The 288,358-nt window shown below is 40.9% G+C and overlaps 1 protein-coding gene, 1 long non-coding RNA gene and 1 pseudogene across 5 annotated transcripts in view; 1 reads left to right on the top strand and 2 right to left on the bottom strand.

Annotated features, from left to right (window-relative positions):
- Positions 1–1,575: 1,575 nt before the first annotated feature.
- On the bottom strand, positions 1,576–2,871 carry LOC114221902 (keratin, type II cytoskeletal 8 pseudogene; annotated as a pseudogene).
- Positions 2,872–70,178: 67,307 nt separating this feature from the next.
- Positions 70,179–189,543, top strand: NR5A2 (nuclear receptor subfamily 5 group A member 2). 2 transcript variants are annotated; one of them, XM_028120279.2, is made up of 7 exons: positions 70,179–70,308; positions 74,306–74,424; positions 75,982–76,123; positions 78,662–79,308; positions 129,418–129,537; positions 139,344–139,491; positions 189,296–189,543. In XM_028120279.2, exons 1-7 carry the CDS (start codon positions 70,227–70,229, stop codon positions 189,541–189,543), a joined length of 1,506 nt encoding a protein of 501 aa, XP_027976080.1. In that variant the 5' UTR covers positions 70,179–70,226. The 2 variants fall into 2 exon arrangements, with proteins under 2 accessions (XP_027976080.1, XP_087872790.1); XM_088016664.1 differs by lacking the exon at positions 70,179–70,308 and having other exon boundaries at positions 74,314–74,364; positions 76,063–76,123.
- A 94,791-nt stretch (positions 189,544–284,334) lies between these two features.
- LOC114221983 (uncharacterized) overlaps positions 284,335–288,358 on the bottom strand; it is an 11,277-nt gene continuing 7,253 nt past the window's right edge. For 2 of the 3 annotated variants that reach the window (XR_003611849.1, XR_003611850.1), the window contains exon 4: positions 287,479–287,572. This is a non-coding gene — a long non-coding RNA (uncharacterized LOC114221983). Of the gene's footprint in view, positions 284,706–287,478; positions 287,573–288,358 lie in introns of those variants that run through there. The other variant, XR_015766440.1, reaches the window with a different exon arrangement.

The following is a 288,358-nucleotide window of genomic DNA, read 5'->3' as shown; positions in this document are numbered from 1 at the left end:
TGACAGTTTTTTGGCTGCTTGTGAACTCTGGAAATATTGATCAGTTAAAAATATTCGGACGCTTGCATCTCCTGAATTTGCTTACTGCAGCCCTTCTTCCTGGTCGGTCAGGAGAGCACCAGCAATTTTGTTATCATGATAAATTATTCCCCCTGGTAGGTCACTCTTTTTTACCTAAAGTCACAATTTGCTCTTTCTTCTAGGTCACAACCTGATTTTTCAGGGTGACAGATTTATTGCTTGCTTTGTGCTCCAAAAAACAAATAGCCAACATTGCTCAAAATACAGTACTGTCACAATAACTTTGGATATTTCCCAATGGGAATAAGACCCAGCATTTATATTCCTATTAGAATATGGTAGAGAGAGAGAGCATTTTCCCATTTCTCCAAATCTGGGCTGGAGAATGGTAGTTAGGTTTAAGTCACGCTGCCAGTTTTAAGCAACTGTTAAGCAAGTACTTGTTGGGAGAGTCTTGCAGGGGCACTTCCTTTGAGGATGCACAGAAAAGCAGAGCAAACAGCTACTTCTGACCTCCAAAGCAAGCCTTTTCACTGACAGCACATTTTCTTCAGCCATCATAAAAACCCAAGTTCCCCATAAAATTTCCCTAAAACCTGAGAATGAAGCTGTGGGTGTTAGGAAGGTCATGTCACAGACCTCTCACGGTGGAATGTGGACTAAAGTGATGAACAGCACCGCCAGACCTGTTCATAAAAAAACCCACACTCAGTCTTCAGTGCTTCCTTCCCCAACCTGCCATCTGAATATGCTGCAGATCTCCAACCCTGTATCAGGCCCAGCTCCCACACTGTACACTTCTAAATGCTGTGTAACCTTACAAATGTTACTTAACCACTCCATGCCTCCATGTCCTCATCTGTTAAAATAGAAATAGTTATAAAACATACTTTATAGGACTGTGGGGAGAATTCAATAAGCTACTGCTTATAAAGCATGTAAAACAAGGCCTTCCTATGCAAGTATTAGATAATTTTTCTAAGTTTAGTGTGGTGAAAATAAAGTGGTATCTTCCTTGTGGTTTTCTTTTCCCAAAATGACTGCTCACATTTTTTGCCATTTTTCTACTCCGGTTGTTAATCTCTCTCGTATTCATTCATTGAAATTCTCTATATATTCTGGGCTAAACATGGTTATTTATATGTGTTGTAAATATGGCTACTCTTTTTATGGGGGGGTGGGGGAGTGATTGGCAGAGCCAGCTGAGGCTTTATTTGGGAACAGACAAGTTGAACTGGCTTTTAGTTGGGGGCAAGGGCAGGAGGTACCCAGGGCTGTAGGGTCCCCCCAAGGGTGGACTGAGGAATGGAGCTGAGCCTCCAGGTGGGTCTCCTGTTTCTGACGCTGCCCTGCACAGCTCCTTCCCCCAGAGACTCTGTGGCAGCCACAGGAGTGGGGAGGCTGGGAGCAACCACAGATGACTCCAACACCAGCTTCCTCTCCATCTTCTTCACAACAGCCTTGGAGGAGTTGACTCAGCTGAAGGAACTGGAGGCCAGCCACAGCCGAAGCTGGACTGGAAAGAGCTCAGGCTGTAGTTGAGGCTCAGGCTCCTTAGCACCCCCACCCCCAGTGGGCGGAGCTTGGCCCCCCTGAGTAGCCACTGGCAATCTTGGTATGGAGACTCAGCGTTTGCATCCCGGACTCCAGCCGGCTCTCCCCGCCCTCCAGTAGCTTCCGGTAGGTGGCGATCTCCATGTCCAGGGCCAGCGTGACGTTCAGGGGCTCCTGCGACTCGCGCAGCTGTCGCGCCAGGTCCCGCTCGGCTCGCTGCGGCGCAACCTCCCGCGCAGTCAGCTTGGCGTCAGCGTCCTTACTGGCCAGCTCCCTACGCTGCCCAGTATCAGCGAGGGCAGCCTCCAGGGAAGCCCCGTGGCCGTTGAGGCCATCGAGCTCAGCGTGGAGTCGGCCAGTGTTCGATTCGTCTCACAAGTCTCTGTCTTCAGGCGACGGAGGTCATCCCGTGCTTCCCAGCCAGTGCCACCAGCTGTCATGCGTGATCTGGCCGTGGTCTCGGTCTCGGTCTCGGCGGTGGCCTGGCTGCGGTTAGCGATCTCCTTCTACTGGGCCTTGAGCTCGGCGGTGGAGCCACCTGGTCCAGGGAGCAGCGGCTGTCCACCGAGAGCAGCGCGAGGCGCAGATGTGTGGCTGCCCCTCCCGGCTCCGCTCTTCGCCCAGCGGCCCGAGGAAGCCCATGTGGCCCGTCATCCCCTCCGGGCGGACTCCGGCTCTGCCACATTCATGTAAGCCTCAAGCGCAGCCTTCTTGAGGAGGACCGAGGCGTTCTCCATCTCTGCGCGCTCTTCGATCTCTTCCTCCTACTTACTCTTGCGTGTGGACGAGCTCCACCTCCGGCTTCAGCCCCTATCCTGGGCCAGTGTGTCCAGCGGCAGCCCGAAGCTGATGGAGCTCTCGAACATGTTGTCCACATTACTCCGAGCCGTTTTCCGCTACCGCGGGAGCCTCCATTTCGTCTCCAGAATCTCGTTCTGCTGCTCCAGGGTACGCACCTTGTTGATAAAGGAGGAGGACTTGCCGTTGAGGGTCTTGAACTGCTCCTTCTCCTGTGTGCGCACAGTCTGGATGTTGGGGTCCACTTCCACCTTAAGGGGCCTCAGCAGGCTCTGGTTCACCGAGACGTCTGCCGTGCCCCCTGTACCCCCTACCCCGGCGTAGTCCCCGGCTGTCTTCATGGGGCCCAGGCCTCCACGGAAGCTGCTGCGGCTGCCCACCTGGGAGAAGGCCCGGGAGCTGATGCGCGCCAGGTGCGCTCAGGTACAAGCTGCTGCTGAAGGCCCGGGGGCCAGAGGTGGACACCTTGTAGGACTTCTGGGTCACCCTGATGGACATGGTGGAGGCTGGAGTGGAGGCAGGTAGGCTGAAACAGAGATTGGAGAAGGAGCCAAGAAGCTGCTTCTAGGTGAGCCGTTCACTCTCTTTAGTATATGTACTGCATAGATTTTAATCTCAGGAAAATAAGAATTTTCAAAATAGATCCTCCAAATACCTGAAAGTCAATGCCTAATAATTGGAGTAAAGTATTCCAAATAGACTGACAGTTCGCCTTCATAAAAATAATTGCCAGATCGTTCCCTTGCTTTTTACTAAACCAGACTGGCCTAAATGTTACATCACATTCTTAAATCAAAGTAAACTTATAGGCATGCCTGAGTGGCTCAGTCGGTTAAGCCTCCATTAAGTCACCACTCTTGATTTCTGCTCAGGTCATGATTTCACCCTTGTGAGATCAAGTCCTGCTTGCGCTCAGCAGGGAGTCTGCTTGAGATTCTCTCCCTCCCTCTCCCTCTGCCCCTCCCTCGCTCTCTCTCTCTCTAAAATAAATAAATCTTTGAAAAACAAAAAGTGAACTTAAAATTGATAATCATCAATGATAACATACTCAGGGATACACAAGAATAATAAGCACAATTCCTGCCTTTATCAGGTTTAACATCTAGCTATGATGAAAGAATAAACACATTAAAAATATTTAAGGGGTGCCTGGGTGGCTCAGTCAGTTAAGCAGGTGGAGCTCTTGATTTCAGCTCAGATCATGATCTCATGGTGAGGGGATGAGTCCCACCTTGTCTCCCTGTTCAACGGGGAGTCTGCTAGAGATTCTCTCTTTCCCTCTCCCTCTGCCCCTCCCCCTACTCACCCCTGCTCTCTCTCTCTCTCTCTCTCTCTCAAATCAATAAATCTTTTTCGAAAGAGTAAAAAAAAATGTTTTAATCATAAGGTAATATGAATTTCAGGTAGTACACACCACTGTATATATCATCATAATTCATTCCTATATTCGGGAAACTCATTTCGTAAGTCACACCAACAAAGACAACAAAATGGTAAAAACTCATTTCCTTCCTTGTTGATGGGAATCCTTGAAAACTCTGAGTTTATAGTGTCCACACCATGAAAGAAGGGGCTTTTGTTATTGGAATTAGTCCGTGGTTAGGGATATTGTCATAGATAATAGGTCCGGTGTCTAGGAGGATGTTAGGCTCCAGTAAATCCCTGTTGTCTTTCTCTCATCCTCACCATCTGCCATTTATGTACGGTTTCAAACGCGTGCATATTGGGCAACTCTTAGCCTTTAAAAAAATCTCATCATCTCATTTCTGTGAACATTCTTGAGTTTTTCAAGGATCTTTCTCTATAAGTCTCGAGTGATAAATGCAAGTTGGTTTTAATTATTCTTAATCATTTTGTGATCCAAATATGGCCTCTGTGGACTCAAAATATTTAAAGTCTAAGGTGTTTGTTTCAAATCAATCCAGCTTTGGTCCTTAGCTCAATGTCAGTCATCAGAGAACAAGAAATATTTTAAAAGACAGTTTTCTCTGGATATTAAAACCATTATATTTCAGGGGCGCCTGGGGGGCTCAGTCGGTTAAGTGTCCTACTTTTGATTTCTGCTGAGGTCCTGAGATCGAGCCCTGCATCGGGCTCTGCACTCACTGTGGAGTCTGCTTGACCCTCTCCTTCTCCCTGCTTGCTCTCATGCTCTCTCCCCCTTAAGTAAATAAATAAATAAAATCTTAAAAAATATATATTTTAATCATGAAAATTTATTCTAAATTCTTATAACTGTTACAAGCCAAAAGACCAGTTGGCAGAACAAGTATTTAAATTCTGATTCATTGTTTTAATTCAACAAATCTTTATAGTAATAATAATAATATTTCATAGTTAAGAAATGTCTATGTGCTGGGCCTTGCAGAAAGCTCTGAGTTAGGGCTTATCTCTTCAAGTCAATGAATGCTGCTTGAGTACTTGGTATGTGCAAAGCACTGTCCTAGGCATTTGGGAGTCTATAAAGATTGCAACACAAGCGATCATGCTACAAGATAGTATAGACCTATTAGGTATCATAGAAAAAACACAACTGCTTTGGTGGCTCAAAGACAGGAGTGAGCCTATCACTAAAGGAATCTGGAAAGGTTTCATGAGCAGATGTTAGCACATTATGGCTTGAAAACCCAGAAAGCCCTTCCACCCCCTACACATAAACCACAGGGGCTGTCCCACGGGCCTTAAGCAGAGGCACCACTGTAGTGAAACACTGTCCACACAACCCCATCCCCACCCCCACACATGTGTTCTAACTCCCATTGCCCTGTGCACATGCTCTTTTTGACTCCGACATAGTGTTTTAGTCCTGCTTGTTGTTGGCATCATCTGCTCATGAATTGGTCTGTGGGTCATGGAATATTCTAACCTTAGCCTATCCAACACCTCCTGGAAAGATCTGTTAGGACCCAACAGATCATGTCCATTTAGCTCTTTAAGCTTTTCAAAGTATCATCCCAGATAAGGAAATGGATGGAGATTTAAAAGTATGTCATATGTCACTGAAACTATGTCATAAAAAATAGAGATAGCAAAATATACGGGATTGTATTTGGCAGTAGTTATGAACACGCAAACCATTTGGGGGAAATAGCTTGGGCACTTAATGACACCCCTGACTTCAACCCACCCGTATTTTTTCAATTTATATTTTGTAAGATGATCTGTAATGACATGCCATCAAAAAATAAATACTGTAGGAATCAGCAGAATTTTCCAAGGTCCCATCCAGACCGCCCTGTACACATTCATAATCTGAATAACAGAATTCCTTTTCTTCTGTCAGTCACTGTGTTTGTTTTCTTTTTGTGGCCATCAGAAGCTACCAATGAGATAACTCAGAAAATATCATGCACAGGGAGCTAATTAGAATGGACTTTGCTACTCCTTGGCTTGTTTGAAGAAGCCGACCTCAGGCACGAAATTTCAGAGGATGGGGAGTGAATTCACAAGTCATGTGTCATAATTCCCTCTAACTCCATTCCTAACTCCTCCTCTTCTGGGCATGATGGACCCAGAGGGAAATAAAACCACAGCTGAGCCTTCATGGTGGGCACTGAGAGGTCTGTAATGAAAATATTATTTCCTCATCTTCACTTCAGGAGACCAAGGAGTCTAATGGAGAGATCGGCGAACTTCAAGCAGAAAGATGGAGATCTAATCCGCCATTGAATTATCACTAGTCCTCACATAAGTCAATCCTTCGGTTTCTTCTGCTGTAAAAGGGTGGGGAGTAAACTAAATGTTCCCTGAGATTCCCCATAGTTTTAACATTTTCTGACTATATTGCTCTCTAGGCAAGCAAGATTTCCCACACTATCCATCAAGTTAGTTTCCGTATATACAAGGGAAGAAATTCTTAAAAGTGGCGAAAGTCAGATTCCAGATCAAATTTGTTGTTAAAGATCATTGTGTCTCTCTATGAACTAAGATAAAGCAACTACCACCTCTCAATTTGATAGGAACAAAGTGACTCCCTCCATGATAAACTTAAACCAAAAGCATAAAAATTTTTGAAGTTACATTTAAAGCTTTTTGGCCAATCCTGTTTCTGTATTGGGGTACCTGGCTGGCTCAGTTGGTAGAGCATGCAACTCTTGACCTTTGGGTTTGTTGGTTTGAGTCCCACACTGGGCACAGAGATTACTTAAAAAAATTTTTTTACAGTCCCCCCCCAAAAAATCCTGTTCTTGTATTCTTGAGTCATTCAAATACTTAAAAGTAAAATGTGTTGATAAGCTACCAGTTACAGATGCCTACTGCAAGACAACCTGTGCCTCTCCTTCCCATTTATTCTCAGCTTGCTTTTCCAAGTGGGGCCCTCCCCAGCCACCCTATCCAGAAACACACCCACAGAGGCTCTACCTTTGCCCCGACTTTATTTTCTTCTTTGGTATTTGTCATCATCTAACATAAGATATATTTTATTTACTTAACTCATTCTCTCCCTCTATGAAAGCAGAGTTTTGTCTTTTTTATTCATTGTTGTATTTGTAACATCTAGAACAGTACCTAGCACTGGATGGATGGGTAGTAAGCATTCAACATTTATTTGTTGAATGCATAAATAAATATTATTTACTATTATGATATATCAACTGCCACTTTTAAAAGAGTGGCATCTATCAGGCATATAACCAGAATAAAGGCATCCCTGTCTTCAGGATGTTTTTTTCCAGCTCCAGATCACAAGAAAGGTCCACCTTTGGCAGGAACGCCCTACCAAAAATAAATAAATGAGCATTCCACATTGGCAACTATGACGCAGTCTGAAGTCTGACCTAAATCAGGGGATTTAACTTCAGGATGACAAAAGGATCAGAGAAACACATTATTCTCAAGTTGTTTCAGTCTTGGTCTGGGCGAGCCACAGAGTAAGCAAAGGTATCTTAAATGCTTTTTTTTGCTGGAATAGCATTAGTCTGAATGCAACCAGGCTTCTTTTGCTTCTTAAACACAAATTATAATGAATTGCTCTATGATAAAATACTACTCTGGTTCTAATCTACATTCCAGAAGAAACTCCAGAATCTCTCTCTTGGGGCTTCTCCTAAATTACTCTGGAATTCTAGTGGCTGATGCAGGGTGAATGGGAGGTGAGCAGTCAGGGAGATGCCCACTCCAGAGTAGGAAGGGCCACTCTGATGTCTTGTCCACCTCTCCAGCTCTCAGTTTTCAGTTCTATGTGTCTCACACTCAGCCCATCCCAGGCTCCAGCCAGCTCAACAGCATTGTAGTAAGATGGGTTCTGTAATTCACCTTCATGGATCAAAATCACTGTCTTGTTTTTCTTTCCAAAGATCAGAACTATCTTTTCAACTCCTTGCTGGCTGTCAACCACTCTTGGCTGCTGGAGGTCGCACGCATGCCTTGTCATGTAGCCCTCTCCTTTGTCAAGCCAACAAGAGTGCAGCAAATCCTTCGCAGGTCTCCTGTGATTGGTAGTGGCAATCAGCCACAGTTTGCCTAAGCCAGAAATTTGGCGATCTTTCTTAACTGTCTTGTCTATTCAATTTTATCTCCATAATATGTATCAAATTTATCCATTTAGCCACCTCCCAACCGCCCCTATTCTAGTCCAAGCAGCCATCATCTGCCACCTGTATTTGGCAACAGTTCCTTAACTATCCTCCTTGCTGCCTCACTTCCTCGTAATGGAGTCTCCTCATTGCATCCAGAATGGTTTTTCTAAATCTCAGATCTGGTCTGATTTTTTTTAATTGCCTTCCTAATTCCCTGTTATCCTCAGGATAAAGATCAAATTGCTTAACATAGTCTACAAATGACATTCCTAATCTAGGCCCTATTTATCTCTCTGATTTCATCTCTTGCTCCTCTCTCTACCTGATGCTCAACACAGAATAGAAGAAAACCCAGAATCTCCCTCTTGGGGCTTCTTCTAAATTACTCAAAAATTTTTCCTTGTTTCTCTGCTCCAGCCTTTCAGGACTACTCAGGACTAAAATTGACTACATTTTCAGGACTATTCACCCAACATGCTCTCCCACCCACCACCAAGCTTTTAGGCAGACAGCTTCATTTTCCTGGAATATTATGTCCTCCCCATAGGCTTTTTTTTGATATCACTTTACAAATCAAGTCTTTAAGAAATCTTCCGTGACTTGTCAAAGCCTTCACTAGTCCCATTATGTTGTCCTTACTCCACCAAACAGTTCATTATGTTCTGTTATCAATGCCCATCTACTTGTACTTCCATCAGACTATAATAAGCCCTTTAAGGTAGGGACCATGTCTTGTTCTTTAGTATATCTCCAGTATTTAGAAGGTGATTAGTAAATATGAAGCACTACATTTTTTAAAAAAATGTAATACCTTAATTTGTTACCATTGGTCACAGGTTGTTTTCTCTGGAAGGTAAATAGTAAGAGGTGAAGAGTGCAAGAGCTGTATCAGTGAGTAACACCTATATAGGAAGAACATAAGAACAAGCCAGGGGGGCAGAGCTAAATGGCAGGCCAAGATGGACACCTGACAATGTCTCTGCCGGATTAGCAGGGAAGTAGAGAGCAAAGATTTCCCATGTTGGGCAAAAGAGCTAGACCTCGTACGCCTTGCTTAGACCTTGGTGGAGAGCCCTCCAAGAAAAGTTATGACGTCAGCTTGAAAGCTGAAGCCAACTCTGAAGGAGCCAACAAGTGGAATCGTCAGGAGAGCACACCCCCTGCAGGTAGGTGACCAACAAGCCCTTTCTTGAAGGGGAATCTGAGCAGCACATCCCCCCAGCTATCATACCAGTGAAGGTATTCAAAAGTGTGTTCTTCGGGCTTTGAAAACAATATCAAAAAATAGGTTCTAGGGAAGCCTGGGTGGCTCAGTCGGTTAAGCATCCACCTTCAGCTCAGGTTATGATCCCAGGGTCCTGAGATCAAGCCGCCCATGGGGCTCCCTGCTCAGCAGGGAGTCTGCCTCTCCCTCTTCCTCTGCCCCTCCCCCAGCTCATGCTCTCTCTTGCTCTCTCTCTCTCAAATAAATAAATAAAAATATTTTTAAAAAATGAGTTCTAGGGCGCCTGGGTGGCTCAGTTGGTTAAGCGACTGCCTTCGGCTCAGGTCATGATCCTGGAGTCCCCGGATCGAGTCCCACATCTGGCTCCCTGCTCGGCAGGGAGTCTGCTTCTCCCTCTGACCCTCCCTCCTCTCATGTGCTCTCTCTCTCTCATTCTCTCCTCAAATAAATAAATAAAATCTTTAAAAAAAAATGAGTTCTAAAAATAGTTTAAAATTTAATAACATCAATAACAGTATGTATTAAGACAATATGTATTAACATACTATAAACAATATATATTACCAATATTTATCAATAACATCATGTATTAAGTATATTTCTCCCAAGATAACTGTTTTTGAGGAAAGGATATTCATTATTTAAATACATCAGTTCTGGCCTGTTTGGTTTTCAAAAACCTAATCATGACTTTGGAATCATTACTCCTACATATACAGGATATTGATTTCTTTTTTTTTTAAGATTTTATTTATTTATTTGACAGAGAGAGAGACAGCAAGAGAGGGAACACAAGCAGGGGGAATGGGAGAGGGAGAAGCAGGCTCCCCGCTCAGCAGGGAGCCTGACCCGGGGCTTGATCCCAGGACCCTGGGATCATGACCTGAGCCAAAGGCAGATGCTTAATGACTGAGCCACCCGGGTGCCCCGGGATATTGATTTCTTTTTTCATTTTACTAACATAAATTTTTACAATTTCTAAATGGCCATTTTTGATCCAGTGTTTGTCTTTTAACAAATTGTATAGGAATAGTAAAAGGCAAATCTTTGTCCTGATATGCTAATATAATCTAATTTGAACTCGTGCAACCCAGACTCCGCAAAATGTCAATCACTTCACCACTTGGATAAACTGAGTAAAATGAACAAATTCCACTAGATATGATGCAAAAAAAATGCTTAAATTCTTGCTTTTAGCATATCATATGTATATTCAACTTGCTAAGTATGTATTTTTAAAATGAGATTTGATAGACTCTAAAAACAGGTTTTGCTAAATTTTCAGAAACCAGAGTAGTAGAAACAAGCACAAATTTTCAGGAAAATAGTCTATGTGAGGCAAGTTGTTTCATGAAGCCTAGATTAGAAAATTCCACTTTAAATATCTTGGGCAGAAACACTGTGACCATACACATGTAATTTCACCAGACTTCCTAATATATGGAGCCAAATAGTTCAACTATCCCCAGAACTTTTTTCCAGTATTAAATGTTTTATGCTCCCCTTCCTAGATCATCTTTGTAACTTAGTCATTTTTTGAAATTTTAAAATTCTTGGCTTTTCTATATTCCGTACACATACTCAAACTTTCCTTCTAAAAGAATAAAGTCCACATCCTCCCTCCCAAGGGAAGGGTTCCGTGGGTTACCAATAATATTTGGAAGACAAAAATTATTGATGAGAAAAAAAATTATTGGTGGGGGGGTGGTGTGGTCAAATTGATTCAATCCTACAAGCATGTACTGAACAGTGACTGTATACAGAACTCTGTGCAAGGTGTTTGAGATATCAGGATGTACAAACTAGAATCTTGCCTCTGATAGTTTGCATTTTAGTGGAGAAGAAAAGGACATATGGAAACTTTACTGAGGGAGAAGCATATAACAGTGAAGAATGAACGTGGCATGAGCATGACCTATGAGAAATAAGAGGAGATTTTAACAAAATAGGTTTATTTTGTGTATGTGTGTGGTAAGAACGCTTACCACGAGACCTACCCTGTTGACAGATTTTTATGCGTGCAACATAGTGTTGTTATCTACAGACACAGTGTTGTACCAGCCTTGAAACACAAAGGATATAAAATTGCCTTTTGAAGTTGTGGTTGAAAAATGGATTTTATCATCATCATCATCATCATCAAAAAATGATCGCAATGTTGCTATCAGCCCATGATTATCATGTGAGATTCCCTGGGATATTCACACCTGTAGAAGTCATCCTGCCTCAGGAGTCCTATCACCTCTTTCAGATTCCTAAACCTTAGATTAACAAACTTCCAATAGGTCTCCACATATGGTTAACTTTCTGTCCTCACGGTGGTTTGTGTATCAGGAGAGTAGTATTCATGCTGTCAGCACTTACTGAGAGACTACCAGACGTCAGGCTTCGAAGAAAAAAGAAATCATATAACTCTCAAGGATTTTATCTTTTCCCCTAGAGCACAAAGCCCAGTCTGCAATTAAATACGTGCTTGTGTAATTATCTATTTGAGGTCTGGCATACACTATAACTTCCTTGGGGCAATATAATATATTGGCTAACATACAGGACTGTGAAGTCACACTGCCTGGGTTCCAATCCTTGCTGTGCCCCTTACTTGCTATGTGACCTTGGACCAATCACTCAGCCTCTCTGCATCTGAGTTTCATTATCTGAAAAATACCTACCTTGTAGGGCTGTTGTGAATATTAAACAAAATAAGGTCCATAAAACCCTTAGTATAGTACCTACTACACAGAAATGCTTGATAAATGTTACATATTTCTAGGGCAGGAGTCATTTCTCCTTTGCTATCCAGTTCATTCCTTGTGCCCGATACCCACTGGTGCTCAATAAAACAAATTAGTTCATTTTTGTCCCAGTAGTAGAATACAGCAGGTACTGAAAGCACAGTCGGATTCTTTAGTTCATTCCACAAAAATCTGAGCGCCTACTATGTGCTGGGCAGTGCCAGTACAGCAATCGATAGAATAGTAAAACAAATCCCTGTTCTTGTGAAGTTTATAATATAATGGAAGAAAGACATACCAAAAACATAATGCATGTAGAAATGCTATACTATGTTTAGAGGTGATAAGTGCTAGAGACAAAATAAAACAGAGGGGAGATTGGGAGTGCAGAGGAAATGGGTTGCATATTTAAATGGGGTAGTCAGGGTACTCTTCCTTGAAAAGTTACCATTAGGAGCCAAGATTTAAAGGAATTGAAAAAAATAAGCCTTGCAATTATCAAGGCAGGGCATAGCCCATGCAAAGGACCTGAAGCAGGAACGTGCCTGGCCAAGGGACAGCGAAGGGACCAGCGGGACTGGAGCAGAGTAAGGAGGAGAAACGTAGCAGATGAGGTCAGAGAGTTAATGGTAGGATGGGAGGGGGCACAGATCACATGGGACTCCGTAGACCACTGTGAGAACTTGGGCTTTTACTGAGTGAGATGAGAGCCAGTGTTGAACAGAATGACATGATCTGTCAGACATTGGTGGAGATATATATTTAAGAATCAATCTGGTCGGGGCACCTGGGTGACTCAGATAGTTAAAGGTCTGCCTTCGGCTCAGGTCATGATCCCAGTGTCCTGGGATAGAGTCCGGAGTTGGGCTCCCTGCTCGGTGGGGAGCCTGCTTCTTTCTCTTTCTCTCTCTCTCTCTCTGTCTCTCACCCGTGCTCTCTCTCTCAAATAAATACATAAATAAAATCCTTAAAAAAGAATCAGTCTGGTTGTTTTCTTCAGAATATGTTAGATGAGGGAAGGAAACCAATTGGGCGGCTGTTAATAATAAACCAGATAAGACATTGATGGTGCTTGGACCAGAGATGGTAGTAAGTGATAAGATTCTAGATGCACTTGGCAGATCAGGATGTCCTGACAGATTGATGTATTAAGAGAGAAAGAGAGGGGCACCTGGGTGGCTCAGTCAACTAAGCGTCCAACTCTTGATTTCACCTCAGGTCACGATCTGAGGGTTGTGAGATCAAGCCCTGCGTTGGGCTCTGCGCTGGAGCGGAGCCTGGTTAAGATTCTCTCTTCCTCTTCCTCTGCCCCTCCCCCTCTCTAAAAAAAGTTAAAATAGTAAAATAAATAAACATTTAGGGCGCCTGGGTGGCTCAGTTGGTTAAGCGACTGCCTTCGGCTCAGGTCATGATCCTGGAGTCCCGGGATCCAGTCCCACATCGGGCTCCCCGCTCCGCGGGGAGTCTGCTTCTCCCTCTGACCCTCTTCCCTCTCGTGCTCTCTATCTCTCATTCTCTCTCTCTCAAATAAATAAATAAAATCTTTAAAAAAAATAAATAAAATAAATAAACATTTAAAAAAAAAAGAAAGGAGGGCAAGAGAGAGTCAATAATGTCTCCATCGCTTTTGGTGTGAGCAACTGAAAGGATGAATGAGGTTGTTGTCAAGCAAGGCGGAGGCTGTGAGTGGGCAGAATTGGGGCTTTAAGGAACATCCAGAATTCAGTGTGGGATACACTAACTTGGACTTTCAAGAAGAGAAGCTGAGTAGGCGTTTTGGAATACAGGCATTTTAGCCCTCCTCTAGGTGAGTCAATCAGAACTCTCTTAGGACTATCTTCTCTGAAGGAAAAAAGTCATACGGAGGACTTGGAAAGAAGACGTCTTTTAGATCCTTCTACCTATAATTTACTCAGCTGGTATTTATTTTATTGAGGCCCTTTTATGTGTCAGGCGGCCCCGAAGGTGCTGAGACAAACACCAAGTAGAAAACAAAACAAAACTCTGCCCTCACCAGACGTGTTTCCTCTTCTCCGACTCCGCGATTCTGCAGAATGACCCGTCCAAAGGGAGGGTGAAAAATCTGAGCCTTTCCCAGGGGTTAGTGCTGGGATAAAAAAAATCAGTGAGCGTTTACAAAGGTTTTTCTGGTATTCTGTTTGTTTGTTTACCGTTCCATAGAGAATGTGAACCAGGTAGTCAATGTGACTTGCTTTCTAGAGCATCAGCATGAGAGATATCAAGATGGAACGTAATTGTCTCCAAACTGCCTTTTCTAGGGAGCTCCCTGGAAGAAACTGCCAGAACCCGAGTTTTCTAGTTAAAAGGAAAAAGTGTTGCAACTACTCGAATCAATATGTGACTACCGCTATCACCCCTGTGGCCACATGTGTGGAAATCTCCTGGCAGAACAGCCAGTATTTGTGCTAACATTAACACACTCAAGGAAAATCAAAATGTGCCGTTCACGGTTGTCAGGCCCTCTCAAAAGCCTACCCCCTCCCACCATCTCTTAGATCGACATATCTGCAGGGTAATGGAGAGAAGGCAAAGCCCTTTTTCATCTGCAAGGACTATGGCTAAAATGGTCTATCGAATAACCTCCCCAGATAATTGTATATCGTGTCTGCCTGGATTAACAAACAGAAGATTGAGTAACGAGAGGAAACCCAGTAGATGACACAGACAACCTTTCTGGATCTCAGGTCCTAAGTACTTGGTGTTCCCTCCACCTGCTACCCCATTCCCCTAGATATTTACTTAGCTGGCTGCTTCTCACCAAAGCTCCGGAAGGTACTCACCTCAGAAAGGCCTTCCCTGATCACATCTTCTAAAGTAAGGATCTGACAACCCCCCAGCCTCCCAACAATCCACAGTGACAGAGCCGCCCTTGTGATGTAACTGCGTTTGTCACTCTGAAATGATCGTGATCAACCGTTTTCTTACAATCTCACTTGAATATAGGTTCCATGAGGGCAAGCGCGCCAGTCTGCCTGACTCCACGGCAGGGCTGGGGCCCAGAACAGTGCCCAAGAAATATTTATTATCCAATGAGCAAATGCTTGACCTGGATTATCTGGGTGGGGGTCTACAGGGCCTGAAGCCTGAAGATCATTTTTCAATTGCTCCATTTCAATGGGTTAAATCCCTCATAAGCAAGTCAAAAGTAAGAATTTGGCAAATATCCAGAGAATTCAGGTGCAAAAACCCACTTAGACCTCAAATATCCATTTCAAGAGAAAGTGAATCTTTCCAGTTCCTTCGGTTCTTGACTTGACTTTGTATGTGTAAATCGGGCTGTTTACTTCCTTTCTACTGACTGTGAGGAACAGGCTTTTCTCCTTCCTCAACAACTGGGAAGTTTCAAATCAGTGAAGCTCTAATGAATTATGGATTTGTGTGCAGACGGTTTTAGGTTTTGTTTTTGTTTTTTACTCTTTAGTTAGAAAAGAATTAGACCAGAGAAGGCTCGGTTCTAGACTCGATCCAGCTGATTCTCAGTTGTGAGATCCTGACTTTTCTGCACCTCAGTTTCCAATTTTTTGAATGACAAACTTTAATACGTATTCTAAATTCTAAAAATTACATATTTTTCTTATATGTATTTTTCTATAATGCTAAAATGATTTATGAGAAAGACTATCTCATGGGGAGCAGGGGGGAGAATAGTTCTTTTAAAATCATTTCTTAAATACATTTACTCATCTGTTGAATTTTGTTCACCACAAAGTATTGAAGATTTGTGTAACCAATGACTTAACTGGGAAGATTTTGTAATTATTATTTACAAACCAAGATGCTTCATATGGATTAAAGAGTTAAATATACAATAACAACAGCTAATATTTATTTGCATAGCATGTACTATGTGTTTCAAAGTATCTCAATCCCTACGTCAGCTTTATAAAGTAGATAACAATATAATCATTGTACAGATGAAGAAACTGAGGCACAAAGGGATTCATGATCTTGCTTGCAGTCACACAGCCTGTAAATGCCACGTGAAGATTTGAACTGGATGCATGTTCCAGAACTCACATACTTCATCAACATGTTATCCAGAGAAAAAAAAAGAATAAGGTTGTTAACAAATGTTTTGATATGTGGATTCTTCTACTTAAAAATGAAAATGGCTCTATGTCAGAAAACAGCATACATATTAATTTAAAAGACACATAATATCTTGGGAAAATTCTTGCAACACTTATGACAGACAGGCTATTATCCCTTTTTATATAGAGCCCTTTAAATAAGAAAAAGGCCAATACCAAACAAGAAAAATGGACAAAGGATATGAATGTACAATCCAAAAAGAATAAATACTAACTGCGAACAAAATCTGAAAGTATCTTCAAACTCCTGGCTATCAAATAAATGCAAATCAAAACAACAAAACAATTTTTTGCCTATAAAACTTATGTTTTTCACTACTAATATTTTTACTGAGGCAACTCATGGTAATACAAGTTGGCACACCTTTCTTGATTTTTTTTTCAGTGACTACCTGGAAAAATAAAAGTAATCATTCATGAATGTGGGAAAATATTGATAGTGGTGAAAATCTGGATGAATTTTGAAACTCAGTGACAGGAATGTGGGGGTTCATTGTATTGGACTCAACTTCTGTGTTTGAATTTTTTCATATAAAAATACTTTGAAGAAAAAGTTTTTAATTAAAAACATGTAATACTTAAAAAAATTAATACTTTTAATGCAACAACTCAAAAAGCTTATGTATAGGATTACTCATCTTAGCCTTATTTATAATAAAAAAAATCACCAAAACCACATTTTTTTAAGTTTTATTTTATTATGTTGTGTTAATCACCATACATTACATCGTTAGTTTTTTGTTTTGGTTTGTTTTGTTTTTTAAGATTATATTTATTTATTTGACAGAGAGAGAGAGATAGTGAAAGAAGGAACACAAGCATGGGGAGTGGGAGAGGGAGAAGCAGGCTTCCCGCCAAGCAGGGAGCCCAGAGCCCGATGCGGGGCTCAATCCCAGGACCCTGGGACCAGGACCTGAGCCGAAGGCAGATGCTTAACGACTGAGCCACCCAGGCGCCCCTATGTCATTAGTTTTTGATGTAGTGTTCCATGATTCATTGTTCGCATATAACACCCAGTGCTCCATTCAATACATGCCCTTTTTAATACCCACCACCAGGCTAACCCATCCCCCCACCCTCCTCCCCTCTAGAACCCTCAGTTTGTTTCTCAGAGTCCATCATCTCTCATGGTTCATCTCCCCCTCCGATTTCCCCCCCTTCATTTTCTCCTTCCTACTATCTTCTTCCAAAAACACATTTCTAAGAACAGAAATGTGTTTTTAAAATAGTGCCAAATTGCTAAGATAGAATATTAAGTGACTGTCAAAAACCATATTTACAAAGAATGTTCCATGACACAAGAAGATATTCCTGGTAAAATATCAAGTAAAAACAAACAGAAACCGAAAGATTTTATGTTTTTCAAAAATATATTTATGTCCTCAACGAGGCTGAAAGAAAAACATTCTCAAATTTTACACAGTTGTTCTTTGATGGTGGAATTATAATTTTTAAAAATTTTTTTACACTTTAAAAACATTTTCTATATTTTTTAACAGTATTCAGACAGTAATGTTACAATGAGGGTAAAATATAATCTAGACATTCAAGATAGAAAAAAAAAGCAAGAAAGAGAATCACAAATGAAACAATTAAGTAATTCTGTTTGAATCCATTTAGTTGAGTTTCCCTCAAAGTGCTACTATCCTAAAGAGATGTGTAACCCTAAACATGATCACATCATGAGAGAAATCATTCAGAGCCCACAAATTTGGAAAGGACTCTTCCCTTTATCAAGTCCTAGCATTTTAGAAGTACTGGCGTTTGACCAAACAAAAAGCATTTCAGACGCCAAGCTCAAAGGACTTAGGGGCTACCATCTGAAAACAACGTGTCAAGCCCGTGCAGGAGAATATAGAGTCAAGTTGAGCCACAGGTGATGTGATCTAGCCTGAACAGCCTTCCGAGATCTGAGGCCCGGTGAGACCATGGGCCGGCAGCACATGTGTGAGCCCGGCTGGCTTTTCCATGGAACGCATTGCAAGATTATAGAACGCTCTCTGGAGGATCAGGGCTTTCTAAACAACAAAAATAATTTTGCAGCCGATGATAGAAATAATCATTCCTCCTTGTAGTTCATTAGTATCAATTCCCACTCTTTCTCTCTCTCTCTCTCTTTTTTCATGTTCTTTCAAAACGGACAATCTGCGTGACCCAACTCAAGTATATGTCATACTTTTTTCTATGGTCAGTGATTGAAGGTTCAGGTTTGAAGATAGACAATTTGGCTGCAGTTGTCTGAGAAATGCTCTGCTTCTCCAGATGGAAGAAATTTGAGAAAATTCAACAGGATGTCAAAATGTTTATAAGAAATACGAGATGAGAGAATTTTGTGATACAGAACAGGTAGACAAAATAAACGAATTTAGTCCTTTGCCACCTCTTAGGTCTCATTACAGATCTTTTAACTCCCTGAACTGTGTGCCTGAATTTCTTCAACCAGCGGGAGAGTTGAGGTCTATCCAAAAGCATACACAAAAAAATGTATGGAACTTGTCCTGAATGATGTAGGACCTACTGCCTTCTTCTGGTCCTGCACATCCCACTGCTGGGTGCCCAGGCACTTCCTTCTGCACCATCTTGCCAAGGGTAGTACTGTAACGGCCCAACTAGCAGGAACTATAACCTGTACCCTGCTTCGTAGAGTACAACGACATGAACATGGATGACTGGCTGACAAATAGGACTTGGAGACTGAAGGGTTATATTTTAAGGCACATTTGAAGGGTGACAGCCCAGCTGACAAATAATAGGAATGTAATTTTTAGGATACAACTAGTCAAATTGTTTCTAAGAGTGTAGTATTAAAGAAGCAGGGAGGCGGGAGAAGCAGAGGAGAGATTTTAAATCACAGAAGAAAAATCAAATCCTTTATGGGGCGCCTGGGTGGCTCAGTCGGTTAAGCATCTGCCTTCGGCTCCAGTCATGATCCCGGGGTCCTGGGATGGAGCCCCGTATTGGGGCTCCCTGCTCATGGGGAGCCTGCTTCTCCCTCTCCCCCCCACCCCAGCTCATGCTCTATCTCTCTCTCTCAATAAATAAAATCTTAAAAAAAAAAAAAGAAAAAGAAAAATCAAATCCTTTACACCTTTCTCCTATGAAGCATACATTTTTAAAATGTTATCTTGGTTATCTTGATCTGGGTTTTTAAAAGAAAGAAGCCTATGTAGGCCTATTACTCACTTGTGTTCTTTTTTTAAAATCTTTTTTTTAATAGAATTTTTTTAAAAATCAGTTTTAGGGGTGCCTGGGTGGCTCAGTTGGTTAAGCGACTGCCTTCGGCTCAGGTCATGATCCTGGAGTCCTGGGATCGAGTCCCACATCAGGCTCCCTGCTCGGCGGGGAGTCTGCTTCTCCCTCTGACCCTCCCCCCCCCAGTCTCATGCTCTCTTTATCTCATTCTCTCTCTCAAATAAATAAATAAAATCTTTAAAAAAATAAATAAATAAAAGCAGCTTTAGGTTCCCAGCAAAACTGAGTGGAAGGTACAGAGATTCCTCATATACCTCCTACCTTTGCACATGCTGACTTCTATATCAACATTCCCCACCAGAGTGGTATTTGTTACAATTGATGAACCCTCACTGACCCATCATTATCACCCAGAATTTGTAGTTTATGTTAGGGTTCACTCTTGGTGTTGTACATTCTATGGGTTTGGACAAATACATCCATGTATCCACACGTATCCACATGATAGCCTCATACAGAATAGTTTCATTGCCCCCCAAATCCTCTGTGCTTTACCTCTCTTGTGCTCTTTTTTTTTTTAACTCCCTCATGTTCTTCAAAATCCAAATGAACCCTTCACTGTTACTCTAGTCCAGAAAAATATAGGGGCAAAACTCCAGATGTTTCTACAATGATATCTGGCATTCAGATTTAAAGAGCTCTTGAATAACAATTGATAAGTGAATAAACCTACTTTTCTTTTAGTTATTTAGTTTGGCATTCAAGGCTGTTCATAATCGGACTCAAAGTTCCTTCCTCTAATCACTTCTCTACCAGCCTAGCTTGTTCAATCAATGCTTCCTCAGCACATTTTGTTCATTTAAGTCCCTATATCTTTCTTTAGGCACCTCTCACCTGAATGCTCTCCATTTTTCACTCATCAGCCATCCATCCCTCCAGGACCCAGTTGTGCCCTACCTTCCCTAGGAATCTGCTGCTGATTGCTCCTACCAGCAATGATTTTCTCCCCTCTGAATACTCACTCCGTCACTTTTCCATCATTTGACTCTGATTTATATAACTGGTTTTTACTGCTGGTTAAGTTTTCAGATGTGTAGGTCTTGTCTCCAAAACTGAATTGTAAACAGCTAAAACATAAGAGCACTGTCTACCCCTTAAAAGAAAGCAGAGTTTCATGAATAGAGATGCTATTCACTAAATTCTGCATTTTTGACTAAATGGCACCAAACCAAATCCATGGTGTTTCCATCATAAGAAAAGTAGATGCAGTCAGAAGAGCATAAAGGCTTTCTCTTTATACTTCAATTGAACTAGAACAAAACCATAAACATGGTTCAGTTCAATTCACTATGGCTTATCCAGATTTATCTCCAACAAAGCTTTCCAATCAAGAAATAAGTACACGGATTCCACGTTCACTCGATGATTAAATGGCTTAAGGCTAACCAGGCTAGCCTTCCCCCAAACTCCACACCCAACTGGTTCACCACGTTTGTTCACAGATAATTGGAATTTATGGGACAAACAAATTATTAGCACTAGTATATATTTCCTCTGAAACCAACCTGCCCTGATGTGTCTTAATGAAAGCCAGCTCCTGGTCCTTCTGGAAAATAAAGTACCTTAAAATATTTTTGTACAAATAAATATACATTTTTTAAGCATAATTTCTCACGGAGTTCTATAGATGTGGAAACAATTATAAGAAAAAAGGACTGGGGCACCTGGGTGGCTCAGTCATTAAGCGTCTGCCTTTGACTCAGGTCATGATCCCAGGATCTTGGGATTGAGCCCCGCATCGAGCCCCGCATCAGGCTCCCTTCTCAGTGGGAAGCCTGCTTCTCCCTCTCCCACTCCCCCTGCTTGTGTTCCCTCTCTCGCTGTATCTCTCTCTGTCAAATAAGCAAATAAAATCTTAAAAAAAATATAACACTAAAGGACTAAATTGAGAAAGGTGTGTTTGTATAATGAGAATAACCTGTCTTGGTTGACATAAGATTATTTTCTGCTTAAAAGCTGTTTTAGTGCTATTGTAAGAACCCCCCAACACACCCTTTTCTTTTTTAAGCCCATCTCTTAGAAGAGAAGAAAATACGGTTGGTGATCATTAGCCAGTTTTATTTTATTTACTAAGATAAGATTTATAGCTTTCAAGTAAGACTAAACTCTTGTGCACTACCCACAATTACCTTGTGACACAGAATATGGTGACCAGTTTCTTTGTAAATGTTGGACTCTCCCAAGACAGTGAAAATTCCTGGACGCCACTTGCCCCACTAACCTCAAAGAAATGGTCAAATCACAGCTCATAACTGATTAGAACAGTCACATAACAGAAGGTAATGTGGGGAAAATAAGTTATCCTAAGACAATGGAAAAAGGAAGATTATTTTTACATGGTATTGGGATAACTAGATAACTGTACAGACAGGAAAAAGGAGGCCAGACAATGATTTATATTAATGCATGAAATCAAGCACCAAAATGGAGTACATGAGTTTCCAAATCATTCAAAATTAGCAAATAGGTCTGTGGAAGAGTGACAATAATACTTCCTAAGATTTGACACAATAGAAGAAATATAAACAAAGAGATAACAAGATAACATAAAATAAAATATTTAAATTTCTTTTTTTTTTAAGATTTTATTATTTATTTGACAGAGAGAGACACAGCGAGAGAGGGAACACAAGCAGGGGGAGTGGGAGAGGGAGAAGCAGGCTTCCCGCCAAGCAGGGAGCCCAACGCGGGGTGAGCCCAGGACTCTGAGATCATGACCTGAGCCAAAGGCAGATGCTTAATGACTGAGCCACCCAGGCACCCCATAAAATATTTAAATTTCTATACAATAAAAAGATTAGAAAGGAAAATCAATATAAATATCAAACAAGTTGTGTTATAAATATCTCATCTTGAGGTTTAAGAATAACAAAACCCTAAAAATCAAAAAGACAAACACCTACATAACACAAAAGAAAATGAAAATTATAAAATAACACATGAAAAAATATTCAACTTGTTAGCAGTTAAGGAATTTAAAATAAATACTAATAAAAACAGTAATAATAATTAACATCTATCATGCGGTAGGCACTGAGCTAAACTGTAGATGTTATCTTCTTTAATCTTAACAATAAACGTGGTAGTGTACATTTTCATTCCCATTTTATACATAATGAAACTGAGGTTTAGAGATATTAGTAACCTTTTCAAGGTGACATAACTAGTATTACAGGAATGTGAATCTGAAGATTTCAGATCTTCATATATTCAGGATACCTTGTACAACTAATTATTTGTGATATAGATAGATGGTGGTGAAACCAGTCAGCTTATATGTTGATGGGTACAAACTGATACAACTCTCATGAAAGAAATGGCAACATGTATTGAGCCATAATGATGCTCATACTATTTGTACTGATAATCTCATTTCTTAGGAAGTCATTCTAAGAAAATAACTCAAAAGAAGGAAAGTAGAGGGGCACCTTGCAGGGGGGTCAGTCAGTTGAGGAGCCAACTCTTGATTTTGGCTCAGGTCATGATCTCAGGGTCGTGGGATTGAGCCCTCTGTGGGGCTCCATGCTCATTGGGGAGTCTGCTTGAGATTCTCTCTTGCCCTCTCCCACTCCCCCTTCCCCCACAAATAAATAAATAAATCTTTAAAAAAGAAGAGAAAAAGATGTCATAAAAATATTTATCACATATTAATTCAAAGTAGCAAATAAAAGAAAACTGTACTCAGAAAGATAGAAATTATCAAATAAATACTGGCATAAAAATGTAGTGGACTATTAAGCCAATTTTTTTTAAAGATTTTATTTATTTATTTAACAGAGACACAGCGAGAGAGGGAACACAAACAGGGCGAGTGGGAGAGGGAGAAACAGGCTCTCTGCTGAGCAGGGAGCCCGATGCGGGACTCAATCCCAGGACCGTGGGATCATGACCTGAGCCGAAGGCAGACGCCCAACGACTGAGCCACCCAGATGCCCTATTAAGCCAATTTTAAAACATCTTTATAAATACAAAATAACATAGAAGATAGAAAAATGTTATAACACTTAAAGCTAAGTAAGTGTTAATTTTGTTTATCTTTAATCTTTAATAATTATAATGATCTAAAATGCAAATGAAGATTGAAAGGAAATACAGAAAAAATGCAAACATCTAGATTTAGATGTTTCACGATAATCTGAAAGCAAATGTGTCCAAGTTGAATTTATAATCTTTATTCAAATTTTGCAAAATAAAAGAAAAATCTACATTAAAAAATATTTTAAAAGTTTGCATAGAAACCCAAATATGTATGATCTTAGATCCTAATCATCCTTGTTCCATTTAAGCCAATGCATTTAAAAACTAACTGGAATAGAGTTTGAAGGTCCCACAAAATGCCTTAAATTTAAGCAAAACCTCTATTAACAGCTAAAGCAATACTAGTTTGAAGTGCAAGTTACTGGAGGACATTCCAGTCCACTCTTCCAAGCATAAGATATTTGCAAAGAACTAGCATATTATTCTTCTACTGCCCTTTATGGAGAAATCTTGGCTTTGAATTTGCTGTAAGAGATGACATATAGTATCTAACATCACTTGATAGATCATTTTTTTAATCACTTGATAACTGACCCTTAAATTCCATGAAAGGAAAAATGGCAGCAACAGTATAAGCACAATATTTTCTTCTTTTTGTTTTATTTTTTGCACAATATATTCAAACAGCCTCCAAAATTACTCCACAAATTTCTAGAACAACAGTATTCAACAATCCAATCAAAACCATCTCCTTAGATCTCCTTATACTGGGGGAACCATTCTCATCAGATTTGATTCAGGTTTTAGATATATAACTTGAGCATGATATATATGTGTCTATCCAATATATTGATCCATAACATGCTCCCTTGCTCACATTCTGGTATAGTATCTTGACTTCAGAATCTGTTATTCTGGTATCATGATTCATCTTCATCAACAGAATTTATCTAATCTTTTAATATATTTGGGCAATAATATTAAGTGTCAAAGCAGATGCAATACATTCTCTGACTATTTTAGCTTGGTCCTCACTCAAATTGAAATTTCTGCGATAATGGAAATGTTTCATATCTGCATCATCCGTTACTGTAGCCACTAGCCATGATAGGCTATTAAGCACTTGACATGTGACTAGTGCAACTCAGGAAATAAACCTAGTTTTAACTAATTGAAATTGAAATAGCTAGTGCTTACTGTATTGGACAGTACAATTTTAGAGAATCCTTATCCATTGTTGGATTGGTTATTTGTTATCTTTTCAAACTTGAGCTTCTTTTTTTTTTAAGGTTTTATTTATTTATTTGTCAGAGAGAGAGAGAGAGCCCACACAAGCAGGGGGAGCCTCAGGCAGAGGGAGAAGCAGGCTCCTCGCTGAGCAGGCTCCCCACTGATGCGGGACTCGATCCCAGGACCCTGGGATCATGACCTGAGCCGAAGGCAGACGTTTAAGGACTGAGCCACCCAGGCGCCCCTCAAACTTGAGCTTCTTATCTCTGGAACCAGAAAGTCATCTTCAGTATCAGACAAACTCATGTGAGAAAAACCTCAGTTCCCATTTCAAAGACACAGCAGCTACTGCTTGAACCAAGGCTTCCAGATTAAATTAATGATGTGATATTGACTTCAGTTTCACCAAATTCAGTTGATTTGTCATTCTGCTGGAAGCCTATTAATTTCAAGGGTAGCATCAAATTTAAAGCTTAGAAAGCATTAGAATGATCAATGGAATATACAGAGAACTAACTTAAGTGTTAAATTAGTACTGCCAACTTACCCAACTTACTTCACCATCAGAAGCCACCATTTGACTTCACTCCTGGCCGCATACCATACTTAATTCAAGACAGTGGTTTGCATAAGATTGGCATAGACTTGAAAGTTCTCCAGAGAAAGCTAATAAAATCAACATTAATAAAATTGGGAAGGCTGCTTCTGACTTTATAAAGTTTCTCTGGAAGTCAATAAAGTGGAAATCTAAGAGATGGAATGCAAAGCAAAGCTGTTTTCTGCTTTATGGGCAGCAATTCTCTAGAAATTCCGAATCTTGTTGAATGCAATATTAGGACTTTGCTCTGGGAGCAGCCTTTCGTTTGTAAATATTCTTAAGGCACTACAGGCCAATCCAGGCAAACCCCACGGAGGGGGAAACAGGTGGCCCAATGACTGGGAGCCTGCCTCCCAGCTTGGTGCTTCCCCCATGGATTCCACTGAACTTCCCTCCCGCCTACTTCTGCCCTTCCCTCCCCTGATCAGAGAAACCAAGGGCTCCTGGAGCCTGAGGCTAGTAGTCATGGGCCAGTGGGAGAAAAGAGGTCACTCAGCACAATTGGAATTTGAATCTGCATTTGCTTCCTGGCCCCTCCCCTGGGCTCTAAGCTCCATCGCAAAAGGGACTACAGGTAGGTTCTTCACTGAAACATTCCCACGTTTAAACTGTGTCTGCTCATAAACGCTTTTGGGAATTTTACTCATTTACTCATGAATTTTAACTCATTAATGAACGAGGTATTGCGGTGAGATTATGTGTGTTATAACCTTTCTTCTTTTATGATGTTATACTATTCTCCTTACAGTATTAAGATTGAAAGCTGGGATTCCCTTGGGTAATATTTTTCTGGATAAAGCACATACTATGTTAGAGAGATCACATTTTGATCCTAGAAGCATTTATTGAGTGGCTGTTACTGGGAACTGAATTCAGTGTAATGGAGGACACAGGGGTAAATCAGACAAAAAGTCCTTGCCCTCAAAGAGCGAGTGTTGGAGTAGGGGTGGGGGGGAGACATGTACACATAGAACTTCTGCAAGTTCTGTGAAGGAGGACAGAGCATTTACTTTCAGCTAGGTTTGCTGAGTGTCTTCTATGGCGTTCCATTTCCGGTGACCTCTCGTTTCTGATGAACTGCCTGTCAACTTGCCCGAATCTTATACTAAACTAGAAAAATTCCTGGAAAATCAGGGTTTATGCTTTATCTCCCATAGTATCTCCAAAAACTGGCACACTGATTTAGAAAAAGCACTCAATAAATATTTGTTAAATAAATAAATGAATGAACTGCAAGGCAGCAAAAATTTTTATCGTGAGTCTTTGCCCTCTCTTTTTCATGAATAGTTGTAGTTACTCCCAGAATGAAGACCAAACAGGATCATTAAAACCAGTTTAAGTTAGAAAATTCCATAATAAGTGTTGCCTGGGTGGCTCAGTCGTTAATCGTCTGCCTTTGGCTCAGGTCATGATCCCAGGGTCCGGGAATCCAGCCCACATCGGGCTCCCTGCTCAGTGGGGAGCTTGCTTCTCCCTCTCCCTCTGTCTCCTGGCTCATGGTCTCGCTCTCACTCTCTCTCTATCTCAAATATATAAATGAAATCTTAAAAAAAAAAAAGAAAATTCCATAATGAACACAAACTCCAGTTTAACAAGAACAAAGCAAAATCAATAATGACTGTTTATGAAAAAAAATATTTCAGAAAGGGCTGAATAGCAAGAAAATACACCTCCAAGTGTCCCTCTGTGACCACCAACTAATCCAAAAGTTCAACTTAAAGCAGGCTTGCTCTGGCCCCGGGGGTATAAATGTCCCCAAGACTTATAGCCAAAATGTAAATATCTTTAAGATAGCAGAGGATTCAGTCTTCCTCCCATAGACACCAATCCGGCCCTCAGAATAAAGAGTGAGATTTGTATCACTTGATTTCACTTGACATATATTTAATTGTTAGGTGAGTTTAGACTAAAACAAAAGAGAGAGGTGAAAATAGTAACTACACTGGTTCATTTTTATGTATATCAAAGGAGAATATGAGCCTCTGGAAGGTCCCAACCTTAAAGAACCAATTGTGTATGATCTTTGACTCATTAAAATTAATATGAATAAAGTTACAATACTCATTTTCCACATGGATTGGTACTCTGTACTTCTTACAACCTTCTAGATTATATTCTTTTTCTCAGAAATCAAAAGACAAAGGGAGATGGAATCATTGAGTGAAGGAGTTAGTAGAAGAGGATTTCCATGTAATATTCTTGATCCTTCCAAGTAGCTCTCTGCAAGTGTAGACATTCACAAATCACAGTCTTAGCAAAAACTGCTTGCCAGAATCTTGAAGATCCACAGTTAATAAGAGCAACAGTTTTGGAAAGAATCACTGTCCTGGGTGTTTTAAATATATTCTTCCTAATCCATTTTGAATCCTGCAAGGTGGGTATTATTATCCCCACTTTACAGATGAGGAGACTAAAGTTCAAGTAGGTTAAGAAATTTTCCTAAGAAGGGGCGCTTGGGTGGCTCAGTCGTTAAGCGTCTGCCTTCGGCTCAGGTCATGATCCCAGGGTCCTGGGATCGGGTCCTGGGATCGGGTCCTGGGATCGAGCCCTGCATCGAGCCCTGCATCGAGCCCTGCATCGAGCCCTGCATCGGGATCCCTGCTCAGCGGGAAGCCTGCTTCTCCCTCTCTCACTCCCACTGCTTGTGTTCCTTCTCTCGCTGTGTCTCTCTGTCACATAAATAAATGAAATCTTTAAAAAAATCTTTTTTTCCTAAGATGAGACAAGTAAGTGCCTGATTAGGATTTGAACCCAAGTCAGTGTGACTCAAAAACCCATGCTCTTTGCTCAGCTTTACTGCATAAAGGAAAAGTTACGAGTAGCAGCTAGCATCCGTTCGGCTGCTGGAGTAGGTTTGTAAAAATGGTAAGAATAAGGTCAGCAGCGATGCTTACCATTAACATCTGTTACATAAAACCTGGGTTCTGTTTCATCACCCTGGAGCTGAGGGTACCATCATCATCTCTTCCTCTGCACTTTCCCCTCCCCTCTCTCCTGTCATTCCTATGGTGATTCCGTTGAGCCCTTCTCCCTGAATACATTCAAGCTCTTCAAATCAAGAGAGGTCATGTCTAGTTCATCTTTGTACCCCCATAGCACTTAGTGTAGAGTTAAACTCACCACATTCACTAGGGGCTGTTTGATCTTCTAAGCATCTCAAAGAAAGAATCAGATATAAATGGGACCCTCTAAGCCCATGGATATTACCACCAATATTTACTTCACATGCTGGTTTTCCTACCAACGCCTATTATTTCCAGCCATTGGAAGACAGACATATTTTTTAAAGTAACCTCTACACCCAACATGGGGCTCAAACTCACAACCCTGAGATCAAGAGTCAGATGCTCCAACAACTGAGCCAGCCAGGCGCCCCAAGAAGACAGCTAACATTTATTGAGCACCCACCGTGTGTCCTCACTTTGCTAAGTGATGCTCATTGTCCGATGTAATTGTCACCACAACCCCATGATGTGAGTACTATCACTGACCCATTTCATGAATGAAGGGACAGGGACTGAGAGAAGCATAAATGGTAGGGCTGACATTTAAGTCCATATTCTTCCCCACAATGGTAGACAGTGTGGACAGTGTGGACATGTCTCCCCAATGTTTCTCATCCGTCTACATCCTAACTAACCTTCGAGTCCCAATTCAAGGCTTACAGGGCTGTTAACACCAGACTCACATCTCATATTGTTCATTATTGTTTCATGTCCTTAACTCCCCTCAACTAGACTCTTGAATTCCTTAAGGACAAGGTGCATCTCTCACCCAGAACACTTGGCACAGTGATAAACACACTGTAGGCACTCCACAGAATGCTTATTGGATCAGTTGTCACTTTTATTTTTTTAATTAATTAATTTTTTAAAAGTAAGCTCTACAACCAACATGGGGCTCGAACCCAGAACCCCAAGATCAAGAGTTGCATGCTCTACCAACCAAGCCAACCAGGCACCCCTCAGTTACTACTTTTAAGCACTCAGTGAGTAACACCACTCTAAGTCAAGCAGAGCTGTGTAGGGGGAAAACAAACAAACATACAGAAGCTTTAGAGCTAGACATGCCTAGGAGTGACTCTGGTTCTTACTAGTTGAGTAAACTTGGGAATTAACTTACATTCTCTGAGACTCAGTGTCTTCATTTGCAAATGATATAGATGCATGCCTTATTTGGGTCATTGTAAAGTGAAATTATTAAATGAGAACATAATCCCAGATACTTATCATGGTGCCTAACACCTAACAGTTGCTCACTAGTATAGTTAATACAGATTCCTTTTTAAAAAAAAAGATTTTATTTATTTATTTGACAGAGAGAGAGAAAGAGATCACAAGTAGGCAGACAGGCAAGCAGAGGGAGAGGGAAAAGCAGGTTCCCTGCTGAGCACAGAGCCCAATATAGGGGCTCGACCCCAGGATGCTGGGATCATGACCTGAGCCGAAGGCAGATGCTTAACCGACTGAGCCACCCCAGGCGCCCCTTAATATAGATTCCTAAAGCCCATCTGGAATAATCAGGATAGGCTAGATTATGCTGCAGTACCAAATGAGGTTATAATCTTTGTGAGTTAACACAATGGTGATTTATTTCTCACTCACTGAAATACCTGGTTAGTATCTCAGGGTCTGGGTGACTTTCCAGAGACAATTGTTTTCAATGCGGCAACTCAGCCATCCATGCTGAAGTCAGATCACCATCTTGTATCATCTGGTAAACATAGCCTCTGTAGTTAATGTGGAAAGGGAAAAGAGCTCTGGAAAGTCTCACACTGACAACTAAATAAATGTTTTGTCTCAGAAGTATCCCATAATTGTCATTTCTGCTTGTATTTCGTTGGTCAAAGAAATTCACACGGCCATGCCCAACTTCTAGAAGGCAGGGAAATCCAATCTTCCTGTAGGCATGAAACATTGGTAAACAGCTGCCGTACCATACGAGATAGGAAATTACTTCATGTGGAAAGAGGAAATAAAATGGTACTTTTGGGGTGCCTGGGTGGATAAGCATCTGCCTTCAGCTCAGGTTAGGATTCCAGTGTCCTGGGATCGAGTCCTGCATGGGGCTCCCTGCTCCGTGGGGAGCCTGCTTCTCCGTCTCCCTCTGCCACTCCCCCTGCTTGTGTGTTCTCTCACTGTCTCTCTTTCTCTCAAATAAATAAATAATAAATAAATAAAATCTTTAAAAAATAAAATAATAAAATAAAATAAAATAGGACTTTCTACCAAGACAGAGGTAGAGCAAACACACTACAGTGGACACTCTTTACTACTTTTGGGGTGGAAAGGGCACTGAAATGAGAGAGATAGGTGGTTTCGTTTTAGTCCCAGTTCACATACTATCTGGGTGTCCATTGTTTGTGGATCATGTTATTATTCTGTGCTTTGTTTCCTCCTACATAAAAAAAAAAAAAAAGGAATAGATAAAGCCTATCCCCAGTGTTTTGTCCAGATCAAACAGATTTGGACATTTTAATCAAAATTTAATTTTATGTGAAAAATTAGAGCAGATAAATGAGTTCACATAATTGTCCTAAACACTTCAGGATGGACTTTTATTTATAGGAGTAGAAAACAAAAATGAAATAAAGAGAAGGGGGAAAAAAAACCCCAAACCTGATTCGAGTGGCAAGTTCTGGTTATTATTTGATAAGGTTGAACAGTAACAGTAGTGAGAAGGAGAGTGCTCTGAGCTGATTCCTTCCACTCTGCCACATACTAGATTCCCATACCTGGAACGGTCATGCCCAGCTGAAATGGTCTTGCTACTTAATCATTTGGCTCCTTTTGTCTTGCCTGCCATCTCTGCTGGGCATGGGATCAGAAATGGAACCAGAATCTCCTTCTTGGGTCATTTACAGCTACTTCCAAGCAGCAAGAATTTTGTTGCTAATAAAAAATACATTCTGGAAAGACCTGATTTCTTTTTACCACATGGCTTCATGTGTGTTAAGGCTGACACTGAGGGAATATGTCATAGATAAAGGTTTTTTTTTTTTTCTAAAGATTTTATTTATTTTTGACAGAGAGAGAGTGTACAAGCAGGGGAAGCAGCAGGCAGAGGGAGAGGGAGAAGCAGGCTCCCCGCCAAGCAGGGAGCCCAACGTGGGGCTTGACCCCAGGACCCCAGGATCATGACCTGAGCCGAAAGCAGACGCTTAACCATCTGAGCCACCCAAGCGTCCCAATCATAGATAAAGGTCTTGCCCTCGACAAAATTCTAAGGACATTGAGGGTAGGACAAGTCTTTTTTTTTTTTTTTTAAAGATTTTATTTATTTATTTGAGAGAGAGAATGAGATAGAGAGAGAGCATGAGAGGGGAGAGGGTCAGAGGGAGAAGCAGACTCCCCGCTGAGCAGGGAGCCCGATGCGGGACTCGATCCCGGGACTCCAGGATCATGACCTGAGCCGAAGGCAGTCGCTGAACCAACTGAGCCACCCAGGCGCCCCGAGGGTAGGACAAGTCTTATCTCCACTGTCAGGACCCTCCGTCCCTTATTCTCTCTCAAATAGTTTTCTTCCCAGCAAGTAAAGCTCAGATCCTGGAACCAAACCACCTGATTACTAGTTTTGTCATTTACTAGCTATGTGACCTTGGGTAAGTTGCTTAGGATCTCTGAGCTTTAGTTCCCTCTCATGTAAAACAGTAATAACAGTACTTACCTCACAGGGATGTTGTGATGTAAGGATGGAGTTAACCGTTGTGAATGATGTCTGGCATATAGTAATGATCGAGAAAGGTCTACTTTCATAATTATCAATAATAGTAGTAGTAGGGGGCGCCTGGGTGGCTCAATCAATTAATTGCCCTACTCTTGATTTTGGCTCAGTTCACTATCTCAGGGCATGGGCTTGAGCCCCATATCAAGGCTGTGTAAGTCTCTAAGCATTACAGAGACTACAAAGAATTATAGATCACAGTCCTTTTCTTTGAGAGGTTCACAAATGGCACAGGCTTTCTTAAGGAATTCAATTTTCGGAGCGCCTGGCTGGCTCAGTCAGAAGAGCATGCAACTCTTGATCTCAGGGTCATGAGTTTGAGCCCCACATTAGGTGTGGAGATTACTTACATACATACATACATTCATACATACATAAATTCAATTTTAAATATACAAGAATAAATAACAACTCAATAAAGTTGAAGGAAAAAAACAATAAATAACAATACAAGATACTGGGGGGAGGGGAACAAACCCTCGCACATTATATAATTAATTGCTAGAAGAGAGGCACATATAGAATAAATTTGTAAAAACACTGATGAAGCCAATTAAATAATTTAATCAGAATCAGCACATTTATTTGTGAATCAGAGAATTCACTTTAAAAATAATTACTCAGGAACTGACTAATGGGTCAGAAAGTGAAGTTAGGATTGTAACCAAAAGACTGTTTTGCTGACTCCTGGATCGTGCTGATCTCACTGTGTTTCTTAGTCTCACTGTGTTTCTATTTCTTGATCTGAAAATTGAGGCCAGTAGGTTAAACCAGCCTACAGATAGATTCTGAAAAATAATTAATCTACCTGAAGGATAGAAAAAGGCTTTTCTAATGTTATAGAAAAAAAAATTTACTCTATAGAATGAGTTGAAATGATTCAAAACAGCATGCGGAAATTAAACCCCAATAAAAAAGCAAAAAGTAGAAACTACGGTAAACCCCAAATGAAGTCCTTTGTTACTAACAGTGTAGGTGCAATCCCAATAAGGTCAGTTTCACAACTCCAATGAGACAGTCCCTCTATTTTGCGTGAAATAGTATTAAAATTAATTAAACACTCCAACATTACCAGACTGTATAGTTTTCTGGAAAGCTACCCATTTTTTTTGGATTATTGCTCAAATAAAAATAGCAGAAAAATTCATAAAGATAATTATGAATCTGAGGGGGCAAGATTTTGGTCACCATCTTCAGTCTCTTAGATCACATGAAAACAATGTATCCTTTATAGTTTATAACTTCCCAAGGCCCACAAAGAAAGGCCCAGAAAAGAGATACTTAACATCAAATCATGCCTTAATGGACACTAAGTATTGGCATAGATTAGGGGTTTTTACTCAATGAATATAAGATATTGCCACAATTTAACTTTATGCTCAACCCAACCAACTTTAAAAAGCCTTATGTTTTTCAGGGACCCTGGAATGTCAGCTAAACAGTGTTATCTGACATGGTCAGGTCAAGGCAAATTATCTGCTCAGTCTAGGGGCATCCTGACCAAGTCCCAGTTCCTTAATAACCTAGTTCAACCTGAATCCTTTTCTTTGACACTCTAAGCAACCATTGGGAGCCTATATAATTGTCATCTTATAAAAGAATTCATTTAAAGGCGGTTTGAAAGTTAATGGTTAAGCCCATTGTTTGTGGTTCCATGAATATAGGTCACAATAGTAACAAGCCTTTAGACAGAAGGTACATAAAGAGGCAGTGAGCAGTTCAGGACCTTATTACAACATGTCTGTCAAACCCAGAGGAACAAACAATGTGTCTGATTGATTTAAAAAAAAAAAAAATCTGGCAGTCCGCACTCATTGTGCCATTAGCCCCAAACCTTGCCTCAAATTAAAACTGGAAGTTGAAGCAAAAGTTTTCCTGACTCCACTCCCCAGGACCAGCTCCCTCTAAGGCAAAACTTTCAGTTATATTCAAGATTCTCATCTTTCCCCTCACAGGTTCAGCTGCTGGTGACCCAGAAATGACCATGTGTAAACAATGGTCCCAAGGATGGAAAGATCTATGGAGAACAAAACGAGACCCACCCACCCTGCCCCCAACAACACACCACATAAAAGCTGCCTTTCACTTTTCACACTTCTGTTCTAGTTCGTCTCCTGTCTCATTAGGGGAAAGGACAAATACTAACATTGCAAAGGAACAATAGGCATGACCTTTTGAGATTCGTTTAGGGATAGGAATATAATGTCTGAATGGTAATTTTTATTTCTTAAACTACTATCACATCTAAAGTCTCTCATTACCAGTTATTTGGACTCTTTGCAGCCCATAGGTAATATGATGGTGGCTTTTAGCACATGACATTATTGTCCCCCATGTGACCATGAAGTGTTCCTTTGCTCTTCTTTTTTTTAGGATTTTATGTATTTATTTGAAAGAGAGAGAGCATGAGAAAGGGGAGGGTCAGAGGGAGAAGCAGACTCCCTGTCAAGCAGGGAGCCCGGTGCAGGACTCGAACCCGGGACTCCAGGATCATGACCTGAGCTGAAGGCAGACACTTAACCAACTGAGCCACCTAGGCATCCTCCTTTGCTCTTTTTATTGCCAGCACCTCATCCAGTGTGTGTGTCATTCAGGAGGTGCTCCGTGAAAGCTCTTCAGGCTGCACAGGTCTCAACACAGCTAGTCAAAGATTTCCCAAACTGAAGATACAAAGCATGTAGCAGATTATAAATATTTTAGATTTAAAAAAATGAAGGGAACACATTGGAAACTGTGAAAGCTTAATTAAAAGACTATATAGGACAATTCTAGCAATCACATTTAAAATTTATAAATCCTATGCAACTGAATCACAAAATTTGGGTGTGGAATCCAGGAAATGCAAATCAGAACCACAATGAGATAACACCTTACACCTGGCAGAATGGCTAGAATCAAAAATAACAGGTGTTGGTGAGGATGTGGAAAAAAAGGTACCTTTGTGCACTGTTGGTAGGAATGTAAATTTGTGGAGTCACTGTAGAAACAGCATTGGAGGCTCCTCAAAAAATTAAAAATAGAAGTACCACATGATCCAATGTTTCCACTACTGGGTATTTATCCAAAGAAAATGAAAACACTAAGTTGAAAAGATATATGCACCCCTCTATTTATTGCAGCATTATTTACAATAACCAAGGTATGGAAGCAACCCAAGAGGAGTCTATCCATAGATGAATGGATAAGGATGTGGGATGTGTGTGTGTGTGTGTGTGTGTGTGTGTGTGTAGAATAGAATATTACTCAGCCATAAAAAAGAGTGAAATCTTGCCACTTATGAGAAATGTCAGGACCTCGAGGGTATTATACTAAGTGAAATAAATCAGACAGAGAAAGAAAAATACCATATGGTTTTACTTATATGTAGAATCTGAAAAAACAAAAAAGGAATAAAGAAACAAATAAAAAGCAGAATCAGACCTTATAAATACAAAGAACAAATTGATGGTTGCCAAAGGGAAGGGACGGAGGGATGAGCAAAATGGGTGAAGATGAGTGGGAGGGGAGCGCCTGGGTGGCTCAGTCGTTAAGCATCTGCCTTTGGCTCAGGTCATGATCCCAGGGTCCTGGGATTGAGCCCCGCATCGGGCTCCCTGCTCCGCGGGAAGCCTGCTTCTCCCTCTCCCACTCCCCCTGCTTGTGTTCCCTCTCTCACTGTGTCTCTCTGTGTCAAATGAATAAATAAAATCTTAAAAAAAAAAAAAGATGAGTGGGAGGTACAGGTTTCCAGTTACGGAATGAATAAGTCACGGGGATAACAGGTGCGGCATGCGGAATATAGTCAATAACACTGTAATGGTGCTGTGCGGTGACCAGTGGCAGCTATGCCTGCGATGAGCATAGCATAAGGTACGGAGAAGTTGAATCACCATGTACACCTGAAACTAGTGTAACACTGTGTGTCAACTATGCTCAAAAAAAAAAAATGAATGTGGGAACTGTACACGTTTTTATAAATATATTTTATAAATATACCACATAGGTCTATATGGCATAAGGGAGGTCTGCATTCATGCTTATTTATATGAGGAATTATCTTATTATACTTTCAGAGCCAAAAGATTATACACCAGAGATATAAGAATAAGTAAATGGTATATTTGGATATACTTATATTTTATTTTTCACACTGACTGAGTCCTGACCCAATGCAAAAGGAATTAACAAGTTGACCTAAATACCAAATGAACTCCGCCCCCCCAACATACACACAAAAAGACTATCTTCAAATGCTATAATTTCCTTGAGGGCAAGGACAATGTCTTAGGCCTTTCGTCTATTTTCTAAAGAACTTATCAATGTGCTACAGAAGGCTTAATAACAGTTCGATAATATAACTTAAGTGATCAGTCTTCTATATTTGAAAATATAAGTCACAGTTACTTCTGTAACCACATACCACTATCTAAATGTGGGGGTTTCCTTAAATATGAATAAAAAGAGCCGATTGGGGAGGTTTTAATCTCTTTTAAAATATAGAGACTTTTGCTGTGATGCTTTGGGAGGCGATCAATGATGAAAATTGGTGGCCAGGGTAATGATGTCACAGGTGCTTCCAGGCCCTGGTGCATCCTGGTTTCCATTTTGCTCACAACGCCTTGAGCAATGCCTGGCACAAAGTAGTTACTCAATAAATATGAATCAATACCAAAGAGTAAATACCTAAATATCAGCAACTTGATCATTAGTTCTCAGAAATTGGAAACTTTTATTTTCAGGATATCAACCTCTCTTTTCACTTCTTTTGGCACTAAAATATTCCAAGGTTACCAAATTCTTCATTAAAAAAATCCTCTGTAACTTGAGAAAACTGAGATAGGATCTGATTAGTGGTGTGAAAGCCTAGGAGAAAAGAACCTGGAAATATTTCAAGGAGAATGCAGGGAGCTTCCTGTATTTTGTCAAAATAGGAAAAAGAGTGGTAGAAAGATAGAAGAAATGGAGAGCTTTTTGTCCTGGATTATTTTTTAAGACTTTTATTTTATTTTACTTTGTTTTTGAAGATTTTCATTTTAAAATTAATTGGAAATGATCATTTTATGAGTAAATTTAATTATGCCAAATACATTTGTCTGTTTCGAAAGTAGCAAGAAGGCTTTGATCTTAAAATATTCTAAATTTAGTTACAACTGTGCTCACTTATATGCAGCACTAGGCTTTTTTCTTTTTACATCCCAAAATAGCTTATTCCTCAATAGCTTAAAAATTCTGGTATTTTATCTATGCCTACCTTTTGACTTATCAGGTCAAAGTCAAGATATTATAAAGATTGAGACACAGGGGGGCACCTGGGTGACTTAGTCGGTTAAGCACCCTGTTCTTGATTTCAGCTCAGGTCATGATCTCAGGGTCCTGAGATGGAGCCCCGCATAGGGCTCCGTGATCAGTGAGGAGTCTGCGTGAGATTCTTTCTTTCCCTCTCCCTCTGCCCCTTCCCCTACTCTCTCTCTAAAATGAATAAACAAATCATTTTTTAAAAGATTTTATTTATTTGTCAGAGAGAGAGAGAGCACAAGCAGGGGGAACGTCAGGCAGAAGGAAGCAGGCTCCCCGCTGAGCAAGGAGCCAGATGCAGGACTGGATCCTAGGACACTGGGATCATGACCTGAGCCCAAGGCAGACACTTAACCAATTGAGCTACCCAGGTGTCCCTAAAATGAATAAATAAATCTTTAAAAACGGGGGAGGGATTGAGACACAGGATTCTGGATATGCTACTGTGCTGAGTTTTCTCTTCTGGACAGGCAACAAACATGGGCACTGGCCGTCTCCCTCCAGCTTGGCCTTATCTTAGAGAGAAAATGGGTCCTGTGGTTAGCCAATCAGAAGATTGGGTCTTCTCACTTGGGTCCTGAGGAACAAGGGTAGGCACAATGGTCTTCTCTTGTTTCGGTTTCTTTTCATAATAAGAAAAGGAAAAGGAGAAATCTTAAACCAAATGGAACACCATGCTAATCTCTTGCTCAAATGATTTGAGGACTTTGGGACTATGGAGATACCTTTAACAAATCAGAGGGGTCTTTCCTGAAAGCCTAGCACTCGATAGCTTGAACCATGATTCAAATCACAGGCATAAAGGTGATGTTTTTACTAAGAGAGAAGTGGAATTGTTTACATGTGTTAGCGGTGCAGAGGGATTTTGTTTTTATGGGGTGGTTCTGGAATAGCAGATTTGATGGGAGTTATTTGAGAGGACCAGCATTCACTGGTTTTCAGATGCGAAACAAGAAAAGAGAATAACCAGATTCTTAACATTAAGCCAGTGTCAAGATGGATCAAATCGATTTCAGGCTATGGGCTTTCCATGTGGCAAGGCAGGCTTCTCTGGAAGGCCATCCACCTGTGGGGAGGCTTCCCCAGATCAGAGAGGTGGCTGAATGTACCCATTCCCCTTTGGGGTCATTTACACACTCTCAGACCTGCTATTGATCTGTTACTCTGACTTGCACAACACAACCACTAGTGCTTGAGTTTTTCCACCTCATTAAGTAATAATAGTAATAATATTTGTCTTTACCTCATGGTATAATGGCAGTGTAAGTGAATGGAAGGGAAGTGTTGAAATCTTGGCCCTCTGAAGAAGGATATTCTTCAGGCTCCTTAGAACACATTTCAGAAGAAAGTGCATACACTGTATAGAAACCAAATCAATAAGCCATCCTGAGTAACATTAGGTGAGGTTTTATTCCAAAATTAAAAATAGAAAAAAAAGCAATGATAAAAATTCAACACAAGCTAGTTTTCAAAGGGATAAAAATGTAAAATTCCAAGATAGTACTTTGTTTTCAATACACACACACACACACACACACACGAGTCTATAGCTATGGAATTATATTTTAAGCTAAACCAAAAAGAGTAAAATATTTAACGTAGATTACAAGAGCTATAAAGAAAAATTCCCTAAAGTTATAAAGTATAGCTTTTATGTTGAATGCGAAAAGGTCATGAGATAGTCCCTGAAGGGCTCTAGAATAATTTTTCTCTCTCATCCCTTCCAGCAATCTGATAAAGCAGGTTTATAATTGCAAACAGTTTTTATAGATGAGGGAACTGAAGTTGAATAAAAGAAAAAAAATCTTTACAAAAAAGTTCAAATGTAAGCTCTTGAAATTCTATTCCCCAGTATTTGAGCATAACAAAAAAAATTTGTTTTCAAATTGACAAGTTTATTACAAATTCAGTTAAAGATCTTTAGATGTTTAGATCAGGGTTCAGAAAGGTTTTAGAAAACTGTATTTCTTTAAGAAGCTGCATGTGAAAAGTACATTTCAAATTAATAAAACATTTAGAAAGTGTCAACATAATAGCAATTCCCATAAAACTTCAAAAGTTGTCAACACAATAGGTCTTTTGTACCTCTTAGTGACTTTAGGACTAAGGCAGATCCTTCTAGTAATTCAAAATTGTCCAATCACCTTCTAGAACAATGAGTCGTTCAGCTGAGGCTTAAGATGAGGTAAAAGTATTGTGGATCCCTAAACTGGGCCAACATTTCTTGGGGGGGAGCATCTTTTGATGATGCTTTTACTGGTACCAAATAAGATAAAAACAGGAATGTCTAATTCGTTATCAAGTTGCTTTGAAAGTCATTCTTCAAGAAAATATTTTTAATCCCCTAAGTCATTTCACATATGCAAGCATTTCTCACTACCTTTTGCCTTCCACTTTTAAACTTAGGTAAATCTCACATGCCTTCATTGATGAAATAATTAAGGATGGGTATTTTCTATAGAAAATATAACATCAGTATTTATAGATGTGAAATAGATGTAGAGCCCACAGCACCTGAGGATGTCTTCTATGCTTTGCCAATCTCACCCAGTTCTCTGAAGCTGAAGCCAGTCAGCAAAATCAATGACCCCACCCTCTGACAAAAAAAAGCAAAGGAAAAGAAATTTCTAGTATACGTTGCCCCACTTCACCAGGCAGCTCTCCATACTTCATAGCATGCCATATCAACTTTGATGTCAAAAGAAGGACCACAAAGCAGTTTTTACCAAACTGGCCATTCCCAGCATTCTTCCCAAGGAGATATTAGGGTTTTTTTTCCTCTTAATATATATGTAGGATTTTTTTTTTTAAGATTTGTTTGAGAGAGAGAGTGTGCACAAGTGAGAGGGGGGAGGGGCAGAGGGAGGAGAGGGACTTCCAAGCCGACTCCCTGCTGAGCCCAGAGCCCGACATGGGGCTCAATCCCAGGACCCTGAGATCATAACTTGAGCTGAAATCGAGGGTCAGAAGCCCAACCGTCAGCCACCCAGGCACCCCAATATATATGAATATATATGTAGGTTTAAGATTAATAAATGATTGTTAGAATCAATTCCAATCAATATTTTGATCATTTTCTGGCTCTAGTCAAAAGTTTTCACCTTGAAGGACTTGAGTGGTGAGCAAACAATGGGAAGAAAGTAATAACTAAGATGCATCATTACTCTGTACCAAGCTTTCAGTGTAATTAATTCATTTGATCCTCACAATAACCCTAAGACATTGGTATGATTGGTGTCCTTATTCCGTAGATGAAGAAATTGAGGCGTAGAGGGGTTAAGCAACTTGCCCAAAGTCAGCTGAGCTTAAATCAATGTAGTTGGCCTTTGGAGCCTGCACACTGAACCCCAGCACTCTACTGCCTGCACACACACACACACACACACACACACAAATATTTCTTAAACTCCAAATATGCATCTTCTCTCCCATTTGGTACTAGGAAGGTACCTTCTTAGTGGACATGCAGGGAACAATGTGGTCTAATAACACACCAAACGCAAGTAAGGAACTAAAACAATGATGACCCTTCAGGCTCAAAGTCCACTGCTCTATTATTCTGGTTCTTTGTTTTCCCCACAAAGCCTAGGACAGTTCTGGGAGGACATCATCTCAGTACTGCCTATTACTTGGATTTTAATAATACTGAGGGATGCATGATGGACCTTTTTAAAAAAGCCCAACTGCGGAAACTTTTGTGGCTGCTAGGAGTCCAGCCAGATAGTCCAGGTAACAGTCACAGAGTAGATAGGTTAACCTGGGAACAAGGAAATACGATGTGACCACAGGGTCGCTTTCGTTGGAGTTAAAATTTTTATTTATTATTTATTTCTTAAGACTTAAACATTTTTTTCTTATTTTTTTTAAAGATTTTATTTATTTATTTGACAGAGAGAGACACAGCAAGAGAGGGAACACGAGCAGGGGGAGTGGGAGAGGGAGAAGCAGGCTCCCTGCCGCGCAGGGAGCCCGATGCGGGGCTCGATCCCAGGACCCTGGGATCATGACCTGAGCCGAAGGCAGACGCTTAACCGACTGAGCCACCCAGGTGCCCCCAAAATTTTTTTCTTATTTATTTATTTATATAAGGAATCTCTACACCCAATATGGAGCTCAAACTCATGACCCCAGGATCAAGAGTCTCATGCTCTTCCAACTGAGCCAGCCAGACAACCTGTTGCAGTTAAAAATTTTTAGAATATTGTCCAGGGGTCAGATTTATGGCTATCAGTCTTACGGGAGTTGTTCAGATACGTTCTTTGTGTGAATATGTGTGTGACTGAGCATGGGAGAAATAAGTTGGAAAGGGGTGGCAAATGCAAGAAGAGAAAGAGGAGAAAGGGTCTACACCACAGCTTTGATTATCCAAAATGGCAAACTTCAAAATGGATCAATTGGAAAATGGGTATCAATGCTACAAAAAGACTTTTCATTTTACAAAAGGAATGTAAGTTTGCACTGAACAGCAAGTATGGCATTTTTTTTGTTAAGTTTGATTTACATCTAATTTTTTAAACACTTATTTATTTGAGAGAGAGAGAGAGAGACTGTGCGAGAGCGAGCGTGCAGGTGTACACCCAGGGAGGGGCAGAGGTAGAGAATCTTCAAGCAGACTCCACTCTGAATGTGGAGCCCAACACAGGGCTCGATCTTACGACCCACAGGATTATGACCTGAACCAAAATCAAGAGTTAGACACTCAATGGACTGAGCCACCCAGGTGCCCCTAAATCCTTTTAAACAAATCTATCAAACAAAGCAAGGTATGCTGATACTTAATTACACTTGCAAATTTTGATCTGCATTATTTCCCAAGTTTTTGGAATAACCACCCCAAATTCCATGCTTTGGCTCAGTTTCATTGCTAGGTCATTTAGATATTAAGATTGACCTTTTCTAATTAAACATCTTTAGAATATAAGAATAAAAAGCCAATTTGTGTGTTTAAGGGTATTCTAGGAAAACAGTGACTTAAGTACTCAAATATAATCATCACTACCTCTGTTATTCATTATCAGAGAGTACACACACACAATGTACAATGTGTGATTTCTAGCTCTATATTTGTCTGAGTTGTTAACCAAAGTCTCTCTTGGATTTCCAATTTAAACTAAGGGGATGCTGTGAGATGGAAAACGACTATCAAAACAAAACAAAACAGAAAACTACTAGTGAGAAAACAAATGGTCCAAGAATTTTTTACCATTCCCTTGTACGAAGGTTTAGTGAAACCACTTGGTAAGGCAAAAATGTATCAAAGTGGCAACATGGCAGGTTCAAGCCTCCTGAAAGCAGCAGGAGGGTGCAGTGGCTAAGTGCAAACACAATGAAATCACAATCTCTTCCATTTACAATGTCTTCAACCTTGTGCACGTTACACAGCCTCACCGCGTGTCAGTTCTTGATCTTCGAAATGGGATTGATAGTCATACCTCGCAGGATTGTTGAACAAATGTGTGAATTCATATAAAGTGCATATCACAGCGTCTGGACAGAGCAATTTGTACCTAAATGTTTGCTATTTTATTCGCGAGATAGAAGATAGGACAGGAATATTCAAATGAGATCCTACATATAAAAGGGCCACATGTATTTTGGTTCTACTCGCTGCCAGTTTCCCCATGGAAATTCTGATGAGACCAATTTTGTATTCTCACTACACGGAAACTCTGTACCTCATGATAATGACTGCCCAGATCAATTAATTGGCAGAAGTTGCTAATATACAATCTCTAAGGAATAGGAAGTTTCCAAACTTCTGTATCTCTTCAGACTTGTTTTTGGTTCCCAGGACTTTTACCTCTTGGACATTTTATCTTAATACAGTTGGGTAGGAAATAGGGTCTCATTGACAGATGTGACCTATGGCTAACCCTCCCTCTGACCTTTGTACATTTCTCTCACCTCCTTGCCTGTGAGTCTCCTTTCTGTCTCAGGCTGTTAAATCCCCCCCAGCAAAGCCCTTTCCATTCTAACTATGCAAACTCTCTCTTGTCTACATATGTGAAATTAATGATTGCTAAAATGACATAGGTATGGGGCACCTGGGAGGTGCAGTCGGTTAAGTGTCCAACTCTTGATTTCTGCTCAGGTCATGATCTCAGGGTCCTGAGATTGAGCCACACATTGGGCTCCATGGAGGTGGGGGTGTAGGGGGGGAGATTTGGCTTGATTCTTTCTCTTTCTCTCTCTCTGTCTCTCTCTCTCCCTTTGCCCCTCCCCACCACGCTTATTTATGCCCCCTCCCTCTCTCTTTCAAAATAAATAAATAAATCTTTAAAATGATATGGGGGGGCAGAAGAGAACAAAATTTAAGGAACATGGCATACATTATTGATTGCTTATCCCAAACTATTCTGTCTTTCTTCCTAGGAAGAGAACCCTACTTTTTTCCCACTAGACAGGTGATCTTATTGTGAGCTGAGCTTAAGCCTAAATCCTCAATATTCTAACTAATTATGGCTATTCCATTTTCCTTCCCAGACTGGTTTAGGGACAGGCATGTGACTAGGATCTCATCAATGACATAAAGAGGAATCGGCCAGGGTGTTATTGGGACGATTTCTTTTCTGATAAAAGGATAGAAAACAGGATACCCTTACTTCTTACACTGGACATTACTTTGCTGTCCAGTGTGATATCTAGAACTTCTGCAGCCACCTGACAACAAAGAAAGCTGCCAGAGGACAAGTCAACATATTGGCAATGATGGGGACAGGAAAAACAAGGGTCCTGATGATGTCACCAAACCATGAGTTAATCAGCCCTAGAGTGGCTCCACCTCTGACTCTCTTATGATGAGAGATTATATTTTCCTCATCATTGAAGCCAGTTCAGTCTGGGCTTTCTATTGTTTGCAGTTTAACTAAAACAAGGGGAAATCAATATCTTCCAAAGGAAAATAACCTAAAGATATGCCTGAAGAAAAGCGGGTGGAAGAAGGAGAGAAAGGGAGGGAAGAACATGAATTGCTTAATGATGGATTCAGGATATATTTTAATCTATTTTTTAATTGTAAGAATAGCCTACACTTTTACTTGCATAAAAGCTGATCAACTTTGTGTGGAAAAACATCTAGTGCTGTCCAGACTACAGAACCGTGGCCTTTATCCACGGTGAAGACCAAAATCACTTCAATGTTTTTTTTTTTGTCAAATGCCTCAAATTTATTGGATAGTCAAATTGGAAGTCAAATCTGGCATCTACCCCACATTACAAAGTATGGAGCTTACCCTAGGCATTATCATGAAAAGAAAAATCAATGTTAATTGTTTAAACCATTAGTTCCCATTAACTGACACTCCAAATCTCTGACACAATGATTAGCTGCAAACAACCTGAACCAACCACAGTAACTCCCTACAAGACTGAATTTGGGAGAGAATGTAAATGTGTTTTTGCTTCTGATGAATGAAGGAGAAAACATTCCTCAGACCTTTCCTTGATTGGGTGGGCTCTTTGCAAGGATCTAAAATCCTATCCTATCAGAAATGGGAAGGCTCCAAAACTATGACAAATTCCTAAAAATTACATGTTTAACTCAGAATTTAGAACTAAGAGATGCAGAATCAGGGCCGGCAAGAACACAAGAACATGTAGTCGTTTGTCGTTCTGTTGCAATTAGCCGATCAAAATGATCTGCCCCTGGACATTACTGTAGCACTGCAATTAGAAAGCTTGGTGCCCTCAGTCTAAAAGCTCAAATCTTGGGGCACCTGGGTGGCACAGTTGGTTAAGCAGCCAACTCTTGGTTTTTGCTCAGGTCATGATCTCAGGGTCATGAGATCAAGCCCTGCATCGGGCTCCTCACTCAGTGCAGAGTCTGCTTGAGATTCTCTCTCCTTCTCCCTCTGCCCCTTCCATTCGTGCCCTCTCTCTCTCTTTCTCTCCCTAAAATAAATAAATTAATTAATTAAAAGTAAATTAAAAAATAAAATAAAATAGTAAATAAATCTTTAAAAATAAAATGAAAGCTTTATTTTAAAGTAGTCCTTTCATTCCTGGCACTCTAGACTCGTGCTTTCTTGAAGCTCACATGTTTGGGCTTTTAAAAATAGATTCACAAGTGTTTTAACCTTTAGCTTCTCAACTGTTGAAGATTTCCAGATTCATATCTCTGTTTAAAAATAAAACAGATTTTGGTTTTGCTCTTTACCTTGTTAGTGTCTCCCTGCCTATTTCACCAACGTTGTGCTACCCTTCCACCATTTAGAAGAGGAAAATGCCACCTCTCATCCCGCGTCTACTCATTACCCTCAATTTTCCTTTCTTGTCACTGATGGTTCCTAAGCAATGAGAGGACAGATGTGACTGCAGATAGTCCAGTCCTCACGACTATGGATGAAAAAGGGCATGATCACTGCCTAGCTTTAGCTTGGTCCACTGAAACCAGGTTCTTTCTGCCATCTCTCAGGGGACATTCTGACCTTCTCGATTTGGTTTCTTACTGCAGGACTTTGTTTCTTTACAGATCACTGGAAAGCCCTGTAAGAAGGTCAATAACCATATGCCAAACCATTACAGGAGAAGAATACTGAGAGCCAGGCTGGCTGTGCAATTTACCATTGTGCCTGACAGGACACACTTGACCTTATTTGACAAACACTGAAACCAGGTCTGGTCCAAGCTCCATAAAGGACTGGGGAAAGCAGAGTGATGAGTGCCCAGGCCCTAGAACCAGACAGGCCCATGAATCAGAGCTCCATTCCTTACTAGCTGATTGACCCTGGGCAAATAACTTCACAGATCTCCAGTTTTCTCATCCTTAAAATAGTTCTGGGGGATATTTCCCCCATGGAGGAATTAATACATTTACCTAACACAGGGTGCTTGAAATGATCAAATGAAAATCATATCAGAACTTAGTCCGGGGATGCCTGGGTGGCTCAGTCAGTTAAGCATCTGCCTTCGGCTCAGGTCATGATCCCACAGTCCTGGGATCGAGTCCTGCATCGGGCTCCTTGCTCAGCAGGGAGCCTGCTTCTCCCTCTGGCTGCCTCTCCCCCTGCTTGTACTCTCTCTCTCACTTGCTTTCACTCTCTCTCTGGCAAATAAATACATAAAATCTTAAAAAAAAAAAAAAAAAGGAACTTAGTCTAGTGCCTGCCACATAGCGGGGACTCAGAAGTTAGCTGCCATTTGCTATGCAGAGCTGTCCCAACTTGCACATTTCTAGCCAGGGATTTCCTCCTCCCTCTGATTTTTTCCCCCAAATAACCAGTCCCAGTTCACACCACAGAGACCCTCACCAATTTCATGGCTCCCATTACCTTCACATTATCTTCCTTTTCTTCACCTTCTCTATTTCCCTGACAGTTTAATCCCATTCCCCGAGATCATTTTTCTTTTGTCTTTTTCTTCTCTGTTGCCTCATAAAACTTTCCTTGTAGGTTCTCCTTCTTGCTACTATTCCTTTGCCAGACATTAAATGAGTGCCCACAATATGTGAGCTATTGCACTGGGTACTGGGGACAGACAAATACAGGACTCACATCTCAGCAAACAAGTAGAGGAGACAATAAGCCATCATAATACATAGAGATAAGTGCTATAATAGAGTTAGATGCTGGGGGCTGGAAGCATAGAGTAAGAACATTTTATTGAGACTGGAGGCTTCCTGAGACCCAGGAAAATGGACTGAGGGTCTTCTATTGTCACATATCACAATAGCCACTTGGAGCACATTTGTTAATACTCAACAACAGCAATATGAGGTAGGCATTGTTGTCATTTTCATTTCTTCATTTTAGAAGAGATTTTCATATGCTGCTTAAGAGAGCTTCCCAAGAGTGAGCGTTTACTGAGTACTAACTATGCACCAGGCTTAGTTATAAGCAAATATGTTTTAGTCATTTTACTCATCAGAACCACCCTCTACTAAGTCCATTTTACTGAGGCACAAAAGATTAACAAAGCCAGTAAGTGACAAGACTATTTAAATTAACAAAATACGTATATACTAAATGTCCCACAACAGGAGAATAAGTTATGAAGGAGCCATCTGAAGGACAGTAACCCAAAATTAAAAAGGTGTTTTAGAAAAAGATATAACAAGATAGAAAAATATTAATCATATAATGGTAAATGTCTACAAGGACAGAATATGAAACTATATATACAACATACCAATTTTGCCTATATCTATATTTAAGTACTCCAATATATACGAAAAGACAAAAGAATACTTCAAGATGTTAAGATCTCAGGATGTAAGGATTACAGGTGATTTGTGTATATTTCCTTTATATTTGCATTTTCTAAGTTGTTTTAATCTCTTTATTTCATTTATATACATATCCTCATGTACACAGATTTTTACATAAATGCGTAATATGATTATATTCCCATACTTGTTTTCTTCTTTTTTTCTTGGTTCTCCCACTCACATGATTACCTTGCTTTGCTCATGCAACAGTAAATGCTTCCCACGAATCCCTCCAAGCCATCCAGTAAGTTGGATAAAAACTCTCCTTAGCCAGTTTTATTGGCTGCATTATAGCCTACAAAGTGGAGATACTATAATTTATTCAGCCATTCCCTCCCCAATCATTGGCCATTCCCTCTATTTTCATTTGTTCCCATTCATTTGCCACTATTGAAGAAGTGCTTCAAGGGTATATATTTTTTAAAGATTTTATTTATAAAATTTCAAATAAATATTTGAGAGAGAGAGCATGAGCAGGGGAGGAGTAGAGGGAGAGGGAAAAGCAGACTCCCCGCTGAGCAGGGAGCCTGATGTGGGGCTCGATCCTGGAACTCCTGGATCATGACCTGAGCAGAAGGCAGATGCTTAACCAGCTGAACCACCCAGGTGCCCCTCAAGGGTATATTTTTAAACACAGTCCTGGCTTAGCTCCAGCTGAATGAATGTGTTTAGGTCACTGCACACACCTTGGCCCCTCAGGCTTCCATGGCTTTGTATGTGCTGCTTCATCTCAGGAATACCCTTGATACTTGGCAAATTCTAATTTGTCCTCAAGGATGCTCAAGCACCATTTCCTCTGAGGTGTTCCCTCTCACCTTTCACAAGATGTATTAGTGACCCCTGGGTGCTCCCAGCATCCCAAGATTAGCTCTGATAAACAACGGTCATCATTTGTCTCTTTCATCAAATTGAATGTCATGAGATCGACTCTATCCCCAGGACCAACCCCAGGCTCCAGCACATTTTAGTTGATAGAACAAATGGATGGGTGGATGAATGAACAAATGAAGAGATAAATGAATAAACGGAGGCATGACACGTTATGATGTTTTGAGGAACTACAAATAGTTTTTTGTAGCTAGAGCAGAGAATGAATATGGAAGATAGATCAGAGAGTTTTTGCTTTTTTTAAAAAAATTCAGATCGTAAAGCGTTTTGTGTATCAAATTTAAAGAGCATGAGCTGTATCCTAAAGAGCATGACAAACTATTGAAGAATTTTAAGCAGCAAAATATCATGAATTTTTAAGAAATTCTTTAGGTTGAGTGTGGAAAATGGTCTAGATTAAGCCAGAAGAAAAACCAGGAACAAGTAGAAGACAACAAAGTGAGAAACGATGAGGGCCATGCGTCAGTTGTTGCCCTAAACATGTACAGGTGCTTTCATTTAATTTTCCCATTATCCCAAGAGTCACGGTTCATGCTGGTGCCATGCTAAGGAAACAATGTTAAAGGGAAGAGCTCACCAAAAGTCACACTGTTAATCAATGATGTGTCCTGATTGGACCTCAAGTTTCTCTGGCTCAAAGCCAGTAAGCTCTCCATGTGGACATTGCAAAGCAAAGGCACTGGCACTACTAAGAGGAGGGGATGCCAATTAAGACGTTAAGGATGGGGCGCCAGGATGGCTCAGTCAATTAAGCGTCCGCCTTCAGCTCAGGTCATGATCCTGGGGTCCTGAGATCAAGCCCCATATTGAGCTCCCTGCTTATCGGGGAGTCTGCTTCTCCCTCTCCCTCGGTCCCTTCCCCTTGCTCCTGCTTCTCTCACACTCTCTCTCAAATAAATAAATAAATAAAAATCTTAAAAAAAATAAAAGACGTAAAGGAAACAGAATGGACTAAGCTTGTCAACTGGATAGACAGAGCAAGTAAATCAGAGGGAGATTTTAGAATGATACCCACATTTCTAATTTAGTGTTGTCATTCATCAAAATTAAAAAAGGGGGGCATTCAAAATGAAAGATAAAAAGTTCCATTTGGGACATGATGAAATCGAAAAGAACTCAAAAAATCTATAATGTATTAGTATGTAAAAAATAATGCTGGAGGGAATAACTTGTTAGATTCATGGTAATGACAATAACAGGTAGAAAGTAAGCTTACCTTTGAAACTCATTTTTGCTTTTCAATTTCATATAGTATAAGGTGACCTTTCTAAGAGCCTTCAGCTTTTTTTGAGTAATCCTTTCTTTTTTAGGTTTTTTCCTTTCTTTCTCAAAACATAATGAAAATACAACATATGTGCATTTATGCACTCTTTCCACTTTATCATCTTTTTAAAAATTTTTTAAGGTGATCTCTATGCCCAATGTGGGGCTCAAACTCACAACCCTAAGATCAAGAGTCATGTTCTCTACCGACTGAGCCATACAGGCGCCCCTACTTTATTATTTTTGATTAAATATTTTCTTTTTTTCACAAAAGGATTGAGAGGGCAAAAAACAATGTCTATTAAAATAACTGAAACACAATCAAGCTAGGTTTATATAGCCACATAAAAGATTTAGCCATATAAAATATTTCATTCTAGGGGCACCTGGCTGGTTCAGTAGGTAGAGCATTCAACTCTTGATCTCAGGGTTGTGAGTTTGAGCCCCACATTGTAGAGATTACTTAAAAAAATAAAATATTTTAAAAAAATCGCATTCTAGAGGAACATCTATTCTTTGGAAAAAACCACTTTATTCATGTGATCTACCAGACAATGTGAGGTCACATATACCATTCAGTTTTATGAATTAAGATCTATTTTGTGGCTCCATATTTTTAAAATAATTACTATGTGATTCCTAAGGAAATCACTTTGAACGCTCTACAGATCCCTGTTTTAAAAACAGTTTAGATAATTGAGTTATTTGCTTAAAAGTTTTAAAAGGTTTTAAATGGAAACAAAATGGTACTGAGTTTCTTTCCTCTAAATAAAGATAGGAACCATAAGTCATCAGACATAGATCATAGATTGTGATAAACGTGGGGAACTCAACATAAGCCTACAGAAGAGTAAAGTCTTAAACATTTCAATTGCCAAAAGATTGACTGAGGCTCTGTTTAATTATTAGTGCTATAAAAAGTGAGTAATATTTACCCGGCCATAATAGTACTGCATAAAAGCCACTTATCTTTCCTGCCAGGTGCCACATTTCTCACAGTTATTAAAAATAATGAGAAGAAATCTTGAGTCACTTCTTTTCAAAATCAGCCATCCCACCATCTTATATAATTTGGGGGTTAGAGGGTTGCTAAGGAAGCTGATTAAAAAAAAAAAATTAAAAAGTGCCAACCCAAGCCCAGGTCCTAAATGCAATCAGTGAAAATGTCCTTGTTAGTGAAGAGTTCAAGCAACAATGTTCCAGTAAGCAATGGTTTCACAGGAACTACCCCGTTCAGGATTTCTGTCTTCTGTAAACTCCCCAACACCCAGTGCCTCAATCAATTGAATGATGAGTAATTTAGGGTGCTGGTTATTATTAGACCTAAATTATAAACAAACTTAAAGGGCTTTTCTGGTATATGTTCATGTACAGGGCTCACCAGAAATCCAACTGTACAAGAATACCAGTTCCTAACAGACATGTCATAATGTCTTGGACCAGTATATTCAGGAAGCTTACAGAGACTGTAACTCATTAACTGAACTTTAACATCATCATGCAATATGGGTTCAGATGACATTGTTGAATGCCTTTTGGATTTTGGCAAAGATACCTCGGGAGTCATTAGTTATCTGTCAATCATTTACAAGTCCTTTCTGAAATCAGTTAGCAAATAATGTTTTATCATTATAAACATGTATCTTTGTAAATGTGAGTCATTATAAGTATGCCATGTGGCTGAGTTCAGTGGGATAGTGAGTTTAAAACAGAATGCTATACTGGAAAATGCCCACACTTGCCAAAAGGAAATGGTTAGACTGTGACTTGATTGAGAAAAAATAATTACCCAAAACTGAGGTTTTCATTTGTTTTGTGTTTTTCCCCAGCATAGTTGGAATGTAAATTGCTTATTAACTGTCACCGGGGCTGAGTTCTGAGCACCTGTTATTTGTATCACATGTGAATGTTACTCCGCTCCCTCTTTCACAAAAATATGTTCATTTCTCACAAAGTACTGAGTACTTATTTCTATTATATACCAGATAGATAAGCTTCAAAAGACTAAAGTAACTCATTAATATAATGTTTCTTCTGCATGCCAGTAAGTTCTACAGAAAAGTAAGAGAGTGACAAATAGTAAATAGTATTTTTTTTAAAGGTTCTTGTAGGAGTTATTAGGAACCTTGTAATGCTATCCTCCTTCAACTTTTTGGGTACATTTTTAAAAAAGATTTTATTATTTATTTGTCAGAGAGTGAGAGCACAAGCAGGGAGAGTGGCAGGCAGAGGGAGAAGCAGGCTCCCTGCTGAGCAGGGAGCCCAATGTGGGACTCGATCCCAGGACCCTGGGATCATGACCTGAGCCAAAGGCAGACACTTAACCAAATGAGCCACCCAGGTGTCCCTGACACTGAGCATTTTTCTATTATCTCATTTTCTCACAACAACACTATTGGATACCATTGTCATTTTTACTTCTGAAGAATTCATAAGGCTTAAGGAAGCCAAGCATTACTTTGCCCCTGAGTAAAGGACAAAGAAGGAACAGGAGTTGTGAACTTTCCAATCCCAAATCTCAGGCTCTTAACTACTACCTTCATTTGTACTATGATCTCATAATGTGTTCTCATGCTCAGGTAGATTGCATCCACCAAGCACAACTGCATGGTTTCTCAGGGAAACACAATTACATCTACAGCCAGAGTGTTGAGGAGTTGATGGGCAATGCTATTTTATGGATTGAATAATATGTAAAACCTTAACAAATGTGTATCCCACATTTTGGCATGTATAAAAAAGGACCCATATATTTTGTAGGCATATTTTATATACCTACAAAATATATGCCCCTTCTGAATTTTCATCTAAAATTAGTAGTCATAGGTTGTGGTGCCTGGCTGACTCAGTTGGTGGAGCATGTGACTCTTCATCTCAGGGTTGTGAGTTTGAGCCCCATGTTGGGTGTAGAAATTACTTAGATATATATATCTTAAAGAAAAAATTAAATTAATAGTCATTGGTTTCAATAAAAATCATATTTTGAAATCCACTATATATTTAAAAGAAAAAATTAAATACCACCTACCACAGTGTTAATGCAAAATAGACTGCGTTGGTTATGTGTACAAAAGAACTTAAAGCTCAGAGGAGAAACAGCATGTTTATCAAATGCCCTCCCCACTGGCAGCCAGAATGACCAGTTTCCTCACTTTGTGTGAGCCAGCACCAGTTTTAAACTACCTACATTCCATGAGCAGGTCTCCTCAACAAAATCTCACCTTGATGAGGCTATGTGAATATTTAACTGGGGACATTTCCATCACCCATGAGGATCACAGTCATGGCCTTGGCCACCTCTCACCCTGACTTCCAGGAGTCGCCCAGACCTCAAGTCACCCCATCTGATAACAGAGGTGAGTCTGCCTCAGGCAGGGTTCAGAGCCAAGAGCATGGCTAGAAGGCAGGGGACAGGAAGAGAGGATAAAGCCTTTCTTTATTCTTATTTCCCTTCCATCTGGTCCCTCTCCATAAAGCATGTTTATCATTCTGAGGCTATATTTCAACATTTCAACTGAAATAAAGTAAGGCAGGAGGGAGAAATGAAAACATAACAGTAATCAGAATAAACAACAAAGAAAAAAAAGGATCATAAATTCTGTAATGTGAACCTCAGACAATGACTGCTAAATCCATCCCATGATGTGTGAAGTTATGTTACAACAGATATCCGTATATGAAGTTATAAATTACCTGCTGAATACATATACACTCCATTTATTTAGTTCAAAAGAAGCGTCAATGTAAATATTGTTTGAAACCACACGAAGGCTTGAAAATATATATACGTGGGCTTTGATCACTGATAGCAGCAGATTCTCTACCAGAAACCTAAAAGAATAAGATAAAATTTAAAACTTAAGAGTGCAACTAGCTAGAGGCATAAACTTATAGTCTAATTGATTCAGTATCTTTATCCAATTGAGAGTTCAGAAAAGGTCCCTTACCACTTTACTAACTGCACGATGAGCCTACCGTACCCATCACTTCCTAATCGGGGCACTACTCTTTCAGTGTTAGCTGGAGATAACAGGTGTCCATATGATCTTGCAAATAGCTTTCCCCTTTCTGAAACTTTTTCTTCCATAGGAATCAAAATGTGGACTTTAGCCTCATTAACACTCTGGTTTAAACAACTGATCTAATTAGATTTTAATGTGATCATTAAGGGAACATACCTAGTCCTTTTATTTATATAGAGGCAGCTTTCTATTCATTTATCTTTTCTTCTTAGGTCCTGGGCCAGAGGTACAACTGCTTGGGCACTGCCCCTCACAAATGCCAACTCCTTCTATCTAAAGAGTTTCAAAGACTTGGGGAAACATCCTTGAGTTTCCTAACTTTACAGCCATAAATACAGTGAATAAAACTGCTTATCAAGAAACCCATCTTCTAACTAACTGACAGTGTATCCCCAAGGTACAGACAGCTATATATATTTTTAAAGATTTTATTTATTTACTTGACAGAGAGAGACAAAGCAAGAGAGGGAACACAAGCAGGGGGAGTGTGAGAGGGAGAAGCAGTCTTCCCGCTGAGCAGGGAGCCTGATGCGGGGCTCGATCCCAGGACCCCAGGATCACGACCTGAGCCAAAGGCAGACGCTTAACGACTGAGCCACCCGGGCGCCCAGACAGGTATATTTTTAAATAATCTTGACATTTGTTTCAAAGAGATGAAAAGCCATAAGAACAGGTAAAATCATAGGTTCCTGCAATAAGTATCCTGTCCCCCCAGGTTCTGCAAATCCCTCACAATACACTGGGGATAGGCAGCCCCAAGTTAGGATATGGAGATCTATGAGACCAGGAAAAGTTTCTATTCACAGCTGAAATCTCAGCATGCCTCCTTTTCAACATCCTGGAGCGGAAATGGCTCGTAGTATTTGACAAAAGAAGACATTATCTATTTTAATTCAGATTTATTCCATACTCCCAAGTTCACAGAAATATAAATATGAAAGTATGTTTTTAAAACAGATGAAACTAAGAGACTATTTTGTTTCATAAAAAATTCCAAATGTTGTATTCCGACCCTAGAACAACTACTGTGTTGAATATATGAAGTGGGTTGTAAAAAGTAATTAACACGTAACTCGTCAAGAACACAGCTACTTCATAAAGCAAATCACATTTCTAATCAAGCTGAGCCATAAGACTTAAATTTCCCCCTTACTGTACTGTCCATAGTTCTTTAAGTTCTTCAAGTATCATTAAAGACTTAAGTCAAAACACGTTGGCTGAGGGGCGCCTGGGTGGCTCAGTCGGGCGGCTGCCTTCGACTCAGGTCATAATCCCAGGGTCCTGGGATTGAGCCCTGCATCGGGCTCCCTGCTCGGAGGGGAGCCTGCTTCTCCCTCTCCCAGTGCTTGCCTCTCTGCCTACTTGTTCTCTCTCTGTATCTCTCTGCCAAATAAATAAATAAAATCTTGAAAAAAAAAAAACCACCACGGCTGATTCTAAGGAAAGCACTGATGTAATTGTTCAAGTGGGGAGCTGACCTAGTTACTTTTTAAATTTTTTTATTTTTATTTTTTAAGATTTTATTTCTTTTTTTAAATAGAGATTTTATTTATTTATTCATGAGAGACAGAGGCAGAGGGAGAAGCAGGCTCCCCGCAGAGCAGAGGGCCCGATGCAGGACTTGATCCCAGGACCCTGGGATCGTGACCTGAGCCAAAGGCAGACGCTTAACCGACTGAGCCACCCAGGTGTCCCGAGATTTTATTTCTTTATTTGACAGAGAGAGAACACAAGCAGGGGGAGCAGCAGAGGAGAGGGTGAAGCAGACTGCCCTGCTGAGCAAGGAGCCCGATACGGGGCTCCATCCCAGGACCCTGGGATCATGACCTGAGCCGAAGGCAGACGCTTAACCAACTGAGCCACCCAGGCATCCCTAGCTGCTTTTTAAAAAATGGAATGTTATTTTTACATTTTAAGAATGACAGACAAACTGGTTATTTAGATGGGTATCTTGGAGAAAATTCTCAAATATGAAGTGAACCTGTTACTTCATGGAAAAAACTGATGGTACTTTTTTCCATTGATAACTTCAGGCTTACAAGTGAAAATTTGGATTTAAGAAAATTTGTATATTCCACTGTGAGTTTGATAGCTTCCTAGTATTTAAAGACTTCAAATGAGATCAGTAGTAATATTCATAAATAGAATTTTTGATACTATATAACAAAATGTGTCAACATTTGGAAAATTTGCCAACTTTGATGAAACTACATTTTCCAAATTACCAATGTGAGATGCAACGAAATCATGCATAGGTAAAAGTGGTATTTGAAATATAAAATAAGCCAATGAATTTTAGTGTAACAGGGTATACAAAGTTCACAGATGTGGTTTCAGATTCCACATTTCAACTAATTTTTTTTGAAGATTTTATTTATTTATTTGCCAGAGAGAGAGAAAGAGAGAGCAGCACGAGCACAAGCAGGGGGAGCGGCAGGCAGAGGGAGAGGCAGGCTCCCCGCGGAGCAGGGAGCCCGATGTGGGACGGGATCCGGATCCGGACCTGAGCAGAAGGTAGACACTTAATCGACTGAGCCACCCAGGAGTCCCTCAACTAGTTTTTAAGAAGGTATTACTTGTGGAGTTTTGGTGTAGCATCAAAGAAAAAAAAATCCATAAAAATTATTTGAAAAAGTTATTACAATATTGCTCCTTTTCCTAACTTCGTATCTTGAAGACCATATTTTCTTATATACACCAAACCAAATTTTTTGTTTCAACCAAAACAATATACTGCTACAGACAATGCAGAAGCAGATATGAGAATCTAGTTTTCCATTAAGGCAGGCGTAAGGGGCGCCTGGGTAGCTCAGTTGGTTAAGCGTCTGCATTTGGCTCAGGTCACGATCCCAGCGTCCTGGGATTGAGCCCCGTATTGGGCTCCCTGCTCAGTGGCGAGTCTGCTTCTCCCTCTCCCTTTGCCACTACCCCCTACTTGTGCTCTCTTTCTCTCTGTCAAATAAATAAATAAAATCTTTAAAAAAAAAAAGGTAGAGATTAAAAAGACTACTGAAAATGCTGCTTTTTATGAATTATTGTTTTAGAAAATAGTTAATTTAAAATGCATTATGCATATTAACATATTTTAATAAAAACAAATTAGTATATTTATAAATAAATAATAATTTTTACTTTCTCAATTTTAATTTTGAATACAATAAATACTCATAGATATAATTCACAGAAGCAAAAGTATTTTGGGGCCCTAATAGTTTTTAAGAGAATAGCTGCTTTGCAGAGTCATATGTCCTTTAAGACCTACATTAGTACATTTCTAATATTGTGGCATATTGTTTGATTATTCATTATTTTTTATAAAGTATTTTTTATTTTATTTTACTATTTTTTTAAAAGTAAGCTCTACACCCAACAATATCGAGTCACATGCTCTAGTGATTAAGCCAGTCAGGTGCCCCTATTGTTTGATTATTTAAAGAAATAACAGCAAGGGTGCCAGGGTAGCTCAGTCTGTTAAGTGGCGGACTCTTGGTTTCCATTCAGGTCATGATCTCAGGGTCCTGTGATTGAGCCCCCGAGTAGGAATCAGGCTCTGCACTTAGAATGGGGTCTGCTTGAGATTCTCTCCCTCTCCTTCTGCTCCTCCCCCTGCTCACTCTCTTTCTGTCAAATAAGTAGAATCTTAAAAAAATAAAGATTTTAGTTATTTATTTGACAGAGAAAGAGAGATCATAAGCAGGGGGAGTGGCAGGCAGAGGGAGAGGGAGAAGCAGGCTCCCTGCTGAGCAGGGAGCCCAATGCAGGATTGATCCCAGGTGGGATCATGACCTGAGCTGAAGGCAGATGCTTAACCAGCTGAGCCACCAAATCCTTTGAAATACTTGCCTATCTAAAATACTTTACTTCCCAGCCTCCCTTACAGCTAAGGATAAGTATGTATCTGATTTCTGCATAGTGAGATGTAAGGAAAGTGTTTATGTGGTACTTTCAGGAAATGTCCTTAAAAAGAAGTATGTTTTCAAAAAAAAGAAAAGTATGTTTTCTCTGCCTTTCCTCCATTCTTCTTCCTGGTATAGAATGATGGCTGGAATTCTAGCAGCCATTCTGAAACATGAGGACAAGAGATAAAGGATAGTAAAATGGAAGGAACCTGGTTCTGAACAACTTTGTAGAGCTATTGTACCATCCCTGGATTGTCTACATCTGAACTTCTAAGAGAAAAATAAAGGTTTTATTTAAACCACTTTATTCTGACTTTTCTATTATATGCAATGATATCTAATCCAAGAAAATATAATTTTGATGGGAAAAATGCTGTACATAAACATTTCGAGTTTTCTAAATAGAATCTCAAGGGGAAAAGAAGTTTGCTCCATTACAGAAATAAAAACAGACAAGTAACTCTTTCACAACATGGGAAAAGATATGCATTATTATAAGAACCCATAGTTTATTACTTTGAAGAACAATAGAGATATTTAACAAGAACCTAAAACTACTGTTGGTCATTTTAGAAATAGTTCTTTCATGGTGAAGAGTGATCCAGATTTTTCCCATGGATTCAAGCAAAGCATAATAACTTAAAATTATGGAAGACGTTTTATACATTCATCATTTTGCCAGCACTAACCTCAAAGTATAAGCTTTACTTTTATTGGGGGTAAAGAGATAGGCTGCCCTTTTAATCAACTGACTAATGAACAAATAAGCTAAGATTAACTTTGCAGCTAATGAATAGGCATGATTAAAAAGTTGGTTGACAACACATGAATAAATAAATGACCATAAGCCTGGAAATGCTACCTGTAGTATTTTAAAGTGTCAATCATATCTCTAGTCATCATTTAAAGAATTAATGTGTGCTAATGTTATCATCTAAAATATGTTTACAGAGGTCAGAAGAGCTACCTCTGTCCTCCTCCATGCCAAGAGGTGATGACATCAAGGGGGTATGTCACAAGCCTAAGTTTAGTTAGTAGATTTAAGTTGGTTTGGAGTTTTATCCACTAAGTATGATCTTCTGACCCCTCAGTTTTACAACTTTCCAGTCTGTGCTGCATAGCACCTCTCCACTTCTGAGTTAATCATTTCTTTGCCATTATCTGCCAGGAGTTCTTATCTCTTTTGCTGTCACTTTATAACAGGGTTCTCTTATCAACTTGCATAGAGTCATGTGATCCGTCTAAGCCTATCAAAAGTTTCCATTCTTCTGATTAGAAACCATCATGTAACTGGATACATGGTTTACAGCAGGCCACTAATGCTGGAAAAAGTACAGAGTCCAGGGAAAGACCTACTTGTAACTTTCTGAATTCTTGGATTTTTTTTTTTTGCAATTTTTTAAACTTTCACTAAGGGTTACTGTAGACTGATGTGTCCTACCGAGGACTACAAAATTTGACAAGCTGTACTTTTTCTTATGCTCAATGATTTCTGCTTTAAGCCAAAGGACCACCTATAATTTTACTAAGAATGTCTTCTAATTCGGATACTGGAAATTTACAAGATTCCCTAAAGCACAGACTTACACCTATTGGTAAGTAGGAGTTGCTCTATTTATCATCCATTTATTATTCTGCTACTACCTTAATTCATGTAATTTAATCTCATTGATGTCTTTAGTTTTATAAGTCATTGCTTCTCCTATTGTCTATTAAAAGCACATAAGCCCATGTATGTATCACACATTTATCTTTCCTGAAGTTATGAAAAAGCAAATGGATATTTCAATATTATTCATTATATCCACTGTTTTTGGATGCCCATCCATTAGTCTAAAACAGTCAGAATCAAAAATTTATAATTTATATATATTTATATATATTATAATGTATATATTTCATCACCAGTATTTTCTGATAATTTCTAATCAGAGATGATAAGCTAAAATTTGACCAACTTGAAACTAGTTTACCATATGGAGTCATCATTGATCAAATTTTAACAAATAGCTTTCAGATATTTGTAAAGTTTCAAGCCACACCACAGTATGGTATCTCATTCATTGCAGATACTATAGACCCTTTTGTTTCTCTGATGAATAAAAGCCATGCGAAAAGCCATATATTTTTAATATACATATTTAATAAATATATGTATATATATATACACACACACACCTCATCATTAGTTAAGGATTACAATTTAAGGGTTACTGTCTGTTTTCCAAAATAATGAGCATGGCTTGTTTTTATAAACAAGAGTAAATAAAGCTAATTTTCACTTCTAAAAAGAACAAAAAATGTTAGTGTTACAGCAAGAATACATGCAATTAGTCCTAAAAGTAAAGGACTAAAGGGAAGTGATTTCCAGCGGTCTGTAGTTATTAGTCTGTTGGCAGTCATGCCCTTTTTCCTTTCCCTTCGTTTTTGAAGGACCTGTGCCTTTTCTTGTAGCACTTTCTTAGGCTTTCGAACTGGAATTTCCCTGCGAATTCGCAGAGGCCTGTCATGAGCTCTGAGTTCCATCCAGCTCCGCTGTAACAAGAAGGAAAATCAAGGCTTGGGCTTTTCCTCTTTCTCCCTTGATAACCAGCTGACTCCACTGAGTGCAGTGATTGCTTTTTTATTGGGCCAGCTACACCCTATGGTATATCAATTGAGGAAATGGTTACCCCCCCACCCCAAAATCTGTACTTAGGAAGAAAACACGAGGAAGGCAGAGTGCAACACTGAATCAATTGCTCTGCAGATAAAAAGAAACTATGAGCACAAGAAAGGAGGTGAAAGAGAAACACAAACGATTTCTAATCTTTTTCGCCTGGCAAAACCGCCGCGGCGCACTAAGGAGTCCTTCCAAGCAGCGACGGGCTAGGCGTTCCCGGGGCTCCGCGGCCCCGGGGCTCGGCGCTGGGGGCTCGCGGCGAGAGCGCGCTCAGCCGGGACAGGGGCGGCGCGTGCGCGGGGCGAGCCAGCGCGCCCGCCTCACCTCGGGTCGCGCGCAGCGGGGACAGGGAGGCTGCGAATTAAGAGGGCGTGGGGGTCCCGAGAAAACATACGCCGACACCCGCCGCCACGACGTCCCTCAGACTCTTGGGGTGAATTAAGAGGGTCAGGTGGTAGAAGGAGACCCCTTTGCATTTCTCTCTGCTACGTTTTACCCACCGCACTGGGACTCACCGGGCGCGGGCTATGCTGTAGAACAGAGGCAGGTCCATTCTGAGCATAAACAGAGATCTAACACCCTCAAGTCTGGGATCAGCCAGGTTCCAGAGAGCCAGAACCTGTGGAACGTCTGTCTAGCCCCGGAGGGACTGCTAAAGACTGAGCCTCAAAAAAAAAAAAAAAAAGTATGGAAGGAGGCGCTCAGCGAGTCTACCCCAACACCCTACACCTCTCAGGGCACTTCCGGGCGTCAGATCCCGGGATGACAAAATTCCAGTCAATTTTCCGGTAAAAGAAACCTCTTTCCGGATCTCCTTCGCGGCCTCCCGCCCTTTCCCAGCCCTAGCACTCTCCCTCCCCCATACCCTGGTATTCCCAGGTGGCTGTGAGATGTCCCTGTTGGCAACATCTTAGGCACCCAGAGGCGGCTACTGGCACTGAGAATTCCATCTATTCATGGGGTAGCCTCCAAGGAGCGCGGAGGGTCATTCCTGGGGGTTTCTTGGCTAGACAAGTCATCCAAAGGGCTGACAAAGGAAAAGGCATTGTCAGCCATCAGTCTGAACAGTTATGACTGACCCCAATCCTGAAGGTTAGTTTCCTCTTGGATTGGATTCTGATTGCCCAGGGCAGGCCCAATGAGAGGAACCCACAGGTGGAGTAGAGAGTGTCAGGTCCTGGGGTGGCTTTGAGGGAGCAAATTGCAAGTTAGGATAGGGATGGGGAGTGGTTCACAAAACTGAGGCCAAGGCATGTAGAGATGGGTCAGAGTTTCCAACTTTACATTAATTCAGTTGTGTTGTATTAAGAAATGTGCCTCTGTTTATTTCAAAAGCTGTCCCTATGGGTCCTTGGTGGGTATGACATTTTCCTTCTATGCACACTGGTGGTTACATGAAAATTGTGTATAAATGTCTGTACTCATATAGAAAAGTGGAAATAAGATAACATTGATCCTTCTGCCTACCTGCAAGATGATCACAGTGTGGTATAAGAGCAGCAGACTTGGGGTTATAACCAGATTGTTCCCTTAAAGTTAACTAGCTCTGGGACACTGTCCAAACTCTTGGTTTCTGGCTTAGGTATTTTTTTTTCCCTTTCTCCCAAATGGGGCAATTTTACTGATGATATACAGTAGCAATGTAAGAGAGAAAGAGAAACAGAAAAAGAAAGAATAAAGTATTTGTCTACATCAACAAAAGAGTCAAATCTGTATGGTGGGAAGTATGTCCTATAACAAGTATTTATTGACTCTTCTGCAATGTGCTCAACATTATTGTTTTGATTTCTATGAATTTGTGTAATTCTTCAAATTAAGTGCATTAATGAAATACATTTTACACATTCAATATGTTATTGTCTATTACCCACAGGAAGTTATGACTGCATAGTTAGGGGTACATAATACACAATGCAAACATTCTTGAGACACTACATATACTTTGTTATCTAGTCCCCTTAGCACTCTTGGAGTCTGATTTCATTCCAGCAATAACCTCCAGTAAGCTCTGTGCCCATAAGGATCTCTGAAAGTAGACATCATGCAGCAGAAAATGAGATAGCCCATTATGTCACCCTAAACTCTGGCCAGCCTTATTGGCAGTGCAGTTTAGAATGTCAGTCACCCAAATCCATGTTCTGATTCTTGGCTGCCGGGCTCAGGCAGCCAGTTCCCTCCAGGAAGCTAAACTCTGGTGCCTCTTCTCCTTCCTTGCCTCAGCCTAACTCTGAAAGAGTGCTTCCCAAACTCTCTTTACTGGCCTTGATCTACAAGTTCTGACTGGAGCTAAAGGATTTCTTTAACACCTCTTTTAATAAACCAAGAAAGATTTATGGAGGAAGGGAGAACAGAGGCTTGGTAGTGGTTTTTTTTTTTTTCCCTTTTCTTAATGCCTCTACAAAGACATAATGTCTAGGGTTATCTTAGATTCAGCCTTGAACTTGAGATGAGGTATGGAGAAGGCTCTGGGACAGACTCCCACCTGGAGGCCCAGCTTCCCCCAAGCACTGCTAGGGATGTTTTATGAAGGGCAAGAGTCAGATGTCTTGTTCCCCAAGACTAGAACCTACCTCAGGATAAAGCTGTTTCTTTGGGTTGCACTTCCTCACTCTTCACCTTATTGGAACAAAAATTTCTCTGAGAAATCCAGTTGGCTTCAAGGAACTTTAGGAGTTTGGGGACCTTGAGGTCTAGGGGAAGCCCTGGGGAAGAGTTGAAATATAACCAATGTGAACGTGAGAGGTTTAAGCCTGGAAGAACCATGTGGACTGAACTTGACCAGACAAATTAATAAAGGCTGCCTCTTTTTTAGTCTTTTGGGAAGCTCTGATATGTGTGTTTTTGTGTAATAAGTAAGAAAAGACACACTTAACTTTTAAACTCCAAATAATCTGAATACAGATGAACATAAGCAGTTTGGTGAGCAGTTTTATCTGCAGGTGTAATTAGGCCCCTGAGGACTATGTCAAGCACTGCAAGACAGTCAAGTTAGCAAGTACCTCCCACTGGAAGGATCTTATTTTTAATGGTTCTAGAATGGTTAGTGATTCCCTTCCTAGCTATTTTCCTTAGAGAAAGATGAGTGTGGGTGAAGTTAGGGGAAAAGAAAATACAAAGGAGAACTGGTATTTATTAAGAGCATGATATGTTGCTTTACTGGTACTGTCTCATGCAACTATAAAGTTTACTTTGTTAACCCTGTTTTACTGATGACAAAATTGAATCAGAAAGGTCAAGTGATTTTCCCAAGATCCCTCACCTTGTCAAGAGAGTGAACTGTAAACAGGACCCATGGATGTGATTCTGAAATCCATGATCTTTCCTTAAAGTAGTGATTATTTGCCTTTGTTGATATAAAGGAATTATTAAAAACAATGTTGACCTACTCAGACATTCTTCCAAAAGGCATGTGGGAATTAAGAAGACATTTGTAAATGGCTCTTTATCTTCCTTTTCATTCCACAGTGGAAATCAGATTTAGATCCCAGTAAAATTCAGAAGGGTGGGATGGGGAGAGGTCTAGGGGGCCGGGTGGGGACAGCATCCAGGAGCCTTGGGGGCAAAGCAAAGCATGTAGGAAAGTACTTTGGGTCTTCTGTTCTGGTTTCCTTGAAAGGCTCTCTGGAGTTTGGAGGGAGGTTTTGCTTGCAGTTATGGGGTGTATGCTGTCCACTTGCAGGACTACTGACAGACAAGGGAATTGAGAGAAAATTCAGAGCAGCTATTTGTTATAGAATTGGTGGGTATGAGGAGGGCAGGGAAATCATCCAAAATGAGTGACTGCATTTATTTTTTAAAGATTTCATTTATTTGACAGAAAGAGAGAGAGAGCACAAGCAGGGGGAGCAGCAGAGGGAGAGGGAGAAGCAGGCTCCCCGGGACCCCTGCTGCAGGCAGACGCTTAACCGACTGAGCCACCCAGGCTCCCCTGAGTGACTGAGTTTAGAGAGAAAAGGACCCTTTTTACCCTGAGGAACAAACATCTGTTGTCTTATAAGGGGACGAGATAGAGAACGAAATAGTTTAAGCACACTCACCCTTTTTTAAAAAGCACTTTTGGCAAACCCCGGTGTGTTTCTAGTGAGACGCTGGTCCCACGCCCAGCGCTAACATTTTTCACAGTAAATGCTGATTCCTTCCTCATGATCTTGGACGTCCGCAGCCTCAGCCCCACCAAGCTCCACCTGTTCTACCAGCGGTCTATATTGGAGTGAAAAGAAAATCGGTCTGAACCCGGCACTAGGTCCCCGAAGCATCTCCCCAGTTTCCAGACAAGAAACCTTGGGGAGAAAGCGAAAGAATTTGCCCCACGCCTTTGCGCTGGCTGGCCACCACCTCTTAATCGTAAAAGTTGTCTTGAGTTAGGTCGGAGGACGAGCCGACACCTTGAGAACTGCGTAACCTCCCAGACCCCAGCACCTTCCATACTTTTGCACCGCAAGCCGGAGGGTGAAGATATCACCGCAAGTCCCGCCTTTCCAGCACCCCGCCCCCCCACTTTCTTTTGTGGAGTCCAAACTGGCTGACAAACACAGCTCTGCGCGTCCCGGCACTCTTTGATCTTAAGGACAGAAACCCCTAGGGCGGGGGCTTTCCTAAGGCAAGAGCCTCCCGACCACCCATCCCCGCGCTCCAAGAACAGAGGAATTCGCAAGCGAGGCGGCGCGGAATCCCCTCTTCCCTCAGAACACTTCCAGTCTGGCGGATTCACGTGAATGGTAGCCCCAAATAATCTAGTGCTAAGGATTTAGTTTCTAGTCCGGGTTGAGGAGGGGGGAGGGGATAAAGGGCGTGGAATTGCAACGCAAGGGCTCAGCTGGTTTCACTAAGCGTTTGGTGGCCTGCTGGCGCCAGGATCGTCCTCGAGAACGTCACTCACTGTTCTGGTTTGTCCCGAGGATGGACAGGGGTGGTTCCAAGAGTGGAGTCTCACTGTTTTGAGTTGGAGCTGACTCACATCTCCATTTCAATTACAGAGGAAGAGATAGATTAGATTGGACCACCTACCCAAGATTATTTCCCCAGCCAGCTCCTTTCTCAAGACCGGATCTCCCCGCCCACTTCGAGAAGGGCACTGGCTATACCAAAGCGGGACGCGCCTGGACCCCTGGGTTGGGGAAACAGTCTCCAAAGAAAATGAAGCCAAAAAGTTCTACTGGGAAGCCTTTTTACAGAGATGCAGATTCCGATAATCCAGGCCAAACTCTCGGAAAACCTCACCTATTCTTTAGGGCAAGGGTGGGAGGTTGGTTGGGGGAGGGGCTGGCGGAGCCTGGATTACCTGGATAATTACTTCACCTTGTATTTCCCTCCTCAGTAAAGACGGGGCCATGATATATTAAGATACTCTCCTAGTGATTGTGAATCAATCCCCATTTGCGGCTACCCCTGACACACAAGTCTTTCCAGGGGTAGAGTGTCTAAATTGATAGCAGTTTTTCCTCCTGCTCTCCTAGCTGTGGCAGATGATGTCTTAAGTAGTTCTTTACACGTGTACCAGAAGGATTATTTATTTATTTATTTATTTATTTATTTATTTAACAAGGCACGACTTCTCACCTATTCAAATTTATTTTTTCAAAGCTTCGGCCAATACGGTCCTCCTAGGTAATTTGCATGTCTGTCCTGAAATTTAACCCCTCTCATCTTAAAGCAAAGTGCCCTGGACGCCGGCTGGGGAAGCCTGGAAGCGGAGGCGGATAGCCCAGCTCCCTGAGCTCAGAAGCGGAACTCTGGAATTCTTGCTAAACTTAATCTTCAGAGAAAGGCAAAAGAGCCTTCTGATGGGCTTTTTGAGTGGGAGGCGCTGAAAAATTAGGCAGAGCCTGAGTTTTCCGTAGGCTGGTAAACTTGCTTCTCCTTCCCCTCTGGCTATCCCGGCCACTTGGTGGAGACTTTTCGAAAAAAATCTAGGTTTCTTCTGAGGCTGAGAACTAGACACGTGCTACGAGAAAAGTAATGATTCTGGTTTCTTAAAAAACCACCGAAAAGTAGAAATGGAGTAGACGTTAGAAATTGTTTCCAAGAATGTAGATTTGCAAGTTTCGTGCAAGGTTGTGTGGGTCATGCAAGGCTTTTCCCACCCAGGCGCGCGGGAGGGGTGGGGCTTCTACTTGGGGACCCGTGTTTTCCGAGCCCAGGAAAGTTGAACCAGTCCTAAAAATCTTGACATTTTTCACTCCCTTTGCAGCCTCCATGCGTTAAGCGCGCGGGGCTGGCCAACAATTCTCAGGTCAGGTCAAGGGCAGGCTGTTCCCGGCGCGCTCTCTGAAATGGGGCGGCGGAACAACGGAGAAGTGGAGGCGGGGGAGGAGAGCGAGGCGGTTACATCCTCGCGGGTGGGGAGTGCGAGACCTCCTCAGCTGCAGCCCGCGGGGTGAATGGGGCGCACGGCCCCGTAACGCTGAGCCTGGATAAAATATGCCAGGACTGCGCTCCTCGGGCTCATCAAGGCTGCGGGAGCCTCCCCGAGCCATCATTCTTTATAATTGCAACCGTCAATCAATGCTTTAAGACAAAGTCAGAACCGGGAAGGACGAGCCCTGGAGACCAGTCTCGTCGGAAAGAAGGTGGGGGCGTGGGGGAAGAGAGAGGAAAGGGGAGAGAAGTTTGCCAGAAGTTGGCAGAAGAATGCAGGGAAGAAATTGAGAATGCACACGGTAGCTAAAGCTGGAACAGCCTCCCCCTGCCTCCCGACTTCTGGTCTGTGGTCTCTGCCACCAGTTAAGTTTCCCGCAGACGGGGTGGATTCCTAAGTGTGCATCCACTAAGAGGCAGAGTGGCAGTAGGTAAAGATGTCCCTGGCGGAGGATGGGATGCGTCTGCCCGCCTATGGGGGCTTTATTATTCCAAGCCGATCGGTGTGTCTGCCGGCCAGTCCAACTACCCGCATCAACGTTTAGACCATACAGGCCCTATTCCCCTACTCCCATCTCAAATGCCTCCCCCTTCCCGCGTCCGCTTAGCTCTCCTTCTTCACGGTTGCCTCTGCAACCTAGAACCATCCTCAGGTAACCGACCGGAGGCACCGTGGGCGGCTCAGGCCCCTCCTCCCCCAGCTCTCCTTCCGAGAGGGTGTTCTGGGAGACGCCCAGGCCGATCTCCCATCGCAGGGCAAGCGGTCCGTGGCTCCAATGCGGGCCCAGACGAATTGAAGGCTCAAGGGACCAGAACATTCGGACCGAGGGAACTCAGGGAGTGCGGAATGGATGCCCTTGGAGGGCGGAATGAGTGTAGTGTCGGAGGCCTTGGTGCCGCCGCCCCTCCCTCTGTGTCTGCCCCAGGGTTGGGAACTCCGCCGCTCCCCTAAACTCCTTGAGGAGAAAAACCGTGAAAAGGTGAGTGTGCCCTCCGGTCTGACTAGAACCAATTGCAGTGGAAGATTTCCCACCTTGTGCACCGCAGGCGGGGCGGGGGGGGGGGGGGGGGCGGGGTGTTTTCACCACGCCGAGGGGATCTGGAATAGGGTTAAGCCAGCCTCTTCTCTCCCTGGAGCGGGAGGCCTGGAGCACCGAAGTTTTCTCTCTGCTTGAGACCTCCTGTGTTTGCGGTGTCCCTTCCGTTTGTTTGCTGCGGTCAGCCTGGACAAGAGCCTCAAAGCAAGGCAATCTTGGACTTTTTTTTTTTAAGGGTGGCTTTTTGAAACGGTGTCTCCAGCCCCTATTTTCCCCCTCACCACCTCCTAGGTCAGGCTCTGCTTCAAGTCCAGGCAAGGATTTCACCATGCAGACCACAAATATATGGTCTGTCAGACTTCAACTCTCCTAAGCTCTTCCTTCAGCTCTACCAACCAGAGGACCTTGCCTCTGGCTCTGAGCTGGAAGCTCCCTCTGAGGACCAAGAGTCTGGAGTTCTCCATAGCTGCCAGCCTGGTGTTTGTGAAAATGCTACATAAGTGCCCCATAAGCTCTTTGATTGTAGTAGGACACTCCTAAATTAAGACTTTGTGATAAACTGGTTTTCAAAGTTCATCTAAACCCACAAAGCACTGCAAGAACTGATTTGAGCCCTGAGATGTAATTCCTTTCCTTTTCTGAACTATGTAAATATGTGTGTGTGTGTATATGCGCTTAATTCACAATGGTATTTAAAACAACTAGTAATATTGAAAATGGATTGACAGTGTTACTTGATACTATCACAGAAATCTGAGCATCTTAAGGGTCCCTAATTTTGGCAACCACAGCCCACTGCACTTTCCAAACTAATGGACAGTCTCCCTCCCCTCAAGTTTAAACATTTTTATGAAATTTGATGAGGCTACAAAACTGAGATTTAAATAACTTAGATTCTGAATATATATTAAAGAACAAAATGACAAAAAGAAAAATTTAGAGAGCCAACAGCCTCTGAATTGCCAGACACCAGTAGGTGATGAACAACCCGTTTCATGTAAAAGTGTAGATTAATCGTGGCGATGATTGGAGTGTTTTCCAATTCATCAAATACTGGACTGGACAGTTTGAATGTGTGATCTCCATGCCATTCAAATAGAATAAATTCAGGTCTTTTGAGATTCAAATTCACCCCCTTGTGGGTGGACTCTGATAATTACCCGGTCTTGCAGCAGACACTGAATATGAGGCATTTCATATGCAGTCATGAGGCTGGAAAAAAATGTTTTTCATCTTGTTGGGATGAGATCTGAAAACTTTTTGAAGATGTGGCTGGGCTGGTGGCTGAAGAGCTTACATAACAGATGGTTCTTTAAAACTTTATTAAAAGTGCTGGGCCTCTGGGCCTCATGTGGATGGTCCCACCAGAGACACCAGAATGAAAAAGGAAAGCCTAGTTCGGTCTTTGCATTCTACTTGGAAACGCAGTTCACTAAAATTTAGTAAGTCTGCCGCCAATATAATCTTGGGCTGGAGGGGGTGGGGTGTTTATAATTGAGTGAAGAAACTGGTAGAGTGGGTAAACAGGGATAGCTGTTTCTCAGATTTCCGGTGAACGTGCGGCGATATGGCTGTCTCCTCGGTGGGCCCGGACGCTCGGCCACTCCAGGACTCCCGGGGCCCACGGTGGGGCCTTTTAGGACTGAATCCTGAGGGGTTAATGAAGCCGGGAGACCCTGGAGAGCGGGCCAGTTCTTTGGAGAAGAGCGGCCCACTGAATTCAACATCTCTTTTCTCCTTTAGGTTGTTCAAATGGGTGTTTAACTCCCCCCTCCAGCCCCTGACCCGACACGCGCGCGGAGACACGCACGCACACCCACACACTCCCGCGTCCCTTCTGGCTTCTCCCCCAGCTCGCAGAAATAAATCGCCGCCCTAGCCTCCCGTCCTCCGCCGCTGCGCTCAGACAGAGGTCGCCTCTCACTAGCTGGAAGACCCGGCAGCATTCACATCCCCCGCCCCAGGTCAGGGTGGGGTGGGAGGGGGTTAAGGCGGGGTGGTGAGGTTGGGGCAAGCGAGGGGACTGGAGCATGCGCCTCATCCTCATTGGCTGGCGGCTGGTGTCCGACCTAGTCCGGAGCCCGCGTCCCCATTCACTGTCATCACCCCTCATCCCAGCCTTCCCCTTAGCCCCGTCTTACTTACCTCCCCGCTCCTCCTCATCTTCCCCCTTTCCTTGCCAGCACCGTCACCCTCGGGGCTGGAAGGACTGCTCTCGGACACGCGGGAGGAGTAAACGAGGCAGGAGAGGGAGCCTGGAACTTCACAACTCCACACTTGTGATAGTGAGCGAGAGGGAAGCACAGACGGGGAAGGGGCGGAGAGGAGAAGTGAGGCGAGAGGAAGAGAGAGAGAGAGAGAGAGACCCCTGGCGATCCTGAGCCAGAGGGCGGGTGGAGGGAGGGGTAGAAGTCGCCCGAGCCGTCCGGGAGCAGCGGCAGCGGCAGCGGCAGCGGCAGCGGCACCGCCGCGGCGGCAGCACCAGCGGCTTGGCCGCCGTCTCCGCTGCCCGCCCGCAGCTCGGCCGCACTCGGATCCGCGCCCCAGGCAGCTGCGCCCTCGCCACCGCCGCCGCCTCCGCCCTCGCCGAGCCAAACCAAGGCGCCCGGACGCAGTCTTCACCGCATCTCGTAGCCGGCCATCTCCTCCCAGCGGCTTGGGGGCGGCTCCGGAGTTGCGAGAGTGGACCGGGCTCAGGGGTCCTGACCCGCGGCCCCGGGAGGAGGCGGAGGCACGCTCCTGCGAGCGGGTGGGTGAGCTGGCACCCCAGTCGCCCTTCCTTTTTTTCCGCCGGAGTTGAATCTGTGCTGCCCCGTGTCCAGGTGCTGGGCTTCCGGACGGACACGGACCCCCTATCCCCGCCCGCGGCCGCCTTGTCATGCTGCCCAAAGTGGAGACGGAAGCCCTGGGACTGGCTCGATCGCATGGGGAACAGGGGCAGATGCCGGAAAACATGCAAGGTAAGGAGGCGCTGCGCGGCGCTCGGGCTCCCGCGGCCACGCCACCCCCGGGCTCGCCCTGAGGGCTTCAGCCGCCCACCCCTCGCGGGTTCTGGAACTACCCCGCTGGGCTCTCGCGGCCGCCGGGCTGTGGGGCTGCGCGCGGGCGGCAGGCCCCCACCCCAGGGACAGGCATAAAAGTTTATGGCTCTTGAACAATGTGGGGCGGAGGTTTTCCAAGCAATGCCTAATTGGCCGCTTCTAATTAAGAAAAGAGAGACTTCGAGATCTATGGCAACCCGGGGGGGGGGGGGGGGTTGTCTTCAGGCTACAGATACTTCAGAATAATAAGATCATTCTAAGAAATGGAATGCCTCACTGGAAACCGGAGCAGGTTCTCAGTCACTGAATCGGTGGGAACTTTAATCAGTGCTCTTGTGTGGAGGAAAAACACCCTGCCTAGCAAAGTTAACTACAGAAAGAGAAGATGACCCCGGAAAAGCTTGTCCTAGCGGCGTTAGAATGCATGTGGGCCCCCCCAAACGCCCATGCGGACACTGGGCGCCGGCTATAATTTGGACAACTTCAGAACTGCAAGCACAACTGAAGAGATCCAAAGTTACTCCAACCCCATCTTCTGCGCGGGTATTGCCGAGTTAGTTGAGGGTGGGGGGCAGCGGTTTAGGTTAATGCCTCTGCTTCAGTTCGAGAACCGGGAGTATGGAAGTCCTATTTGTTTTCCCAGCTCTTGATTGGTGACAACAAAAAAAGCAAACTCTGCTGGCAATATTTTTGCCGCATTCCAAAACAGCGGCTCTAGATCTGGCTGTATGAGCCCTTCAGAAGTTTACCGCAGTTGCTCTGGGCCGGGGAGGGAACAATGCTAGGAAAAGTCACCGGTGCTCTTCCATTCTCGCCCCTTCCAGCGCGCAGGATGTGCGGGTAGGCGGGCCTGTGATCCCGGAACGCTTCCTGCCATCCCCTTGAGCGAACTTGAAAGGGCCGGGGAGGTGTTGAGAGTAGAGTCCGACCAGAGTTTGGGGTTGCTACACGCTGCTGTGCGGGATAGGCGGCGCGCCTGCAGTGCTCGGCCCCGGGGACCCTGACGACGCCCGGCTGGGCTGGGGGACAGGGGGTGGCGGCAAGACGTGCGTTACGCCTTTGGGTCGCTTACCCCACTGTGATCCTGGGGACTCTCCAACCCTCCAGGAAGGGCTGTGGAAGTCCCCTGGGTGCTGCGGCCCCTGAGACTAACTTGAGGGTTGACTACTGGAGGAACCCGGTTGGCCCAAAGAGGCATTCTAGCCCTCACCTGGGATTCCCGGGAAGTGGGGACGTGGGGGACCCGGACGCCGGGAGCCGGATCTGGGAACCCTCCGCCTGAGCTGCGGAGAGGGACAACCCTTTGGGCACCCTTGAGGCCAGCGCGATCTTGGGTGCAAAAGGAAAGTTCCTGCTGCTCGTTCCGGCGCAGCGCGTTTCTGACACTCGGGAAAAGACGCTCAGAGAAACGCTGGATCAAGAAGTAGGGGAGGCAAGAATAAGGGTTCAGGGGGTGGGGGGAAATGGGAGGGAAATGCCACTGTAATACTTTCTCTGTAAAGTTCGGGAGGGGCGTTTTTGACAGGACCTACTGCCCCAAAGCAGGAAGTTTGCCCTCCGTTGTGTCCAGGGCTCAGAAGTCGCCGGCCGCTCGCTCACTCCGGGTTCGAAAACACCATGGAAAGGGCCAGGGCACGATTTTCCCCTAGGCCACGCGGCCTACACCTCGAGGGCAGTCCCTGGGGATGGGACCCCATTACCATGCTTGCTCTGGTCTCGGCCGGGGACACGCCCTAGTCGCCCTAATCCGATCAGAAAGGGGACCCGCCATTGGGTTTCGGGACAGCATAGCGCGTCCAACTTAGGGGGAATTTCTCTGCGTGCCTCTCTGCTGTCCTAGCTTTACAAGGCCCCACCGTCCTCTTCACTTTCTTAAGACAGGGACTTCTTTGCCCTAATGGATTCCCTTCTTCAAATGCCTACTTGGGTACAGCACCTGGGAAACTGAAAGATGCCTCGGTCTTGCACAGCGGCAACTGTCTACCCACACGGACTCTGTCCAAGAGGGTCCCCACCCTTAACTCCTCCTTTTGGGGTTGGATCCCCGAGGCGGGCACCGAATCCTGCAAAACGTTTGCCTCGCTGTGCCTCTTAGGTGCGAAGTTTAGACTTCACTTTTTTGGGAGAGTAAAAACAATAAAGTACAGTTTTTCCCGTCCCTAAAACACGCCACAAAGCAGTAGTTTAAGTTTGGGGAGAGATGGGGCTATAAACGAACTTCTCGAACCCTAAGTTCCCCCAAACCCCCAACTTCCCAAAACCCGAGCGCGGACCTCTTAGGGCTGGCACCGCTGGGAGGACTGCGCTCAGTATCTCTTTACTTCTGTTTTACGGAGCCCAAGCGCCTGCCTCTACGGGAACATCTTTCACGGGGACCCCACCCCCTATCTCCAAACTCTGGCTAACTCACTCGGGTTTAAGCCCCAGACCAGGGCTCTGTGGCTCGGGAAGAGATGGCTCAAACTTAGCGGGTCTGTGCTCGGCCCTCAGCCTCGAAGTGGTGCAAGTGACCTCACCTCCCCACGGCCCTTTCCGGAGGCCTGCAGAATCCATAAAGAAAAAAAGAACTTTATTTTAAAAAGAATAAGGAAAAGAACGAGTCATTGTCGAAGAGGCCACATTATGGTGATGGAGTGGCCGGGAACTTTGGGGATGCGGTGGGGGCTATTTCTCTCTTTCCTTTTTGGTAAACAAATCAGAGGAAACTTCTGTGCGGCCATCGGTTCCCCGCCCCCCCCGCCCCGCCCCCTTCAAGTGCCACTGATTAACTTAAACTCGACTCTGCGTTAGTGCGCCTGTGTGTAGCCGAGCAAGGGGCGAGAGGCGAGTGTACCCCGGTCTTTCACAGGAAGGTGCCCGGGAGGGTTAGGGTGCCGGGCTGCGCGGACCTGCCCCTTACCGCAGGTACCCGCTGTGTCCGCCCTCCGACACCTGACCCTGGGTGAGTCTCGGGAAGGGATTAGATCAGGTATTATCTCCCGGCCACTGTCCTTCCTGTGCATACTTATCCATCTTTTGGCTGCAAAGGCGCCTTCGCAGAGCTGCGGCGGAAGGCGATTACTCGATCCCCGCAGTGAACCGCGCGGAGCCACGGCCTGATTTCTGTTTAACTTTAACAGGGCGATCCGGAGGTGTTTATATTTTGCACTGATTATCGGAAACATGTGAAGTTTATCACAGGACTTTAATACTTTGCGACGAAACCAAACCCTCGTGTGTATCTTTTCCTCTCTGCCCGGCGTCCTCTCTCTTTTCCTTCTCTATTTTTACAGGAGATTTTCAAGTGTGAAGAGATGAAAGTATCCAGAACAGGAGTCCTGTCGATTATGGAGCTGAATGTTTCAATTAATCTAACAGATTTGAATGTAGGGAGCAGCAGGCTGTGGTTCAAGTGGGGCTGCTGCTGAGAAGCAGGTTTCTGGGGCTTCAGGCTCTCCGTCAAGTGTTTGCAAGTCGGAGTTGCTCTCCTGCTGCGCGAGGTGTACTTGCAGAAAACTTAGTTCAAGAGTGGGAGACTGTGTGTGCTTGTTTCTCTCTCCTAGGCAAAGGTGACATTTTTGAATCTTAACTTTAGGAGGTTTAAAGTTCTAAATTGTTATTTCTGCAATTCATGTTTCTATTCTGATTTGCTGCCTTGCAGTTATGAGCTATGTGTTCAACAGTGGTAAGTTTAAAATTCTTAAAACAAGTTGAAATTCTTTTTCAGTTAAAAAATAGGAAGTGCGTGCTCGCTGAGTCCAAAAGATCTTTTACTTTCATTGTATAAAAATAGTTTTTCACTACATCTGGATAAAAAAATATATTTTATATTTTACCTGTGATATTTGCCCACCAGTTACCAAAATGCTTCTCACTGGAGGATTAAAACCTACTGAGTGAGTTAATTAGCTATGTATATACATTTCTTTTGTTTCAGTGTCTCAGTTTAAAATGGTGAATTACTCCTATGATGAAGATCTTGAAGAGCTCTGCCCTGTGTGTGGAGATAAAGTGTCTGGATACCACTATGGGCTACTCACCTGTGAAAGCTGCAAGGTTTGCTTACACATTGCTACCTGACAAATACAAGGTTCAAAACCAAAATAAACCATTGGATTGCTTTTTAAAGCTAAATTTAGGCTTTTTTGGACTCAATTAAAAATGAGAGAGTTAGTCTTAGGGAGACGATTCTTTGAAATATGTGTTTGATTTAATCCCAAAGGCAAAAAAAAATTTATGCTGTTTAGAAAACTTTGCCAGTCTCGTGGCTTTAAAATATTTTATTGTAGTAAAGTGATGTATCTGTAGAAAGATTTCTATTTCTAACAGTCCTAAATATTGATTTTGCTTGAATTATATATATTTAAAGCATCGTTGTTCTTGAGAGGGAACATGACAAAGTATTTTGCAAATATATTTTAACTTCAGACTATTCTGTGCTGCAAGTCTAAACATTTTTTATCCACAGGTAAAAGTCTAAATTCTCAACTGTGTGATTTGATCCTTATTTATTCCAAAAACAATTCTTAAGATTTTTTGAAATTTATATCATAAAGAATAAGAAACCACATCTCAGTTTATAGTAAGCATAGCTTTCATAAATACATTATATGACCTATTTAAATGCAAGAAGTTTTAATATGTAAAATGTACTTTATTGTTCCTAATAATCTCAACCCTACATCAAGAATTTATCTCAGACCTTTTTAATATATTCCCAGCCAACTTGATACTTGCTATTTTTCAACATTTTTTAAAGGAGAAAGCTCAGTTACAAATACTTAAACCACTGGCAGGAAAATCCTTTCATTCTCTATAACAAAGTAAGATTGTTTCACTTTATGGCTAGTAGGATAAACATAAAGAATATACTATCCTGGTAAAGCTGTTATTGTATTATGAAGCTACAAAATTTGTTTTTCATTAATTCTTTTTGGTGCAGTATAAGAAAAACATTGCTAAAATTCAGCTCTCTGCCTCACATAATTTTCTTTTCCATTAGTTTTACCTTTTTTTTTTTTAACAGAGTTCCCCAACTTGAATGTATTCCAATGGAATTATGAACACTTACCCATTTTACTCTTTAAATCCTTTTGCTCTTAACTATCGAGTGCTGACATTTGAAAAAAAAAAATCTGGGGTGTTTTGCTATTCTGTTTTCCACTGTTATTTTACAATAGTTTGCCACTAAAATTCTATCAGACTGCTTACAAACAGTGAAGATCTCCATGAGTACCTTACCTAGAATATGAGATTAATAAGAAAACAGATGTGTGTGTGTGTGTGTGTGTGTGTGTGTGTGTGTGTGTGTTTTAATACTAGTCAATATAGAATGTATTTTTCTCTGACTGTTGAGATGAAATGGAGTGTATCCAAATCTCCCCGAGATTTGATATAATTCTAGGAATAGAACTCAAGTGCTAGAAAAATCTCCACTTTGGCCCGGTGCTGTTTTGGAGTGTGGATCTTGTTAAAATGTGAAACAAACCACAAAACCACGGAAGGGCTCATTGGTTCAATGAAAAGATTTATTGGTGATTTCCTTAAAATGAAACAATGGAAGAGATGGGTGTTAGATTTTTAATATGCCTCACTATTTTCTCTGTCTTGTAGGGATTTTTTAAGCGAACAGTCCAAAATAATAAAAGGTACACATGTATAGAAAACCAGAACTGCCAAATTGATAAAACACAGAGAAAACGTTGTCCTTACTGTCGATTTCAAAAATGTCTAAGTGTTGGAATGAAGCTAGAAGGTAAGTTTCTTCCAAAGACTACTGCCTGTTAAAACTCTCCAAGGACATAAGATTTAAAATAACATTGTACTTAGAATATAACATTCTTTTCCTAGTCTTTTAACACCATGGACAATAATGTAAGAACTTTTTTATGTTTTGTCAGCAGAGACGTCTGAGTATATCATTTAAACACTGGTGACATCTACTAGGAAAAAATTTAAATATCAGAGTTTCCCCCCACTGTTTTTTTTTGGTTTGGAGAGCAGATGGATTTGACACTAAAAAGGCCAGGTTAGATGAAAACAAGACTAATGTGATTCAACTGAGAACAAGTTTTAAACATTTGCAAAAATTAAAAAAAAAATACTTTTAAGTTTTCAAATCGGATGCTCTAGTAAAAGTCTGATTGTAATCTTTTAAATTGTTTACTTGTCACAATTGTTACTATTAATTTCATGGCTCCTGAGCAAGAGTTAAAGCCTTTTATTGTGCAGTGGGGTTTCTCTGTAGAGTATCAATTTTGATTGTGTGGGAAAGCACGTTTCTTTTTTTTTAGGATGACGAAGGCTGTGAAATGAAGTTGAAAAGTAGAAAACATGAAATATAATGAACTATTAAATCAGTAGCATTGGTTTGACAGGAATAAGATAGTGGTTCCCCAAAAGCCATGTTAGACTTTACGTTGTGAGAGTAGAACTGGTATTTACAATGTACAGATTGGCAGGGAGGAAAGTTAATATGTGGTCGCTGTAAATATTGTCTGTAGTTCATGGACTATTTTGGTGTGTTGCTGTTTCTTAGCCTCCAGCCTACTGACTTTCCACAGATTTAACTATAGTGCAAATAAAGTAATAATAAGGGATATGTGTCACTGTTATGTGCCAGATTCAAGAGTGCATTTTAGTTGATCAATGAGGCACAGGCTAGTTGTGTGTGGAGCTTTCCTGTGATGTGGCACTCAGACTTGATAGAAATACTCAAAAGATTTCAAATAAATCTGCTAAATTGCTAATAGATTTTTTTCCCAATAGAAGTAGCCACTTTGGTTATCATTAGAACTGTTAACTCTGTATTGCTTTTATTTTACTTATTTTTTAAGATTTTATTTATTTCAGAGAGAGAGAGAGAGAGCGCAAGCATGAATGGGGGGAGGGGGAGAGGGAGAAGCAGACTCCCTGCTGAGCAGAGAGCCACCCTGGAGCTCAATTCCAGGACCTCAGGAATCTGAAGGCAGAGGCTTAACCAACTGAGCCACCCAGGTGCCCCTCTGTATTGCTATTAAGAGATGGAGAAAGATCAAGAAAGAAATGCTCACTAACTTCTATATTACCAATCACTTTATTATTTTCCAAACAGCAAATACTGTGGGAGATGCATACTGTCATATGAGACTCAAAATGTCAAAGAGTAAATGTTGTGGGACGCCTGGCTGCCTGTCAGTAGAGCATGTGACACTTGATCTCGGGGGTCATGAGTTCAAACCCCACGTTGGGCATGGAGCCTACTTAAAAAAACAAACCAAAACACACACACACACACACACACACAAGTAAATGTTGTGGCTTCATATGATGTCATTTGATTTCTCTCTCTTTTTTTAATGAAAAGAAAAGGTTGCATTTCTTTACCTTAAAAAGTATTACTAAGTCACTCGTGGGGCATAACCATACTTCTTTAACAGTGATATGAAAAAGTGGAATATTCAATAAATTATCATCCAGATGAAAAACTTGCACAATATTCTAGATACCTAGTGTTCACAATAAATGTTTAATGCTGTATTAATCCTAAAATCAAAAGCTCAAAAACAACCTCCAGCAATTTCAACATGTCAGAAACTGTCAGAGGTCGCTGGTTTCTAATTGCCATTGGCCACTATGGGCTTGGAGACCACTGCTAACTCACTTATTTGACATGGTCCCAGAGTCCACACAGCACTGTGATGGTAGACTGTCTTCACAGCTTCTGAAATGAATTTGCTTTAATTATGTCCAGTTCTTAAATTAAAAACAACTGGTGGTTATCTGATGTGTGCTCATCAAGTCCAGGTGAAAATGATTTTCCAGGAAGAGAATGTGCCCAACCCTTTTGCAGCTAATTAGTCAAAATGGCTTTGAGGGATGAAGATATTCTAAGGGAAAATATTCACAATTCAATCCAGAAATGGGTTGATTTTTTATTTTTTCCTCTCAGTAGTTCGGGTTTCCGTAAAGAGAATTCTGACATAACTGGCATAATAGAAACTGATACTCTTTCTTAGCAATCTGTAGTGTCCCCTGTGTGTAGCAAAAATTATGAAATCCTCACTGTCTACCAAAGGGTTAATATGACCCTATGCATCCAAAATACTTTTTTGATGACAAACACTTAAAGAGAAAAGAATTCAAAAATGGCTTTTTGAGGGGGAGGAATCTTTATGGGCTATTGTAATGAAAACAATCACATACCTAACACTTCTGGTCAATTTTCAACATTTCTCGATAGCTGGAGATGTAGAGAATGCTAATAATTTGCATCTTATTTATACCCTTACTCCTTTTTTTTATTTCCCCACAGCGGTAAGGGCTGACCGAATGCGCGGGGGAAGGAATAAATTTGGGCCAATGTACAAGAGAGACAGGGCCCTAAAGCAACAGAAAAAAGCCCTCATCCGAGCCAATGGACTTAAGCTAGAAGCCATGTCTCAGGTGATTCAAGCAATGCCCTCTGAGCTCACCATCTCTTCTGCCATTCAGAACATCCATTCTGCCTCCAAAGGCCTACCTCTGAACCATGCTGCCTTGCCTCCTACGGACTATGACAGAAGTCCCTTTGTAACATCCCCCATTAGCATGACAATGCCACCTCATGGCAGCCTGCAAGGTTACCAAACATACAGTCACTTTCCTAGCCGGGCCATCAAGTCCGAGTACCCAGATCCCTACACCAGCTCACCAGAGTCGATAATGGGCTATTCCTACATGGATAGTTACCAGACAAGCTCCCCGGCAAGCATCCCACATCTGATACTGGAACTTCTGAAGTGTGAGCCAGATGAGCCTCAAGTCCAGGCTAAAATCATGGCCTATTTGCAGCAAGAACAAGCTAACCGAAGCAAGCACGAAAAGCTGAGCACGTTTGGGCTTATGTGCAAAATGGCTGATCAAACCCTCTTCTCTATTGTTGAGTGGGCCAGGAGTAGTATCTTCTTCAGAGAACTTAAGGTATGTCTTCAGCTATTACAACTTAAATCCCCCTTTCAAGAGAGACCTAACTCCGTTCCTAATTAATATATTCTTGGTGTTGAAAATACGTTTTCCTTACTTTTCTTATTTGTATGATTTACAGAGTAGAAGAATCTTATGACCTTGACTTCAGGACTGTCACAGCTTAACTTGATGGGGCTTTTATTCTATGTAGCTCTTAGTTTGGGGGGGTGGCATTTCATGTAAACTATAGGAAAAATTTTTTTTTCTGAATAGTAGAATGTCTTTAATTACTCTCTTTAACTCAGCTGGTTTATGGCTAGAAAACTTAAGTCATTGTGAACCAGCACCTTGTGAACTTTTTTAAAAATTACCAAGTAAAAAGCTCTATTATAATGGTGCCAATTTAAAAGAAAAAAATGCCAGCATTTAGTTGTGTTTAGACCCTAAAGAATGAAAATGATACCACTGGCTACTAGTGTCAAATAGGTATTTACTACCTGTTTACCTTAACATTAGGTTGGTAAAGCCTTTGTTTTCGGAGCAGATTCCAATAGGATGTTTACTGTCATTGGATGGGGATTGGGCAAATGGTGAGTGCTAGTCTACTTGGCTCAGGTTTTAGTTCTCATAATCTATGTCATTGATTTTAATGGATTGGTACATTGTAAACACAGTACATGTTTGTATAAGGATCTCTGTTTAACTACGTAATTATTTTATTTCCTGAAACTTAAGACTGAATTAATACGGGAAAGTGATATTGAAGTTCGGAATCCAAGAGTAGCTACCAAAGCACATTTGGTAGTCAGTGGTTTCATTCTCTGTTTTAAGAGCAAAGGTGAATCCTGGATTTGATTTCTCAGTATATCTGTTGCAAAATCAATTTCTTCCTTTTACTGTCATGGGGGTAGACATAGCTGCTAAAGATCTGTGGCTTCTGAACACCTAGGATTTTTGGAGGGGATTTAAAATTCTTTGAGAGAAGGACAATACAAAGCCGACTTTTAATGTAAAGGGTGGTTGTTGAAAACTGTGTAGATAGACCAGGGAATGTGAAACTTGTGTGCAAATGGGAGACAGTGCTTTTCATGGCAGTCTTTATTAAGCACTGCGATTTGTACAGGGAAACAAAAGTTATCTGAACAGATCCAAAGAAGTTGATAGAATACTACCACCAGGCGGTTAAGAGTGTTGACAAATCCAGCTCTTTACTCTCTTGAACTTTATCTCTCCATTTAAAGAGGGCTGAAAGTGGAGATAGATACTAAACGCAGAGGACAAGCAGAATGCGTTGAGTTAGCACGGTCAGGCCAGGTATTTTCTGGGTATGTAACCACTCTGTGATGAAGCGTTTTTCATGAAAAACCAAAACGAAGAAAACTTCCTGGTGTTCTTAATACTCACAGCTTTGTCCTTCAGACGGCCAGTAAGGTATCTGAAATGAAACAGAAAGCGATGATTTTAGGTACAACATTAAGAAATGTAAAAGTGAGGAAAGCATGATGACCTTTGCAGGCAGAAGGACTCACTTCGAGTTAAAGCTCTGTTTGCTATGACTTACTTAATAATTGTGTCTTTGTAGGCAGGATGTTAATTTCTAGACTTAGTTTTCCCATCTGTAAAATTGCACCTGTGGTGTTCATGGTATAGGGGGTATGGAGGGCATAACAATACTTTCACCATTGATGAGGTTTTGCAAGGAAGAAATGAGACCATGTAGGCACAATATCTAGGACTGGGAGCCTGGCATACATTTCATACTCAATAAATTAGTGTTCTTTTAAAATCATTATTATTGTGGTTTTATGACCAGTGTCTGGAGATTTTACATAATACTATCTGATATTCAGCATAAAAGCAAGCAGTTGTGCTTTTTCCTAGTTTGACATTGGGGAAACAATATCACCACATATGTTATAGAGCGGTGCAATTCTATAATAAACAGTCATAAGTACTACTAATTGAGGACTTAAATTTGCTAGACAGTAAGTTGGGTGTAAGATGAATACAAAGTTGAGTTAGACAAAAGATATTTCCTCTCAAAGATTTATGATAAGACAGTTTCATAAATATCTATTTAAAAAACAGCTGAAGTTGTATTTCACAAATCCACAGGGGAAGAAATTATGCATATCATTTACATGTCAAAAAGGAAACATTATGAAGAGAATATAGACAGCCACAGGTAGGATTTTAAGAGTGCTACGAAAGCACTCTTCTCTCCAAAATTCTCTTTTCCTCCCCCCTGCAGCTAAATTCTACAAGATTCTTTTATGGGGTGTGAGGTTTCATATTTGGCTAAAATGTAAATCCTTTGGGAATGGGGTATATTAAAGCATTATCAGTCATTTATATTGTTGTTTAATGCATTTATCAGTCTTTCATGAGAAGATGCTTTGAAAAAAGGAAAAGGAAAGAAAGTACAGACATTAGTGGGGGTGCTTTAAAGGGGTAGGAAGTGCCCCCAGGAAAGAAAGACAAACTTGACCCATTTTCTATTTTGCCTCGAGCTTGCATTGAAAAGAGTGATTCAATATAAGTATTTTTCAGAGAAGAAAAAGTAGAATTTAGAATAATTTAGGGGCAGTTTAAATTTAGAGTTAGAAGGTGACAGTTCACATTTGGAAGAATTCCTTTTCCTTTTGTTTATAAATTTGTCACAAAATAGAGCAAGCTGTTGGAAGCCAACATTGAGACATGTGCATCGCCATGTATTTTTCCAGGGCAATGGCTTTCAAGTTTTTAAACTATGACCTGCAGTAAGAATATATTTTACATTGGGACTTGGTGTACCGAAACAGATCTCTCTCTCTCTCTACCACGCACACACACAGACACACACACACAGAGAAACATACATACACACATATAAAATGAACCAGAGTGTGACTAGACATTACATGACCTTCTCCTTGCCATGCACTCTGATATTTTCTACTCTATTTTGCTTTAGTCTAATTTACATGTTTTTAAAATTTTAGTTGGTTACATGACCCACTAATGAGGCATGACCTGCAGTTCAAGAAACATTGCTCTAGGGAAGGTTTTGTAGGCCATCCATTGGGCATTGCCTACCTGGCATTGCTAAGTGGAAGTCCTAAAAAGGCCTCTTTCCTCTGGCATGGCTTCCAACACATCCCCGAAACCTGCAGCCCAGTCCTCACCCTATCTTCCTGCAAAAGTTGTGATTTTTAAATAGTCCTTTGGGAAGATCAATGCCCCCCTTTAAACCTTTGTCTTTTTCTTGTTAACTTCACAACAAATTACCCATCAAGTGATATACGGGCAGATTGCTTATACCTCTATGACCCCAAGATGAAAAGTCACATATTTGTTCCCACAGAGTAATAGGATAATAAGGCAGTTTTGCAAATGACCCCTTGCTCATTATTCTAGGACAAGTTACACTCTCTACCATGTATAAAAGGAGAGAATACAGATTTCATTTGTTTACTATTTAAGGTAACAGAAGGGTCAGAGGGAATTTGGTGGGTGTGGTTTTGTTTTTCTACGTGGCTACAAGGTGCAAAAAAGATATTCTGGTTCCTATTCAAAATTTTGTAATGAGAAAGAGGAAATTATGCCTCCCCACCTCACAGTTCATGTAATAGCACATAAACAGCAAAAGAAAAAAAAAAAAAAGACTGTATACGCCTAGAAACCGTGCAATTTCAGAGCCGGAAGATGATTAGGGAAGAAGGGATGCGGACACATAAGTGAGCTGTTCTGTTTTTCTATACACCTGTAAGGACCAATTCTAATTCCAATCCAAAATACTGGCATGAGAACAATGAAATTAATACTATGAAACTAGTAGCTTTCAAAACAGCACATATGCATCGGAAGATATTCCAGGCCTAGAAACCAGATTTTTCCGGAGTTTGAAGACATGGTGGAGATCATTTGACCCACCTCTTGATTTTACCTATGAAGATAGGTAAAAGCAGGAGTGGAATTGTGACTTGGCTCAAGATGATACAGCTACTAAATGTCAGAATTGGGACTGACAGATTCAGGTTCTGAAAAGCAGTACTTTGTACAGCCCCCCCTCCCCACCCCCAAGAAACACACACAAATAGGCAGTGTAACCTTTGACTCTGAAAACACAGGTCTTTGCCAGTGAAGCTAAAGCAAATCTCTAGGTTATCAGAAGTCCATCACTACCATCCAATTACTAAATCACTAATAATCAGTGAGACAGATTTTCTCTGAGCTCAGACGACCCCCTGGGAGTGAATGAGTCACTTTGGAAAGCTACAATAATTCTTTCAGGCCACTGGGGTATCATTCAGTAGAGTGGATCTACCAGCTAGCACTTCTGAGCCTCGAGAGCGTGTCCGGAGCATTCTTTAATACCTTACCCTCTACAGATAGTGTACTCTGTGGGAGAATCTGGTTCAGTAACATACGGGTTGTGCTCAGCAGTTAAAATGGCTAAATACAATTCTACTTGATGCCCTGCATATTCAGCATGGGTTACTTTTAACGTATGTTTTTGAAAAGACACAGCAAGAGAATACAAGATTGCAATCAGGTGATAGATGAGCCACTAATTATAAATGTATTAGAAGTGTTTTCTGAGGTAATATCGTAAATCCCATGCACCTTCTAATCTTCAAACCAAATCTTAGGATGGCTGATACTCTTTTGACTTCTTTTCCTTGTGTTTTTGGAAATTAAAAGCAAACTTAAGACCTCCTCACATTGGTGAAAGACCTGTCTTTGTGAGTCAAGAAGATTGTACATTTTCTTTGTTATTTTTCTCTCATCTATGTCTTAAATATCTCACAAACACAAGAGCAGTGAGAAACTAATTCCCACTTTGTTGAACAACTAATGAATCTGGAGGATCTATTTGATCTTCTAATGAGACCAGATGTCTTAAGAGGATTCTGGGAATGGATATATAAGAACTTCCCCTCGATGAATGATTCTGATACATGTGGGAATAAAAAAAAAAAATCTAAATTAATCCTGACTGAAACACATAACTAGCATTTCTGTGGAAAATAGGTCTCAGAGACTCAGGGAGTTTGTGCCAAAGGAATTCAGCCATGCCGAAGCCAGCTTCTAAGCGCAGTTTTGACTAGCCTGGAGGCTGGGGTAGGATTAAACCTTCCTTTTTCAGTGGTCCATCACAGAAGCTTTCTGAGCAGAGTCTTACTCATTTATTTTGAATATTCTAGATCCTTTCCCCCAAGCCTTTGTTCACCTCTCCTGACCAATACAGGTTTATAGTCTGAGTTTATTTGGATCTGCCCCAGTTTTTAAGCTGTGTTCTTTAGGAAGCTTATTTAGCCCTTTTCTGTGTGTGTGTTGGGGGGGGGTAGAGAAAGTGCCTGCATAGTGTCTCCCCACGTTCACCTGAGGTAGCATCCCTGCCACATGGTCCCGTGGCTTCCCAGAGTTACAGTAAACCATGTCATATACCCATGTTTTCAGTGCTCTGGATGCAAAGTGGTTACTCTGGAAGGAGATGATATGCAGGAAACAAACTTGAAAGTGATTTCCACTCCAGAAGAAGAGAGTTTTTTCTATCTGAAGGTGAATTAAAACATTTATCACCGTATCAGTTACTCATCACAAGATAACGGAATAAAATAAATCTGTCCTACATAGGTTTGCAAGGAAATGAGAAAACTAGCTTTTCTTCCTTCCACCAAAAGTGGGCATGGAACTTTTCTTCTGACCTTGTGAATTTGGAGAGAATTGGCAGGTTTGACTTGATGGCCTCTCAGGTCTCTTCAGGTGTCAGACATCTGCTTCCGTGATATCTTCCAGGCAGACCTGGTCTGGTTGATGGTGTTGAGATTTCTATTATTCTAGCCTTACTTGTTTATACATGTGCAGCTGCAATCTTGTCTATAATCAGTTAAGGAATCCATTATTTTAACCTTCTTATTCACTATCCACGGGATGAATCCACTCTTCTCAGTCAACACCTGTTACTGCTATGGCTCGCTCTTAGTGGGCAGCTGGAAATGCCCACCTGACCGCAGAGACCTGCATTCTTTACCTTCCCTGTTCTTTACAGGGATGTCATGAAAGTACACCAGGCACCTTGAAACTGCTCTGTGCTAGTTCTTTTTATTAAGGTGTAATTTCTATCCCCTAAACTCACTCTTTAGTGTACAGTCAAATATAAAACAATCTATCACCTCCCCAAATTCTCCTGTGCTCCTTCACAGTCCAGGCCTCTCCCTACCCAGCTCATGTCAATCCTTGTTTTTGTCCTTATAGTTTGTGGTTCCTTTTTTTTTTTTTTTTAAGTTAGCTCTACACTCAAATGGGGCTCGAACTTACGACCCTGAGATCAAGAGTCACATGCTCTGTTGACTGAAGCAGCCAGGCGCCCCAGTGTGTAGTTACTTTTTAAAAGTATTAACTTTGCTTTATTCTGTGAGTATATGTTTATAAACTGCAAACTCCATTTAGACTCTAACTTCCTGAAGCTTGGTTTCCGTGTGGTGGTTGGTGTCCTGTTGGTTTCCATGCACACATATCCTCCATGGGAAGCCAGAGTATTTGGTGAGAGTGTCAGTAGTGATGATCATAGCTTCTTACTGGCTTGTTCACACCGATAAGCTTCCTGTTCCTATTAATCTATTCGTTATCTCCTAGAATCTTGGCGAGAGCATGAGAATAGCCAACCACACCCAAGAAATCCATGTTTGACTGGCTTGGCCATCATCAGGTGTTTGAATATGAACAGTGAGAATAGGAAGAAAATCGACACTTTCCTTGCTGTGCTCAAGGTCAGATGGTGAAGGGGAGAGTCCCATTTTTTGGGTGCTCACTGTTTGCCCGCTGTAGTACTGGGTGCTTTCAGGCCATTTTCTGGTTTGATCCTTAGGACAGCTCTGTGAAGTGAGCACAGTATAAGGTCTTCCTTGGGTGAGAGAGTTTGAGTGAAGACGTGGACTATTGCTGTCACACAGTGTTTTTTACAGAGGATATGTCTGTTCAACCCTTGTCTTGCTTGGGCTCATAGTGGCCCACAGAAACACTGAGTTACTTGATTAGTTAGTAAACGTTTGCCACCTTCTTTTTATTTATTTTTTTTATTTTGGGAGGAGAGGGGCAGAGGGAAAGGGGGAAAGAGAATCTTAAGCAGGTTCCATGCCCAGCACAGAGCCTGATGTGGGGCTTGATCTCACAACCCAGAGATCATGACCTGAGCCAAAATCAAAGAGTCAGATGCTTAACCGGTGAAGCCACCCAGGCGCCCTGCCACCTCCTTCTTTAACTAACCAATCCCTACAGTCAATTAATCTGTTAGTACCAGCAAAATTAACGAAGGTACTTGAGTCAGTTTGGTTTCCAAGGAGCAGGGATGGGAAAGATGGGGAAAAAGCAAAGACATGGAAAAAACCTGAGGAGGTCATTTACATCCAAAGCTTGGGGTACATTAACAGTTGAGAGTTTAAGGAAGACTCAAGGTCACAGAAAACACTTCCATTTTTCCTTGACTACAGAGTTTGGAAAATGGAGGATAATAATAGCTGCCATTTATTGAGCTTTACTATGAGTCAGACAATTGTTAAGTGTTCTACATGTGTCCTCTCATTTAATACTCACTAATCCCCGTGAAGTAGGCATGATTATGCCCTGTGTGCAGATTAGGATACCAAGACCTAGAGACATCTGACCTGCCCCAAGCCACACAGTTACTAGTAGTAATGTTATCATTAAAACAGAAAATGTAGGGGCGCCTGGGTGGCTCAATTGCTTAAACGTCTGACTCCTGATTTCAGCTCAGGTCATGATCTCAGGTCATGATGTCAGGGTTGTGAGATCGAGTCCCACATCGGGCTCTGCACTAGACGTGGAACCTGCTTAAGATTCTCTTTCTCCCTCTGCCCCTGCCCCCCACTTGCATGCTCTCTTTTTCTCTTAAAAAAAAAAAAAAAAAAGAAAGAAAACCAAAAATGTTTATGGAAGTCTTTGGTAAAGTGTAAAGTACTTTATGATTGTTGCCATTATCACTTTGCCCATATCTGTATACTATATTACGATAGGTCTTAAAGGACCTCTGTTACCCTTAAACTGCACAGAGCAGTTTATCTTAAATTGGCCCAAGGATATGTAAATTCTTTTTCTTTTTTTCCGCTCTTTCTTTTAAGATTTTGTTTTTAAGTATTCTCTACACCCGACATGGGGCTCGAACTCAAAACCCCAAGATCAAGAGTCACATGCTCTACCAGCAGAGCCATCCAGGCCCTCCCTTCCTCCCTTCCTTCGCTCAGTACCTTACTATCAGAAGGGGATCAGGGTTGCTATTGGCTGCAGAGGCCTCCTCCAGAGCCTCTGAACCTTCATTTGTGAAACCTGACTGTAACCTGGGGTGGGGGGGGGGGCGCTGTAGAATGAGGCAGGCAGGCTATAGCAGTGTGGTGCTCCCAGTGGGTAATCCCTGGGTAGGCCTTCCCCACCCCACCCCCCACCCCTCCAATGTCCAGCACCAGCTCCTACTGCATAATTACTAGAGGCAGTTTCATTAGTTTGTCTACTTGGAAGCAGCTGCATACCTGTTCACAGAGAGGCACGAGGGTCCCTGCTTACTGCATTATCTGCGCTTGCCCAGCCAGGCACACAGATTGCTTATAGCTCTTATGGAAAGTCGGCCATTGTTAGTTCCTCATTGTTGGGGAGGTGGAGCTCCCTTAGTCCCCGAGCCTCCTGGGTCCCTCTCTGCATGCGGTATCCAGTGTCAGACAAAGTCAGGTAATGGGTAAAAAAACTCTGAAAACATGACTTCTGTGTGACGCCCCTTAACACACTTTTGAAGGACTTTGCCCTCTGAACCTATGAGGTAAAATAGGTCTTTTTATTTTCCAAGATAAGTGAAGAATGACTTTGCTCTGACTTATTCTTCTACGGCTTGGAAGTAGATCATACAAATCTTGGAGGGCTCAACATCCATTTGCAGAATGGCTGCATAGAAATGGGGCATTTAAGCTATTCTTCACTTTAAAGACATTAATCTCTAACCCAAGAATACCACCCACACTCAGGAACAACGACGTACACCATGTCCCTCAGCTATTCTAGCAGCTGGCTCTTTCTTGACTGACTGATACTAAAAACCTAATTCCATCTGCACTTCTGTGTCTGGGCGCCGGGCTAAGCGCAGGCCGCCAGTGGTGTGGGCCATGTGGGGCCCCAGCCGGCCTCTGCAGCCCTGCTCAGCTCTGTCCATTTCTTTGTCTGCCACTCCCCTCACATCCACCTCTCCTTTCTGTCCAGACTCCCTTTCTCTTTTCTTTTTTTTTCTTTAAGATTTTATTCATTTATTTGAGAGAGAAAGAGCACAAGCAGAGGGAGGAGGAGAAGCAGGCTCCCCGCTGAGCTGGGGGCTCCACTCGGGGCTCGATCCCAGGAATTCCAGGATTATGACCTGAGCCGAGGTAGATGCTTAACCACCTAGCACCCCTCCCTTTCTCTTTTCTTACTCAACTTCCTTTTCTTCCTTCTCTTCTTATGCTTCTGGCTTCTCAAATGTGCCTGTAGGCATTACAGTAGTGCCCCCCACCACCCGCCTTATCCGCAGGGGATACGTTTCAAGACCCCCAGTGGATGCCTGAAACTGCAGATGGTACTGAACCCTAAATATATTTTTTTCCTACATACACATACCTATGATAAATCTGAATTTATAAATTAGGCACTGTAAGAGATTAACAACAACTAATAGTAAAAGAACAGTTATCACAATATACTGTAATTTAAAAGTTATGTGACGGGTCTCTCGTGATCTCTTATTGTGCTGTACTCACCATTCTTATAGTGATGATGTGAGATGGTAAGATGCCTACGTGATGAGATGAAGTGAGGGGAATGGCGTCAGCATCGTGACATGGTCGACACCGGGGAAGGCAAAACCATGAGTAAGGGATGGGAGACCACTGTACTTTGTACAGTGTTGTGGTTCAGGGACCACGTGGTGGCTAACCCCTGTCCTGGGCTGTATCTCCCTTTTCCTTTCAAGTGAAATGTGGAGCAAGGACAGTCTGAACTCTGGAGGTCCAAGGATGGATAGAGAAAGCAAGAGAAGTAGTTGGGTAGACAGGCTCTAGGAATGGGGTGTATTCAATGATAGTAGGTAGAACTTCTGTCTGGTCCTTCCGTGGTGCAAGGTGACTTCCACACAGTGGCATTTTCTGTTGGGGGTAGCAGGTCAGCTTTCCTGGTCCAAAGAGAATGCTATGGCTACAAGCTCAGCAAAAGGAGTATGTATGAATCCCCTGTAACTCTCATACAGAGACATCTAGAAAATTCTAGTAGTGAGGGTTTCTGTGCCTGGCAAGGCAGTTCTACTTCAGGGTTAGCCAGATCGCCACACAGTCCCACAGATGGTTACCAGTGTTTTCCTCACTTTTCGCTTCCTCCTTGGAAATCAATTTCAAATGCCATGCTTTTGACCTGCCATGACCTAGTCTATGAATTTTTCAAATGTGGTGTACTCTGAAGGAATAGCCAAAAACTATGTGTGATCTGAAGTCGACAGGACAATTGGGTTCTGCTGTTCATTTCTCTCAGAAAACTAAAAACCACATTATCTTGCATTTTTAGAAACGTCACTAGGATTACACAACATTCAGGATTAACTTTACAACCAAACTTGATCCGACTTCTAATTCTGTAAGAATGCTTTTTCTTTACATGACAGAATAATTGGCCAATAGGTCCAAAGTCTGTCCTTTATTGTGCAATAAGGGCATTGCAAAGGCAGAATGTAACCTCACATCGGTGCCTTTAAAGGCATTGGCCTCTGTCTTTCATTTTGGGAGCATGTACGTAACTGGCCTTTCATCAATAGTTCATAGTGTTGGTTTTTAAAGTCTACAGCAAGACCACTATCACATTTCTAAATACCCTCTTTACAGAATATTTTACCTGGGAGAGCAGTATAATTTCATTTAAATTAAAAACATATTTTTATGGGAATGAGACACAGTAAAAACACAGGATACATGTTGAATTAATGCGCTCAAGACTCCTCAGTCGGAAAGGCAACACATATATATCTTGTATTTACTTTTAAGCAACATCAAATATATATTTTTGGTAATATGACAATCCTCCTAATGATGTTTTAAATGATTTTTAATTCATGTTACTGATTTTACACAGACACACCCACATTCATTGGCTAGAAAATAATTACATGCACCTAAGTGGTTCTCCCTGGCAGATCTTGTGTGTATATATCACAGGGTTTTGAGGGCATATCCTGTTTTCAGACATGTTCTCTGAAATGTTGGCTCATTCTAAGACCTGTTGTTTTATTTTGACCACTGTATCCTGCCTATTCTGAAGTCACCACAAATGCTTCTTTACCACACACATCCGATCATCACAGTTGTGCTTTTTTGATCTAAAGTTGTGATGAATAAGAGGCTTTGCTTGTTGCCTAATTAAAAAAAAAAACATACTAAATACTACATTTCCCCTTGTAAAATAATGATATAGATTTAGTGTTTGTGCAGAAGTGTTGGCAATAGAATTCTTAAAAGTTTTCCTTTGGGTGATGAAAAGCTGTTATATTATTTTCACTAGCTAATCAGATGTAATTGGGTAGCTTGAAGTGCCTTAGATTTTCCTTGTACAGTTATCAAAGTGGGAAATGTAACTCAGGGAGCTGATGAAAGGCATCTCTCATGGTATTCTTTCAATTATAGATCTTAGAGAATGAATGAAAGAACAGATCTGCTGCTAAAAACTCAGAAGCCTGAAATGCCCCTTAATGTTAACTGCTGTATTAGCTAGTTAACACATTATTATATATTTTAATTGATCCTTGCTCCAGCTTTGGAGAAAAAACCATTCTGGATCCATTTGGCAAGTAAATTAAAGTTGGGGGGATGTTTGGGCACAATAACATTGCTGTTTACATTAGGTTCAAATCATGTCAGATATTTACAGTAAAAACAATAGCTCTCGTTCACTTTGGTAGGGAATAACTTACTTTAAAAGCATTCATATTTTGCACTCATGTATTGGGATTCATGGTTATGAGTGTTTTTGAAGGAGTCTTATTTGACCATTGAGAATTACTTTTATGGTTTTATCAATGAAGTGTTGCAATCTTGAAAACATAACTTCATTGCAGTCCTGTATTTGGATGGGTGCAAGTGAGGTTGTAGCTTTAGGAAAAGCATCAGAACACACTATGTCTGCATTTCACCAGGTTGTAGCATTTCTCTTTAGGGTTGAATCACACTCTCAAGCTGCCCCTAAAACACCTCTGGCATGAATAATTTGTTGTGATTTAGGATTAGGTCAGATTCAGTTTTTATACATTCATTAAATCACTTGTTCACTGGCTCAGTCATCAAACATTTAGTGAGCCCCTACTGTGTGTCAGTCTCTATGCTAACTTCCTAGAGATAAAAACAAAAGCAGTCCTCGCTTGTTACATATTAAGCCCTCCAGGGCACTTTTCTCAAAGTAGAACTCACTGGCATTCATGCAGCACTAAACTACAATGGCAAATCCTTCCCTGGAAATCTTGTGCAAGTACTTGTGATGGGCATGCAAATGATCCTGGCTATGCTCACACCAATGTGTAAGATTCTATTTGAACTGAAAAATACAAGTTAATTCTCATAGACAACAAGCCGACCCTTGAGAAACATGGCCTTAGTCCAGTAATGACTGAAATGGAGAAAGCTTTGCTCAGAATGTAGTACAAGCTCTTTGGAGGGCACGTAATCCAGCATGGGACAAGGGGTGTATGGTCTGGAGAGGGGGAGGGAATATCTAAGGGGAGTCTTGGAGGATGAGCTGGAGTTGTGAACCAGATGAGCAAGTGGGAGTTAGGGGGCTGAGGGAGGCTTTGCTAGAACAGCTTGTGTGAAATCCAAGATGTTGGCATTATGCTTTGGGGGAACTGTGGATAATTCCTATAGCTGAGGGTTGAGTGTGTAGGGAAGTGACAAGAGGTACAGCTAGACCACCTACAGCTAGGTGAGTGGGGGCACTAACACGACGTCCTTATGTATGGATTTTATTCAAGGCAAGGGAAGCCACCAGAGGAAGTTAAAGGAGCCCCAAAGGGATTGAAAATAGCCCATAGAGACTGTTGGACGTATGTGTACTGTGTTATTTCATGATTTCAGTTTTGGTATAGATTTTCCTTTGTTTCCCAGCATTTAGCTGATAGTGCATTCCAATATTGTCTTTTTAGGTATTGCTTAAATTTTGTCATTGTTGTTGCAACGAAGGTATATTGATATCTTTTACATACTTAATTATGTTCGTTTTTCTTTAAAGTGGGCCTTTTGCCTCTAGGTAAATTTCAGTTATTGGTGACATGTATGTATTTGAGGTTTTGGTCCTTGTTTTGTGTTTAATTTCAATAAACATGATATTTTAATATTTCTTCAGTATAACATTTTTTGACCAGGATATTTTTTTAAACAAAAATTTAACCTCAAACTGATCTATTGCTGTTTATATCTTCATCATTGATTTAATGGCATCAAATCAGCCTTCCAATTTATATGTATATCTTGAAGGGGGGCTGCCTAGCTCAATGTACCTAAAGTGATTACACCTGAGCTTTTAAAATTACTTGTTCTAGGTACTAGCTCCAACCTGATGAATTATTCCTTCCTTCATTCAGCATATGTTCATTAAATACCCACTATGTGCCAAGTCCTGTTCTAGACTGAGGGATACTGTAGTGAGCAAGATCAACAAGGGTACTGCTTTTATTAGTGCTCACACTGTCATGGAAGGGAAGCAGATGATAAACAAGCCAATAAAAATAATGAGAACTGATAGCATAAAAGAGTAAGTAGGGTATGGGGAGGCAGGGAGCTCTTCATATCAGAGAAGTGATATGAAGAGCTGATACTCGAGCTAAAATCTGAATAGCAGTAAAAAAGTAGTCTTACTAAATCTGGAGATAAATCCAGGTACAGGAACAGCAAGTGCAACAGCCCTGAGGTAGAAACTAGCTTGGTGTTTTCAAGAAACATGAGGAAAGCCAGTGAGCATAGAAATTGATGACTGAGGGGGGAAAGTGGGTCATGATAAATAGAAAAATTTCACATGGTCCAGCTCATGTAGGGCTTAGATTTTATTCTGTTTGGAACAGGAAATTATAGAAGCATTTTAATCAATGGAGTGATTCCATCAAATCCTCATTATAAAAATGTTGCTGTAGCTACAGGTGGGAAATGGGTTGAAAGGAAGTAGGAGATCCAGCAAGCCAGGAGAGATACTATGGTGGCTTAGACCAGGGCATGACAGTGGAGATTGGGAGAAGTGGATGGATTTAGGATATATGTTGAAATAAAGCTGACAGAATGTGCCAAAAAGGGCTTTGAGAGAAAAGGATGAGACAAGAAGACATAGGTTTTTGGCTTAAGCCATTGAGAGCCATTTATTGAGAAGGGGAACCAGAATCTCTAGTAGCAAGGACTGCAAATTTTCTAGAAAGCTTCCTGAACCCATAGTTTCAGATGCCAGAGATGGCCCTTTGATGTCCTCCTTGGGAATTACTGGTTTATTCTTATCCCTCTTTTTTATTCAAGAGAACACAGCTGAACCACTCTATGCACATAAGAATCCAAGCTCTTCTGAAGGGGAGGGATTCTCTACCAGCCTCTGCAATCTATTTCAGAGTTTAACAGCGTCAAGACATTGTTTTATATGCAACTTAAACCCTTTCTTGTGCAGTATATATCACTCCCTCTGGGTCTGTCAATATAGCCAAAGCATGAGGTCACTCTCCGCTTGATTCTAACTTTTTATTTAATTACTTGTTGAGTAGCTGCCTCACGAAAACCTAAAAATATTCTGTCATTAAGAGATCCAAACTTTAAGTAATTCAGACAGTCTTGTTTTGTTTTAGAGCAAGTGAGCGAGGAAGCGAGCAAGCTTGCGGGAGCCGGGGGCAGGGGAGGGCAGAGGGAGAGGGAGATAATCTTAATTAAGCATGTTCCATGCCCAGTGCAGAGCCCAACTTGGGGCTTGATCTCAACAACCCTGAGATCATGACCTGAGCCGAAACCAAGTCAGACACTTAACTGACTGAGCCACCCAGGGGGCCCCAAGACCGAAGAGTCTTGGTAAGACTGGATCCCTACAGGCACCTGGGTGGCTCAGTCGGTTAAACGTCTGCCTTCTACTCAGGTCATGATCCTGGGGTCCTGGGATCAAGCCCCACATCGGGCTGCCCTGAACGGAGTCTGCTGCTCCCTCTCCCTCTGCCCCTCCTCCTGCTCATGCTCTCTCTCTCTCTCTCTCTCAAATGAATAAAATCTTAAAAAAAAAAAAAAATGGATCCCTATCCTGACCAAACTGACCATGTTGCAAATTCAATCTGAGTGGCATACTGGGAAATTAATGGATGAGAACATTTAGTGCTAGTTCCACATGACTTTTTTGTTCTAAGATTGGCTCTGAGCTGAAGGAAGAGGGGAACTTTGGACCCCTTGTTTTAAAGGTGTAGAATGCTACCTTTAAAAGTATTTTTCTTACTTCAGTATGGATTCTGTAGAAGAATTTGACCGAAAGGTTGAGTCAGTGCCTGGACATAGGCCCAGTTTGTTTTCCTCCATACTCCTTTTCAACGAAGATAAAATTCTTTCTAAGCGTTATCTCCAATCCCTTTAGTTATCTTCATTATTCTTTTAAAAACATTTTCCACTTTATTTCTATAGTAACACAAAATATCTGCTATGGTCTTTCCAATGCTTCTCTCTGCCCAATGCAGAGCAGTGGGCAGTGCTTGGATTATAAAACAAATCCAGGGATTGATTCATCTACAAAATTATAGATGAGCATGAATATATCATACCAGAATTAATAACCCTGATCATAGTAATGAGTGTTTTATCTATTAGAATTTTCAATCTCCTGATATTCCAAAAGGTCTTGGTTTCCCAATACTTAGCACCTTACTTACTTTACTTCTAGGCATTGAAAAAAAAAGTGGTGTTATTTTTTCTGATAGCTTTGCAGTTGAAAAACTTGCCAGTTCACTTATTAACCCAACTCAGTGGTCACTTGCAGCAGAGGTAGATCCCAGCTTTGTGGAACCTGGAGTTGACACAGTTTAGGAAGCTCTTGATGAAAGAGAGTGTATAAATATCTTCTCTTTTGCACATTTTATAAAAAAACAGACCTGTGCATACAATTGCTTGGATCCATAGAGAGCCTAGAAAGTGCCCATACATGGGAAGGTTGTGAAGCTTAAACTCTTTAGTTGCAGGTACAAGTCTGCTGATTTGCACATGTGAATATATACACGTACTTCTGCCGTATATACCATATACATATGTCAACTCACCACAGTATACACTTTAAATATTTTATAATTCAATGTCAGTCACACTTCAATAAAGCAATAAATAAGTAGTAGCTGGAACCAAAGGAGTATATGTTAATTAAATGAATGGACAGCAGAGCCCCTTTGTGAACTTTTGCTTTGAAAATAATGAGAGCAAGAAGGCAGTCTAATGACTGCTATGAGCCAAGACATATCTTTGAGTATCTTATGATTTTTATTTCTAAATAGTCCACAAGTCAAGAATATCCCTTTAATAAAATGATTAATCAGGAGATTTCATAGACTGTTTCTGCATAATAACACTTAATAGAAGTTCTCAAAATTGGATGTATAAATAAGCCCGAATTAGAGCTGGTTTAAGTTTCTGGTTTTTGCTCTGAGAATGCACCACACCTGATTATGTATGAACTTGAGCTGAAATGATGTTAGCAGTCTGTTAGCAGACTGTTAGCAGACTGTTACTTGATGCTGGCCATCAAGTAAATGGGAGAATTCTGGAAGTATTGTAGGGAATAATCGAAACATGTTGGCATATTTTATAAGAGAGAGTGAAATTTATAAGAGAGAGTGAAAATAAATTTTATCTTTTTTTTTTTTAAAGATTTTATTTATTTTTTGACAGAGAGAGAGACACAGCAAGAGAGGGAACACAAGCAGGGGAAATGGGAGAGAGAGAAGGAGGCTCCTGGCCGAGCAAGGAGCCTGATTCGGGGCTCGATCCCAGGACCCGGGGATCGTGACCTGAGCCAAGGGCAGACGCTTAACAACTGAGCCAGCCAGGCGCCCCACAAAATATTTTGTGGCGCCCCACAAAATATTATTTCAACTGCTTTTGAAATTTTGGTTTTTCTACAGCTTTGAGCCCTATCCTACTTCACCTGAGGAGGGAGAAAAAAACCTTAATATATCAATAATTACCTTAGACCTGAAAGCACTTTGCTGAACAGATGTAATGTTTTACAAAGGTTTCTGAAGTAAGGAGTGTTTATTTAGCTTTACCTTTATCAAAACAAAACATTAGGTAAAAACACATTGAAAGGGCACTTAAACCAACAACAGTGCCCAAACTCTATTGTTCTATTACATTTGAGTATAGGACAAATCCAGTTTTTAAATTATCCCATATTGAGAATTGGTGAATAAACATCTACATAATTGCCCCCACTTCCCTGACCCTCTTAGTTCAATCAGTTTTAGAGCAGATGAGTAAAAAATATTTTTATTCAAAGACAGCTTTTGAGATTGAATGCTATAATTAAATGCTGATTGTTTTTCTAGATAGACTATTTCAGATAAAAAAAAAACCCTAATTATCTCCATTCTAGTGGATTTTAAGGTTGTGATGAAAAGCAGAGCTGATATTCAGTGAGACCGCAAGAACCTGTACCACCTTTGTTACTCGGCATCTCACTGCTCTGAGGTAGAGCCAATTATATTTAACAGATATTTTTTTCTGAAGATCTTAAAAAGTTGATCAATTTAAAAATAGAGGTACACAAACCATCTTCAGTTTGAATTTGTGATTAAAACAGTCTATGCTGTGTAATAAAAATAAAAAATTATGCTGTGTATAATCTTTTAAAAATTACAGTCCGTTGGTTAATAAATTAATGGTGGGTTAGCTATAATAGCAATTTTGCTTCAATAGCAAGACAAAATTTGAGTGATTTGAGAATATGTGATCTATAACATATGTGAAAGTCTTTTCATCGAAATGCCAAAAGGTCAAATAATAAAGTTTTCATATAAAATTTTGGGGAAAAATGTTTTATACCCCTCCCCCCATTGAAATCTGTTTTTAGTTAATACGGAAATGGGAGTAAAATATTTTATTGAGTCTAAATATAGGCTTTCATATATTAAAAGAAAAGCTATTTACAGGTAATTTGTTACTAAATAAAATCTTGGAGGAACACTTTAAATTACCAAAAAGGTAAGGTAACAATAAACACAGGAAATATAAATGAATAAAGAGTCTTGCTGCTTTCTGGACTATAAATAACCCCCAACTCTGCCACTATTATTAGCTCCTAGGAACAAAAGAAGATGCCAGAAATAGAAAGGGGAAGAGCAACTCGGGGAGCCTTGTATTCCATGGCATAGGAAATGTTTCTAGCAAGCTCATGAATTTAGGGGGTTAATTGATTTTTAAAAAGGACATTTCCAAGCTGTCTGTTTGCCAAGGAAATTCTTTTACTGGCAAGTTGGTAAAATTGGCAGGCTGATGTTTCCTCTGGGTGACACAAGGTGTGATGAAGAATTTTATCTTTGCTTCCTTACTAACATCACGGATTGCTTGCTTTTTTTGAACTTATTTGGTTATTATCAGATTACATCTACGGACGATCAGTCAATGCAGTTGAAGTTGGAAGGTCGGGATGGTGGGGTCTGGGGGGAGTCATAGTGGGCAGCCCTGGAAAGGAGTAAGGTCTCAGTTTCACTGGGGCCACCAGTGAGCTCTCTGGCTTTGCTTAAAGCATTTATGTATAACTCTGAACCACAGTTTCCTGATTGACTAATGTAGCAAACATAAATTGATCTCCAATATTCCAGGCATCTTGCTAAGCAGTAGGGATACAAGGTAAATAAAAATACCTTGTCCCTGCTCACAAGCCACCCGTGGCTGGAGGGACTTGTGAACACAATCAGAATTTACAAAGAATGTATCATATAGTTGACAGATGTGAGAACACAGGGCATAGGAACTCTGTCTATGTAAGGGGCAATGGAGAAACATTTCTATTTTTTTTTTTTTTTGAGATTTGTTAGAGAGGGAGCATGAGTACAAGCAGGGGGAGCGGCAGGCAGAGGGAGAGGAAGAAGCAGGGTCCCTGCTGAGCAAGGAGCCCGATATGGGACTCGATCCCAGGACCCCAGGATCATGACCTGAGCCGAAGGCAGTCGCTTAGCCAATTGAGCCAGCCAGGGGCCCAAAACATTTCTATTTTATTTTATTTTTTATAACAAAAGGACTCACATGCATGAATATGACAGAGCTACTTCTAATTTCTGCTTGTCTGGTTATTAATTTGTGTCTTTTTGATTATTAAATTATGAGTACAATTATTTGAGAACCAATTATAAAACTGTAGTTGAAAGTGAGAGAAACACAAATTTCAAGTACTTTTGTTTTTAATTGGTATAGACCAGATTTAAATGAAAATTAACTTCTCCAAATTTGAATATGTTTTCCCGTAAGTAGTAAAGAGAGTAATTATTTTTTAAATAGTCATGTTTTTGGTGATTTGCAGGATATGAAATTACAAAGAAATAGTAGTTAGTAATAAGATTATTTTTTTTAAACATCGGTTACTTAATCACAAACTATAGGTGTATTCTGATGAAAGAGATCATCTTCTAGGCAAACTAAGTATTAGAATTTCCTCTCTCCAGTAGAAATTTATTATTTTCCTATGATCAGTAAGACAGCTCTGTGATTATTTTATTTAGCAACTTATCCAACGGATATTTTTGTGGGCCTGCTATGTGCAATGTCAAACAAAATAAACGATATCTTATATGTTCCAGTGTCTTTTTAGAATGAAACATTTAAAAAAGTACATGCAAGTCAGATACTGCTTGCATGTCCCACTTGGCACTTCCTTAATATGTGACCCCATTTTTTATTATTATTATGTTAATCACCATACATTACATCATTAGTTTTTGATGTAGTGTTCCATGATTCAGTGTTTGCATATAACACCCAGTGCTCCATGCAGTACATGCCCTCTTTAATACCCATCACCAGGCTAACGATCCCCCCACCCCCTCCCCTCTAGAACCCTCAGTTTGTTTCACAGAGTCCATCGTCTCTCGTGGTTCGTCTCCCCCTCCGATTTCCCCCCCCTTCATTCCTCCCTTCCTGCTATCTTTTTTTTTTTTTTAACATATAATGTATTATTTGTTTCAGACGTACAGGTTTGTGATTCAACAGTCTTACACAATTCACAGCGCTCACCATAGCACACACCATCCCCAATGTCAATCACCCAGCCACCCCATCCCTCCCACCCCCCACCACTCCAGCAACCCTCAGTTTGTTTCCTGAGATTAAGAATTCCTCATATCAGTGAGGTCATATGATACATGTCTTTCTCTGATTGACTTATTTCGCTCAGCATAGCACCCTCCAGTTCCATCCACGTTGTTGCAAACGGCAAGATTTCATTCCTTTTGATGGCTGCATAACATTCCATTGTATATATATACCACATCTTCTTTATCCATTCATCTGTCGATGGACATCGTGGCTCTTTCCAGAGTTTGGCTATGGTGGACATTGCTGCTATAAACATCGGGGTGCACGTACCCCTTCGGATCCCTACATTTGTATCTTTGGGGTAAATACCCAGTAGTGCAATTGCTGGATCATATGGTAGCTCTCTTTTCAACTTTTTGTTTAAATGTTTTATTTATGTATTCATGAGAGTCAGAGAGAGAGAGGGGCAGAGGCAGAGGGAGAAGCAGGCTCCCCGCCCAGCAGGGAGCCTGATGCGGGACTCAGTCCCAGGACCCTGGGATCATGACCTGAGCCGAAGGCAGACGCTCAACCATCCGAGCCACCCAGGCGCCCCTATTTTCAACTTTTTGAGGAACTTTCATACTGTTTTCCAGAGTGGCTGCACCAGCTTGCATTCCCACCAACAGTGTAGGAGGGTTCTCCTTTCTCCACATCCCCGCCAACCTCTGTCGTTTCCTGACTTGTTAATTTTAGCCATTCTGACTCGTGTGAGGTGGTATCTCATTGAGGTTTTGATTTTATGTGACCCCATTTTTAACCAGGAAAAAGAGGGAAGGCTCTTTGCTTCAGCAATATGCAAATTAATTTTGAGTATGCAAGTAATTTGAGCAGACATTGATTTAGAATTACTGTTGTGAATAATTTCCACTTCCATGATTGCTTTTGTTAAAACTAAAAATGCCAATCAAAGAAAAAGTATAAAATAAGAGCAGAAATCTGTCCTGTGTACTTGAATGGTTATTGATGGGCTATCATAAACCATTACCCCTATACGTTCAACTGCCAAGGCAGAAGTCCCATGTCTTTGTCCTGTGTCCACCTCTCCATTGATCCCATTCATATTCGCTTTTCTCTGTTTGCCTTCCTCCTTTTATCATTTTGGACTGAGGTGAGGATATACTAGTCAGGAGTCTTTTTGAGCCCTCTAGCCAGGTTTTAAGCATGGCAGTTTGAATTTAGAACAAATACAAGTGTATATAAAAGCTCTTCTGTTTTCATTTGATTTTTTTTTTTTTTGGTTAAGAAACAATAGTGTTTATTTATCACGTTTGGCTTAGAATTTCTTTGGTATTCCGTTCTTTTAATTTTAAAAAGAAACTAAACTCAATAACATCTTTAAGAAACAAAGTAGTTTTCAGTTGAGGGTGGGTGAGGAAGTTATATGAAGATTGAGTGGGAACCTCAACCCAAGGACATAATAGACAAGAAACAATTTTTTTTCTCCCCTTTCTTCAGAAGTAGTCTTCCGCATGGTTTAATGTGCTAACATAACCCCGGTTCCAATATTTCAAAAGATACAGAACTTCCCAGCATGATGATAAAGTTTTCCTGTGTTCCAATAATAAAACCTCAACGTACCAGTGATTTCCAGTTCCTTTGTGGCTCAGCAACTTGTGAAGACTAACTAACTCCTAAGTACTCAGCCTGCAGTATCAGTGTGGGAGTCGGAAACAGATGTTCACGGGACAATGCCATTTGTTGTCACTGTCGATACTATGTGGCAACTTTCCCAAACGAAATTGTTTGTGGATGGAAAAGAATGTAAGCAGTGATTCATGCCCAGGAATTTTTTTTTTTTTTTTGGCTGCAGGCTAACCATATTTTATTTGCTTTAAATCATAGAATATTAGTGGATTAAAAGTTTTAGGATAACTTACTATTAGGCTCTCTTTTCCAATTTTTTGGTCCAACATTTCCTTTTAAAAGGAGTGACTAATTTAGGTGGTTTATTGAAAATATTAAATGCCTTACCTTTATCTGAGAATTCAGATAAATGATTAGTATTTTTGTTCATAATTTGGAAGCATAGAGAATTCAAATAGTGGAAATATTTATTGGTTAAAAAAAAGAAACATTTATTGTTGATAGGTGGCATTGTATAACCTTAGTTTGAAATTTTCATGAAGATTACATAGGTGAGTATCCACTAACTTGTAGTTACAATAAGACAATGGATTTATCTGTGCCAATTAAATATTAATTTATAGAGAAACTTAAAATGTGCTCCCAATGAAATAGGCACAACAAAGCTACTTAAAAATTAGGGCCACCATGTCATATGACACATGCATAAACCATCTTCTTCAGGAAGAAAACCTAACAAGAATTCAAAGCATAATACCTATCATTCTAGTGCCGTTTTTATGAAAACAAATTTTAATCCACAAATGAAAGTCTTTTAATGTTTATTCATAACAACAGATGCCTAAGGCCATAATTATAAAATGTTTTATGTTCTTTTAAATAATAGGTATCTCTTATAATTAGGTTTCTACATCACAGAAAAATTATTTTAAGAGACATGAAACAAAATCTCACTTTTAAACAACAGCCAAAGGAGAGATTGGTATCACATGTCCTGGAAGGGTCCTAGACTAGGAAGCCAGAGTTTGGAGTTCTAGTTCCTCTGACCATCACCTGAATAAGTTGTGGTTGTGTGCCCCTCTCTTGCTTGTCTTTCTTTGTCTCACCTGCAAGATGGTGGATCAGGCTGGATAACCTCTAGGATTCAGGCTCTCACGTTTTATTATAATTTGGTAATAAAACCTTTCAAGACCTCAAATTTTACTTTCTAGAGTCACTGTTAGGGATTTCTTTGGACCACAAACACCTTTGAGTAGCTGATCAAAGCTATTATTAATCTTCCCTGAAAAGTGCGTAAACAGAAAATTTTGCATCTAAGCCTAGGGCTTCATAGACCCCTCAGAGTAAGAACCCTGTGGCTCTCTAAAGAAGGTTGGTATCCTCGTGTTTCTGTGAAGACTTAAGAGGCATTTTAAAATTGTTCCAAACTTCAGCATCTGAACTTACCAATTATTTTTTAAGGTTGATGGTTTTTACCTTCTAACATTTCTAGGTTAGAAATTTGACATTGGTATCAGCATTCTTGAGGAACGAAAACACACGTTAGTTGGCCAACTAAAGACCTGTATAGTATTTGAAAGAAATACTGTGTGTGCACAACCAAAGTGTAGGGTTACAAAGGATGCCACTATATCCCGGCTAGAGTCTTTGCTTTAGAACAGGAAATGAACGAACTAAGGTATGCTTGCATCTCTCCATCAGCAAACCCAAACTGGTTCTTGTTGTGATTGTTGTTCTTAATTGGTGAAAAATTCAAAATTAAATACTCCTACCAAAGAAATAATGGGCCTAGGGAATACTGGAATACTCAAAGTGACTGGAGAAAGTCATCATTTAAGTAATAAATACAAACCAGAAATTAGTTCTAATTCAGATTTAGGAATATGTAAACTGCTAATTTTCTTCCAGTATACATCTCTGTTTTTTCTTTAAACCATTCATGGGCAATTCTACACTTTCCTAAATTATCATTTGGAGAAAGCTTTGGGCTTTTAAAAGTACTTTCATACACGAGATCTCATTTGATCCTTTAGTTACTATCATTTTTCTATGCATAGTGCATAACTAAACATGTGTGACTCATTTTCATGACTAGTGTTAAGTCTCAAAAATTTACTAAACCACTTATTTCACCTAGAAGATGTGGATGCTTTAATAAAATTTCTTTTTGCCTTCATAACTAGAGCTTTTAAATTCTCAAACTAAAAATTCTTCATGGGCTCTCTTTTACATTGTTCAAATTCTATTAATTTCTCTGTAGTAAAGTCAAATTTGATAGATTTATGTCGCCTCTCTCTGGCATTCACAGCACCTATAAGGCATGAGCAAGAAAACAGAAATTCTAATCCTGATGTTACAGGAAAGTCCCCAGTTCTACTTGACAGAAATGATTTCAATTAGGGAGTCCCTGGCCTACCTTTTCTATTTCACTAGAACAAATGTTATTGGCATAAGGGGAAATCCTTGGATACCAGATAACCCACTCACTCTGTGGAGCAGAGTTACTTAGAGCGCTCTGAATCCCATCTTTGATCTCTGGCCATATTTTTCTCTGTTATGTCACAGAGGTCACCTGGCTCATGTGTGACAAACTGCCTGCATAAGTCACCGTGCCAGTGGCAGAGATTTGTAACCATGCCCCTGGTCCATTGCCTTTGAATTATTTCACAGGCCCGCTGCTTTACATTTACACTCTGTCGGAAGATGAACAGGGGAAGGGAGTAAAATCAAGGGCAGGGTCTCATCCTGAAGGACAAGGGGAAACAGGTGGAAGGTTAATGGCCCTGGAGCGATTCCACAAGCCTCTCAGGCTTGATATATGGGCCTCGGGCCTAAAACGGGCATTGGCTTTCAAAGATATATTATTTCATTTGAGGAGAGACATTCTGGAGTTCCTGCATTTGTCTGCTGATAGATGATCCTCTGTCCACAATTGGTTATGGCGTGTGAGTTTTCCTTGGGCCTGCTCCCGTACATAAAAATTTTGCTGAGCTCTCCAACCTTTCACATGCCTTTAAGAATGGGACGTGTGCAAGCCCGTTGGCAGGCTGTTGGATTTTTGTTGCTGCTATTTTAGTAGTTCCTTTTGAACCTGAGGCAAGTGGGGGATGAAAGACACTTCTGTTCATTCATACATAACTTGATAACAGTGGCCTTGCCCAAAAAAGGGGGGTGGTTGAAAGGGGTGTTGGGAATCAGACGTGTGTCAGTCTGGTAAGATGAGCTCAGTGTAATATTTAGTCATTTGGGTTTCAAAAGTGGCTTCCATAAAAGATAGATACCACCAAACAGCTCTTGACTTTGTAACTGTTTTGCACTCTCCTTAAGCTTTTAATAAATGGCTTACTCTATTTTATTACTGTGTTTTGAAAGTTTGAGGTGATTTGGGGTAAGGGGGTGAACTGAGAGCTGGAAAAAAATGCTTCACAGAGACTGATGATTGATTTGCCCTACAAGAACCACTAGGCAACACTACCAAAAATCTAATGGCTCAGATGTTACAAATGAATTGAACTGGTCACTAGTTTAATGGAGCCAGTCTCTTAAATGAACCTTATGTGGTCTTTAAAAAGTTGTCCTACAGAGTCTAAGACTGCAAAAGTCACTTAGCCCCTGCCTCCAAATGTTCATAGATTTAGCATTCATTAAAATATTAGGAATTCTAATATGGCTTAATTTGTAAGTATTCTAAAATCAATTATTGGGGTGTGTTTTTGTGAAATCTTTGACTTTATAATTTCTGGTAATTGTTGTACTAACCCTGTCAGAAAGAGAATGCATATTTTTTGATAAGCATTAAGTAAAAATGAGCTCTGTCATTCACTATGTAAACAAAAGGTGGGTTTTCTTTCCAGTTCTTTTGTGTTCCACTGTCCTTGTGTTTGATGAATACTCACACTACCATATTAAGTGTCAAAATGCTATTTGTGGACAATTTTAACATGAATAGCTTTGTCAAAAGCAAATTCTCCCCTTGGAGAAACTTTCCATTATCATTATAGATGCATTGGTGTTTATAAGAAGTTAATACTGGGCAACCAGTCTGATAATATATGAATACCAATAGAAATTTGATTTTTGAATGTGGGACACTGATGCAACCAATTACAGACACTTTCACCTATATTTTAAAAGGCACCTTTATCACCATCCTTTTCAGACAAAAGCCTAGCACTTAGTAGAAAGGTGTAAAAAGATGTAGTATCTGACCACGGGTTCTGTTAAAGTGGGGTTATAAAGATGTACTTTTCTTTTTCTCTGGAATACTGTAAAGCACAAGTTATACCAGAAGTGGGGAGACTGGAGAGAGATGTGTTTAGTACCCGCAGGAAGGAAACGTAATCTTTTTTTTTTTTTTTTAAAGGAAGGCTTCAGAATCACTAATTATATAGAGAGTTGAATGATGAGTATTAGCAGTCAAGAGAATCTGCTGTTCCACTTGTTGCTTGGGTAAAGGGATAAAAGGCTGCCAAGGACTTCAAGCCCCCAGTTGGGGGTACCATAGATAAAATAATCCTGGCAGAAGGGCACGTCCCAAACCACACAGGCATGCTTTTCAATCACAGAATGTAATTTGGTTGTTTTAGTCCTTTTTGCTTGTGACCTAAATACCTCGTTTTTCATGTTTGAAGAGTTACCAACTTTATTTCAGTCATATTTACCCTTCTTCTGTGGTATTTCCCAGTCAGTAGACCACAATCCTGTGGGTTATGTCAGTGCCTAAAGCAAAGATCAAATCAAAGGATCTGACATAATGGAAGCTCATTCTGAATTAGTAAATAAGGGCAGTCTTCTACATCTGTCAGAGTCCCCAGCGTCCCCAGCTCAGATGGACACCTCCGTAAGCTGATCCATAGGAAGCCAAATACTTGCAAACAGTCTCTTAATTGCTCATTTGCAGTTGGACAAAATGCTAAACGCAGAAAAACTTCAAAGCCAATGGAATCTGCATTGAAAACAGGATCTCAATACACATAGTCGCTTATTGTTGCAAAATTAGAATAACAAATGTTCCCAGCATGAAGCCAACATAAACTTGCCTGAGTATTATTCAACCTGAGACTTATTCAACTTTTTTTTTAAAAACAGCAATAGAAAGGCATACTTCTCTATTTGCTATTCTCTACCGTTCATTTTAATGATATATTTAGGTCTCCATCACACTTTGTATTTTTACGTGTAATTACCCGTATTAAAAAAAAAAAAAACACTCATTAGTGTTCTGTTCCACTGACTTAATTATGCCCTTAATTAAATCTTGACTAACTGGGGGTCACTGCAGTGTCAGTGGGATTTGTCACTGTTCGTCAGCAGGTGTCTGGTTGCATCTATTTCTGGTTTTCCTATGGTTTGAATCTATTTAAGAGCTTGCTTTTTTCCTAAATGCCTGAGAAGGAGAGTTCTCATTGGAGGGAAGGAAGAGCAGATATTTGACAGGCAACTGCTCCTCAAAAGCTTGTTTGTAAGAGGACATTTTCGTTTTTAGTCTAAGAAAATCTCTGGATTAGGGGAAAGATGTTGAAAAAAGATTTGGGTACAATAGATATACTTTTAAAAAAATCATGTTTATACTTCTAGAAATTATATTTATGTATATAATTCTAAAAGTTTCTTAACAAACAATGGTTGTTTTGTTGTGAGAATATAACCTACAATGTTTTATACCAGGGTACCTTGTATTAGTTAATGATTTGGTTCACATTTGTCACTGTAAAAATATAAAACAAATTACAAAAATAGGAATCAAGCTGAAACAAAAAAATGTCTCTTATGTGTCTAACGTACACAGAAAAGTCAATTCATTATTTGGAAGGAGTTTTAATAATAAAGACTGCTATACATTCACATTTCACATTAGAATGTTTTAGACTCATGATTTTAACGTTTACTTAAGGGAGATATAATTCCCATGTTTATCTACATAATAGGCACCTAATGTTGATCTGAGTAATTGATTAGTCCAGTAAGGCTTTTATAATTAGTTGTCAGCTTTTCAACATAAGCCCTCAAAACACCTGCTGTGAATCTACAAAACTCTTACATTTATTAATCAGTTCTTAATCTAAAAAATATATTCAAGCTGCCTCAAAAGCATTTATATTTTTGTCTGGAATTAGGATGGCCCTTCTAGCATAAGGCCTAAGAAACTCAACTCAGACTATGTCTCTGCGTTTTTCAGTCTGTAAAGTTTTGAAGTTGAAATCCTAATTTTAAAAATAACTTATTTTCATTTAAAGGTAAAAAGTCACACTTTTCCTACCGGTTAAGATGTTTTTCAGAACCCACATTTTTAATGGTAACTTTATTTTAATGGTAACTTTAAATGAGACAATAGGTTACAGATATCAGAATATCAACAACATATAATAGTATTGTGACCTTATTTTCATTATATTTTGTCATTACATGAACAAGTTAATTTTTACTGGTTTACCTACAAATCTGGTAGGCCAGAGTCAGAAGGAATTTTAAAGGAAATGTATACAGTAGTTCAACTTAACTATATTTCTGAAATTCAAATCATTTCATCCTAAAGCATTAATTCCAGCTGTCTTCCCTTTTTTTTTTTTTTAAGAGAGGGAGAGGGGAGAGAGAGAGAGAGGAGGGGCAGAGGGAGAAGAGAGAGAGAGAATCCCAAGGAGGCTCCACACCCAGCACAGAGCCCCAGAACCCGACTGGGGCTCGATCTCACAACCCTGAGATCATGACCTGAGCCAAAATCAAGAGTTGGACTATTAACTGACTGAGCCACCCAGGTGCCCCACCAGCTGTCTCTGCTTAAGTAACAAATATTCTAAATCTGTTAGCCAAGTAATTCTCAGGGTGATTCTCATTTGACATTTCTTTTAAGTTTTATCACTTTTAAGTAATTTAAAATTTAAATATGTGAGTATACATGGTTTTTAAATGGATTCAAATGACGAGATGATAAGGATTTTTATGCATTCTGTGGATTCCTGTACAGTCTCTGAATTATCCCTGGATAACGAAAGACTGGGTCATGTGTGTGCTCACGAGTACCTACTGACGCAGCATGACCTCTAGATTTCCTTATATTTATACAATTGAAGTGATAAATGTGTAGTTTAATTACCTTGGATAATACATCTTAAAAAATATATATATATAGATGTATTTATTTATTTGAGAGCAAGAACATGAGCTGGAGAGGCAGAGGGAGAGAGAGAATCTCAAGCAGACTCCTTTACGAGCACAGAGCCCAACCATGGGACTTGATCTCACAACCCCGAGATCATGACTTGATCATGAAATCAACAGTAGGAGGCTTAACTGACTGAGCCACCCAGGCGCCCCTGGTCAGGTATTTTTATGACTTCTTTTATTCAGTAAATACTTACCAAGTGTCAGTTTTGTGCCAGTTAACATTTTAGGACTTGGCGATTGCACACAAAAAGGATAGACAAAAATCCCTTCTCTGAAGGAACATACTTGCTTAGATAGACTTTAGTGATTGTGAATGTTTTTAGAATAATTACAGTACCATATTAAAAAAAAATTTGTCATTTAGCAAACTAGCCTAATCAAGGATGAAACCTGCAGGGAATGGAATGTTTCTGCTCCTCCTCTGTTGGAGCCTCCAGGAGACATTACCAGTTTTACGACCCCATGCATATCGTGAGTTCTTCAAGTACATCCCCTGGATATATTCAAGGATTACTTTAACAGTTAGTGTTCCTTTCTGAAGCTCAGAGTCAAAGAAAAAAGAACAAAAGTGATTAAGAATAATAATTTTGTCATAAACTTATAGTTAGTAACTTTAGGTAAACTAATCACGGAGAAGAGGTGGAAATCATATGAATAAACAGTGATTTTAAAGCTTGATAGATGGGACGCCTGGGTGGCTTAGTCGGTTAAGCGTCTGCCTTTGGGTCAGGTCATGATCTCAGGGTTCCTGGGATCGAGTCCCGCATTGGGCTCCTTACTCAGCAGGGAGCCTGCTTCTCCCTCTGCCACTCCGCTTGCTCCTGCGCTCCTGCTCTCTCGCTCGCTCTCTCTCTCTGACCAGAAAAAAAATGCTCGACAGAATCTCTAGGAATATTTACCCATTTGTAGATTTTCAGTTAAACTCACAAAGCTCCTCTTTATATAAATTTCATAGATCTGCCATTAATCTTAGAGAATAATGAGTTATATTGTGCAGTTTCATTAAAAAATGCATTAATCCTCTTCTGGTAACTTCTCATTCACTGATTTGATAATGCAATGATAACAAACATTTTAGGCATAACACATACTGCTCCTGCCCCTCTTTTTTTTTTTTTTAATGATTTTACTTATTTATCAGAGAGGGGGAGAGACAGAGAGAGATAGGACAAGTGCACAAGCAGGGGGAACAGCCCAGGCAGAGGGAGAAGCAGACTCCCCGCTGAGCAAGGAGCCTGATGCGGGGCTCGATCCCAGGACTCAGATCATGACCTGAGCCGAAGGCAGACGCTTAACCAACTAAGCCACTCAGGTGCCCGTCTTTTTTTTTTTTTTTTAAGATTTTATTTTTAAGTCATCTCCACACCCAACATGGCGCTCGAACTCACAACTGAGATCTACAGTCCTGTTTTCCACCAAATGAGCCAGCCCAGGCGCCCCTATGAGAAAGTTCCCTTAAGTCTCTATAAGTCTCCCACTTCTCTTGGGTCTGATGTAAGGCCTCCGTAGTCCCTTGTTACCACTGAAAGATGGAGGAAGGAGAGGATAGTTTGTGAGATCATCAGCTTGTCTAATCTGACTCTGTAATAAGGGTACTGAAATGCTGGTTGGAGTCAGGGTGGAGAGAAAAGAACTCTTGAGTCCAGTACGATTCATTCACTGTTGTTCAGTGACTTTCTGTCTTCCTTCTGTGAGTATGTCGATCGAGTCTTATTTATGCCAAATAATTATGTCTGTTATTAATGGGAAGATATGAGGGTGGAGAGAGAATGAGTTCTGGAAACTTTTTTAGAAATTAAAACTCAGATAATTAACACTACAATATGGGGAGTGCAATAATAGAGGTCCCCAAAGGAGAATAAAATCTCAACAATGTGAGTCCCCCTTACTCTCTATAACCCTGACCTGGGCTAAAATTGGGGACAAAGAAACCAATTTTAGGCAACCTTTAGTTCCGAAGGAACTGAAGGGGCTTTAAGTCAGGTGAATTCTCTGACTTATGTCTGCCCTGTTTTCGCCCCATGCATACCCTTCCTCTACCAACACACACACACATCCATCAACACACACTCCCTCCTGCACCAAGACATACACAGTCATTCCGCCTCCATCGACATGCTCCCTCCTGCACGAACACACACACCCACACACATCCCTCCTCCATCAACACACACTGCCTCCTGCAGCAACACAGGCACACAGCCCACTCAGGACCTATTCTCAAGAAAGTTTCAGATTTGTGCTGAGTTCAGGAGCGCCTGGGTGGCTCAGTCATTAAGCGTCTGCCTTCTGCTCAGGTTGTGATCCCAGAGTCCTGGGATCGAGCCCCGCATCAAGCTCCCTGCTCAGCAGGAAGCCTGCTTCTCCCTCTCCCACTCCCCCTGCTTGTGTTCCCTCTCTCGCTGTGTCTCTCTGTCAAATAAATAAATGAAATCTTAAAAAAAAAAAAAAAAAAAAATTGTGCTGAGTTCAGTGCCCCTTCTGACGCACCTGCCTGACTCAGTGGGTAGAGCATGCAACTGTTGATCTCAGGGTCATTGAGTTCAAGCCCCATGTTGGTCATGGAGCCTACTTATAAAAAACAGTGCCCCTTATGGAGTCTGAGGGTTTCCTTCTCTTCTAATTTTCCCACTTAAACTGTTCCTCTCACTTTCTCTCAATTCTGTCAGTGTTTTCATGCTATGCTAGCATTTTAATCTTCCCTTTCCCCTGGATCCCATCAGTCACAGCGATGTGCAAAATAAACCACCTCTGTAACTTGTCTCCCCATCTTCACCATCCTGCTTTTTCCAACATGGTGCCCATGGACTCTGCTCTACCTCTTTTTCCTGGTGTCTCCACAGTCAACCTTCTGTGTTGGAGAGAGGAGGGGAAGGGGGTGTGGGGAGTGTGGGCGGCTCTCAAGCTGGGCCAGCAGGGAGGCTGCACTCCCATTTTCCATGGGAAATGGCTCTCTCAAATCTCAAACATTATCAGCGACCTCATCCACACTTTCTCTCTCCATTCTGCATCCCTGACATTACTTCTGAAACAGACTTTTTGTCACCACTGTGTTTTTTATTTTTCCATGCAAGGCTCCCTCGTTGGCTCCTCTCCCTCTACCCAACTTTTTTTTTGTATTTTTTTTTTTGTATTTTTTTTTTTTTTTAGAGAGAGAGGGAGAGGGAGAATCCCAAGCAGGCTCCGTGCCCAGTGCAGAGCCCAACATTGGGCTCGGTTTCACAACCGTGAGATCATGACCTGAGCCAAAATCAAGAGTCCTGACTGGGCCACTCAGGGACCCTCTACCCAACTTTTAAATGGTATTTTTCTTGAATTTGGCTGCTTGCTATTGGTTTCCTTCTCTTCTCATGCTATACAGTCTTCTTTGTGATTTCATCCACACACACTGTTATGCCCTACCTTCTCCCTGGACTCCACAGTAACATTCTGAATTGCTTGCTGAACACATGAATGCTTATCACCAACATTACCTACATCACCTCCAAGAGGCCTCCTTTCCTGTATTCTCCTAGAACATACTCCTTCCAGCTGTTATCCTCGGCTGTCTGATTTGATCAAGGCACTCTCAGCTTTTCGTCTCCCACTCCTTGACTACTAACGCACTAAACTGCTCATCTTTGCCCTCACTTCTTTGTCAGTCTTTACACCTCTGCTTTGGCTCACCCTGTTCTCTTTGCTTAGATGCCCCTCACAACATTTATCATACATGGCTGAGCTCAAATACCAATTCCAAGAACCTTCCTCGGTTGCTTGAACAGGAATTAATCCTCTTTCCTATATTACTATAGAATTTTGTTCATTATTCTATTTTATCATATGTACATATATTTATTTATTATATATATATATATTTAGTGAGAGATCCATTCCACCCCACCAAACTCAGAGTCATTGATTTTGCAAGTCTGAATGTAGTCGTGGAAGGACTTGAAATTAGGACTGTGTGACAAAATCTGGGACATATGCTGATCTTTTTACCCCATTTTAAAGCAGTGGTTCTCAAACTTTGATCTCAGGACTCTTTGCAATCTTGAAAATGATTGAGGATTCTGAAGACCTTTAGTTTATGTGCATTTTAACTATCAATATTAATGCAATAAAGGAGTTAAAAAGGGAGAAATGGGTAGAACACAAGAGTTCAGAAGCATATGGTTCATTTGCCACCACAGTGATGATGTCATTACATCCTGTTGTTTCTGTACAGTTTTGAGAGGTAGAGGGTCAAAAGGGCAAATAGCAGCTTAGTATAATTGGGAAAATAGTTTTAGCCTCTTGGATCCTCTGGCCACATATGTAAAACCACTGATTTAAATATTGCTACCTTCGTGGGTATTTACTCTTTCATAGGGATTAAAGCTTGGATGCCAACCCGAATGCAGTTCCCAAACTGGAATTTTCAAACCAGCAAGTAAGTGGAGTGTCGAGACAGATGCACGGGACAGAAACCCTTCTCTGACTACCAGTGGTTGTGAAGTTGCTCCCCTGGGCAGGGCTGGGGAATCAGCAAGGCTGGGGGCAGCACAGATGGATGTGTATGTAGGTCACTGACAAACAGGCACACATTTCCCCCTGTGCAACCATTATCCCCCTCACCGACATACATTCACACTCACACTGGTGCCGTGCTGGGCCCTGACCAGGAAAGGGCAGCTGTATCATTGTGCTCATCTTTCTGAGGTCAAGATCCCATGGGCCTCAAGCAGCTACGGTTTCTGTCTAGTCAGTCCCCAAGACAGGTAAGAAAATTGGCAGGGAGACCATGTCCAAACAAAAACTTAGAGCTGTTGCTTTGATTTTCATTTGGCATTGAACTTTTTTTTTTCAAAGATTTTTATTTTTGAGTGAGAGAGTGCACACACAAGCGGGGGGGAGGGACGGAGGGAGAGGGAGAAGCGACTCCCCGCCAAGCAGGGAGCCTGACACGGACTCAATCCCGGGGCTCTGGGGACATGACCTGAGCCAAAGGTAGACACTCAACCGACTGAGCCACTCAGGCGCCCCTTGGCGTTGAACTCTTATTTGTTTTGTTTAACACTTAATCTGACTTTTTGTGGAAGAACAATGATGTACTTTAATAATAGCAATTATTTATTGAACTCAAGCCTTGTTTTAAGTTCTGTGTGTGCATTAGCTCAGTTAACCCTTACAACAAGGTGCGAGAAGAAGAGGTGTCAATATTAATTAGAATTAAAAAAAAGATTTATTTTAGAGAGAGAGAGAGAGATGGGGGGGCAGAGGGAGAGAGAATCTCAAGCAGACTCCCTGCTGAGCGCAGAGCCCAGGGCCAATCCCGACATGAGGCTCCATCCCGTGGTCCTGAGATCAAACCTTGAGCTAAAATCAAGAGTCGCAGCTTACTGGACTGAGTCACCCAGGTGCCCCAATATTAATTAGAATTTGATTGAAGCTGGAATAAAATGACTCAAGGATTTAAGTCATTTGCCCAAAGTTACATTCAGTCTGTTGGCCACTGATGGGGCCTGGGTTTGGATCAAGTCTGTCTGATTCCAAAGCTCTTACTCTTTGCCATTAGAGTGATTATTCTCATACCAAATTCCTATGCCTAAAATATTGGTGTGTGAGTGAGATAATGTGTGTACTCGCACATATACATGTGGGGGGGGTGCGGCGGGGATATCAATTTCCTGGAATTTTCTAGAGCTTTTTATTCAAAGGGTGGTATATTCAATCAGCATTGGTCTCACTGTCCAGCTTGTTAGACGTGTAGAATCCCAGGCCCAGACCTGCTGAATCAGAACCTTCATTTTAACAAGATTCCCAGGTGAATTGTAGGTGTCTTCAAGTTTGAGAAGCAAAGATCTTGAGCACAGTTGTATCTCCCTAAATTCTTAAGAGAGGATGAAGTAAAGCCATTAGTAGGAGTCCTGCTTGGAAAGATTTCCAGCACTGTTAGTTAAAAAAAAAAATAAAGGGAAACATGCTTTTTAAAAAGTATATGCTTTGTTTTAAAAGGATGTATTTATGCTGTCTCACTCCATAATTTGGAACATAATATACTAATTCTACAAGACCTACTCTGTACACAAATGTACTATAATTTTTGATAGTCTTCTTTGAGGTCTGCCTACAGTGTGCTTTATTAAAAGCAAGCCAAGACTGAAAGCCCCCATTCAAGAATGTGGTTTGTGGTAGAGTCTAATTTGTACCACTGGGCAAAGGTCATACAGAGGAGCTCGTTAATGCACTCACTCTGGGAGGAGATCAATCTCCATACTTCACCATATTGATCTGAGAGCTCATTGGTGCTTCCCTCCTTGAACTGATTAGCTCATGTGTGAATGGAGATGGATAGCTTTCTGAGCCAGAGGATTCTAGCAGGGCTGCCACCCATGGCAAGAGGTGGAGGTTTGAACATCCTCATTTAGGCAGTCCTGTTGGTTCTTCGTGTTAGGATCTTCTACTTGTGTATCAGTTACTCCGAGAAAAAGGTTTCAAAAGAAATGGATTGCTTTTCTACTATGGGGAGTGGTGTTTTCCTTCTGTACTTTTTATAAATCATGTGTGATCAATGTAGGAATTCAATGTATGTGAATGTAGGCAGATGGCTTACTTTAAAGTATATCAGTGATGTTACCAAGTTCATTTCTGAATTAAAAGGCACCTGCTCAATGTGGTCTCTAGGACCCGGGAGTCACCGTATGTTCCTTCTTGTCAAACTCTCTGCCATTCCTTTATATATATGATCCCTTAACTGCAGAAGCCCTGAGGAAGTAGTGACTTAGTGAATACAGCTCGTAAAATGTTCATGTGACCTCTGTGTACTTCCTCCTTCCTGTAATGGGCCATGTGAATTCTAGAAGTGAGGTAGAAGTAAGCCAACAAGCGGCATTTGCAGTTTTTAAAAAAGCGTGTAGATTCCGGATCGACACTAGATGGAAGCATGCTCAGGGTCCTCCCAACTCCCAGCCATGGTTTCCAAGAGAAACTTTGGGTATTGGGAAAACCACAGCCCCCATGGCTCTCAACCCCATTATTTTCATTGCACTTGGATATAAGCCCCTTGAGAAGTGTTTCCTTTTTACCCTTGAATCCCTTCCAGCGCCAGCACAGTGCTTACGCACAGCAATGAAAGTTGGCTTTGCATTCTCTGGACCTCCCCTAGACTTCATTTTCCTTCTTTTCAAACCAATTTTTTCCTTGAAAGAGTGAAGCTTGAGTCTGAGGCAAGAGCCCTTAGGCCAAACTTTTGCAAAATGGAATTACGCTTCATTCTTTGGAAATTTACATCAATGAAGTACCACTTGGAATGTGAAAATATAATATTTGTCACATGAAAAAAAACCTCTTTAGATCTTTGTAAGATGACACATCTTAGGATATACCTCTGTGTCCCCCACCTTTCTGAAGGCAGGTGGTCACAATAAGGGAGAGGATGAAGTTGTACCCCCCAGACAGCCTCTGCACGATCTCCTTTTGAGCAAATGAAATTGAATGGGACATCCAGGGCCCTCAGACTGATCTGCCATGTTCAGGCTGCTAGTGAGAAATGAGCAGGCAGTTTAGACAAAGTTGAATTGGCAGGGCGGCGGTGGGGTGGGGGGGGGTGGCTCAGGGAACTGGGAGAGGACCATGCTGCACAAATCCAGCTAACCTTGAGCACCTGGCTAGATCCTGCATTGGTGGAATATTTTAGGAATGCCCTATGAGTGAGTTATGATTATTATTTGGTATCTTCCAAGTTCTTAATTATAGTCAAGAAAGATTTTTCAAATATTTTTTGGCAGGGAAAAGTCCTAACTGGTCATAAAGAAATAATAGGAAAACAGTGCATGTTGGACCCGGAAACCCTTTGCTTTCTGACTTGTGTGTAATGGCCAACATCATTAAGAGAAGGACACGTGACAGACTAATTGAGAAAACTTATACTCTTGTTGCTGCATTTTTATTATTCCCATTATCAGGACTCCACCCACACCATAATACTGCTTTCTTAATACTAAACACAATACAGCGCTAATTGTCTGACCAGCTGTGTGGAAACAGTACTGTTGTATGATTGATGTGTCGTAATAACCCATTGGTAGGCCTGTATCTATCTATACAATCTGGAAACTGTTGGCCTGTTCAATTAAAAAATTAATCGACTTCATGAGTTGGCTGAGATACGTTGTTTGATATGAATCAACCAGCTTACTACAGCAAAATAGTCAACGAGCTCACTCCATAGACACAGCATGTCCTTGACCCGTCAAGAATGCGGTCTGTATGAGCAGATACAGTTAATACTGTCTCTCAAAGAACAGTGTTGTAGGTGGAAAATGTAAATCATTTCTTCCTATAAATATAAATAAATATTATGTCCCCTTGCTGTGTGATCCGTACTTAGTACTCAGTTTAAGTAATTGATTTTGCTTGCATTTTAGTTTAACTTCTAGTGTGTGAATCCCAGAGACAATGGAGATGAGTAGCGTTTTCTCATTTTCTCTTTTTTGAGGATGCTTACTTCCCCCACCCTCGCTTAACCTCCATTAGAGAAGCAGTTCTTCGATCCAAAAGGTTTTTCTCCCATTTTACAATGAGAATAATGAGGACCATGGAATTCAATACCTTGCATTTCAATACCTTGCATACCTGGACCAAGATCTCAGGCATCTTGGCAGGAACTTCTAGTCTGTGTGTCAGGATAGCTGTGCTAGGCATAAATTCTCTCAGATCTCAATTTGCTATCTTTCATCATTATATTCAGATAGAAATCCCAGAGTTATAGAGTTTACAAAGAGTGAATAAAGGAAACGCTACCTAGAAATATGGAAGACATAAAGAGATTGGCTTGGGACTGACCTACAGAGTCCTGGCCTCATGGGGACAGATTCAAAAGGGCAATCCATCTGTCTTAGGGAGTATATAGGGGGTGTGTGCTATGTGGGTGGGGAGAGGGCAGTGCAGCATCATAGCCCACATGTTTTTCTCCCTGAATCTGGAATAGAAAGAATATGAAAGTAGCAGTAATGGGAAATACATTGTACGGCACACCTACCTCACACACAGATGCAATAGAGCTAGGTATGATACTGCTAAAAAATCTAGGTCATGTGATTTTGATTCCAGAATCATTTCCTTGCACCTTGTATAGGATGCTTACTCTTTTTATTTATTTTTTAAAGATTTATCCATTTATTTGAGAGAGAGAGAGAGAGAGAGAGAGAGGATGCACATGTGTGCAAGAGAGTTGGAGGGGGGGTAGAGGGAGAGAATCCCCAAGCAGAGTGCCCACGGAATGCCTGGATCCCTAGGTGAAGATTGATCCCTTGACCCATAAGACCATGACCTGAGCCGAAACCAAGAGTCAGGTACTCAACCCATTGAGCCACCCTCAATCAATTCACCAGGTGCTCCGGATATTTACCCCTTTTAAATGACCAGATCTGGGGAACTAAAAAATTGGTCAAAACTAGTGCTCTACAGTGTTGGTGAATAGTGTTTCCATGATAATAATGTTCCTCCTTTTTAGGTTTGGGCCCTTCAGTGAGGCTCAGAAGTCCTCTACTCCACCCTGCCAAGCTGCGGGCTGTTGTAGAAAAGGGCACAAGCAACCAGGAGCTACGTGTTGACCTTTGGGTCTTCTGGGACTGGGGCTAGGCCAGAAGAGGGCCACCCGGCCCTTACACTGATGACACACGGGGCACCAAGGGGCCGGGGCACCACTGTGTAGAAGTACAGGGCCAAAGGTTTTGAGGGGAGGTGGTCCCCAGTCCTGCTCCAGCAGGCACAGCCAGGGGAAGGTGGTTTCCATGGACGGCTGGCAGACGGCCACTCATTCTGTTGTGACCAAATGGACACATCCTGATAAAGTTATATGTGGGCTACTAGGAAAAAGGCTCAGGATCAAATTAATATTTGCCTAAATACCTTGAGAGAAAAATCCAGTCTATCATGTAATAATTTGTGGATTTTCAAAAATATGAAGAGTGTGTAATCTTGTTCCTCTAGGTTCCTTCTCCATCTTGATTCTAGTTTACCCAGAAGAACCTCATTCTTATCTAATTTGGGGCACAATACAGACCCCCCTTGGAATTAAGTAAATGCCTGGTCTTAGTTCATCTTCCATCCAAGTCACCTTCATAGCCTTTCCCCCAAAATAGGAAAGATCATCTATCTAGATTTTATGTCCAGATAATTCCAAGGTTCTATCATTTGTTATCTATGTCTTTTGTATTTCCAAAAGCCTTTATTTTTCAAATCACAAACTTCTTTACATTTGAAATAAAGAAACTAAATCACCATTAATTTCTTTCCTTGCAAGAAAGAAACAGACAGTGTTAATATAAAAAAAAAAAAATAAACTTCCAGAGGAAAAAAATAAGATTGTTCTTTATTCCCATATGAAGAAGGCATAGTCACAGGGCACTGGGCTGGGATTCAGAATACCTGGATTCCCATTCTATTTCTGGCACCTGAGCAATTTTATATAAATCACAGCCCACCTGGCCTGAGTTTCCTCTTTTATAAAATGAAGTGGTTGAACTGAAAGTAGTTGCTAGGTCCTTTCAGCCCTGATGAAGAAAATATTAACTAGCACCTACTTTCCTCCCAGGACCAGGGTGTGATTCAGGATGTACCAGTATGGGGGTACCCTCAATTCGGATAGTGCAAGGGGATGCCATTCATAGTGCCCCAGACAGGAAATCAGATAGGAACTATTGGCATTGTTAACACGCTGAGTTTGGAGCACGGGAATGAATATTGCCCAGTATACACTATTGAGAGATTTTTCACAAAGCAGAAATTATTTGGCTTACCTAGAAATAACCATCCCATCCTTGGGGCTGATGCTTTGACTCCAGGAGCTCTTTCTTCAATTGCTACCACTTTCTGTGAATCCATTTCTGAGTATCTCTGAAGGCATGGATTGACCTCACACTTAGCTCTGCGACCAGAAGGGAGAATGTAAATTGTATGACGAGAGTAGGTTGTCCCCATGTCTCTGGTGAGCTGGGTTGAAGAGTTCTCCCAGGAGCCTTTGTGCCCAGTGAATTCCCATCACTGGATGGTCCTTAGGGACCTCTCCTTTGCCTCTGCCCTAATTTCAGTTGTATTTTTGGTGAGTGATATTTAGGCCACTTGGGTTCTTTCCTCCTTTCTTTGGCCAACTGCCTGATTGAAACAGCCAGCCAAAAAGGACCCAAGGACATTTTAGCCTCTGACAACTCTTTTTCTAGCTTTGACACGCAGTCTAGAAAGGAAGAAGTTACATTAAGACCTTAAGGGTCACAGAGCATGCTCACTAGACTATCCTCAGCTTCTCCCTTTCTTCACCACACTGGTATTCCAAGGACTTCAACTCTGTGCCCATTTCGCAAGGTGTAGGGCAGCCAAAACATTCCTTAATTTATGCCTTAGTCACTGATGTCCAGATAATGGGCCCACTGCACACCTGGAGTCCTGTGGCTGCTGGTATTGTTGCCTTTAAGGCAGTGTCTGGAAATGGAGAAAACGAATATTCTGAAAATGATAATCATATTCACAAATGCTTTCTGGACATTCCAGCCAAGCTAACAGAAAATATATTCATCCTTCAAGGGTTTTGTCTTCATTGCTTGAAATATATCTGCCTGGTTGGACGTGTGAGGAACATTGGCTTAATTATACAGAGGAGATTTCTAAAGTGTAGAGAACAGGAAACAGGTAATGGTCATAAATGAAACAATACCCAGCAAGAGAAAGCACTGGAAAATATTTCACATTAATCTGCTTTAAAATATTTTTCTTTTCTCATCCATCAACCTTTTCCATCACCTGAAATTTGTTCCTTTGTACTTCAGTTTGCATCTCCTGTATTTTGCCTCCTTTTTTGTATTCGGAGTTAGGCTTAACTACCATTATTTGGGTGTCTGCCACATGCCAGTCACTCAGCTAGGCATACTTATGTCATTTAACAAAAATAATGGCTGAGAGAGCAGCCGGGGTTTAAGGAGTTTGGATTCTTTGCCCAAAGTTCACATGGCGAGAGTGCCAAGATAGGAACCCACGTTTCCAAGTTGCAAAGCCCATATATTTCTTGTACAGTGTCTAATGGTCCTGATCTCTGCTCTTAACAAAGGGGCCTAAAATACATACATTCTCTCCATTTCTGAATTATCTCAGTGTATCTTTGGAAAACAGACCATCAGAAATTTGTGCTCCAGGACCAAATTATCTTGTAGCCATAGGCTTTAAAAGGAACACCCTCTGTGAAGCCAAATATTGTGTGTACTTGAGGATGTGGTTGGAGCCTAGCTTACTGTACCATCTAGAATCCTCCTTGGAAAACTCAGAGAGAAATTTCTCTCAGGAGTCCAGCACAGACTAAGATAGGCTGTTTTGCAAGTAACTGTTTGATTTTATCTCATGCATACTACAAATCATGTTAGTAACGCTGCTCCGCCTGCAAGGAACCAAAGTGTGGCCCATTTCCAGTCTCTGAAGCTGATTTTAGGGACTGAGCCTAGTCTTGGCTTCAGCTTGTTATCCTACCTTTATTTCCCTTGTACCCCCAGTTTCTCATTTATTCCATTCCTCTTTTATTGTGTACATCTAAACTGCTTCACATATTTTAAGGATGTGGCATTTTATACATATGCCTATAAAATAACTGAGTTATAATAAATACAATAAGTTGAGTTATATATATATAACATATATATCTCACATACACACAGTACACACACACTCATTTTCAAATTATTGGTTCCACAGAGTTTAACACTTTATATGCTACCTTATATACTAATTACTTGGCATGGATATGTCTTGTTAATTCAATTCATTTGTAAGTTCCTTGAGGGTAAGTTCTTAAATTCATTCAGGTCTCAATAACACCCAGCTATACGTTGTTTGATTTATTGTTGACTGGGATATGTCCATAATCTGACAAGATAAGTGACTCCTAGGTTAACCCTGCCCTCATCCAGACCATCCTTTGTAATACCAGTCACATAAGACCTGGGGCTGGGCTGGCCATAAAGTTCATAGCTATTCTAATTCCTGTCTTCATTACTTTGCAAAAGTCCACAACTGTATGGAAGAAGCAACCCATCATGCTGAGTTGTCCTGTCAAAGCAACTCGTAGGGGTAACAGTCTGTGAGTGGCAGAAACTTTCTTTCCCCTATCTCTTTACATATGTACATGCTTTGACTTCAAAGCAATGGAATGTGATTGTATTCCATAAGCCAAAAGGAAAAATAGTCATTACCGTTTTGTGTCCACCTTAATCAGATCACATAAATTATATGTGGATGCATATGAAAACTTAAACAGGAAAGACGACTAGCATTGCCGTGGTGCACATTCCCACTTGACCCCCTGCAATATGATGAACTTACTGTTAGTTTATGAGTAATTGACATTTCAACAAGAAGCTTTTTGAAGTGTGAATAAGAGGAGTGGTAAAAAGGGCAGCTGGGTGGCTCAGTCGGTTGAACATCCAACTCTTGGAATTGAGCCCCAAGTGGGGAGTCTGCTTGGAATTCTCTCCCTCTCCCTCCCCCTCTGGCCCTCCCCCTGTTCATGCTCTCTCTCTGTCTCTCAAATAAATAAATAATATCTTAAAAAAAGCAAGAGGGATAAAAGCTGGGAAAAATTTTGTCCTTTGGTTTGACAAATTCTGAGACTATAGCTACTGTTCTATGTGAAAGAAATTGTCTGAATTCCATTATGTTGTCTGTGATGATACATAATTCAAGTGATATTTAACATGTACATACACTGTGCAATATTATCTCCAAACCTCAAAGATGTCTCTCACGTATGTAATTATCTCACATTTATATAAATGAAAAAAACTCACATTGATATTATCACATCTTTGTATAAAATAATACTGCATGTGGGGTGGGAGGCTGGCTCAGTCGGTTAAGCTTCTGCCTTCAGCTCAGGTCCTGATCCCAGGGTCCTGGAATTGAGCCCCATATCTGGCTTCCTGCTCAGTAGGGAGTCTGCTGGTCCCTCTCCCTCTGCCCTTCCCCTGGCTCATGCTCTCTTTCAATCTCTCCCTTTCTCCCTCTCTCCCTCCCTCCCTCTCTCTCTTTTTAAAAGATTTTATTTATTTATTTGAGACAGAGAGAGAATGAGTGTGGGGGGGTAGGAGCAGAGGGAGAGGGAGAAGCAGACTCTTTGCTGAGCAGGGAGCCCGATGTAGGCCTCCATCCCAGGACCCTGGGTTAATCACCTGAGCCGAATGCAGATGTTTGACTGAGCCACCCAGGTGCCCCCCCGATCCTCTCTCTCTCTCAAAAAAAATAAATAAAATCTTAAATAATAACGCATGTGACATCCTTGGGAAATAAGGTGCACCAGGCATATGAATGTTCTGGATAAATGAAACTTACCTTTGGACACGTTAGACTTTGAGAGAAATTTAATAAATTTGGAACCTTAACCGACTCAACCACCCAGGCGTCCCAAGAAATTTAATAATTTTTGATGGAAGACCTCTAACACAAGTCACACCATTCTCTGACTTCTTAAACAGCAGATTTGTTGAGCCTGTTCCTGATGACTCCTCATGGCTGTGTAGCGGCTGCTATCGGACACTGGGTTACAGAGTGGTTCCCTTTGAGGTTCCTTGGTTTGGGGCCTCTGACTGCCCTGCTGAGTGACTCTGGATTAAGTGTTCAAGAAGTAGAGGCCGGTCTGTTTTATTTTCTGCCTTCTCCCTGTGCTGACAGCTACCTTATTCATTTCCCAACCACACTCTGCTCTTTGACTTGGCACCTAGTTGTGAGGAGGTGGGGCAGGGCTGAGGTGGCCCCACTTCCCTGGAGGTGGCAGCCGTTTACCTCTCTTTACTTCCTCCTTTTCCAGCCACCCCAGGCCTCCCAAGGCTGAAGGATCAGCAGACACATTGATCAGTGAGTGTTGCCAGCCTCCGCTGGTTAGGGAGGTCTGGCTTGGTAGACATCTCAGAAGGGAAATCTAGAGAATTTGGTAGAGATTCATGTCCAGAGGTTTGTGTCTATGTGTTTCTTCTCCCTTTTTGAAAGAAATATTCCTGGTGACTGTGTATATGTTGAATTAGAACAAAAGGGAGAAACAGGTAGACATACTGAGATCCTAGATTCTGTGGGCTGTTGGGGCATGAGCCAGATGGCCGGTGAAATGGGTATAATGGGAAGGGGTTGGTGGAATGGAAGGAAATAAGGGGCAGATAATCATACACTGAAACCCCGCTGCCTCCTCCTTCCATCACCTGAGGAGTTAGATCACAGGGAGAGAAAGCAGTTCTTCGTTGCTTCACTAGAGAAACACAGAAAGAGGCCAGAAGAGTTCAGTTCCCTGGCTCAGCGTTGACAGGCATGTCTTTGCAGCCCAATTAGACGGTGCACAGGGGGGACTTTAGTTATCCCCGAGCAGGGGAGAACTCCTGCTCATAAATCCCTGGGGTATTGCCACAATTGACAGAGGAGTTTTCCTGGCTGTTAGTTCTCTTGTACAGTATTGTTTTTAGTGCTTGTTTAATCATTGTTAATGTGAAATCATTTTTCTTGGACTTTGTAGCAGTTTATGACAGAGGCTGCAGATAATCAGCAGCGTTCTTTATAAAAACAGTAAAGGATTAAAGTAGTTGTGTGTCTGCCTAGCCCAGAGCAGGTTCTCACTCAGATGCGTAAAAGTTGATTTTGATTTGTCTTGGTTTTGATTTTTCTCTCCCTGCTTCTGAATACCTTTTTATAAATGCCACCATTGTCACAAAAGGAAGCCCAAAAAAACGGACGTCCATTTCGAGGGATTTTTTTTTTTTCCTCCAGAAAGGGAAAAAAAAAATGAACTAATAGCTGGACTTTATTTGTAATGATTGTGAAGAATCCTCACATCATTTTTAAATACTTGGTTCCAAGAGTTGTTCTAACAGGAGCTACAGAGTTCAGTGAGTGATTCTACAAGGTTAAGTCCTGCATTTAAGTATCCTCTTCTCAGAAGCTTCCCTGACCCCCTGGGAGGTGAAGCAGGGTAAGGTTCTCCTCAGCTTCTTTTGCACATGGAATTCTAACAGCAGACTTGTGCTTCTGTCCCTTCCCCTCGGACTGTGATTTTTCTCAAAGGCAGGGATTCCGTCCTAGTCACTTCTGTTCTTACCCCACCAAGTTTCTTTTCTTTTCTTTTCAAGATTTCAATTATTTATTTGAGAGAGCACGAGCAGGGGGGTGGCAGGCAGAGGGAGAAGCAGGCTCCTTGCTGAGCAGGGCTCAATCCCAGGACCCCGGGATCATGACCTGAGCCGAGGGCAGATGCTTAACCGACTGAGCCACCCAGGCGTCTCCCAACCAAGTTTCTAACAAAGGCCCAGAACACCAGACTTAATGATCAGAAGTAAGAGATGGGTTCACGTCCACTTTTAAATTACCAATCCATGTCAGTAGAATGTGTTCCTTAAAATATCTTTCTTAAAGTTTAACCACAGTGATTCGTGATGTCAATTTTCAAATCCGCCAGGGAAAGTGAAATCACAGTGTAGTTTCCAGACTCGTAAAAGGTAAAGGGGAAGGGGCAACAGAAAGGTTTTGATAAGTTAAGTGCAGGCTTGAGAAAGTTCTACACATTTTTCTTTTTCTAATTGTTTGCCCAAATCCACTGTTCTTAGGAGGAAGCCCGTATCTCTAATGATTAACATTCTGGGTTGTGGGAAGTGTGCTTCATTAACAATATGTGGCTTGTATTCCTTTACACACTCATCCGTAACGTCAATATAAATAGTTCCTGTGATGAGTAACTAGGTTTCTGAGATAAGTCTTTCCTTTTATTACAGCTGATAACACAGGATTATAGGAGGCGGTATGGCTAACTAGTGAGAGGTTTTGATATATAATGGAAATTATACTCATTCAGTCCCCCTTCTGAGCTCCCCAGATGCCACCCTAAATTGTTTATTGACAGTATTCATACCTGGAGAATTTACTCAAAAGCAGTGGATTCTTTTTCTCCTCTTCCCTGCCCCCCACCCCATGTCGCCTATAACTCTGTTTTCCAAAGAAAAACTATCTTCAAAATTGCCAGCTTTTCTTATCTAGAGATAAGGATCAAGTCGGTCATCAAATTTACCCCGTGCTTTTATTCATAGAGCTGCATAAAAACTTTGTCACCCAAAGCACCGTGAAGCTGCATACTCACCAATTTCAAGATAACATGAAATATGACATAATCAATTTTGGAAAATAGTGAAATGGAATGTTGGCATGGAAAGCCCCCTGGGAGAGTGTTAAAACAAGGAATCAATTGCTCAGGAGGAGTTTTAAAATTACAATCAGTCAAGAAGTTTTTACGAAGGGCCAGCCGTGGGTTGGGACCTGCCAGCACACGTGGGAAGGGTCAGATGCATGTTTCTGGGGTGTTCATCACGTGGGGCAAAGATGGTTGTTTATTCCACCAACACGGAAGGACTTGCTTGCTTCTCTTGTGGGCTAGGTACCAAAGATACACAGGTGAAAAGCAGAAACCGTGCAGAAGGGAAGGTAATTCAGTCATTTGGTTTTTGTCTTAACAAGCATTTATAAAATGCATCTTTTTTTTTTTTTTTGCCTGGTGCTGTGGTAGGCACTGTGGGAGCTCCAGGGGCAGGTTCCACCACTGTCCTCGAGGAGGGCAGACAGATTTACAAGTAAATACAGTACTTTGCAGAAACAGGGTGATAACAACAAAGATCCTATGCTAGACACAAAGGAAGAGATGATGCCCCGAACAGTACAAAATATAAAACCAAAAGTGAAGTGCTAATTACGGGAAATAGACATGTTCACCTATTCTTGCAATTTCTGAAGCAGCAGAGGAACCGGGAAATACGCAGATTTTAAAAGCCTGTCTATTTTCTTACTGCCTCTGGACCTAGGCAGCAGTGGGCAGGAGTGGGGATGAAAAAATATCCAGCCCCTCCTTAGTGAGAAACTTACAGAGGATATGTGAAAATAAAACCTTTATTTCTTCCTTGGCAATTGGCTGGCACTCCTCTCTCTCTCTCTCTCTCTCTCTCTCTCTCTCTCTCTCTCTCTTACACACACACACATACACACACATAGAGTTCGGCATAAAATCTGAAAATGATACACCCCATTCTTTTTCTGAACACGAGACAAAAATATATCTTTGTTTGGAAGTGTGTCTTCAACATCCCAAAAGAAAAGGTGGCCAGGAGAAGTCAGATTCTGACTTGTGATTGGAACATGGCTTGATGCTGGAAAACTTATCATAGTATTTCTGTCCTGTTATATAGGAAAATAAGGGACCATCATATGCAAATGAAGAGGAAGAAGCCCTTAATGAGATAGCTCCCAAACTTATGCTTCTTTTCATTTTCCCTCCCCCCTTTCTCCTTTTCTGTGTGGCTAGCGGATAATCTCTTGGCTCTTTCATCTTTCCAAAATGGGAACAATAAATGCACTTTGAGGAGTCTGTATTCCCCCACCCATTTTGAAATTATTTGCAACATTAACATGTATAATAATTGTTTCTGGGGAGACAATCTCAGAGGGGTGTATTTTAGGTTTTCCTCAAAAGAGCGATAAATAACTAAAGCTTCATAGCTCTCTCTCTCTCTCTCTCACACACACACCCCAAAACCCAAAAAACTTACAGTGGAACCAAATTGTCATCACAGACTGATAAATTTGAAATAGGATACTGTCATGTTTTTGCTGAAATGAGAATAAAACCCAGGAGAGCAAAGTATGCTTTGTTTGGAAATGACACCAAGCATCTGGTGAGACAGTTCCTGGAATGTGCCCTGGATGCCACAACATGTATGTTTTTGGGACATTTGGCCACTGCTCCTTGTGACAACAGTTTATGGAGAACATTTAGCTGGATCTGCATCAACTGCTGCCCAAAGGCTGACTTGTCACACCGTATAACACTGGAGATTTTTCTGTAGAGAAGAATATGACCTCCTACTGTCACTAAACCACCAAGTCATGTTTGGGTGAACATTGTCCCCCATGAGAGTCCTTCTCACAAGGTAGGGACTGCTTTTGTCTTGCTCACCATTATATCCCAGGTCTGGCACTCATACCCACCAAAGAATCAGCTATTAAAAATAATCGATGTATTTAATGAATAAAATTTTTTTTTAAGATTTATTAATTTTGTTCATTTGTTTATTTATAGATTTGATTTATTTGAGAGAGATAGCATGCCATAGAGGCAGAGGGAAAGGGAAAAGCAGACTCCCTGCTGAGCAAGGAGTCTGACTCAGGGCTTGATCCCACAACCCAGGAGATCACAACCTGAGCGAAAACCAGGAGTCAGCCACTCAACTGACTGAGCCACTCAGGCGCCCATGAATGAAATTCTTTTGGTCAGAACAGACTAACCGGTTCAAAGTATTTCTGATGGAGATGTTTGGGGATGTGTTTTCCTAATCACAGAGCCTAATTGTAGTTTTCTGTAGTTTCAATACTACTGCTTTTCTCCTTCTCCACAGAATCCGTGTCCATCAGGCACGAGCCCTCAGTCTGATGTATTTTCATTTGTGTATTTACACTTTACGAAGGGGATTTCCCATCCACTACCTTATTTCATCCTCACAAAAACTTTCTCATATTTTTAGGTGAGAAAATAAGTCTTAGAGAATTATGTGATTTGACTAAGCTCTCACAGCTGGAAAGTATCGAACTGAGTCTTGAATCCTTTGTACCATGAGTTCAGTGCTCCCTTGATCATGTTCACTATGTCCCGGAGTCATGGAAATAAAGTTAGTCACAAGCTCATATCAGTACTAATCAATGTATGAATGGAAACTTCCTAAGAAACAGCCAGCTATCCAGAGTTCCATTGAATGGCCACTTAAAAATGAATTTGTTAAAAGTAAGTCAAATTCATCTCATTTAGAAAATTCTAGCACCTCCTGATGTAATTTGGAGACAGCCTAGAGCTTGAGAGAGCGAAAGGGAATTTTTTAGGCAGGTCTCTGAGCCCTATTTTCTCATCTATAAATTTAATACAATGATAACAGTTCAGCTAACTTCGAAGGCATGTTCTGTCAATCAAATCTAAAGCAATACACAAAGACTCTAAAAAAAAAAACTACACAGTGTATCAATGTCAGGTGTTACTTTTATAAATTCACAGTGTATGTCTAAATATGACCACTGCATTTGGAAAAACCAGGGTCTTTTATATATTACAAAAGGAAGAGCACACTGTTACAAGTAGCCATTGCAATGGGTCAATATGCTCTTCACATTCAGACCGTGGATATGTGAATTGTCCGTGAAATAAGTATGGTTTTGTCATTGAAGAATGCAGTCCCCTGGAGGACAAGGTGAAATAAAGAATAAAATGCCCACTGTGACCCAGCACATTTCATTTTAATCCTTATGGTAGTCCTGTGAGGGAGGTAATGTTCTCGGTTCATTTTCCAGTTATGGAAACCGAAGTTCAGAGTGTTTTTGGGAAAATCATCCAAATCATAAAGCAAATGTAGATGAGCCTCAAGACCATGATTGGTGATTATTCCGATAATCACCAATAATAAATATATCAATAATATATCAAAATAAATAAAGTCGAGGGCAGTTTGGACACACACATCAGTTAATACTGATGCCAGATAAGGCAGTGTGTCTCTTTATCTTCCAAAGTCATTCGTGCCGGCGTGCTAATTGTCTTTTAAAGAAATCTTCTCAGTTTGGCAGCTTGCTAATATCTGTGTACTATTTTAGCTTTGGGTCAATGTATTAAACTCTAGATACATAAGCACAGACTATTTGGGGCCGTTCTAATGGGGTCTAGCGAGGACAGTGTGAGGCGCCTGGACCTCCCACAAGCAAACTCTAATAGCTCTGTTAACATTAGACAGACCGCTCTAATGGAGGGCCTTTTCCTAGCAGCTCATTGATTATAAATACTACTCTTAAGTATTCATATGTGGCCTAAAAAGTATTTATCCAAATGAAAATAATGATTTTCAGGAGCAACGATGTAAATTCCGAGCATTTGTGCCATGATGACCATTGGCAGAGACTTCTTGCTTATAGTGAGTTCTCTTATGTAGAAAATTAGGCAAAAATAAAAAATGTAGTGAATTACAGTGTCATTTTTTTTCTATTTCTTTTATAGGTTGATGACCAAATGAAGCTGCTTCAGAATTGCTGGAGTGAGCTCTTAATTCTCGACCACATTTACCGACAAGTGGTACATGGAAAGGAAGGATCCATCTTCCTGGTTACTGGGCAACAAGTGAGTATAGAGATCCCCCGCCCCCCAAAAATGTCTTTTTATTAAGCATGTTCAGAATGGCAGGAATTTAACTAGGTCAGAAGCACTCTGGTGCTTTGAAAGGGAAAGATTGGCTGCAAATAATTTAGAAAAGCTGACTTGGTGCACTCTGTTCCTACACTGATGATTATGGTTAAACTTGTAAAAGCAAACACAATCACAAACATTCTGCTGCTTTCACTCTGCTGGGATTGACAGTTGTGCTTTGAAGGGTCAAAACAACTGGTAAATCAGAATTAACGATTAGTACCCAGCATTTTTTCCTTAAGTTTCTGCATTAATCTACCACACTTGTTTTGTCAGCTATTTAAAAAGCTGATACATTGTGGAATCCTTACTATTTTGGCATCATAATGGTGGAAGAGACTGATTCAAATATCATATATAAACTAAATATTTGGCATAAAGGCAAACGAGGGAAAAGGGACAGGGGTTCCAGTTTTCAAGCGCCAGCCATCATTCAAAAGGAAAATAGAAAAAATTACTGTTAGTTCCTACTCCTTTCTTTTTTTTTTAAGATTTTATTTATTTGAGAGAGAACGAGAGAGAGGTAGCATGAGAGGGGTGCGGGTCAGATGGAGAAGCAGACTCCCTGCTCAGCAGGGAGCCCAATGCTGGACTCAATCCTGGGACTCCAGGATCATGACCTGAGCAGAAGGCAGTCGCTTAACCAACTGAGCCATTCAGGCGCTTCCCTGCTACTTTCTGAATAGATATTTTCTTAGACAACAGATACTTACTGAACATCCAACAGTGTGCCAGCCACTATTCTAGGGCATTGGCATGCATTAGTGATCAACACAGAAAAAGACCCTATCCTCGCAATGCTTAACATCATAGCAGGGAGAAGCTGACCATAACGAATCATCTTATAACAACCTGTATATAAGAAACGTATAATGTATTAGAAGTCAACGTGCTGTTGAATAAAAGATGAAAAACAAACTGAGGGTTCTAGAGGGGAGGGGGGTGTGGGGATGCGTTAGCCTGCTGATGGGTATTAAAGAGGGCACATTCTGCATGGAGCACTGGGTGTTATACACAAACGATGAATCATGGAACACTACTTCAGAAATGAATGATGTATGGTGATTAACATAACATATTAAAAAAAATTTAAAAAATACACACACAGAAAAGAAAAGAGAACATGCTGTGCAAAGGGGAATGCACACATATCCATGGGGGTAGTAGGTTGCATCGTGACCCAAGGATTTCTGTGGTCAATAAGAGTAGTTGCTTTGGTCTTAGTGAGAAGGTGATGTTTTAGCAAACACTTGAAGGAGGAGAGGTCGTTGTTGGCTTCATGGATATCTGGGGAACAAAGTAGTCAATGGACCTAAGTCCAACTTTATAGGATTTTGGCATGTCCCTCCCAGTTCTTAGCCTTCATTCAATAACTGATGTGTTATTAAAATAAATGCACAGAACATAGTGATTCCATAAGTCCATTGGGTCATTCCTATTCAGGCATCGCTCCAGCGTTCAGCAATGCTTCCATACTTCAGGACTCGGGCACCGTGATCTTTTACATCTAGCCATAAATGTTTATGTGCTGTGAAACCACAGCAGTGCATATTTGAAAATGAAAGGCTGTCTCCACGCCATTTGCTGTATTATTAATAAATCACATTTTCCCAATCAAATTAAAGGCAAGCACTATTTCAGAGTTTTTGCAAATTGGATCAATTCAACCATCTCCATCATTATCTGGTCCCTGTTTTTCTGTACATCTCATGAGAAAAGCCTTCTAGATGAGAAAATAAAGTCTCATGGGCTTGACTTTCTGTACTTCCATATTTTTGTTAAGCATTTTCATCCAGTGACCCAAGTCTTTGGAGGAAATGTACCCATTTCTAGAGTTTAATCACTGGGTATGCCTCCCAACCCTCTCTCCACCCCACCTCCGTTCCCCCGCTCAGCCCTACCCAACTAGGAACTGCATTAGAAGGAGCCTCAGCCCGCAAATTAATTTGATTTCATTTCATTCTGAGTTTCAGAAATCAAATGGGTTTGTGCCGTTCTTTCTCAAAGCACTTCCATTCTTGCTCTTTAGAAATACTCCTTATTTCACATTTCATTTTGCCTTAAGTGCTGCCCCTGGGTAAAGGTAATTACCATTTAAAAAGTAGAGAAAGTGCATTTCTTGTCTCTGATTTTCAGAACCAAGAACAGTCAGAAATAGATGGTATTTATCATCTTTAGTATCAATTACTGCTACTTCATGTTTTGTCATCACAACAGAATACAGAACTCCCTGGTGGAGAACTAGTTCTTCCCTTTCATCTTTCCTGTCACCCAGAGTCTTCTAGCTCCCTCCTGCCCGCATAAAGTGAGTCACATTTCTGTCAAACCCCTCTCCTACCCCTTTCCATCCAATCCAAGAATCATAATGATTCATTATAACGACATTCTTATGAAAATTATGGAACAAACCTTGTATTATCTATTGTGGAATAGGCTAGACAAAACATTTTGAATCTATCTCTGGGCTTCCTGTGATTCTTTTTTTTTTGAGGATCTAGTTGGCTTTATTGATTATGAATTGGGTAGCATTCCATCTAGCAAGTAGAGAAATGCTCCTGCAATTTCTTTCTTTCTTTTTTCTTTTCTTTCTTTTTTTCGGTGGGGGGGGAGGAGGGGAAAGGAGGGAATCTTAAGCAGGCTCAATCTCCTGACCCTGAGATCATGACCTGAGCCTTAATTAAGAGTTGAAAGCTTAACCCCCTGAGCCACCCAGGTGCCCCATCCCGCAATTTCTTAAATAAAAGCAAAAGAAATGCTATGAAGGAAGACTTTTCCAAACAAAGCATGCAACCTTTCCAAAAGAATGAGAAAGATATTTTAATGTGGAGTCATAGACATATTTTTACATCTCCCCAGCACCTATTTAGTGCTGAATATGTTAGGTGCATGATAAATATTAGCTCATGGTACCAAAGTAGAACCACCCTATCGTAACCTAAGTGGTTAATTAAAACAAGTTAACTTGGACTCAACACCCAGAGTATGCATCCCCACCATGTTTCCACATCTCATCTATACCTTTTTATACCTTCCCATTTTCTGTGGTGGGGCTGAGACCCCAGTGCTGGTCTGACGTTCAGAAGTTGCTTTTCACTGTAGTAGGGCTGTACTGCTCCCCAGCCTGAGATGCAGGGATGTAGGTGAAAATATTAAGTAAAATTTTCTTAGAACAGTAAATACCTCCCTGGCTGCAAGTGTGGGAAAACCTAGATTTTTTTTGTTAAAACAACAATAACAATAATAAATTATTTGGAGTATGCTAGTTTTAAGAAGATTGTTAAAGTAATGCTGAATGGAAAGGAAAGACTATGTGAAGACTTAAGAGTAGGGCAATATTCGGGGGGGGGATGATTTTTTTTTTAAGATTTTATTTATTTATTTAGAAGAGAGAGCGGGGAGAGGAGCAGAGGGAGAGGGACAAGCAGACTCTGCGCTCAGCGTGGAGCTAGACGTGGGGCTCGGTCTCAGGACCCCAAGATTATGACCTGAGCTGAAACCAAAAGTAGGATGCCCAACTGACTGAGCCACCCACACACTCTAGGGAGAACATGATTTTTAAAAGGAAAATGTATGGAGGTCGTTGAAGAAACCCAAAAGAGAGAGAACTTCCTCTTTCTTAGCATATAGTCTAACAGCAGTCAAACTATGGGTAGAGTATATTTTCATTACTAGTGCAGGCTGCTTGCTCTCTGGTATGAAAATGGTGTGTGTGTGTGTGTGTGTGTGTGTGTGTGTGTGTCTCTACCATACACGTTGGTCTAGTTTAGAATCAAATTGACCTGTGTTCTAGTTCCTATTCCAAATCTTACTAGCTATGCCATCTTGGGCAACTCCCTTTACTGTTCAAGTTTCAGGGTCCTCACCTACCCAGTGGGGATTGTAGGGGAATCTGCTTCAGAGAATTGCAATAGGAATTACAACAAATAGTTCTGTAAAGTGCAGACATGAAAATTAGAAGCTATCAAAACTAAGCTAACATGAAGCTGACATGTATGAAGTCAACAGCCCTATGAAGAAAGTACTATTTATTATTACTATCATCCCCATTTTACAGATGAGGAACTGAGACAAAGAGAGGTAGAGTAATTGGTGCAAGGTCAAAATACAACTAATAAAAGCAGTAGAATGTTCCAATCTAGGAAGCCTGGTTCCAAAGTTCGTGGTTTTGTTTTTTTTTTTTCTTTTTTCTTTTACGGTTTTATTTATTTATTTTAGAGACAGAGAGAGAGTGAGGAGAGGAGCAGAGGGAGAGGGACAAGCAGACTCCATGCTGAGCACAGAGCCTGACACAGGGCTCGATCTCATGACCTGAGCTGAAATTAAAAGTCAGATGATCAATCAGCTGAGCCACCCAGGTGCCCCATTGTTTGTGTTCTTAACCAACATACTATACTGCTTTTCTGTATATCTCACAGATGCTAGAGAGCTTGCTTTCACCATAGACTCTCAACTGGGTCTTCATGTATAATTTCTGTGCATGACAGCTTCTGTGGAACTTCCAAGCAAGACGTTCATTTCTTTATTGAGCCTAAATGGCTTTGTTTTATTTATTTATTAAATTTTTTGATGTGACATTGTAAACACATTGTAAAAATAAATTTTAACCTCAGAAGTATTTTAACGTGATTATTACCATTTTAAAATTACTTCAGCATTAAGAAAACGCTAGAAAGAATGCTGCCACCCTAAATCAACTGTTTTTGTTGAGTTTTCTTCCTAAATGCGGGGTTTTCTTGGGTTTGTGAAGGAAAGAATTCCTCTGCCACCAAAACACATTGACCTACTACCACAGATTTGTGCAGAATGTTAACTTTGAAACAATGGTAGAAGCCTCAAGTCATGATGTTGATACCATGGTGAAAATATTAAACATTATTTCAAGGTAGCATGTAAAATACCCCTATGGGCAGCTGAACACTCACCTACAGGAGAAAAACAACTTGATTCACTTAATTTAAAAACATTTCTGAAGGCCTGATAATTGAAGGAAAATCAAAGATGTGGGGGAGGGGAATTAGACACAGTCCTGCACTCAGTGGTGATAAGAGGTGTAATTTATCGTCTAATGACGGTGATGCCTGAGCCTTGCATAGTGCTTTGCACTGTGCACTTTCACAGGTAAGCTGCATGACACAGGTTCAGATAAGATGGAAGTTTCAGAGGAGGAACTGCAAAGGGAGTCAGGTGGGCATGTGAAGCTGTCCAGATTCCAGTTCTAGAAGGAAGTGCCTTATTTCTACAGAGATGGTGTTTGACCAGACTCCTTTGCAGGTGGAGATAGAAACTGAGAGCAGTGACAAGGAATTTCTGGATAAAACTTTAACTAAACTAACTAAGCTTTAACTAAACTCCACCACCTTTTTTAGCCTCAACCAGAAGAAATACGGTACTCCCATATCATTCTTTAGAAATTTCCAGGTTTGGGGTGTCTGGGTGGCTCAGTCGGTTAAGCATCTCCCTTCAGCTCAGGTCATGATCCCAGGTCCTGGGATCGAGTTCCTCATTGAGCTCCTTGCTCAGCAGGGAGCCTGTTTCTCCCTCTGTCTGCCTCTCCCCTGCTTGTGTGTGGGCACTCTGTCTTTCTCTCTGTCAAGTAAATAAATATTAAAAAAAAATTTCCAGGTTTACTTATAGAATTTTCTCAACTGCCCTGTGGTGATTTGTTCTAGAACAAATGAAAATATTTATGCTCAGTATTTTTTTTTAAGATTTTATTTATTTATTTGACAAAGAGAGCGCGAGAGAGGGAACACAAGCAGGGGGAGTGGGAGAGGGAGAAGCAGGCTTCCCACCTAGCAGGGAGCTCGATGAGGAACTCGATCCCAGGACCCTGGAATCATGACCTGAGCCGAACGCAGATGCTTAACAACGGAGCCACCCAGGCGCCCCTATGCTGTTTATTTTAAGATTAATAAATAGTATTATTAAATATGCCTCAGTCTATAATATCAGGACTATAGTCCTGACACAAAGGCAACCCAGGAAGCAATTTTGTGTCAGCTTGAGCATGCATGTACTGTCTACACAATGCTTTATAGCAACTCTGCTAGACAAACTAAGGAATGCAAGGCCCCAGGTACTCCTTGACCCAATATTCTGGTATTTTCTTCCTGAACGCATCTCATGGTAAATAACGTGATGCATTTGTTACAACAGAGAAGGAAGAAAAAGACTAGACTGAATTTTTTTTAAGTGAGGGGGACCTCCAGGGAACTGCTACTTGGAGATTGAAGAGAGAAGAAAGTTAGATAAAATAGCACAACTTTTCTCAAAAGTCCCATGGCTAGCATTGTGCCTAGCACATTATGTTCGCTAAATAAATGTTTGCAGAATCGAGTCCCTTCATAGTTCATTGAGATCTAGAGTAATTGAAATAATCCCACTGCAAAGAACAGCCCAGGGCACTACTACCCAGTATTGAAATGAGGATTTGATGCTTCACACCAAATTTCTTAAAACTAAGGTCAGCCATCATGCATTCATTATGTCTTTTAATCAGACATCTATATAAGCATATGTTAAATAATCTTGTTAAGCAAAAAGGAAATAATTATCGGTAATATTAATTAGTATTAGTAACTCACATAATAATTAGTATTAATATCAGTAATATCAGGATTATCATCAATTCTATATTTTTAACATCTTAGAGTTATGACAAGAATTCGTTTCTATCAAGTATTTTAAAAATATATGCACACAAAACATATCTGTGTGTGTATATATATATATACACATATATATATATATAAAATAACAACAGAGTCCTTTGAAGTGGGATCGCTTTTAGTATTTGCATATTGTAGCTAATTAACAGCCCCTGTAACATCATCCTAAGGGATAGGTCTACCAGCAACTTATTCATTATCTTCTATTATTGTGTATCATATTAAAATGACAGGCATCTTACAATGTACAAGTCATCAAAAATTTCAGTTATTAGAACTAAAAGCAATTTAGCTAAAACTGTTTCTACCTTCATGATGAGTGAAATTTATCCAAAGGGGACATCAGCTTATAGTATTTCTTCAATATCTGCCTTGAGTTTAATGGCACAAAGATTACATGTAAGAGAGCAATAAATTAATTTTACTAAGTACATAAAAGACAAGGCCAGCTGCTCCTAAAATGAGCACAAACTCTGCATTCAACAATGAAAATATAATTATATTTGTAATAAAATGTAAGGAAGTTGCAGATCTATGTGCTGTTTCAGGAATAAATCACCTATCCTCCTTCGGAGCCATGCAATTTGATAAATTATCCTTGAAGGAAGTGTTATTGGAGCTCCCATTTAATAAGCATGTTTGAGCTTTCAAATTAGCATGTAAATAAATGTATAGCTATAAAGTTGTTGGTATGCCAATTGATTTCCTGAAGTTCATCTCCCTAAAGGTCTCTCCGTAAATAGAATCTTACGAAACATTTTCACTTCCTTTCGGGTATAATGTACTATACTTTCAAGTGTAAAGTTCTAGGACTTGAACTTAGTATTACACACCTGTTAGAACTGTACACATACCGAATTTTAACTAACCGATCTTTAAAAAAATGAGATTCTGGTTAATCACTACATTTTCAAGCATGCCGTTCTAGTATTTGAACTTCTTGCATACTTGTTAGAACTATACACACAGCAAAACTTAATTAACTTTATACTATGAGAAATTAATTAGTACCAACATATTTGTGGTTTATTGTAGTGCACTTTCCTTTTTGAAAGCTTCACTTGTGATTTTGATTAAAATGTGCTATGTACATACCAAGCTCCAGCTGCAGTGCATTCAACAGCTGATTCCTAGCTTAAATTGGTGGTATTAGCCCAAGTACTCTCATTTCCTGATAATCACAGAAATGGGGGGCACCTTATTATCCTCTAGCTTAACTGCTTTATTTAAAGATCAGGAAACCAAGGGCTGGAGACTCCGTATGACTTGCCCAAGACGCTTCGTTTGTAAGTGGCCACGTTGGCCCAGATCGCCTGTGTTCTCCCAGTTTTCTTCCACCTCTGTGACCCCATGGGGCCTTCCTGCTGTCATTCACTCACCTATCCTGTTCGTAGGATTTCTGTTATTACCTGGGTGTAGTGAGACCATGTATAGTTGCTAAAGAATTGAGAGCTCAGGCACCACTTCTAAGCAAGAAGAACTTCCCTGGAGTAGAAAGATCTCTTGTAAGAGAACTGGCAAAATGGAAGCTGAGACATCCCTTTGGGGGCTAGGCAGATCATCCTAATGCATTCCACCGCGTTCATCTGCTGGTCCTCTCTGCCTCCTGCTCAGGATTCTGGTTGCCTGGGTCCCGGCCCTTTCTTTCACACATTCTGAAACAGAAACCAAAGGAGTTCCTAGAACGCTTGATGTTTAAATGTAGTGGACAGAAGCCAGCACATGGACAAAGCAGGGAGGACAGTGCTTGATACAAGAGCAGACCTAGAACACACATTAACTGTGCCTTTTTCATGCATAGTTGACTCTACATAAACTGATTGACACCTTTGGGGGTCGTCTTTCCACCGACTCCTAATTTTTCTCACTCTTGAAAAAGGGTTTCTGTACACCCAGTATTCTCTAGTTAAAGCTGAAAATTCAACTCATCATATTTACACAATAAAAAAAATCCATTCTGCCTTGTTTTTAATTGCAAATTCTACTCTAGGGACTAGTTCTCCTGCTTAGGAGGCAGCCCTGTGCCTTCTCCTGGAGAAGCAAGTGCAGTCAATTATGGTAATGAAATGTCAATAAATATAAAAATTTAATACAGTCTGCTCCGGGTGAGTGGCAGATGAGGACTTGCCTCCCAGACAAATTTGCTGCTGCTGCAAATATTAAATGCACCTGAAAGAGTATCTGGTTGCCTGAGAGCTCTCTGGTACAAAAAGGATGGGAGCATCAGGTACCAACTGGGCTTTCCCATTATGCTATAATTGCAGCAGCAAAGCCAGTACCGTCATTGACAGCCATCCCAACATCTTAACTTATTATTATAAACTGAACTTTTTATGTCCCCCTGAATAAGATTGGTGCATTGCAGCACCTTTTTTTTTTTTTAACGAGGAAGAAAATAAGCCCTTTTTGTTATGTTTTCCATATCAAGAAATTATTCCTCTTAAGAAGATCATTGCTGTCTTTAGAGAGAAATGCATTAATCATATGAATGAAAATAGTAGTTGTTGCTTTTTAGGAAGCGACCCGCTAAAGAATAATCTAAATGCGATTCTTTCATCATCCACAAGCATGCATTCTTGGACAATGACTGCTTTAAAACATAGTCTCTTAATAAAATAAAAATGGAAACATACCTCTGCCTTCACTTTCCTCATGCACTAGTTAATGTTATCGTATGCACTTAGCATGCTGTTCTGGATTCAATTTTTTTTGATAGTGTAGTTTTCTTTAAGCTGATTTGTGAAAGTTAAAAATTATTAACCTTATGTGATAATGTAATTTCACAATAGAAAAAAGATGAAGGCATATACCTGTGAAATTTAGGTAGGCAAAATCTGTTCCCTACAAAGCTTATCAAAATGATTAGATTTATCAGCATAATTATGATGCATCTCAGAATCATAACATGTCTCAAACCATCTTCATGGGCAATGTCCCCTCTTATAAGTCTATAGTGCAATCTGATTTTACCCACAATTCCTAAAAATTGCAAATAAAATATTTGTTTCTGATTCTTTTTTGTTGTTGTTGTTTCTGATTCTGACAGTCATTACAACTGATTCTGTGTTGCAGGTGGATTATTCCATAATAGCGTCCCAAGCCGGGGCCACCCTCAACAATCTCATGAGTCATGCACAGGAGTTAGTGGTAAAGCTTCGCTCTCTACAGTTTGATCAACGAGAGTTTGTGTGTCTGAAATTCTTGGTGCTCTTTAGTTTAGGTAAGGAATCCTTTTCTCATACTCTGTACAACCAGATGTTATTAGGTGATGCCAAACTCTGAGTGTCACGAAGTCAGTGCATGCTTTTGTTCTGCCAAGATAATGCCCTCCTTTTGAAATCCCAAAGTCGTCAAATGTGAATACATTCTTATGTATATATTTCTGCATGACTCGGCACCTGTGAGTAGCTGGGTTGGGGCATGGAAAAGGAGTTATTACATGGGAGTCCTGAAGTTTCTCCTGTAATGGACATGATGAGTAAGTAGGCAGAAGCCATAGAAGGCTGTGTCAGAAGGTCGAATGGAGATGGCTTAGGAAAGACATATGGTATCAAATTGTAGCCATCCTGCTGCTGTTGATCATTTCTGTGTGCCTTTTGTTAGAGCTTGCAAGCTATTGCTGTTTTTATTGTAAAATATGGGTAGTAATTAAAAACCTGTTTCTTAAGTCTCGATCAGGATTAACCAGAGAATGTCTATAACTAGATGCATCACTATTCAAGTATATAAGATGATGGTTGTCAAGGGGAAAGGATGCTTCTTTAGGAAAGCTTTGGAGAAGAAAGATAACTAAGCAAGACAGATTGGCTAAATCAAGGTTCTCAGTGAGTCAGTCGAGAAAAATCACCACTGCTTGGAATAAAAAAAGGATTAAGGAGATGGATTTTTATTGACTTCAAAGGAACAGATTTTTCTGCCTGTCCCATACTTGATTTCTGTATTTTCTTGGCTTAATAAAGCCAACTTAAATAAACTTTTTGCCAAGTCCATTTATTACTTATTGGCAGACAGCTGAGGGAGGCAACTTCCCCTGAATGAAAAAAAATGCAGAAATCAGATTTACCAACATATGTTTTTTCTTTAGTCTTCAGTTATAAGATAGTTGTGAACTCATAGCCTAAGAAATAAAACAATAAAACAAACTGCAAAGTAAAACAGATGTGTCTACTCTCCAGATTTGGTACTTTTGCTTTAAAATTCCTCTTGACAGTGTTGCACAACTGTTGCTAATAAAGGGATAGTTTGAAGTAATAGAACCAGAGTTAATTTTTCACGTGTAGTCAACATTTAAAATAAGAAGAACGTTTTCATATTTTGGAAAATGTGATAAGTATAGCAAAGAGAAATGTTACTGAAAATTTAAAAAGACAACAGAATTTCATAGATGTAGTGTTCAAAGGTTTACAGTGCCAGGACTGGATCCTGTGTGGTTTCTGTATTAACCACTATAAATAGGAAAGTTCTATTCAAGTGAGTCAACATCTTTTACCCATGAACAGTTTTTAGAAAATCAAGAGGAAGATAGCACAGGCCTGCTTGCTCTAGTCTCACAAATCATTCTGGTGTATGGCAAGATCTTAGTCTTTTCAACTAGCACATTTGATCAGTAATTAAATGGAAAAAGTGGTAATATATGTTAAGGAATCTTACTGCATCTTAGTGATAAAATATTTAAAGAGAGTCATCTCACTTCAGTGGTATTTTAAATTAGTTGAATAACTGCATTACATTTGAAGATATAGACATTAACCATGGGCCATGTTTCGTTTTCCTTGCTTTTATCTTCTTTCATCATTTTTCAAAATTATTAGGTTCTCTGCCAATACTGAGGAAGTAGGGGCTGGAGTGGTGCTTCTGAAGTGCTTTCAATCTTTGAATCTCACAAATTATCATCCTGAACCATTGGGCCAGGTATTTCCCAGAACCTCAACCACACACTCTCTTATTTGAATGTGTTGACTGTGTCAGGAGTCTGGGGACCACGGAATAACTAACTTAGTGTTCCTTAAAACTCCGCCTGTTTGTTGTTTAAGGAAAAAAAAAAAAGAAAGCATGGCTTCCATATCAGAGGTAGATAGAGTTTTCGCCAAAATTTTTTTTTTCAAGAGTTTGTTTTTAAAGAAGTAAGAAGATGGTAACTGGCAATAACGTTCAGGTAGTTTCCAATTTGCAAATGGAAACTATTTCCCCCCAGAAAAACAATGATAAATAATCTTTTTTGGACAGCTTTATTGAGGTGTGTGGATAATTAACCTTTGAGTACCCAGGCCAGTCCCCAAACACTGTTTTGCCTATAATGGGAATGAAATCATAGCAGAACCACCCTTGAAATGAACCCAAGTCCAGGTTTGATACCTGCTGTCTCAAACCCTCATGAGCTTTGCACGCACACACACACACACACACACACACACACACACACACACACACACACCGCCCCAAGTCTGAAAACCGATACGTTCTGATCCCAGCTCAGCCTTCAGCCTCTGATCCTGGAGGAAAAATGAGTACTGATCATAGGTCAGGGGCTGCGTTGAGAGAGGACTGCAGCAGTATTCTCTTGGTGGAGATGAATCCGCGTTTACCACATGGAGCTGGTGAGAGAAAGTAGGATGTGAGCCCTAGCAGGTAAAACATTCTAAGCCAGAAGAATGGCTGGTGCAAAAGCATGAAGGCAAGAAAGAGCAAGACGAGTTCAAGAGCTAGTAGGAGATCAAGATGGCTTGAGGGAAGCCTCAGTTATGACTGGAGGGGTGGTCAAGAGCCTGGTCATGGAGGTCCTTAAGGCATTCGACAGATGCTTACTGAGCACTTTTCTGTGTCAGGTGCTGAGGTAGCCACTGGGGATACAATGGTAAACAGAAGTAGGTGCCATGATCTTCATTCTGTAGGCAATTAGGAAGTATAGCTGGATTCTTTTAAAAAAGGAGTGAAGTGTGGTTAATTTAAGTTGATTTGCTTTTCTGGTAGTAATGTGGAAAGTGGACTGGAGACAAAACAAGGCTGGAAACTTTGTGTTCAGAGGTGGTTTTTTTTTTTTTTTTTAAAGATTTTATTTATTTGACAGAGAGACACAGCGAGAGCAGGAACACAAGCAGGGGGAGTGGGAGAGGGAGAAGGAGGCTTCCCACCGAGCAGGGAGCCCGATGCAGGGCTCGATCCCAGGACCCTGGGATCATGACCTGAGCCGAAGGCAGACGCTTAACGACTGAGCCACCCAGGCGCCCCAGAGGTGGTTTTAATACTTCATGGAGATAGGAATGCGCTGACGTGAACAAGGTATAGGATGCAACCATGTGACAGAGTTAGGAAGATGAAGGCCTGCATGAGTCTCAGGTTTCTGGGTGCTTGAACCAGAATAGAAAGCTCTAGAGGAGCAGTAGCTGATTAGCTGAGCCAAATCAGATTCCCGTAGAAACCATCCTCCTCCTAAAAGTCATTCTTCACTAAAGCTGATTCCTGATTCCCGATTCCATGAAAAGCTAATGACAGGGCTAACTTAAATGTATGGTTAGACTAAAAATTTTCCATTCCACTGCCTGATTTCTTTTTTTTCTTCCTCAAATTGCATCCAGGAACAGACATCAATTAGTTAAGCTGGTTGAAAAAAGAAGTAAAAGTAAAAAATGTTCTCTCTCTCAGAATATTTCTTTATATAATATAGTAGCCTCTGGGGGCCCAGTCTGCTAGTAATGTTTTCTTAAAATCCTGTTAAATTTATATTTATATATATATATATATATATATATATACACACTTTATATATATATATATAAAATAATTTCTTAAAATTTTCCTTAACTATGAGATAACATAATTGGAGCCTATTGATAACTTGGCAGAAGAGGAGATACTCTACATTGGCTATTTAAACCTGATGACCCAAGAGAAGATAAAACAAAATTTTTTATGTTTATCTATTGGTTTGTACTCCCACTTTCTAAAAAGGAATCAAAGTGACTGATGAAAGGAAATTTGCTGTCTGTCACCAAATGCAGAAATAAATTTCATAGAAGTTGTGGAATCATGACCCTCAAATAATGTCATCATTGCATGTGTTCCAAAGACGCAGAATTCCCACAAACTTGATCTGAAGACAAATGCAGAACTGGGAAGCAGTCACCTGGTTTCCCACCGCAGCATCCTGATTCCCACCGCAGCATCCTGAATAGTGCCGTTACATGTTCATGCCCATCAGGAATATCACTGTGACTTCAGTGCTCAAAGCAACAAGTAATCAGAATGTGCCAACTAAGATGTTACTCTGGCCTTTGGATTTTCTTAGCCTCAAGACTCAATTGCTGGATGCTGCTGGACTCTTATTATATCCCAGGTGGGAAGAGAAAATACTAGAGGCATATTGCATCTTATTTCCCCTAATGAATGCCCTTGATTTGTTGCAAACTATTCTCTTCTTTGCCCAGCCAGTGTTTCTCAAAGCACTGTTTTGTATTCTGCTGAGTTAAAGAGATTGTTATTCTCTTTGAGGGGATTTTCCCAGCCTAAAAAGTAACTAATATGTGCCCCAAGTGTAGGTTCTCTAAGCGCACTGGCTGGAGTGGAAGATTCTGCTCTGCCTTCTGCAGACAATGCTCTAGCTGGGTCTCAGGTGGGGTTAGAAATTGTCCTTCACTTTTCTCTGTATCCCAGGTCTGTGGCACATTGCTTGGTACACAGCAGAGGCTTAACAAAATATTACTGGTGAAAAAGATGCATACATGGATTTACTTAATTTTAAATTCAAAACAAAGCTTTACCAAAGTGGTTTGTGACATGTGATAGGAGGTCGTCTTATCTCATCAGGTTAGTTTTCTGAGACCAGTTTCTTCAGAGAACTCTCTGATACCTCTTCAAAATTAAATTATTTCTATTATCAGTTTGCATTCTCACAATGTATAAGGGGAGATGTTCATTTATTAGCTCTTTGGGAAAGCTGACTTGCAGAAAGACTAGAAAGAATATTCATGGCTAACACTAGGTGATAAAAGCATGTCTGTTCCAAGCAAATGCAAGATCATAGGCTTTCAGCCCATGTCAGTTAACAGTAGTTAAGGAATATTGTACAACTCCTTCTTGATATTGATGGAATCCTGTCTATGCTGAAATGGCTGGACAAAGTCATATCTTTGTTCATCGTGGTAGCTCTTTGCTTCACACACAAAATTTCCAAATTTTGAATGAAGCATTGATTACACCATCACACATCCCAGGCAAGATTCGTCCTCATGGAGGCAGACCCAGGGAAGATGGGTTGTGGTTGCCTTGGGGAATGGCTCACCTGGGAGAGCTACCGCCCATTAGATGCCCTCACCTAAAATGCTACCCGAGCCTTCTCGATAGAGAAGCACGGAAAGTGCAGCGGGCGTAGGTCAAGAACAAAGCTGGCTGCACAGTTGTTTGATTCATCTCCAGGTTTGGTTCAGGCATTCTTTAGTGTCAGACCACAACTCCTTTACTTTAAAAGAGTGACACACATCATCTCTAATGTCAGTCACCATCCAAGCAATTGGTGAAATGTCCCAGGATAAAACAGTATATTTGTGACTTGACCCACAAATTGTAAAGGGTTTTGAAAATGGATGAATAACATTTTCAGACCTTAAAAGACCTTTGAAATCATGATTTGGAAGGAGAAAATGAACAAAGCATTTTTCCCTGTGTCTGTTGTGGCTACTTTGAATATCTAAGGCTTACACTTAGTACGGTTGTTCGGTTGTTCTGGTACTACTCATGAAGCAAAGGCTTTTAATCTATCAGATTAATAAACTAGAATGTCCATGAACACAGGAAGTATATCTATTTTGCTCCTAGCATGCCACCTGACATATATAAGTTTTTAAGAAATATTTATTGCATTCATGAAAGAAGGCTTTTGTTTCCAACTTCAAAGATAAAAAAAAAAAAAGTAATGGGAACTGGAAAAATTAGTAATAATAACAACAAAAATACAGGCACAAAATTTGAAGAATGAGAGGCTAGCAAATACCTGTGGATAAATATTAGAGAATTTGACATCTTTTTCACTTTAGAAAGTAAGGTTATGTCTTCATATTATGAAAGGAATTCTTAAAAGGAAAAAAGAGACTAAATAGACTCTTCCTTTGTGAATGAAATAATGAATGGAATTAAGTACTGATGATCAGTATTTAGGTTCCATTTGAATTGAGACACTCAGTGTCCAATACCAAAATGAGCCGTAGAAGGAAGTGGCAGAAATGCTTTTCTCCAGTAGTGTTAATAAAACATCTTCAGGTGGGTAAATCACTTAGTTTCTCTCTTACAGAAAGAAGGACCTGAGAGATCGTTTCTCTCACTTGGTAGTTGTAAAAACTAGGTAATATATCCAACATTTTAGGCCAGAGCCATGTCTAGAACTAACATCCCCAAATGTTAGGCTGTGTTTTCTCTGCTACAGCACATTGTCTTCTTCAGAGACATTTGAACTCATCAACCAATATTTTTAAAATACTACATACATACTAAGTCACCTTCTATATGGACAAAATGATGTAGAGAATTAGGACAATTACCTGAGGAATATGGAAGAAAAAGAAAACCAAACAGGGAACTGCTTTATATGAATTTCCAATCTTCATTGAATATACTAACTAATTATAAAACTTTTTCCTCCGCTTGGCTTCTAAATAAATCATCAACTGTTTTTGTTTGTTTGTTTCATGATGATGTGAACTCTGGGTTTCAGGGCTTCAGGAAGTTTGTAGAAAGCGTTTGCCTCATAACCTTGGTACCTCCCTCTCCAAAGAATTCCTCCTTATAGTTTATTGTTGCCCTGAGGTTTGGCATTTTCTTTGGATTATTTGCTGGACTTTAGGAAAGTTAAATGATCATAAGCCCTTTATTACTTACTCGTCTATTTTATCATCTATTTGGGCTCCTTGTAATGTTAAAAGGAGAAAATGAACGAAAGTAACCTCTTCCTCTTTGGTGGTCATTGGTATTAAAAACTCTACAGTAGAAAAAGATGAACCGAAGGGGTCTATAAAGTTGAGGAGATAAAACTCCTTGGTGGGGAGAATTAGGAAATTCTGCCTTCAGGTAGAACTTCCCACTCTGCCCAGGGGCCCCACCATAACTCTGCTCGTGCATTTTGATGTTGACATTGTTAATAGTAAATAAAATTTGCACCATGTTCACTAGCTGGAAAATGTGGAGTTTAGTCTTTAGGTGACGAAATTTATTTTCCACGATTAGCTTTCCAGTAGGCTTAGTTTTTGATATAATAGGTATTCTTTTCTTTATTTTAACTTTTACTAGTAATTCTGCTTTGCTATTTAAATAAAGATCTATCCCTTGTTTTCCCTTTCCTAAGAATATCATTTCTCCCCCTGGCTTTCAGTGTCGACCTGGCCAAGTCATGATCTTGGTATATCGTGAGGTCGAGCCAGTGTGGGGCTCTGTGCTCAGCACAGAGTCTGCTAAGACTCTTTCCCTCTCTATGCTTCCCACCTCTTCTCTCAAATAAAATAAATAAATCTTTTTTTTCTTAAAGCCTCCTGCAGAGCAGTTGGTAAGGCAAAATGCCAACAGGGAGATGGGTTTCATGTGACCCAAGCCCAAGTTAGCACCTCTGTGCATAGCTTAAGACTTGATCACAAAGAGTCCCATATGGGAACTCTCATCACTGTGAGAACTGGCATACATATACACCTCGTTTGAAAAATGAAGGCTTTATACATGGGCAAAGCGTTGCACAGCAACTATTGATCTTACATCTCACTTAATGAGAGACAACCGGGACCTGCAGGAATACTAAGCATGCAGTCATGAAGTGTGGCATAGAAGTTTCTGTGTTCGCACAGCCAGAAAGCATGGCAGTTCAGGCAGGACCCCTGGAAGGAAGACTCCTTGCTTTTTTTGCTCACTGAGAAAGACTATTATGAAGTTCCACCAAGGCTGGTGTGTTCAGTCCTGTGCTAAGAAAAGCCTCTCCCGTGCATACCCACCTCATCCCATCTGCTTGGTTGTTTGCTGCCCCGGGGAAGGCTATCCTAGTCATGCAGAGGAGTGTGAAAACTGTGTTGCTCAAACTACAGTTAGACCCTCGAACCCAAGTCCAGATGTTGGCATGGCTTTGCAGTGTAAATCATGATGAGGTTTTTCAAAATCACACCTCCTGTGCTGAAGAAAGAGTTTTGCAGGATCACCTGATGATTGACTAGTTACGAGGTGGTCCTGAGAAAGAAAAGTTGTCGTGCCTCGGGCTGGGCTCTGGACTCCTGCACCCACCATTCCTGAGCTACAAACCCCTAGAGGGAGTGTGCATGGGGTCACGGTTGGCGTCTGGGTGCTCCTTCCCCTCGGCGCTTCCAGAGTATCCCGGAAATGTCCTACAACACCCCGTGGGAGAAGGAAATGTAAGGTGTTGCAAAAAGAAAGGGTAAATTTTTTTGCCCAGTTCTCCAGGGGCCCAGCAGCACGCTGGCTCTGAGTTTTTTTGCCATCAGACTAAGTGTCCCCGTTTGTGTAAGGGGTGGGGGTGGCAGAAGAAAGCACAGTTCTAAGCAAAGCAACAGGAACAAAGGGGAAAATGAATTTGCCTTTTCCTTTTTTGTAACATTCAGTCCGGTTAATAAAAGAGGTTTCCAAATCCAGCAGAGAAATTTGATCACATTGATTAAACTCTGTGTTTGCAGTGCCTAAAGCAAAAGGGACTAGTCACTGTATAAATCAGAGAATGAGGCCACAGGTATGGTTTGCTATAAAGCAAACCTACAGCCAACCTAGACAAGTGAAATAGGAGAGCCAGTTCCCAGTCCTTTGTTGACCGCCTCCCTCCAGAAGTGTCAGAAAAACTTCAGAAGGGTGGAAAACTTGTACCGACTTATATTTGTGCACATCACAGTGTATGTCTGAATATTCCGTTTTGAAGCAAGGGCAAGTCTGCATATCCTAAGATTCTATTTACGTGGTCTTCAAACAGCAAAGACCAGTCTTCCCATTATGTGGTATTTGTCCTTTGCTGAGGTTGGTCACAGTATTTGCTTTATGATAGCTTTCCTCTACATACGTCTACATACGATCAAACACCCACATCACATACTGCAGAGGCTCCTCTCCCTACACATGTGCGTGTGTGCACACTCACACGGACCCTCGCCGACTGGCCTGCCTGGTGATGCAGTGCGTTCCTCTCACATCTTCACCCAAGTGCATTGGTTAAATTGTTCCTCATCAAGTCAGAGAAGCAAAAGAGGTATCCCAGGGTTCTTCTTACAATTAACATTCAGTCTCGGCTTTTGCCTTCTCATATATGATATTCTAATTTAGAAAAACACTCACTAGACACTTGTCAAATAACTATGCATAGCTGATATATATGCAGCTGAGGGTAATGCTGGCAAATAAGCATTTCCTAAAATTTATGTAATCATTTGAAATTCAGAAAAGATTGATTAGCATTCAAGGGATGCCACTGTTCAATATTTACACCATAGAGATTTGGCAGAAGCAAATAATGGCACATAAAGTTGATGCTTGTCTTAATCAAATGCGGTATAATAGGTGTCGTGTGGATTTCTTTTTTTTCTTCTTTCAGTGAGCAAAGCAGTTTAGCAATGACCAGATATAATTCATTTTGGAGTTCTAAGTTTGAACTTAATCAATACGTATTTACAGCCATGGAAGAAGTGATTATCATTTGTTATCTGTTGGCACAAGAATATAATTGCCTAAATAGCATTTATTTAGGCATACATCTGAATAGCTTATGCTTAAAAATATTTATTATTTCTTAGTTGTTAATACTAATATTGTCATTTTGCTAACTAGTGCTATTTAGTGAGATGATTTTTCAGAGATGTATTGGCCTGGCAAACCGGGACGAGCCAACAAGGGAAATGACGTGAATGCTGCCTGCTCGGCTGGACGCCTTTCTTGCTTCAGCAGTGCCGACCGCCCTGTTAAAAACTGCAGAACGAAGTGGCTGTACTAGGCCACGCTCAGGAGAGGCTAGTTGGTTAACGTGGTCCACGCAGATCCCACATGATAGTGAACTGGACACCCCGGAGCCTCGGGGTGTTTTTCTAGAGTGGAGTCCCTCAGTGACTCACTTCTGAGGAATTCGTTACACCTTCTTTCTAGCTTACTGCTAGCATCCAGTGAGTCCAATCTTGAGTTCTGGCCATGTTTGGTTGAGACGGTTAAATTCCAAGCAGACCAATTCAGGCCTGGAATCGTGAACAAATAGGAAGTTTAAAGGCCTTTCGTCAGTTTGAAATAGTGAATTCGACAACACATATTGAGTATCTACTATGGGGCAAAGCTGGTGTACTAGCCAGGGTATGAATGGGCAGCGTGGTCTTTCCAAAGAGAAGGAGACTCCTCGGTATGGTATAGAACCACACTTTGGACCCAGGGGACACTTGTGAAAAAGGTATAGTGTATCAAGTGGAGAGTCTGAAACACTGCATGATGCCCTGGCCGCTGCTCCCCTTCTCTTCCTTCCTGTTCTCTTCCCTCTTTCCCCTGAACCAGTGCATGCTCCACACACACATTAGTCCCATCCGTCCCTTTTTGTCAGTGAAAAAGCCTTTCTTAGGACACCTGGCTGGCTCAGTCAGTAGAGCGTGGGATGCTTGATCTCTGGGATGTAAGTTCGAGCCCCACGTTGGGTGTAGAGATTACTTAAACATAAAATAATCTTTGCGGGGGGGGGAGAAAACCCTTCTCCATCCTCACGTTACACAAATCTGACGGTGATAAGGCGCATGAGAAGAGGTGGGACACCAGGAGGTGCACGGGGTCACCAGGAGCCTCAGCAGGAGATACCGTACCTAACCCCCACACCCTGGGCTACCCAGGTTTTTGACAGAAACTTTGGCCTCATCCCTGAATGGACACCAAATCCTAGAATTGTACCTAGAAAAGAACCCGCCACGTGTCCAACCACCTCTCACTTCTGAATAAGGAAATCGAGACTAACAGACGTTGAGTGACTCATGCACAGTTACTCAAGAGTTGGGCCTTGCACTGAAAGTTTTAGACTCCAGATATGGGAAAAAAGCACAGACATGGGTTTCAGTACTGAAATAGTCATACTGAAGTTTTAATACTGAAATCCCACTTGTGCATTATATTCAAAATTAAATACTAGTTTGGGGGGCATCCTTCTTAACTAAATCTTCAACATGTTATCATTGTGATGCATAAAAATAATTTCTCAGAAGAGCAAAGCATGCACATTACCTTTTTTTTTTTTTTAAGATTTTATTTATTTTACAGGGAGAGACACAGGGAGAGAGGGAACACAAGCAGGGGGAGTGGGAGAGGGAGAAGCAGGCTTCCCGCGGAGCAGGGAGCCCGATGCGGGCTCGATCCCAGGCCCTTGGGATCATGACCTGAGCCGAAGGCAGAAGTCTAATGACTGAGCCACCCAGGCGCCCCTGCACATTACCTTTTATTGCATCAGGGCTCTGTTGTGCATGCTGTGTCTGGGCACCTTGAACTTTGTGGAGGAAGACGGCCCACAGTTGCTCACACTTTGATTCTCCCAGCTCGCTGGGGGGACAGGGAGCTCTGTGACATCCGTAAAGGTCAGTGTGACCTGGGTGACAATGCTGACCCCAACTTGGACAGTGGGGCATGGCCACATTCTAGTGGTGTATTCCTGTCTTGGAATAAATAAGAATAAGAAATAAGAATTGATAGCACACCTGGAATAATCCCTTCTCTCTACTATTTGTCCTAAGAGAAAAATGACTGTTATACCAGTATTATTATCTATGTAGGACTTCTTTTTCTAAAATTTTTTTCATTAATTTTTAAAAATTGTAGTAAAATATATAAACACAAAATACACCGTTTTAGCCATTTCTAAGTGTACAGTTTAGTGGCATTAAGTACATTCGCATTGTTTTGCAGCCATCACCGTCATCCATCTCTAGTATTTCTTTCATCTTCCAGCATTGAAACGGCACCCATTAAACAATGACTTTCCATCCGCCTGTCCCCACCCCTGCAACCACCAGTCTCCGATTTACGAGCAAAAATTTTTTATTTAGAAAGCCCTTTTTACGTATAATATTAAAAAGTATTGTAATTTTACGGAACATGACTAGATTCAGAACTTGGCTATCATGCCCAAGGAATGGGTGGGAGTCTGAGCCCATGCTCCAAGCCAGGTTTTCTGATTCCAGACTTGTCACTCCATACCACACAGGCAAGAAAGGCTTAGGGTTTGGGTCTGGAAGAATAATACATGAAGTAGCAAGAGAGGAAAACGGGAGGCATTCAGAACTAGTTTCCTGAGGTGGTATGGCTTAGTGGTTAAAGAATGCAGGTTTGAACTTGGCTTTTTTTTTTTTTCCTATTTGCATCCTTAGGCAACTTCATCTCAGTTTTCCCATCGGTACCATTGAAATAATGATCTTCCTAAAAGATTGTTGAGAGAGGTTAAATGCAGTAATCACCGTGAAGAACTTAGCAACACATCGGACACATTATCAGTAAATTATCATTCAAAGCATCTGTGTTTACATCAGCTAAAGTCCCATAAGTGAGGGTCCCGTATTGGAAAATGCCTCTTCTCGATTATAATCTAACTTGTACAGATTATGTGAAAAAGGCCTTCCTCGTGTCAGCAATAACTGCTGTATTAATTCAGTACAAGCCATTGTTGAAAATCTTTGATCTACTAACAAAAAGAGCCATTATTACCTTTCATATCTTGAAATATGTCAGAGGAAGCAAACTCAAGCCACTTCCTTTTATTTCATCTACTGCGAATCCCAAGATCAAACCAAAGTCAAATGATAAATAATTAGTCCTCTTTCTAGGCTGGTGAGGTTCTAGATAATGATGATCTGAAAAAGTGGAGTGACCAGGTGGACACATGCTCCTGGGGAATGCTTATGCCAGGAAATTCCTCAACTTTTTCCCTCTAATTTTCTGGAATTGTAAATATTCTGTAGTTAACTTTACCTAAAAAAAAGTTGAAATTTTTATTTCAGATTAATACAGTCTCTAAATCAAATGGTTAAATAGAAATTATGACTTCAAACATACACAACAGAAGATTTCACTTAGAGGAGCTGACTACTTCTTTTGGAACTAAAGTCCTAGGTAATTTAATCTTCTAAGGAAACAGTTGGAATTTGAGAACTGAAAACATTTAGAGAAATTAACTTTGTACTTTATTTAACACACTTTTAGCAAAATATAATGCGTTAATAATTACTAATAGTAATTGTATAATAATAATAATAATATTAGCAGATTCTCCTCTTCTTCATATTACTAGATTCAAATTCAAGGGACTAAGGAGGTGGAAGGAGTGAAGACTGAAATGTGAACTTGTGCATGGTTTAAAACACAGTTCAAAGATGTGGAACTTTGAAATCCAGAGTTCTGGGCTCTACCACCTAGAAGCAGAATAACAGGCATGGGGAGGGCTTGGCCGATGTCAGCAGCATCCCTAGTTCATAACAACGTGCAAGTCTACTATGAGTTTGAGCTGCCTTGGCTACAAAATGTGGACTCCTGTATCTATCTTGCAGGCTATTTGTGTGAGGTGCGTCCTTCATGTCTCAGTTCAAGATAACCTTCCCTAAGACGTCTTCACAGACAGACTCACACTTCCTCTGACTTCCTATCGCTTCTTAACACAGATCTCCACTTCTGTTATTTTGTAATTGTTTGTATGTCCCACAACCAGAATGCCAGGTCTGTCTTCATTCTGTAATCCTAGCATTTAGCACCATGCCTCGAATATATATAGTTTATATTAAAAGCAATACTTTAAAACAAACCAATACAATACTTGCTTTTTTTTTTTTTTAAAGATTGTATTTATTTATTTGACAGAGAGAGACACAGCAAGAGAGGGAACACAAGCAGGGGGAGTGGGAGAGGGAGAAGGAGGCTTCCTGCCAAGCAGGGAGCCCGATGCGGGACCTGGGATCATGACCTAAGCCAAGGGCAGATGCTTAATGACTGAACCACCCAGGCCACCCCATCAATATAATACTTGCTTAATTAATGTGTTCCATTTTAATAGCTACCTCTTATTGTCTTCTATGAGCAGAGCATCTTATACATTTTGTTTCTCATCCTCATAGTGCAAACCTTAGACAAGCAGTTAGCTGTTCCTATTTTACTCCCCGTCTCTGAAAACAGAGAAGTCAAACACCTACATGGAATCCCCCAGCTAGAAAATAGTAGAACAGAGACTTACACACTTCAGTCTCCAAAGTCCAGATACTCTCCACTAATCACTTAGTGTGAATATCACGCTTTTTCGATGAAATGATTAAGTCTATAAACCGTAAAGCACTGTACTAGTGCTTGGCATTTATGATGAAGACAACCCATTCTAAGTAGACCTGTTAGGAATTTGGAGGAAATCTGATCTTTCTAGATCTTTCTTGAAAGCCTCTTCTTAATGGTTAGCAGTAACCCCTCACCAACATCCCACTCAAGACTGCCAAGTGTGGTTTCATCCCTGCTTTCTATTTGCCAGCTTTAGGAACGGGATTGCAAGTTTTATCACTGCAAAGTCAGAAGCACTGTTGAAATTATAGGGTACTTATTGTCCATGCTGACTCTGTGCAGATTTTCTTTTTAATGTGAAGAAGCATCTGGTGTCCAATTTCTTATCTTCTTACAAAACTTTATTGTGAACAGAATCTGATAACTTATCAGAGATTCTTAGCCTGGATTATTAACAGATTTTCCATTTTTTAATTCTTATAACTTCAAACTCAAAGGACTAGGCTTCGTATAGTGAAAGAACAGGAAACAGAACAAATTTAAAAATGAATTTGTGCATGTTTTTAAGTATTATAAGAATATCAAAATAAAAGTTTTCAGCATGTCATCTTTAGTATGTTCTTGATACTCAATGGTCTGGATGGAGTTTTAGTATTAGCAATTTCTTTTAAAATTATTTAAGAAGTTGTTATTATTCCTTGCCACAAGAAATTGAAGGAGAAATTGGATAACCACATGTGCTGGCATTTCTCCAGGAACACTCATATCAAAAGGGATCAGGGTCCATGAATACTGTAACAGTATCATTTCTAATTATAACTTCAAGGAACTTCCTCTTTCAAAAAGGTAGCTGCAGAAACTTACTTTACATGAGAATAAGCCTTTTTAGGATTGAAAGACGTCTTAATTTACCTTTTTTGCTCCACATTATGTTTTCCAGATTTCTGTTTTGATTAATGTAGCTCTGAAATCCTTAAGAAATCCAGAGCCCGGATCATCATCATTTTCACTGATCCATAGTATTTCATTATATGATGAACCCCACAATTTATTGATTCATTCTCCAGTGGATGGATATTTATTATTAACAACACTGAGGGAACATTTTTCTACATGTCTTCCTGTGTACATACATTTCTGGGAGCTCCTTTTTAATTCAAGAAATAGCCAAATTGTTCTCCAAGAAGAACTATACCAAATTACTTTCCTGTCCACAGTAACTGAGAGTTCCCAATATCATCATCAAAACTATAATTAATTTGTCATTATTCTGTCTTAATTTGCATTCTGATTACCATTGAAATTAAAGATTTTTTTTGTTTGTTTCTCTGAAGTACCTATTCATGTCCTTTCCCCAGTGGGATATATGTCTTTCCTATTGATTTGAAGGGACCTCTTCAATAGATAGGTAAATAGGTAGGTAGGTAGGCAGGTACATAGAAAAGATAACTAGATTTTCATTTCATTTCATTTATTTTTATTTTTTAAAGATTTTATTTATTTGAGGGAGAGAGAGAACATATGCATGCACAAGGGGGGTGGGGCAGAGGGAGAAGCAGACTCCCTGCTGAGCAGGGAGCCCAACGTGGGGCTCCATCCCAGGACCCTGGGATCATGACCTGAGCCGAAGGCAGATGCTTAACTCTTTAACATTTTACTTATGTATCTTTTCTATCACAGAAGTAGACACATTTATCAATATTTTCCTCTTTATTTATTGCTTCTTGTAGCCTTTTTTTATTGAGATAATACTAGTTTCAGGTGCACAACATAATGATTTGGTATATGTATATATTGCAAAATGATCACCATAAGTCCAGTTAACATCCATCACCATACATAGTTACAATTTTTTTCTTATAATGAGAACTTTCAAAATCTATTCTCTTAGCAGTTTTCACATACACAATACAGCATTATTAAGTGTATTATCATGCTGTTCATTGTATCGCCAGGACTTACTTATTTTACATTTGTAGCTTCTTTAAGAATCCTTCCTTATCTTTGAGATCATAAAATAGATCCTCCTGTAGGTTTTTTTCAAATATATTAAAATGTTGCTTTTCAAATTTGGGTCTTTAATGTGCCAAGAATTTATTTTTATGTATAATATGAGGTAGAGATCTGGTTTTTATTTTATTTTGTCTTCTTTTCCTCACAAGTAGTCAATTGTCTCAACACAGTTTATTAAATAGCTTGTCTTTCCTACTATTTTTAATGCCACATTTCTTATATACTCACGATCTATATATGGGTGGGTCCCTTCTTGGACTATTTTGTTCCATTTGTCATTTGATTATCACCGTGCTAATTCCACTTGTTTTAAATATTCTTATTATAAATCTTGATATCTGGTTGAGCAGTAGCTCCACTTTGTATTTCAGGATAGTCTTTCATTATTTTTGTGCTTTTGTTTTTCCATATGAACTTTAGGACTGGCTTGCTGTAATTCTAGAAAGGACCTAAATGAGCTTTGAATAGATTTGCATCGTATTTAGAGATTAGTTTGGGGAGCACTATTATCTTCATAGAATTGAGTTCTTCCATCCATGAACACAGTTTGTCTTTCCTTTAGTCATGTGTGCTTTGGTATAGCTTCTTCAATAATGCCTTGTCATTTTCTCCCAGAGGTATCCTTTGTTGTTGATTTATTTTGGTTACTCTATAGAATTTGTTATTGTGAGTGCAGACTTTTATCTATTACATTTTCTAATTGGTTAATACACATGTAACTGATTTTTAAGTATATGTGGGGTTTTTTTGGACAAAACTGCAAAACTATTGAGAATTTTAGCCACTCTTCAACACAAGAACAAAACTTTATTGAGAGAATTTTAGCCACTCTTCAACACAAGAACTGCCCACGTGGCTTCAGTTTGTCTTCGTTTAAACCTGTGGTTTCCATTTGCCTGTCTCTGGCATCTTAAGGGGCTCTAGATTTGCAAGTCCCCTCCCTTTGACAGCAGGACCATCTCCACACTCACACCCAGTCTTTTCACCAGCCAGTTCTTTTTGATTAGGTTCTGGGGCAGGCCCTTGAACCACAGATGCTCCTTCTTTTTTCTCTTGATCAGGTATAAATATCCTGACGCTCAGTCGGTGGCTCCTCCCCTTGAGGTTGCTCAGCACGAGGCCACTGGGCAACCACAGGCCCAACTGGCTGTAAAGATTTTTCATCATCTCATCTTGCTGTAGGTCTGAATGTTGACCTTACTTGCCAATTCATATTTCGCACAACTGAATCGCAGACACCAAGAAGGAATCCAGACTGTAAGACGCGACCCGTACAGATCTGCACCCCAGGCCTAAATATATGTATTTTTAAATATATATATTGAACTTGTGTTAACAAACTTGCTGAATTCTCTCATTTGAACTAGTTTATCTTGGGCTTTCTATATAGACAATCATAGTCTGCAAATACAGATTTATCTTTTTCCTTCTGATTTCCTTTGCCTGTCTTATTTTATTGACTAGACAGTATTGACTTGAAGCAGTGATAACAAGCACTCTTGCCTTATTCTAATCTATTTATTTGCTTATTTATTTTTTATTAACATATAATGTATTATTTGTTTCAGGGGTACAGGTCTGTGATTCATCAGTCTTACACAATTAACAGCGCTCACCATAGTACATACCCTCTCCAATATCCATCACCCAGGCACTCCATCCCTGCCACCCCCCTCCACTCCAGCAACCTTCAGTTTGTTTCCTGAGATTAAGAGTCTCTTATGGTTTGTCTCCCTCTTTGGTTTCATCTTGTTTCATTTTTCCCTCCCTTCCCCTATGATCTGTCTTGTTTCTCAAATTCCTCATATCAATGAGATCATGTGATAATTGTCTTTCTCTGATTGACTTATTTCGCTTAGCGTCATACCCTCTAGTTCTATCCACGTTGTTGCAAATGGCAAGATTTCACTTTCTGATGGCTGCATAATATTCCATTGTATATATATATATACACCACATCTTCTTTACCCACTCATCTGTTGATGGACATCTAGGCTGTTTCCATAGTTTGGCTATTGTGGACATTGCTGCTATAAACATTGGGTTGGACGTGCCCCTTCGGATTGCTGCATTTGTATCTTTGGGGTAAATACCCAGTAGTGCAGTTGCTGGGTCGTAGGGTAGCTCTATTTTCAACTTTTTAAGGAACCTCTCTACTGTTTTCCAGAGTGGCTGCACCAGCTTGCATTCCCACCAACAGTGTAGGAGGGTTCCCCTTTCTCCGCATCCCCACCAACCTCTGTCGTTTCCTGACTTGTTAATTTTAGCCATTCTGACTGGTGTGAGGTGGTATCTCATTGAGGTTTTGATTTGTATTTCCTTGATGCTGAGTATTGTTGTGCACTTCTTCATGTGTCTGTTGGCCATTTGGATGTCTACTTTGCAGAAATGTCTGTTCGTGTCTTCTGCCCATTTCTTGATTGGATTATTTGTTCTTTGGATGTTGAGTTTGATAAGTTCTTTATAGATTTTGGATATTAGCCCTTTATCTGATATGTCATTTGCAAATATCTTCTCTCATTCTGTGGGTTGTCTTTTGGTTTTGTTGACACCTTATTCTAATCTTTAATGGGAATTCTAAATTCTCACTACTTTGAAAAGTTTTGTCCGTTGTATTAGCCTTCTTTTTAAATAAAAAGCTATTAGCCTTGGTGATCCTTTACTATTTTCTTTGCCTTTAATTTCAATAAATGCTGCTCTTTATCACTTTGCTGTTCTCATTCTAGCTTTTTTTTTTAAGGTTTTATTTATTTATTTGAAAGAGAGAGAAGAATGAGAGAGAGCACATGAGAGGGGGGAGGGTCAGAGGGAGAAGCAGACTCCCTGCCGAGCAGGGAGCCCGATGCGGGACTCGATCCCGGGACTCCAGGATCATGACCTGAGCCGGAGGCAGTCGCTTAACCAACTGAGCCACCCAGGCACCCTCTCATTCTAGCTTCTTGAGCTGAAAATTCTTTTAGTCGATATTCAGTCACACATTTTAGTTATTTTTCATGAAAACATTTAGTGTTAACGACAGCTGCCACTTGGCACCACTGTAGTTGTATCTGCAGAAGTTTTGATGTGGGAAATTTTCTGTGACATGGCAATGCTGCTGCCGGTTTATGCATATCACTCTACAAAACTCTAGGGGACACCATGGGCATCATAGTCTCTTGTCAGTCATCCCTTAGCAATGTGTGGTTCACAACCTGAACAAACCTATCTCGTGATCCTACATTCAGTTCTAAATATTCTGTGATCTCTATTGTGATCTGTTTTTTTGGCCCATGATTCATTTAATGGTGGGTTTTAAATTTTCTAAACAAATGGGCATTTAGACTATCTTAATTTTTGGATTCTACATTAATTACATTATAAGGCTGTGCATATTATTGATTCTTTGAAATAATCATGTTAGAACTTCCTTTTTGATGTTATCTTTAGTTGATTTTCATAAATGTGGCATATGTACTAAAAAACACAATCTCTGTTAGGTGCCAAGTTTTATTTACTTATATTATTCTTGATAATGTAATATCTTCTTGGTGGATTATTTCTTATATAACTATAGTGTCTCTTTTTCCTTTTAATTCTCTTGTGTTAAAATCTGCTTTGTCTGAAATTAAGAGAGTTTTAACAGATTTTTGAAATTAATATTGGCATTTTTTTCTGATCTCTTTATTTTCAGCTATTTATTTGATTCAGTAGAGTTTCTTGTGTTTCTTGTGGGTTTTCTATAAGCAGCATATGACTAGACTTTGTGTGGGTTTTTTTTAAATCCAGTCTGTAATCTCTTTTTTAACTTCTAATTTTGACATCATTATAGACTTACAGCATGTTGCAAAAAAAGAAAAGTTGTACAAGGAGGTCCCACATTCCTTTCATCCAGTTTCCCCAATGGTAATGTCTTAGATAACTATAGTCAATATAAAAACCAGGAAAATGATATTGGTCTAGTCCATAGAGCTTACTCATTATTCAGTTTGCTAATATGACCAGTTTTACGTGCACTCATTTGTGTGTTTATGTTTGTGTGTGGTTCTTGCAATTTTATGACATGTATAGATTTGTATAGCTACCAACACAATTAAGATACAGAGTTCTTCTGTCACCACAAGGCTCCTTGGCACTGTCTCCTTATAGCCGCACCAGGCTTCTTCTCCTTTCTTAACCCCTGGCAATCACTAATCTGTTCTCCATCTCTGGAATTTTGATATTTCAAGAACATTATATAAATATAATTATACAGCTTGTAACCTTTTAGAACTGGCTTTTTTCTCTCAACAGTATTCCCTTGAGATCCTTCCCTGAGTATATCAGTAGTTTGCTACTTTTCATGGCTGTATTGTATTCCATAGTACAGATGTCCTACAGTTTGTTAAACTCGTCATTTGTTGAAGAACAGTTGGGTTGTTCCTAGTTGGGGCTATTACAAATAAAGGTTCTATGAAGATCATGTACAGGTTTTTGTATGAATGTAAGTTTTCATTTCTCTGGGGTCAGTGCCCAAGAATGCATTTGTTTAGCAGTATGGCAAGTGCATGTTAATAATCTGCTTTTTAAGAGGCGAGTTTGATCTGTTTACTGCTAAACCGTTCTTTATTTGTATGAAAATAATTACAATTTTGCCTCATCTTGAATGATAGTTTAGTTGGATATAAAACTTCAAGTTGACAGTATCTTAACGCTTGAGAGGTATATTGGATGTCTACTGCCATTCTTCCCTATGACTTTGAGGCTTTTCTCTTTATTGCAGCTATCTTATACTTTCACTACAAGCTGTCTAAGTATAGATTTATTCCAGAAGTACACATCTTATTGGAGGATACTGGAAAGTTCTGTTATTCTCTTTTCATATATTCTATGTTAACCCCTCTGCTAACTCCTGTTAGACATGTTGGAGCCTCTCAATTTGTCTTCTGTGGTGCCCTTTTTTATGCCTCGCACCCTGTCACCCTCGTCTTATTGTGTTGCTCTTGGTGTTAATAACATCTTCTAGGGGTGCTTTGCTGACTCAGTCGGTAGAGCATGAGACTCTTGATCTCAGGGTTGTAAGTTCAAACCCCACACTGGGCCTGGAGCCTACTTTCAAAAAAAAAAAAATCTTCTAATTCGCTTTTCAACCACAACTAGCCTAGCATATATCCCATCAATTAAATTTTTTATATGAATAACTATTGTTTTGTTTTAAAGATTTCTAATGGGTTATTTTCCATATGTACCTATTAGTGTTTACTTTTTGCCTATGTTGTCACATAACTTATTTTTCTTTTTTAATGAATAGTGTCCCTTTATTTATCCTTTGAACATGATTTTTTTAGGATTTTATTTTTAAATAATCTCTACACCCAACATGGGACTTGAACTTAAGAGCCCAGAGATCGAGAGTCACAGGCTCTACTGACTGAGCCAGCCAGGTGCCCCTGTTTATCTCTTGAACATTCTGAGCAGACTAATTTTGAAGTTTGCATCTCAATCTTCCATAGAAACAATTTCTTTTGGAGTAAATTGATGTTTTCATTGTTCTGTTGGCTTCCTCCTTAGCAAAATACATTTTGATGGTTTTCACATAATGATTTGCAGACTTGTTTTGAGTGAGATTTTTGGTGGTTATTGTTTCTGTGTCTTTTCTTGCTTTTGCTCTCACTTCTCTTTATTCAGCATTTCTGTATTTGCTTCCATCTAACACTACAAGGTTCTGAGGTCAGACTGGGTCCTTCATAATGGCATTTATGCCTCTGCACTGTGGTGATTCTGGAGATAGAGCAGATCCAGTCACAGAAACAGCAGGCGACCTGCCCCAGTTCCAGTGCAGTGATAAAATCTTGCCCTGCCCCTTCCCTAGTTCTACAGCTTGCCAAAATATGTAGCTTAGGCACTAGATTAGGAATAGTTTCTCTCTCTCTCTCTCTTTTTTTTTTTTTTTCTGTCGCCTCCTTTTACAAAAGGAGCAGAAGAATAGAGTGCCTGCGGTGGCCCTGCTCCATGCCCCGACTTCAAGCCAGTCCTACTTCTCGTGGCGTGATGCACAACCTTTTATTTCCCATCACCCTCTAGGAGCTGGACTCCACCTCCTGCTCACTGTTTCAGCCCTGGCCACTGCTCTGCATTTCTCTTCTGTTCCTGACACACATGTTGATATTGTTTGGGGGCCACTATCATCATTTTCTCTCTTTATATTTTTCTGTCACTGATCTGTTGGCAACAGAAAGGGTACGCCAAAATGGGAACTCACTGAGACATCTTGACTGAAGTGCAGCAGATCCCCTCTCTTTCCAAAGATCCTGGCAAGCCCTCAGCCCTCCTACTGCCACCGCCACTGCATACAGACACATGCGTACACACATATAAAGACGGACATATCAGCCAAGAGCTCATACGGAAGCCCTCTACGGTGAGACTCCGGCCTGCCTTTCCAGTTCATGTCCCACTGTCTTCTACTCCCTCCTCAGCATGCTGTTTTCCCCAGCAAGCTAGACCCTGTGTTGCATCTTACTATCTTACTCTTCCCCCTTTCTAGAAATGTCATTCAAAGCTTTCCCCAATCTTTCAAGCTCTGACAAACCCTTTCTTTTCTCACCGAGAGACTTTCCCAACCCCCTACTACTTAGGAAATAATTTTTCTCTCCTATTACCCCTTTGTGTTTTTCAATCTCTACTCAGCATTTGCCATAATGTAAAATGCCATTATGAAACATCTTACCCAGTCTCAAAGACTTAGTGGTAAAGTAATATTTCTTAAGAACCTACTGTGTGCCAGATGCTGCCCAATGTACACTTCAGTTACATTGCTATCACATGTGATTCCTTCAGTAATTATGATAGGAGGTAAAATCAGTGTGACTTGATGCCCCAAATAATTGAAATGACTGCAAGAAGGGCCTGAGCATAAAGGAAAAATTAATATACTAGAAGAACATAGTTTATCGTACGTATATGGATGTTTACGCTGCTTTCAGAAGTTTAAACTTTCAAAACACATAAATTTATGGGATAAATATAGTGCATAAATGATTATAAGCTTTGCTAAAGATGATTATCAAATACGATTTTATTCTTCAATCATTTATTGAATATATGTGATCACACACATACATAACCTCTCACTTTAATAAACAGCACAGGAAAAATATAAATGAAATAAAATTATAAATTTGCTCAACTTAAGATCTTAGATTACTAAATATTAGTAAGGTTGCTGATTTTTTTAGAGAGAGAGAGAGAGGCTGGGAAGGGGCAGAGAGAGAATCTTTAGCAGGCTCCACACCCAGCGCCAGAGCCCAATGAGGGGCTTTGATCTCACAACCCTGAGATCATGACCTGAGCTGACATCAAGAATTGAAATCAAGAGCCGGATGCTTACCTGACTGAGTCACCCAGGCGTACCAAGGTTGTTGAATAGTAACAATAAATTTCTTGCGTTCTTAATTTACTTACAGAAATCATCTGTAAGGTTTGCCTTGGTATACAGAGAATTCTTCAAAGTCAATATGAGCTATCTACAGCACTCCAAATATAAATAAGGAAAAAGAATAGTTTCAATGGATATTGTTGCTCTGGCTTGCTTAATTGAGACTACTTTAGGAAATATTCTGTGGAGAAAAGCATAGGACCATGTTGTATATTTGTTTGCTTTGAACATGATACAGCTGTGATTTTAAATAGTCTGTATAAATAGCCATCAGTAGGTATCATTTGAAGCCATCTGCCATTCTTTATCTCCATCCTAGTGAGTATGAGAGCTTTTCTAAGGCAACTTACATTCTATTTAAGATGTAATTTTTTAATCATTAAAAAAGATCTTTAAGGCTTTTAAGTATCAAATAAAATTAAATTGCTCCCCAGCAACTCTCAGCTATGTGTTTTCACATCGAGGCGTCCCCTCCCTTAGCACACTGGCAAGTGCCATAGAGGGTGTAAGGTTAGGGAGGAAGGACCTTTCTACTAGGGAGAGGCCCATGCTCAGAGGACCCTGGCAGCTATCAGGAGTAGCACCCCAGGCCATTTACAGCAAGATAGTGGTGCAAATTGGGAGAATCACATGTGCTGGCAGGTGTGTGTGCACCTAGCATGAGCCTCTCATTGATGGGAAGTCCATTTGCGTTGCTTTTACATCTCAACTATACTTAGTGAAATACTCACAATATGATAGTTATCCCTGCCTATATAACTTAACCTGTTTCTACCTGTGGACTCCAGTTGATCACTTAGGGCCTATCTAAATGTTGCCTCTTTGAAGATGCCTGCTTGATTTCCCTATGCCGTTTTCATACTTAGGTCCATGTAGTAATTGCCATGATGTGATTATCTATACTAGGGTTTGCACCGTTTGTTTAAAATCCATAACCCCAAAACTTGGCTCACAATAAGTATTCAAGCGGCACAGGATGGTCGGATGGATGGATGGATGGAAGGAAGGAAGGAATATTCATCGATTAGAAGATGTTAAGCAATTTGAAGAACTCTCACACACTTTTGTTACCCCAATTTATTCAGTCCCCAGAATGATACCTAAAAGGGAACCAAAATCAAATGGAAAAATAAGAACCTAACCCGTATTTTGTCATCCTTGGTAGATACTTAGTGGGGGAAATATATAAAGTTGTGCTACTCATACAAAGAGTTAATAGATAAACCAGTTTATCCATTGCTAGCTTGTTTTTATAGCACCAGTCTGGTGTAAAGACAAAAACAATCCTGGACACTAGTAAGTATCATTTATATTTAATGCCTCTATGTTTATAGCAGTAAAACTCTAAATGATTATCAGCACCACTTAAAAATATGGCTCCTTGTTAAATAATTAATACATTTGATGGGGGCAAGTTGCAAACAATGCTCAAAGCCCCAGTAATTAATGGACAGATTATAAGATGCTTGTAAAATGGCTTAAACACTAAAAGTATGGCATAGGTGTAATTGTTTCAGGGTTAACCCTGTGTATATAAATGTGGGGAAATGTTCTGTAAAGATGGCGGAGGGTGGGAGAAGAGAGAGAGATCACAGGATATCACACCAATTTTAGTTATTGATTTAAGATTTTTTAAAGACTTTGTAAACGCAGAATGCAAGCATTCCTGATGCCCCAAACATTTTTCAAGCATGCCTTTAATCACATAAGAGCATTACCCATGAGTCATAGACTCCTGGTAACTTTGTAGAAGGCAGAAACTGCTGGGGTCCAAGTCCTCCCAGCCTGGTTTGCTTTTCTGACCCCATAACTAAAATACTCTTACTACCAATGCCAACATTCCACTCGAGTTCTCTCTTTCATTCCAGGCCCTTGGGAATTAAGAATTAATAGTAGCTTATTTTTCCCCCTATTGTTTGCTCTTCTCAGAAATGGTCTACGCTCTGAGCTTTCTTAGTCTATGGCATTTCAGTTCTAGAAAGAGGAGGGAAAAGGGAAAATGGTCTTCCTGACTGCAAACCACCTAGCTGAAATGTTCTCCGCTCACCCCCTGGAGGGGGGAAAAAAAAAAGCCTTCTTTAGAAGATTAAACATTGTCTTGTGTCCTTTAGCACTGTTCTGAGCAGTCAGTCTGTTAGGACATATCGGGCGATTATAGCACAGTCTTTTTAAGGAAAGCCATGGGTTTCAAGTTAGCAGTAACCATCTATCAACTCCTAAGATTATGCCATGATTTACTGTCAGAGCATCATGTATTCTCTGATTTTCTGCCTCCCATGAAACATTGTGCTTTCCTTTTCTATTGATGTATCAACTATAATAGTTACAAGCAGCTACAGAAAAATCAATAGCGAGCTTTCATTACTGTGTACATCAAGTAAAGAGCCCAGACTACAAGAGCACACCTTGTTAGATGCTCACCATGGAAGGTGCACAGCACGTGACTGGCTCCTTCCAGACTAAGTGAAAAATTGTAGAGTTCAGATCAACTGTAAGGAATTTTAAAAATACAACTGTATGTGAAACGGAAGAACACAGAGCCTAGAGCAGCCATCACAGGGCACGGACAAGGGGCACAATCACGTTTCAGAACGAAAGCAGCCTTGCCGAATGAGCAGCATATAGATGTGGTTTCCATGCGTTCTGTCTTGCGATTGCCTTCTTAAGGTCATCTGGACATTAGGAGTACGTTCCGGCTTAATATTTACTAGATTGACTCTGTACGCAGAAAGTCACCACTGCTGAAGGGAATGGCGCAATCGTCATGTGCCCCCACCCAGCCAGGCAATGAGGATGCTAAAAACCACGGGAAGGTACAGTAATATTGCCAAAGTCTTAATCAGACTCGGGAGTTCTAGACACGCAGGTGTACAAAGTTTAATTCTCTTTCAAAGCACATGTTGAAGGAAAAAAAACCCCAGGATTTTAAAGCAACAAATACCTTTATCTGCCTTTGGGAGCACATTAGCTACCAATTAGTGCATGTAAATCAAGAATGCTGAAAAACAAAACTTTGAGCGGAGAGTCTGGGGGCTGTCAAGGCCTCAGGACTTGTCTAGCATTTCACCATCAATTTGGGCGACACCAAGAGGCGATTGCCAACACAGATCTAACAAGTCTGAATCTGAACCATGTGAGATCATAAATCCTGTTGAATTCCCAGTTTCTAAATATATGTACAGAGAAATGTATCCAGGTACATAGGTAATGCATCTGTTACCTACTGGTAGTAATGATCTACATAGAGGTTTTTCATATTTCACTATTACAATCCAATTCCAAACCCCAGTTACAAAAATTATCTTTAGACATGATATATTTAGCAAGAAAATAGAAACTTGGGCCTTGATAATTTTTGCATTCATAGGAGAGTCTTAACAAACTACAAAATATTTTTGGAAATATCACAGCAATATTAAACAAAGAAACAAAAACCTTGAACAGCAAACATACGTCCCCAAACCATTTAAAAATACGATGAATCTGAGCAAGTGGTTTGATTTCTTTGGGTTTATTTGTTTTGGAGTGGAGAGGGAGGAATATTTCAATGATGAACTTCTCAAATATTCCGTTTTCTTTCATATTTTTCCCAATTTAAGAAATGTTTTCCTTCCATGCTTTCATACAACCAGAAAGGATGTAAGGATTTTTAATTTCCCTTTGACATTCTGACAAAAGAATGAACTGTCTTTCAGCTGTGGGCAGTCCATTCAGTGTTTGATGTTCAGGAAGGTTTGCTCCATAAGGATTGTGAAAAGATTAGTTAGCCAGAGGACACTGAGAAACTAGCAACAGGCTCTCTCTCTCCTTCTGTACCACTGCCTCAGAGAAAGATCTGCCTCTCCCTGGTTAATCAGATAGCAGTTATATCTACGAGGTTAGCCTTTTTATTTGCCAATATCCATAATGATTAAAACTGTAAAGATAATTCATATAATGCCAATCTCTAATTATATTCCTGCTTTCATTTATTTCTTTTGCCACTTTCCTGGTTGATATGTTGTATATTATTTACATGCAGTATTTCTTTTATTCTTTGTTTAACCTACTTTATTTTTTTTTTAAAGATTTTATTTATTTATTTGACAGAGAGAGAGAGACAGCAACAGAGGGAATACACGCAGGGGGAGTGGGAGAGGGAGAAGCAGGCTTCCCGCTGAGCAGGGAGCCCGATGCGGAGCTCAATCCCGGGACCCTGGGATCATGACCTGAGCCGAAGGCAGACACTTAATGACTGAGCCACCCAGCCACCCTGTTTAACCTACTTTAGATGTGGTTGTCCTAGCTATGATTGGAGGTCTAAGAATAATGAAATATCATTTGGATGGTTTTCAACCAGGCATGATTACAGAATCTCTGTGAACTAAGCTAACACTTCCCTGCTTGTCTCACTTGTGTTCTTTTTAATAATTCCATCATCTGGCAGCAAACGTGCATTCTTTCCACATACTTTGTCTTGCATAGTTAAAAAGAAATCCTTTCATGACACATTGAACCTTAATACCAAACAACCTGGTGCTTTCCCTGAGCTGCCGAGGAGAATGTTCGCTCTGTGAATATTGCAGTGGCCCAGTGCTGCCCTGCTCCTCCACAGACAGAGAGGAGCAGGAAAACCCAGAGCCGGATATTATGCACAGTAGGGGGCTTTCCAACCAAGCCATCTTAAGCCCTGTAGGGTCAAATTAATGGGGAAATCCAGAATAACAGCAAGGCACCCCATCGAAGAGGTTGCTGGGCAGACATATCTACACATGTCCTGGATGTTTAGTATGTTTTTTAAATATCTATGGCGAATGAATACATTTTAATCAGGAATTGAGAAGGTAGTAAGAATGAGGTAGTGATATAGGAGGAAATAAAAGAAAGGGAGAGAGTAGAAGAAAAGAAAATGAAGGAAGGGAAGGAGGAAGAAAGGAAAGAAAGAAGAAAGAAAGATTAGTAGTAGAAAATCATACACACTAAGCAAAGCAACTGTGATCATAGTTATTTCATTCTATAATCATGTTCGTAAAAGATTTGAATTTTCTTCCTAATTAAGAAAAAAATAACAAGTTCACGAGTCAAAGGAACTATTCTAGAATTGCACTGGCATAAATATTATCCTATGATCCAGTTGAATTCTTAAATGGGTACATTATTTATGCAAATTCTGAAAGAAAAAATAATTTTGGATACTTTTATATGTTTCACAAGTCCATTTATAACTTACATTGCATTATTCCAGAAATATCTTTGCATCCACAGGGGTTCCCTGTCTGCTCTTGCCTCCTTCGGCTTCCCAGCGTTTGTTCCCTTCAAATTGGTCTCAGCAGTCCTGAAGCTGTACATGTGGAAGCATGATTAAGAGTCCTTCGTAGTGTGGGAGTGTTCTGTGACCAGCCTCACAGGTGGTGGTATTTCCTGTGCCGGACTTCCCGCTTACTGGTGGCTGGTATGCTCACTTGACATATTCAGGAATGGGACAGGTCTGTACTCAGGCAGCGGCCGTGGGCCCTCACATAACTGCCTCCAGTCTGCAACAAGTGAAGACTTGCAGAGTCAGAGGGAAACTGCTGGCCTTGCATTGCTTTAACTAATAGTAATCAAACATTGGCCCTCGTGTCACCACAGAGCAGTGGGTGACACTCAAGAGCCAGAGGGACCTATGCACCACTTGGAAATAGAGAAGTTGATCATTGAAAACATTATAGGAATTCCAACAAAACATTTAGGAAGGGTCTTAGAAACCATGTTGTTGGGAAGCTGCTTTGTTCATACACCTATGCCCAGTTTGGGTTGTGTCTAATCTTATCACGTGCTCACGGTATGGGCATCTGCCTGAGTGGTTGGAAGCTTTTTCAGAAGTTTATAAAAAGATGTTTCATATTACTGACCCATCCATGTTTCTGCACATCCGTGCATCTCAGAGGGACCTCCTTTGTAGGCAGGGCTTTAGAAAAATATCTATTTTCGGGGCTCCTGGTTGGCTCAGTCGTTAGGCGTCTGCCTTCAGCTCGGGTCGTGATCCCAGGGTCCTGGGATCGAGCCCCACATCGGGTTCCCTGCTCAGTGGGAAGCCTGCTTCTCCCTCTCCCACTCCCTCTGCTTGTGTTCCCTCTCTCACTGTCTCTCTCTCTCTCTGTCAAATGCATAAGTAAAATCTTTAATAAAAAAGAAAGAAAGAAAAATATCTTCACAACTCTGGAACCAAGACTCAGCAGAGTCTCGGGAGGGTGGGAGGAAATGCAACTTGTGAGCTTTCTCCTTCACCTCCACTCCCACCAAAAACGTAGTCTCCAGAAGACAAAAAGCAGATTGTTACTACAGGCACGGAGGGCACAACTTTAGAATCCAATAGACCTGGATGCTAATCCAGTCTCCAATTCTGCCACCAACCGGCATGGAACTGGGAATAATAATAAGAGCAGTATCAACCCCACTGGGTTGTCTAATGTATTAAATGAGATGGCACTAACACAGATAGACACTTAAATGTTCATTGCTGGGGCACCTGGCTGACTCAGCCAGTAGACCTGCAACTCTTGATCTCCAGGTCATGAGTTCAAGCCCCACATTGGGCATAGTTTACTTTAAAAAAAACAAACAAACGAAGTTCATTGCTGACATTTTTCTTACGAGTAGGCCATCAATAATAAATATAAAAGTCCCATAGTTCACAAACTAAAAATGCTTAGCTGTTGAAAGATAATACATATTTTTATACATCCACCTGACTTGCTTTCCACCATGACTTTTGATTTAATCAGAAAAATAAGAACTGTTCTTGATTACGTATCAGTTGGATGGTGAGGGATTTGTTTGCTTTGAAATAGTGTTAGAAAAGATAAACAGTTGCTCTGTTCACCTCATGCAATCTGAGATTTATGCATCTTTAAAAGAGATATTTCTATATCCAGGTGATATTCCTAGAGTTTAAAATGAACCTCAAAAGATATTATTTTCACTTATTATTAATTATACAATAGACTGGGAGAAAGACAGCCAAGCATGTCAAGGATCATTTTTTTAAAGATGCGTTTAATACTTTGAAGAAATATTTATTTTAAAATTTGGGAAATGGAAGGCCCTTTGTTTCTTCACAACCCAAAAGGAACTACACCATGGTTTGCTCGCAGAAGAACCTCCCATAGAAATGGGTGGTTCTAAAGTTGTCACTGGCATTTTGCTAATTTCACTGTACTGGAACTTAAAACATTATCCCTGATTTTCTCTGTTAATGGAGGCTTAAGGACAATGCTGAATCCACAGATAATCCAAAAATCAAGTTTCCACCATTTTTTAAAATCTACTTCCACAAGATGACAGCTGTTTGCTTAAATACCCACTGCAATTTGGAAAACTTGTAAGTGGTTCAGGATTGTCCTTGCACCTGATGTGGGTCTACTCACTAAGCCACCGTGCAGCTCACGTGAAGAGTATTTTGCCTTTTGTCTTACATTCTGGATACTTAAATTTAAAAATCCCCAGGAGACAGTAATGGTTCTGTAGGGCAAATTCCAGCAGAGAATCCCCTTAGGAGGTATGGGAGTGGCACCCTGAGCTAGAGGAATGTCAGTGGACCTGAGCACTCTCTCAGGGAAAGCACAGTGAATTGCTCAGAGCAGCTTAGAGTATTAACACTATTCCTGATGTCTTAGACCAGAGCCACTGTCTGTATAAGCTGGCAGAGGCCTTGGGCTCAGGAAGAACCATTATCTGAGCTTTCTTTTAGAATAGCATTTGGTAGGCAGAAATATTTCATGTTCAGCAAAGTTATCACTGTAGGAAGATGAAATAACGGTATTTTATGAACCAGGCACACTGTCCTACTTCATGGTAATTATTGTTAAGCTACCTTTTTTTTTTTTAGCTTAAAACCTCATTTCTTCTTTTTTAAAATTTTTTATTTAAATTCAGTTTAATGAACAAATAGTGTATTATTAGTTTCAGGGGTAGAATTTAGTGATTCATTAGTTGCATATAACACCTAGTGCTCATTATGTCACGTGCCCTCCTTAATGCCCATCACCCAATTACCCCATCCCCCCACCTCCCCTCCTCTCCAGCAACCCTCAGTTTGTTTCCTAAAGTTAAGAGTCTCTTACTGGTTTGCCTTCCTGTTTTCATCTTATTTTATTTTTCCTTCCCCTATGATCATCTGTTTTGTTTCTTAAATTGTACAGATGAGTGAAATCATTTAGTATTTGTCTTTCTCTGACTGACTTATTTCGCTTAGCATAATACCCTCTAGTTCCATCTGCATCGTTGCAAATGGCAAGATTTTATTCTTTTTTGATGGCTGAGTAATATTCCATTGTATATGTATATACCACTTCTTTACCCACTCATCTGTTGATGGACTTCTGGGCTCTTTCCATATTTTGGCTGTTGTGGACATTACTGCTAGAAACATTGAGGTGCATGCGCCCTTTTGAATGACTATGTTTGTATCCTTTGGATAAATACCTAGTAGTGCAATTGTTGGGTCCTAGTGTAGTTCTATTTTTAACTTTTTGAGGAACCTCCATAGTGTTTTCCAGAGTGGCTGCACCAGTTTGCATTCCCACCAACAGTGTAAGAGGGTTCCCCTTGCTTTGCATCCTCGCCAACATCTGTTGTTTCCTGAATTGTTAATTTTAGCCATTCTGACTAAGTATGTGTGAGGTGATCTAATTGTGGTTTTGATTTGTATTTCCCTGATGCAGAGTGATGGTGAGAATTTTTTCATTTGTCTGTTGGTCATTTGTATGTCTTTGGAGAAATGTCTATTCATGTCTTCTGCCCAGTTCCTGACTGGATTTTTTTTTTTTTTTTTTTTTTGTATTTTGGGTGTTGTATCTGATAAGTTCTTTATAGATTTTGGATACTAGCCCTTTATCTGATGTGTCATTTGCAAATATCTTCTCCCATTCTGTCGGTTGTCTTTTAGTTATGTTGACTGTTTCCTTTGCTGTGCAGAAGCTTTTCATCCTGATGAAGTCCCAATAGTTCATTTTTGCATGTGTTTCCCTTGCCTTTGGAGATGTGTCCCTAACCCCACCGCCCCCGCCCCCATACATTTGAAAAGATGAGGAAACTGATTGGGGCACTTGGGTGGCTCAGTCTTTAAGTGTCTGCCTTCGGCTCAGGTCATGATCCCAGGGTCCTGGGATTGAGCCTGCTCAGCGGGGAGCCTGCTTTCCCCTTTCCCACTCCCCCTGCTTGTGTTCCCTCTCCCGCTGTGTCTCTCTCTCTCTCTCTCTCTCTCTGTCAAATAAATAAATAAATAATCTTTTTTAAAAAAGATTATTTATTTATTTGAGAGATAGAGAGCATGAGAGGGAAGTGGGTCAGAGGGAGAAGCAGACTCCCTGCTGAGCAGGGAGCCCGATGCCCCGATGCGGGACTCCATCCTGGGACTCCAGGGTCATGACCTGAGCCGAAGGCAGTCGCTTAACCAACTGAGCCACCCAGGCGCCCTAAATAAATAATCTTTAAAAAAAAAAAAAAAGATGAGGAAACCGAGACTTAGAGCAGTTTCCCCTTTCCAAGGTCAGTTGGCTAGCACAGTATTCACAGATCTGAAATCACCTCTTTTTCATTTTTCCCAGCTGTGGAAATGCAAGGATCAATAATTCCCCTAAATAATCAAGAGTTGGCTATAATGCAACTGCAAATGCATAAGCATTTTTTGACTGCTAAATTAATGATATCTGGGTGTGAAAAGGCATGGTGAGCACACATTCCTAGTTCCTTTCCTATACAGGGCTTAGAATTGAGCATAGCATTTTTTAAAACAAATATGATCAGATATGAGATATTTTAGTATCATTACTATCTGTCTTAGCACTTCAAAAAAAAGATAGCTTCCTTTGCAAAATGTTTGAAGCTCTTGGAAGTTCTTAGACTAATCTTTCCTGTTATTTTCTCTGCCACATGGTTAAACAAATACAAAACAAATTGGTAATGTGGATTTTCTGTCTTTCACGTACAAATACATATCCCTGAGCAATTGAGTGAATTATTAATTTATGTCCCCCAAATTGATAAGTATTTGGTTTTAATGATCTTGTTAGGCCATCAGTTTCCCTTAAGTATTAGTTCTTCAGCCCAAAGACTTCTCTTTTCTTTTTATAGTCCCAATAATTCAGAATAAGTTTTGGTCATCTGAATGATTTTTTTTCCCTTCATTTCAACTTCTGATCTTACTGAGCAGGATATTAATAAGCCAAGGGAAATGATGTAATAATAAGGAACAAGTGTATCTAGGTCTTAAAGAGTAGTCTTGGATATTTAGAACAAGCATATATAAACAATGGTTCTCAGATGAGCAGAAAGCTGCAAGAATTTTAATGATTGTGATGTTACTTTTTAGTACCAGTGGAAACAGAATACAGTAAGCCTCACTAATTCAGAACCATTCAACTTGGCAACAGAAAGCTGAATTTAACATGTACTTTAAGAAATGCAATTTTAGGGGTGCCTGGGTGGCTCAGTCATTAAGTGTCTGCCTTTGGCTCAGGTCACGATCCTGGGGTCCTGGGATTGAGCCCCGCATCGGGCTCCCTGCTCGGTGGGAAGCCTGCTTCTCCCTCTCCCATTCCCCCTGCTGTGTTCCCTCTCTCTGTGTCTCTCTCTGTCAAATAAATAAAATCTTAAAAAAAAAAAAATACAATTTTATTTTATTTTTTAAACATAGGCTTTTTTAAAGATTTTTATTTATTTATTTATTTGACAGAGAGAGAGAGAGAGAGAGCGACAGAGAGCACAAGTAGGCAGAGAGGTAGGCAGAGGGAGAGGGAGAAGCAGGCTCCCCACTGAGCAGAGAGCCCGATTCAGGGCTGGATCCCCGGACCCTGGGATCATGACCTGAGCCAAAGACAGATGCTTAACCTACCTACTGAACCATCCAGGTGCCCCAAGAAATGCAATTTTAATGCCCTCAACCCAATGGTTTCTGTAAAGTAATGTAGTTGATACAGTATGGTGCAACTAAAAGGATGTTGGGAACGTCAGATGTAACGTTAAAATACCTAGTCTTGCTCCCAATTCTATCACTAATTCATTGTGTGTCTCTCTCAGAAAGGCTAATACCAGATCTGCCAAAGTGTTGGGAGAAGTTAAATAAAATAGATGACAGGATTTTGATAAAAGTTCAAAGAACTAAGCAAATATTTTATCCTCAGAAATTGTAATAGACAAGAAACCTACATTTATATAAACCTTGAAAAAGGTCTTAAACATTTAAAACTTGCATTTTAAAATAAACTACACATCAGTAATACTCTTAATTTCCTGAATTTCTGCTTCTGCTGCTGGTTTTAGACAGAATTTCTCGAGTTGGATACTCAGAGTATGAAACAGAAAGGCATCTGTAAACTTCCTATCAAAAAATAAAACCTAAAAACAGTGTCCGAATTTGCACAAGAGTTCAAGTTGCTGAGTCTGAATTAGTGAACCAACAATAATCACTGTAGAACAGTGTGGTAATGTTTTCCAGATTCTGTATTTCTTGCTGCTTGGGAGGCAGAACTTCATACCTGTATATATCCTTGTATTGACTTGACTATAATGTGTTTCATTCTTTTAAAATAATCAGTACTTACTCTTTAGAATGACAAGTATATTATATTCACATCTTGGTTTCAAAGTTCTGTTGAAATGAGTAGGATTAGACCCAGGGAGGTAGAGGTTCTCTGGTTGTTTGACTTTGTTCATATCTAATCATACCTGGTGTGGGTCCATAGGAGGTACTGCAGGCAGCTCATTTCAGAGATGCCCCCCGCACCCCACCCCGCCACAAAGGGTCACATTACCTACGGATTTGGAATAGGGAGCACAGCAGGATAGTGATGACCACATTTGTGTCATTCTGGCACTGGAGAGTCCTACCATGTCATAGCCCTGGGGCCAGAAGACTAAGTTCACGGAAAGATACTATGACATTCCCTGCCCAATCCACAATGGGTATTAAGGTGTGAGTAATAAAAGCTTTATAAAACAGACTGATTATTTGGATAGAGATTGTTGAATGCCTTTTCTCAACAATTCCATTTTGTTAAAGAGTGTTCTCCTGCTCTTTCATTGCATGTAACCCTTCTCTCCATGGTGCCCTCTTCCTTTCTCATTCCTGTCCCTTTTCTGCATGAGCAGCATCCCTTGCTCCCCTCTAACACCTGGAGGATAGAAACAACAGGCTCTACCTAGCCTTCTGTGGGGAACAAACCCAACATGAAGCTGCTCCTGGCAGTGCAACCACACTGTGGCCCATGGACTAACAGGAGTAGTTTTAAAGAAAAGGATTTATTTCAAATGCTGAATTATGAAGGAGTATTGATTGTATGAGTGGAAATATCTAGACGATTATCTTTTTTCTTCCTGGACTAATGCTGTAATGCAGAGAAACGCTTCAGCTATTTATTTTGAATACAGTACCTTGTTTACTAAATGTTCATGTAAATTCTTAAATGTTACCCTTTTTTACCTCTTAGAAATCATCTCTCCAAAAGTCAATAAGAAAGTTGTAGATCACTACCAAAGCTAAGTAGGTTGAACTGAATTGGGCTGTTAGCCACACTCACAAAATAATATTTTAATTGGCTAAGCTAATATTTGGTCCAAGTTCATAAAAGTTTGAAATCAAATAATTAAATGCAAATACAGTCCTCATCCCAAAGACGATAAGAATGCCTTTAAGCTAATATTTTTAACAAGAACTGTTCGACAGCGTTCTCTTGTAAATTTTATCATACCTGAGGCAGTTTTCCTCTTTCGATTAGCTGGAAAGCTGAATTTATCCCAAGGCAAACCAGACATCTAGTACAGGCTAAATTCAACAACTGGAGCTTAAATTTGGCTTAATATATCCCCACTTGGATCTGCCTGTTTAATTCTCTTTCATATGATAACGTTGGTTTATTCATAGTCTTGACTTACCACCTGGACAGACGGAACCTCATATCTTATTCTAAGAGAATAAGAAAACTTTGCAAAACCCACAAAAGTTCCTGAATGGAAATCAAATGCAAACTTACGAATCAAAAATTGTTTTAGGACGTGACTACAAGAATGTAGTGAAGAGCTTTTCTCTCAGGAAGGGCTGCTTTTTATGAATGTGGACATTTCATATTCTGAGGGGACAGATGGTCTTAAAACAAGATAAGGGCTCTGACTTCCAAGGCTGACCAGCCAGGACAGCTGCAATTTTGAGTGTCATATGCACTTGAAAAGCTACCTATTATCAAAAATTGTATGTATTTGCCCTTGGTATTAGGTCTGTTTTGACACACAGCTTTATTTGAAATTGAGGGGGAAACCAGAAACTTGCCTCGTCCCAGGCCCCTTTAAATTTTGTTTTCCTGCCTCCGAATATTCCATCAGTTCCCAGCCCAGAGACCTTATTTTTGCCTTCATTCTCCAAGAATTTTTAATGTGGTTTTTGCTATCATCTGGTATGGAGAGTTTGATGAAACATAGGTTCTATTTTAATTCGTGTTTTTAAAATAATTCTTTAGTAGAGCCTTCCTTCCTCATTTTTATCCCCAAGACTTGGAAAACAAACTGCAAATTTTATACATAGAAGGAAAATGTGAGTGTTCTATGTCAGTTGATGCAGTCCCTTAGCACAGTACAGCCTCAAAATAGATTTTTCCTGAGCGTATACAGATTACCGCTTCATAACATCAGAAAACCAAATGTTTTCCCTTCTCCTAATTTACTGAACTCAGTTTCTTCCATTTTGAATCAAATTATACTTTTTCTAGAGATAAATTATGGGAAATGTCTTCTGTAATGTTTGAAATTGGCTATGAATTTAACAAGGTGAGGAACTTCAAAACTTCTTAAGAGTTTAACAGCTGGGACTATTGGCGCATAAAAGGTGCTCAGGGTATTCTCAGGGAATTAATTTGCCTATGCTTTGTATTCATGGGAGCTTAATTCAAATTAGCAAGTTTAATAGTACATGTATTGGGTGACTTTTGTGTGTGTGTGGTGCTATGCTTGCACTGTGTGGGAAATAAACAAGATAGGATCACTGCCTTTCGAGAGACCACAATCTAGTAGGGGAGGCAGGGTACAGACCAGTGACTGGAAGACCAGAAAAGCTTGCCAGGGAAGATAGGATTGGAAATATCTGGAAGATCTTTCAGGCATAAGCAAGGGGAGAACTGATGTATGAATTAGTGTGAAAGGACATTCTTTCACTCGACCAGTGTGAGTCTCCTGCTTTGTCCAGGCACTGTGCTAGGCCTGGGGAAGGAAGGGTAACCATTAACAAGGTATCTGTATCCCTGTTCTCAGAACTGACAGTCAGATAACCATGTAATACCCAATGACCTATGTGATGGGCAAATGAAATGTGCTGTAGGATCTACAGAGATGGCTTGGGGGAGGCTTCCTGGAGGCAATGATGTCTATACGGAGTCCTGAGAGATAGCGATCCAATAATTGGCATAGGGAAAACAGGAGAAGGAATAGGCTCAGAAAAAATGGAGAGACTGAGCTGTTTTAGACAGTGTGAGTTTGAAATACCCACTAGCCATTGGGGAAGAGATGTCCATTAAGCAGCTGTATCTACAGAACCTCAAGTCATATTCTGCAGCCTTCAATATGGGTCATTGGGTGATCTGGTAAATGTGTAAAACATGGCAAAGTAAAATGTTCTACACATAGAAAAGTCCTCATGATTCAAGAAGAACAGGCAGGCTTGGCACTACAGTCAGAACACCCAGCCAAAATTCCCTTTTGAATCTTTCCCAAGAAAACACAATACATAATGGACTTCATGCTTTTTGCTTACTGTTATGAAATAATTCTGCACGAAACAAAAATAAAGTCTGCCGTGAATTTGATATGGAAGAATAGTAGTATGTCAAAGGCAAAAGAAAAGGTTTTGGTTTAGGGCAAAGCAGGGTTTAATCAAGAAATGTATTTGTTCATTCCTCACATATTCACAGTGGTTCCCCCACCCCCTGATCCATGGGGGAAATGTTCCGAGACCCCTAGTCATGGAAGCTTGACACTGTGGATGGTACTGAACCCTTATATACACACTACATTTTTTTTGTAAGTGCATACCTGTGACAATGTTTCGTTTCTAAATTAGGCACAGTAAGAGATAAATAACAATAGCTAATAATAAAATGGAACAATTATAATAATATACTGTAATAAAGGTTATGCGAATGTGGTTTTCCACTCTCTCAAAATCCCTTATCGTGCTATACTCACCCTTCTTATGATGATGTGAAATGATAAAACGCCTACGTGATGAGGTGAAGGGAGGTGAATAGTGTAGACACTGTGTCTACTAACAGGAGACTAATTAGGCGGCTACTAACCTCCTGATACATCCGGGAAAGGGTCATCTACTTTCAGACTACAGTTGACTGCCCGTGGCTGAAACCACGGAAGGCCAAGCCATGGATAAGGGGGCCACTGTCCTGAGGATCTTCTCTGTGCTGAACACTGCCCTAGGTGCTAAGATACAGCTGCAAATTAGACCAAGTCCCTTCCTTCACAGCTTTCATTCTGGTGAGGGTAGCAGGCAATTTCAAAAATTAGACAAATGTATAATGTACAGTCAGTCCAACAAGCAACAGTAAGAATATATAGTTTAGGAATATAGGGAAGAGTAGACACAAAATGGGGGTAGTGGTCACTCTGAGGCATCAGGAATTAGTTCACAGAAGGAACACACAAGGAGCCTGAAGGGTGATGTTCTGTTTGTTTCTTCAGAGTGGTGGATTCACAAGTGTTCATTATATCATGCTTAAAAACCTACCTATACATTACATCTTTAAATTTCTAGTTGTGGTAGAATACCCATAACATAAAATTTATTATCTTAACCACTTGGAAGTGTACAGTTCAGGAGTGTTAAATACACTTACATTCTTGTCCAACCAATCTCCAGAACTCTTTTCATCTTTCAAAAAACTCAAATTCTATACTTATTCAGCAACGGCCCCCATTTCCTTCTCCCCCTAGGCCCTGGCAATCACCATCCTACTTTCTGTCTATGAATTTACTACTCTGGGTACCTCATATAAGTGGAATCATATGGTATTTTTCTTTTTGTGACTGGCTTCTTTCACTTAGCACAATGTCCTTGTGGGGCGCCTGGGTGGCTTATTTGTTAAGCGTCTGCCTTCGGCTCAGGTCATGATCCCAGGGTTCTGGGATCGAGCCCCGCATCGGGCTCCCTGCTTGGTGGGGAGTCTGCTTCTCCCTCTCCCACTCCCCCTGCTTGTATTCCCTCTCTTGCTGTCTCTCTCTTCCTGTCAAATAAATAAATAAAATCTTTAAAAAAAAAAAGAAAGAAAAAGCACAGTGTCCTTGTGGTAGCTTATGTCAGAATTTCCCTCCCTTTTAAGGCTGCTTAGGGGTACCTGGGTGGCTCAGTCGTTAAGCGTCTGCCTTCAGCTCAGGTCATGATCCCAGGGTCCTGGGATTGAGCCCCGCATCGGGCTCGGGCTCCGTGCTCAGCGCTCAGCAGGGAGCCTGCTTCTCCCTCTCCCACTCCCCCTGCTTGTGTTCCCTCTCTCGCTCTTTCTCTGTCAAATAAATAAATAAAATCTTAAAAAAAAAGAAGAAGAAGAAGGCTGCTTAATATTCCATTGGATGTATACATTTTGTATACATCCAAAGGATGTATACAATGACCACATTTTGTTTATCTGTTCATTGGTCCATGGTCCCTTAGGTTACTTCTACCTTTTGGCTATTGTGAACATTGCTGCTAGGAACAGATATGGGTATACAAATACCTCTTTGATACATGACATATTTTAAAGAAAAATAAGGCAGAGTGAGGGCACAGAGGGAGATTTGGTAGTAAGGCAAAGCTTTTGTAGAAAGGGTAGTCAGCAAAGGCTTCTTTGAGTAGATGTTATTTGAGCTGAGGCTGAAGTGAAGTGAGGGAGTGAGTCCTACACAATAGGGGAGGAACCATGCAGAATGAGGGAACAGCAAGTGCAAAGGTCCTGAGGCAGAAGGAAGCTTTGCGTGTTGAAGAAAAGCCAGAAGACCAGCGTGCCTGGGGAGGAGTGAGGCCAACAGATACGGTTTCTGAGTTAGACTGTGATAAAGGATTTCCGCTTTCTTCTGAGAAGAAACTATGTAAACTCATGGAATATTGTTTTGTTCAAAGTAGTTAAGTGATGCCATTTGTATTCAATTCTATATTCTGTGCGCTCAGGGCAAAGTTGCCCGAGGTGAGCACACACGGGGGCTAGCTCTGAAACTTCTGCAAGCTTCGTGTCTATGCATGCCAAAGCTACATCGTTCCTTGTCAAGGAGGGAGCTACATCAATGTAAATGAATTTAGTGCCACTTTTCCTAGGGCACAGTGTGTTATATCATAACTATATACTAAACAAAGTCTGAAATGATTTGTAATTCAGGCCAAAAACCGTCTTGGAGAATTGAAGTACTTTCCAGGCAGTTAAGCAAAAAAGCCAGTGATAGTCTAATAGGGTGATTGCAGAATACTGCTTGTACCTGTTTGTTGACAATCCAGTATCTTCCTTTCCATACTTCAGTTCATAAGCATTCAGTCATAGACTATTAGGGTTGTGGGTGACGATAGAGACCAAGTCCAACTTTGAAGTTCCCAGATGAAGAAAAGTTGAGGCCCCAAATAGTGACGTGCTCGTGATCTCACAGTTAGAATTGAGACTAAAAATAAAGACATTTAATTAGTGAGGAATTAAATGTCCACTGCTTCTTGGGGATGACATATTATGAACAAAAAATTGACAAGAGGGCAGGCACTGCTCCAGGTGACATTCTTTATGCAACGGTATTTCCTGAGCCTGTGCTTCTCTGGCGCCATGCTAGCCACTGGCTTCATTGTAGCATTTTGTGCAGTCTGCCATGTATAGTTGGGAAAATTGGGCTTCAAAATTAACACAACAGCATGAAAAGTCTGTAACTGAAACTTCACAATTGGCCCTGTTTTCTGGAATGTTGTGATGGAGGATGGGATACACTTTCAACTCTTCACTGTGCCTTCCATTAATTTTGGAACACTGCAACATCAGAGACTGTTTTGTCCGCGAAACTTCGTGGCAGGGAGAAGGATCAGATGGCTGTTTAGGATATGTGTTGGAAGCCAACAAATTGATCAGTAAACTTTAATATTTTATCAGTACATTTTATTATTAGAATTTTAAGAAATAATGACTAGGATGTAAAACTTGTGCGTTTTTAAGTTTATTCATATTTAATTCATATTTTACTTTTCCGTGGTCCTAAGAGACTTAAGACAGTTATTTCCCATATTTTACAGATAAAAACACAGGCTCAGAGTGATTGAAAGACTTGCTTGACAGGACTAGTCAATAGAATTAAATTAGACCAAATTCCCTTTGAACGATGTTGTTATAGCCACAAAATCAAGTGCTTTTCAAACTTTTTAAATCAGTGGAACCCTTTTTCCTAAACTCCATATATGAAGCAAAGAGAAACTCTTTTTTCCTTAGCCCTGCTACCTTAGAGTCCCAGTGGAAAGGGCTGGGTGGAGATTGCCCAGAAAAGACCCCCATGAAGGCACCCTATGACACTAAATTATACTCATTCTCAGTTGTGCCTGCTATTTATAATAATGATCTGTGGCATTTAAGATGTTAAAGTTCCTTCAAAATCGTTAAAGATGAATTAAGGTATGAGCCATAGCAATATAAATGTCAATAGTATATTATTTTCGTTCAAATTCTCTGAAAACCACTCATGTATTATGAGATCAGACCCTTTAGAAAAGGAACTATTTGATTAACCAGGACATCCCATTCTCCAACCTCAGCAGGGGGCAAAAACTTGCACGCTGCGGCACCAGGGGGAAGACAAGCTCCGGGACGGTCAGGAGCCCTTCAGGTTCTAGTTCCAAGCTCTGCCGGGGGGCGTGGGGGGGCGTGGCCAGGGGGGACGATGTCTTGTGGGCGGGGTTCAAGAACTCTAGAGCCAGGTAGCTTGTTAACAATCCAGGGTCTGCGTTTTAGTAGCTGAGGAGGTAGAGTTACGTTACGTGACCCCTGTAAATCTGTTTCTTTATCTGGAGAATGAAGATAATAATACCTTCCCAAGATTCTTAACAGTATTAAATGAGAAAACATGTAAAAAATCCTTTGCACATTGACTAGTGCTCTGAAATGTTAGCTTCTCCCTCCCTGCGTCTGGCTTACTTTGAGATCTTAGAAAAGCTATTTAATCTCTGAGTCTTAATTTCAAAATACCTATAATACCTTCTCAAGAAAGCCATCCTTTAAAAGTTAGCCTTCTCCAGAATCCCAGCACTAGGCCCCTTCTCTCTCTAAACATTCTCACCAACCCAGAGGTTTCGTCCAACACTGGTCCATTGATGAGTCCCAAATCTAGACCACCATCCAGGCCTCTCTGCTGAGGTCTGGACCTTCATTTCCTGCCATTTCCTCTATATCTACTGAGTGTTCCACAGGCTCCTTAAATTCAATATGGCTATACCTAGACTTATTAAATCCTGCCTTCTCAAATATGCTCTTCTGTCTCTTGCCAAAAGGATAGCCACCACCTTCCTCCCTTGACAGACACCCAGGAGTCATCCAGGACCTTCACTCTGGCCTTTCGAGTCAACCATCTTGATGCCTTTCAAGTCCATCCCCACCCCCACCCCATGGCCCACTGTACTTGTAACCTCTATTCCTGCGACAGCCTCCTGATTGGTCCTCCCATGAGACTGCTCCCTCCTTCCCCTCCTTCATATACCAATTCCTTCTCCACACTTCTGGTGGAGCGCTCATTCTAAATCAGAGTTCACCATTGCCATCTTAAAATCTTTCAGTGCTTCTGTATTGCTTTCAGACCAAAATCCAGACTCTTTCTGACAAGCAATGTCCTTCAGTCTTAAACTTTATGGCCCATCCTCCTCTTGGCCCTCTGCTCTCCTTCTGCATGAAAGTTAAGCTGCTGATCCTGTGTGTGCCCAAGACATGCACTGCTTATCTCTATAACTACTTGACACAGACACTGTGTTTTATTCCTGTATCTTTAATACCTGGCACAGGACTGTCAAACTGAATGAATGAGTGGATGGATGGATGGATGGATGGAAGGATGGATGGATGGATGGTTGGATGGATGGAAGGAAGGATGGATGGATGGATGGAAGGAAGGAAGGATGGATGGATGGATGGATGGATGGAAGGATGGATGGAAGGAAGGAAGGAAGGATGGATGGATGGATGGATGGATGGATGAATTCATATATTTCATATATTGCATATACATAAAGGTGTAAAATAATAAATAATGCATGTTACAGTGCCTTGCAAGTTACAGTGTCAGTAGTTGTAAGGGCTTGTTATTCCTGTGTACATAAATAATGCATACTCTATTTGTCCACATTTTTACACACAGCTCCTTCCAAAGAGTTGCATTTTCTTGTTAGTAATTTGCATATGAAGGCACCGAATTGTATATTCTAGTTGCTAAAAATAGCTCTTGGGTTAATAAGCATACGCACACAAACACATTTTTGTAGGGGACTTAACAGCCATGAATGTAAAATCTTGAGTTTGAAGTTTTGCCGGAAACAGGATAGAATTTAGTCTTAGACATCAGCATTAAAAATATCTCGTCCTCCCATTTCCAAACCCTAAACAGCCCTCACTCTTTATTAAGTGAACTTGGTTGATATGAAAAGAACTAGCAGGTTGCTCTCAAAATTCTTACAAAATTACGTGTGTAAATTATTTAAATATAGCCCTTTCAAAAATAATTTTAAAAATTCCTTACAGAAAACTCTTTCTCCTTTTCTGACTTATTAAAGGAAAGGGTCTTCTGAGGACAAATTGTGTACCAATTTATAGATCGCCATCCTTCCAAAAGCCTCAAGGAAAAGAAATGTTCTCTAGGTACAAAATGATACCTCTTTTTCCCACTTTCATCTCTTTCAAAGGACAAGATACAATTGTTTTCCCACATGTGGAAAATTAACAAAGATAATTATCTTCTCGGCAAAAAAACGGCACACTCCCATTTGAGCCCCCAGCCTCCCAACCTCCCAGCCCCCTTGCTCAGCAAAGGATCCATCACTGAAAAAAGTGCTGAACAGGAAGATTTACAGGCTGTGCCATGTGGCAGGTACCAGAGAGGCAGAAATCAGTGTCTTCATCTTCAGAAAGAGTCTGAGTGTTGTGTATGACTGAGAAGCCAGTACTGTAATGTATTCAAGAAGACCTAAGGGTTTACTTTCCAATAAGGATGGAAAAAATCTGAGCATGCCATTGTGAGCTTATCGTAATGCTGCTTCATATAAAAGTTGGTAATTAGTCCCTGAGTGAATAAAGTAGAATAGATGATAAGAGATTGATACTTAGAGGAGAAGCACAAAATGCTTTTGCCAGTCATCAAAATTTAAAGGTGATAGAAAAAGTGTTGGGGATGCCTCTTGTCTGTTTACATGTAATTTCCAACTCTGAATTTGCAATGATAGAGTTCATTAACTTGTATTTTTAAATTGTATTAAAAGGAAGCTTATAAATTTCAAAGGAGAACATAGAAGGCCAAATGCAGGAGACTTTGAGATCCAGCATAAGATACCACAGAAGGACTGATGGGAATTTTGGTCTCCTGTCAATCTCCCCACTTCTACCATCCAAATATGGTACAGTGGTATTTATACAGGAACTGAACAGCACATCTCAAAAATATATTATTTCTGAGGACTCCAGAATATGTAATAATTTTCCAAATTTTGTTTTCTCATGTAATTTAATATCAGTTCATTCATGAAGTTTTGGTGTTACAGAGTCCTGTTATAGATGAATTTAGACTCCCAAGTATGCCAGCCCCCTTTCATTACTTAATGTGGAATAGAACTTGATTTACAGGAAGAACATCCCAGAGAAAATGCTTAAGATTCTAAATGTATTTCATATATGAATTTTCACAAAAGGACATGAATTCCATGGGGCGCCTGGGTGACTTAGTCAGTTAAGCATCTGACACTTGATTTGGGCTCAGGTCATGATCTCAGGGTTGTGAGATCACACCCCTCATTGGGATCTGTGTTCAGCTCAGTCTACTTGAGATTCTCTCCCTCCTTCTCCTTCTGCCCCTCCCCCCACTTTCGCTCTCAATCAATCAATAAATCTTAAAAAAAAAAAAAGAATTCCATGAGTATTGTTGGAGCACACTTAAGTTTCTGGACTTTTCCCAAAAAGTAAATACAAATGAACTACAAAAAGAAAATTCTGAGTCTTCTGAGAGGTGTGTCACCTGTATTTTGGCACTCATCTTCTCTGTTGCTTTTAGGTCCTTGTGAACCATCTCGACCATAGCAGAGAAACTATGGTCTGCCTCTCAGCGCAGAGATGCAAGAAATGTAGGAGCTCAGGCACCCTATTCCAAATCGGAATGAGGACGTGGGCACATTTCCCTTAAAGCAAAACTGACCAGTGAAAATCCTCATTGGCAAAACATATAAATTAAGACTTGATTATTTAGACCACAGGATTTACACAGGATTCTTTAGCCAGAAAACACTGTCACATTTTAAATACTTTATTTCAGGGAGAAATCTATTGTATAAATCAATTTTTGAAAGCCAGTTTCAAATTAGAAAAAGAAAGGAAATTGGCTTATACGATACTTAACAGCTAAATGTAATAGGTAATATCACAGTGATATCAATCTTGGACAAATACATCAATAATATAAAGCAAACATTAATTGGAGAATTCTCTGGAGATGCTTTGACTAATACAGAGTCCTCACGCCAAGATGCTTACAGTCTACTAGGGAAACAGATGGTTACTAAAGCAATGCAAAATGCTGTGAGAGGGATTGCTAGCTGAAAGTAGAGTCAACCAGCAGAGCAATGATCCAGGAACTACTTGGTCAGTAAATGAGAGTAATTCCATAAAAATCTTGTTCTTTCTTTCTTTTTTTTTTTAACCTTACATAGTTTAAATATCAGGATCATTGATACCAAATTATAAATTATCTCTATAGACACAGAAACAAAATAGACAATCAATAAGTACCTTTGGGGCAATTAGCATAAGTTTTGTTAGACTTAATGAGAAATTCTTAGAAATGGCTTAATGGGAAAATTAATTCAGTCATATGAATTCAACTCTGATGGACTTTAGAGAAAAATTATAGAAATGGCCATAGTATGGGAAACCTGTATATTTTCCTTCAGAAGGAAAATGGCATATATTTTTAAACTTTTGGAACAAAGGTACCAGTTTGGATCAGTATTTATAGAAATTATCCAGCACATGCTAATCTGGAGACTTTAAATGATCATTCTGTGATAATAGTAAACACATAAGCCAGGACTAATGATCTATTCTTTTTGTTTTATGTTTTTTAGTAGATTTTTTGTTTCTTAACAGAGTGGCATAATTTATCACAGAAAGTAGAACCTAGGTCTCAAAAAATACATTTATCAAGAAAAAGAAAGTTTCAAAAACAATTTCCTAAAAAGACTTTTATTAATTTATCTTACATTTTTATACTGTGCAAATTCCTACATCCTCCCTATTAACCTCTATTACTCTTGTTAGATTTCCTTGCTTGTGAGAATATCTTTCATTGTAGCATAAAATAATGCTCCATTTCAGTTGTTTTTTTATAATTGTGTTTAGATCATTATAACACTGAAAGTGGCTTGTTTTCTTTTTCAACTTCCTAGTCGTATGTAAAAGAGAAAGGTGAATTCTGTCTCCTAAGTTGGATGAAGATAAAAAGAGAAAGCACTGAGAAATTTGCCAAAAATCGAACTATTTTTAAATGATATTAGCTTTCTGCTGTAATCCTTTATGAAGGACCCACACACATCACCAGAGTGTGGGCCCTTGAAAGGAGAACATGCACCGCAGGGGACAAAGCATGACGAGTGTAAATTCTTCTGTCCCGAACCCAGCTAGAGAATATCAGTGGTATTTCCAATTGTTGACATTTTATAATTTTGAACCAAATGTAACTAAATGTATCAGTCTTTTTAAATAATTTAAGATCATTTTGGGGGCGCCTGGGTGGCTCAGTCGTTAAGTGTCTGCCTTCGGCTCAGGTCATGATCCCAGGGTCCTGGGATCGAGTCCCACATCGAGCTCCCTGCTCCGCGGGAAGCCTGTTTCTCCCTCTCCCACTCCCCCTGCTTGTGTTCCCTCTCTCTCTGTGTCTCTCTCTGTCAAATAAATAAATAAAATCTTTAAATAATAATAATAATAATAATTTAAGAACATTTTTAAAATGTCTTAAATCAGGGCGCCTGGGTGGCTCAGTTGGTTAAGCGACTGCCTTCGGCTCGGGTCATGATCCTGGAGTCCCGGGATCGAGTCCCACATCGTGCTCCCTGCTCAGCAGGGAGTCTGCTTCTCCCTCTGACCCTCTTCCCTCTCGTGCTCTCCATCTCTCATTCTCTCTCTCTCAAATAAATAAATAAAATCTTTTAAAAAAAATAAATAAAAAATAAAATGTCTTAAATCAGATGGAAAATGCTTTATTAACTGTAAAGTAGGACATACATAAAATGTCAAGTGGGCAACAACTTGCCTACCAGTTTCAACGCCATAAGAAGACACAGCGCCTAATAGTGTAGCATTTATCTGTTGGTACATATCACTAATAAATAATCAATTTTTTTTATTCTCCCATCTCACTTTGAAATACATGTGGTATCCAGTGCTCACACTATGTACCTATTTCAGTACTTATTCCTCACTGTTTTTAATTTGGGGCAGAGACTTGGAGGATGAGGAGGGGGAAGCATGTTTAATGTGAAGTTACGGCTCAAAATAGAAACACTAAAATCATCCCAGACACATTTAAACAGCAAATGTAAGGTAACCTTTTTGTTTTGTTTTGTTTTGTTTTTGTTTGTTTTTACTCTTTATTTGAGTAGAGTTGACACAGTGTTTCATTGGTTTCAGGTATACAACGTAGTGATTGAACTTCTCTGTATGTCATGCTGGGCCCACCCCAAGCGTAGCTGCCATCTTTCACAACACTAGTGCAATATCACTGACCATGTTTCCTACGCTGTGCCCTTTATTCATGTGACTTAGTCATTCCATAACTGGCAGCCTGTATCTCCCACATCCCTTCACCCATTCTGCCTATCTCCCACCCCCCCCGAGGCAAGTAAGTAACCTTATTTTAAGAGGATTTAGAGATACCAAAATGGACGTGCACATATGTACAGGCTAAGTTTAACAGCCAAGTTCAGTGCCAGAAGTATTGGGTATTAGTTACTATGGTAACTAGTAACTGAGTTTAGTACATTTAACCTTTTAATCATAGTATTATGTGGCTTTCTTCAGAATCATTCTTATTTATTTTTGTCCAATTAGAAAATAAAACAGGGCTGGAGGCGTGCTGCATCTGTTTACTTTCTTAGCATGGACGTATGTAAACACACTTATCTATATATTTTTTTCCAGAGACTTCTATATACACATTATATAAAAGTTGTAGTTAACGTAAATAAACTCCAGAAGAGAAATTCCAACATCACCATTTTCCCTTGTTCATTGTCTGTGTATGTATTTGTATGTCAGTCTGTCTTTTTTTGACTCTATATTTCTCCCTTATTCAATATTTATAAGGACCTCTAGGGCAGATGCCTTAAAACAACTGGATGATCACCAGGAGTTAGGCTGCATGAATTGCCCATGTCCATCTTCTCCGTATGAGTGACCCAAGACCAGGAAAAAAAGGGGGGGGAGGAATAAAGTATCAGACGTTCAAACCACATTCAGGTTAAAGGGCACCGGCCATCCTGGAGCGTATTCTGCCTAAAGGACAAGGCTTTCATTTGATAAAGATCATTAGTCACTGAGATATATATTTTAGAGAGTTCTCAGTAGCGAATATTCTGTTGCCAGTCACTGGAGTGTACCAGATGGTTCATTAGCATAGGCTTGACAAGTCAAAGGCTTTCAGAATCATTTAGAAAATGTCAAACAGAAACAAGAACGCTGTCACTTTTTATTAGAATTAACTACATCATACCCTGGACACAGATTTCACCTTGGGTCAGAAAAATTAATACAGAATTATATGAATTGTGTAATATACTGGGTTAAGATAGGTCTTTCTCTAGGGACTCATTTGCTGGCAATATATTATGATCCCTCTACTTTAGGAATCCTCAAACCTTTCCTTTTGTAAGATATGAAAAGAGTTGACCTTGCTCAAAATCCATTGGTGTCTAATTGATTTGAGGTATATGCAGAATTTCAACAAGACATTCTTCTAAAGCTCTTTTGTGATCCTTTTCCCAGGAAGCTTGGTGAGTGGGGCTTACTGAATATTCAGCAGCATATAAAGTATGCTTTATGTCAGGAGGAAATACATCCATTAATTGAACACACTGCTGTAGTAAACAGGAATTAAAATTCCATTAAAATATCATGGTGTTTTTTTGTTTGTTTTTTAAATCCAGATGTCAAAAACCTTGAGAACTTCCAGCTGGTAGAAGGTGTCCAGGAACAAGTCAATGCCGCCCTGCTGGACTATACTATGTGCAACTACCCACAGCAAACAGAGAAATTCGGGCAGCTACTTCTTCGACTACCCGAAATCCGGGCCATCAGCATGCAGGCTGAAGAATACCTCTACTATAAGCACCTGAACGGGGATGTGCCCTATAATAACCTCCTTATTGAAATGTTGCATGCAAAAAGAGCTTAGGTTCCAACCCCTAAAAGCTCTGCTTTCAAAACAAAGAGATTGGTGGGGGGAGAAAAGAAGAACAGGAAGAAAAGGAAAAAAAAAAAAAATACTCTGAACTGCTCCAAGCAACACTAATTAAAAACTTGGTTTAAAGATATTGAGTTTAAAAAGGCATAATAATCAAATACTTAATAGCAAATAAATGATGTATCAGGGTATTTGTATTGCAAACTGTGAATCAAAGGCTTCACATCCCCAAAGGATTCCATATAAAAGACATTGTAACGGAGTGGATTGAACTCACAGATGGATACCAACCCCATATCGGAATAAAAATGGACAGAACAATTCTTGTATATTTAAACTGATCTCCGCTGTGAAGAAATTTAGGAACTGATCTGTGTTATTAATTAGGCTTATACAGCAGGGGATTTGAGCTTACAGAATGCCTCCATGGTAAAGCCGAACTAAAACAACTCAAAAAATCCATCGGCTGCACCTGTAATAGCCCTTCCCTCTTCCTTTCAAGGACCCAGCACCTTCTGTCCTATGATCACGGAATCTGTCCTTACGGATTTGTGCTCAGCCACACCCACTAGTAGCTCCACCAAATCATGAAAAGCCTAATTTTGAATGTCTATGTCTTAGACCAGCAAACAGCTAATAAGAACAGTCTACAATATGTTAGCTTGCCATTTGAAATATGTTCTGGTTTGTTTTGTCATGTGTTCATGTTAAAAAAAAAAAGCAGACAGTATCCCTCTTCTGATGTTATATAAGCATTAATTAATATTAAGGGAAAGGACTACAAATTTAAAGCAAATGCTCCATAGCTAAAGCAAGCTAGACCTTATTTCTGCTATTGTTACTGAAATGTGGCTTTGGCATTGTCGGATTTCATAAAAATTTCTTGCCAAAAGGCTTGTTAGGGTACATCCATCTTTTGAACCATCAAAGTTTGTAGTTCATTTGAAAATAAAACCTGAAACATATCTTACTGGGATGTCAAATAGTCACAGTGCTAAGTGGTTTAAAATAAAACCGAAGCATGTTAAGCTATTCAAAAAGAAAGAAAAAGGTGAGCTAATAAATTGCCTCAAATCTTCTGCTTGTTGCAGTTGAACATCCCCTAAACGTAGAATGGCAACAGTGATTCGAATCTACATATGGACTGGAAAGATACTAAAGCAATTCCAATCTTCCCCAAAAGGGAAAGGAAGAGAGTGATACTGACCTTTCTGAGTCATAGACCAAAGTCTGCTCTAGAACAAATATTGAAGGACAAAGAATTGCAAAACAAACTCTCCAAACAACGATAGCAGTATTATTGACATGTAATGCCACAGGTATGGAAGTCTTGCCTTATTTCACAATTCTGAGAGGTAGCTGTGCAGATGTGGATCAACATTTGTCTAAAATAAAGTATTAATACTTTCAAGTCAAATAAAAGATAGTGTTTACATTCTTTAGGTCCTGTGGGGGGAGGGGGGGAAACTGTGATATTACAAAATAGCTAAAGCAGTAATTTCCTTAATGTTATTTTTCTGATTGGTAATTATTTTTAACAGTACTTAATTATTGTATGTCGTGAGACACTAAAATCAACAACGGGAATCTCATTTAGACTTTGATTTTTTTGAGATTATCAGCGGCACAATCACTTGTAAAAACTGTAAAAACTAAAAGTATCTCCTAGTCCCTTAATTTTTTCATAAATGTTTCAGGCTTTTGAATAGTTTATTTATATTGTATATCATAGTTTCAACTGTAGACAATTATGATGCTAATTTATTGTTCCTTGGTTTCACCTTTGTATAAGATATAGCCAAGACTGAAGAAACCAAATATATGTGTTTACTGTAGCATGTCTTCAAGTTAGCAGAACATAGTTCAGGGACAGAGAAGGGTCTTAATGAATTAAAATCATTCACTTGATTAAATGTCTGTAAATCTTCATAATTCTTACTGTAGTTTATTTAATATCTATTGTAAATTATGTGACTTGTAGTTTCCTCTGTTTTCAAGTAAATTTAACAAGGGTAGAGTCTTCCCTGGTTTCCTTTACAAGCGTTGTAAGTTGTATACCAAAGATATTAGTTACTACTTCTGTGTGTACAAAAAGGATTATTTTATTATTTTTTTAATCACCTCTAATATTCGTCCACGTGAAGGGTACACATTTGCTAAGCTGAATGTCCACAGCTCCTCATGCAAAGCCTCAGTCACCTGTCATCACAGCTCAAAGGACAATGAAAAACAGCTGATCAGAGTCAATGTCCAAAGCATTAAATAGACTGGCAGCATCCTTACTCTCCCCACTTAAAAACCAAGTTGGCTAAGAAGACATGTGGAGAGGAATGGGTGTTGTTAACAGTTGCTGAAATGGTTGCATCCTGGTTGTGGAACATGGGTGGCGGCAATCATGAGATTGGTGGGGTAGGTAACTGGAGGGTCTTTAACACTGCAAAAAAAACCCTGAATACATTGATTCTGAAAGGCCGTGTTTTCTTATTTTAAATAATACAGTAGTACTCTCCACTGAAAATTAAACCTAAGAAAATTCAATTACTGGTATGTTGTTAACCTAGCAAATTCCATCCTAAGTATAGTTAGAAAGATGGGCAACACGGAGAGTTACATCCACACTCCTGCTGAATCAAGAACATAAGTTGATAAACAAGAAAGCACCACAGCCGACGTCTGTGGCCTGTCCAAAGTTGGCAAATGAAATTTCTCTAGTGCTCGTTGTTAACCAGTCTGTCACGAGACATTTCCTTAGCAACTGCCTTATCAATTACAGATTTATTAGTAAAAGCAGACTGAAATATAAACATTTTTGGCTTAGCGTGGTTTATTATAGTTGGTCTATGTTTGTAAACAGACAATCTGTAATGTCTGAACATTTGTATTACAGATCTGCAGCTACCTTGGACCTGAATCCATGCAATGTTTAGAGTGTGAAGTCGGTTACTTGTTGGCGTTTTCTTACTGTATCAGTGAAATACATATTGTCATGTCAGTTCTTGCCAGGAATTTCTCGACAAAATGGATTTTTTTTCAGTATTTCAATAAATATTGATATGCCCAGCCTGATAATTTTTTAAAAGTTTTTATGCTGTCCTCATTCTGTTAGATACTAAAGCTTCTAAGTAATTAAGATACCTGACTAGGAATGGAATCAAAAGATTTCCACACGAATAGATAACTTTCCCCTCTCTAGATACTATCTAGAGTAGTCTTACCCTTAGTTGGATCCTCAAAGCATTAAATGATCTGTGCATCCTATCCCTCCACATGAAATAAAGCATTTTATATTATTTACTGTTATAACTGATTGGCAGCAAAATCTTCAAGCATCTTTAACTTTTTGTCTACCCTGTGCCCTAATAACTTTACCAAGTGCCTTGTTAATTCAAGTGATCTTCAGAACAGCTCCATGTGGTATTATTAGGTTCCTCTTAAAGTTTCTTGCTCAGAGTGAGAAACTAGCCAATGAAGGAGCAGGGATTTGAACCCAGGCAGTTCAGCTCCCCCCTGTCTCTAAACCAGGGCGACACCTAGGATTTGCTTCGAAAAGAAAAGATATTAGATAAAATCAGGCATCAAATCACTGCTAAGTATACAAATATCAATAACTTAGAAGCCTAAAAGCCTTTTACATTTCCTGGAGTTTAACCCAGAAACAGTAAGATGTCTATGTCCTTGAAATTAGAGTTTAACCCAGAAACAGTAAGATGTCTATGTCCTTGAAATTAGCCTTTCTCGGTATCATTGAGCATTTGGAGATGTTTAAAGCAAGGAAATACATACAAAATCCATTTTGGAAATTAATATTTACCTCTACTACAAAATGAGTCAAGAGCCACAAAACAGTATGCTTATGAAACATTGTGATGCGGGGAAAGCCATCTCCTTTCGCCCCGCCCCTGCCTCCCCATAAAACTCCTGCCTCTTTGGGGGAGGCAGGGGCTGTCATCTCTTTGCCAAGAAGGCACTGATTTTTCTCTGGGTCCTTCAAAAAGATACCAAGGAAACAGATTCAAAACGCTGCACTTAGGATCTAGTAGATTACAGAACTAAGATTTTTAAGCAACTAAATAGTGGCCTACAAAACATACCTCCCTTGTCAACTTCTTACCAGGAAGAACTTTGTTAAAAAAAAAAAATTCTTGCTGACATTCCATGGAATATGAAAATACATATTCATATTTAATTGAACTATAACTTAGAGGAAAGTATACAGCTAGATACATTCTTTCATATGTATAACCCAGGTAATCATCACAGAAGTCCAGCAAGGTATAGAGTATCAATTTTTAAAATGTTTTTATAAGTGATTATACACACTTAAAAAATTTGATGGAGAGGGAGATCCTGCAAAGCCCAACCCAGCATCCGCAGAGGTCATTCTAACGAGAGCAGAAGCCTCACTCCATCACCTAGAATGACAGAGTTGCTAAATCCATCGGCATGATAGAGCCCCTAAGAAAAAAGTGGCTCACGCTGATGTGCATTTGATTGTTCCATTTGATATTCACAATCACTTTGAAGAGGTTTGTACCTTTAACTAAGTTTGACGTTCAGTTTGAAACCATCTCTGATGTATATTTTTATGAGAAACATGTGGAGAGTTTGCTCAACATATAACACAGGTCAAAATGCTACGATACTTAGTGATCTTGACATTTCCCTGGAATAATAAAGACCAATTTTCCTTAACACTGAACAGGAAGTGTATAGTTTAGTCACTCAAAATAAATAATCTTGCAGTACTTTAACTGCTTCACAGAGGCATTTGTTTCATGTTAGTTTAGGAATTAATAATTTGGTGGCCGATACCAGGCAGTAATTGTGGTTCGTTTGTAGAAAAACTTAAGAACCGATCTGTGAAACAATGCATGTGTAATTGTTGATAGAAAAGAGAAAAAAGAGGCAAAAAGAAGTGTAATTAGACTAATCACTGAGTGTCCCCAATATGAGTTTGACACTAAACAACCAAGAAACCACTAGACTGCAGCAAGCTGGACCTTCCACACTCCACTCCTGAGCTGAGGCCAGTGTCCTTCAGACCCCAGGCTGCCCAGGAGGTATTACGGATGCCAGACCAGATGCCCTGGGACACTAGATCTGAAACTGTGCTCAGGACCACATCAGTCAGAAAGGGCCAAAAGGAGACAATGTGTTGATACCTGATTTGCATCTAATTCTTGAACTTTATGGACCGCAGACCACAACACTCCCATCTCACCTGATCGAACAGCAGCCCCCTGTCCTTGGCCACCTCTGTCGGCCCCACCTCTCAGGAAGAAGCCCAGCCCAGTGAGCTCTGACTGGGCCAGAACTTCCAGCACTTGAGCCACAAGAACTGAAGCCCCTCCAGATTCCCCCCAACCTTGGGCCACCCCTGCTTTTCCTCATGCATCCCCCCCATTACTTCGGCATCCAAATCCTGCCCGTTACTTTCCATAACTCTCAAATCTCTCCTCTCCTTCCCTTAGATCAGGCCCTTAGCATTTCTTGCCTAAAATTATTCAATAACCTGTGGGCTGATCTGCCATCAATCTCAGCCCACTCCACGCCTCACTCCCTACAGCTGCCAGCGTGTCTTCCTACCCCAGAGCTGACCATGTCACTCCTTCGATTCCAGTCCTGTGATGCTTAATATCTTCAGGAAAAAGTTCCAACCTGCCCCCCTAGACCTCACACCTCAGACCTTTTAGACAGAGCATCTGCCTGCCTTACCAGGCTCCGCAGAGCATCTGCCTGCCTTACCAGGCTCCGCTCCCCAAAACGTACCAACCACACTGAGCTACTTGCCACCCTGAACAAATCCTGCTCTTTCCTGCCTCTGAGCTTCTAGGCACATTCCCCAGTGGCTCACCAAACTGAGACTAGACTTGGAGAAATCTTCCTAGCTGGCCCTATCCCATACGAGCCGCCCCACCAAAGGCAAAAGATCCCATTTCTAGGCCCCTCAGCCTCTGATATGAATCGTACTCTGGTCTCATTGTCTTTCTCTGCCTGAGTTGCCCCGTGAGCATAGGGCAAGGGCAGTGCCCGGAACAGCTCTAAGCCACTGGCCCCGGGCTGGTGACGAGAACAAGCATGATCTTCACAGAAGGATAAGGATAGTGCTCCCCAGTCTCCTTGACTTTGGACATTTTAGTGGGGCCAAGACTGAGATCATCTAGTGCTCACCCGGCATGCTCATCCACTCCAAACTCAGTATCACAAATGAATTTTGCGTTTCCTTCAGGGATGGCTCCCATGTGTGACGGCATCCCGACTCCCATCCTGAGCATGTGGTTAATCCAGAGAACTTGGCAGTGAGAATGGCATTACTTTATGGATACAAGGTGCTCAGCATCTCTGCACACCAACTGAAGAAAGAGATGCAGAAGGGAGAGGAAAGGTGCTTTGCAGCACCAGGGAGCAGAAACTGGTGGTGGTAAAATTGGTAGATATCACAGACACAAAGAGTTTGGCACGATGTGAAGGAAAGAAATGTCTACAATCAAAGCTTTCCAAAAATGAAACCAACTTCCTAGAGGCTGGTGATTTTGCAGAAACTGTTCCACCTAAAGCTGGGGTTGACGAGTGTTGGGGACATCCAGCGGATGGCTGGTCACCGCTAACGGCCCTCCAGAACAGACAGTCCAAGATTCCAGCATGACCATCCAAACAGACAGGTCCAAACCTTCAGGAAGGATCTTCTTCCTCACTTCTTCCCTCCAGGAAAAAAAATGTGCTTGTGCCTTTGAAGTCTGCTTGCATGATGAGATACTGACGGACAAGATCCAGCCAACTCCAGAGACCTAAATGTCTAAGAGCTGAATTTACAAAGCTCATTTCGATGTCTATGTATGACGCAAGAGAGAAATCACAGCCTGCCAAACATGTTAGACCAGCTCATCCCTTACATCAGGCAGCAGTTAATGCTCTGAAAAAGAAAGTGTCTGCTTTTTGAAAAGTTCTAGCCACACATCCAAAACTGCTGGTGTGCCCTACATACACCTCCACTGTGAGGGGCAAGATGCCCTTTGGCTCAATGAGGTAATCCTCATGTAGTTGCTGGTACTTGCTGTCCCTGCCCATCCTTACAGCTCTCCCTACCATCTGACAAAAGAGAGCAAATTAAAGAGGTTACACTAGAAAAACTCAGGACGTCCATAAAAATATCTTAACTGAAGGAAAAAACAATTTGTTTATTTTTTTATTTAAATTTGATTAACATATACTGTATTATTAGTTTCAGAGGTAGAGGTCAGTGATTCCTCAGTCTTATATAACACCCAGTGCTCATTCCATCAAGTGCCCGCCTTAATGTCCATCACCCAGTTACCCCATCCTTCTACCCCCTCCCCAAAATTTGTTTATTAATCCAGGATTTCTCACCTGAAAAATATTAGTTGAGCCTCTACTGTGTTCCAGGCAATGATCTAGTTAAGGAAATGCATTTAAAGAACACATACTAGGGGCACCTGGGTGGCTCACTCGGTTAAGCTTCCGAATCTTTGATTTTGGCTCAGGTCATGATCTCAGGGTTGTGAGACGGAGCCCTGAGGAGCACTCAGCAGGGAGTCCGCTTCTCTCCCCCTCTCTCCCTCGCCCTCTGCCCCTCCCCGCCCCCTCGCTTGCACGTACATGCATACTCTCTCTCTCAGATAAATAAATAAATCTTTAAAAAAAAAATAAAGAACACATACTGTAAATAATTCATGAAACCAGCAGCCTCTATTTATGTGCTATGAAGTATGACAGACTTGATAGCTATCTTGTCTCCCCAAAATCCATCCTCCCTTTTACCCTGGACACTTGGCTACCAGTTAAAGGCTACATATTCCACCTTTTTCGTAGCCAGGGGTGACCATGTGAGTAAGATGGGTCAGTGACAATGGGCTGTGAGTAGAAATGATAAGAGCAACTTCTCAGTTTTCCCCAACTTTAGAGACAATCCACTTTACCTGGACTTCATCTCTTAACCCCTTCGCTCGCTGAAGCCCGGGTGTGGCAACAATCCTGACGCCTAGGGGACTGAGGAGCGAAAAGGTGGAAAGTACCTGGGTCTCTCGGTGACCTGGTGAGTAGTGCCCACTGGCTGGACTTAGGTAAGAGAGAAACAAACTGCTCTCGTTTAAGCCACTGTATTTTGGGGTATCTTTGCTTCAAAAGCTTAACATTGACCCTCATACACAAAAATGATTTCATTTAATCCTCAAGACAATCCTACCCAGGACTAAAGGAACTGAAACTTACAGAAGTTAAATAACTTGCCCAAAGTCCCAAAGCTAGTAAGTGATAGAGCAAGGGTTCAAACAGTTCTGAGTCCAAACGCCAAGCTTTTAACCACTTAGCTGTAGTGCCTTCCTGAAAGCACAAACCAAGGCATCCTGCAGGTCCAACATTTATCTCATTAAATGAGCATTCTCTTTAGAATTCAAAAGAAACAATGGTGGCAAACACATTTTTTTTTAAATTATGGCACCAAAATCACAAAATTTTTCTTTGCTTCAGTAAGAGCCTGAATAAGCTTGGTTCTAACCACAGACAGCTAAAATAGGTATCGATTGGCCAATGCCTTGGGAACATCCTCAACCCAAAAATTCTTCACATAAATGAGAATTTGGGGTGACAACTTCTATTTGTACACCATCTTAACAGAAAACATCATCATAATCACCACCCCTTGCCCAAATATTAGTCCTGACCATGTTGTAACTTTAAGAGCTACCCTAACTTTCTCATACCCCCGTTTGACTAGAAGTTTCCCTATTTATTTTATCACAAAATTATTTGAAAAACATCCTCTGTGCATTCATTTTGGAGGACTGTGTGAATCCAAAGCAATAATGTCTATGAAGAGAAAACATTCTGCGCTTGTCATTTCTAGTCACTCTACTGCCATAGACCCAGTTACAGAAGTATTCACTATTAAAAAAAAAATCTTGTTAACTAAATGGAATTTTTAAAAAAAAGAACTGCAAAGAAAAAAAATCTTGGCGTGCCTGGGTGGCCCAGTCAGTGAAGTGTCTGACTCTTGGTTTCAGCTCAGCTCAGGACCTCATGGTCCTGAGACTGAGCCCTATGTCAGGCTCCAAGCTGAGCATGGAGCCTTCTTCTTCTTCTTCTTTTTTTTCTTTTTAAAGATTTTTATTTATTTATTGAGAGAGAGAGAGAATGGTAGAGAGAGAGCATGAGAGGGAAGAAGGTCAGAGGGAGAAGCAGACTCCCCGCTGAGCAGGGAGCCCGATGCGGGACTTGATCCTGGGACTCCAGGATCGTGACCTGAGCCGAAGGCAGTCGCTTAACCAACTGAGCCACCCAGGCGCCCTCTTCTTCTTTTTTTTAATTATAATTTTTTAATTTAACTTCAATTAATTAAGTGTATTATTAGTTTCAGAGTTAGAGTTCGGTTATTCATCCATCACATATAACACCCAGTGCTCATCACATCACCCAGTTACCTCCACCCCATCCCCCCACCCCCCTCCCCTCCAGCAACCCTCAGTTTGTTTCCTATGATCAAGAGTCTCTTATGGTTTGTCTCCATCTCTGATTTCGTCGTTTTGTTTTTCCCTCTCTTCCCCTATGCTCCTCTGTTTTGTTTCTTAAATTCACATATGAGTGAAATCATACAATAATTGTTTTTCTCTGACTGACTTAGCGTAACACCCTCTAGTTCCATGTGTGGAGCCTTCTTAAGGTTTTCCCTCTCTCTCTCCATCTGCCCTTCCCCTTCACTCCCCCCCAAAAAAACAAAAAAACTTGTCCCAAGGATTTTCCCCAGAAACAAATTGAGACTAGCCAAAGTTCTCTGCTGTGAAGGGAGAATGAGCTGCTATAAATAAGTGTGGAAACACGTGTTACGTTGTCCCTGAGTGTTGCTGTAACAGGTTTTATTTCCCCTCTGCTCCTGCCCTGTGGCCTTGTATTATTTGAGTGTCAAATGTTCCTGTGAGCATTGTGTGGCCCGGACTCAAGCCAAGCTCCCTGGGCAATGCCCAGCCAGTGCTCACTCATCCTTCCACCTCCCTTAAAGGAGCCCGAAAGTGGAGGGACCCCCCCTGTGGGAGAAAGAGAAGCTCTCGAGTCTCTTGACACAGGCTGCCAGACACACAGAACATGGGGGACTGACTCTTGCACCCACCCAACACCCAGTGTCGTTTATGAAAAGAGCAACAAGGACGGTGAACGAAGATTGCACCCTTTAAAGTGCCGAACCCTTATTAGTTAAATTGTGTCCTTTTATTCTCACCACAACCCTACAATGTAGGCAGGAGCGTGGTGTTGTAGGTTAAGTTCTGCGCGTTTCCTGAGGTCACACAGCGGGTAGTGGCGGGGCCAGGACTCCAGCCCAGCTCCATCTGAACACAAAGCCCAGGGATCTCACCACAGAGCCATGTATTTCATATGAAACAAAACGTGGAAGGGAGGGATGGTTAAACTTCGCGTCTAGTTCTTCATTCCATCACCAGGCTGCCTGACTCTTTGAGATAAATCTCCCTTTTCTCAACTTCAAGTGAAATAGATATGTAAAGAAAAGGCAAGGAAACACACCATTACCAGATGATTATTTCACATCTTTAAAGATAATCACTTTGGGGAGGTGCCTGGGTGGCTCAAGCATTGGACTCCTGATCTCAGCTCAGGTCTCAATGTCAGGGTGGTGAGTTCAAGCCCTGCGTTGGGCTCCGCACTGGGTGTAGCGCCTACTTAATAATATAAAATTAAATTAAATTAAATTAAATTAAAACAAAACAAAACAAAATTTTAAAATAAATAAAAATAATCACTTTGGCATAACCAAACAGAAAAATGAAAGTAGCTCAGTGGTTTCTGCTTCTCATCTTTGTTTTCTCTTTGTTTACTTTTGCTTCGTTTCATTTTAATGTAAAGGGAAGTCAAAGGAGGATCTGGTTTATTTTCAACGCTACAATGCAGACACCTCAACCAGCCATATTGGTGCCTGAAATGTTACTAGTGGAGGAGAATTTTATGGAAAGGGCAACACTGAAATGTGGATGCCACTTACAAAGGTGTAAGAGACTGAGCAATAGGGGACTATGGACACAAGAGAAGTGGGAAGTAGTGAGCCAAGGGAGATTCACAGGGCAGATCAGAGATCAGAGGACAAGGGCCTGGAAGGGACATAAAAAGTACGAGCTCAAAACACGGAGGGATTTGGGAAAAAAGAGATAAAAAAAAAGACAAAGAAGGTGGGATGAGACCATTACACTGAATAAAGAAAAAACATGTCATTTAGGATCAACCAGGTAACAATAAGAAGTGTCATTCTTTTTCCTAATATTAAACCTGTTATTGTATTACCTCATTCTGTGGAAAACTATGGCCAAATAAGGTACCAATGTGTTGGGAGTTGATATCAAGTGATTTTATATATATGTAATTTTTTTAGCTCTGCAGAAGCATCCTCAGAACTTCCTGCGTTTATTTTCACGAGGTGCAGCAAGAGCTTAGTGGCACTATGTGAGTCAAAAGAAGGGGGTTTCCATCCAGCTTTGATTTATGATCCACAGAGATGCCAATTTCCTGTTTTTGAAGCGCTGCGGAAAACTTTCCCAAATATAATCTGATAGGCAACAAAGCCTCCTAACAGATGTGAAGATACAAGGAAGGACCCAAAGCACAACGGAGGGTAAGCACCGTTTTAATCTTAAGGAAGGGACTTTGGCAAAAATTGGGACTACAGATATTTTTATGTTTGAACACACTTCATTATAATTACAGGGGAATAGGGAAAATCAAAGCCTGCTTATCTTGTAATCAGTTAGTAAAATACTAGTTATTAATCCTGTATGTTTGTTTCTGAGCTCTCCCAGCAGAAAACAGGCATGTTGTCCCCCTTCTGTCTCTCCGTCAGGGATTTCTCGCGGGGTCCAGGATGGAAAATGGCTCCTGTCATCCCCTCAGTGTCTACGCGGGCATCTGTGACTCCAGGGGCACAGGTTTCAAGGCTTCTTTCAGCCCCCCGGTTAGGAGTGTGGATGTGGGGGAAGAGACAGTAGCGGCTTTGCAAACATGGGGTGAGGAGCACATCCATCTGCCACTTGTATCTCTGGGGACATCCCAGAGAAACCATCAGGCTCCCAGATATGGAGGGTGATGGGAGGGAGAGGGCAGCAAGGAAGGCTCTCACTTCTCTCCAACTCCCATCCTCACTTCCTACTGTGTTGCCAACTACCCTTAAATCAGGTTACTTCGCTCCCCAAACCAGCTAGTACTTTGTCCCCAGGCTGCTGAAACTTGCTCTACATCTTTGCGTGGACAATTTCAGACATGTATTTTCTTGAGCAGAGGAGAGTAAATACACAGGCTATTTATCCACCCCTGGTCAGGAGTTTGAGAGAGCAGTCATCCAGCTCCCCTGGCCCAGATGCCCGAAGCCAGTGATTTTTCCTTCCTCCCTCCTTACTTCCTTTCTAGTGAATTGCTGTGCTCTCGGAGAGAAAACAAAGCTTACAAAAGATCAGTCACAAATCTCCCAGCATAAACAAAACACACATCCCCCGGAGTGTAATGTGCCATCACATGGCTCTAATGCATTAAAAAGGAATGAAAAGTCTACTGAATGCCCCATATTTCTTCCATCATGAAGTTTTGGGTGGCCAAGCTCTCCACCAGGGACCCAAGCCTGCTCACAGCTTTAGCTTCTTTTAACTCAATACCTACTCACAGTAGGTGCTTAGTAAACATTTCTTGGACTGAGTCAAATATTTAATTGCTTTTCTTAGGATTAACATATCTTTGAAAACACAAACAACTTGAAAAGCAGTACTAATGATCTATCTTTCCCCTTGAAAAAAGAATACACATCCTGATTTGTATGAAAATCTTTCTCTTCACTTTTCTTTTAACTGCTTTCAAAGAGAATCCAGCAATCAAAAATTGTCCTTTCACTGGTAATTTCGGTGTCAACAGATTCTTGATTTTTTTTTTAAAGATTTAATTTATTTATTTGACAGAGAGACACAGCGAGAGAGGGAACACAAGCAGGGGGAGTGGGAGAGGGAGAAGCAGGCTTCCCGCCGAGCAGGGAGCCCGATGCGGGGCTCGATCCCAGGACCCCGGGATTATGACCTGAGCCGAAGGCAGAAGCTTAACGATTGAGCCACCACCCAGGCGCCCCAAGATTCTTGATTTTCCAGGATAAAGAAAATTTGACTTAGAAAACGATTCTGAAAGCCATTACCACCCAAAACATGAAAACCTACTTGATTTTTTATTGTCTATTAATTCACCATGAATGTTCACATTGTTTGAAAGTTAAAGCAAGCAAAAGCCTTGCACTTAAGATACAGATGCTATTAGCTTCATGAGCCCTTGTACTTATTACATCATAAACAACACAGTTCTTACATAAGTGAATATGTTCTTTGGTCACTCTTTGACCTGAGAGTCCAAGTGAGAAATGCCTGATGTCTTCAAATTTAATATCAATTCATCACACATAAATTGTGAGACACACCATTCTTTTATGTACCACTAAAAGGGAAACATGCTTCTGATATCATTGTAAGACATATCTTGACTCAAAAGAAGTTCAGTTGTGGAGAGGTATGTCTTAGAAGTGATGCTATGAAGTGTCACTTGCCTGGCTACAGGTTTGTCATTCAGGTGCCAAAACCCCAAATCCCTGGACCATGGAAGAATCAAGCACTAAGCACGCCACCCGTGACCAGCTGCATTCAATATAAAATTACCGATGGATTTGTCTTGGGGCTTCTGTATTTATTTCTGTATTTAACAGAGATTCCTTTGTACCTAATATAAGCGTTAGACACCATTCCTGCCCTTAAGGACTTGCAGTCTAGAAATCTATGACTTTAGGTGGGGTCAGGGGTCAGCTCACTACGAGCCAAATACAGCAGGCCTGCTTTTGTAAGCTTCTGTTGCAACACAAGCACACAAATTTGGGTATTGCTTGCTCTCACACTATAATGGCTGGGTGGTTGCAACAAATCCTGCAAAGCCTGAAATATTTACCATCTGGTCTTTTAGAAAGTGTTTGCTGAACCCTGGTTTAGGCTAATGGTTTGGTACTTTACCATACCTGGGTCACTTCATAAACCTTCCCATTTGAAACAAATATCCCATCAGTTCAAAGTGGCACAGACTTCGAAGTCTAAAAAGGAAAATGGGAAAGAAAGCGAATAAACAGAGGATATAGTCATAATAGAGAACAACAATAATGATTATTTAAGAACTTTCTGCACTCTCTTCTTCATACTTCTAACATGTGGTCCTCTGAGTATTATACCAACATTGGAACACAAAGAAAGATCTATTAATCTGACAGTGTTGCAGTTTATTAGCAACTCTGGCTTTCAGTTTTACAAAGAAAGAGTTGAGCACATATAGGTACCATCAGACATAATGACAATGGACTTGAGCCATTCCCCAATAATCTTTCTCAACGGTACCCCTCTTTGCACTGTTATTCATTCCTTCATTCAACCAATGTTTACTAGGCAATTACTATATGCTAGCCTGTTCCAGTGACTAGGGAATATAGCAGTGAACAAAACAAATCCTTTACTTTTATGGAGTTTGAATCTGAGTGGGAAGAGACAAAAATAGATAAAATGATAACTATGTCCTATGTCAGGGAGTGGTGATAAGGACCAAGATGAAACTAAGCAGGTCGGGGAGATAGAAAGGGGTAGTGGGTGGGAAAGGTGGGGGTTATGTGGTCAGGGAAGGGCTCTGCCATGGGCGAGAAACCCGAAGAAAGCAGGATCAAGCCATCTGGAAAGTCTGCCAGCAGTGGAAGGGATAGAGGCAAAGGCCCTGACAGAAGAGCTGCTGGCTGGGCTTGAGAACCCGCCGAGGCCTCTGTGCAGGAGCTCAGAAGAGATCTGGGACAAGGAAGCCAGAAGGGATGAAGTCGGAGAGGATGGAGGGGTCTTACAGGCCATGACGAGGACTTCAATGTCCTTCCGAGCGCGATGAGAAGCCATCAGAGGATCTGGGGCAGAGGATGGCATGATCTGACAACGGAGTGGAGAACAGACTGTTGGGGGGTAGAGTGGAGGTAGGAAGACGATAGGAGGCTCTTGTAGTAATTCGGGCAAGAGATGAAGGTGGCTTGGATTAGAACAGTACTGGGAAGGGGTGCCTAGCTGGTTCAGCCGGTAAAGCACGTGACTCTTGATCTCAGGGGTCGAGTTCAAGCCCACTTTACTCTAAAATAAATAAATAAATAAAGAGCAGTACTGGGGAAAGTGGTGAGACACGGTCAGAGCCTGGATACCTTCCAAAGGTAATGCCTAGAGGATTTGCTGGTGGATTGGATGTGAGGTTTAAAAAAAAAAAAGAGGCAAGGAAGTTAAGTCATTCCTTGTTATGAACAGCTGGCATTTCCTCAGTCCTTTATAAAATGTGGATAAACGTATCTTTAGGAAAATTACATGTTAATGTGGTAACGTAATCTAAGCAAAAGAATGGGCCTCCTTTTCCAACCAGTGGTCTTCCTTATGCCCCTCCTATGAGGAAACTTAGTTTATTAGCCATACTTTACTCATCCGTGTGATCTCATGTCCTTTTTACAGATAGAAATGTCTTGTATCTCCAATAGTATCAAATGTCAATGATAATTTATATTTTTCATTAAAAATTACTCCTAAATTTAGCATATTACAGTTTTAGTAAACACTTTTTTCACAAAATAACTTAGAATAGTATACTACTGTTTCAGATAAAGGGTTAAAAATCTAAATTCCAAGGGGCGCCTGGGTGGCTCAGTTGGTTAAGCGACTGCCTTCGGCTCAGGTCATGATCCTGGAGTCGTGGGATCGAGTCCCGCATCAGGCTCCCTGCTCAGCGGGGAGTCTGCTTCTCCCTCTGACCCCCTTCCCTCTCGTGCTTTCTATCTCTCATTCTCTCTCTCTCTCAAATAAATAAATAAAATCTTTTTAAAAAAATCTAAATTCCAGGAGTATTTTAAAAGACAGAAAATTGCATTACTGTCAGTTGTCTCTGGCAGTGCTTTTCAAACCCAGGTGCAAATAGTCACCTGGAGATCTTACTAAAATGCAGATTCTGATTCTCAGGTGTGGGATGGGGCTGACATTCAGCATTTCTAACAAGCTGCGGGAGGATGCAGATACTACTGTCCCGGGATCACACTTCAGGGAGTGAAGACCTATAAACTAAGAAACGAGGCTAAGAGTAAATTAACCACTTTAGAACAAGTGTAGAAAATAGGAACGATTTATTCAAGAAATATTTATTGAGTCGCCTCTAAAGGATCACACAGTTACTAGATGCTGGGGTTCAGAGCTGGAAGCCAGTCCCACTTGTGAGGAATCTTCCAGTCTGATAGGGAGAAACTAGATAAATAAGCAATTACAGCAGACACGGGTGCAATGATAGATAGGCTCTTTGGGGACCTAGAGGAAGGGTGGGGCATGAGGGGGCGGGTGACGAGACATGTGAGTTTCGTCTTGAAATACACAGAAGATAGGGCGCCTGGGTGGTTCTGTTGGTTAAGCGACTGCCTTCGCCCAGGTCATGATCCTGGAGTCCCGGGATCGAGTCCCGCATCGGGCTCCCTGCTCAGCGAGGAGCCTGCTTCTCCCTCTAACCCTACCCCCTTCTCATGTACTCTCTCTCTCTCTCAAAATAAATAAATAAATCTTAAAAAAAAAAAAAAGAAAGAAACACACAGAAGATAGAGGACACAGAGGGGAAAGACGTCCCTGATGGAAGGAAGTGCAGGGGCGCAGACACAGCCCTGAGAGCCCATAAATCCCTCGGTAATTGCAAATTGTTCGGCGTGACTAGAACGCAAGTGCCTTGGGGGGGAGGGTGGAAAATGAGGCAGAGGGTGGGCCGCCGGGAGGACCGGAAGGCTGGAGGAGCCTGAAGGTGATGAAGGGTATTCAAAGAGAATCGGGTTTGCATATTGAAGAGACCGCTCTAGCCTCAAGCCTTGGGATGTGGGGAAGGCTGGTGGGGGGCGGGGGGGGGGAGCGCGGGTTGGGGAGGGGCCAGGTGCTCTAAGAACCACTGAAACCCAGGCAGCTTCTTTCTAACTCGGGACTTGAAATGTCCACATTTTTAAGCAAACAATCCGTTTCTATGAACTTGATAGCCTGAATAGTTTACACAGTAACGGCTATGGAATATAATTAGCATATCAGGGATCTGCAAATAGTCACCTACCTAAGTGCTTGAAAAGAAGTTTAATCGCCAAAGACAAAATTTCTTAAGCGAACACAATGAATTTGCCCTGTAAAACTGTGAGGGTAAAATTCAAAATAATCTCTGCCCTAAAAATCACAACTTCCAAATGGATGAATAAAATTCAAGGTGATGTAAAACGACATCTTGCTGCCTGCCTTCTCCATAACGCTGTGGAGGCACGCTGTGACCCTGCGGGTGACCAGGTACCAGCAGGTGGGGCCCCGTGGGGCTTGCTGTTGTGCGGGCACCAGCCACATCCGCTAAAGATGGCCCACAATTCCGCGAACCGTGCGTGCTTCGGGGAGACCGTATGAACACTTCCGTCACAATTTGAATTCCTGTGAATTTTCGGTGGGATGCACGTATATGAGGGCAAAGAATTCCGATTTCCAAGATTGAAATCTGCCTCCCAAATTGGAAGTGAAAGAGAGACAAATTCAGCCCCTGTTCGCAGAGGAGAGAATAAAATGAACCGGCAGGCAAACGGTCAATATCCTGAGGCGGTGTAATTTGTCTGCGGCAGACCGGAGCAGCCTTGGGAGGGGGAGGCCCAGGGGCTCAATCAGAAACCACTGTGTGGCCCCCGTGTCAAAAAGCCTGGCCACCCTGGGCTTTCATCCAAGAGGGTGAGACTCAGACTGTGGAGAGACAGTCTAAATAAACATTACACTGATTAAGAAATCAGACAGAGGCAAGTCGATAATAAGCTATTTTTAATATTTAATTAAATATTTAATATTAAATGTAATGTGAAAAGACCCAAGCACTGCCCCCAATAGTACTGTGTTCCCTTGTGTTGAGGCCACATTAAAATTGCAAGTTGCAGTTAGAGTCTTTGTAAATAAGAAGAATGATAATAAAAAATCTCAAGGTTATAACAACAGTCTGCATCAGCCATAACCTCTCCTAATAAATTAATGTTATCTGTTTATTTGAGCTGCTTCTCATAATAATCTGGAATAACTCAGGAGGCAGTAGTCTTGTACCCAGTTTACAGAGAAGAAAACTGAGGTCCAAAGACAAGAAACATGTACCAAATCACACAATGCTAGGACTTTTTTATTCCCTATTCATGGCTCTGACAGTTCTTGAGACATCACAGGGTAAATATCCACTCCTAAACAAGTCTGTGCTTTCAAAGTATAAACATATTCTTACCACCAAAAATATTGGCAAATTTTACATATGTTTTCCCACAGGTGGCAGTTCCTGCTTAGACTGATTGGCTTCCACACTCCCGAAAGCCATTTCCTTTCTGAATCAAAGCATAGTTGGCAATAGCTAACAAACAATTTAGAAAGCCTCTATAAAAACACAGCCGTCTGTGCTAGGAAATAAGTATTGCAGAAATATAGGAGCATAGCCCAATGGAAATGACTAGAACAGTGGGTGCTCAGGCTGGCCCAGCACAGGGCATTATGCCACCACCATGGCCAACCTATTCTACTTCCCTCCATCCGGAGGAGGGGTCCAGGGTGACAGACCAGATCTCAGAGGAGCCAAGCTGGTCCCGGGCTCACCTGCGGGTATGAGGAAGGGGAGGGGAGCCTGGGTCCCCCTTGTTCTTCCAGAGCCATAGGATGCTCTGTGGTAGCTCCTTTTCATTCTCAGCCCACGGTCTTCTCTGAGTTCACAAATCCTTCTTCTAGACCTTCTAGAAAGGCCAGTCCTTAACCAGCACACTCCCTGAGTCTTCAAACTTAGCAGGACATTCCTTCCTCCCATTGGTCTTTGAAACCTCAAGGTCCCAGGACCCCACCCCTCCCGTGGTTTCCAGGCTTTGTGAGGGTCAGTTTTATGTGTCCACCTGGCTCAGCTGTAGCACCCAGTTACTTCATTTTTTTTTTAAAGATTTTATTTATTTAATTGACAGAGAGAGACAGAGAGAGAGGGAACACAAGCAGGGGGAGTGGGAGAGGGAGAAGCAGGCTTCCCGCCGAGCAGGGAGCCCCATGCGGGGCTCTATCCCAGGACCCTGGGACCATGACCTGAGCCGAAGGCAGTCGCTTAACCAAATGAACCACCCAGGCGCCCCACCCAGTTACTTCATTAAACACTGATCTAGGTGTTGCTGTGGTGAACAGCCACCATCAGTTGACTTGAAGAGATCATCCTTAATAATATGGGTGGGCTTCCTTCAATCCATCGAAAGACCTTAACAGCAAAAACTAAGAAGTTCTGCCTCAAGACTGTTGTACCAACTCCTGCCTCAGTTCCCAGGCTCCCAGCCCGCTTTACAAATTTCAGACTTGCAGCCCCTACAATCGGAGTAACTTCTTAAAATAAATCTTTTCGTGGGTGTGCAGGTGCGCATGCGTGTTTGTATGTCCCGTGCTCCGTGTACCTCAGTGTTGGGAGGAAGCTTATCCTGCTGCTCCTCATTGCCACTTTCAGACCTTACTCATCCATGCCTTTGTCGAACCATGAAAAGACAGCAAGGAAGGTATCAGGACAAAACCTGCGTCCCTCTGAGACTCATCCTCCAGCTCTGCCACAGCCCCCTCGCAGAGGGGATGCAGTCCTCTACTGACGTCTCAGCCACTCACAGGCTTCTGCATCCACAGCCACAGCCGCAAGCACCTCCATCTGCACGCGTTTCTCTCACCGGGCCCTGGCCTCATCTCCAATGCCTATTTGCCTCCCTTCTTGAGCGTGAGCTCTTGAGCATCTCACACTCAGTGTGTACAAATCCAATGGACACAGCCCTCCCTCTACACTCAGTTCTCGTCAGGAGTTCCCAAGTTCAATGCATGGCACATGCATCCATCTAGTCATACCAGCCAAAACTTAAAAAGCATTTCTGTCCCCTCTCTCATCTCTCCCTCATCTTCTTACTTCTGATTCATCACCAAGATTTCCATAAAAATTTCCCAAATGTGCCTATATATCTTCATCTCCCCACCACCCCAGTGTGGACTACCTTTAACTCTCATTTAGACTATTCCAAACTGTGTTCTTTGCTACAAAGATGCCAGAATAATCTTTTCAAAATGCCAAATCTGATCAACCTCTCTGATTAAAATCCCTTAGTGGGTTTTATTGAAAGGAAAAGCCTCTGCCTCCCCTTCCAGGTCATCCCACACCATGATTCCCCTCCACTCTGTCCCAAACACACTGGCATTTCCCAGCCCCTTGCATTTGCCATGCTATCCACTCTACCTGAACGTATCTCCCTTCCTTCTTGGCTTAGGTAACCTCTATTCCCGTCCTATAGGTCTGCCGCTTTAGACCCTCGGGGAGGCAGATGCCAAGATGGATTCAGAAGTACAAGAGATTTACCATGGGAACTTCTGGAAAAGCTTTTGGAGCAAAATAAGGGTCTGACACCTGTGGAAGAACAGAGGGAAGGAAAAAACTGGATTAAGAGTAGCCTCAAACTGCAGTGTAGCATCTGCTCTGAGAAAGTCTCAGCAAGCCATGAGGATGAGCAGTCTGGGGAGAAAGTGGCCTTGGCGTGAACATTATGTTGGGTCCCAAAGGTGCAGCAGCTGGAGGCTGTCAGCCAACTGCTCTTCTTTCAACAAGCTCTCTCTTGAAGGGAGAACTATGTGACGTGCCTCCAAGATAGCCACGGATCTCAGCACAAACTTTGTGCATTTTTCAGCAAAAATATTTTCCTGTATTTAAAGTTGATTCCTTACATTACTAGAGATTACCAGAGCAAGATACATCAACATTTTAAAGATTCTTGACTCATCACAATTCCCAATCACTGCAAAAAGACTGAATTACTTTCACCGTGCTATGCTCATTAAGATATGAAATTGTACCAATATATTTTATAACATTTTGAAGAACAAAGTTAAAAGGAATGTTGGGGGAGGAGAGGCTTTGGAGGTAACAGTAAATTGAGAAAAAGAAAATTTTATTACATTCCATTTTCTAAATAGTCAATAAAATATCAGTTTTATTACAGAAAGATGAGAGTTATAAATATATGTGCACACTGCTAAATAGGACTCCTCTCTTTTCCATTCAATTAGGCTTATAAATAACAAACTCCAAACTAGAGATTGAAATTGACTCAGAATACTTTTTTTTTAAACAACCCTTATTTTATGTTTCCTGAAAAGATGAAGAGATAAATATAATACAGTTCCTGCCCTTGGGAAGTTCACATCCTAGCCAGAGAAAAAGACATGTAATAACTAACTATATACCACAACATGATGTGCATTATAATAAAGTGACTAGAAATGAGAGAGGAATTTATTCAGCCAACAAAGAGAGAAAGAAGAAACAGAGAGATTCAAAGAACTGACATACAAACTGGACTTTGAGGAATGAATAGGAGTTTGCCAAGCAGAAGATATTAACCAATACAGAATTCGTGCATGCAAAGGCATGGAGGTATGGCAAGTATGGACAATGTTAGAGGGAGTGATTGCAGAAGAGGTATTAAAGACAGGGTGTATCAGGTTTCGTTCTGGTATGCTAAGGTGCTTGAATTCTCCTCTGTAAATGATGCAAGTGTTGAAAAGGTTTTTGAGCTTTTTGGTTTTTTTTTTTTTAGTTGAGATATATTGCCATACAATATTACATTCATTTCAGATATAGAACAGTGATTCAACAATTATATACTTTACAAAACATTCATTGCAATAAGTGTAGTTAACATCCGTCACCATACAAAATTATTATAAATATTTTGACTATATTTCCTATGCTGTACTTTTTCATTCCTGTCTGTACCACACTTATTTTATAAGTAGAAGTTTGTACCTCTTAATCCCCTTCACCTATTTTGCCCATCCTCCATCTTCTCCCTTTTTTATTTTTTAAACATTTTTTTTTAAGATTTTATTTATTTATTTGACAGAGAGAGGCACAGCGAGAGAGGGAACACAAGCAGGGGGAGTGGGAGAGGGAGAAGCAGGCCTCCCGCCCAGCAGGGAGCCCGATGTGGGGCTCGATCCCAGGACCCTGGGATCATGACCTGAGCCGAAGGCAGAGCTTAACGACTGAGCCACCCAGGCGCCCCTTCTCCCTTTTGGCACCCACCAGTTTGTTCTCTGTATTTATGAGTCTGTTTTGTTGTTGTTTGTATGTTTGTTTTATTATTTATTTATTTATTTTTAAGTAGGCTCCCCTCCCAGTGTGGAGCCCAACACAGGGCCTGAACTCATGACCTTGAGATCGAGACCTGAGCTGAGATCAGGAGTCAGACACTTGACCCACTGAGCCACCCAGGTGCCCCTAGATTCCACATAAAAGTAAAGTCATATGGTACTTGTCTTTCTCTATGTGGCTTTTTTCACTTAGCATAATGTCCTTTATGTCCATCCATGTTGTCATGAATGACAAAATTTCATTCGTTTTTATGGCTGAGTAATATTCTGTTGTGTATATACATTACATCTTCTTTATCCATTCATCTACCAATGGACACTTAGGTTGCTTCCATATCTTAGCTATTACAAATAATGTTGAAAGGTTTTTGAGTGAGAAAGTGTCATATTCAGAGCAGTGCTTTAGAAAGATCATGCTGGCAGCAAGAGGAGGGATCGAAGATGAGACTAGAGGTAGAGAGGCTGGTTAAACTATTGCAATAGTCTACGTCAAGAAGCATCAGGGAGATTGAATTGAATCAGAGACTAGTAGCAATGGGAAAATGTGAAGATGGGCAGAATCAAGAAACTTTTGGGATATAAGCTTGGGACGTGGATGGAACTAGAAGGTATTACACTAAGCGAAATAAGTCAATCAGAGAAAGACAAGTATCATATGATCTCACTGATGTGAGGAATTCTTAATCTCAGGAAACAAACTGAGGTTTGCTGGAGTGGTGGGGGGTGGGAGGGATGGGGTGGCTGGGTGACGGACATTGGGGAGGGTGTGTGCTATGGTGAGCGCTGTGAATTGTGTAAGACTGTTGAATCACAGACCTGTACCTCTGAAACAAATAATACATTATATGTTAAAAAAAAAAAAAAAGAAGAAGATAGTAGGAAGGGAAAAATGAAGGGGGGGAATCGGAGGAGGAGACGAACCATGAGAGACTATGGACTCTGAGAAAGAAACTGAGGGTTCTAGAGGGGAGGGGGGTGAGGGGATGGGCTAGCCTGGTGATGGGTATTAAAGAGGGCATGTACTGCATGGAGCACTGGGTGTTATACACAAACAATGAATCATGGAACACTACATCAAAAACTACTGATGTAATGTATGGTGACTAACATAACATAATAAAATAAAATTTAAAAAATATATGCACACTAGGTCAAGTTAAAAAAAAAAAAGAATCTTCAGAAGGTCTAACTCTGGTCTTCTAGATTCAGTCTTTAGGTGGAGTACACACAGCCAATGTCCCTGAAAACAAAACCGTAAGAAGAATCATCTTTCCAAGATATCATGAAAGCATTTTACAGCTTGTCATCAGCTAATCCAAATGTGAAGGCCTTAAAAGAGTTAATGTAATCTTTCTGTTTGACACCAATATATTCTCAAATCTTACAATGGTTCATTGAACATTGGGTTCATAGCATGAAATCTTCTTAATGACTTGGAATAAGGTTCTTGTCATTTTCATAAACAGTTAGCGGAGGTATGTTGTATTAGGAAGAGTCAGAAGTGGATATGATCACTCCCAAATGTGGGCCATCTGGCTCTCAAACCAGACAAAGTTATTCTTTATACTCCTTTTTTGTTCAAAAGATGTCATTTCCTTCTCATTTAGTCATACAGTTGAGATTCAGCCACTCTGCTATCTTCAAAAAGAACAAAATTAATCAACTTATTCCAAGAAAGGAATCTCAGAATGAAATTATGATCTAACAATTATTTTCCAAAACCATGTGTGACTGCAGAGCTCAGTTAAATATGACCAATGGTCGCTAGCATTAAACAGATCGTATGGATGGCAGTGACATTCGGCGAGAGATGGCTTTTTAGGAAGCTCAACAAAAATGGAAGACTCAGAATAATGGTTTTAATGCTGCTAATGGTTTTAAGGCTTGGCTTTGAGGAGCTTTTTATGGGTAACTGAGAGACGTGTGCCATTTTACCACATGTTCACATATGTGATTGCCTGACAGACACCTCTACCTTGGATGCCCCGCTGATCTCCCAAAGTCGACATGTCATCATTTTGCTCCTAGGGTCAACTCTTCCTCCTGTGTCTCCATGACTACTGACAGCCCACCACTGGCAGCCCTCATCCAATTTTTATTTTTTTCCTTCCTTACCATACACACAAGTCAGTTGCCCAGCTACCCCATTAATTCTGCCTCTTCGTGGCTCTTCTTTTGTCTTCCTATTGTCACCACGAGGCTTTTGTTTCCAATTCCTCTCCCCTGGAGTAGAGTCCTCTAACAAGCTTTAACCTTCAGTTGTCCGTCCAGTATATGATCCCCACATTAACCTTTCTAAAGCAGAGCTTTAGAATGTTCAAAAATGGTTTAATGGTTTTACCTTTTCTACCAAATAAATTTCATACTCCTTAGTCTGAAAGCTTCAGGCCCTGCAAATCTGGCTCCAACACCCCCCCCCCCCACCCTGAATGTGAACCCAAAACGTACAACTACTTATGAGTCAGACCTTACAATCCTTTCTGGATCCATGATCCTGTTAAACCATGACTCTGCTGAAAATATCTCTGCCCTCTCCACCCACCAAAATCTGTGAACTACTTCCATAACGTCATGTTGACTAAGCAAACAAACAGAAAGAATACACCACCAGTACACTGATATAGGCATGCTCATTCTCTCTCTCTCTCCATTTATCTACCCATCAATCTATCTAGAAAATAGGTTTTATTTACTTACTTATTTTTAAGTTTTTATTTGTTTATTTATTTGACACACACAGAGAGAGAGAATGAGCACAAGCAGGCAGAGTGGCAGGCAGAGAGAGAGGGAGAAGCAGACTCCCTGTGGAGCAGGGACCCCAATGTGGGGCTCGATCCCAGGACCCTGGGTTCATGACTTAGGCTGAAGGCAGATGCTTAACTGACTGAGCTACCCAGGCACCGCAGGAAATTAGATTTTAAAAGATATATATCAAGTTGTTAAAAGATTTCTCTTGGTGGCACAATTCTGGGTGGCTTTTTTTCTTTTTATTATTAAATTCTAATTTTTCTGCAGAGAACATGTATTATTTTTATAAGAAAAATATTAAGTTTTAAAACAATTTTTACAATCCAAATTGAAAAAAAAAAACGCCTGTCCATATTTCAAGGCTCTCCTCACATCTAACCTCTTTACTAAACTTTCCTTGATGATTAAAGATGTGTATAAACAACCTTTGCTTCAACTTCCTAAGTAGCTTTGTACACACAGACACATACACCCACAGAGTCATGGTTAAGAAAGAGCACAAGCTTTGAAATCAGAAAAAATGCAAAATCACTTTTGGGGGGGGCAGTTAAGTAGGCTCCATGCCCAGCATGGAGCCCAACGCGGGGCTTGAACTCACAACACTAAGATCAAGACCTGAGCTGAAATCAAGAGTCAGATGCTTAACAGACTGATCCACCCAAATGCCCCAAAATCACTTTTGACTCTCACTTTTGATCCATTCTTGAGCCCACCATTCCACACCATGCCAACTGGGGCCACTGCAAAACCACCAATGGTCAGTCTCAGCTTGGTTGATCTCACCATCACCATATACAACACACTGCGGCACACTGGTTTTTAATTTTACAATGGTATACTTTTTAAACGGATAATTATTGATCAAAAAAATCATTTAAGAACAAACTTTTGTAGACACTTCCAGTTATAGTACTCTGCCACTGTACCCCTGTCTTTAAAAAAGAAAAGAAAGTTTGCAAAAGAGAGAAGAGCATACATTTCCCTTAGTGAGCGTCCCCTGGCACTCCTAGCTAACACCTTCTTTGCCTTGACTTACCTGACAGTACATAATTCCCTTCTGGCTTTACCCCTATTCATTGTTTGGTATTCAAAGCTATCAGTATTTTGGGTTTCCCCATTGTCTTCGGTCAGTGATAAGTCTCAGTTGTCAGAGTCCTGATAAATCTGGCCACTGGGTATTTTTTGCAGGGAGAGGGAAGAGTAACTAAAAGGAATATTTCTACAACTTTTTCTTAAATATTTTGGTAGGGGGAAACATTCTCCATTACCACAATTCCCAGGTCAACTTTTTAGTCTTTGTTGCTCTCTCCATAAGATAGTGGTACCAGATCCCCTTGTTTCATCCAGCCTCAAGCCTTAGCTTTTTCATCTGAAATCAGCTTTCTTGAATACGTATTAAAAATATCCCATATTTGCCACAATTTTCATAGAAAGTTAACTTCTGAAAGCAAGAATATTTTTATTAGTATTTAAAAAAGCTAGTTACAAATTGCATTTGGCTGAAGCCAAAGGTACAATTCAATTTATTTAAATGCAGTTTCTTATGAATGTACTTGGAGAGAAGGTCAATAAAAGAGTGCTGGGAGAATTTCCCTTGTATCCATTATGTTTCCCTTTGCCTACACAGAAGTCAAGAAATTTCAAGTATTAAAAAAAAAAGAGAGAGAGATTTCAAGTATTAGGACAGAATGTTCAGCATTTCAATAATTAGCTGAACATAACTTGGAAATAAAAAAGGGAGAAAAAAATAAAAGAACTCTTTCAAAAAACATAAATAGAGCACTTAGACCCCTTAGTACACATTCCCAGATGAACCGCAGTTGAGCTGCACATTTGGCTGAAAAAATTTTGAGGCTACATACGGAAACCTATTCTATTAATTATAGTATTTAAAATACACACATATCTTATTTCTTACTTCCATATTTGAATTTCACTTTTTTTGGCTTCCTAATATAGATGACTTGGTAATATGTAGCTCAGGTATCAAACTGCCACTCATTTTTGTCTTGTTCCATTTTTTTCTTCAAAATCATGTTTTTTCCATCCATTGGAAAATTATATCAAAACTTTATAGCTGATAGATTATAAGTTCTTTAAATTTAAAAAAGTTAGTTAAAGAAGAGAAGACCAAGATGTATCTAAATTATAAGGATAATGAAAAGTTTTATTTCTTCAGTATAGGAAAAAACCCAAGGTGGTATAGTGGGAACAGTGAAGGCTGGGCCCATGTACTTAGGGTTCTTTAGGTTAAAGTCTATGCCAGACCAATTCTCATCTTTAAATTCTCCTAACGATAAACTGAGATTTTAGTAATTATTTAAAAGTCTCAAAAGGAATATAAAAAAAGATAAATTTCTATCCAAGCTGGAAATTAAATGGGCATAATTTCATGAGGAATTTGGAATAGCTCTACAAAGAGGAGAACACATTACAGAGTTTTAGAATGTTCTGTTCCAGTGACTATTTCATTATATTCAACAATTTATGAAAACTATAAGAGAAGGCAGGAATGAGACTATTGATTTTTCTCACTTGATTTGTCTTGAGTTGGTGTTGACTGAGCGTAAGGAGCTACCATTCCCTGAGCTAGTCACTGACATGCAGAGTTTTACTGCTATGCTTCAACAGAGGTTTAACCACTCCACAGATAGCCAGTCTCCAGATCGCTGAATGGTGACAAAATACACCATTAAGTGAAAAATTGGATGGAGATCCTGGCTCATTGGGTTGGTGGTTATAGTCATAAGAAACTCTTCAGGATATTAATAGATTACAAGGAGCGGTTTAAATTTCTATGACCGAACTCTCAGTGTAGTCAGCAGCAGAATAAAAACCCAAGTAATACCTCATACAGAATGTGTTCTGGTGATGCCCTGGTCTCTAATCTTGGACAATGAATTTTGCTTCGCTAGACCTCAGTTTCTTCATCTGTAAATGAGACTGTATCATCAAGTGATCTCGGGAGTTTCGCCAGCTCTAACATTCTGGGATTCAATGAATAGTGAATCTACGTGTATCAGATTACAGGACCAGGATTAAGTGAACGATAAAGGAGAAAATACACTAGGAAGTAATCTGACCACTAATATCTTCATGTGTGTAGAAAGAACAGATTTTAAGTTCACAGAAATTAAATAGAAATGGCTAAACATATTAAAAGATGCTCAACTTCATTTCTAATTTTAAGATGCAAATCAAAACATGGGTATACCATTTTCATGTGTCAGATTAGCAAAGATGAAAAGTTTTGATACCCAGTGGTGACTGAGTGTCAGGAAACTGGCACTCTTAATGCTGTTGGTATGAATGAAAACTGGTACGGCCTTCTCAGAAGTCACTTTGTTATTATCTGTCCAAAGTTCCATGAATATACTCTTTGAGCAATTTCACTTCTAAGGATTTAGCTTACATACATAGTTGCAAAAGTACACTAAACCATGTGTACAGGAATGTTTATGACAGAATTGTTTGAAATACAACCGTGAATGTAACATAAGTATCCATTAACAAGAAAATGGTTAAATAGATCATACATAGTGCATCCATTTTATGGGATATTATGCATCTCTAAAAAAAAATCTGTGTGCTGCAATGGGAAGATGCTAAGAATATTATTAAGTGAAAAAGCAAGTTAGAGAGCAATATGCATAATATATAACTTGTTTAAAAATAAAGAAAAGAAAAATTAGATATTTGTATATTTATTCTCCAGAAATTTTCTAGAACGCTATACCATTTGGGTCACCTTAGGGACAAGGGATTGGTGGTTAGGGGATGAGGGAGAGATTTTTCCTTCCATTTGATATTTTTATTTACCATGATCATTGACATTTATAATTTAAAAAAAACTACTTAAAACAAGAAACACCCTTGAGAAACTGTAGGGAAGAAACGTCACAGAACGAGTGTGTAGCCTGATGACTGGCGGATGGTGCCCAGTGGCTAGTCTGCACCTCGGCTGCAGGTGTAGAGATTGTAGGACTCGTGGAGATGAGGACTCTGGTGCGCAACTGTTATTTTTGCCTGCCCAGTATCCCTTTCCTCTCCTTTTGGTAACAGGACTCATTTTGCGGGGTAGGGGGCCACTCTCCTCCCACCCCTCAGTCCATAGGTTTTAGGTTGGGGAACTAAATCTTTGCCTCCAGTTCCAAGTGTGGGCATTGACCTTGGCCTGGCCAAAGCACACAGAACCATCATGATTGCTTCCCTGGGCCAAGCATGCACAACGAGAGCATCCCCCCGAACTTCTGCTAGGACTCTTGGAGAGGCACCCCTTCCCTGTCTGAGTGCAGAGCTGTTGGAACAAATGTCTCTCACTGCTGTGGCCATTGCTGCCCCCACCTGGGTAGAGATTTGCCTGAAAATGAAACAAAAACAGGGGAAATCAGAACTTATGTGACGAGAGACAGGTTCCTGTGGACACAGAGCACCTGCACCAGCCCTGCAGAAGCCTTTTCAATTGCTTTTCTGTTATCTTAGATTTTTCACAAGCTAATACATTCCATTCTTCCTTGTCTTGATTTGAGTTAGGCTTCTATCAGTTTCCACCCAAAGTCCCGGCAGCAACAAGCACCTGAGGACTCTCCTCCAAAGCTGGCCGTGCCCATACCACATTCGCAAGCCCCTATACCCAGCAGCAGGGATGCCCAAGGAGCAGTATTTCTAGTTTTTACCATTCTCCTGCCTATGATCTCCTTATCCTCCAACCCCTGTCCCAGCAGGGAGTAGAAGCTCAGTGACATTTCTGCTGCATGAAGCAATCACTCTAATTTTCAATATCCCAGCAGAGATTCTGTGTAAAACATAAACAGGCTTTTATGCCCATTTTTTTCTTGCATTTTGGGTCTCTTCAATGGTTAAGGCTTCGGGATGGAAGACTTGAAACCACAGATTCCCAAGCCTTCACCATATGGCAGCTTTTTTGAAAAACCCCAAAGATTGGGGCGCCTGGGTGGTGCAGTCGGTTAAGTGGCCCACTCTTGGTTTCAGCTCAGGTCATGATCTCCGGGAGCTGCGATCGAGCCCTGTGCTTGTGCTTGGTGCTCAGCATGAAGACTCCTTCAGGATTCTCTCTCTCCCTCTGCCCTTGCCCCGACTCGTTCCAGCTCTCTTTCCCTCTCACCCTCTCTCTCTTTCTCTCTCTCATCAATGGAGAGATCTTAAAAATAAAATTTTTTAATAAAAAAAAAATCCCAAAAAATCAAAGTCAGACCTCTACCTCAGAACCACATAGACCCTTACTAAAATCTGTTATCTCCAAACACTTGATTTTGGGGTGCCTGGGAGGCTCAGTCAGTTGAGCATCTGCCTTCAGCTCAGGTCATGATCCTGGGGTCCTGGGATCGAGCCCAGAGTCAAGCTCCCTGCTCAGTGGAGAGTCGGCTTCTCCCTCTCCCTCTGTCCCTCCCCCTGCTCGTGTTCACTCTCTCTCTCAAATAAATAAATAAATAAATAAATAAATAAATAAATAAATAAATGAAATCTTTAAAAAAAAAAGAAATGTATACAAAAAATCCAAACAAACCCTTGAGTTTTTAAATATTTACTAGAATAAGGCAGGCATTCTAAGGATGCAAGAAATCTTCTAAGTCATCAGCCCCATTTATTTTTTTCTTTTATTTCCTTTGTTCTTCATTTTTAAAAAGAATTTGTTAATAAATTCTTAAACACCTTCAGCTTAAAGGGTTTTAGAAATTTAAGCAAGTGCAAATGCCTTGTCCTCTCAAGGTTTCTTTTTCTGTTCTTAGTTCTAAGAGCTGTTCCACATCTTCTCTTAAACACACAGCAAATATGCTTCTCGGTATACACACTCAGATGCCATTTCGTGGTCACCACCCACTAACTGGTGTCTTACGAGACAGGAATCTGCCGTACACGACGTGGAAATTCTATACCTGGGTGCACATCACTCCCATTGCACCTGAAACAGCGTATTCAGGACTATTCATCACTCCATGTGAATTTCTAACCCATTTGCAAACACAGCCGTCCCAGAAATGCGGCCAGAGGAGGAAATGTCAGAAACCGCTGGAGGATGGCCACATTTGTCTCCTTACAGGTGTCAGACCACATGCCCGGCTCCGTGACACATTGACCTCTCAGTGACCCGCTCGGTGACACACTGCTCACCACATTCGCTCATCGACACCAGGGCCAGTGTGGCTCGGGGCATCTGCACCAGCTCCTTGCGCTATCTCTCTCTGCACTTCCACTGCCAGCCCCACTCCTCCAGCCGTTCACAAGCCTTGGCAAACTTGGGGGCTGCCTGCCCTCCCCCCCGCCAAGGAGACCCCAGTTTCCCTTGCCACACCTACCACAGACTCAGAGCCATCAACAAGGCCTGAAACAGCAAGTGACAGTGACAACAAGACACCTTCCAGGCAGTGTGCACGGATCAAAGAGAATGGCAAAGAGGCAGTCTGTGAGTTCTGAACACGCCTCCTGTCGCTTCACCCGCAGAGTGACAGGCTGGCTGTGACCTGTAGCAGCTACGCTACGGCGGATAGCGGCGCCCTGACTGTGTCTCGCTGTCGAGACGTGCAGGGCTCCTGGGGACCGCAGGGGCTGCAGGCTTTGTGGTGCAGGGTTGGGCTTTTTGGTCTGAATAAATTCAAAGGCAGGTGCAAAATGAAGGAATTGGAAACGCCCCCCCAAAAAATACCACTAGCTGACTGTACTTAGCTGTTCCTCCTGCTCCGTGACATTTACGCAAGGCCAGTGCTGGTCTTGGTGGCAGCCCCGTGGGCTCTGGTGGTTTATTACCAATAATCACTGGAAAAACTTTGCAACCCAGGGCGACGATGAAATGCTGTCGATGGCGGCCTGCAAGGAACTGTTGGCGATTGTGTCTTGATCTTGAGTTCAGGTTATTTTTTTTTTTAAGATTTTATTTATTTATCTGACAGAGAGAGGCACAGCGAGAGCAGGAACACAAGCAGGGGGAGTGGGAGAGGGAGAAGCAGGCTTCCTGCCAAGTAGGGCGCCCGACGCGGGGCTCGATCCCAGGACCCTGGGATCATGACCTGAGCCGAAGGCAGACGCCAAAAACTGAGCCACCCAGGTGCCCCATTGTGTTCAGGTTATTAAAAAGTGCTACGGAGTTCAAAGTTACATTTCCCTGGATTCTCTACACATTTACTCTGAGTCCTCTGCTCTTTCCCTCACTGGCTGTGTTGCTCCCCCTCTCTGTTGTCGGTTTGTCCTTCTTTCAGTCCACCCTGCATCACCTCTTACCTGAACAATCACTCACTTGAATGCATGGATTTGGAATCAGGCAGATCTGGAATCCATCACATAATTTTCCTCAAAAGTTAAAAAAATTTAAATTTGAATCAAAAAAATTTAGAGGTGCTGAGAACACAAAAAAGAGCAAATATATCCCTCTTATTTGAACGATTCCCTATTGTCTTCAGGATAAAAAAAAAAAATCTAGAAGCCCCTTAGCCATCCACTCCCTGGATTCCTTATTACTTGCAAAATTGCCCCTTCTATGCAAACTGGCCCCCTTAGCGCCCCCTTGTACTGTAGTTTGTACTAGTCTATCTTCTCGAAAGCTTCCTCTACTTTTACTTATATCACTAGTAGATTGAAAGTATCTTGAAGGCAGAAATCATTTTCTATTATTCTAGCCCAATGCTAGATAAAATATAAACATATAACGTATAAAATAGTAGGTGATTAATAACTCCTCGAATTGATTGCTCCTCATCAGTCCTGTGAGACACAACCCAGAGCCTATCACTTCCATTGAGCCTCCCAGCCTTCTCTCCAACAGAAATCCTCTCTTTCTATGAACCCCTCTAGCATCTATTATCTGTATAAGTCATTTAGCAACCAGCCATGAGATACAATTCTTTTGCCAATTTTCTTATGCTCTTGCTTCTGTTTCCATGAGTTTACACTTTATCTCTTCAGGAATCATGAAATGTCCTTACGACCCACAATCTCTGAGCTCCTAAACAATTCCCTCAATAAACACAAATAATTATCCATTTAGTTTACCAAAGTGAATTCTACTTGTATATATTGTTTAATTACAAGCAATTACTATTCATTGTTAATTAAGGCCGGCTAGGTTTTTCAAAACACACTAGAATTTTGCGACCCTGCCTATTTTACAATAAAGTCAAGCTCTTTCCCTACATCTTGCAACAAGGGTGAATGACACATAAAACACGACCATTTAAACATGACCCGTACTACATTTGGAAATTGAAGTGTGACTCCTAAAAACATACTTTTTAAAGGAAAATATGTAAGTTGTCTAATTGCACTTTCTGTGCATGTGTATATGTGTGCATGTTATGTCTCGCACCTCGTATAGCTACCAATTTCCAAGATGGCCCCCAGTGATTCTTGCCCCTGGGCCTCATGTTCCAGAGAGTCTCTGGTCTCCTCCCACATTGATAGGACTGGACTGTGCAACCAGTAGTTTATTGTAGAAATATATTGTAGAAATGAAGGAGTGTGGCTTCCAAGGCTGAATTGTAAAAGACAGTGCAGCTACCCCTCGTTCTCTTGGGCCATTCACTTTGGGGGAAGCCAGCCACCATGTTCTAAGGACATGCCAACCATTTCTTAGAGTGGTGCATGTGACCCAGGACTGAGGCCACCTGACAACAGCCAACACTGACTTGCCAACCATATGAATGCATCAACTTGGAAGGAGCTCTTCCAACTCCAGTCGAGTCTTCAGCTACTGTAGCCCAACTGACATCTTGACTTCAATTCCTTGAGAGAATTTGAGACAGGACCTCAGCCTCTCCCATATTCCTGATCCATGGAAACTGTATGAGATAACAAATGTTCGTTATTATTTTAAACTACCAAGTTTTGGGGGTGATTTGTTATGTGTCACCATGTATAACTAATACATCTTAACGAGGACATTTTTATATCATATCAGCAATAAAAAGAGAATTTCTATGACGAACCAGGCTAGTGTAAGTACAAATTAAAAGATTGGATATTGTGCAGGGAAAAGTGAGTGTCTCTAGTGAGATAAATCAGATGACCTTTATTTGAAATATGGAGAAAATATTTTAAAACTTAACCAAAAGAAAGAATACAGTATTGAAATTGTCATTATTTTAGGTCTTCTTGACTGTCAAGTTTATGGAAGGACACACATCGACATGGTGACGTGTAACAAAATGAAGAGAAAGGGGTTGTCTTCGTCACCTTCCTATTCCAAGCCAGTGTCATCTCTCACCTAAACTACAATAAGAGCTTCCAACTAGTCTCCCCATAACCTCTCTGTTCCCCGTATGTTCAGACTGAACCTGGAACTACCTTTTTAATACTCAAATCATATTATATCATCATTGCTTTAAAACTCTTCACAAAATATCTCCTTGTTCCTAAGATGAAGCCTTGAGCACTTTGGCCCTGCCTGCTTCTCCTTACCCAATCCACAATGGTCACCAGGTTCTCTGTATCTTCCAGCTACACAGGCTTTCTTGAAATCCCCAAGTTTGCCATCCCTCTCCCACCTCTGGGCCTTGGCACGTGCTTTTCCCTCTGTCTGGTACACTTCTCAAGTCTCACGCCTACCCCTCTCCCCTCAGACTCCCCCTTTCTCATCCTTCAAATCTCAGGGCCAGATTCAGCCCTTTAGGAAGCCCTTACTGATGCCCTGGTTCAGGCAAGGTTCTTGGTTATATGCTAGCAGGAAATTTTACCATTTCCTCCAAGCCTTGGCTCAGTGTATAGTTGTTTGATTCATGTGTCTTTCGTAGCTACGAACAGAGCCACCACTACTGTGTTGGTGTTCTGCACAAAGGTCCCTGGCCCAGGGCCCCTGGCAAATAAAATCTCGTCTGGGCTCTGCCTGCCAAGATGTGTCTAGGTCTGCATTAAGCACCTTTTGGTCCTTCATCTGCAGGGGGTGGGGGTGAGGGTGGTAAATTACATTGCAGTCTCCATGAGAACAGAGATGACTTCAGAGGCTGATCACCATTAAATCTCCAACAGTTAGCACACGGAAGACACTCGACAAATATTGGCTCAATTAGTTAGTTTATTAATTAAGAGCCAGTTCAGTCAGGACCTACCTTAATTTGAGGGCAGACGGTTTCTTGCATTCCCCTTTTAATGTCATCCCTTGAGGATTGCTCTAACCTAACAAATACCTCTGGGAAGTGTAATATACTATATCAATAACATCTTATGTGAGTTAATTTATCCAAGATTAAAAAGTCAATTGCTTTACAAGACCTCAAGAAAATAGGACAAGGAACAGATGATTTGTAAAGGGGGAGAATGTTCCAGAAACTTCTCATTTTTTCACAGGCTCCGAGCTCTTTCTCTAACAAGAAATAGTTATAATAAATTACAAGAAACAATTCCGTTCCATAGTAAAATGAAAGGATTACTTGACATTAGTTTTCTACCATCTGGACTGATCAAGATACGAGTATCCAACCATACTCTTTTTCCCCATTCTAACTTTTCTATCACATACTTTCAACCAGAGGTGGATCTAAGTTTTGGGAGCATGAAGCTAATACAATTTAGGGGATCTTATTTAAGAAAAACATGTAAACCTACAAATATATAATGCCCATTGGTTCTTACAAATATGAAATATCTACAGCTACTCCAACATCACCCAACATGAGAAGTGTGAGAGCAGTTACAGTTAAAATGTCTCACTTTTCCAAAGTCTGCACAAATATATGACCATCTGCACACAATGTAATGTGTGACACACCCCTCCTGGAGGCATAGGATGGGTCATACATGGAAGAAGCACTGCACTTTGGTGGAGGATCTGCTTTGGCATTCACCAAATACTAGTCCAGCTTGTTCTCCCAACTCCTGTAGAGAGGGTCCATTTCTTAGTTTACCTTGATTGTTTCAAAGGTCTTGCTCAGGTCCTTTAGGTATTGTTATGATCTACTTCTTTTTCCTTTAGCTCCATAACATCTCATCTTTGAACCTTCTCATCCAATAGTTGTCTTCACTATTGGTCAATCCGTCAATAATATATAGTCTTTGGTTTTAGTCATTGTTATTGAACACTTCTTGTATGCCAAGCTCTGTCCTAGGCTCTGGGGATACAGCCAGGAACACAAGAAACAAGGTCCAGTCTTTCTCCACTGGGGGGTTCCAGGAGGGAGACAATAAACAGATAATTAAACAATCGAATACTGGGATGTGATAAGACATGAACAGTAGGGAAATGTGGTAAAGGGTGACCGAGTGATCCGGGACAACCTCTCTGAGAAGGTGGCATCTAAGGTGGCAGCTGACAAGAAAGAACCAGCCATTCCAAGCAGGTTAAGATCATTGATTCAGGCAAAAACGCTGAGACAGCACCAAGCCCATCCAAGGAGAGAAAGAAGATCAGTGTAGCCCCCCCAAGAATCAGGACTCTGGGGGCCAGGGCAATGAGTTCAGATTTTATTCTAAGGGTAGAGGGAAGCCTCTGAAGAGAACTAAGTAAAATGGTGACATGATAGGATTTACATTTTTAAATAATCGCTCTGGCTGCTGTGTAAAGGATGGATTTGTAGTGGGAGCAAGAGGGGAAGCATGGAAGCCGGGGAGGAGGCTGTTGAGTAGAACGAAGGGGCAAAGCCAAGCTTTCAGTCACTAGCAGGGCCATTCCTCCCTCAACCATGGATCAGGCATTTGGCAGGACCCTGAGGAAAAGAAAAAAAGCTGCCAAATGCATATCTAGTCTTGCCTAAGCCTTTCCAGATCTGCTTTCCAAATGCCTTCTCTCAAAATTATATAGACAGGGGAATGGGAGGGAAGGAAGGGGGAAGGGGAAGATGGGAAGAGAGCCCATTCTCTAATTTCCCTTTAGAAATAGAAAAAAAAAAATTCCTCTAAACTAAGGGCACAAAATCAGAGGTACCCACCCAACGCAGCTCTAGAGTGAGGCAGACACGGACTCAACATCCTGGCTCAGCCACCTCCTAGCTATGTGACCTCACTTCATCTCTCTAACCTCAATTTCCTGATCTCTAAAATCAAATAATAATATCTTATAGCATTTCAGCTGGGATTAAACGAGATTATGCAACGAAAGCACATGGCTTGTTGCTAGGCAAAACATAGGCATGTTCCTCATCCCCCAAGTGAAAACTTGGCCCCGGGCACAGGTTTCTAATGTAGTCAGAGCAGATGTCTTTGTTGCCCTTCACTTGCAATTCAACCCTACCACTCTTGAGTGAGCCTTTGAAGCCTATCCAATCTTACAGAACTGCTTTTGTGGGCGAGACATCTCTGAGAAGTTCAATTGTGTTTTGGTCCAAAATCATTTGCCATTCTCCTGTCCCTAACACACAGGTCCCTGTGTGTTGATCTAACCAATTGGTAGTGTTTTGAGTAATACATCACGGGGCCAATGGCGCCTTAACGATGTATTACATTAATATATCATCAAAGCCGTGGCATTGTTATGATATATTACTTTAATACATCATTGGAGTGCCATGGCTTTAATGATGTATTACTCAAAACCATAGCAACAGCTAGAAAGATCAAGATAAGTTTTGTATTTTTTAAACTTATTCTCAGTAAATAAGATTTTTTTAAGTTTCCACAATAAAATATGTGTTTAAAGGAAATACGAGGATGCAAGTTTTCCTGATAAGCCTCAAGATGTTTCCTTGGTCATCCTTCTTCCACCATTTACTATATACCCTGCTCCTAAGTTAACTTAAAAATGCCATATCCAAATCTCATAAAAAATAATATCATTGTTGAATGTACGATTCTGTTAAGTTTTCCAGGGATCTCCAGTTTAATGTTACAATTGCACACTTGTAGAGTGGTTGTTTTTTGTTTTTTGTTTTCCCTAGTGGTCATTCAAGCATTTTTCTACCCAACTTTCCAAAGAATCCTAGACCGACCCTGGGCACTTTGTTGTCCTTCAGTAAACTGATGGTCAAGTTCACTTTATTGAACATGATGTCTAAACTGCCTGCATCTCCATCTTCTCCTCCTCCTCCTCTGTGTGTGTGTGTGTGTGTGTGTGTGTGTGTGTGTGTGTGTGGTTGTTGTTGTTGTATATAAGATGTAGGTTCTCCATGAGAGGGTTCCAACATGTCAGAGGGATTGAAATTTAAATCTCAAATCTTCCACCTGGCAGCCTTGCCAGTCTTCACTATTTTTAGCACAGTGAGATTGGCAAAGAAATGAGAGTGGCATAAGTGTGCCAATTGCAACAATCACTGTATCAATAACAAGAAAAATCTTTTAATCCAGAGCCTCATGGCAAATCTCATCTAACAAGAGTTCTACTCACTTGGGAGTGGTCTGAAGAGAAAAGGTGCACTTAGTATGTGAACACACACACACACAAAGTAGAAGAATAAGACATTGGAGCCAAAGAGCTGACCCCAAAGCAGACGTTCTTAAGTAGACCCTGATATTCTAATAACCACAGCCCCTTGAATTCAACATTGAAAATTCAGTTCTTAAGAAACTCCAGAATCAATGTCATTTAGAGAGGGGTAACTCAGTTATGGGCAGACGTGGGGATATATTTCTGAAATTTCTCAAATACACTTCTATACGTTTAGTGTTCGGCATGTTGTAAAATCTAGAAGCATCCAGTCACTTACTCTGCAACATGCAGATTTCTGCAGAGGGGAGCTCTCGCCATTTACACAGCAGTGGCTGAAATCTGTCATGCCAGACCCCTCGGAACACCTCTCAGGGCAGGAAAGCCTTCTCTCATTTTGAGTGCCTGACTTGGAATTTGAATGCTCTTTCCCTCTTTCTCTCTTCATCTAGGTTGAAGGACTTTGAGGGAGCCAGCTGTGTGAGAATAGATTAGGCCAGAAATGATGATTCAGCACTCGCTGCTTCCTGCCATGTGCTAAATGATCAGTTTAGTCTCAATCAGCAGATAGAGAAAGAAGAAGCCTGGAGAAGAGACAAGAAGATTCACACAGGAAAAGGGAAGAATGACAGAGATCCGCCACTCAGAAATGTGAGATTTGTGATACGATTGAGCTGAACAAAAATTGGACCGAATGTTTTTGTAGTTTGTTCTAGAGAAAGGAAGTCTGGATGCTTATAAACTACGATTAACCACAGAGCTACCAGGGGCCTCAGAGGCTAGAGTCCGATCCCTGGTTTTGCAAATGAGACCCATAAGGTGCTGAGGGGTGCCTGCAATTCTGAGAGCACTCTGGGAGGGGTTCATTATTACATTCTGGAGCACTCTGGTAGTGGTAAGTCCTCCTCTGCCCAGCACGGCCACCCCTTCATCTTGTGCAGTTGGTTCAAGTCCTGCTGCTCCTTTAAAAGCCAAGCCCAAACCCCACCTCCTCCAGGAAGTCTTCCTGACCTCCCACAGCCTGCGGTGATTTTCCCCTGATACTGGCTATCCATTCCTTTTGTCATTTGCTACTTTGTATTATCACTTGCCCTTTCTAAGAGATGCCCAATAACTTCAACTTCAGGAACTTCAGAAAGAGCGCCCTTTGAGGCCATCTGAGTCTACGCTGGGTCGGACTGGGAGTGTTGGGAAGGGAGGCACAGCAGAGCTACCGGGGCAGGGGATCAGGCCTGCCGACTGCTGTTACGGGCTTCTCTTGCACAAACTTCCACAAAGCAGCTGACTAATACAGAGTTCCAGAAAGGTGGAAAACATAATATTATTCAATCCTTTGTAAAGATTGAAGATATTCTCAATGCCATTATTTGCCTGTTTCCTGACTTTATGGACAACCTATACTGGTTATTTGCAAAGAGGAAGGGAGCTCTGCTGCAAGTCCTTTAATCAGGGGACAAAATACAACTTTTGTGCCTCTCTTTTCACTATTATACAATAATCATTTCTTCTAAAGTTTTAAGTTGAATTGGTACAGTAACAGCATTCTTTTTTTCATATAGTTGGATATATGAAGGTATATGTAGAAAGATACATGCAGTTTCTTTACCGTAAAGAGAAACTACACACGGTTTGATTATTTTTTTTTTAAGATTTTATTTATTTATTTGAGAGAGAGAGCACCAGCAGGAGAGGGGCAGAGGGAGAGTAGATTCCTCTGCTAGGCACGAAGCCTGATGTGGGGCTCAATCCCAGGACCCTGGGATCACAACCCAAGTTGAAGGCAAATGCTTAAACAACTGAGCCACCCAGGCGCCCCAAAACTGCACACAGTTTGAAACACATACAAATAACAACTACAAAATCCTTGGTAATTTTTGTCTGGATTCTTAAAAAAAAAATTATAGAAACCAATGAATTTATCAGAATTAGTATTAAGAAACATTAGTATAGAGCCTCCTGTGTATACATACACAAATTAGTAATTGCCTCAAGTAAACAGAAGTTGCTCACACTTGTCCAAAGAAGACTCTTCCTTAATTCTTCAAACTTTTCCCCAAACCATCCTGAGAGCCCTTGAGAATCAACTGAATTTTCATGATATAAGAAAAGGCACATTCGATGCAAAGCATTCGTCTTTCCAACGTGTAAAACATGTCCTTATGAGATGACATCTTGGAAAAGATTCTGCCAGCTACTCAACGAAAATAGGTCGTATATTACTAGAAGGTTAAATACCATGGTTTACCAGTCTAGCAAGACCACATGAAGGAGTGGTTTCCCTGAATTTAATTCCATTAAGCACACGGAACGTGTGTCTTCTTCCCTCAGAGTATTCAAATGCACTCAAATGCTTGACAAGAACAACACCGAAGCTAAGCTTCCCGTCAGGGTCAGGATGCAGCATTTTTGCTTCACATACAATGAACAAATTCCTTTCCTTTCTCACTTTCCAGCGATCGTGTATTGGACAGATACAAACAATAGAACTCCGTACTTCCGAAATCCCAGCTTCAGTGCATACACTGAATGGAACAAAGTGATAGCCACGTGACCCTTTTCTGAGGCAAAACATTTCTCCCCAGGAAAAAAATGTGGTCAGGCGTTATATGTTTCCCCCAGTAATGCTAGTGTCTTCTTGACCTTCCTTCCTGGTGCTCTTATATCCTTTGTTACCAAGATAACTTGTTTATAAAAGTGCTTGTATCAGTTACTGAAAACAAGTGACACGTGTTTTACCTGGGGGTGTGTTGCAGAAGCAAATGCCAGGATCAAGCAAGTAACGAAAGCAGACCCTCCTTCCTGGATCCTGAGTTCTGCTATAAAGGGAATTTGAACTTATAAAATTGTCATTTGGATACCAGAATTCGCCCAGAATAAAAGTTTTGCTCTGGAAACTACAGATACTTTAAATTTCTTTCCTCTTTATGTTCTTTAATCTTTCACAACAATATATTGTTCCTGAAATTTAAAAATGTATTCCTGCATTTGCATATGGTGATGGATATTAACTAGACTTTCGGCATTGATCGTTTTGCAATATATACGAATGTCAAGTCATTATGTTGCATACCTGAAGCTGATATGTTATATGTCAGTTATACCTTACTTTTTTAAAAATGTATTCATGCATTGCTCTATCAGGTACATTTGGCACATCTTGCAAAACGCACTCCCCTCCTCATTATTTGCTCTATCCACACTGTATGTGCAATCCCCAAACAAGCCTCATTCTCCTGTGACTCTTGGCCTTTACTGAAGTGAATCCCTCTACCTAGAACACCCTTTCCCTCCTTTGCCTGGCTGATTACGACTTGTACCTCAAATCTCAAATTAGGCTTCATTTTCCCCATGAAGCCTCCTCTGGTGGCCTAGCCCTTTATTAGGATAGATGTGTTTCCTCTACGTTTCCACCACCGGCTGCACCTCCCCTTATCATGCGACGAATCACACTGCGTTGTAAATGTCTGTTTCCTTCTCAAGCTCCCTCCCAGGACCGAGACAGGAACTCCATCTTCTTCATCACTAGACACCCAGCACTCAACAGTGCTTGGCACACAGTAGATGTACTCACTACCCCTTTGTGGAGTAAGTGAGTATGACCTCTAAATGTCTAAATACTTTAGTATGTACAAGGAAGAGTGGTGAGGCTATATTCCTGCACAGAAAGCTAAATGTTCATTAAAACTTGCTTCCTCTCATCCACCATTCCAGTCCACTGCCCTCTCTCCATGGCTTGGCTCTTTCCTGCCTAAAATTCCCTCCTCCAGATCATGTGGTTAGATGCTACTTATCATTCATATCTCAGCTTCAGAGTGGTCTCCCCTAGCCATTCAGGCTAAATGAATTACCTAGCACTTAATCATTTTACCTGTTATATTTCTCTGCATAGTTCATATTATTAACTTGATATTTAATTCTGTGTTTGCTTATTTTGCCACTCTCCCACCACCAGAACGTAAGCTCATTAGGGTGCCTAAGTGGCTCAGTCGGTTAAGCGTCTGACTTTTGGTTTCAGCTCAGGTCATGATCTCAGGGTCATGAGATAAAGCCTGACATCGGGCTTTGGGCTCTGTACCGAGCTGAGTGTGGAGTTTGCTTAGGGTACTCTCTCTCTCCTCTCCCTCTGCCCCTCTGCCCCTGCTCATTCACTCTCTCTCTCAAAAAATAAATAAATAACATTAAAAATTATTTTTAAAAAAGAATGTAAGCCCAGTGAGAGTGGAAACCTTATCTGTCTTACTTTCAGCTGTATCCTCAGAACCTAAAACTTCACTGGCACATAGTAGATGCTGAATGAATGAATTAGTGGATAAACAAATCTTTAAAAGATCTAAAAGTTCTGGGGTGCCTGGGTGGCTCAGTCGTTAAGCATCTGCCTTCGGCTCAGGTCATGATCCTGGAGTCCTGGGATCGTGCCCTGCATCGGGCTCCCTGCTCCACAGGAAGCCTGCTTCTCCCTCTCCCACTCCCCCTGCTTGTGTTCCCTCTCTCGCTGTGTCTCTCTCTGTCAAATAAATAAATAAAATCTTAAAAAAAAATAAAAGATCTAAAAGTTCTTTGTTCTAAGTCAAAAATCATCATGAAAATATTCAGAAAATGCTTCAAAATCAACTTAAAAAAAAACCACTAGGCTTACATATCAGTACTTTTATTCTTTGTACACCCGGGTCACCCTGGAATATATCCAGGCATGACACTCTGAAAGGAAGAAACAAAGTCTAGGTGATACTCTGCACAGGGACAGGTGATGGTTCAGGAGCTGACCTGGTGAAAGGGGAGCACTCCCTCGAGAAAGGATCTTGTACCTGGACCTGAGCACATAAAGACCCAAGAGTCTTTATGAAGAAGAAATTCCAACTTCTAAAGAAGATCAGTGTCTAGAATAGGCAAGAAGTTCTCGGCAAAAAGAGTGACAGACAAGGAGCTGAGTTCTCAGAAGACCCAAAAGGACTTGAATTTTACCACGATGTCTGAAATGAACAAGCAAGTTCAGATATTGGCAGCCCTAGGCATTTCCTGGATCTAAAGAGGCAGAAACCTGACATCTGAATAAAGATGCTTCCCACTAGGGAGACATGAGGAACCCCAGGATCATCTGTGGGTTCTAAGCCCCAGGAGCAGCACTCAGCAGACTCATTGGTATAAAACCCCTGCCCTCAGGACAATCTTTGAGCAAAGGTACAAAACACATTCCTTTTAGATCTTAGGAGGCATCCAGCCTCTATCCTTCCAGGAACATGCAATACCCTTGAGAGCTACAAGGTACAGGAGAAATCACAGTCACATGGAGCCCCCAAACTAGTAACGGCACAAATAGCCATCCCATAAGAAGACAAATAATACTGCACAGGCCAACCTAGATTTGAATCCAAGTTCCTCCACTTATTAACTGTGTGATCCTGGACAAGTTCCTTAACCTCTCTGAGCTACCGTTTTTCCATGTGTTATAAAACAAGGGACTAACACTATCTCAGAATTATTGGCAGGGCTAAATGAGCTACGGCATATAAAGCCCTGAAGTGAAGTTTCGATAATTGCTGGCTATTATCATTATTATTGTAATTAATAAGTAAGAGTGGTTGTTACAGAGATACAAAAGTCACAGACTAGGGAATTGTGACTCAGAATTTTTAGTTATGTGGATTCATTTACAAAAGAGTTACCAAAGAATAGTTCCAAGTCCAAGGCTCAGATTGCTACATGCTGGTTCTTTGCCATGTCCCCTTTTAGGAAATCTCTTTGAAATTTTGGGTATATAAGCTAATATGGCATGGTATTAACAACATGTTATTGCTTCTCTAAAAGGAATTATCTTGTATATCCGCAGGATGAGACTCACCACTCTTGGGCTATAATTAGTTTGTGTCCATTAAATAGTGGTTGCACAACTTCCTAGTAATTTACTGGTATCCTAAATTATAAGCCTGCTTTCTGAAAATGTTTTTGCCTGCATCATTTTTCCTCTTGGTCTCATTTAGGTCCAGGTCTCTTAAACCAGAGTGGGAACTCGCTGCTTTGTGCATATCAGAGAAAAGATTCTAAAATCATCCATCTAATTCTATCCTAAATTTTGTCAACAAGGGAAAGAGAAAATTCATGTGGCAATTGAGAAAGTAACAAGGCAAATGAACTCACATGGAATTAATTCTAATGTTAAAGTCTATCTTTTCTGTACCTCTTCAGGAACATAGTCGTAAGGAATATCATTAGTTTGTGTGTGATATTTCAATTGATTATAAACAGACTGATTAGATGGAGTGTGCACTGTTGAGCAAGAAAATTTAAATCAATGGCAGATACTATCCAAAGGTTTTAAAGAGATCATCACTTCTTAATAATAATGATGATGATGATGATGATGATGCTGCTGCTAGGGTTGGTATCATTTCCAAAGCTACTGCAAGGAAATAGACTTTGAAAATCTTAAATTAAGATATATTATGAAAGTGAAAAATCAGAGCCATCATTTAAGAAAGAGATAGCATCTCACATAAAAATGAAATAAATTTGCATTCTTTTAGAAAATTTAAAGTAAATCAATATTACATAAATTACTGGAAATTGAGCAGCCGATTTTCAAAAAAAGAAAATCTACACTATCCTTTATTTTGGTATTAAACAACATAATCCAAAACAGCCTGGAAACGGAGGCACATGCAAAGCATTCTGATTGTCCTATCTTATCTGCATTCTTAAAATGTATCTGATCAACTTAAATGGCATTCAAATAACTAATGGCTAACAGAATATATTCAGTCCTCAGTGGTAAAGTGTTGACTAGAGGGTCAGCTGGTCCATTTGGGAAAATGCTACCCGGATGGTGAAGGGGGGACTCGTTCTCATTATTTTCCCATTATCTCCGCTGCACGATACAAGTTTCATTCCTATTTTCTTATCCAGTTACATCTTGCTCAGTTCTTCACTAAAATTTATAGCAAACTTTGCAAAGCTTTTGACCTGTATCATCTTATTAAACTTTTATGAAAAATCAATGGAGTTCCATCATATCATGGGGCTGTTCCTCACACAGTTGTCAGTGGTGAGTGGAGAAGTCTATTTATCCCCAAATCTGATGAGAGATATCTGAACTGCAAGAAGTTCTCATTTTATAAGCTAAGGTGCAATAAATAGGAAATACTCATATTTTTCTAAAATATGGCATTTCAAGAATTGCAACCTTTTGAAAAGCAGCCTGGACACAAAAAAGAGTGAGTTTTTAATCATTTCTCTTGTTGTTGTTGTTGTTGTTGTTGTTCTCATTGGCTTTGCCCCAGAATGATGGCATCAGTCTCTGGACAGCCGAGAACCCAGGGCGCTGACATGCCTAAGCAACTGAGTAGCTCGAGAGAAAGAGGCCTGCACTGCTGTGCCAAGAAGAGAAAGGAGCTGTCCTGGTGCCTGAGCCACACACCCCCCCTTAGAGTTCAGATACACATGTTCCTAACCTCCTCACCCACCACCTCCTATGCAGGACTTTTATCATGATTCACATTTTTAAAGGAATGCCATATGGTCTTTCCTCACATTGCCAACCAGCAATGCAATCCATTCTCTTCTTCTGCTTACTCCCCAAGATTCCAGAAATTTTTAAATGAACACCTCCAGCCCAATTCGAGAACTGAGTAGGAACTAGTGTCAGAGATCGGCTCATCCCACTCTGATTCACTGTCTAGGAAGCCCATGTGTCGTGTTTTTTTCCTGCCCTCTCCCCTGAGCCCTGGACCTGTATATCGAGCCACCTACAACACAATTCCACTTGGCTGAACCTCTGGGTTCTTCCAACTCAGTGTGTTCGAACTCAACCTTACCATCCTCTTGCTCTTCAGCTATCTAAATCTGGTTAGGTCCTGTGTTAATGATAATTAACATTTGCTGAGCTCTTGCTCTATGCTGCGTTCCATGTGAAGTTCTCCTGCAGACTTCCCAGTAACCCCGTGAGTCACGTACTCAGATGAGTGACACCATTTACAGGTGAGGACGCTAAGGCTCACTGAGATTAAGTATGTAGCAAGGCTTCATGCTTAGCAAGTGGCCCAGGGGGACTTGAACATGTCTGTCCTCCACCAGTATGTGTTCCGAAGCACTACTTCTCAGCACTCCTGAGGTAGGAAGAGGCCCATTACTTAGGATCTTTTGCATCTTATTAACTCTAATTTCTTCGGAGACTCTGGCTTCAGCCAACTTGAGAGTACTTAGGTTGATGATCACCTGTTGGGGGCTGGTTAGGCATTCTTTTCAAGTGCAGCCATTTCCTCCTCAGAGAGGTCATGACAGCCCTTCAAGTCGAACGGGAGAGAGAAACCATTGGCAAAAGAAGGATGGTGTGTGGGTTTCAGAGTCTCTTGTCATTTGTTGTCATATTTTCTTTTTTTTTTTAAAGATTTATTTATTTATTTTGAGAGAGTGAGAATGAGAGGGAGAGAGAGAGTACATGAGAGCGGGGAGGGTTAGAGGGAGAAGCAGGCTCCTCGCTGAGCAGGGAGCCTGATGCGGGACTCGATCCTGGGACTCCAGGATCATGACCTGAGCCGAAGGCAGTTGCTTAACCAACTGAGCCAGCCAGGCACCCTGTTGTCATATTTTCAATCATAACAGAAGCCAAACTCAAGTTGCCAGATGCCAGAATTCTTTTGTTTGTTTGTTTTTAAGATTTTATTTATTTGAGAAAGAGAGAGTGAGCAAGACAGAGCATGAGCTGGGAGAGGGTCAGGGGAAGAGGGAGGAGCAGATTCCCCGCCAAGCAGGGAGCCCTATGTGGGACTTGATCCCAGGACCCTGGGACCATGACCGGAGCTGAAGGCAGATGCTTAACTGACTGAGCCACCCGGGCACCCCAGATGCCAGAATTCTTGAGGGAGACATTTTTGCAAGAAGTCTGTGAATCCATATGTTTGACCAGCATTTTATGTGGAAAAAGCCACAGCCCATGGTCTTGCACATACAGAGTGCTCAGAAAATGTCAGCTGAATAAGGCCATGACTGAAGAGAATGTTGAGCTTCTATCATTTATCCCCTGGATTAATTTAAAAGAGTGGTTAGCTTCCCTGACCCAGGTTGTCACCATCCAATCCAGAGTTATAACAATGACAAATACTGAGCCATTTTATTGAGCACACGTACTAGGAACTATTGAAGTACTTTACATGTATTAACTCCTTTAATCCTTATGGCAACCTTTTGAGTCAGAGTTATTCCCAGATGGGAAAACAAAGGCATTCAAGGTGACAAGGAAGGGATCCAAACCCACAGAGTATAGTCCTTAACTATCAAACTGCACCTTTCTAAGCATGTCAGGTGATCACCTAAAACCCTTTAGAAGCTAAGCATTTTGCCTAAATAGCCTTCACTGTCTAAGCCCTGCCATGCGGCTGACCCCTTCTCCCTCCTCTCCCACATGCGTGTGGTTAGTTCCTTAAACTGCTCTCTTACCTTTGTGCATTTTATAGGCTGTTCCCTCCACCAGAATTTTCAGTCCATATTGTGCACATCCAGCTGACCAACTCCTATTCATACCTAAGACTCAGCCAAGTTTCACTTTCTCCCCGACTTTTCCAGATATTAAAAGCCAGCCCTTTCTTTCTTGCTCATCTTGCTTTTCACACTATAATGTGAATGTCTGTTGCCTCCCCTATGAAACACTAGGCCCCCTAAACTGTGACTTACTCCACCATGTCCCTAGTGAATGGCACAGAGTAAGTCTAAATAAACACTTGTGGACTGAATGAATTTATCAAATTTGTGGCTGTTCAAAGGACAAAGAGTGCCTAATGTTACCAGCAAGAACAGGAGAACGGACCATTCTTAAGAACGGACCTCTGAGGGCTAAAATTATTTTACAGCTTCTAACACATCAGTAAATTACTAAAAGTCTGTTGACACTGTGAGTACTGAACCAACTAAATCTTATAACAATCTTTATAATAGGCAACTGAGAAAAGATAACATATAATAATAAAAGAAATAGCAGACTCCCGCCTCCATGCAAAAGTTATTAGAAGTCAAGATTTTCTCAAGAGTCAACAAACATCTTGGCAATGAATCAGGAAAGTCAAATTTAGTTAAAGTGATGTTATCATAGAAAGGAATTGATCCAGTAAGTTACTCTTCTAAAACTATTCAGCTCATCTTGATGTACCCGCTGAAGGGAATATAATTTTTCTCTGACTTTAACCTTGATTACCATGGGGAAAAGCCTTAAATGGGATGTTCTTTCAGTGATAGATAAAACATGTGTGCTGATGCGTCACACAATGCAAGCACGATTCTCCAAGGATTTCAGTGTTTAGTCATTCTATGGCCAATGGAATATCATGCCCTATTTTTATGAAGCTATGTTTATAAATATGGCTGATTGTGAAGCACTTGCTTAGATCCTGAATTTTTACTGCCTTTTCATCAATTAGCCATATAACACAGAACTGAAACAATTCATGAAAATTTTCATTAAGGAAAAAAAAAAGGCAGCATAAGTAGGCAGGATTGTCCAGTATTGTAAATATAAATAGTTTCAAGCTGTTGATCATGGGGAAAACTTGGTCCAATAAGGACACGTGGAAAGAGATTGTGTATATCTAAAGATGAAGCAGAAGAATTTGAGAAAGTAACCAAATCGTAAAATGTTAGAACCAGAAGACCCCTTACAGATGTCAAGATTTTGATTACTATGTTCCCAGGGCCCAGTAAAATCCACGACAATGTGCAATAATATTCCAGCTACAAGCTTTTCAATCCTGTAAAATCTTAACATTCAGATTTGGATGTGTTTCAGCCCTAATCAGTTAAGCAAATGCTGTATTTTTGATTCTTTACAAAGCCACGAAGTCTGGGTTGTTTTTTTTTTTTTTTTTAAATTACACTGGGATATACTCCCTTGACTTTTTATTACATGTTTACTGGTATCACACCATATATCAGGTATGTTATAGGGAAACCTCGTGTCAGATTAATCCAATCTTCCCAACTCTAATCTTGTGCTCTTTTATAAATCAGAGTGCAATGTGCTGAAAGATTTCTCCATCAATTACTATAACACAAAATTATTCCTCTTAGTGTATAATTAAGGCAAAAGCTACAAATAACTCTTACAAATGTTATAAAATCAAAAGCATTAATAAACAACCTTCAACCAGAATGTTCATGTTTGTCAGCTTTTCAATAAGAGCTATCACCATTTATTTTACACATTTTATACCCCAAATACTTGAGTGACATTTGATGCCCAGGACACCCATCGCCTGCTGATAGGCATAAATGAACTGAGGAAATTTGGAAACTTGATGGCATTTGCTTAAAAATAGGGACTTAAAACAGGGACTTCTTCAAAAGTCAATAAAATTTAAAACAATGTAATTCATAAAAGTGGTCTGACGACATTAAAAAATGTTGGAAAGGATAGTGTGTTTTAGGAGGAATAAATTAAGAAAATGAAAATAAGGTGTCCTTTCTGTTGTGATAGAATTAAGAAATAAGATCTCCAGATTTATGGAGGAAAAAATAGACTTCTTAGTACAGAAGTCTAAACTTTGTATCTAAATTTGAATTTTTTAAAAAAAGTATACCACACTATTTAATAAATACAAGAGAATACAATCTAGATCTGGCTGTGGAGAAACAATGTTTTGCTTGGCATGATTACAGGGGCCCTGGGAAGTTTCTGGGTGCCCCCCAAAAGATCTCTCTCCCACCAAGTTAGACCTGAAGACTAAAATTTCATAGTTTAGAATTTTATTTTACTTTAAAATACAAATAGCCCTAGGAAAGGTTGACTATTAAGCAAACTGTCGTTTATGCTGGAGTGTGAACTAGTTTATCATCACACTAGAAGTGCTGATGAGGGACAGGGAGCAATAGTGAAGAATCTGGACAGGGGGAGGGTAGAAGGAAGCAAAAGCAATGAGGGTGTCGCGAGCTGAACTCCAGCTACTTCAGTATTTGGCCGAAGCTAACGAGATCTCTAAATTTTGACCAGTTTAGTAAAGATGAAGTGCCAGAACTTCTTCAAATAACTAGGTAGATTTTAATTGTTGTTAACCTCAGGCCCGGAAGGTAATCCACTTGGCATCCATCTTTTCTATTTCATAGGCTCCCTGACCAGGTTTTGCAAAGGTCACTTAATTAATTAGCACTCTGGGTAACAGTTATAAGTTAACATTACCATCTCCTAGATAATGGTAGCATTTTGCCTGTGCTAAGTAAAACAGGAATTAACGAAATTCCAATGGCTTACTTAAATGATAAATAATGAGCCATTTTAAGGAAAAGATCTCCTGGGGTGTGCGGAAAAACCTGCCGCTGGAGGCAAGCTCCCGGATGTGGAACTCTGCACAGGCATAAACAGGAAATGGAGCAGCTCGCCTTTGGACTGACAAGCAGGCCTGGAATGGCTCGTTCAAAGTGGGCATAGCGCTTGACCCTTGGCAAAGCTGAGCTCTGGTTTTGCTACCTTTTATTTTCACATCTGTACGATTCATATTTTTCAAAATCCTATCCGGTCGCTCCCAGACAGCCACGAAAAACACCATCCATACCAACAGCCCATAAAATGATCTTTGAATCCAAATGATAGAGGCACAGATGATTTTTTCATTGTTCTCATGCTGCCTTCTTGACATTGCATTTAGCAAAACTATTGTCAGTGAAAAGTTTCAAACTCTTCAAAGCTCGCTAGGGAGGGCCTTCATGAGTCTTGTGCACTTGTGTCATCCGTGCGCAAAATATACTGTTCCCACATTAAACTTTTATGGGCAATATATTTTCTTTTCCACTTAGACACAGGAGCGAAAACTTTGAATTTCATGTGATCGTGTAAAGGAGGCCTATAACCCTATAAAAATTCAGGAGATCAAAACTTGTTCCTTATCAAATTTATTGAAATGATCTGATATACCAGGACAATCGTGGAGAGAAAAGTGTTTCCACGCAGCCGAGGTGAACCCATCTTTCCTGTGTTCATAATGGCTCCATATCAATCTTTCTTTGAGGATGTATATGCCATCAGTAAAATTCAGTTCTGTGTCATGCCATATGACATCTTTTGAAACTCATCTTGATCTTAATTTCTGAAGGAAATAGGCCAACAAGTCATATTTTCTTAAACACTTGAGTTTAACCATTTATGAGCTCACCCATCTTTAAAAATACATCAGAAACTTTGAGGCACGGGAACTTAGAGAGGACACAACAAATGATGTTTAATTATTTTTTAAATATATAAAATTGAACCCAAACACGATATAAAATTATGTTAAAATGATCTACTTATATAAAAGTGATAAATTAACTGTTGAGCTTGCACACGTGTCTTTTTTGTTCTTTCTATACTTTGAATTTTAAGGCAAATTAATAGACAGTATGTCTTTAGTATTTACTTATTTTTTAGGTGTGTCATGACAGGAGAAATTGGTAGTGATTAACAAACCTAAATACAGGGACAGTTTTTCTAGATTCTTCTTTAACAAGAAATAAACTGGACATGCTTCATATTAGTACTATTAATGGCAACACAACAAATCCTTTAACAATGTAGGCCGTGTGTCTGGAATTTGTAAAGGAGATGCCATGAAGAGGTCAAAGGAAGAAGACAGAAAAACGTAGGTTTGTCACTCATGTATATTAATCCCCAATAAGACAGGACCTGATATCACAGCATCTCAGAGGAAGAAAACAAAACCATTCACTGCGTAAACATCCCCAGTGAGGAGCCAGCAAGGCCCAGAGGCCCTGTCTGCAGAGGCAGATAGCGGGCACCCATCCATCCATCCATGACACACTCCCACAGAGAAGGGGGTCTGCTTTGTGTTTATTGGGTCTGGGGCCGAGGCTGCACTAGACGATCAATAAAACAGAATTGGGGGCAAGTCACTGAAAACGTCTGAAATTGCATGACTGCTTGACATTATTCAATTTCCTCACTTACCATCCAGCTTCACTTTCCACTGGGTGCAGACAGCATGAGCAACAGGCGTTTGGAAAAGGCTGGTCTTTGCCGCGGACAGAGCTGAGCACCTCCGCAGTGACACAATATAAACTTCACTACATGAAATCCTGGAAGTTGGTGTAAACAGCTTTTAATAGCAGTGAACATTTGTTCGCTTTGTTTAGACCATCTGGATGTTCCATTGTGTTCGGTTCAACACTGACTGCCGCCGGGTGACAGTTGATATATGTTAAGTACAAGCAAAGTGCCTTGGCCCACTCTGGGGACCTTAAAGAGAACTTTTGAGTGTTTTGTGGAATATTCTGTCAGATCGCAGCCGGGTCGCCTGCATCCTTAATGGCTATGTGCCAAAGTCCTCCGGCTTTTTTATCAAAGGAGAGTTTTGCTTTTACTGTTTGAAAGGTTAGGGAAACTATGCCAAAGTTCTTCCCGACAGCTTGGAGACCACGGGCTGACAGGAATGATTTTCAATATGGAGGAGAGAATAAAGGGCACCGCAGATCCTAAGAGAATGCCGGCTTTGCTTGTTTAATATGCAGTATGTCTGACAAACAAGCCATTAAAACACCACCAAAGCAAACCTCGCCAATAAACATAGGGCGGCCAGGGTTCTGAAAGGGAGAGATTATCCCTTAAAAGCATATTCTCCTCCACCTGCACAAAGCGCTGGGCGATGTGCAACTGTGCAGATGCATGCTACCTTCTCGTGTCCATCCTGACATTGCCCGAAGCCGAATTAGTCTGGAGTGAGAAATGCCACTCTAAAAAGACGGAACTAAGTCAGTCAACATGACTATGTATAAAATTTACACAAGCACAGTTGGTGCCCTGCCGAGCGAAGGAAGGGCTTAGAAATCTGCCCTGGCTCACTTACCAGCCAGTTTGGCTTTATTGGAACATCTGGGAGATACTAAATTTGCACTTCTGGAGCCCGCAGTCCCCACGGCTGTCCCTGCCGCCTGGGCAAAACCGGACAGTGCCGGGGGACAATGGACTCGGGAGTGCCAGAGATAAAAATACTGCTCCATCGTTGTTGTTTGTACTGTGCCAGTTTTGAAACGGCTTGATAAGTGGAATTTCACTTCACTGTGGATGACACAGAAACTAGATAATGTCTATGTAATGACTTGATCTCCGACTGTTCGTGTCAGAAACATAACGATAGCCTCTCGTGTGTGGAGTACTGCCAGATCTCAGTGAACAGTAGAAAGGAGGGGCAGAAATTTTACGCATAAGTGAAATCTGTGATTTATATAACCCTGGACGCATGATCTAGATAACATGTGGTTCTAGCAAGTTCCACAGAGGTTGCACTTTCCTTCTTTATCCCGGGTGGGGTGATACAGGTACGAAAAAGCCTGCAGGAAAAGAAAAGCTGATGAGCAGAGATAGACTAACTTGTGAAATGGGGAGATGATACATCAGCAGAGGTTTCGTCTAAGGATTAAAGGACATAATGCACACAAAGATGCTTGCCACCAGGTAATGTATTTCAACAAATGGTGGTTGGAAAATGATCATTCGAAAATCTATTCTGAAAAATTGATTATATGAGGTTGTTATATTGGCAAATAAGGACCCATAATAGTGTTTTTAAAAAATGCATTAATAAGTGGCTAAATACACTATTTTTTTGGACAGAGATCACTGTGTTTCATTGAATAATTTATACCAAACATTCTAAGTTCCACTTATGGATTAATTATGCACCAAGAGCAAGATAAACTTTCCAATAGCTCCTAAAAGTTGCCTTTACCTCCTAATTCTTTTCATGATTACAAATTAAACAAAGGAAACCTTTTCAATAGTTCAAAAGAAAAAATCACAGAGAAATGTATTACATAGGTTAAATAAGATTTATACTTACATAATTGTGTACATTGCAAGTAATAGTCTGAGAAAAAAAACCCTTGACGCGCCTAGAACAGTGGCTGACATGTTATAAAAGCACCGTAAGTATTCACTGAATGAAGGAGGGAACTCTTGAAGATCGCAAATACGTAATTCTATAATACAGCAATCTCAACCTTCAGCAAACATCAAATATGGTTACCGCAGCAAATGACACTATGAGTTTCTAAGAAAACAATATACAACAGCAACAACAAGAACTGACCAAATAGCTAGAATTTTCTGAAACAGTGAGACTCCTTTTCATCAGGACTTAACTGACTTTCAAAGGTTGATGAGGCAGATGTTAACTAAACAATTATTATTTGTTTTATTTATTTGTTATTTGTTATTATTTTTATGAATAAAATTTATTTTTAATATCCTATGTATTCTATAACAAACATAGAATGCATTTTTTTATTTAAAAAATATTTGCAGTCCTCTTTTATTGGTAACATAACTGAGATACTTATTTCATACATTTAAATTATCTTGAGATTTGATAAGAATATTTAGCTACAATGTAGCCCAGAAATGAAAACATACAAAATAGTTTTAAGAACACATGTATTTCTACCTGTGGGTACACTTACAAATCATACAAAGATACATATTTATTTTAAAATAAAGACTTTGAAAATGAAACCAGTTCATCTAATTTTTACCAAGGTAGGACAAAAAAATCTTTTATGCAAACAAAATTAAAATTGAAGCAGAAATAACACTTTCAGCTTAGTTTTCTAATACATCAATTAAATGGTAACTTGTTGTGGTGATTATTTTGCAGTAAATACAAATATTGAATCACTACATTGTGCACCTAAAACTAATATATTGTTATATGTCAATTATATCTCAATAAAAAAAATTTATAAGGTTAGAACAATTAAAATAGTATTATTTTTTAATCCATGATTTTTATTTTCCATTGTTTTACAATAGAGATTATAGATTTCAAAGTGCTTTCATACTCATTATCTCATTAAAAAGTATTTATTGTATTTTGTAGATGGAGGGAAATATGAAGTTCATTAAAAAGTATCCTTCTTGGGACACATGGGTGTCTTCTTCCGTTGAGCATCCGACTCTTGATTTCCGTTCAGGTCATGATCTCGGGGTCGTGACATTGAGCCCTGTGTAGGACTCCACACTCAACACGGAGTCGGCTTGAGCTTCTTTCTTTCCCTTTCCCTCGGTTCCTCCCCCCTACTCTCTCTTTCTAAAATAAATAAATAAATAAATACATAAAATCTTTTAAAAAATTATCCTTCTTTATACCATTTTCTCTGAAATAAAACACAACTTAAAGCATTGTTTGAAGAATAACTGCAGATGAATTATTAGACTTTTATTGGATTTTCCATTCACTTTTTCTCTCCCAAATTAAACCATATTCAAAATAATATCTGTCATAAAAAGAGATTGAACAAGTGGTTTCTGAGGCAAACTGTATCACCCAGCGGGCGCCTGGGTGGCTCAGTCGGTTAAGCGGCTGCCTTCGGCTCAGGTCATAATCCCAGGGTCCTGGGATTGAGCCCCGCATCGGACTCCCTGCTCGGCAGGGAGCCTGCTTCTCCCTCTCCCTCTGCCTGCCTCTCTGCCTACTTGCTCTCTCTCTGTATCTCTCTGCCAAATAAATAAATAAAATCTTTAAAAAAAAAAAAAAAACTGTATCACCCAAAGATGGCCACATCTCTCAGTCTACAAGCTCTTTGGACACTCTTGATGCTCTTCCTTTCAAGGGAACCTAAGCAAACCTCTCCTTGAACCTAAGCAGATCTTTATGACTACCTCAACCAAGAGTAGGGCAGAAGTGATGCTATGTGACTTCTAAGGCTAGAATTTTTAAATGCCATGTACTTCTGCCTCATTCTCTCAGGACATTTGTTCTTGGAACCCAGCTACCATGCTGGAAGGTAATCCAAGCAGGCTGTGGGGAGGCCCACATGGAGAAGTCTCTAGCCCACAGCCCCAGTTGAGTTCCTTAGATGACAACTAGTACCAACTCATAAACCATCTGAGTGAGCCATCTTGAAAGCAGATGCTCTATCTCCTAGGCCAGCTGCCCCAGCAGATGTACCCACCCTGCCCATACTGAAGATTCACGAGCAAAATCAATAATTTCTTTGTTTGAGACCACTAAGTTTGGGGGTGGTTTATTATGCAGAAATAAGCAGATATATTTTCTAACATTAAAATGCTAAGATCCTGCAAAGCTATTCTATGTTTATTATTTATATTTTGCTTAAATGGTTGATATAGTTACTATTTGTAGGACTTGCTTGTATTGATTTTTAGTACTATGAACTATATTGAACTATATTGAAGCTCTTACATGAACTTCATATTTCCCTCCATCTACAAAATACAAGGACTAGCTTAGGGTTAATTTATGCTTTCCAGAAGCTATTCATAACAGAGGCTATGAAACAATATAGCTTCAAAGAATTAGAGCATATAAATATTATCAAGTCAGTTGAGTAAACTGAGCCAAAGGTTTATTTAAAAAATTATAAAACATTTTCCCAAGATATAAAACTTGGTTGTTGATCAAATGAGAAAATACACACAGAAAAGCACTTTGTAAACCCTGAAACATTCTACGACGAGAAGTTGAGATTTAAAAGGAAAAAAAAAACCCACATCATTTCAAAGTCTAACAGCTCCAGTTAGATATACATGATCAGAACATTTTAAATAATGCATTTATAAATTCATTAATCCTTTTTAAAATTCCAGGCTAATGAAAAATAGTGCATTTTTAAACAGCTACTTTGGCAGCAGGGGATTGGATTAGATGACATTTTAAAGTTCTTTTCAGGGCCTATGAATCTGAGAAATACGAGCTGCCTTGCTATATATAGACACCAGATCACAGAGTATTTGAAATCTAATTTCAATGACTTAAATTCTGTGCATTACAACAAACATGAAAAAACTCCACCTTGATGCCTATATTGATGAAATAGTAATAATTAAATCAAGATTCGTAACAAATAGCATTAATGTAAAGATCATTTGTTTCTAAAAAACATGAATATTATTTGCCTCGGTTTTATAAATTATCATTGAGTATCTTTTATTTTTAAAATATAACAATCTCATAATAGCGATTATAAATTAACAGACTGTAGTCTTCAAGAGAGCAGATTCCTAAATAGTTGTATTTCACGCAGGTCCCCAAAACAAGTAGTAAAATATTTCTTAAAATCGTGTCGAAGATATCTTACTGAGGGGATTTCTAAAGTGTTAAATGGAAATCATATTAATATTCATGACTTCATCTGCATAAGCACTGGAAGAGCCTTATTTGATTCCTCAATTTTCTGTATAAATATGTGTTTAAATATTTGCTACCTCAGAAACAAAAACAGCAACTCATTAGATACTGAAAAAAAGTAAAGCAAAACACAAGAAGCAAATTTTGATCAAATGTAGTGGTGGGAGAGAGCCAATAATTCCAAAGCATCTGTCCTATAACATGGAACGTCACCTAGTTTTTTAAAAAGTGAAGATGCTAATTCTGCTGATGAAGATATTGTTTTTCCCCTCTTGTGCCCTATTCATTATGCAAGGCTGCAGAATATGAAGTGTAGACGTGTGATCCGGACGATCTAATGATCTCCCACACCTGCTCATCTGGTACAATTTTAATTAACACTCCAAGGAGGTTTGTCAAGAGTAATCAAAAACATTGTCGCTTATAAAGCTGTGGCAAGAAATCAATAGTTTTCATCAGAAAAGGTAAGGTCTGGCATAACTGAACCATTTAATTGCTTCATTCCAATAAACAAAAACTGCACATTTTAATGACTTGATTCGGCAGATCAATATCTAACCACATATTGCATTAAACAGCAACATGTGGTGGGATATTCGCAGTCATTTCCATTCCGAAAGCAGCATTCCTCTTCTTTATTTCATCCCGAGTGGCAATAGGTTGCTGCGCCATGCGGTGCTATGATTTATATCAAATGAGTGACCTCTAGGGCCATAAGACTAGAACGGGTGACTAGTTCTCAATGGTAAGCTACTGGCACTTGACAAAGTGCCTGAAGCAGAATGAATTTACTTCTCTTTTCCTCAATCATCAACAGGCTCTGCCCTGACCCCCGTTCTGACTCCTATAACAAGATCTCCTGTCGCTGCCTGAAAAATTTACTGTCGCCTCTAGTTCTCATTGAGCTCAAGTGAGTACTTCTGTCACCTTCAGTGAACTGAGTCTGCAGGAGATTTAACTAAACACCAGTCCTAGTTTAAAACTAAATAAGGGAGTTTCCTATAAAGCAGGAGGCATTCAAAGGCATGTTTCCAAGTGGCATAATTTTCTAAGAAGTTAAATCTTTCTTTGTGCTACGTTACATTCAAAGCCACATTTGGGCCCCCCAGAACTCATTCGTTTGTGTGGGGCCGTGAATACAAAGCTTTTGGTAAAACTACAGACCTTAAGAACTATCTGTTGACCATGGGTTGCCATTGGAGGACCATGCCCACGAGGCATTTAAGTCATTTTGAAGGCTGCTCGAAAACAGAAATTCTTAACTGTTGAAAAATACCGTATGTGATCCCCATAAACTGAATATCTTCATGTTCCACTGCAATAAATACACAGGTATGCAGGAGGAGATAAAGACATCAGATTAAACATTTTGAGCACTAATGCACCAGGCGGCCTTCTTCATAGAGATATTTTAAATTACATTGTCCATAGAGCTTTAAACATATACTGTCAATAGACTTTTCAACAGTGACTTCAAAAACACCCAGATATTAAGTATCAGCATATTATAGAACTTGCTGGTGAAACATATACATAAGGCATAAACCCACCTTTATGTAATGTACATGATTTTAATAATCCCTTAAAATAATTAAGCAATCCGAACGAACATTCGCAAACCCCTGTGTCAACAACGAGGCAATTAAAAGACTGACGTGTGATGGTTTATTCCATCTCACTAGAGCCTTACGCAAAATTTCCACTCCCTCTTTAATTTTCAATTCTTCCACCCTCCCTGCTTCACAGCTCCTGGCTATTGGCTTTTACAATCTGTCCCCAGGGAGTGAGGAGTTATTACCCCTGTCGATGGAAGAGAAAGGGATGTTATTCCCTTGTCACCCTCTCCGACTCCTGCAGATTCCGAGCGCTGATGGATAGCCTTCATTGGAGAGAGGCGGTTGAGACGCTGTTAGTCCTCAGGCCTGTCCGATCCATCTACCTGTGCCACTGGCATTACTTACTGGAGTCAGAGTGACACTCGGTGTCCCCAGAGTCAACCGAAAAACTCAGGAGCAAACGCTGCACGGGCCGTTCTGCTACTATGAAGTAAATAGCAAGACAGATGTCCAAGACTCTTAGCAGAAAGGATGCTATACCTTTGCACTTTTGGCATCATGGCAAATGCAAAAGTTTACTGGCAAGATCCTTCAGAATGTTACCAAGTTTACTTCATAGGGCGCTGAGTATAAAATATTGCAACGACTTATGAAAAAACTGAGGGAAGCTAATTTTTTTAAATTTAAATTTTATTTTATTGTGTTATGTTAGTCACCATACAATACACCATTAGTTCCTGATGTAGTGATCCACGATTCATTGTTTTCCTATAACACCCAGTGCTCCATGCAGTACGTGCCCTCTTTAATACCCATCACCAGGCTAACCCCTCCCCCACCAAAACCCTCAGTTTGTTTCTCAGAGTCCATAGTCTCTCATGGTTCATCTCTCCCTCCGATTCCCCCCTTTCATTTTGAGGGAAGCTAATTTAAAACGTTTTGGGGATGCCGTAACACTTGTTCACACTTTTTTTCAATTATTGGATTTTTCTTGTTGTTGTGTTTTAATCATTACATCATGTCAGTTAAGAGACTGGAAATCTTAACTTAATCCACAGTTTTCAGACCTACATTTCTCTCTCACCATCTCCCTCTTTCTCATTTTCAATATATGAATAACTTGTTCCATTAATTGTCAAAAAATCATTATTTAAAACATGATTTTTATTTATTAAAAAAATTTGGGGGGGGGCGCCTGGGTGGCTCAGTCGTTAAGCGTCTGCCTTCAGCTCAGGTCATGATCCCAGGGTCCTGGGATCGAGCCCCGCATCGGGCTCCCTCCTCCTCAGGAAGCCTGCTTCTCCCTCTCCCACTCCCCCTGCTTGTGCTCCCTCTCTTGCTGTGTCTCTCTGTGTCAAATAAATAAACAAAATCTTTAAAAAAAAATTTTTTTTTTAGTTAACTCTACCCCCAGCTTAGGCTCGAACTCAGGACGCTGAGATCAAGAGTCACGTACTTTACCGACTGAGCCAGCCAGATGCCCCTAAAACATGATTTTTAAATTTTTATTATCAAAAAAATATATTTTACATAGCTAAAAAATAAATATTAATTTCTAGAATTCTGCCACGAGTTCCCCGTCCTAAGAAATGCCTATTCGGCCTCTAGGCCATCAGACTTTTCTTACAAAGGTACATAGAACCTTTTATTCTCTTTGTCTTTGGTTTGTACGTCACATCTGCCCTTCTCCCTACCTGTCTTTAACTTAAGGTGGTGATCAAGGTTGCTCAGTAAAAGTCTCCCCATGTGGAACCTGCCCTGACCTGCCCCATGAGTTAGGAGACCCACATCCTGACAAGGTCAATGTCAGAGTCACTATGGCCTGATGTGGTAGATTCCAAGATCATAAGCTTTTGTCAGGAAAAGACTTTTGCGCCTAAACTCTCAACTTATGTATATTTAGTCATCTATAAATTATATACAAATACAGGTCCCAAATCCTCATTCAAAATCCTCAGAACCAAATGTGCTTCTGAATTTTTCTAATTTTGGCAAGGTAATAAAGAACATACCCTATATATTAGGCAACATTCCCAATGGAGGGTCTAGGGCAGCATCCCATGGTGGAACACATCAAGACTTGGGCAGAGAATGTCTGATTTTCTGATGACTTGCACTCGTTTTGCTAAATAAGAGCTATAAATAGCCACATCTCAATTCAGGTCAGTTCCAGGCTGCGTCACCAAATGAATTACAAAATAACTTCTGGACATCAGGGATGTGAATAAGGGATGGTGAACTTTTACTACTACATTAGGTATGGAATAAAACATGCAAAAAAAATAGATAAGAGGGGGATGAAATAAAAATAGGAAAGGAGACTCATGTTTTCCTTTTGTACGCCCACAGTTGCACACACTTCATTTTGGAGACCAGTAGGTGCTAGCAGACCCCCTGTTGTTGAGTAAGGCTACAGGGGTTTATGCACAGTTGAAAACTACCTGGGCAGAATGACTCAGCTTCAAGACACTGAGCTACTGAACCAGTTCCACGGTTCTTCTTCCTCTGCCTACAAAAAAATGCAAAACTTGGCATCATCTATAGCTACCAGCCAGTGCTCAAGCCAGCCCTTCCAGAGCTCTGCCTCCTTAAGGATAGCCAGCGCCTTTGTAGGCAGACTTACTTATTACCAGGAAGATGAAAAGGAGGCCACGACTTGTACAAAAGCACAGTGAATTGAAGAAAACCGTTTCTTTGCCGAAGGCATTTGCTTATTAGTGATTGGGGAACACATTAACATTGTTTAAATTTTGTGTTTGTGAAAACTCTTCCAAGGGTCTAGGATTCACACCAATCTTATTTCACTGGAACTGACCCGGTCTGACCATTTCTGGTAGTAATATTTTAGTACGAGTCAATAATCTATTTCTCAGAGTGACCTCTGTTCCCCGCAAGGGGCCAGGTGAATTGAGGAGCGAAAAAGGCTGAAGCACACGGATAAAGTGTAGGTCAAGTGCTTGGAATCCTCCGTGAAGTAAGTTTAAAATCGTAACATAAAGCACTTTCCACAGAGAGCTACCATTCATCATAAATGGTTCTTCCCTCAGTCTGATGGTCGCTCTTCTTCACAGGTTTTTTTTTTTTTTTAATGAGAAGACCCATAGGAGGCCAAATGAATGATTAGTGATGTCAGGGAACACCTAGCCGACTCCTAAGTGTTACAATTTCCTTTCCTCTAAATTTTTCCTTTGGCTTATATTTATCGAGCTTCCACCAGGACCATAAGGACAGAGCTTTTCCCATTACGATTGTTATCCCAGACACAACACTAGAAACTCAAGCAGACAGCTGACTCTACCCACCCTCCGCCCCTCGCCCCTGGTCCCCCATCCCTCCAGTTTCCACCCCATGTAGGGCTCTGCACCAGATGGGACAAAAAAGAATTTTTGTGGATTAATGCAGAAAGTTTTAAGAAGTTCACACCAGCTGTGTTCTTATTCATAAGTACCTCAGTTTGACACTCGCAAGTTCCAATTAAAGTAGCGATATTAAACAAAGCTGTTTTAACTCTAGTCAATATTACATGCCCAGAGGAATTCTCCTTGCATATAATTTGTGCTTACTTAATGTCAGCATTTATAAAAATGTCCTGAGCCTCTTTTTGTTTTCAACAAAGAAAGGCTTTTTACACCCAGAATTTTGAGATTCCCTGGAGGCCTGATGAATGTCAGGCCCAAGTACAAAAACTGTCCAAATTACAAACTGTCCTAAAAAGTGATGAATATGGAGATCTAAATTCTCTAACAAAATTTCTCCTAGAAAAACAGTGAGATCAATTGATATCCATCTTTGCCTCCACTGTGAAATGTATTTCTTAGCTTATATTTTTGTCTCTCATTCATGTCACAGATTTAGCAAAAAAAATTCCTCACAGTGTAAAGACAATGTCTGATTTGAACTGGATGGCCCAGGAGAATCAGAGTTAGCATGCCTCTTCAAAATATCAGACGCATTCCAACCACATTTCCAATAAGTAATTCAGTCCCTTCCACTAACACACAGATGTACAAATAACAGATAAGTCATCTCGTCCATAGTGGTGCCTTGAATTCTGGAGTCACCCTGTCCAACAGAAATACACCAGCCACATACATAATTTTAAATTTTCTTATAGCCACATTAAAAAAAAAAAGGTCAAAAGAAACAGATGAAATTTTACCACTGTGTTTTATTGAATCCAAAATATTATTTCAACATGGGATTTCTATTAAAAATTATTCATGAAATATTTTATGATTTTTTATGCTGTCTTGAAAATCTATTGTGTATTTTACACTCACAGCCTGTCTTGATTTAAAGTATAAATTTTCATCAGAAATGATGAATATGTATTTAGGTTTCATAAAAACTTAAAGATGAAAATGTAGATTCACATACTCAAGTTGTTCTGAACAATACTTGAAAGTTTTTCAATAAAAGACTCGAGTTACCAGTTTTTTTAACTTTAATTTTTTAATTTTTCATTTAAATTCAATTTAATTAACATATGGTGTGTTATTAGTTTCAGGGATAGAATTTAGTGATTCATCAGTTGCATATAATACCCAGTGTTCATTACATCAAGTGCCCTCCTTAGTGCCCATCACCCAATTACCCCATTCCCCCACCCACTTCCCTCCAGCAACCCCATTTGTTTCCTAAAGTTGAGTCTTTTATGGTTTGTCTCCCTCTCTGATTTTGTCTTATTTTATTTTTCCTTCCTTTCCCCTATGCTCCTCTATTTTGTTTCTTAAATTCCACAGATGAGTGAAATCATATGATATTTGTCTTTCTCTGACTGACTTATTTTGCTTAGCATAATACCCTCTAGTTCCATCCATGTCATTGCAAACGGCAAAATTTCTTCTTTTTGATGGCTGAGTAATATTCCATTATATATATATATACATATATATACCACATCTTCTTCATCCACTAATTAAAACTTAAAATCCGTTTTCTAGTCACAGCAGCTACTTTTTAAGTGCCCAGTGACCTCATGGCTAGCAGGTTCTGATTGAACATAGCAGGTCTAGGGGCACCTGGGTGGCTCAGTTGGTTAAGCAACTGCCTTCAGCTAGGGTCATGATCCCAGGGTCCTGGGATCAAGTCCTGAGTCCTTCTACAGGGAGCCTGCTTCTCCCTCTCCCTCTGCCTGCCACTCCCCCTGCTTGTGCTCTCTCTCTGTCAAATAAATAAATAAAATCTTAAAAAAAAAATTAAAAAAAAGAACATAGCAATTCCAGAGGAATACGTGATAGACTGGCAGGCCAGTGAGTGACATCAATCCTCTCCTTCACCTTAGGTTTCTTCATCCTGGCAGCCAATCCAGAGTTGCTCATGTCCTTCACTCTTGAGAGAAATTCCCAGCGATCATGTTTACTGGGGGGATATTTGTGGGGATGCCTTCCAATGGCACCATACGATGTCCCCTTAGCAGACGCCCTCTCGGTCAGGGTTTGATCAGGAAGCAGAACCACTATGAGTATTATAGATGGAGGGATTTATGACAGGACATAAACATTACACAGCTGGGGTGGGCAGTGAAAGATCAGGGAGATGTCACTAACCAGCCCTCCTAAAGCACTGGCAGAGGGGGACAGTCGGGGCTCACAGGGCACTCTAGAAAGCCAGACACCTCTAGTTCCTAGAGTCAGGGGTAAAGGGGAGCTGGTGGAGAATCCCAGAAGGCCACTCTCGCTGCTGTGGTGGACCTGGAACTGTTCTTGTCCTCACAGACATTTGGAGGACACAGGAGCTAGATGTGGAATGAAGGAGGACAGGCACGGGCTCCATCTGTCCCTCACTGCATCCGACTCTGCTGACCTATTGAGCGTAAAAGCTGTTGGTTCATTCTTACCTCGTAAATCATGCACCACTTTCTTTCAGCCAGTTCCAAGCTGGGGAATCTAGGGAAGGGGTTGCTGGGAATCAAAGGTCCAGCTTAGCCAAGATGATACAGCACAAAACCACCACAGACTCCATGACGTTTTTCTCAGCTCTCAAGACAGAATAAAGTATTTCTTCCAAAGAAATAGTTTGTTTTTGTCTCATGCACACTGTGAATCATTTAAGTGAGATCTTTTCTCTCTTAGACCGCTAGGAAGCTCCGAGCTCAATTTGCAGACTACTTCTGGCAAGTGTGTGGGTGTATGACACCTGCATTTTGCATGCTAATCTCCCAGCTTTATTTTTTTTTCTAGTTGCCCCCTCTGCCTTCATTTCTTCATTTTATACCATGGTGTATATTTGTACAAGCTGTTCCACATATTTGACAGGGAAAGCGTATAAATAAATGGATGGGTGGATAAGTACAGAGAGACGGACAGATGAATGGCTGGATCTGACCACAACCTCCTCCCACTTTGTGATCACTGGGACTCCAGTTCTCCCCCTGGAAGCATGGCTGGTTCCTTTGGATATTTCAGGACCGCTGGGCCTAAAATGGAGCCCCTCCCACAGGCACATTTACTCTTTACTTTCTGTTATTATCACGCTCTTTCCTTCACAACTCTTACCACAACCTGAATAACACGTCCAATTATTTCCAATTATTTATCTCTCCCACCTCAAAAGGACGGAAACTCCCTGAGGGCAGGGACCTTGCCTATCTTGTTGACTGCTGACTCCCCAGAACTAACACAAAGTTGGTTCTCAATACCTGTGTGATGAACAAATTAACGAATGAATAAGCAACTGGTCAATTAACACATAGATATTCAATGTTTATTTTAAAATAACCTGGGGGGCGCCTGGGTGGCTCAGTTGGTTAAGCGACTGCCTTCGGCTCAGGTCATGATCCTGGAGTCCCAGGATCGAGTCCCACATCGGGCTCCCTGCTCGGCAGGGAGTCTGCATCTCCCTCTGACCCTCCCCCCTCTCGTGCTCTCTATCTCTCATTCTCTCTCTCTCAAATAAATAAATAAAATCTTTAAAAAAAAATAAAAAATAAAATACCCTGTACTTTGATGTTCTATCTCAAATGACTCACCACTAATAATCTTTTTAAAAGGAGCTTGGGGGCAGGGAATGGGTCTTGGAAGGAGGGGGAGGACCATGTTCAGTCTATTTTACTTTTTTTTTTTTAAGATTTTATTTTTAAGTAATCTCTACACCCAACATGGGGCTCAAACTCACCACCCCAAGATCAAGAGCCACATGTGCTACCAATAGGGCCAGCCAGGTGCCCCCAATCTATTTTACTTTTTTTTTTTAAAGATTTTATTTATTTATTCATGAGAGACAGAGGGAGAGAGAGAGAGAGAGAGAAGCAGGCTCCCAAGGAGCAGGGAACCCGATGCGGGACTCAATCCCAGGACCCTGGGATCATGACCTGAGCCGAAGGCAGACGCCTAACCATCTGAGCCACCCAGGCACCCTATTTTACTTTTTAAAATAGTTCAGGCAAATAGTTTTCCCTACCTCCTCTTACCAGACAAAGAGTTCTCAGGGTTTTAGTGAACATATATGCTTATACCATTATTCCATTCTTCTACTGAGTGTGAGGAATGCCGGGTTTATTGGGAGTTTATTTTAGAGCTACTTGTCTCCAACCTGTACTGTTGGGACCAGTCCCAACCCCATCCAATTCTTTTAACAGAGAAATCAAAAGTGGAGTATGAGGAACCTGGAAATGCTTTCATGAATAGCGTATGCCATTCACATCAATCTTTTTTTAAAGGAAATTTTGATATTCCTTTTCTTTATTGGAATGATAATGGTCTCCAGAAGTTTCTAGCAATTCTCCCAAGAAGGTTAGTGCCTATTTTTAATTGCATTTAACTTTCACATTAGATGTTGCCCTGACCCATGTGTCTATCACAAAATAAACAGTCTGAGAATGTTTGTATTAAGATCAACAAGTTTAGGGGCACCTGGGTGGCTCAGTCGTTGGCCGTCTGCCTTCGGCTCAGGTCATGATCCCAGGGTGCTGGGATGGAGCCCCGCATAGGGCTCGGTGCTCGGTAGGAGGCCTGCTTCTCCCTCTCCCACTCCCCCTGCTTGTGTTCCCTCTCTGGCTGTGTCTCTGTCAAATAAATAGGGCCTTTAAAAAAAAAAAAGATCAACGAGTTTAAAAAATCATTTAAAAATGTATCTGTAAAAGCATTTAAAAATAGTATGATTTTATTAGTATGAGGTTCCTAGAACAGTCAAATTAAAGAGACAGAAATTAGAATGGTAGTTGTCAGGGGCTTGGGGGAAGAAAGAATAGAAGTTAGTGTTTAATGGGGACAGAGCTTCAGTTTGGGACAATGAGAAAGTTCTGGAGATGTACAGTGGTGATGGTAGTTTAACCATGTGAATGTACTTCATGCACCTAAAAATGGTTAAAATGGTAAATCTATGTAATGTATATTTTACCACAAAAAAAGCGGGTAGTTAGTGAGTCTGCCTCAGTACACAAAGGTACTACTCAGCAGAATTAGACAGGACTGCTTTTATACTACTGAATACTGGATAGTTGCCCCAAATACATATCAGGTCCCAATCCCCATAACTTGTGTATGTGACTGTATATTGGCAAAATGGACTTTGCAGATGTGACTAAATGAAGGATTTGAGATGGGGAGATAATCCTGTGTGGACTCCAAATGCTAACAAGCATTCTTATAACAGGGAGGTGAAGGGCAATTTGACACAGAAGAGAAGAAAACCATGTGACCAAAGAAGAAGGAAGCAAAGTCAGAGAGAATGGATGCTATCCTGCTGGTTTTGAAGATGGAGGAAGGGGACATGGGCCAAGGAATGCAGCTCTAGAAGCTGGAAAGGGAAGGAAATGGATTTTGTCTTAGAGCCTTGGAGAAAGCAGAACTCTGCTGACACGCTGATTTTAGTCCAGTGAAACTGATTTCAGACTGTGACCTCCAGAACTGTAAGAGGATAGATATGTATTGTTTTTAACAAGCCAAGTTTGTGGTACTTTGTTACAGTGGCCGTAGGAAACTAATCCACATATATATGGTGCCCATATGTTTACATAATAAGCGTATTTTTTGGCAATACAGTATTATTAACCATAGTCCCTGTACTGTCCATACTGTACATCCCATGACTTATTTATTTTATAACTGGAAGGTTGTACCTTATATTTTAATAATCAACTAAGAGTAAGACTATATTTTTGACACAAAGTGCCTTATATATTAGGCACATTATCATTTTTTACCTTAGAAAGATTTTTTTTAAGGTATTATCTTAAATGGTATTGGTATCTTGAATTACAATGAAAATAATTCTATTTGAAATTTCAATATTTAGGGGCACCTGGGTGGCTCAGTCATCAGGCATCTGCCTTCAGCTCGGGTCATGATCCCAGGGTCCTGGGATCGAGCCCCGCATCGGGCTCCCTGCTCAGTGGGAAGCCTGCTTCTCCCTCTCCCACTCCCCCTGCTTGTGTTCCCTCTCTTGCTGTCGCTGTCTCTCTCTCTGTCAGATAAATAAATAAAATCTTCAAAAAAAATTTTTTTTCAATATTTAAAATGCTCAGGAAAAACCTACCAGAAGCAAACTACTTCTACCTGCTTATCACCTAAAATATTCCTAAATATCCCCCAAAGCACTAAAAACCAAAATCAGATTTTCCTTTAGTGGAGGAGGTGAACAGAATATACTTAAACTCCCTTAAATTTACATTCATTCTGGGTGTAGAACATGCACTTAGTTTAGAACAGCTTCTAAGACTAGGGAACATTAAGTGAACAGAAGCTTAGTTCCTGGAGAAGGGCCTAATACCCTCCTAAACCTTGAAAAGCAACAGGAAATCCATTTTAAATAACTGTGAGAATCCCCAGCACCGAAGACACCCTTCAAGCCTATTCAGTATTCTCCATGTAAGTCATTGATTCCTTCATGGAAATTTTAAATGATAATATTTCAAAGACGGCTAAAACTTTCAATTTACCTGAATTGTAAATTGTTATGCACTTATGCTTGTCAAGTTCATATTTCCAAGTAGTGGCCACTGGTGCAAACCCAAAATATGGTCTACCCAGTCATTGACTTCCTTCAATGCCTCTGACGCCATGTTTCACTCATCAGTGGAAGGTCTCTTCTACGTCCTCTGTAGAGGAGTTGCTGAACCAGAAGACCACTCCTTCCTCCAAGCTCTGTGGCTCCACTGAGAAGCCAACATGGGGATTGCATAGATAGGTGTGAAATGTTTATATTCAACAGAGAAGCTAATAAATAATATGAAGGGTCTCTATTAAATCATTACCCTGCAGATTTTATCTCCTAATATCACTCAAATATGTCTGCTTCTCTCCATTTCCATGCTCATCACTCTAGTCTGTTACCATCATTTCACACCCGGTTTATTGCAAGATTCCCCCTTACTTATCTCCTTTCACTGCTGCCCCAACCCCCCCCCCCACCCTTGGGCCCCTAGCTCAGTCCATTCTCCATTCAACGGCCTGAACTCTCTGTACTAAAGGCTAACCTGATCATATCACCCATTCCATGTCCTACTTAAAACCCTTCAGTGACTTTCTCATTGTTCTCAGTGGTAAGATCAAAATCCTTAGCAAGGCCCATAGCGCCCTCCACAGCTGACCCTTCCACCGCACCATTTCCTCTCATCCCAGGAGCTCTCTACCCATGGATACCTTTCAGATGCCCAGATGTGCCATGCTCGCACCCATTCCAAGGCCCTTCCTCATGATGCTCCCTCAACCCGAGGACTTGGCTTCAGCCACCACCCCCACTTTTTGCTGGGCTAGTTGCCAACAAGAGAGGAACTGTGAGGACTCAACAGTCCATATTTTTATTTTTAGTTTTTTTTTTTAAAGATTTTATTTATTTGAGAGAGAGAGAATGAGAGACAGAGAGCACGAGAGGGAAGAGGGTCAGAGGAAGAAGCAGACTCCCTGCCGAGCAGGGAGCCCGATGTGGGACTCGATCCCAGGACTCTGGGATCATGACTTGAGCCGAAGGCAGTCGCTTAACCAACTGAGCCACCCAGGCGCCCTCAACAGTCCATATTTTTAAAGCCTTCACAGCAGGATCCAATAACAAGTGAGCTCTGTTGAAATATTTATTATTGGTATTACCAGAAGTATTATTATCCCTCATCATTTAGATCTCACTTCCATCATTTTCATAGCAGACCTTCAGACCTTCAGTTTAGGTCAGGTTTTCTTGTTTATGCACCCACAGAACTATGTTCAAGGGACTTTACTTCAATTAATAATTATGCAATTTATTTATATGGGCATTTAAGTCCATCCTCCTCATTAAGCTTTAAAGTTTAAGAGCTCAGGAGCTATGCTTTTTATTACTTATATCCATGGTGCCTGGCCCTAATGGAGGTTTAATATGATATGTGTGTATAAATGCATAGTACTATATTATAAAAAGTGGTTAGACTAATTTAAAATATAGTCTTATTTGAATGCCTGGGTAGCTCAGTGGGTTAAGCATCCGACTCTTGATTTCGGCTCAGGTCATAATCTCAGGGCTATGATGAGATCGAGTCCCACATCGTGGAGCCTGCTTAAGATTCTCTCTCTCCCTTTCCCTCTGTTCCTCCTCCCCTCCGTCTCTCTCAAAAAAAAAAAAAAAATAGAGAGAGAGAGAGATAGTCGTCTTATGCGGACTCTGTGGAATATACAAAATTCTCTCAGAGGAGCCCTGCGAGAGGATCATCAGACACAATTAATTTAGTCAGCTCTTGTCACCATAATGCTATCAAACAAACTCAGTGCCCTATGACAACTGAGTTTGAGGGGTCTAGGCTAGGCTTAGCTAAGTGGCTCTTCTGTAGGCATAGATCACCTGCACTTGGCTGTTGTTGGGTACAAACCTGTTCCACATATCTCTCATCCACCCCAGATGCACAGTCACCTGGAGTATGTACTGCTCAGAGTGGATCTCTGAAGCACAAGATCCAAGTCCAGTGTGCCGGCACATGTAAGGCTCCAGCTGATGGCACATTTACTACCAGTCCTTTGGCCAAAGCAAGTCACACCGCCAAGTCCACTATCAGTGAAATAGAGAAGTATACTCTGCCCGTGGTAGGGGATCTCCCGAGGAGGGGATCAAATGTTAGCTGAATGATGATTTAGACTATTACAGATGGTCACGCTTTAGAGCGATTGGGTCTAAGGTAAAGTGAGAGGCCAGTGCCACCCAGCTTGGGGAGACTTAAAATTATGATGCTTCTGTGAACAGAGAAAGCAAACAAAGGAATCAAATATAAACCCCCAATTCAAAGTCACAAATAAGAGCCACCACTGAAAATTGATTTACAATTGAGATGCTTCTCACTTTGGCAACTCCTTAGCATGCTCCAGGGCTAGTAACAGCTGGGATTTATTTAGCCATGATTAATGAATGCCAAGGAAGCCTTACACCACCACTGGGACTCTGTAGGAAATGAATATGCAAGAAGAAAAAGAATGCAAAAAAGAAGGGATAGAGAAGAAATTCAGTAAAAGCATAGAATTATGGGTATTTTTTTTCATCATGTTTTGAGATTTTCTTTACTATGGTCTTGTAGTGTCTCAAGTCAAATAGAAATGTTGGTGGGTTTGTTTGTTTTTTTTTTTAAGTTTCCCATGACTGCATGGGCAAATACCCAATCAATTCTCCTGCCTGCAGCCACACTACTTATTTGAATATGTAAATCTGATCACGCTCCCCCCCACCACCACCCTAAAAACTTTTCAAAGACTTACAATTGCCCTCGGGGTAAAATCCGATCTCCTTTCAGATGGTTTCCTACAATCTTCTCCACTGGCCCAAGCCTACCTCTCTCCAGCCTCATCTCTCAGCCACTGTCAGCCACTGTAGACATTTTTGTTTTTAATAAAATGTCACAGTCTTATCTCTAGACCTTTGCATATGTTGTTCCCTCTTCCTGAGAAACTGTCTCCATTCCCTTCTTTAAATAATTCCTAATTATCACTTAGATTTAAATGCTGCTTCCTCCAAGAAGGCCTCCATGACTTACCCCTGCTATGTGCAACCAGAACATCCTATGCTTCCACTGTCTTAACAATCCTCACACTTTTGTGGTTGTTTTTCTGTTTTCCTTGAGTTCCCATTTACACATGAAGGCAAGGACCATGTGTCTGACCTGTTCCCTAAGATGTCTTAAGAAGTGAAAATTTCCACTATTTTTGCTGGACTCCTTTGTCTTCTACTTCTCAATAATTGCTAACCCTAATACTAGAGAATTTTCACTGCTGAAGAAATACTGTTGAATCCTTTTAAAAAACAATATCAACTCAGTATATCATTGGTAACAGGCACTTTATTTTCAGTCTCTACTCATTCTTCAAAACTCAGCTCAGACATCACCACTTCCAGGAGGTCCTCTAAGTTGCCACCATCTTCTTCAAGCTAAGCCTTGTCCTCTTTTGTACTCACAGTGATATCTATGTTTGCCTTTATCTTGGCACTGACCATAATCTTGCGTACTAAGTTCTCAATAAACATTTGTTGAAATTCAGGGGAATTTGAACATAAGTGATAAGTGATACATGTGTGACCTGTGCCAGAATCCTTTTTGCCAGGGCTTCTATTGATTGGTAGCTAGCTCTTTGAGAGCAATATGGGCCCCTCTAATTGACCTAAGCATTAAATAATGTTCCCATACCATTACCTGCCTCACGGGGGTGCTATAGAGACACAATACACTGCTACAGGCATTTAAAATGAGATTTCCAAAGTAAGCACAATAGTTAATATGCCAGGTGCTTTTTACACATTAACTCATTTAACCTCCACTACAACATCATCACCTTCCTATAAGGTAGAACCATTAATAGCATTCCCATGTTGCATGTAAGGAAACCGAGGCAAAGAGAGATTAAGTAACATGACCCAAGTCATTCAGCTACTAAATGGCAGAGTCAGGTTGAAACCGTAACAGTCTGGCTCAGTCTGTGCTCTAAGCCACTGTGCTATCGCCCCTGGGCTGCCACTGTCATGGTGCAGCTGCTTTGACATTGAGGACTTTTCAGCTCTTGATTTTAATAATAAGTTCACTTGGGGGCTCCTGGGTGGCACGGTCGGTTGAACGTCTGACTCTTGATCTCAGCTCACGTCTTGATCTCAGGGTCATGAGTTCAAGCCCCATGTTGGGCTCCGCGCTGGGTGGGGAGCCTACTAAATAAATAAATAAATAAATATTTAAAAAACAATAATAAGTTCACTTAATCATGGGGGGGGTAGATGTAGTATCATTGTACAATCAAAGAGAAATAAAATGCTATTTTAAAAAAATACGAACTCAATTTAAAAGATGTTATGGACTGGGGCACCTGGGTGGCTCAGTCGGTTGAGTGTGGACTCTTGGTTTCAGTTCAGGTCATGATCTCGAGGTCCTGAGATCAGGCTCTGCATAGGGCTCTGCACTCAGTGGTGAGTCTGCTTGAGGGTTCTCTCCCTCTCCCTCTGCCCCTCCTCCTGCCTGTGCACTCTCTCTCTCTCTCTCTCTCTCTAAAATAAATAAATAAATGTGTGGGTTTTTTTTTAAAGGTGTTATGGACTGAATTGTGTCCCCCTAAAAGTCATACGTTGAAGCCTTAACCCCCCATTGTGACTGTATTCAGAGATGGGGCTTTAAAGAGATAATTAAGGTTAACTGAGGTCATAAGGGTGGGGCCCTAATCTGATGAGACTGGTGTCCCTTAAGAAGATGAGGAGACACCAGAGATGTCTCTCCCTCTGTGCACACAGCGGACACAGTGAGGGGGCGGCCATCTATAAGCCAGGAACAAACCATCACTGCTGGCACTCTCATCTCAGACCTCCAGCCTCCAGAATTGTGAGAAAACAAACATCTGTTGTTTGAGTCATCCAGTTTGTGGTATCCTCTTAAGGCAGCCCAAGTAGATGAATAAAAAAGGCCGTGTGCAAATAAGCCTCACATTTCCGACTGTGTTTCCAACACACAGAGGATTAAGCAACAAAGAGTAATTAAAAAATTATCAGAAACTAGTTGGGTCAAACCAAACAATTCCATCCAGGAATACTCCATCCTGGAGAACATCAGTTTCTTGATATCAACAAGAGATATTTCCCAAGTATCTATCAATTCTGCCCCCAAGAAGTCGATGGTCTAGTTAGGAAGCCATAGCATGTATTTACCTAAACAGGAGCATGTGGGAATGTGTAGGACTGCAAAACAACGTACACCTAACCAGTGGTACAAACTTTAAGTGCTCTGAGTGTTCAGAGGAGGAAGGTTCATATTAACAAGTTTTTAGAGTATGTAGGATTTGATGTGCTTCATTTAAAAAAAAGAACTGGTGGGGTGCCTGGGTGGCTCAGTCATTAGGCATCTGCCTTTAACTCAGGTCATGATCCCAGGGTCCTGGGATCGAGCCCCGCATGGGGCTCCCTGCTCGGGGGTACCCTGCTTCTCCCTTTCCCACTCCCCCTGCTTGTGTTCCCTCTTTCGCTGTCTATCTGTCAAATAAATAAATAAAATCATAAAATAAAATAATAAAAAAAGAACTAGTTGCAAATACAGTTGTGTGGAGTAAGATGTTTCACCAGGGCAGTGGTGCCCACAAAGCCTCAGAAGCCTAAATGCAACTGGCATATTTAACAACCAATGATAGGTCAGAGGCCAATTCTTCCCAAGGCAGGGGGATGAGGAGGGATGTGGTTGGGGGAAGGAGGGAGATGTGTAGGGGTAAAGTGGAAAGGCAAGTGTGCAATTTTGAAAAATTTTGAAACACCAGTTTTCTTAGTTTAGAAAATTCTAGTGGGGTGGCTGGAGGGGGGAGGAATGCGCACAAAGATGTGTTTGGGAAGATGATTCTGGAAGCTGAGTATGGAGTAGACAGTGAGGGGAGAATCTGAAGGCAGGAAGATTAGCTGGGAGGCAGGGCAATAATCCAAACTTGCATTCTAAGACCTAGATTAGGCTGGTGGCAATAAGGATCAAAAGGAGCCAATGTGAGCAATACTGAAAAAGAGGAAGTGACAACCAGGTAAAGCCCACTTGGCTACACCTCCCTCCTCTCTGCTCCTCCTCTTCCTCTCATCAAGAGACCCCTGGGACACTCCTCTTTGACCAAAATGAGCCTTTAGCTCACCGTATTTGTTTTGAAACCTAAGCTCTACTCTGTCCCACCATCGGTGGTGTGTTGGAGCAGGCTTGCAGTAGCTCATGAAAACCAATGGAGAGATCTTCAAAAATTTTATAAGCTGGTTATTAGATCGGGCTATTATTTAAATAATATTACGGACACAGTTCAACAGATAATCTTTTTTTTTAAAGGTAATAATAACTCAAAATGCATCAGCCCTTAATTAGTTTACTACGCTTTACTATTATCTTCTGTTTCCTCTGGTCTCGAGGTTATTTCCGTCCTACCGTAGCCTTACATTGGCAATATCCGGTAATGGCGGGCTTTCCGGGCGTGTCTTCCCGACTGGCTTCCGGCACCCTCACAGCAGCAGCCGGGAACCGGGGGAGCGTTCACACTGTGGAAATTGTTCAGGGCTTTATTTATTGCTTTGCTGAATGTCCAGACTTAAGAAAGTGAAGAACAAAATGTTAATAATGCAGACTAAACTCAAAAGCAGTGCAGAAACTGAAAGAGGGTTTAGTTGAATGAGTATCGTTCGGTACAGTGGTGAGAAGTCGTTTTATGATAGCTCACATAGATTTAATGACAAACTTATTGGGAAATGAGTTAGTGGACTGGGATACAATTCCTTTTTTTTTAAGATTTTATTCTTTCATTTGAGAGGGAGGGAGCACGAGCAGAGGGAGGGGCGAAGGGAGAGGATGAAGCAGCTCCCGGCTGAGCAGGGAGCCCCACATGGGGATGGATCCCAGAACCCCAGGACCCGGGATCGTGATCTCAGCCAAAGGCTGAGGCTTAACCGACCTAGCCACCCAGGCGCCCATGGGATCCAATTCCTATTGCTAAACCATAGGCTGGCTTACAGATACAGGAGTTACTCAAAAATTAATGATAGCACTCTGTGAAAATCAGCTGGTTTCATGGAATTTACAATAAAGAGTGTTAATATTATCCATAGTAAATTGTGTGCTACACATTCTTAATATCAGCATAATTTATAATAAACTTATGTAAATCTATTTTTGCACACCTTTCCTCCCTCCCCAAGAGAACCTGTGATTTAAATATTTACCAACACATTACTGCCTACCATCCATGTGAACACCCTGGCTTAATCTTTACTAACTGTGAAATTGGGAGGTTACTCTTGAAGATGATTTTCGTATGTAGAAAATACCGTTCAACTGAGTTGACTTTTTTTTCTAATCAGTACTTAATGTGAATCAAGTGTTCAAATTCAAAATGCTATGTTTTCCTTAAGTTTTAAGAACTATTTCATATCTTATTATTTTACTTATAAAATTGCAAATATTTACAATTACCTTTTAGGGTGAGGATTAATATTTCTTTCCCTTTACAAACTTCGGGTGTTAAACTCTTTGAAGATTTTAAGTTGCATTTATTAATTTAATATTTCCTATGTATATTAAGTATCTTGATTGACTGATAAATAAAGCATCCCCAAGGGACTAAGTTTTAGATATAATTAGATATATTAAAAATCTCCAGAGAGAGCTCAGTATAAAATGCCCATCTCTCATGGTGGCTACCCCACTATACCGGAAATCTTTAGTGCTCCAGCAGCACAGTGTTGGGCTTAAATATAATTAACTTTCTTTTTTAAAGTTTTCTGTTAGCCTAGGTCCTCTCAAAGGTAAACACTAAGATGGGGTTAGAGGTGCAAGAGGTTTGGGGAGGGTGGGATACCAGTAAGGGAAGATGGGGGTGCTGGAAAAGTTTGCTGTCAAACTGAGGAGCTGAGCACCTGGGGAGAGGGAGGAGGAGGAGAGGAGACACAGAGGGAGGATGGGAAGGATGTTGGAAGGGCAGGAAAGATGGAAGGAAGATAGGTCATAAACTGCAGTGCAATTTTAAAAGTTTTGCCTGTCAGAGGAACAGCCCTGCCTTAGTATCTCCTTCCCACCGCTCCGCCAACATCCCTAACAGAATCACTGGGTGGGAGCAGCCCCTGAGAAGTGCAACCTAAACAAAACTCAGCAGTAATGGATTCAGGGGATAGCAGCGGGGATCATGGATCAGTTACACTTTCTGCAGCAGGAGATCCAAGAGACACATTCTCTTGGCCGCCGCCTTAGCTTTTTGCTTTTGATTTATTTTATTTGCCTTTTATAAAATAATACATATTGTTCTAATACCTGCTCTTTCTTTTCTTATTTTCTTAAAATATAATTTCCATTAGTATTTCCCAAACCTCTTGACTTTCAAACCGATTGGACAGTTTTACACATCCCCTCTGGAAGTTTTAATTGTGTCACTTTCATGAGAAATATGATTAAAGAGAGATTTTAAGTAAGGAAAAAATATTGTTTAAAGATTTTATTTATTTATTTGACAGAGAGACAGAACACAAGCAGGGGGAGTGGGAGAGGGAGAAGCAGACTTCCCGCTGAGCAGGGAGCCCGATGCGGGGGCTCGATCCCAGGACCCTGGGATCATGACCTGAGCCGAAGGCAGATGCTTAACGACTGAGCCACCCAGGTGCCCAAAATATTTTGTTTTAGTTAGGGATTATTAAAGAGGATTTAAACATTATATGTAAAGATACACATTACATAACCATAAAATTTGACATTTTCCCATTGATCAGTAACATGTTTAACTTACTTTAAGGTACTTATAACAAAAAACATGATTTGATGACAAATTTTAAACTATCATTTTATGTTTGGTTCGGGGACAAAATGTACATTAAATATAACGAATAAACTTAACTACACCTAATACAGGTTAAAAACTGCCTGCAAGACCAGATGTTTAGAATTCTTATATTTTGCACTAAAAATAGTTAATTTATCATCTGCTTTATTTCTGAATGACAAGAGAAAAACGAAGGTTTCAAGTTACTCTTTGCAAGTACTTCCACATTGCCCACATGGGTAGTTTTAATTCTCCATAAATGAAGAGCTAAAGTGGATATCATCATCTTTCCCTCTTTTGCCACTGGCTTTTGAAAACTAGAGGCATCTTGATGTGTATATTAGAATTCAGATCAGATTAATGCAATTTACATATTTAATGAAGAGCATCTTGAGGTAAATCAGCAGAATTACTATCATTTTTGTGCTTATCTTCCTTTTTTCAAAGTCAGTGCTCCTTATGTTTCCCCCTTAAGGCATATTCACTGTGGGCATTGAACTCAGCAATACAGGACCGTGACCGCAAGCAAAGCACCGTGGCAGCTACTGCAGGTCAGCTCTGCGGGTGGTGGCTGAGTGCGCAAGGGCTCACCTGGTTGCCCCCAGCCAGTGGATGTGCTATTTGTACTGTTACGTTTCAAAGGCGGAAATTCTGAAAAATCATTTTCTTTACTAAAATTGTAAAAACTGCTATTTAAAGCAGATGCTTCTAAGGTGGGCAACTACAAAGAACAGCTTTGAGCATCCCAGGAAATGCACGACCACCAGTGGGAAATGTCACTTAAGTGCTGCCTAGTACTCGCCGTGCAGAAGTGCACGATTGACCTAAACCAAGGATGGGGTTAGGTCCTTTCCAACGCTAATGTTCTGGATCTGATGAAGCTAAAGTGGTGTGTGAAACACAAGTAGTGAAGCTCAAAGCCTGGAAACTAGCTCCATATCCTATTACTGACTTCATTTATCACATGATTTTCTACTAAGTAAAGACCTGGATGTTGGAAAAGGCTCTATTCCTTTAAACAAACTATTCAATGTCACTGTTGTGTCCTTATAGATAACAGTGACAGCAATCGTAATACCTTCAATAGAGGATTTGCAGGCAACCTTGCAGTAACTCTGCACTCTCCCAGGGGTCTGTAAGACAACAGGTTGGTGATGACTTATCTAAAAAATGGATGGACAGCAAAGACTTCAGGCAATCCTCCGTAAATACTGTTTCTCTCTGCAGAGCTTGCGAAAGGTATTAATGGCCATGTGTTCGAGATGATATTTCCTGATAAGAACCTGGAAAGCAGCTATTCCAGGTAGCCAGTTAAAAGCAAAAGAGTTATCAGATGAGGGTTTTCTGAATGTGTATGTGCACGAAAAATACGGAAAAGTACTTTGGAAGGTAAATCTGAATAATAAAGCATGCCTTCTTTTCCTTTCTTAATCATCACAACCACACCTCTTTCTACCCATTAATATTGCTAATCAGCTAAAATAACCACTCATGCACAACCTACTATAAGGTATGACATGCAATTTTGAAAATTAAATGCACATGCTGATATGGAACATGAACTCCTGTACATTGTAAAATAATAACCGATAGAATTCTCCAGGATTCGGGGCGCCTGGGTGGCCCAGTCAGTTGAGCATCTGCCTTCGGCTCAGGTCATGATCCCAGGGTCCTCGGATCGAGTCCCGCATCGGGCTCCTTGCTCAGTGGGGAGCCTGCTTCTCCCACTGCCTGCCACTCCCCCTGCTTGTGCTCTCTCTCTCTTATTTATTTATAAATAAATAAAATCTTAAAAAAGAAAGACACTAACTCTGGGACAGACACAGAAATGCCAAATGGGATGAGGTGCACGTGTCAATCAGGGAGGCAAGAAGGGGTTCATCTGTAAAAGACAAGAAGATGAATGCCTAAGGGTTTTGTCTCCTAAACGGAGTCTCTCCAGTCCATTCACATCCTGAGACTATGAGTTAGTCAACTCAACCCCAATAAAACGGTTCCAGTATCTGAGAGATAAAAACTTCAATGTAAAAAGAAGGTCATCACTGCATGACCTGTACTCTAGCAGGCCTGCTTCGTCTTCTCTTTAAAGAAAGATTCCTGCTAAATGTTTCCTTTTGTTTTCTTAATTTACATTAGCTATTTCAAAAGAGAAAAACAAAGAGCTATTTGTCTCTGAAGAAATGAAACACCCAGATAAGCCAGCAACCAACAACTGCACAAACATCTGTGAGCTGCATAATCAATTCTGTGATTAGGCGGAGGAGAGCTCTGCACCCACATTGATTTTAAAATGCAAATCTGAATACAGCTAATCTTCACATAAATATAATAGGTATTGCATTGTTTTCCCTCATGATCATATGAAAAATTCACTAAAGTGATGGTAAAGAAGTAGCATAATATTATTTGAAGGTAGACGGTGATAGTTGCATATGATCATCTCTAAAGCAACCAGTAAAATGAACACACACACACACACAAACACACACACGCACACACAATGAGGGATAGCTACAAGCCAATAGAGGAGATAAAATGGAATACAAAACAATAGTCAATTTAGCCAAAAGAAGGCAAGAAAGATGGAAGAAAGGGACAAAGAACAGTTGGGACAAATCCAAAACAAAGATGGGAGACTTGAATCCAACTATATTAAAAGCTCCAATTAAGGATAGTAGAAAATTCATGAGAAAGGTATAAGTAACGACACTGACCACGATTTAACATGTTTTTATTTATTATTTTTTAAAAGATTTATTTATTTATTTGAATGCAAGTGGGGGAGGGACAGAGGGAGAGAGAAAGAATCTCAAATAGACTCCACGCTCAGTGCAGAGCCTGATGCAGGGCTTGATCTCACAACCCTGATATCATGACCTGAGCCAAAAAGGGCCAAACACAACCAACTGAGCCACTCAGGTGCCCCTTTATTTATTTATTTTTAAGGTTATTTATTTATTTATTTAAGTAATCTCTATACTCAATGTAGGGCTCAAACCCACAACCCTGAGATCAAGAGTCGCATGCATGCTCTTCAGACTGAGCCAGCCAGGCACCTGTAATGTGTTTTTATTTAAAAGAGATCATTATTATCATATTTTAATGTGTGTTTGTCTTAGTTTCACTTGTCTTACTTGATAATTAACCCCACATAGAAGGAAAAAGTCACTGGTTAATTCTCATCTATGGCTCCATCAGCAAAGTCCCTCAGTTTTGAATAACATGGTAGGTGCACCCATGCTGAGGCTGCTGCCATCAGTAGAAATGACTGTTTATTTAACTGATGAATACTGCCTTCATCAGGGTGCTAGGGACTTAGACAGATGTGCACTGGACATAGCAAAGAGATACATTATGCTCGGATACTCTTTTTTGTCCCCCATACTACCTACTCCTGTGAGTCTTGGTGCCGCAAAAAAGTCAGATTAAATAAAGAAAGGTCAAAATGTTAGTTACATATACACACACACATAGAAATCTCAATAAATTGGACATTAGTGAGAAAGTTGATATGATGTCTGCATATCTATACCTACAGATATTTCAAAATCAGAGTTTTTGGACCTCATGAACACAATAACATGGCAACATTTTTATAGCAGAGCAGACTGAATTCCTGTGATAAATAATTCTCAGTCCCACACAGGCAGGGGTCTTTAAGAATTTCTGCTTTAATAACAGAAGAGTTTAATTACAAAGCCAGTGAGTTATGATCGACACTCCCAGTCTCCTCCACCCCATCTTCCAATACGTGGTACCACAGCTGCATACACAAGTAACTACAGTTGTATTTCCCTCTTGTTTTGAAGGGACAGGAAGGTCAAAAACTGTGCAGCTTAACATCCTCGGATAACCTAACACTTTTCCTAGAGAGGACCTTTGGCTACAGAGGTTATAGCGAACTAGTAATTTAACCCTGAGGTGTAAGAGATACTTTATTAATTAATTAGTGATATGGAAATGGATTTTCCTAGGGCTGTGACATTTGACAACATGTATGCCACACTAAGCCATCTACTAGTACTTCAACTTCGAAAAGAAATGGGATTTTAGAGTTATGGTTTTAGTACCAAGGCACCCTTCCCCTCTCACACCTCCTTGGCTAGCAATCTGATCCAAACCATGGCTGTCTCTTACCTAGATTCTTACAATAATCTCCTCACAGATTACACGGCTTCCAGTCCTTCCCCTCACAGAGAATTCTTAGTCCAGGTCCAGAGTGAGCCTTTATCAATGTCAAGTCAGATCATGACACTGCTGGGCTTCGCCCTTCACTCGGCCTTTAAGTGGCCTCTGAGGTCCCACAGGGTGTGATATTCCCCTCCCCACAACTGCTCTGACCTCACACTCTACTTTTCCATCCATCACCTGCTCGTTCTGAATACTCCAGCTGCACCAGCGTCTTTGGCAGCCTTTGGATGCACTGGACACATCCCCACCTCAGGGCCTTTGCACAGGCTCTTCCTCAGATACCCATGTGACGCGTGCTCTCACCACTTCAAGTTTTTGTTTAAATGTCTCCCACTCAGAGGCCTACCCTAACCACCTTTCTTTTATTGCAAACCAGCCTTCCGCCCAAGAACCCCTGATCCTTCTTACCTTGATCTTTTTTTCCCCTCATGGCAACTATCACCTACTGATGGCCAAGAATGTTAATATCTACCCCATTATATAACTTTACATAAAAGTGTAATTTATTTACATACTTACTTTGTTTTCTTTGTTCTCTAACTAGATTGTAAGACCCACAAGAACAAAGATTTTCATCTCTTTTGTTTCCAATGTCCAAAACATGGTCATATTCAACAAATAGGCATTGAATTTCTGAATGAACAAATGAGAAGATACATTTTCATTAAGGACATGAAGAGCCCTAAGTGCCATGATGAGTCTAGACTTGATCCTGAGGGCAAAGCCAAATGACGAAAAAGATGGGTTAAAGGAACCTCCAATAGGTGAAAAGATTCCTGACATTGGATTTGGCAATGATTCTTTGGATTAAAAAAGACAACAAAGGGAAAAGATAGATAGATTAGACTACATCAAAATTTAAAACTTTTGTGCATCAAAGGACACTATCAAAAGAGTGAAAAGGCAACACACAGAGTAGAAGTAAATATTTGCAAGTCGTATCTCTGATAATGGATTGAGATCCATAATACACAAAGAGCGCCTACAACTCAACAACAACAAAAAACAAACAATCTGATTTAAAAATGGGCAAAGGACTTGAAAAGACATTTCTCCAAGGAAGATATATAAGTGGCCAATAAGCACATGAAAAGATATTCAACATCATTGATCATTTAATGGGAAATGTAAATCCAAACCAAAATAAGATACTACTTCACACCCATTAGGATGGCTATTATTTCAAAAAACAAACAGATAAACAAAAAAAAATCAGAAAACAGCAAGTGTTGGGATACCTGGCTGGCTCAATCAGTAGAGCATGCGACTCTTGATCTCAGGGCCATGAGTTTGAACTCTATGTTGAGTGTGGACCCTACTCAATTTTAAAAAAAGAAAATAGCAAGTGTTGGCAAGGATGTTGAGAGACTGGAACACTTCTACACTGCTGATGGGAATGTAAAAAAGTGCAGCCACTGTGGAAAACAGTCTGGTTTTTTCCTCAAAAAAGTGAAACATAGAGTTACCACATGATCCAACAATTCTACTTCCAGGTATATACCTAAAAGAATTGAAAGCAGGGATTTGAACAGATATTTGTATACCCATGCTCATAACAACATTATTCATAATAGCCAAAGGATAGAAACAACCCAAATACCCAACAACAGATATGTGGATAAACAAAATGAGGCATATATGTACAATGGAATATTATTCAACCCTAAAAAGGAATGACATTCTGACACATGCCACATGGATGAACTTTGAAGACATTATACTAAGTGAAGTAAGCCAGTCACGAAAGGACAAATACTGTATGATTCCATTTATATGAAGTACCTAGAGTAGTCAAATTCATAGAGACAGAAAGTAGAATGGTGGTTGTCTGGGGCTGGGGGGAGGGGAAAATGGGGAATTCGTGTTTAATGGGTATAGAGTTTCAGTTTAGGTAGATGAAAAAAGTTCTGGATATGGATGATGGTGATAGGTGCATAACAATATGAATGCACTTAATGCCTTTGTAGACTTAAAAATGGCTTAAATGGTAAATTTTATGTTATGTATATTTTACTACAACAAAATACACAATTAGCTTTTTATTCTTTTTCTTTTTTCTTTTTTTTTTAAAGATTTTATTTATTTGAGAGAGCGAGAGAGAACAAGCACGTGAAAGGCAGAGGGAGAAGCGGACTCCCTGCTGATCAGGGAGCCCGACGTGGGACTCGATCGTGGGACTTGATCCTGGGACTCTGGGACCATGACCTGAGGTGAAGGCAGACACCCAACCCACTGAGCCACCCCGGCGCCCCAATTAATTTTGTTTTAAAAAAAGAACTCCAAAGGGCGCCTGGGTGGCTCAGCCATTAAGCATCTGCCTTCGGCTCAGGTCATGATCCCAGGGTTCTGGGATGAGCCCCACGTTGGGCTCCTTGCTCATCAGGAAGACTGCTTCTCCCTCTCCCACTCCCCCTGCTTGTGTTCCCTCTCTTGCTGTCTCTCTCGCTGTCAAAAAAGAAATAAAATCTTAAAAAAAAAAAAACAGTCCAAGATGGTTACCTGTGGGACCCTACCCCATCCCCATATTGTACCAGGTTAGTCTTGTGTGACCAGTAGAATATGGCAGAAGTGATGGTCCTTCATTTCTGAGATTAGGTTATAAAAGGCTGTAGCTTCCACCTTGTTACTCATCGTAGGGAAAGTCAGCTACCATTTTAGAAGTCACCTGATAGAAAGGCCACAAGGTGAGGAACTAAAGCCTCTTGCTGTTCGCCATGTGAGTAAGCTTGGAAACGGATTCCTTGGGCCCAGTGAGCCTTCAGGGAACTGCTCCAGCCAACTGCTTGACTGGAGTCTCCTGACGCCGTGGGCCAGACCCACTCAGCTAACATCATCCCACTCAGCTAAGCCACTGCCGGATGCCTGACCCTCTGAAACTATGTGAGGTCATAAATATCTACCATCTTCAGTTGCTAAATTTGGGGGCAATTTGTTACACAGCAATAGGTAACTAATGAAAGGCGTAAGAGGAGGCAGGACAGCCAATTTAGAGGCTACTGCCGTATTCCAGTCATAAAGGGGAAAGGATCTGGACTAGGGCAGAGGCAATGGAGTGAAGAGGATAAAACTCCTTCAACAGGACTCCAGGAGGCAGGTAACAACAGGACTTGTTACCTGATTGGGTGCAGACAGGGATGGCAAGTGGGGACCCAGCGGGATGCCCAGATTTCTGACGCAGTTGCCTGGCTGCTTGGAGAGACAGTGAAACCTCAGGATGTAGACTGAGACTGACTGCCGCTGATTCACCAGCTCCACCACCAACCAAGCTCTAAGCTGTCCTACCCACAGCACCGTGCAGGCATTTCAAGGTCTCCCCTTGCCTGACAAGGGCAGAGTTTCTCATTCTCTCCTCTCCGCCCCAGTGCATACTTACCTACTTCCAGTGTTTTGCAATTACTGGTTTTTACTCCTATCACCTCTATTTTATTTTTACCCTTAAGGGAGAAATCTGTCTTTTCCATCTTATATCCCTTGGCCCTAGCACACAGTAAGTGCTCAATAAATGTTTGATGGGAAAATGAGGGAACAAAATAATAGCTCTACTCCACCCACTGACACACTGATTGGGCCACACGGCCCAAAGACAATTTCCTTATGCCAGCATTTTCTACTCCTCCGGCCAGAACGCCCTTCCCAAGGTGGTAACTAAGCATTCCCTCCTACATTCCTGACATGGATTCTCCCAGGATTCCAGCAGCCCAGAAAGATCTGCTCTAGCAATGGACCAAGGCAGGCTTTTGGACAGACAAACACAAGTAATGATTCTGAAGAAAGGTCTGCCAGTGAGAAAGACAGTGCATCTGACCATCAGAAACCTCCATTCCAAACAAAAAGTGGGTTTTTTTTCCTGTCCCCCCTTTTAGGGGTTTAAAATGATAAGCCCCATTGCCTAAAAGTTCAAGTCCCGTGAGTTGTAAGGTTTATAATTCATTACCCCTTGTATTAGGTCTACTTCTCTTGAACAATAATTCATTCACTCAACAGTATCTATTGAGTGCCTACTATATGCTAGAGACATAAGAGCTGAAGGCAACCTAAGAATCTGCTCTGCTTCCTTCTTCAGAAGTTTCAAAGAATATACAGAGATAGGACTATGTCACAAGGTCGTTTCAAGCAGCAAGAGGAGCATACAAAATGTTCAGTTTGCAATATAATCCCAGTTTTGCCCATACGTATGTGTGTGTCCATATGTGTCTGTATGTGTAGATATATGCATTTAATTGCATATGCGCAATTAAACTTTTAATGAATACATACATGTTATGGATTGAATGTTCGTGTTTCCCAAAATCGATATGTCAAAGCCCAGAATCCCCACGGTGATGGGATAAAGCCACAAGGTGAGGTGGTATTTGGAGTGAGGCTTTTGGGAGGTTGAAGTCATGAGGGTGGGGCACTCATGATGGAATTAATGGCCTTATTAAAAGAGGCCAGAATCCTACTTCTCTTCCCCACATTGAGGACCCAGCAAGAAGGCCACCGTCTGCAAACCAGGAAGAGTCTCACCAGACACTGAATCTGCCGAACCCTTGATCTGGGACTTCTCACCTCCAAAGCTGTAGGAATACGTGTTTGCTGTTTACCAGTCTACGGTGTTTTGTTATAGCCCTGAGCTGACCAAGATAATAGACAACAAATAGACATCTGAGAACATAAATATTTTCTCTACAGTGGCTCTGAATAGCAGCCTTTTCTCCTGAAAAATGTACCTCTTCTTTCTATAGTAGAATGCTTCTCACATAATAAATTGTTCAACATTCAGATTTAAACTTTACATTTAAACTCTTAATTCGGTTGAGACTCTCCTGCTAAGTGCATCTTCCACGTCTTCACAAGCTCGCAGGACTGGGATTCCTAGAGCCAACCCAGCTCTCCCTCAGAAAGACATATGTGAAGAGGCAAAAGAGCAATCTACCCTTCCAATCCTTCCAAACCTGCGTCTGGAATTCGGGTCCTCAGACATTGCAGGTTTCTTTTTGACTCCGGCACCTCTTACCCCCAAAGCTAGCAGAAGGTATGAGGAGTCACTGGGTTTGCCGGGTCCTGTCATTACCACATTCCTATCTTTCCTCAGAGTCTCAGAAGCTCATACAACAGCTAACTTAGTCTGCACAGCCCAGACATGAAATCCCCCCTCCCCACTCCTTTGTCCAGTCCTCCTCTCTATGCTCACACCAGGATCCCTCACCCCCAGTGCTGTTGACACCCCCTTATTACTCTATGCACCATGGGACTCTGGGCCACTCACCTGCGATAGAACTTCAGAGAAGAACGCCATAGAGTTCCTCACATCTCTGATGCTGCCATACGCTTACACAGTCTGGTTCCCTCACTCCCTCCCTGCCTTCTTTTATTATTATTATTATTATTATTATTTTACCAGCAAAATGAATTTATTCAGGAAGCTCCCTGCCTTCTTAAACCACTTCTTCCGCTCAGTTTAGGGATTCTTCACAGTACTAGCCAAAAGTTTCTCCTGATGCTTTGTAAGCTTTTTTAATTTGTTTATTTTTATTTATTCTTTTTTTTTTAGATTTTATTTATTTGACAGAGAAAGAGAGAGAGAGACAGCATAAGCATGGGGAGTGGCAGGCAGAGGGAGAAGCAGGCTCCCCATTGAGCAGAGAGCCTGACGCGGGGCTCAATCCCAGAACCCTGGGATCATGGCCTGAGCCGAAGGCAGATGCTTAACCAACTGAGCCACCCAGGCACCCCTATTTATTTATTTTTAGATGCCCCCTTTATTTATTTTTTTAAAGTAAACTCTACCCCCAGTGTGGGGCTCGAACTCACAACCCCAAGATCAAGAGTCACATGCTATACTGACTGAGCCAGCCATGTGTCCTCGTGACCTTTTAAAGCAGAACACCTGGCCTACATTTGTAGGCCTCTCAGGCTGAGGCCATTAGGTAAGTGAGACAAACAGAACACTACCTGGGGCCTATAGGATGCTGATGGCCTTTCTCAGAGCCCAGGCCCCTTTTGTATTTGGATGAACTTAAATCCTTCGTGGATCTCACTGGAAACTGTGGGGCTGCCCGACCACCTGGCCTTTGTGAGTTCTGTGGTTAAGAAGGTCTAGGGGTCTCTCTGTCCCCCGGGAAGCCAGGCTAATGTACTGCAGAGTCCTATTAACCCTGGGGCTTCCTAGCTGGCCTCTCTATATCTGGCTTCTCAGGGCCACCAACCCCAACATTCCCACAGTTCTCATCATTGCAGTCGTCCTGACTCCATCCGGGGTTCTTGGTGAGGCTCTCCTCTCTGGCAACATTTTATTGATACCAAATAGAGTTATTGCCCAATTTGATTGTTTTTATTTAAGTTTATTTATTTAGATAATCTTTATACCCAACATGGGGCTTGAACTCACCACCCCAAGATTAAGAGTCACATGCTCTCCTAAATGAGCCAGCCAGGCGCCCCCAATTTGATCATTTTTAAAAAGGAAAAAGGAAAAGATTTCTAGTTCCTAAACATGTTCCATTTTGTACGCCACACACATGGGGCAGCACCCCCTCGCCCCACCCCGGCAACATTAGTAAGAGCAAAAGCAATGGCTGGGCCATTGGCTGTTACTGGAATTTAGGGCTGAGACAAATTATTGTTATTACCAGGTTATAAACCCTAAAAAAAAAATCCCATAATGGAAATGCTAACAGCTCATTAACTATAATGAGTGCCATTGCACAGGACGCGTTCCGGCAGAGGGATGGCAACTGTGTTAACTGGTCTTTCAGCAGCCGGAAGAGCTCAGGCCCAGGGTGCTCGACACCAGGCAGGAAGGTCCCTTACGTCGGGGACCGAACTGACCACTCTGCTGGTGTGCGCAACTCCTCCCGGTTCCCAGATCGGGCCGGGCAAAACGCAGTTTATTTACACGACCTGACTCCCTGACTCGTACCTTGAGAGAAGGCAAGGCATCTGCGGGACAGCTGACAAAGAAGGGAAGTCAGCCACCGGCAACAGCAGACGTGAGATCATTAGACTCGGACATCAGACGCAGGCAGGGCCTGTTATCGCAAACAAGCTGTTTGCTTGCAGTTTGAATCTATTTCTGGAAACTGTTTACCTAAATGAAATTACTTATCCACTGGGGCATGGTTCAAAGCTCAAAAGATAAGTGCAGGCGGCTGCTAAAAAGATGCAAGCCTGGGAAAACAAGGGAGAAAGAACAAAGTTAGATTAATCCTGGGAAAAAAGACTCAATGCCATAAAAATTACATGGCATTCTTTGAGACCATCAATTAATTTGAATTCCAAAAGTTCAAAGCCACTATTTAAGGGAAATAATTAATAGCTAATATTCTCCCCAGAGTGATCTAGAAGGTTTGGAGAGCGAATGCACAGAGGGGCTGACCGTTCTCTCTCTCATCGGTCGATACAGGTAACACCGGACTGAGTCCCTGGAGCACAAGTCTAGGAATTCCCATGCCTGGAATATTAATGACACTTAGTAGGTCTTACTCAGACCCCTCCTGAACTTCAGCTACTATTTTCCTGGGCAGACGCTTAACGAGTGAGCCACCCAGGCGCCCCTGGGTGCTTTTATTGGCTCCCTGAGGTCACCTTTGAATTAAGCTCTGTGGAGAAGTGAACCCTCAGGTCCAAGATTAGAACCTAATCTTGTAGGTTCTATTACAATTGTTCTTCTCATCAGCTGCTCTGGGGGAAAGTTCTTATTTGACTTTTTAACCTTAGGGGCCGAGCGTTGAGTTCATCTTATGCCTCAGTTTCTGGCACATCATCATCACTGGTCCACACCTGTTCCCTCTCTTTAAATGTTGTAAATTCCCTTTTGCTCTCCCTGCTCACCCCTATCCTCCTCACCTGCAACCCATAGGCAGCGAGCCTAAGTTACTTCATGTTTGTTTTGTTTGCTTTGATATTGGGATATTGCTGTTTGGTGTCCACATATTTTTCTTTTTGCTCCTAATCCTCTTACCCAGATTCTCTTTTATTCGTGTTTCAGTCTGGTCTTTGTCCATTTGCATTTTCATTGTTTGCACATTTGAAGTGATCTCAGAGATAGGGTCTTTGTGTACTAATTTTTTTACTTTTTCTGTCATGGGACTTTTTTTCTGGTCTTTGATAGTCTTTTTTTTCTTATCTCCCTACACCCCCAGCAGGTGATCACTGCTAACAGCATGGGCAGTGTCTATCCCCACACATTTCTCCAGGGTCAGTCAAACCCCTAAGCTAGTGAACACACATTGTGTGTGTGTGTGTGTGTGTGTGTGTGTGTGTGCACGCGCGTGTGTGTGTCTGAGAGACAGAGAGATCTACTTTAATGAAAATGGATTCAAAATCCATCTCTCTGCAGTTTGCTTTTCTCTTTTAAGAATATGTGGTAGTCATCCTTCCAGGTTAGTAGATACAGCTATAATGCATTCTTTTTAATAGCTGCATAATAGTTCATGGTATAGGTGTTCAATGATTCATTCAACCGTTCCTTACTGATGGGCATTTCAGTTGTTCTCAGTTTTTTACAACTACAAACAAAGCTGCAAGGAATATTTGTGTGCATGAATCCATATATAGAATGCTTTTATTTTTTAAAAAAAAAGATTTATTTATTTGACAGAAAGAGAGATAGTGGGAGCAGGAACACAAGCAGGGGGAGTGGGAGAGGGGAAGCAGACTTCCCGCTGAGCAGGAAGCCCGATGTGGGGGCTCGATCCCAGGACCCTGGGATCATGACCTGAGCCGAAGGCAGACGCTTAACGACTGAGCAACCCAGGCCCCCTCAGTGCTTTTATTTCTATAGGATCGATTCCTAGGAACATGCATGTGTTTTTACATATATAAATGGTATTAGGTTATATACCACATTCTATTTCTTACTTTTTTCCTATGCTCTGTGTTTTTGAGATCTATCAATGTTGTAGTTTGTAGGCCTACTCTGCTGATTCTAACAGTTGCCTAATTCTCCATAGTAAGCTCCCATTCCACTTCAGCTATCACTCTCCAGCTGATTGAACATAACAGCAGCACAACGTAGAAGTACTTCTAAAACACTACTGAGAAATTAATAGAAAAGAAATAATTCCAGCTTTTTCAAACTGTCAATACATTTGACTTTGGAAAATTGTTATGACCAACCAGGGCACAGAGAGCAAGGGGAGACGGCGAGGGTTGGGGGGGGTGTTTCTCATTTGTTAAGAATCTACTATTTATCAGGCACTTTACAAAAGTCCTATTTGGCACTCAACACAAACATTAGAAGTAATATTTTCCCCACTGATTGGATGAGGAAACTGAGGGATAGAAAGGTTAAGTGCATGTCTCACACAAAGGTGGGGCTGGGATTCAAAGCCACATCTACAGATTTCCAGAGACTCAGCCCCTCCCACTACTCCTTGTGAGTTTCGACCCAGACTAACTTCTTGCTTTTTAGACTCATTGTGGCGGAGGAGGGTTGGGGGAAGCACATAAAGTATCTTAAGATTTTCCATCTGCAGTTTTATCCAAGAATTCCGAGAACACTGAAAATTGACATTTTCCCAACAAAAGTGAATGGTTTTAAAATAATCTTCCAAGAAACTCTCAAAGTCGGCTTTTGTGGGAAGATGCTAGTGGCAAGAGGAATGACACCATCAGGGCTGAATTCAAAGTTCTCCTGGATCAGGCAAGAGGCAGGCCTAACTAGCGAAAGAGAAGGCATCAGGGAGTCATGTGAAACAGGGTCAGATTGTCAGGATATTGCAGAGCGTGGAGGAGTATACCGTGGTCACACCACATTGCAGTGCTGTGACGACCTGTGATCCTATTGAGTGTGAGGTCAGGGACGTGGTCCGTGATCTCTGTGTGGCATGGACAAGGCACAGTATAAATACTGGCAAAGTGAGCGAATGAAAGAATGAAGGGTCTGTGAAGAAGACAGAGAAGGAGCTGTTGGAAGAAGGAAGACAATCAGGAGAGACTAGTTTTGTGGGATCCAAAAGGAGTAACTTCCAAGGAGGAGGAATAAACCATATAAAACACAGCAACAGAATGAAGGGGAAGAAGAAGGGGCGCTAGAGTGGGAATCAGCTGGTCTGTGGACTTGAACAAGGCCGAGGTGCTTGGGTTCTGGGGATGGAAGATGGTGGTGGGCCCAGCACGTGCTTTGGGGACAGTAGATAGTAATGGCTAAGGACAAGTAGAAGATGATGAGATGACAGGAAATACTCTGTTAGGAGGTGAAGCAAAAGAGGTAAAGAATATAGCTGGAGGCCAGTCATCATTAAAAAAAAGGAATCTTTCCTAGAGGACAAGGAATGATTTACCTGTTTGTAGGGTGGGAAAGCCGATGAAGAAAGAGACAGATTGAGAGGAAACAGACAATAAATAAGCAAGAATAAATACAACTGGGGGGCTCAAGATTTTAGAGAAGGCAGGTGGTGGACCATCTTATTGTTCATCGACTTGGGGGCATGATTTGCTTTGACCAGTGGAGTATGGAGACAATGATTAATATGCCATCTCCCAACAGAGGTCCAGAGGCCTGGATGGACCTGCTCCCTCTGCCGGGAGAACAGCGGGGCCCAGGCAGGAGGCGCCTCGACAGCCTGGGACCTCAAAGAGAGCAGAGCGCGCACCTGACGAGACCTGCCAACGGGAGCCCTGCCCCGCCCGGCCCCGCCCAGGACCTTGAAAGAGAAATGAAGGCTCTAATTGTAGGCAATAGGATTGCAGGTTGTTTGTGGCCACAGCAAAAGCCAACCACAGACTGCAGAAAGGAGTCATGTGTCTCGGAAGGGTCCAGAGCCACTGCTTTCTCAGCAACGGGAGGGGAAGCCGAGATGGATGAATAGATGAAAACAGATACGTTTGCAATGGAAGGAAGGGAAACTGAGGAACTTCTCACCTGACGCTCTTTCCCAGGCTCAGCCCAGCTCCAGGTGAGGCCATCCGGGGAGGGCAGTGCTGAACAGCACTGCGGCCTAGAGGGGAGGGAGGAGCCGAGTAGAAGGGCTGCAGTGGACAGCGGGAGGGGGGCCAGCCTGGAAGCATGAGAGGAATGCCCAGGGTCACAGGGCCCTCAACTGAGCCCAGGCTTGCAAATGCGCCAATGCACCGAACAAAAGGACGAGACGTAAAGAAAGGATCCCTCTCCAGAAGGCTTCAAAAATGGAGCGGAAGGACAACAGGGGTGGAAGTTTCCTAAGTTCAAAATTAGAAGCCAGAATGTCAAAGTATCCTTTTTGCCATGTCAGGGACATGTCTCTGAGAGTGAGGTCAATGTCATGGGCCTCCTAATGTCAGTACCATTGATGACAATGAAGAAGAGGAACTTGGACATAAATGGCAAATTACCCTTCCTCCTTGCTTGTCACTGTCTCTGCTATTGCTCCAAGCCACCTGAGTCTAACTGCCAGCCTGAGAGCAGTACAGCAACAAAGGGACCATAGTCCAGGACCCCAGGCCTCAAGTTACCAGTAGAACCCATGTCCAACCACCTCCTTACTCTCTCTCTCTGAACTTCGTGGCAAACTTTCAAGACTGACTGCAAGATCTTTCAAGCTGCTGCTACAGTGTTTATACTATCCTAAGTTCCCAAACTTACGACAGTCTAGAAACACCAAAAATAGCTCAATGGCAACAATAGTTAAGAAAAAAAGAAGAAATCAAAGATTTCTTATGATACCATATGATATCTCTAAAAGATACCTCTTCGGTTATCTATACAGAGAAGCTTTTTCTTTCTTTCTTTTTTTTTTTTTTTGCAAGGTTAGTGTAGCTTGATGGCAAAAACAAAACAAAACAAAACAAAAACAAAAACAGAAAGCAGATGGGGCGCCTGGGTGGCTTAGTCGATTAAGCGTCTGACTCTTGATTTCAACTCAGGTCATGATCTCAGGATGGTGAGATCGGGCCCCACATTGGGCTTTGTGCTTAGCATAGAGTCTGCTTGAGATTCTCTCTCTCTCTGTCTCCCTCTACCCCTTTCCCTGCTCGGGCTCTCTCTTTCCCCTTCTCTTTCAGATAAATAAAATCTTAAAAAAAAAAAAAATCAAACACCATAAAACAGAGCTTGGCCACAGACCAAGCAGTGTGGTAATTGAGAACATAAACTCTGGGGCCAAGAGCCTGGGTTTGAATCCAGGATCCGCCAAACTGTGTAACTTTAAGCAAGTTGCTTGATCATACTATGATTAATAATAATCCCTATTCCCACACTGTGACATAATAATCCCTCAGTACATCTTATCTCTGCCACTTACCAGCTGTGACCTTAATTTCTCTGTGCGTCAATTTTCTCCTCCGTATAATGTGAATAATAGTACCCGCTTCATAGGGTTGTTATGAGATTTAAGTGAGTTAATACACATAAAACAGAACAGTGCCACAAAAGTGATAGCTATGATTTTCCTTCTTTTAAACCTATGGACAAGCTAGCTATGCACTTATCAAAAAATCTGTTTGTTATTTCCCCAGTGATCCCAACCATTTCAAACCTAATCTCTTAAGATAACAAAGAATTTTAGGCCTCCATACCATCCTAAAATATAACTTACAGATAAAATAACCAACCTAGGGGCACCTGGGTGGCTCAGCCGTTAAGCATCTGCCTTCGGCTCAGGTCATGATCCCAGGGTCCTGGGATCGAGCCCCGCATCGGGCTCCCTGCTCGGTGGGAAGCCTGCTTCTCCCTTTCCCACTCCCCCTGCTTGTGTTCCCTCTCTCGCTGTGTCTCTCTCTGTCAAATAAATAAATAAAATCTTAAAAAAAAAATAACCAACCTATACACATAATTTCAGAAAAATATACACTGTTCCAATTGTATCATAAAGGGTTTATAACAAAATAAAATACATTTTTAACATTAAAATGCTGAGCAGCACAACTACATTAGAAGACATAATGAGTCAGATGCTTGCCCCTATATAAACTTAGTAAGTTTGGATTTAAGAGAATACAAGAAGGGGCACCTGGCTTGCTCAGTTGGTAGAGCTGTGACCCTTGATCTCAGGATTATGAGTTCAAGCCCCACGTTGGGTATAGAGCTTAATTAAAAAAAGAGAGAGAGAGAGAAAGAGAGCATAAGAAGCCAATCCATACGAGAAGCACGGGAGGGTGAAGAAGCAGAGATATAAATGACACTAGAATAAAATCTAGTGTTTGAATAAATGGTAACAGACAAAACTTACTTGCTTTGCTAAGAGAAAGAGAGACAAAGGGCGCCTGGGTGGCTCAGTTGGTTAAGCATCTGTCGTCAGCTCATGTCATGATCCTGGAGTCCTGGGATAGAGCTCCGCATCAGTCTCCCTGCTCAGCAGAGAGCCTGTTTCTCCCTCTGCCCCTCACCCTTGTTGTGTTCCCTCTCTTGCTGTCTCTCTCTGTCAAATAAACAAAATAAAATCTTTCTTAAAAAAAGAAAAGAATGTTTAAAGGAATCACAATTCTCTGTTGCACATTTGCAGTCAGTTGCCTAGCTTATAAAAAAAAACTCTCTCAACTAAGGATGCAGTTAGAAACGCTAGACTACATTGAACTAGGCAGGATGCACACATTATATTATTCAACGACATTAAGAAAACGTCTTTATTCACACACAAAAAGTAAATACGTGAGGGTGATGAATGTGTTCATTGGCTCGATGGGGGGAATGTATATCAAATCGCCACACTGTACACTTTAAAGATTTCAAGATTGTATTTGTCAATTATACCTCAATAAAGTTGAGGGAGGAAAAGAAGAAAATGTCTTTATTTCATTTAAGCGTCCCTCTCCGTAATAACATGATACTATATTATGGGCCATTCTTGTAATTTTGTGACTTTTTAGTGTTATTATGTACTATAGTACTACTGGTTTGTATTTATAATGTATTCAATTCAGTGGGGTGTTCAAAAGTACAGTAGACTCTGGAACTGTCCCACAAAGGCCAAGATGTATCCCCAGTCCTTGCCCACTAAATGCCAGCAGTGCCTGCCCCCATCACCGTGACAACCAAAGAATGCCCCTACAGATTTCCAAAATGCCCTCACTGGGAAACGCATCCTTATCTGACTCATTCGTTCTGGCACAGGATGGAGTGGGCACCCGCTCTATGCCAGGAAAGAAATCTAGGTAGCTCTCACTGCACACCCGAATAAAGAAATTAAATAGTTAGATGTAAAAATAAAAGGAAATTTTAAAATGAAACAAAATTTTTAGAGAAGAATGTGCATGAAAATTTATCTAATCTCAGATGGGGAATCCTTTCTAAACCTAAAAATCACAAAGGAAATTAACTGATTATAATAAAAGTTTTAGGGCGCCTGGGTGGCTCAGTTGGTTAAGCGACTGCCTTCGGCTCAGGTCATGATCCTGGAGTCCCGGGATCGAGTCCCGCATCGGGCTCCCTGCTCAGCGGGGAGTCTGCTTCTCCCTCTGACCCTCTTCCCTCTCGTGCTCTCTATCTCTCATTCTCTCTCTTGCAAATAAATAAATAAATTCTTTAAAAATAAATAAATAAATAAAAGTTTTAAATTTCTGGGTGCCAAAAAAGAAAAACCAGGGACGCCTGGGTGGTTCAGTCAATTAAGCGTCTGCCTTCATCTCAGGTCATGATCCCGGGATCCTGGAATCGAGTGCCCGCATTGGGCTCCTTGCTCAGCGGAGAGTCTGCTTCTCCCTCTGCCTGCCACTCCCCATCTTGTGCTCTCTTTCTCTCTCTCTCTTTGACAAATAAATAAATGAAATCTTTAAAAAAAAAGAAAGAAAAAACAGGCAAATACTTGCCATATTTGTTTTCTTTTTTTAGGGAGAGAGAGAGAGAGAGAGAGCAAGCAGGGGGAGGGACAGAGAGAGAGGGAGAGAATCTCAAGCAGACTCCATGCTGACTGTGGAGCCCCCTATGTGGGGCTCCATCTCATGACCCTGAGATCGTGACCTGAGCCGAAATCAAGAGTCAGACGCTTGACCGACTGGGCCACCCAGGTGCCCCAAGCATTTACCTTTTAAAAATCAGAGAAAATATATCTTCCAAAGGGGAACTAAAAGCTGTATATATATGATATATATAATCCTGGAGGGAAAACAATTTTTAATAAAGTATACTTTTATATCTCTTTCCAGGTTTTCTACAATGTGCATATGGCACTGAAATAATTTGGGAAAAAACACAAGATGTGACTTTTTTGAAGATTCTTTCCTGGGGTGACTGGGTGACTCAGTCATTTAAGTGTCCAACTCTTGACCTCAACTGAGGTCTTGATCTCAGGGTCATGAGTTCAAGCCCCGCATTAGGCTCAAAAAAGATTCCTTCCAGACTCCTGGGGGGTTTATCTGTTTCCTATAGCCTCTCAGTTGAGTCTCATTGTCCAAGATCCAGGGAACTATTTTCACAGTTTGTTTTATAACTGGAACTTTTATCACCAAAAACATTCTGAGTTGTTTGTTACTGGTTCAGTAGCCAGTAAAATGCGATCCGATTTATGTAGTGCAAAATGAGGAACCCGCCCAAAAATCACTTATAGAGTCAAATGGTAAAGAGCTTCCCTACTTACTAAGGTAGGAGGAGCTAAAGTTTTACATTTTTCTGGTGAAACAGAAGAGTGATGACATGGAAGTTTCATTCAGAGCCCAAGAGAGGCAAATGACGGTGGGAAGTAAAATGCTTTCAGCACCAAGACTGGCAGGTGGGTACTCAGTACCTCTTGGCTCCCCTCCCCTCAGTACCTCCTGTCTCTTTCACATCTAACATATGTGGGCTGCAAACTTTGGGAGAAGAGGACACAGATGAAAATTCTCGAGTACTTCCAATTCAAAATCCATGGAACAAGCAGGGGATTTGGGAACTAGATCTTGATATTACAGAATTCGGTGTGCTGAGAAAATGTATCCCTCAAGGGGGTCTTCTTTTTGCCTCGAATGTCCCAAGCCACCAGCTTCCTCCAGGCAGGCAAACTCTCACTCATCCTTCCAGTCTCATATTTTCTCAAATATGAAGCCCACAACATCAGCCAGCTTTTCACTCTGTTGTGTTACAGTAACAAACAATTTCAAAAATCCTAATGGCTTACAACAACAAAGACTGATTTTTTAGGGAATCTAATTCAGACTTCTATCCGAATCTGTGTCTTCTGAATTGCAATTCTAATTGTCCAAGTGCATAATGGTTTGCTTAAAAAAAAAAAAAAAACAAAGGCTTATTTTTTTTCTCTCGTTATATGCATGTCATCTTCAGTTTTGCTCCATGTACGATCTTCATTCTGGGAACCTGGATGAAGAACAGTTGGCTAAGACACTGACCTTAACTTTCCAGAACAAACTTTAAGAGACTTAGCTGCCACTGCAAGTAATAACCCACTTGCTTTTTCATGCATTCATTCAATAACCATTTATGGAGTACTCCACTATAAGTCAAATCATTGTGCTAGGTGCTAGGAATTCAAACAGGAGTAAGGTATAGTGCCTTCCTTCAAGGAGCTCAGAGTCTAGTGAAAGTAAAAAATGAATAAATGAGTAGTCATGGAGTATGAACAAGGTTTTGGTTAGGTTGTGAGCAACAGAGGCACAAAATAGTGACTTAAGACAAGTTGACTTCTTTTTCATGGGTAGTCCAAGGCTGGTAGGGCAACTTGACTCCATGAAGTCCTCACGACCCAGGCTCCTTCAAATTCCCCACTCTGCAGCCTAGGATGTGGCCTATATCCTCAATGCTCCAAGCAGCAGGATGAAGGAAGGAACAAAACCAAGGGAAGAGATGTCTTTTTTTTTTTAATCAAATTTCTGTTTACATTCCATTGGCTAGAGGGCAATTACATAGCCACAACTTACGGGAGCACAGAGAGGGAAGGGGCATATTTTTTTATATAAAAGTAAAATTCCATAGCAAAGCTCTTGTCCATAAGACAAACATAGTTTTAAGCTCTTAAAAGTTCGTATTTTCTAGCTAAGAAAATTTAAAGCAGAGAATGGCTACCCAGTTACTGAATAGTCAACTTAAATTTAGAAATACTAGTATTTTTCATTATACCATGTTGTTTCTCAATCCCTTATTTTA

This window comes from Eumetopias jubatus, unplaced genomic scaffold (assembly GCF_037043125.1).
Source record: "Eumetopias jubatus isolate StellerSeaLion01/CBP00866 unplaced genomic scaffold, mEumJub1_p1.0 scaffold_12, whole genome shotgun sequence".
Taxonomy (NCBI): Eukaryota; Metazoa; Chordata; class Mammalia; order Carnivora; family Otariidae; genus Eumetopias; species Eumetopias jubatus.
Note: the sequence above shows the minus strand (reverse complement) of the source record. Positions and strands in the feature narration are given on the sequence as shown.

Excerpts from the sequence above, each read along its gene's own strand:
- NR5A2 (XM_028120279.2), top strand. The coding sequence starts at position 70,227 with ATGCTGCCCAAAGTGGAGACGGAAGCCCTGGGACTGGCTCGATCGCAT. Across the intron at positions 74,425-75,981 it reads TCACCTGTGAAAGCTGCAAG|GGATTTTTTAAGCGAACAGT; the intron begins GTTTGCTTACAC and ends TCTGTCTTGTAG. Across the intron at positions 129,538-139,343 it reads TCCTGGTTACTGGGCAACAA|GTGGATTATTCCATAATAGC; the intron begins GTGAGTATAGAG and ends TCTGTGTTGCAG.